The sequence below is a fragment of the Pongo pygmaeus genome, chromosome 1 (assembly GCF_028885625.2).
Source record: "Pongo pygmaeus isolate AG05252 chromosome 1, NHGRI_mPonPyg2-v2.0_pri, whole genome shotgun sequence".
In the NCBI taxonomy this organism is placed as follows: Eukaryota; Metazoa; Chordata; class Mammalia; order Primates; family Hominidae; genus Pongo; species Pongo pygmaeus.
This window is the reverse complement of record NC_072373.2, coordinates 49,256,332-49,544,689: the sequence shown is the minus strand read 5'-3', so window position 1 is coordinate 49,544,689 and position 288,358 is coordinate 49,256,332. Positions and strand designations below refer to the sequence as shown.

The following is a 288,358-nucleotide window of genomic DNA, read 5'->3' as shown; positions in this document are numbered from 1 at the left end:
TGAGATGTAGTATTCACCTTGAAACTCAACTTTAAATAGTTCCTGAAAGAGCTCCTTTCTTTATGACGTCCCAGAATCTTAGAAATAAGGCATTTGATCAAAAGAAGGCATTATAGACTCCAAGTTCCAATGGCTTAGGGGTACCATAGGAAAACAATGTGTCAAGCCTCTGCAGGACAATAGGGTCCTGCTGGCCACAGGTGATGTAATTTAGCTTCAATAGCCTTTGCAGATCCGAGGCCCACGGGAGAACACTGGCCGGCAGCCCATGTGTGAGCATGCGGGCTTTTCCTCTTGAACATATTGCATGATTATGGAACAGTCCCTGGAGGATTGAGACTTTATAAACAACAAAAATAATTTTGACAGCTGGTATCAGAAATAATCATTTCTGTTTGTATTTCATTAGTATCAATGTCCACTTTGTTTGTTAATGTTCTTTCAAAACAGAAAATCTGCATGACTCAACTCAGCAAGTATATGTTATACTTTTTTCTCTGGTTAGCAACTGACTATTCGGAGTTTGAAGGCAGACAAGATGGTCACAGTTGTCTCAAAAATACTCCACTTTCCCAGATGGAAGAAATTTGGAAAAATTAAACAGAATGTCAAAATGTTTATAAGAAGTCTGAGATGAGAGAACTTTGTGACACAGAACAGATAGACAAAATAAACAAATGCAGTCCTTTGCCACCTCTTAGGTCTCATTACAAACCCCTTGAGTCCCTGAACTGTGCGCCTGAATTTTCTCAACCAGGGAGAGAGTTGAGGTGAACCAAAAACTAACACCAAAAACGTAAGGAAAACCTCATCCTGACTGAGATCTAACCTGCTGCCTCCAGCTGTTGGGTTTCCAGGGACCTCTGCATCAGCTTGCCAAATGTTGAACTGTAAGTGCCCAGGTGGCAGGAAATAGAAGCACTGTAACTTGCTTTGCAGAGTAAAACACTGACATATGTGACTAGTTGACAAATAGAACTTGGTGAGTGAAGGACACATCATGGCTCAGATGGTATCTTTGAAAGATGACAACCCAGTTAACAAATAACAGAAATACAATTTTTAGGCTACCACTAGTCAAATTATTTCTTCTTTTCTTTTTTTTTTTTTTTTTTTTTTAGACAGGGTCTCACTCTGTCGCCCAGGCTGGAATGCAGTGATGCGATCTCGGCTCACTGCAAGCTCCGCCTCTCGGGTTCACGCCATTCTCCTGCCTCAGCCTCCTGAGTAGCTAGGACTACAGGCGCCTGCCCACACACCCGGCTAATTTTTGTTTTTTTTGTATTTTTAGTAGAGACGGGGTTTCACCGTGTTTCGATCTCCCGACCTCGTGATCCACCCATCTCTGCCTCCCAAACTGCTGGGATTACAGGCGTGAGCCACTGCACCCTGCCTAGTCAAATTATTTCTAATAGTACGGTTTTAAAGAAGCAGAGATGAGCTTTTAGGCCAGGCACAGAGGCTCACATCTATAATCCCAGCATTTTGGGAGGCCGAGGCGGGCGGATCACTTGAGCCCAGGAGTTCAAGACCAGGCTGGGCAACATCATGGTAAAACCCCATCTCTACCGAAAATACAAAAAAAAAAAAAAAAAAATTAGCCGGGCATGATGGCGCACACCTGCAGGAGAATGGCTTGCAACCGGGAGGTGGAGATTGCAGTGAGCTGAGATCGTGCCACTGCACTCCAGCCTGGGCAACAGAGCAAGACCATGTCTCAAAAAAAAAAAAGAAGCAGAGCTGAGATTTTAAATCACAGATTAAAAAATTAGGCCACACCTGTATAGTGGTTCACACCTGTAATTCCAGCACTTTGGGAGGCCATTGCGAGAAGATAGCTTGAGGCCAGGAGATGGAGACCAGCCTGGGCAACATGGTAAATCCCTGACTCTACACAAAAATTTTTAAACATATAAAAATTAGCCAGGCATGGTGGCACATGCCTATCGTCCCAGCTACTCAGGAGACTGAGGTTGCAGTGAGCCATGATCCCACCATTGCACTCCAGCATGAGCGACAGAGCAAGACCTTGTCTCAAAAAAAATTAAAATAAAATGAAAGTTCACCTTGGTTATCCCAATTTAATTTTTTTCTTTGTAAAGGTATCTGGTTTATTTAAGTTGTGATCTTCCTGAGAAACAAATTGAAATCAGTGCAGACCAGCATTGTCCAACAAACAGAACTTTCTGGCGTGATGGAATAGCCCATAGCTGCACTGTCCCCTCATGTGGCTATTTGAGCACTTGAAATGTGTCTAGTGTGACGGAGAAACTGAGCTTTTTAATCTTAATTTAAATTTGTTTAAATAGCCACATGTATTTAATGGCTACCATACTAGACAGTGCATGTCTAGACCAGTGGTTCTCAATTGAGGGCAATTTTTAGTCCTCAAAAGCAGTCCTCAAGGGGTCAGAGTCACGTTGCAGGAGTAGGGGGAATCACAGCCTGTCTTCAGCTGATGGACAACCCCTCCAGCCATCCAAGCTCCCTCCCGTTTTCCCACTACACATGGGCCTACCTGAAGAGGTTACTTCCTCAATTTAAATTTTTAAGAGAATTAAACCTATATAGATCTATTAGTCTCTCATGTTTTCTTTCTTTCTCTTTCTTTCTTTTTCTTTCTTTTTCTTTCTTTCTTTTCTTTCTTTCTCTCTCTTCCTGCCTCCTTTCCTTTCCTTTCCTCTTTTCTTTTCTTTCTGACAGGGCCTCCCTCTGTTACCCAGGCCAAGTGCAGTAGTGTGATCACCGCTCACTGCAGCCTCAACCTCCAGGGCTCAAGTGATCCTCCCACCTCAGCCTCTGAGTAGTGGGGACTACAGGCATAAGCCACTGCACCAGACTATTTTATTTTTATTTGTTTGTAGAGACAGAGTCTCGCTATGTTGCCCAAGCTGGTCTCGAACTCCTGGATGCAAGCAATCTGCCAGCCTCGACTTCCCAAGGTGCTGGAGTTACAGACTATTTTTACTGTCTGTTTTAGGGCAGTGAAATTACTTTGTTAGTATACGATGTTATACAGGTGGATACCTGTCACATTTGTCCAAACCCACAGAATGTACAACACCAAGAGTGAACCCTGGTATAACCTATGTTTGCTTAATAATGATGCATCAATGTTGGTTCATCAATTGATTAAAAGGCTTTTTTTTTTTAAGAGCAGCTTTAGGTTCACAGCAAAATTGAGTAAGTACAGAGATTTCTCATCTACCTTCTTCCCTCACACTGGCACAGCTTTCCCATTATTAATATCCCCCACCAGAGTGGTACATTTGTTACAATCAATGAACCAACATTGAGGCATCATTATTACGCAAACATAGTTTATACCAGTGTTCACTCTTGGTGTTGTACAGTCTATGGGTTTGGACAAATGTAACAGGTATCCACCTGTATAGCATCATACACAGTAGTTTCACTGCCCTAAAAGTCCTCTGTGTTTCACCTTTCTTGTGTTCTTAAAAATCCAAATGAACCTCTCACTGTTACCCTGCTCAAGAAAAAAACAGGGCAACATTCCAATGAATTTAAAATGATATCTAGCTTTCAATTTCAAAGAGCTGTTGAATAAGATTAATGAGTGAATAAACTTAGTTTTCCTTTTGTTATTCAGGGAAAAATTCTGGTATTTAAGGCTATTTGTAGTTAGACTCAAATTTCCTCCCTCTAATCTTCTTTGCACCAGCCTGTCTTAGCTAAATTGATGCTGCTTCAGCACATTTTGTTCTTCCATGTCCCTTTATTTTCTCTATTTTTATTTTTGTAGACAGGGTCTCACTCTGTTGCCCAGGTTGGGGTGCAGTGGTGTGATCTTAGCTCACTGCAGCCTTGAACTCTTGGGCTCAAGTGATCCTCCCACCTAGGCCTCTCGAGCAGCTAGGACTACAGGTGCACACCACCACACCCAGCTAATTTTTTATTTTATTTTATTTTTTTATAGAGATGGGTCCTGCTATGTTGCCCAGGCTGGTGTCAAACTCCTGGCCTCAAGTGATCACCCCACCTTGGCCTCTCAAAGCAGTGGGTTTCAGGCATGAGCCACCATGCCTGGCCTCCTTTGTGCTTCTTCCTTTTTTTTTGAGATGGAGTTTCACTCTTGTTGCCCCAGGCTAGAGTACAATGGCATGATCTCGGCTCACCACAACCTCCACTTCTCGGGTTCAAGCGATTCTCCTGCCTCAGCCTCCTGAGTAGCTGGGATTACAGGCATCTGCCACCACGCCTGGCTAATTTTGTATTTTTAGTAGAAACGGGGTTTCTTCATGTTGGTCAGGCTGGTCTCGAACTGCTCACCTCAGGTGATCCACCTGCCTCGGCCTCCCAGTGCGCTGGGATTATAGGCGTGAGCCACCGCACCGGGCCCTGGCTTCCTTTATGCTTCTTTAGACTACTTCTCACCTGAATGCTCTCCATTCTTCCCTCCTCCCCACTCATTTATCTTTTAAGAGCCCGTTGTGTCCAGCCTCACCTAGGAAGCTGCTACTGATTCCTCCAATCCACAGTGACGCCCCTCCCTGTGTTCTCTGAACTCTCACTGTTCCATCATTTGGTTTCAGTTTATAAACTAGTTTTTACAGCTAGTTAAATTTTCATATGTGTAAGTCTTGTCTCTCCAGCTGAATTGTAAACATCTGAAACACAGGGGCTCTGTTCTCCTCCCAAAGGAGGTCACAGTTTCATGCAAAGAGATGTAGCTCACTAAATTCTTGGCACTTTTGGCTAAATGGCATCTACCTGAGTCCATGGTATTTCCACTATAAGAAAAGTAGGAAAGTGGCTGGGCAGAGTGGCTCATGCCTGTAATCCCAGCACACTGGGAGGCCGAGGCAGGTGGATCACTTGAGCCTAGGAGTTCAAGACCAGCCTGGCCAACATGGCAAGACCCCATCTCTACTGAAAATATAAAAAAATTAGCCAGGCATGGTGGCAGGCACCTGTAATCCCAGCTAATCAGGAGGCTGAGGCAGGAGAATCACTTGAACACAGGAGGCAGAGGTTGCTGTGAGCCGAGATGGCACCACTGCACTCCAACCTGGGTGACAGAGCAAGACTGTCTCAAAAAAAAAGAAAAGAAAAGTAAGTAAGCTGGACAAGTGCAGTGGTGTACACCTGTCCTCCCAGCTCCTCAGGATGCTGAAGTAGAAGAATTGCCTGAGCCCAGGAATTCGAGTACAGCCTAGGGAACATAGCAAGATCCCCATCTCTTAAAAAAAAGAAAAAAAAAAGGTAGATAAGCTCAGGAGACCATGAAGACCATCCCTTTATGCTTCAGCTGAACTCGAACAGAGCCAAAAAGCTGGATCACATCAATTCACTATGGCTAATCAAGACTTATCTCCAAAGAAAGCTTCCCAACTGAGATCTAAACACACTAATTTTACCTTCACTAGGTGATTAAATGACCTACAGCTACCCAGGCTAGCCTTCCCTCAACAACACATCCAGCTGGTTTACCATGTTCTACAAACAGATTATTGGAACTGTATATGGAGGACAAATTATCAGCACTAGGGCAAATTTCCTCTGACACCAACCTGCCCTGACAAGCTTTAATGAAAGCCAGCTCTTGGTTGTTCTAGAAAATAAGTACTTTTACACTATTTTACACTATTTTTATACAAACAAACAAAAATATATATATATATATATTTTAGATGGAGTTTTGCTCTTGTTGCACAGGCTGGAGTGCAGTGGCACAATCTCGGCAACCTCCCCCTCCCAGGTTCAAGCAATTCTCCTGCCTCACCCTCCTGAGTAGCTGGGATTACAGGCACCTGCCACCACACCCAGCTAATTTTTTTGTGTTTTTAGTAGAGACGGGGTATCATCATGTTGGCCAGGCCGGTCTTGAAATCCTGGCCTCAGGTGATCCACCCACCTCGGCCTCCTGAAGTGCTGGGATTACAGGCGTGAGCCACCGCAACATGCCACAAATATATTTTCGGTATAATCTCTTATGGAGCTCTATAGATGTGGAAACAATTGTAACATAAAAGGATTCAATTGAGGAAGGTGTTTGTTTAATGAGGAGAACCTGTCTTGGTTGACATAAGGCCACTTTCTGCTTAAAAGCTGTTTTAGTGCAGTTGTGAGAAACCCCCTCTTCTTGTTCAAGCCCATCTCTTAGAAGAAAAGAAAATATGGTTGGTGATCATTAGCCAGTTTTATTTTATTTACTAAGATAAGATTTATAGCTTTCAAGTAAAACTAAACTCCTGTGCACTACCCACAATTACCTTGTGACAGAGAATAAGGATGCCAAGCTTCGCTGTAAAAGCTGGACTCTTTCAAGACAGAGAAAATTCCTGGACACCACTGGCTCTAATGACTGCAAAGAGATGTCTAAATCACAGTTCATTACTGAATATAACAGTTGCATAACAGAAGGTAGCGTTTGAAAAATAAATTATCATAAAACAACAGAAAAAGGAAGATTAGGGCACATGTTCTCAGGATCTCCTGAGGGCTGTGTCATGGGCCATTGTCACTCATATTTGGCTTGGAATAAATTTCTTCAAACATTTTACAGAGTTTGACTCTTTTCATAGACAACTTTAATAATTGTTAGTAAAGATAATTTTTAAGTTATTAATACAATTTTTTAAATCTTCAAAACGTAATGTAGACATTTAGTCACTTTATTAGTCAGATAGGTCAAGTACTGTATCTACTAAATACTTTAAGGCCATAAATATTACTTCTGTAATATTTCTAATAATTGTTTGTCTTGTTTACGAACTTATATTTTAGAGCCATTAGATTTTAGGCTCTAAACCAGGGGTGTCCAATCTTTTGGCTTCCCTGGGCCACATTGGAAGAAGAATTGTCTTGAGCCACACATAAAATACACTAACACTAACGATAGGTGATGAGCTAAAAAAAAAAAAAAAAAAAAAAAAAAATTTGCAAAAAAATCTCATAAAATTTTAAGACAGTTTATGAATTTGTGTTGGGCCACATTCAAAGCCATCTTGGGCCGAATGTGGCACACGCTCTAAACACATGGCCATGATAAGGCCTGGGGACATATAAGATCTTACCTGGCCCAGCTGTGCCTCCTGGCTGTACTAAAAAAAGTCTGATATTATCTCTACAGCTTTGTCCTTTGTCCTGGGCTCCACATCTGATAGATAATCACAATCACTTACTTCCTAGGGTTTTCACTAAAAATAAGGATTACTGGCCAGGCATGGTGGCTCATGCCTGTAATCCCAGCACTTTGGCAAGCCAAGGCAGGCAGATAACTTGAGGTCAAGAGTTCGAGAACAGCCTGGTCAATATGGCAAAACCCCCTCTACTAAAAATACAAAAATTAGCTGGGCGTGAATGGCACGTGCCTGTAATCCCAGCTACTTGGGAGGCTGAGGCACGAGAATTGCTTGAGCCTGGGAGGCAGAGATTGCAGTGAGCCAAGATCACACCACTGCACTCCAGCCTGGGCAACAGAGTGAAACCCTGTCTCAAATAAATAAATAAATAAATAAATAAAGGTGTTTGCTTTTTTAAAAAAGAAAAAGAACTATTATCTTTAAATAGCATTAAGATAACTAGATAATTTGGTGGATAGGAGAAAAGACAATGATTTATCTTACTACAAAAAATCAGACACCAAAATAGATACTTAAAATAGTTTTAAATCCTTAAAAATTAGCAGAAAACCAAGCTGGGCACAGTGGCTTACACCTGTAATCCCAGCACTTTGGGAGGACAAGACAGGCAGATCACCTGATGTCAGGAGTTTGAGACCAGTCTGAACAACATAGTGAAACCCCGTTTCTACTGAAAATACAAAATTAGCCAGACATAGTGGCGGGCACCTGTAATCCCAGTTACTGGGGAGGCTGAGGCAGGAGAATTGCTTTAACCCGGGAGGCAGAGGTTGCAGTGAACTGAGGTCATGCCACTGCACTGCAGCCTGGGCAGTAGTGCAAGACTCTGTTTAAAAAAAAAAAAAAAATTAGCAGAAAACCAAACACATATCATAATAAGTTCCTCGGATCTGATGAAATAGAAGAAAATATAAATGACAGAAAACGAGCCAGGCGCGGTGGCTCACGCCTGTAATCCCAGCACTTTGGGAGGCCGAGGCGGGCGGATCACAAGGTCAGGAGATCGAAACCATCCTGGCTAACGCGGTGAAACCCCGTCTCTATTAAAAATACAAAAAATTAGCCGGGCGTAGTGGCAGACGCCTGTAGTCCCAGCTACTCGGGAGGCTGAGGCAGGAGAATGGCGTGAACCCGGGAGGTGGAGCTTGCAGTGAGCAGAGATCGCGCCATTGCACTCTAGCCTGGGCGACAGAGTGAGACTCCGTCTCAAAAAAAAAGAAAGAAAAAAAAAAGAAAACGAGATCAAATAAAATATTTAAATTTCTAGATAATAAAATGTTCAAGATTAGAGGAAAATCAGATAAATCTCAAACAAGGAGTGTTATCAATATCTCATCTTAATGTTTAAGAATAACAAATGTCCACTTTGGGAGGCTGAGGCAGGTGGATCACTTGAGGTCAGGAGTTCAAGACCAGCCTGGCCAACATGGTGAAACCCTGTCTCTACTAAAACTACAAAAAATTAGCCGGGTGTGGTGGCAGGCACCAGGCTTTGAAACTCCATCTCAAAAAAAAAAAAAAAAGAAAATGAATAACAAACGGCCAGACGTGGTGGCTCATGCCTGTAATCTCAGCACTTTGGGAAGCCAACGTGGGTGGATCATTTGAGCTCAGGAGTTTGAGACCATCCTGGGCAACATGGCAAAACCTCGTCTCTACAGAAAATACAAAAATGAGCTGGGTGTGGTGGCATTCGCCTGTAGTCCCAGCTACTCAGGAGGCTGACATGAGAGGATGGCTTGAGCCTGAGAGGTGGAGGTTGCAGTGAGCTGAGATCTCACCACTGCACTCAAGCCTGGGCAACAAAGACAGACTCTGTCTCAAGATAAAATAAAATGAAATTTAAAAAGAGTAACAAATAAGAGTTAGCTATTGAGGAGGCTGAGGCGGGAGCCTCACTTGAGCTCAAGAGTTTAAGGCTGTAGCTGGGCGTGGTGGCTCATGCCTGTAATCCCAGCACTTTGCGGGGCTGAGGCGGGTGGAACACCTGAGGTCAGGAGTTCGAGACCAGCCTGACCAATATGGTGAAACTCCGTCTCTACTACAAATACAAAAATTAGCTGGGCGTTGTGGGGGGTGCCTGTAGTCCCAACTACTTGGGAGGCTGAGGCAGAAAAATTCCATGAACCCAGGAGGCTGAGGTTGCAGTGAGCCGAGATCCTGCCACTGCACTCCAGTCTGGGTGACAGAGCGAGACTCCGTCTCAAAACAAAACAACAACGACAACAACAACAAAAAAGAGTTTAAGGCTGTGGTGTGTTATGCTTGTGCTTATAAATATTCACTGCAAGCTAGTCTGGGCAACATAGCAAGGCCCTGTCTTTTTTTTTTTTTTTTTTTTTTTGGTGAGACAAAGTCTCACTCTGTCACCCAGGCTGAAGTGCAGTGGCTCCATCTCAGCTCACCGCAACCTCCGCCTCCCGGGCTCAAGAGATTCTCATGTCTCAGCCTCCCGAGTAGCCGGGATTACAGGCATGCACCACCATGCCCGGCTAGTTTTTGTATTTTTAGTAGAGATGAGGTTTCACCATGTTGGCCAGAAAGGTCTCGATCTCTTGACCTCGTGATCTGCCCACCTTGGCCTCCCAAAGTGCTGGGATTACAGGCATAAGCCAGTGCACCGAGCCTATTTATTTATTTTTGAGACAGGATCTTGCTCTGTCAACCAGGCTGGATGGAGTGCAGTGGTGCAATCACAGCTCACTGCAGCCTCAATTTCTGGGCTTCAGTGATCCTCCTGCCTCAGCCTTCCAAGTAGCTGGGACTATAGGCACGCATCATTATTCCTAGCTAATTTTTTATTCTTTGTTTTTGTAGAGATGGGGGTCTCCCTTTGTTGCCTGGGCTGGTCTCCACTTCCTGGCCTCAAGTGATCCTCTACCTGGCCTCCTAAAGTGCCGGGATTATAGGCCTGAGCCACCAGGCCCACCCTGCCCTACTTTAAATTTAAATAGCTAATGGCTATCATATTGGACAGTACACATTTAAAGAATTTTTATTCATTGCTAGATTGAGTACTTGTTATCTTTTTACACTTGAGCTTCTCATCTCCAGAACTAAAAAAATTATCTTTATTAAACATATACATATTAAAACAACCTCACTGGCCGGTCACAATGGCTCATGTCTGTAATTTTAGCACTTTGGGAGGCCAAGGCAGGTGGATACCTTGAGCCCAGGAGTTTAAGACCAGCCTGGGCAACATAGGGAGACCCTGTCTCTACAAAAAAGTATTTTTATTTTTTAATTTACATTTATTTATTTATTTTGAGATGGAGTTTCACTCTTGTTGCCCAGGCTGGAGTGCAGTGGTGCGATCTCGGCTCACCGCAACCTCTGCCTCCCAGGTTCAAGTGATTCTCCTGCCTCAGCCTCCCAAGTAGCTGGTATTACAGGCATGCACCACCACATCCGGCTAATTTTGTATTTTTAGTAGAGACAGGGTTTCTCTATGGTGGTCAGGCTTGTCTCAAACTCCCGACCTCAGGTGATCCGCCTGCCTCGGCCTCCCAAAGTGCTGGGATTACAGGCATGATCCACCATGCCCAGCCCCAAAAAATTACTTTCAAAAAAATTAGCTGAACACAATGGCATGCGCCTGTAGTCCCTGCTACTCAGGAAGCTGAGGTGGGAGGATGACTTGAGCCTCGGGGGGGTGAGGCTGCACTGAACCATGATTGTGCCACTGCACTCCAGCCTGGGTGACAGAGTGAGACCCTGTCTCAAAACAAAACAAACAAACAAACAAACAAAAAGAGTAGGACTTACCTGTCATACCCATTACTCACAGCACTTGGCACAGTGATAAACACACCAGAGGCTGGGCACGGTGGCTCACACCTGTAATCCCTGCACTTTGGGAGGCCGAGGCAGGCAGATCACCTGAGGTCAGGAGTTCAAGACCAGCCTGGCCAACATGGCAAAACCCAGTCTCTACTAAAAATACAAAAATTAGCTGGGACTGGTGGTACGTGCCTGTAATCCCAGCTACTCGGGAGGCTGAGCCAGGAGAATTGCTTGAACCCAGGAGGCAGAGGTTGCAGTGAGCCGAGATTGTGCCATTGTACTCCAGCTTGGGAGACAGAGCAAGACTCTGTCTCACAACAACAACAACAAAAACAAACAAACAAAACAAACAAACAAAACCACAGGAGACACTCTACAGAATGCTTATGGGGTCAATTGGTTCTTTAAAAAAAACAAATTATTGGCCAGGCAAGGTGGCTCACGCCTATAATCCCAGCACTTTGGGAGGCCGAGGCGGGTGGATCACCTGAGGTCGGGAGTTCAAGACCAGCCTGACCAACATGGAGAAACCCCATCTCTACTAAAAACACAAAATTAGCTGGGGTGGTGGCACACGCCTATAATCCCAGCTACTCAGGGGGCTGAGGCAGGAGAATCGCTTGAACCCGGGAGGCGGAGGTTGCGGTGAGCCGAGATCGCGCCATTGCACTCCAGCCTGGGCAACAACAGCGAAACTCCGTCTCAAAAAAAAAAATTATTTATAGCTGGGCATGCTGGCTTATGCCTATAATTCTAGCACTTTGGAAGGCCAAGGTGGGAGGAATACTTGAGGCCAGGAGTTCAAGACCAACCTGACCAAAATAGTGAGATCCCCTCTCTATTAAAAAAAAAAAAAATCTGTTTATAAAAAGAAAAAAATTTTTTTTTTCAGAGACAAAGTTTCACACTGTTGACCAGGCTGGAGTGCAGTAGCGCAATCATGGCTCACTGCAGCCTCAACCTCCTGGGCTCAAGCAATCCTCCCATCAGCCTCTGGAGTAGCTGGGACTACAGGCATGGACCACTATGCCTAATTAATTTTTTTTTGGAGACAGCATCTTGCTCTGTTGCCCAGGCTGCAGTGCAGTGGCATGACCTCAGTTCACTGTAATCTCTGCCTCCTGGGTTCAACCAATTCTCCTGGCTAGCCTCTCAAATAGCTGGGACTACAGGTGCCCGCCACCACACCTGGCTAATTTTTGTATTTTTACTAGCGATGGGGGTTTCACCATCTTGGCCAGGCTGGTCTCGAACTCCTGACCTTAAGTGATCTGCCCACCTCAGCCTCCAACAGTGTTGGATTACAGGCATAAGCCACCATGACTGGCCTTTTTAAAAATTTTGTGTAGAGACAGGATCTCACTGTCGCCCAGGCTGGTCTCAAACTCCTGGGCTCAAGCAGTCTTCCCACCTTGGCCTCCCAGAGTGCTAGGACTGCAAGCATGAGCCATAGTGCCATGTGAAAAAACATGTTTTGAAGTATTTCACTGCTAGTATTAATTGATGCATCACTGAAATACAGCTCCTTAGTTGCCTAGTTAGCATCAAAGTAATAAAAAGTGACTTTATTTATTTATTTATTTATTTATTAAGATGGAGTTTCACTCTTGTTGCCCATGCTGGAGTGCAATGGCGGCGCAATCTTGGCTCACTGCAACCTCTGCCTCCCGGGTTCAAGTGATTCTCCTGCCTCAGCCTCCTGAGTAGCTGGGATTACAGGCACCCTCCACCATGCCCAGCTAATTTTTGTATTTTTAGTAGAGTTGGAGTTTCACCATGTTGGCCAAGCTAGTCTCAAACTCCTGACATTGTGATCCACCCGCCTTGGCCTCCCAAAGTGCTGGGATTATAGGCGTGAGCCACTGTGCCCTGTCAGAAAAGTGACTTTATAGTCAGGAGATACAGGAAAACCTAGACATTTTCTCACGCATCTACTGCAATGACTATTTCAGGAGTTAAAGAATAATTCCCACTCTTTAAAAGTCAAGGGTACAACACATGAGTTGTCATTATGATTTTAGTCTGTAGGCAAAGCTATGAAGGCATATTTTTACTGGGTACAGACTGCCGGGGATGGCCGACCAAGTCAGAGTACTCTTTATAATATTGTTAATATTACTGATAACTATGAGAGTGAATGTTTTTTGATCATTGTTCTATGCCAGACATAGTTACACAAGTGTTAAATCAAGTAATTTTCACGGCTTCACAATATTCCTGTAAGGTAAGTACAGCTAGAGCACCCCTAATCCAAAAATCCAAAATGCACCCAAATTTGAAACTTTTTTTTTTGAGACAGAGTGTTGCTCTTGTCGCCCAGGCTGAAGTGCAATGGCTAGATTTCGGCTCACTGCAACCTCTGCCTCCTGGGTTCAAGCAATTCTCCTGCTTCAACCTCCCAAGGAGCTGGGATTACAGGTTCCTGCACCACGACCAGCTAATTTTTTTTATTTATTTTTTTTTTTTTTGAGATAGAGTTTCACTCTTGTTGCCCAGGCTGGAGTACAATGGTGAAATCTCGGCTCACCGCAACCTCTGCCTCCCAGGTTCAAGTGATTCTCCTGCCTCAGCCTCCTGAGTAGCTGGGACTACAGGCATGTGCCACCATGCCCGGCTATTTTGTATTTTTAGTAGAGATGGGGTTTCTCCATGTTGGCCAGGCTGGTCTCGAACTCCCGACCTCAGGTGATCTGCATGCCGTGGCCTCCCAAAGTGCTGGAATTACAGGCGTAAGCCACCGCGTCCAGCCTAATTTTTGTATTTTTAGTAGAGATGGGGTTTCACCATGTTGGCCAGGCTGGTCTCAAACTCCTGACTTCAAGTAATCCACCCGCCTTGACCTCCCAAAGTGCTGGGATTACAGGCGTGAGCCACCATGCCTGGCCAAATTTGAAACTTTTTGAGTGCCAGTGTCATGCTACAAGTGGAAAATTCTACAACTGACCTCATGTGATGAGGTTGTAGTCAAAACACAGACAAAACTTTAAAGAATAAAATTATTTAAAATATTGTATAAAATTACTTTCAGGCTATGTGTATAAGGTGTATATGAAACATAACTACACTTTGTGTTTAGACTTTAATCTTGTCCCCAAGATATTTCATTTTTTATATATATATATATACACACACACAAATATTCCAAAACTTTTTTTAAAATCTGAAATCTGAAACACTTCTGGTCCAAAGCATTTCAGATAAAGACTACTCAACCTGTATTGCTATTATGTCATTTTACACATGAGGAAACAGAAGCTCAGAGATGCTAAGCAATTTACCTGAGACCACACAGCTAATAATCAGGCAGTCTGTTTCTAGGTCCAGAGCTTCACATTCTAAAAAGCACAACATTTGAGAGAGAATGGGGACAGAGGAAGCTGAAAGCAGAGATAAAGCTTGACCTACCCTCAATTTCCTCAGAATTTTGTTTCGGACAGAATTCTTAGCTATGATATATTCCCTCAGGGTCAGCCCTAAGATAGATAAAGCCATGTGATGAGAGGAAGTCAGGTCTTTCCAGAATGTGGTATAGGTTTTTCGTTTGTTTGTTTTTGTTTTCTTAAGACAGGGTCTCACTCTGTCTCCCAGGCTGGAGTACAGTCGTGCCATCATGGCTCATTGCAGCCTCAGCCTCCCGAGCTCAAGCAATCCTGCCACCTCAGCCTTCTGAGTAGCTGGGACCACAGACATGCACCACCATGACCAACTAATTTCTGTATTTTCTGTAAAGATGGGGTTTCACCATGTTGCCCAGGCTGGTCTTGAACTCCTGGGCTCAAGTGATCTGCCTGCCTCAGCCTCCCAAAGTGTTGGGATTATAGGCATGAGCCACTCCATCCAGGCTTGTATTTTTTATTAGCAACAGTGTTTTTGCTGGTGGAAGTATGGGTTGAGTATCTCTTACCTGAAATGCTTGGGACCAGGAGTGTTTCAAATTTTGGATTTATTTCAGATTTTGGAATATTTGCATTATATACTTACTAGTTAAGCATTCCTAATCTGAAAATCTGAAATCTAAAATGCTCCAATGAGCATTTCCTTTGAGTGTCAAGTTGGCACTTACAAAGTTTCGGATTTTGGAGCATTTCGGATTTTTTATTTTTGGATTACAGATGCTCAACCTATAGCAGTAAATGACCCAAAGGAGGAGATTCTGATTCCATTTCTCAACCCATAGTCCCCCCAGCAGATACAGCAGGAAAAAGACAAAATGAACTAAATGTTTAAGTAGCAAACATATAGTCATTTCAGTTGGGGATGGAAATTCCATGTGTGGGAAGCTTAACTGAAGCAAAGTTGAAGATAGCAGTTCATAACACACTCTTTACTACTGTAACTGCTCGACTTCATATAATAATAACCAGAAAACTTGCCAAATGAATCAGATTTCTGGATATTTTTCCTTCTCTTTATTTCATTTTTCTTTTCTTCTTTTTTGAGATGGAGTCTCGCTCTGTCGCCTAGGCTGGAGTGCAGCGGCACGATCTCGGCTCACTGCAACCTCCGACTCCCTGGTTCAAGCGATTCTCCTGCCTCAGCCTCCTGAGTAGCTGGGACTACAGGCATGCACCACCACGCCCAGCTAATTTTTGTATTTTTAGTGGAGACGGGGTTTCACCGTGTTGACCAGAATGGTCTCTATCTCCTGACCTCGTGATCCACTCACCTAGGCCTCCCAAAGTGCTGGGATTACAGGTGTAAGCCACTGCACCCAGCCTTCATTTTTATTTTCTACTCCTAAACATGAAATCCACCCTGAAGTGTTTAAGACAATCAGGTGAATTAATTCATCTGCTCTAAATTTTTCACTTAAAATCATACCAATTTTGGCCAGGTGTGATGGCTCATGCCTGTAATCCCAGTACTTTCGGAGGCTGAGGCAGGAGGATCATTTGAGCCCAGGACTTCAAGACCAGCCTAGGCAACATAGTGACACCCCGTATCTACAAAAAAATTAAAAATTAGCTGAGCATGATGGTGTTGCCTATGGTTTCAGTTACTCAGAGGGCTGAGGTGGGAGGATCACTTGAGCCAAGGAAGTTGAGGCTGCAGTGAGCCATGATCTCGCCACTGCACTCCAGCCTGGGTGACAAACTGGGAACTTGCCTGAAAAAACAAAACAAACAAAAACCCACAACAAATGAGATCAAAAACCCAGGTTTTCCCAAACAACAAATGAGATCAGTTCAAATTTCAGCACAACTGTGTATGAGGTGCTATGCATTCAAGAGGCTGCAAAGAATTACAAGCCATGGACCCTTTGCTCCTGAAATTCACAAATAGCACAGGCTTTCTTAAGGAATTCAATTTTAAATATACAAGAATAAATAAGAATACAAAAGAATAACAAAATGGCACAATATATACTTAATTGCTAGATGAGCGGCACAGACAATAAAGTTGACAAAACAGTAATGAAGTATATTAAATAATTTAATCAAAAGCAGCTCATATATTTGTGAATCAGAGATTTGGCTCTGAAAACAATTACTGGGGAAAAGCCTCATGACTCAGAGAGTAAAGTCAGGATTGAAACCAATAGACTGTGGCTTTTGCTAACTTCTAGATGGTGCCGAACCTATCACTTAGTCTCGCTGTGTTTCTATTTCTTGATCTGAAGACTGAGCTCAGTAGGTTAAGCCAGCCTATATAGACACTGAAAAATAATTAATGTATTAGAAAGACAGAAAAAGGCTTTTCTAACATTAAAGAAAAAAATTGACACTATGCCATGAGTTCAAGTGATTCAAAACAGGATGTGGAAATTAAACTGCATGAAAAAATAAAAATTAGTACCTATGAAAGACCCCAAATTGGCTACTATGTTAGTTACCACGCCAAGCCGACTGATAGCATTTCATAAAGCTATCCAAATAAAAGTCAGTTCACTACTCCAATGAAATAATCCTTTTATTTTACATTAAATCTTTTTAAAATTAATTAAGCACCCAGGCATTATCTAGATTGTAGAGCTTACTAGAAAGCTACTTTTTTTCTTCTGATTGTCACTCAATTAAAAAAATGGAAGAGAAAATTCATTGAAGTAATTATGAATCTAAGTGGGCAGGGTTTCGGTTACTCTCTTTAGTCCTTTCTATCATTGAGAAAATAATGTATCCTTTGTAGCTTGTAACTTTCTCAAGGACCTCCAGTAAGGGTCCTGGAAATAGGTACCTAACATCAAATGATGCCTTAATAGACACTAAGTATTGAGACAGATTGAGGGATTTTCCTCAATGAGTACAAGGAATTGCCACAATTTAACTTTATTTTCAGCCAGACCGACTTAGGAATGCATTATGTTTTTCAGGGACACTGGAATGTCAACTAAACAGTGTTATCTGACATAGTCAGGTCAAGGCAAATTATCTGCTTGGTCTAGTGGCATCCTAACCATCAACTCCCAGTTCCTTAATAACTGAGTTCAACTGAGTCCTTTTCTTGTTTCCTCTAAGCAACCAGTGGAAGCCTATATAATTCTCATCTTATAAAAGAATTCATTTAAAGGCGGTTTGAAAGTTAATGGTTAAACCTATTGTTTGTGGTTCCATGAATATAGGTCACAATAGTAACAAGCCTTTAGACAGAAAGTACATAAAGAGGTAGTGAACAGTTCAGGACCTTATTACAACATGTCTATCAAGCCCAAAGGGGCAAACAATGTGTCTGATTGATTTTTTTTAAAAGGGGGGAATCTCACAGACAGCTCAGCTCTCATTATGCCACTAGCCTCTAAACCTTGTCCCAAATTAAGACTGGAAGTTGAAGCAAAAGCTTTCTTGATTCAACTCCCCAGGACCACCTTCCTTAAGGGCAAAAGTCACAGTTACATTCAAGGTTCTCATTCTTCCTCCCATAGGTTCAGCTGCTTGAGATCTAGAAATGTCAATGTGTAAATTATCCCAAGGATGGGTAGACTTAGGGAGAATAAAACAAGACCCACCTACTGTGCCCCCAGCAACACAATTCTATATTTATTTATTTATTTGATTGATTGATTGATTTTTTTTTGAGACCAAGTCTCGCTCTGTAGCCCAGGCTGGAGTGCAGTAGCATGATCTTGGCTGACCACAACCTCTGCCTCCCTGGTTCAAGTGATTCTCCTGCCTCAGCCTCCAGAGTAGCTGGGATCATAGGTGCATGCCATTGTACCCGGATAATTTTTTGTATTCTTAGTAGAGATAGGGTTTCACTATGTTGTCCAGGCTGGTCTTGAACTCCCAACCTCGGGTAATCCACCTGCCTCGGCCTCCCAGAGTGCTAGGATTATAGATGTGAACCACCGTGCCTGATGGAAAAATATTTTTTTTTTAGAGACAGGGTCTTGCTGTGTTGCTCAGGCTGGAGTACATGGTTATTCACAGGTGTAATCATAGCTCACTGTAGCTTCAAACTCCTGGGCTCAAGCAATCCTCCCACCTCAGCCTCCTAAGTAGCTGGGACTACAGGTGCCCACCACCACCCTCAGCTAATTTTAAGAATTGTTTTGTAGAGGTCAGGTGTGGTGGCTCACTCCTGTAATCCCAGCACTTTGGAAGGCCAAGGTGGATGGATCATGTGAGGTCAGGAGCTGGAGACCAGCCTGGCCAACATGGTGAAACCCCATCTCTACAAAAATACAAAAAGCAGAGTGTGGTGGTGGACACCTGTAATCCCAGCTATTCAGGAGGCTGAGGCAGGAGAATCGCTTAAACCCAAGGGACAGAGGTTGCAGTGAGTTGAGATTGTGCCACTGCACTCCAGCCTGGGCAACAGAGTGAGACTCTGTCTCAAAAAAAAAAATTATTTTGAGAGATTGGGTCCCACTATGTTGCCCAGGCTGGTCTCAAACTCCTGCCCTCAAGTGATCACCCTGCCTCAGCCTCCTGAGTAACTGCGACTATGCACTCACACAACTGTGCCTGGCTATATATTTTAAAAGAGATTAAATCCTCTCAAGTTTACTCATTTTAATCATATTTTAAATTTTAAATCATATTTTAAATTTTTATTTATTTTTTCAGTTAACCATTAATCAAAGGGAATCATTCACATTTAAAGAAACAGTATAGGCCAGGCGTGGTAGTGCATGCCTGTAATTCTAGCACTTTGGGAGGCCTAGGTGGGCAGATCACTTGAGGCCAGGAGCTTGAGACCAGCCTGGTCAGCATAGTAAAACCTCATCTCTACTAAAAATACAAAAATTAGCCAGGTGTAGTGGCACATGCTTGTAATCTCAGCTACTCCAGAGGCTGAGGAACAAGAATCACTTGAGCCTGGGAGGCAGAGGTTACAGTAAGCCAAGATCAAACCACTGCACTCCAGCCTGGGTGACAGAGCACGACTCTGTCTCAAAAACAAACAAACAAAAAAAGAATCAGTGTAACAAATATTTAGATAGGGATATGTTCATAGGACTAGATGCAAGTTATATTTTTAAATATAGTAGACTGATCACTCAGCTTATGCTCCGACTAGCTGTGTCTAAACCAGCCCAGCCTGCGAGATGTTCATCGAATGCACGGTTACTGAGCACCTCTTGTATGACACACACTGAATGTGGTCCTGAGGATAGGAAGAGCAAGAGTTAGTTATGTGGTTATGTGGGAGACAACAACATGATGATACAAGCCACTATTGTATTACCAATGGGCTTCAGAGAATCCAAATGGCTGGTATTGAGTGACTTGAGATGTAATATTAGTTTGGGAAATAAAATTACAGCATCAGGATCAGGCATGGTGGTTTGAGCCTGTAATCCCAGCACTTTGGGAAGCCAAGGTGGGAGAATCACTTGATCCCAGAGGTTCAAGACCAGCCTGAGCAACATAGTGAGACCCCATGTGTATAAAAAATACCAAAATTAGCTGAGTGTGGTGGTGCACGCCTGTAGTCCTAAGTACTCCAGAGGCTAAGGTAGGAGGATTGCTCGAGCTGGGAGGTTGAAGCTGCAGTGAGCCAAGATCGCACCACTGCACTCCAGCCTGGGTGACAGAGCAAGACCCTGTCTCAAAATCAAATAAATAAGGCTGGGCAAAAAAGCGAGACTCCATCTAAAAAAAAAAAAATGCTTCAAACACAGAGATTCTTACTGTGATGCTTTGTGGTGGTGATAAACTATAAGGATTGGTGGTCAGGTGAGGGTAATGCTCTCAAAGATGCTCCTGTGGCATGAGTGCATCTTGGTTTCCATTTTGCTTACAGCATCTTGCACAAATTAGAGTACTTGGGCCAGGCACAGTGGCTTATGCCTGTAATCCTAGCACTTTGGAAGGCCGACGCGGGCAGATCACCTGAGGTCGGGAGTTCAAGACCAGCCTGGCCAACTTAGTAGAGACAGTGTTTAGTTCTGTCTCTACTAAAATACAAAAAAAATAATCCGGGTGTGGTGGTGGGTGCCTGTAATCCCAGCTACTTGGGAAGCTGAGGCAGGAGAATCACTTGAACCCACGAGGTGGTGGTTGCAATGAGCCAAGATCACACCACTACACTCCAGCCTGGGTGACACAGTGAGAGTCCGTCTCAAAAAAAAGCAAAAACAAAAAACAAACAAATTACTCGATAAATATGAATAATACCAAAGAATAAATACTTAAATATCAGCAGCTTGGTTATCAAGTCTAATAAATTGAACAGCTATCTTTCTTGCATTTCACTTTCTCTCTCTTGCTTACTTTTGGCACTAAAATATCACAAGGCTACCAAATGCTATCACTAAAAAAAAAAAAAAAAAACTGGCCAGGTGCGGTGGCTCACACCTGTAATCCCACCACTTTGGGAGGCCAAGGAGAGCAGATCACCTGAGGTTGGGAGCTCGAGACCACCCTAACCAACATGGAGAAACCCCGTCTCTACTAAAAATACAAAATTAGCCGGGCGTGGTGGCGCATGCCTGTAAACCCAGCTATTCGGGAGGCTGAGGCAGGAGAATCACTTGAACTTAGATCACTCAGTGATCTAAGATCGCATGACTACACTCTAGCCTAGGCGACAAAGAGGGACTCTGTCTCAAAAAATAATAATAATCAAGCCAGGCATGGTGGCTCACGCCTGTAATCCCAGCACTTTGGGAGGCTGAGGCGGGTGGATCACCTGAGGAGGTCAGGAGTTCCAGACCGGCCTGGTCAACATAGTGAAACCCTGTCTCTTCTAAAAAGACAATAAATTATGGCTAGGCGCAGTGGCTCACACCTGTAATCCCAGCACTTTGGGAGACGAAGGCGGGCGAATCATTTGAGGTCGGGAGTTCGAGACAAGCCTGAACAACATGGAGAAACCCTGTCTCTACTAAAAATACAAAATTAGCCGGGCGTGATGGTGCATGCCTGTAATCCCAGCTATTCGGGAGGCTGAGGCAGGAGAATCACTTGAAGCTGGGAGGCAGAGGTTGCGGTGAGCCGAGATTGCTGCCATTGCACTCCAGCCTGGGCGACAAGAGCAAAATTCTGTCTCAAAAAAAAAAAAAAAAAAAATTAGCTAGGCGTGGTGGCAGGCACCTGTAATTCCAGCTACTAGGGAGGCTGAGGCAGGAGAATCGCTTGAACCCGGGAGGCAGAGGTTGCAGTGAGCCGAGATTGCGCCATTGCACTCCAGCCTGGGCAACAAGAGCGAAACTCCGTCTCAAAAATAATAAATAAATAAATAAATAAATAAACCCAGAAACATGTGGAGGAGGAAAGTGCAGGGAGCTATTGATATTTTGTCAAAAATATGAGAGAATAGTAGAGAGATTAAAAAAAATTGAGGATTTATTTTTGTCCTGGATTATACTTTCTAGCCTTTCATTTTAAAATAAATCAGAAATAATAATTTTATGAGCAATTTTAATTAATCCTAATACATTTTTGTTTCTAAAATTACAAGAATGCTTTGATCTTAAAAAATTTTATACTACTATACCTATTTTTCTTTTTTTTAATTTATGTTTTTTAAATTAATTTATTTATTTATTTTGAGACGGAGTCTCACTCTGTCACCAGGCTGGAGTGCAGTGGCGCGATCTTGGCTCACTGCAACATCTGCCTCCCGGGTTCAAGCGATTCTCCTGCCTTAGCCTCCTGAGTACCTGGGACTACAGGTGCCCACCACAACACCCAGCTAATTTTTGTATTTTTAGTAGAGACGGGGTTTCACCATGTTGGTCAGGATGGTCTCCATCTCTTGACCTCGTGATGTGCCCACCTTGGCCTCCCAAAGTGCTGGGATTACAGGCGTGAGCCACCACGCCCGGCCTTTTATTTATTTTTTTTGAGACAGAGTCTCACTCTATCACCCAGGCTGGAGTACAGTGGCACAATTTCGGCTCATTGCAGCTTCCCTTCCCGGGTTTAAGCAATTCTTGTGCCTCAGCCTCCTGAGTAGCTGGAATTACAGCGGTGCACTCCCTCACCCAGCTAATTTTTGTATTTTTAGTAGAGATGGGGTTTCCCCATGTTGGCAGGCTGCTCTCAAATTCCTGGCTCCAAGTGATCCAGCCACCTTGGCTTTGCAAATTGCTGGGATTATAGGCATGAGCCACTGCACCCAGCCCTATGCCCATTTTTCTAAAATGCTAGGGTTTTTCTTTTTATGCACAATGGTATTTTTAGTAGAGACGGTGGCTTAAAAATTCTGGATATTTTATATGTCAGTTTTTTGACTACTCAGGTCAAAATCAAGATATTGTAGAGATTGAAACCCAGGCAGGCTGGGAGCAGTGGCTCATGTTTGTAATCCTAGGACTTTGGGAGGCTGAGATGGGGGGATCACTTGAGCCCAGAAGTTCGAGACTAGCCTAGGCAACATGGTAAAACCTCGTCTCTATAAAAACAAAATGCAAAAACTAGTCAGTCGTGGTGGCACACACCTGTAGTCCCAGCTCCTCAGGAGACAGAGGTGGGAGGATTCATTGAGCCCAGGAGATCAAGGCTGTATGCAGTGAGCCATGTTCTTGCCACTGCACTCTGGCCTGGGCAAGAGAGTCTCTAGGAAAAGAAAGGAAGAAAGAAATAAATAAAAGAAAAAAGGAAGGAAGGAAGGGAGGGACGGAGAGAGGGAGGGAGGAAGGAAGGGAGGAAGGAAGGAAGGAAGGAAGGAAGGAAGGAAGGAAGGAAGGAAGGAAGGAAGGAAAGAGGGAAGGAAGGAAGGAAGGGAAAAGAAAAAAACCACAGGTAGCTGGATGTGCCACGTGATGGGCTTTCTTTCTCTTCTGGACAGGCAACAAAAATTGGGACCAACTTGGCCATATCTCAGGGAGAAAATGGGCCTTGTTGTTAGCCAGTCCCAAATGCCAAAAGATTCATTCAGGTCCTGAAGACATAGGGCAGGCACAATGGTCTTCTCTTTTCTGTGGTTTCTCTTAACAATAGAAAAAGAAAAAGAAGAAATGTTAAACCTGGTGCAACTAAATGGAAAACCTTGCAAATCTCCTGATAAAATGATTTGGGGACTCTGGGACGATGAAGATCTCTTTAACAAATCATAGAGGACTTTCCCAAAAGCCTGATACTCAGCAATATCTTGAACAAGATTTTAGAAGATTTGACGCAGAGATACAAACATGTTTCCACTAAGAGAAACGTTGAGCTGTTTAAATGTGTTGTTGGTGCAAGAGAATTTTGTTTTAATGTGACAGTTTTGGCATAAAAGATTTGACGGGAGTTGTTTGCTCTTTGAAAGCCATTAGGGGAGAATCTACACCTGCTGGTTTTCAGAGATGAAATGGCAAGAAATAACCAAGTTCTTAACATTAAGCCAGTGTAAAAACTCAGCCAAATCAATTTCAGGGTACGAGCTTTTCCTGCAGTGTGGTGAGGTAAGCCTTCTCCAGGAGGTGATGCCTTTGGAGAGGCCTACTCAGATGCTGGGGCAGAGACAGCTGAGCATGGCCATTCCCCTGTGAGGTCATCACCCACTCAATCTCAGCTCTGTTGTTGATTTGTTACTCTGACTTTTACAACATCACCACTCACGCCTGAGTTTTTCTACTCATTAAGTGGAGGTAATAGTATTTGTCTTTTCTGCATAGTACAATGAGGAGTATAAGCAAATGGAAGGGAGGTTTTGAAATCCTGGCAATCTAAAGGATATTCTTCAGGCTCCCTAGAACACATCTCAGTAGAAAATGTGTAAAATATACATAAACCAAATCAAGTCATCCAGAGCAACATTAGGTAAGATTTTCATTCCCAAATTAAAAATAGAAAAGAAAAGCAATGATAAAAATTAAACACTAGCTATTTTGCAAAGTTATAAAACTGTAAAATTCCAAGACAGTATATTAAATGTTTTTAACACACATGTGTGGGGGGGCACATGCTAGCCATAGAGACAGATCTTAAGGTAAGCCAAGAAGAGGAAAATATTTAATGTAGATTACAAGAGCTATAAACAAAAATTCTTTAAAGTTATAAAGCATAAAACACTTTATTTTGGATGTAGAAAAGTATTAAATATTCCATAAACGGCTTTAGAATCATTTTTCTCTATCATCCCTTTCAGAGATCTGATAAGGCAGATTTATAATTGCAATCAGTTACACATGAGGTAACTGAAGTTGAATAGAGGAAAAAATATCATGAAAAGAATTCAGACAAGCTTTTGAATTCTATTTCTTAGTCTCTGGGTATAACAAATGAAATTTACTTTCAAGCTTGCCAATTTATTGCAAATTCAAATAAGAGACTAGATATTTAGAACCCGGTTTAGAAATGATTTTAAACACTGTATTTTTTAAAGAAGCTTCACTTGAAGCACATTATATGTAATGAAGTATTTTGAAAGTGTTAACATAATAGCAATTACCATAAAACTTTAAAAGTTGTCAGCAGAATAGGTCTCTTGTGCCTCTTAGTGACTTTAGGACTAACACAGATCATTGTAGCAATTCAAAATTGTCCAACTTGGTGTGGCACGGTGGCTCACGCCTGTAATCCTAGCACTTTGGGAGGCCAAAGCAGGTGGATCACTTGAGGCCAGGAGTTCAAGACCAGCCTGGGACCATGGCAAAACACTGTCTCTACTAAAACTACGAAGATTAGCCAGGCATGGTGGCATGTGTCTGTAGTCCCAGCTGCTTGAGAGGCTGAGGTGGGAGATCGCTTGAAACCAGGAGCTGGAAGTTGCAGTGAGACGAGATGGTGCCATTGTACTCCAGCCTGGGTGACAGAGTGAGACCCTGTCTCAAAAAAAAAAAAAAATTGTCCAGCCATCTTGTAGAACAATGACAGCTATCAAACTGAGGATTAAGATGAGGTACAAAGTACTTTGAATCCCTAAATTGGGCCAACTTTTGATAATGCTTTTACTGATGTCAGATAAGATGCATACGAAACACCTCATTTGTTATCAAACTACTTTGAAACCCACTCTTTAGGAAAATAATTTTAGTCTCCTAAGTCATTTCACATGTGCAAGCATTTCCTGCAGACTGCTTGCCTTTTGCCTTCCACTTTTACACTTAGACAAATCTCACATGCCTTCACTGATCAAATAATTAATGGATGGGTACTTTCTATAGAAAATATAACTTCAGGCCGGGCGAGCCAGGTGCGGTGGCTCACCCCTGTAATCCTAGCACTTTGGGAGGCCAAGGCAGGTGGATCACGAGGTCAGGAGTTCGAGACCAGCCTGGCCAACATGGTGAAATCTCATCTCTACTAAAAATGCAAAAATTATCCGGGCATGGTGGCATGCGCCTGTAGTCCCAGCTACTAGGGAGGCTGAGGCAAGAGAATCACTTGAAACTGGGGGGCGGAGTTTGTGGTTAGCCGAGATCATGCCACTGCACTCCAGCCTGGGCAACAGAGCGAGATTCCATTTAAAAAAAAAAAAAAGAAAAGAAAAAAGAAAGAAAACATAACTTCAGGCCAGGCTCGGTGGCTCACATCTGTAATCCCAGCACTTTGGGAGGCTGAGGTGGGTGGATCACGAGATCGGGAGTTCGAGACCAGTGTGACCAACATGGTGAAACCCCGTCTTTACTAAAAATACAAAAATGAGCCAGATGTCGTGGCATAGACCTGTAATCTCAACTACTTAGGAGGCTGAGGCAGGAGAATCACTTGAACCCGGGAGGGGGAGTTTGCAGTGAGCTGAGATAGCACTACTGCACTCCAACCTGAGCGACAGAGCGAGACTCCATCTCAAAAAAAAAAGAAAAAGAAAAAGAAAATATAACTTCAGTGTTTGTAGATGAGAGATACATGTATAGCCCAGAGTACATGAGGATGCCTGCTATGCTTTGCCAACCACACCTGCTTCTCACAAGCTGAGGCCAAGTCTGTGAAGTCAGTGACACTCTCCAAGACTCTAAAAAAAAATCCCAGTATACACTGTCTTCCTTCACCAGCCCACTCTCTATATTTCATTTTATGCTATATCAACTTGATATCAAGAAAAGAACTGCAAAATGGTCTTTATCAAAATTGTCTTTTCCACGATTCTTCCCAAGCAAATATTAGGGATTTTTTTTCCTATTAAAACTTATGTAGGTTTAAAATAAATAAATGATTGCTTAAATCAATTTCAATCCATAGTTTTCTAGCTCTAGTAAAAAAACTTTCACCTTAGGATACATAAGTAGTGTGCAAACAATGGGGAGAAAGTAATGACTAACATTCACTGATACTATGTGCTAGGCTTTTGATAAAAATTAACTCACTTGATCCTCACAACTCTAGGACATAGGTACAATTACTATCCTTATTATGCAAAGAAATTGAGGCACGGAGCAGTTAAGTAACTTGCCCATGGTCATCCAACAAAGCTTAGCTTAAATCAATGCAGCAGCCCTCCAGAGCCAGCCTCCTGAACCCAGGCACTATTTGTACACACACACACACACACACACACACACACACACACACACACACACACACACACACACACACACACAGAGAGAGAGAGAGTTCTTCAACTCCAAACTAGCACTCTCTTTCCTGTTTGATACTAGGAATGTAACTTCTTTGTGGACATGCAGGGGACAATGTTATCTAAACACACAAAACACAAGTAGAGACAAAGTTAATTAATATATACTATAGGGCTGAGTGCAGCGGCTCATGCCTATAATCTCAGCACTTTGAGAGGCCGAGGCAGGAGGATCTCTTGAGCCCAGGAAGTAGCGGCTGCAGTGAGTTATGATTACACCACTGCACTCCAGGCTGGGTGACGGAGTGAGACCCCGTCTCTAAAAAGATATAGATATAGGGCTGAGCATCGTGGTTCATGCCTAAATCCTAGCACAAGATGGGAGGATTGCTTGAGGCCAGGAGTTCAAGACCAGCCTGGTCAACATAGCAAGAGCCCCATCTCTAAAAAAATTAAATTAAATTAAATTAAAATACAGATATAGATATAGAATAGCCCCAGCATTTCCTTGGTCATGAGGAACTGGCCATTTTCTCCTAGAGCAAATGTGTCTGGTTCCTGGACAGATGCCCTCATAATCTCTCCTTACTACACGGTCTTAGATTATTGAGAAGAAAACATCAGAGGGGGTGTTTACAGTCCAGTGCTCTGATTAAAGATGGGTTTATATGGCTATATGCTAATGACATACGGATGACACATCACAGCTGATGGGTCGTAATGGAGCACTCAGAACTTCGGCATCTCATTTAATCATCACCACCATCCGTCCAGTGAGCTCAGCGTTATTATACTTGGTGTACAGACAGGCCATATTGTCCAGTACACAGAAAAACTGGGATTCCTATCTTCTACCTCCAAAGTGGGTTCTTCCCCTCCCCACAGGACTTACTATGACAGAAAAACAAAAAACCAAAACCATGTAGCCAAACAACTTGGAGCATCTGTTCTGGCCATGTTTTTAATCTGTCCATATATTCCTCTTCTGAATTCCATGAAAAATGACTGGTTTTCAATTCATTTGGAAGTTAGCTGTATATGGCCTTGGTATACCACCTCTATTATTTTATTGCAACTTAATTTGCAAATGGGTATATTAGTCCCCTCTCAGTAATAAGTAACACACCATTCCTCACTTGGCTTTTTCCTATTTTCACCCATCCCACAAAGACCCAGGTCTTGCATTACTTACTCCCAGAAGGCTTCCTTGCCTCATCCCCACCTTGAATTTGTGTTTGGTGCACTTCCTGGGCCTCCACAGCCACCTGAGTTTATCCTCATAAGGCCAGGCACGGTGGTTCATGCCTGTAATCCCAGCACTTTGGGAGGCCGAGATGGGTCGATCATTTGAGCACAGGAGTTTGGGACCAGCCTGGCCAACATAGCCAAACTCCTGTTTGTTTGTTTCTATGTTTTCTTTTGTAAAGAATATTTTTACAGTCCTTTTTTGATATCAAGTTGACACAGCATAAAATGAAATATAGAGAGTGGTCTCGTGAAGGAGGACAGTGTATCTTGGGATTTTTTCTGTGGGGGTGCCTTGGGGAGTGTCACTGATTTCGCAGATTTGGCCTCAACTTGTGACAGAAACCCGTCTCTACTAAAAATACAAAAAGTAGCTGGATGTGGTGGCACACGCCTGTAGTCCCAGCTCCTTGGGAGGCTGAAGTAGGAGATCACTTGAGCCTGGGAGGTTGAGGTTGCAGTGAGCCGTGATCACACAACTGCACTCCAGCCTTGGTGACAGAACAAGACTCTGTCTCAAAAACAAAATAGGCTGTGTGTGGTGGCTAACACCTGTAATCCAAGCACTTTGGGAGGCCGAGGCGGGCAGATCACTTGAGGTCAGGAGTTTGAGACCAGCCTGGTGAACATGATGACACCCTGTATCTACTAAAAATACAAAAACTAGCCAGGCATGGTGGCACACGCCTATAATCCCAGCTACTCTGGAGGCTGAGGTGGGAGAATCGCTTGAACCTGGGACATGGAGGTTGCAGTGAGCCGAGATCGCACCACTGCACTCCTGCCTGGGCGACAGAGTGAGGCTCCATCTCAAAAAATAAAAATAAAAACCATAAAACAACAACAATAAAAAAACCCCACTGCACTGATTTCACTTGCCTCCTGTTTTCCTCAGGAGGGAAAGTCCTTACCTTTCTCCCGGAAGGCTTTTATTTCTGAACCTCCAGTGCCCTACACAGTGCATGCCATGAAGCAAACACCTAAGTATGTTCCTGTAATCAGGTAATAAATAACCATCTGAGAGTCCAGAGCTGCAGGCTCCACTCCTGGCTCTGTGACTGCATGTGGGCTTTTCAGTGAGGCCCTACACCCCTCTGGTTATCAGGTCCTTTAACTCTAAATCAAGGAGGCTGAACTGAAACTATGATGACCCTTTCAGCTCCAAAGTCCCACTGCTCTGTCATTCTGATTCTTTGTGTCTCCCACAAAACCTAGGACTACTCTGGAAGGACACACTAGGTTCTCAATAAATGTCTGTTCATTTGACTGTAGTAATACTGGATAGTGGATGATGAACGTAAAAAAAAAAAAATCAGCCTAACACTAAAATTTTCTGTAGCTGCTGGGAGTCCAGCTAGATATTCTGGATATCAGACACAGCGGGGACCAAACACCCTGGGAGCAAGGAAGTAAGATGTGACTGCAGAGTTGCTTTTGTTGCAGTTTAAGAATTTTTTTTTTTTTTGAGACGGAGTCTCGCTCTCGCCCAGGCTGCAGTGCAATGGTGCAATCTCGGCTCACTGCAACCTCTGCCTCCAAGGCTCAAGGAATTCTCCTGCCTCAGCCTCCCGAGTAGCTGGGATTACAGGGATGCCCCACCGTGCCCAGCTAATTTTGGTATTTTTAGTAGAGATGGGTTTTCACCATGCTCCCCAGGCTGGTCTTGAACTCCTGACCTCAGGTGATCCACCCACCACTGCCTCCCAAAGTGCTGGGATTACAGGTGTGAGCCACCGCACCCAGCCTAGTAATTTTAAAAATACGGCCCAAAGGCTTCAGATTTATGGCAGTCAATCTTAGGTAACTTATTTGGATATGCGCTTTGTTCAAGTAAGTGGGAGAACACACAAAAAAAAAGTTGGAGAGGGATAGAAAATGAAAGAAGAAAAGAGGAGAAAGGATTCAAAGTTGCAGACTTTAAGACAAATCAATCGGAAAGTAGATATCAACACTGCAGAAGGATTTTCCATTTTACACAAGGAATACAAGCTTGCATTGAACAGTAAATAGGATGTTTTTATTTTGCTAAATTTGGCTTACATCTAAATTTTTAAAAACAAATCTATCAAATAAACCAAAGTATGTATTTAACTACATTTGCAAAAGATTATCTGAATTATTTCCGGTTGTTGAAATAGCTACCATGAGTCCCACGTCATAGCTCCATTGTATTGCTAGGTCACTTAAAAATTGAGGTTGACCTTTTGTGTGTTTTGGGGGGTATTTTATTTTATTTTTTTCAATTTGACAGTCATTTTATTCATTTATCTTTTTTTTTTTTTTTTTTTTTTTGAGCTAGGGTCTCACTCTGTTACCCAGGTTGGAGTACAGTGGCACAATTATAGCTCACTGCAGCCTCAAATTCCTGGGCTCAAGCAATCCTCCTGCCTCAGCCTCCTAGGTAGTTGGTACTACAGGCATGTGCCACCACACCTGGCTAATTAAAAAAATTTGTTTTTTTAGAAATGGGGTCTCTTTATATTACCCAGGCTGGTCTCAAACTCCTGGCTTTAAGCAATCCTCCTGCCTCAACTCCCAAGGTGGTGGAATTACAGGTGTGAGCCACTGCTCTCTACCTATTATTTTATTTTTAAAAATGTATATTAAAAAATTTTTAATAAATATGAGACACTTCACAAATTTGTGTGTCATCCTTGCACAGGGGCAATGCTAATCTGCTCTGTATTGTTCCAGCTTTTAGTATATGAGAACTATTTTTTTTTTTTTTTTCTGAGACAGAGTCTCACTTCAACACCCAGGCTGGAGTGCAGTGGTGGAATCTTGGCTCATTGCAACCTCCACCTCCCTAGTTCAAGTGATTCTCATGCCTCAGCCTCCCGAGTAGCTGGAATTACAGGTGTGCACCACCACACCTGGCTAATTTTTGTATTTTTAGTAGAGATGGAGTTTTGTGATGTTGGCCAGGCTGGTCTTGAACTCCTGACCTCAAATGATCCACTCTCCTTGGCTTCCCAAAGTGCTGAGATTACAGGCATAAGCCACCACACCTGACCTGAGCACTATTTTTTAATTGATACATATTAGAGATTCATATTTTGGAGTACATGGGATAACTTGATACATTTACACAATCAAATCAGGATAATTGGAATATTCACCACCTTAACTAGGAGCTTTCAAGTTATTCTCTTCTAGGTATTTTAATTATTCTATCCTGGCCGGGTGTGATGGCTCACCCCTGTTATCCCAGCACTTTGAGAGGCTGAGGAGGGCAGATCACTTGAACCCAGGAGTTTGAGACCAGCCTGGGCAACATGGTGAAACTCCTTCTCTACAAAAAAATACAGAAATTAGCCAGGCTTGGTGGTGCACACCTGTAGTCCCAGCTATCTGGGAGGCTGAGGCTGGAAAATTGCTTGAGTGCAGGAAGTTGAGGCTGCAGTGAGGCCTGATTGTGCCACTGGACTGCAGCCTGCGTGACAGAGGGAGACCCTGTCTCAAACAGAAACAAAAACAAACATAAAATGTGCAGTCAATTAATGTTGACTGTAGTTACTCTACTGATCTATCGAACACCAGGTATTATTTCTTTTAAGTGTGTATTTGTACCCATTAATCAACCCCTCTTCATCCCACTCTCCCTGCTACCCTTCCCAGCCTCTGGTAACCAGCAATCTACTCTCTATAAGAGCTACTTTTTTAGCTCCCTCGTATGAGTGAGAACATGAGATATTTGTCTCTCTATGCCTGCCTTATTTCACTTAACATAATGACCTCCAGTTCCATCCATGTTGCTGCAAATAACACAACTTCACTCTTTTTTGTTTGTTTGTTTTTTTGAGATGGAGTCTCACTCTGTCGCCCAGGCTGGAGTGCAGCGGTGTGATCTCGGCTCACTGCAACCTCTGCCTCCTGGGTTCAAGAAATTCTCCCACCTCAGCCTCCTGAGTAGCTGGAATTACAGGCGCCCACCACTACGCCTGGCTAATTTTTGTATTTTTAGTAGAGACAGGGTTTCTCCATGTTGGCCAGGCTAGTCTCGAACTCCTGACCTCAGGTGATCTGCCCACCTCGGCCTCCCAAAGTGCTGGAATTACAGGCATGAGCCACCATGCGTGGCCAACTTCACTCTTTTTAATGGCTGGATAATATTCCATTGTGTATATAGGCCATATTTTGTTTATCCATTCATCCATTGATGAACAGACCTTTTCTAATTAAACATTTTTAGAATATAAGAATAAAAGACCTAATTATGTGTTTAAAGGTATTCTAGAAAAACAGTGACTTGCACATTCAAATATAATTATCATTGCCTCTAAGATTATTTATTGTCACAGTAGAAAGTCTCCCTGTAACATACACACACACAAATAAACAATGTATGATTTCTAGCTCTATATTTGTCAGCGGTGTTAACTGAAGTCTTGCTTGAATTTTCTATTTAAACTTAGAGAATGTTTTTTGTTTTTTTTTAATTTATTATTATTATACTTTAGGTTTTAGGGTACATGTGCGCAATGTGCAGGTTAGTTACATATGTATACATGTGCCATGCTGGTGCACTGCACCCACTAACTCGTCATCTAGCATTAGGTATATCTCCCAATGCTATCCCTCCCCGCTCCCCCCACCCCACAACAGTCCCCAGAGTGTGATGATCCCTTTCCTGTGTCCATGTGTTCTCATTGTTCAATTCCCACCTATGAGTGAGAATATGCGGTGTTTGGTTTTTTGTTCTTGCGATAGTTTACTGAGAATGATGATTTCCAATTTCATCCATGTCCCTACAAAGGACATGAACTCATCATTTTTTATGGCTGCATAGTATTTAATGGTGTATATGTGCCACGTTTTCTTAATCCAGTCTATCATTGTTGGACATTTGGGTTGGTTCCAAGTCTTTGCTATTGTGAATAATGCCACAATAAACATACGTGTGCATGTGTCTTTATAGCAGCATGATTTATAGTCCTTTGGGTATATACCCAAAAAACACATGAAAAAATGCTCACCATCACTGGCCATCAGAGAAATGCAAATCAAAACCACAATGAGATACCATCTCACACCAGTTAGAATGGCAATCATTAAAAAGTCAGGAAACAACAGGTGCTGGAGAGGATGTGGAGAAATAGGAACACTTTTACACTGTTGGTGCGACTGTAAACTAGTTCAATCCTTGTGGAAGTCAATGTGGCGATTCCTCAGGGATCTAGAACTAGAAATTCCATTTGAGAATGTTGTTAAACACAAAATAATCATTAAAAAAAACTAGTAAGAAAACCAATGGTCAAAGAATTATTTAACATGCTCATGTAGTATAACATTCTTTACTAGTTAAGTGAAATAACTTGTTAAAGCAAAAGCTTATCAAACTGGCATCTTTGACAGGCTCAAGCTTCCTAAAAGAAGCCATAGGGAATAGTGGCTAGGGGCAAAAAATAAATAATGGAGTCTCCGTTTCTTCCACTTACGATCTCTTCACAATCTCTCTGTGCCTCAATTCTTTTTTCTTTCTTTCTTTCTTTTTTTTTTTTTTGAGACAGGGTCTTGCTCTGTTGCCTAGGCTGGAGTGCAGTGGCATGATCTCAGCTCACTGTAGTCTCTGTCTCCTGGGTTCAAGCTATTCTCATGCCTCAGCCTCCCTAATAGCTGGGACCACAGGCACGCACCACCATGCTCGGCTAATTTTTGTATTTTTAGTAGAGATGGGGTTTCACAATGTTGACCAGGCTGGTCCTCAAGTGATCTGCCCACCTCAGCCTCCCAAGTGCTGGGATTACAGGTGTGAGCGACTACAACTGGCTGTTCCTCAGTTCTTCCTTCATTTTTAAAATGGGAGTGATGATAATAGTACAGTGTTGTTGAACAAATTAATTAATATAAAGTGTGTAAGACAGCGTCAGGTCCCCAGTAATTCCTATTTAAATTTTTTTTTTCTTTTGAAACAGAGTCTCACTCTGTCGCCCAGGCTGGTGCAAAATGGTGCGATCCCGACTCATTGCAACCTCCGCCTCCTGGGTTCAAGTGATTCTCCTGTCTCAGCCTCCTGAGTAGCTTGGACTACAGGTGCACACCACCACGGCCAGCTAATTTTTGTATTTTTAGTAGAGACAGGGTTTCACCATGTTGGCCAGGATGGTCTCAATCTCCTGACCTCGTGATCCACCCACCTCAGCCTCCCAAAGTGCTGGGATTATAGGCGTGAGCCACCGAGCCTGGCCAACATTTGCTATTATTATTAGTGAGATAGAAGATAGGACTGGAATATTCAAATGAGATAATATCTATATATAAGGACCACATACATTTTTATTCTACTTTCTGCCAGCTGTGAATGTTCTGACAAGCCCAATTTTCTTTTCTTTTTTTCGTTTTTATTTTTGTTTTTGAGACAAGGTCTCACCCTGTCACACAGGCAGAATACAGTGGCCCAATCACAGCTCACTGTGCCTCCATCTCCCAGGTTCAAGCCATCCTCCTCCCACTTCAGCCTCCCAAGTAACTGGAACCACAGGCGATTGCCACTACACCTGGCTAATTTCTCTTCTTTTCTTTGTAGAGACAGAATCTTGTTACGTTGCCCAGGCTGGTCTTAAACTCCTGCATTCAAGTGATCCTCCTGCCTTTACTTCCCAAAGTGCTGGGATTATAGGCATGAGCCACCATACCCAGCCACCAATTTTGTTTTCTTTCTGCAATCTCTCTGTGCATTATGATAATGACTGCCCAGGTCATTATGGTTCCCTGGTCAGTTGGTGAGTTTTTACAGCTTCTGTATTGCTGGCATAAAATCCTGAGGAAATACAGGCTTTCTAAGCTTTTTGTATGGCTTCAGGTTTATTTCTGGTTACCAGGGCTTTCACCTGTTGTACATCATATTTTAACACAGTTGGTTAAGAAATGGTGGTTCGTTGATAGGTGTGAATTCAAGCTAACCCACCTTGATGATCCACGTACATTTCTCTTGCCTCATTGCACGTAAGCCTCCTTTCTGCCTCAGGATGTTAAGTCCTCCACAAACAGACTGTCCCATTCTGCAAACTGTGTCCTGCCTACTTATGGGAAATTAATGATTGCTAAAATGTCACAGGCATTACTGAGGGCAAGAGAAAAACATTTAAGGGACATGGCACACAGTATTGATTGCTTACCCCAACCTATTCTCTTTCTTCCTTGCCAACACACACCCAATTTTTCCTCTCTAGAAAAGTAACCCTATAAGGCCAGGTGCGATGGCTCACGCCTGTAATCCCAGCACCTTGGGAGGCTGAAGCGGGTGGATCACCTGAGGTCAGGAGTTCGAGACCAGCCTGACCAATATGGTCTAACCCCTCTACTAAAAATACAAAAATTATCTAGGCATAGTCGCGTGTGCCCGTAGTCCCAGCTACTCACGAGGCTGAGACAGGAGAATAGCTTGAACCCAGGAGGCAGAGGCTGCAGTGAGCCAAGATTGCACTACTACTGCACTCCAGCCTGGGCAACAAAGCAAGACTCCATCTCAAAAAAAAAAAAAAGGAAAAAAAGAAGGAAAAAGAAAAGAAAAAGAAAAGTAACCCTATAGTGAGCTCAGCTCAGGGATAAGTCCTGAATATTCTAATGGCCATTCCATTCCCCTTCCCAGTGACTGGTTTATGGAGTGAACATGTGACTAGTATCTCATCAATGACATAGAGAGGAACCTGGCTGGGCGTGGTGACTCACCGCTGTAATCCTAACACTTTGGGAGGCCAAGGCAGGTGGATCACTTGAGGTCAGGAGTTTCAAACCAGCCTGGCCAACATGGTGAAACCCCAACTCTACTAAAAATACAAAAAAATCAGCCAGGCATGGTGGCAGACACCTGTAATCCCAGCTACTCAGGAGTCTGAGGCAGGAGAATTGCTTGAACCTGGGAGGCAGAGGTTGCAATGAGCTGAGATTGTGGCACTGCACTCTAGCCTGGGTGACAGAGCGAGACTCCATCTCAAAAAAAAAAAAAAAAGGAATCTTCCAGAGGGTTTATTTGGAGTATTTCTTTTCTGGACTGAAAAAAGAGGGCCGGGCACGGTGGCTCACACCTGTAATCCCAGCACTTTGGGAGGCCGAGGTGAGCGGATCACGAGGTCAGGAGATCAAGACCATCTTGGCCAAAATGGTGAAACCCCATCTCTACTAAAATACAAAAAATTAGTTGGGTGTGGTGGTGCATGCCTGTAGACCCAGCTACTCAGGAGGCTGAGACAGGGGAATCATTTGAACCTGGGAGGCGGAGGTTGCAGTGAGCCGAGGTTGTGCCACTACACTCCAGACTGGTGACAGAGCAAGACTCTGTCTCAAAAAAAAAAAAGAAAGAAAAGAAGAAAAAAGAGAAAACAGAATACGGAATACCCTAATTTCTTGCATTGGACATTGTTTTTGTTGCTGTTGCTGTTCCAATGTGATTCCTAGAATTGCTGCAGCCACCCCGCAACAACGAAAGCTATCAGAGGATAAGTCAACATGTTGACAACGGCAGCAATAGAAAGAAATAGGGCCCTGATGAGGTCACTGAGCCATGGATTAAGCAGCACTGGGGCTGCCCCACTTTTGAACCTCTTATTGAGTGAGGGAGAGTATATTTTTCTTATTGTTGAAGACAGTTGTCTGGGCTTTCTGTTACTTGAAACTTAAGAAAACCAAGGGCGACTGAGCAGAGTGGTTCATGAGGATAATTGCAGCACTTCGGGAGGCAGAGGCAGGCAGATCGTCTGAGTTCAAGAGATTGAGACCAGCCTGGGGAACATGGTGAAACTCGGTCTCTACAAAAAAATACAAAAATGAGTCAGACATGGTGGTGCGCGCCTGTAGCCCAGCTACTAGGCAGGCTGAGGTGGGAGGATTACCTGAACTCAGAGCTTGAGCCAAGATTGCACTACTGCACTCCAAACTGGGCAACAGGAGTGAGGCCCTATCTCAAACAGAAAACCAAAAGAAAAGTGATGTCTTCAAGAGGAAAATAACCTAATGATATGCCTGCAGAGTAAGACAGGGAGAGAACATGAGCTGCTTAATGATGGATTCAAGATATATATATTTTTAAAAAATTTAAATATACATTTTAAACTAAAAAGTTTTAACAAAAAAAGAGAAGGAGTTTCATCATGTTGCCCAGGCTGGTCTAGAATTTCTGAGCTCAAGCAATTGGCCTGCTCCAGCCCCCCAGAGTGATAGGATTACAGGTGTGTGCCACCACACCTGGCCAGATTCAGGATATATTGTAATCTATTGGGGGTTTTGTGTGTGTGTGTGTGTGTGTGTGTGTGTGTGTGTGTGTGTGTGTGTTTTGTTTGTTTTAATTTTTAAAATATGGAACCCTTCATGAAGTTGTATGTCATCCTTGTGCAGAAGCCATGCTCATCTTCTCTGTATTGTTCCAATTTTGGTATATGTGCTGCTGGAGTGAGCACTTAATCTATTGTTTTAATGGAAAAAATAACCTGTCCAGGCGAGGTGGCTCACACCTGTAATCTCAGCACTTTGGGAGGCCGACGTAGGTGGATCATTTGAGACTGGGAGTTCAACACCAGTCTGGCCAACATGGTGAAACCCCGTTTCTACTAAAAATGCAAAAAGTAGCTGGGTGTGGTGGCATGCACCTGTAATCCCAGCTACTTGGGAGGCTGAGGTGAGAGGATTGCTTGAGCACAGGAGTTCAAGGCTGTAGTGGGCTATGATTCTGCCACTGCACTCCAGCCTGGGCGACAGAGTGAGACTCCATCAAAAAGAAAGGAAAGAAAAGGAAGAAAGGAAGAAAGAAGGGAAGAAGAGAAGAAAGGAAGAAAGGAAGAAATGGAAAGGAAAGGAAGAAAGGAAGGAAGGAAGGAAGAAATGGAAAGGAAAGGAAGAAAGGAAGGAAGGAAGAAAGAGAGGAGGAGAGGGAGGGAAGGAGGGAGGGAAGAAAGAGAGAAGGAATAACCCGGCCGGGCACAGTGGCTCATGCCTGTAATCCCAGAACTTTGGGAGGCCGAGGTGGGCGGATTACCTAAGATCAGGAGTTTGAAACCAGCCTGGCCAACACGGTGAAACCCCCATCTCTACTAAAAATACAGAAACTAGCCAGGCGTGGTGGCAGGCACCTGTAATCCCAGCTACTCAGGAGGCTGAGGCAGGAGAATTGCTTGAACCCCGAAGGCGGAGATTGCACCATTGCACTCCAGCCTGAGTGACAAGAGCAAAACTCCATCTAAGAAAAGGAAAGAAAAGAAAGAAAGAAAGAAGGAAGGAAGGAAGGAAGGAAAGGAAAGAAAGAAAAAGAAAGAGGGAGAGAGAGAGAAAGAAAGAAAAAAGAAAGAAAGAAAGAGAGAGAAAGAAAGAAAGAAAAAAAGCATAACCTCTCCTTTTACTTACATAAAGGCTGATTTTTTAAAATAATCTCTCAATAAACTGTGTAAAGAATATTTAGTGCTGTACTGAATACAAAACTGAGGACTTTATTCAAAGATGGTGTAGACCAAAGTCACATTAATTTTTTTGTTAAATGCCTCTAGTTCATCAGATAGACAAAACAGAAGTCAAATCTGACATCCATCCTTTATCATAAAGGTATGGAGCTTACCTTAGGCGTTACTATGAAAAGAAATTCAGTGTCAATTGTTCAAATAATTAGCCCATTAACTGACACCCCAAATCTGATACAATGATTAGCTGCAGACAAACCTAACTAACTGCAGTACTGAGACTGGATTTGGGAAAGAACACAAAAGTGTGTTTACTTTTAATGAACTAACTAAAGGGAAAGCATTCTTTAATCCTCCCTCCAGTTGGGCAGCCACTTTATAAAAATTAAAATTTCATCATATCAGAACAAAGAAATGCAGAATCAGGGCCAGTAAGAATATGCAGTTATTTGTCATTCTGCTCTAATTCCTCTACCAAAATGGACTACTCATGGCCATTTTACTAGAACGGTGATTAGAAAGCTTGGGCATCTCAGTTAAAAAGTGCACATTGGCCAGGTGCAGTGGCTCTCACCTGCAATCCCAGCAATTTGAGAGGCCAAGGCAAGAGGATAACTTGAGGCCAGGGGTTCAAGACCAGCTTGGGCAACATAGTAAGACCCCCCCCATCTCTACAAAAATGAAAAAAAATTAGCCAGATGTGTTGTTTGCTTGCTTGTAGTAGGAGGCTGAGGCAAGAGGATTGCTTGAGGCCAGGAATTCGAGGCTGCAGCGAGCTGTGATCATGCTACCACGCTCCAGTCTGGGTAACAAAGTGAGACCTTGCCTCTAAAAAAGAAAAAAGAAAAAGCTCATGTCTTTAAAGTAGTTTGCTCCTGGCACTCTAGGTTGTGGTTCTCTTGAAGCCTATAAATTTGGGATTGTACAAAATATATTCTCAAACATTTTAACTTTTAGCTTGTCAACTGTTGGAGTTTCAGGATTCACATCTCTTATTTAAAAATAAAATAGGTTTCAGTGTTGTCATGTACCTGGTTAATGTCACCTGCCTGTTTAATGGACACTGTACTTCCTTTCCACCATTTATTATAGAAAATCCCACCCGTTGTCCCCTGTGTCTACTGATTGTCCTCAATTTTCTGTTCACTGATGATTCAGAAGCAAAGAGATGATGGATGTAACTCTCAGACAGCCTAAGCCTCACAACTGGGGAGGAAAAAGGGCATGACCACTTCATACTTTAGCTTGGTACACAGAAACCAGGCTCTTTCTACTGACTCTCAAAGGACATTCTGACCTTTTTGATTTGGTTTCCTACTACAGGATTTGTCTGAGATCACCGTATAGTACTACAAGAATGTCAATAACCATCTGCCAAACTATAAAAGGAGAAAAGACTAGGAGCCAAACTGGCTATGTAATTTACCATGGTGAGTGACAGGACACACTGACCTTATTTGACAAACCCTGAAGCCAGATCTGGTCCCAGCTCAATAAAGAAGAGAGTACAGCAGAGTGATGAGCACTCGAGCTCTAGGACTAGATAGACCCATGAATCTCAGCCCCAGTCCCTCCTAGCCAGTGGACCTTGGGAAAATAATTTAACTTTACAACTCTCTGCTTTTCTTGTCCCTTTTTTTTTTTTTCTGAGATGTTGTCTCACTCTGTCACCTAGGCTAGGGTGCAGTAGCACAATCATAGCTCACTACAGCCTTGAACTCCTGGGCTCAAGCAATTCTCCCAACCACAGCCTCCTGAGTAGCTGGGACTACAGGTGTACACCACCACATCTGGCTAATTTTTGTATTTTTAATAGAGACAGGGTTTCACCATGTTGGCTAGGCTGGTCTCAAACTCCTGACCTCAAATGATCTGCCTGCCTTGGCCTCCCAAAGTACTGGGATTACAGGTGTGAACCAGCGTGCTCAGCCTAAAATTTCTTTAATAGAAAGGAGCTCTCTCCATGTTGCCCAGGCTGGTCTCAAACTTCTGGGTTCAAGTGATCCTCCTGCCTCGGCTTCCCAAAGTGCTAGGATTAGAGACATGAGCCATCCAACCCAGCCACAGTAACTGTTTTAAACAGCAGGATATAAAACAATATACACAATATGTTATAGTTTTGTCTATATTTAATTTGGGGTTTTGCTTTTGTTTTTTGTTTTGAGACAACATCTCACTCTGTCACCTAGGCTAGAATGCAGTGGAGCGAACAGGGCTCACTGCAGCCTCAACCTCCCAGGCTCAAAAAATCTTCCTGCCTTAGGCCTCTGCCTAGCTGGGACCACAGGTTCATGCCATCACAACTGGTTAATTTTTTTAGTTTTTGTAGAGATGGGGTCTCATTTTGCTGTTCAGGCTGCTCTTGAATTCCTGGGTTCAAGTGATTGTCCTGCTTTGGCCTCCCAAAGTGCTGGAATTACAGGACCAGCCAATATTTAAATATTTAAATACATAGATATCTGCTAGAAGAAAATACTTTAAAACATGATCTCAGAATGTCAGGATTACAGGTTATTCATATATCTTTCCTTTTGCTTGTCCACTAAATTGTTTTAATCTCTCTTTTTTTGCATACAGACTTTTATATAAATGCATAAATGTGATCATATATTTATACTTTATTTTCTCCTTTTTTGCTTGATTCTTTCACTCATATAGTTGCTTGATTGCTCATGCAACAATAAATTCTTCCCATGAATACTTCACTTTTTTTCCTTCTAGAATATGAATCCTGATATTTCACTCTTTTTTTTGTTCCAACACAAGATCTCAATGTCCCCCAGGCTGGAGTACAGTGGCATAATCACTGTTCTCACTGTAGCTCACTGTAGCCTCGAACTCTTGGGCTCAAGTGATCCTCCCACCTCAGCCTCCCAAAGTGCTGAGATTACAGACATGAGGCACTGCGCTCGGCCTATTATTCTTTTTTTTTTTTTTTAAGTGGCATTCAAAATGAAAAATATCTGGCCAGGCATGGTGGTTCACACCTGTAATCCGAGCACTTTCAGAGGCTAAGGTGGGTGGATCACCTGAGGTCAAAAGTTCGAGACCAGCCTACCCAACGTGGTGAAACCCCGTCTCTACTAAAAATACAAAAAATTAGCTGGTTGTGGTGGCAGGAGCCTGTAATCCTAGTTACTCGGGAGGCTGAGGCAGGACAATCATTTGAACCTGGGAGGCAGAGGTTGCAGTGAGCTGAAATCATGCCATTGCACTCCAGCCTGGGCAACAAGAGGGAAACCCCATCTCAAAAAGGAAAAAAGAAAAGGAATGAGTTTCATTTGGGGCATTATGCATATGTTTACTGAAGGACATATATAAGGACACAGCGCATTACCAACTCTGTTTACAGTTCTTTGAGTTTCTCCAGTGTATACCAGCAATATTAATATTGATAGCAAATGTATTGGCTGCCATGTGCCAGGCATACATATCATTAAATTCACAAAATAATTTGTCAAGCATTATAATAGCATTCCAAGCAATATAATAGCATTGAAGTCAGACATGGATTTGAGTCCAGCTCTGTCAATCATATACCATCTGTGTAGCATCGGTCAAATTACTTAAAATTTTCAAGCACTAATTTTTCTCATGTATAAAATAGAGGTAAATAAATTTGTTTTAAACTAAGTGATAGAATGTATGTAAAGCACTTAAAAGAGTGTCTGGCATAATTATGTGCTCAATAAGTGTAGAAATGGCCAGGCACAGTGGCTCATGCCTGTAATTTTAGCACTTTGGGAGGCTGAGATGGGAGGATCACTTGAGGCCAGGAGTTCGAGACCAGCCTGGGCAACATAGTGAGACCCTCATCTCTATTTTTAAAAAAGGCAAAAAGAAAAAATGAAGATAAAAAAGTGTAGAAATAATATGTGAGTGTATAGATGTAAAGAAGGCTTGAAAATGTAGTCAAAAATCACATTTCTATTAACAGAGCTGTTCCAATTCTACTGTATCCTAATATTAGTATAAGTAAAATAAAGTTTTAAGATCATTTAGTATGATCTTAAAGCTTGAGATTATACTAAATGGTCTTAAAGCAAAAAGGCACAATTTTTTTTTTTTTGAGACAGAGTTTCACTCTTGTTTCCCAGGCTGGAGTGCAATGGCACGATGTTGGCTCACCGCAACCTCTGCCTCCCGGGTTCAAGCGATTCTCCTGCCTCAGCCTCCCGAGTAGTTGAGATTACAGGCATGTGCCACCACGTCCAGCTAATTTTGTATTTTTAGTAGAGATGGGGTTTCTCCATGTTGGTCAGGCTGGTCTCAAACTCCCGACTCAGGTGATCTGACTGCCTCGGCCTCCCAAAGTGCTGGGATTACAGACGTGAGCCACCACATAAGCCTCTTTTTTTTAAAATTATTAGGTAAATATAGAAAAAGTGGATAGGTCGTGACCTTCTGAGAAATGCAAACGGATCAGGAAAATCTAAAATGCTAATATTTAGTATCAAAATAATGCTTGAGGGTATAAGTTGTCAGATTCATGGAAATAAAAAAGGTAGAAAGTGAGCCTATGTTTTTGAAACTCTTTTTGGTTTTACAATTTCATATAGTATAAAGTGACCTTTTTAAGTATCCTCAGTGTCTTTTAATTAACTCTTTCTTTCTTTCTTTTTTTTTTTGAGACGATTTGTCACCCAGGCTGGAGTGCAGTAGCCACATCTGCCTCCTGTGTTCAAGCAATTCTCGTGCCTAAGCCTCCCAAATGGCTGGGATTACAGGCGCACGCCACCACACCTAGCTAATTTTTGTATTTTTAGTAGAGCCAGGGTTTCACCATGTTGGCCAGGCTGGTCTCAAACTCCTGATCTCAAGTAATCCGCCGGCCTCGGCCTCCCAAAGTGCTGGGATAACAGGTGTGAACCAACACGCCCAGCCAATTAACTCTTTTCCTTTTTGGTTTTATCCTTTCTTTCTCAAATATAATAGAACATATAACATATCTACATTTATGCTATTATCCTGTTACAGTTAGTAGATTGATATTTTGACTAATCACAGATCTACAGGTGTGTGCCACCATATAGCTAATTTTGTTTATTTTTTATAGAGATGAGGTCTCATTATGTTGTTCAGGCTGGTCTTGAACTCTTGGGCTCAAGTTGTTCTCCTGCCTAAGCCTCCCAAAGTGCTGGGATTACAGGTGTGAGCCACCATGCCCAGATACTTTATTTTTTTTTATTAAAAATAATATTATTTGTATTTTCCTATTTCGCAAAAGACTGAGGGCAAAAAAAAAAGTCGATTAAAATAACTGAAACATAAATCAAAATTGAGTTATATAGCCCCATGTAAGTTTCACCCACGTAAAATATTTCAGTCTAGAGGAAAATCTATTATTTGAATGATTGTTTTATTTATGTAGTCTGCCAGACTATTAGGTAATACATAACATTCAATTTCATGAATTAAGAGTGCCTGAGATGGCTGGGTGTGGTGGCTCATACCTGTAATCCCAGCACTTTGGGAGGCCAAGGCAGGTGGATAACCTGAGGTCAGGAGTTCAAGACCAGCTTGGCCAACATGGCTAAACCGTATCTCTACTAAAAATACAAAAATTAGCCGGGTATGATGACGTGTGCCTGTAGTCCCAGCTACTTGGGAAACTGAGGCAGGGGAATAGCTTGAACCCAGGAGGTGGAGGTTGCAGTCAGCCGAGATTGTGTGGCTGCACTGTAGCCTGGACAACAGAACGAGACTCTGTCTCAAAAAAAAAAAAAAAAAAAAAAGCCTGAAATCTATTTTGTAGCTTTGTGTTTTAATAATAATTATGCTGTGATTCCTAAGGAAATCACTTTGGATATGCTACAGTTTCCTCTTTTAAAAACAATTTAAATCATTTAGTTGTTTGCTTAAATGTCTTTAAAGGCCTTAAATTGAAACAAAATGATATTGAGTTTATTTCTTGTACTCTAAATAATGAACTATGAGCCATCAGACACAGATCATAGATTGTGATAAACATGGAGAACTCAGCACAAGCCTACAAGAAAGTAAAGTCTTAAACGTTTCAATTGCCAAAAGATTGACTAAGGCTCTGTTTAATTATTAGTGTTATAAAAAGTGAGTAATATTTACCTGGCCATAATAGTATTGTGTAAAAGTCACTTATCTTTCCTGCCAGGTGCCACATTTCTCACAGTTATTTAAAAGAATGAGAAGAAATCTTTACTTAGTTACTCCTTTCCAAAATGTACCGTTCCATCATCTTATATAATTTGGCAGAGGAGAGGATTATTAAGAAAGTTGATAAAAAATAAAAAGTGCCAACTCTAGCTCAGGTTCTGTACAAAATTAGTGACAAATGCCTATGTTAGCAAAGGGTACAAGCAAAAATGCACTATTAAGCAATGGTTTGGCAGTAACTAACTGGTTCAGTACTTATAAGACTTCTGTTAAAAACTCCTCCATATCTGATGCAATCAGTCTATTTGAATGATGAAAATTTTAAGGTGTTTGTTGTTAATAAGCCCATATTATAAACATACTGAAAGGGACTTTCTAGTTTGTTCATGCAAGGGGTTCATGATAAATCCAATTTTGCAGGAATATCAATTCCTAATAGATGTCATAATGTCTTGGAATAGTGTTGTCAGGAAGTTTACAGTGACTGTAATTCATTAACTAAACTTTAACATCATCATGCAATATGGGTTCAGGTGACATTGTTGAATACTTTTTGGATTTTGGCAAAGATGCCTTAGAGTCATTAGTTATCTGTCAATAATTTACGAATCCTTTCTGAAATCTGTTAGCAAATATTTTTTATCATTATAAACATATTCTTGTAAATGTGAGTCATTATTAAGTATTCTATGTTGTGGTATCGAATGAGTTCAGTGGGGTAGTGAAGGTGTTTATAAAACAGAATGTTGTAATGGAAAATGCCCACACTTGCCAAATGGAAAGGGTCAGATGATACCTTGATTGAGAAAAAATAAATACAAAAACTGAGGGTGTGATTTGTTTTGTGTCCTCCCCCCAGCATGGCCAGAACATAAATTGCTTGTTAACTGTCACTGAGGCTGAGTTCCAAGCATCTGTTATTTGTACCACATGTGAACATTACTCTAGCCTCACTTTCAGAAAAATATGTTCATTTCTCACAAAGTACTGAGTACCTATTTCTATTCAATCAGCCTGATGGATAAGCTTCAAAGGACCAAAGTAACTCATTAATAAAATGTTTCCTCAACAAGCCAGTGAGGAAAGCAAGAGAGTGACAAATCGCAAATAGTGTCTTTTATAGATTCTGTTAGGAGTTATTAGGCAAGCTGGTAATACTACCACCACCAATTTTTTGTACATGCTTAAAAATAATTATGTCTGATTAGAGGAAGACAGTATAGCATGAAATTCAATCTTTGTGCTGTTACATGCTTTGTTAACCATATACAATAAGGACGAGAAAAAAGCAAACCACTTTATTTTTGGATTATTATTAATAATTTATTCCTTATTACTTATTATTATTTCATTTATTATTTAAGAGATAGAGTGTCACTATACTGCGCAGGCTGGTCTCAAACTCGTGCCCTCAAGTGATCCTCTTGCTTCAGCCTTTCAAAGTGCTGGGATTTCAGGTGTTAAGCCACTGTGCCCAGCCACAAATCACTTTATGATGCTGTTTAATTATATGAATCCTATGAGGTCTTCTATAAGGTCTCTAATAGTGTATGTGACTAGGATAGAACTGGTGTCATAAACAAAACCCAAAAACAGAAACTTTTGTATGTCTTCTAAAATTCCACTAAGGAAGACGTGTCTTTCACTTAAGATCCCAAGTCACATAGCCCATAATCACTTTTTTTTTTTTTTTTTTGAGATGGAGTATCACTTTGTCACCCAGGCTGGAGTGCAGTGGCACGATCTTGGCTCATTGCAACCTCTGTCTCCTGGGTTCAAGCAATTCTCCTGCCTCAGCCTCCCAAGTAGCTGGGATTACAGGCATGTACCACCTTGCCAGGTTAATTTTTTGTATTTTTAGTAGAGACAGGGTTTCACCATGTTGGCCAGGCTGGTCTTGAACTCCTGATGTCAAGTGATCCACCTGCTTCAGCCTCCCAAAGTGCTGGGATTACAGGTGTGAGCCACTATAATCCCATATTCACTTTTGATGACATGTTGAGTACTTTCTTTCTCTGACATGACACTGAGTACTTTATTTCTCATTTACATCTTACCACAAAAACTACTGGATTTCATCATTTTTGTCATTTTTACTTATGAGGAATTCAAGGCTTAAAAAAGCCAAGCATTACTTTGCCACCAAGAAGGAGGCAAAGTACAAATGGAAGCCCTGAGCTTTCTGACCTCAAATCCTAGGCTCTTAACCACCCTGCTACCCTGCCTTCATTCTTACCATGATCTCATAATTTGTGCTTATATAGGCTGCATTCAGCAACCAAAACTGACTGGTTTCCTCAGGAAAACTGTTAGAGCTACAATCAGTGCATTGAGAGGATCTGATGGACAATGTAATTTTATGGACTGAATGATATGAAAGGCCTCAGGAAATGTGTATCCAACACTTTGGCAGGTGTAAAAGAAGACCTACATATTTCAAAGCAGTTACAGATGCAAAATACGTCCATAGAAATATATGTTCCATATACTTGGAAGGCCAAGGCAGGAGGATCGCTTGAGCCCAGGAGTTCGAGACCAGCCTGGGCAACAGGGTGATACACTGTCCCTACAAAAAAATACAAAAATTAGCTGGGCCTGGTTGCTCACACCTGTAATCCCAGCACTTTGGGAGGTCGAGGTGGGTAGATCACCTGAGGTCAGGAGTTTGAGACCATCCTGGCCAACATGGTGAAACCCCATCTTTACTAAAAATACAAAAATTAGCTGCGCATGGTGGTGGGTGCCTGTAATCCCAGCTACTTGGGAGGCTGACATAGAAGAATCACTTGAACCCGGGAGGTGGAGGTTGCAGTGAACCGAGATCGTGCCACTGCACTCCAGTCTGGGTGACAGAGTGAGACCCTGTCAAGAAAGAAAGAAGAAAAGAGAAAGAAGGAAAGAAGGAAAGGAAGGAAGGAAGGAAGGAAGGGGAGGGGGAAGGGGGGGAGGGGAGAGGAGGAGAGGAGAGGAGAGGAGAGGGAGAAAAAGAGAGAGAAAGAAAGAGAGAGAGAGAGAAGATGGAAGGTCCCTTCTGGGTTTCCATCTAAAATCAAAGAAGAAATCATTGGTTTCAATAATAATATTTTAAAATCCACCCTATGATTTTTTTTCTTTAAAAGAAAAATATCAATCTAAGAAAATAATACCTAACATGGTGTTAATGAAAACTAGGTTGGATTGGTTATGTGTACATAAGAACTTAAAGCTCAAAGGAAAAACAGCATGTATACCAGCATGTTGACCTGGCTCCGCTGACAGCCAGGATTACCAGTTATTTCACTTGGTATGTACCAGTGCCACTTGGAAACTACCCACCTTCCATGAGCAGGTCTACTCAATAAAATCTTACTTTCATGAGGCTGTGAGGATATCCAACTGCGGACATTTCTTATACTCAGAAGACCACAAGTCACGAATGTGGCCACTTCTGATTCTGACTTCAGGGGTCACCCAGACCCCAAGCCACCCCAACCTGATAAAGGCAAGTTCGCCTTGGGCAAAGTTCAGAGCCAGCAGAACAGCTGAAAGGCAGTGGACAGCACTTTCGGACACTGTATTCCAACATTTCAACTGACATGAAGTGAGGCAAGAGGGGAAATAACTAACAGTAATCTGAATAAAAAACAAAAGAAAAAAAAAGGGCCGGGTGTGATGGCTCATGCCTGTAATCCCAGCACTTTGGGAGGCTGAGGCAGGTGAATCACCTGAGGTCAGGAGTTCGAGAACAGCCTGGCCAACATGGCAAAACCCCGTCTCTACTAAAAATACAAAAATTAACCGGGCATGGTGGCATGTACCTGTAATCCCAGCTACTAGGGGGGCTGAGGCAGGAGGATCGCTTGAACCTGGGAGGCAGAGGTTACAGTGAGCCAAGATTGTGCCACTGCAGTCCAGCCTGGGCAATGGAGCAAGACTCTGTCTTAAAAAAAAAAAAAAAGGACTGGCCTGGGTTTACAGGTAGCTCACACCTGTAATCCCAGCACTTGGGGAGGCTGAGGCAGGAGGATTGCTTGAGCCCAGGAGACCAACCTGGGCAATACAGCAACACACTGTCTCTACAAAACATTTAAAAAATTAGCTGGGTGTGGTGGTACACACCTGTAGTCCTAGTTACTCAGGAGGCTGAGGCAGGAGGATTGCGTAAGTCCATGAGTCTGAGGTTACAGTGAGCTATGACTGTGCCACTCCATTCCACCCTGGGTGACAGAGTAAGATCCCATCTCTAAATAAATTAATAGACCATAAATTCTGTAATGTGAATCTTTAGACAAAGACTACTAAATCTATCATCTGATATATGAAGTTTTGTTACAACAAATGTTTATATATTGAGTTAAAAATTATCTGTACCCACACACACAACCTGCATTTACTTAGTTTAAAAGGAGTGGCAATATTAAAATTGGGGGTTTTGGCTGGGTGCGGTGGCTCATGCCTATAATTCCAGCACTTTGGGAGGCTGGGTAGATCACCTGAGGTCAGAAGTTTGAGACCAACCTGGCCAACATGGTGAAACCCCGTCTCGACTAAAAATGCAAAAATTAGCCGGGCATGGTGGTGTGCCCCTGTAATCCCAGCTACTCGGGAGGCTGAGGCGGGAGAATTGCTTGAACCCGGGAGACAGAGGCTGCAGTGAGCTGAGATCGTGCCACTACACTCCAGCCTGGGCGACAGAGCGAGACCCCATCTCAAAAAAAAAAAAATTGTTATTTTGTTGTTATTGTTGTTTTTGAAGATGGAGTCTCACTCTGCTGGATCTTGGATCTTGGATCTCTGCTGGATCTTGGATCGTGTTCTTCCAGGGTTGCAGAGAGAAGTGCAACAGCGTCTCAGCACAACCTCTGCCTCCCAGGTTCAAGCAATTCTCTTGCCTCAGCCTCCCAAGTAGCTGGGATTACAGGGGTGCACCACCACACCCAGCTAATTTTTGCATTTTTAGTAGAGATGGGGGTTTCACCATGTTGGCCAGGCTGGTCTCGAACTCCTGACCTCAGGTGATTTGCCTGCCTTGGCTTCCCAAAGTGCTGGGATTACAGGTGTGAGCCACCATGCCCAGCCTAAGAATAATAACTTTATAACTATGAAAAATGTATTACATATTCACCATTTTGCCAGCATTAATCTCAAAGCATAAGTTTTACTTTTTGGGGATAGAGAGATACATTGTGTTTTAGCCATATGACCAATGTAGAAACAAGCTAAGGTTAACTCGTCATCTAATGAATAGGCCCGATAAAAAAGTTGGTTGACCACAACATGAATAAATAAATAACCATAAGCTTGGAAATGCTACCTGTAGTATTTCAGAGTGTCGATCACATTTGTAGTCATCACTTAAAGAATTAATGTCTGCCAATGTTATCATCTAAAATGTATTTACAGAGGTCAGAAGAGCTATGTCTGTCCTCCTCTATGCAAAGAGGTGATGACATCAAGGGGTATGTCACAAGCCAAAGTTTAGTTAGCCTAAGTTAGTTAGCTGGTTTGCAGTTTTATCCACTAAGTCTGATCTTCTGACCCCTCAGTTTTACAACTTTCCACTCTCTGTGCTGCATAGCACCTCTCCACTTCTGAGTTAATCATTTCTTTGCCATTATCTGGCAAGAATTCTTATCTCTTTTGCTGTCACTTTATAACAGGGTCCTCTTATCAACCTGCATAGAGTCATGTGATGAGTCAAAGCCTATCAAAAGTTTCCATTCTTCTGATTAGAAACCATCATGAAGCTGGATACATGGTTTACAACAGGTCACTAATGTTGGAAAAAGGACAGAGTCCAGGGAAAGACTTGCTTGTAACTTTATGAATTCTGGATTTTTTTTTTCCTTTGCTTTTTCTTAACTTTCACTAAGGGTTACTGTAGTCTGATGTGTCCTTCCCAAGGCCACGAAATTTGACAAGCTGCACTTTTCTTTTGCTCAATGATTTCTGCTTTAAGCCAAAGAACCTATAATTTCACTAAGAATGTCTTCTAATTCAGATACTGGGGATTTACAAGAGTCTTTAAAGCACGGACTTACACCTATTGGTAAGTAGGAGTTTCTCCATTGATCATCTATTTATTCTGCTACTACATACATATAATTTAATCTTGTTGATGGATTTTGCATTTTAAGTCATGGCTTTTCCTTTTATGTTTATTAAAAGCACATAATAAGCCTATGTATATATATCGCACATTTATCTTTCTTGCAGTTCAAAAAAAGCAAATGGATATTTCAACATATGAATATTATTCATTATATCTAGTGTTTACTGGTATCATTCTAATACCCTAACCAGCCAGAAAATATAATTTATACTTTATCAATTTCAACTTTAATAATTTTTAATCAGAAATAATAAGCTAAAATTTGAACAATTTGAAACAGGTTAATCATATTGAGTGATCATTGATCAAACTTTAACAGATAGCTGTCAAGTATTTGTTACTTTTCAACCCACACAAAAGTATGGTGTCTCATTCTCTGCTTATACCGTAAAAAATTTTCATTTTATTTTCCTGGGGGATGAAAGTCATGCCCCCACGTCCAAAAAAAAAAAAAAAAAAACCAAAAAAACTAGACCATCATTAGTAAAGGATTTGAAGTTAAGAGCTACTGTTTTTCGCAACAATTAGTATATTTTGTTTTTACAAACAGAAATAAGTAAATAAAGCTACTTTTCATTTAAAAAAGAGTCACAAACTTGTGAATTTTATAGCAAGACTACATTCAATTAATCCTAAAAGTAAAGGACTAAAGGGAAGTGATTCCCAGTGGTCTGTAATTATTTGTCTGTTGGAAGTCAGGCCCTTCTGCCTTTCCCCAGTTTTTGAAGGACCTGTGCCTTTTCTGGCAGCATTTGCCTAGGCTTTCGGACTGGAATTTCCCTCCGAATTTGCAGGGGCCTGTCATGAGCTCTCTGAGTCTCAGCTCCATTGTAACAAGAAAGAAAATCAAGGCTTGAGTTTTTCCTCTTTTTTTCTTCCTAGTCAGCTGACTCCACAGAATGCAGTGATTGCTTTTTTTATGGGCCAACTACACCCTAAAGTATATCACTTGAGGAAATGTTTACCAAAAATGTTCTATACTTACGAAAAAGAAAACACGGGGAAGGCAAGCAGGGTGTAACACACAATCAATTGTTCTGCAGATAACACAGAAAATACAGGCACAAGAAAGATGAGAGAGAAGCACAAAACCATTCCGCATCTTTTTCGTCGGGCAGAACCGCCGCGGTGCGCAGGCGAGGAGTCCTTCCCGGCAGCTCCGCGCAGCTCCGGTTCCGCGTCCGGGGCCGCAGCTAGAGCGCGCTCGGGCCGGAGACGCGGACTGCGCGCGCACGGGGGACGCGCGCTCGGGGGCTCGCGCCCGCGCGGGCGGTCTTGAGCTCCTGCTGCGCGCAGCCCCGGCTGGCCGCTGCCAAAATAGAGTTGAGCTGGGTCGGGAGACCACACACGCCGATCCCCCGCAGTCTCCCCCAGACCCCATGGGTGAATTAAAGAGGGTAAGGTAGGGGAAAGAGACGCTGTTGCACTTCTCTCTGCAACCCTGGAAGAACTGTTTCCACCCACCGCACGCGCAACTCACATGGCAAGGGACTGAGGCGGGTACACTCTGAGCGTAAACAGAGAACACCTGCAGCTCTGGAATCGGTCCCACTGCAGAGGGCTGGGAACCGGAGGACTGTCGGTCCAGCTCATAAGGGGCTAAACCTCAAGAAAAGTACCGAAGAAGGCTCTCCCCTGGCCTCAGCGACACCACCCCAACATCCTAAACCTGTGCAGGCACTTCCGGGCGCCGGATTCCGGGATAACAAAATTCCAGTCAATTTTCCGGTAAAAGAGACCTCTTTCAGGATCTTGTTCGCAGCCACCCGCCCCTTCCCAACCCAAGCACATCCCCTCCGCCTCCTGGTATTGCAGCCCCGCAGGTGGTTGTGAGGTGTCCGCACCTGCAACATCTTAGTGACCCTGAGGCGGCTGTGGCACCGCGAGACAATCTGTTTACCTCGTAGCCTCCACGAGGGTGCTGACGGTCGTTCCCAGGGTGAATGGCTGGACGGAGCCATCCAAAGGGCTGAGGGAGAGGAAGAGAGGGCAGTGAGGAGCCTTCGGACTGAACTGTTGGATTGAAGGGCCTGACCCGATTCCTGAGGGAGAGATGCCCCTTGAATGGGTCTTTCTGATTGCCCAGGGTAGCCCCACTGGGAAGAACCCACGGGTGCAGCTGTAGAGAGTGTCTGAGGGTCTCGAGGGTAGCTTTCAGATGGCAAATTGCAAGTTGGGCTGTGTTGAGTGGTTCACAAAACCGAGCCCGGTGTATGTAGACATCAGTCAGGGTTTACAATTCTACATTTAATTCAGTTGCGTTGTACTAGGAAATGAGCCTTTTGTTTAAAAAGCTGTCTCCATGGTTTTTAACTAGGGACTACATCTTGTATGCACACCGATGGTTACATGAAAGTTTTGTATAGATGTCTGTGCTTGTATAGAAAAACAGAATTAAGATAAAGTTGTTCCTTCTGCCTACCTGCAAGGTAATCATTCTTTGTAGTGTAAAAGCAGCACACTCAGGTTATAACTAGATTGTTCCCTTAAAGTTAACTAACTCTGGGACACTGGCCAGACTCTTGGTTTCTGGTCTCGGTTTACTTCTTTCTCCCAGGTGGGATGATTCTATTGAATAATATGCAGTACTCACTTTAGAGGCTTTTTATACTTACCTATATCAAGAAAAGAGCCATATCTGTGTGGTAGGAAATATGTTATACATAAAACAAATATTTATTGACCACTCCCACAATGTGCCGAATATTATGCTTTGATTCATATTAAATTTCCATAATTCTTCAAATTAACTGCATTTGCAGAATATTTTATGCCCTCAGTATAATATTGCATATTATCCACAGAAGGTTATGTCTGCATACTTAGGGGTACATGATACACAGTGCAAACACTGTATTGAGTCTGTAATGTGAGTCTTGCTATCTGGTCCCCTGAACACTCTGAGTCTGATTTTATTTCAGTGATAACCTCCAGCAAGCTCTGTGCTCATAAGGATCTCTGAAAGTAGACGTCATCAGTGGAAAGTGTGATAGCCGTTATGTCACCCTAACCTCCAGCAAGCTTTATTTAGAATGCCAGCCACACAAGCCCATGTTCTGATTCTCATCGTTGGGGCTTAGGCTGCCAGTTTCTTCTATGAAGCTAAACCCTAGAGCCTCCCTTCTTTCCATGCCCCAGCCCATCTCCAAAACAGTCCTTCTCAGATTCCTCTTTTCTGGCCTGGATCCACAGGTAGTGACCAGCGTTAAAAGAGTTCTTGGGCCAGGCACAGTGTCTCAAACTGGTAATCCCAACACTTTGGGAGACTGAGGATGGAGGATCACTTGGGCCCAGGAGATCCAGACCAGCCTAGGCAACATAGTGAGACCCAGTCTCTACAAAAAAAAAAAAAAAAAAAAAATTAGCTGTGTGTGGGTGTGGTGGCATGTGCCTGTAGTTCCAGTGACTAGGCCTTGGGGGTTGAGGTAGGAAGATCACTTGAGCCAGGGAGGTTGAGGATGCTGTGATTGTGCCATTGAACTCCAGCCTGGGCAACAAAGTGAGACCCTATCTCAAAAAAAAAAAAAAAAAACAAACAAAAAAAAGGATTTCTTTTTCTTTAACACCTTTTTTTTTTTTTTTTTTTTGAGGCAGAGTTTCACTCTTGTTGCCCAAGCTGGAGTGCAATGGCATGATCTTGGCTCACTGCAGCCTCAGCCTTCTGGGTTCAAGCGATTCTCCTGCTTCAGCCTCCCAGGCAGCCGGGATCACAGGTGCATGCCACCACACCTGGCTACTTTTTTGTATTTTTAATAGAAATGGGTTTTCACCATGTTAGCCAGGCTGGTCCCGAACTCCTGACCTCAGGTGATCCACCCACCTCAGCCTCCCAAAGTACTGGGATTACAGGTGTGAGCCACCGCACCCGGCATCTTTAACACCTCTTCTAACAAACCAAGAGAGATTTATAGAGGAAGGGAGAACAGAGGCTTGTTAATGCTTCTCTCCTTTACTTGACCCCTCCACTAGACACAATGTCTAGGATTATCTTGGATTCAGCCTTGAACATAAGTTGAGCTAGAGAAGGGCACATTGTCAGGCTTCCACCTACAGGCCCAACCCAATCCCCACCCCCAGTGATGCACTAGGCAGGCAAGACAACTTCACTCCACAGCTCTAGTCTACCTTAGGATAGAACTAGTTGAGTTGCACTTCCTCACGCTTCACCTTATTGGAACAGACTTCTCGGAAAAATCCAGTTGGCTTCAAGGAACTTCAGGAGGGCATTGTGCTCTGGGGAGGCCCTGGGGAAGAGTTGAAATATGACCAATATGATCTTGAGAGATCAAGCTTGAGAAAACCACGTGAACTGGAACTGACCAGACAAGTTGATAAAGGTTGCCTCTTTAGTCTTTTGGGAAGCTGTTATGTATGTTTTTGTGTGATTGATAAGTAAGAAAAGATATTTGGAGTTTAACTTTTAAACACCAAATAACCTGAATGCAGATGACCATGAGCACTTATATGAGCAGTTTTATCTGGTGATAATGTAATTGTCCCCAAGGACTTCGTCAAGCCCTGCAAGACAATCAAGTTAGCAAGTACATCCCACTGGAAGGTGATCCTAGAATGGTTAGTGATTCCCTTTTTAGTTTTCTTACAGAATGATGAGTTTGAGTGAAGCTAAGGGGAAAGACAAAGGGGAACTGATATATATATATACATATCCAGCACAATATATTTATTTCCTGGCACTGTCTCATTTAACTATAAAGTTTACTTTGTTAACCCAATTTTACTGATTAAAAAATGGAATCAGAGGTCGAGCAATTTACTCAGCTTGTCAAGAGAATGAACTGTAAATAGAACCCAAGAAATATTCTGAAATACATACTCTTTCTCCAAAGTGGTAACCACTTGTTCTTGTTGATATAAAGGAATTATAATTTAATACAATGTTGGTCTATGCAGACTTTCCTCCAAGAGACATTTCGAGCTTAAGAAACATATTTGTAAGTGGCTTTTTAATCTTCATTTCCATTCCACAGTAGAAACCAGATTTGGATCCTTCTAGAATTCAGAAGGGTGGCATAGGGAGTTGGGTGTGGAGAGCAGAGTGGAAATCACATCTGGGAGGACTGAGGTCTGAGTGACGTGGGATGAAGGCATTTCTGGTCCCCTACTCTGGAGTTTCCTGGAAAGGATCTCTGGAGTTTGGATGAAGTTTACCTTGTGAATTTGTGGTGTATGGTAGAAACTCACAGAGCTACCAACAGATGGTGAGAAGGAACTGAGAGGAAATTCAGAGCATGTACTTGTTATAGAGTCAGTGAATATGAGAAGGGCAGGGAAATCACTCAAACTGAGTGACTGAATTAGATAGCATAAACAAACATACTGTTGTACCATGAGAGGAGGGGATAGGGAAAGACAATTTAGGTGTCAATTAAAAAAAAAAAAGCACTTTTGACAAACCCAGCTGTACCTCTTGCAGTGAAATATGCTAGTCCCACACCTATGCTAGCATTTTTCACGGTAAGTGCTGGATTCCTTGCTCAGGGTTTGGATGCCTGCAGCCTCTGCTTCCCGGCCCCCTGCAAGCTCCACCTGCTCCAGCGGCCTCTACAGGAATGGAAAGAAAATTGGTCGGAATCCACTGCTTGGTCCTGGAATCAACTTCCCAGTTTCCAGACAAGAAACTCTGGAGAAAACAAGTGAATCTCTCTCAAGCCTTGGCACACACTGTACACCATCTCTTAATCGCAAAAGTTATCTCCATGTTGGAAAAGCCCACGCTCTTCTAATTGTGCAACCTCTGTAACTGCCCAGACCATAATACTTTCCCTAGTTCCACGCCCCATGCTTGAGTGTGACGGTACCACTGTTCAGTCTTGCCTTTCCAAGCTCCCATTTTCTTTGCTGACCAAGTGAGACCCAAATTGCTGGACTCCGCACCTCTGCTGTCCCGGCACCCTTTGACCTTAAGAATCAGAAGCTCAGGCAGGGGCTTTTCTGAAGGAAGAAGTTTGGTTGGATCCATCCCTTCGCTGCAAAAGCCGAGGAATTCTGAAGCAATGCAGGACATTACCCTTCCATCAAGAAGTTTCCAGTATCACCGGATACATTTAAATGGCAGCCTAGAATAATCTCGTGCTAAGGATTTTGTTCCTGACCCAGGTTGAAGCGTAGGGGAGAGTGTAGAGGATGCAACTGCAAGTGTTCAGCTAGTTTCACAAGGTGCTTTGTGGCCTGCTAGCGCCGGGATCATCATTCTGTTGGCCCCGAGGCTGGACTCCAGTGACTCCAATTGAGACTCCAATGGATGGAGTCTCAATAGTTTTGAACTGGAGCTGGCTCAAATTTCCATTTCAATTACAGAGAGGAAGAGATAGATTAGACTGGACCACCTACCCGAGATTATTTCCCCTGCTCCGCTCCTTTCTCAAGACCGGATCTCCCTGTTACATTCTTCTAAGGGCACCGACTATACCCTGGCGGGGCGCTCCAGGACCCCTGGGTTGGGACAACGTGCTACAAAGAAAATAAGTGAAAATGTTCTTCAGTGAACTCTTTTTATACAAAGAGCCGTAGATTCCGATATCCAGGCCAAACTCTCCAAAAAACCCTTCTTTCCTCTGGGGCAAGGGTGGGAGGTTGCCCGGGGTGGGGGGTGGGGGGTAGGTTGGATTACCCAGATAATTGCTTCGGCTTTCGTTTTCCTCCGCGATAAAAACCGCGCCACGCCAGATCGAGATACTCTCATGGTGATTGTGAATCAATCGCCATCCTGCTCTAGGGGCTGATGTTGATGTCTTAAGTAGTTATACACACGTGCAGCAGAAAGGCTTTTTTTTTTTTTTTTTTTTTTTTTTTTAACAAGGCACAACTGCTCACCTATTCAGGTTTGCTTTTTTAAAGCTTGAGTCAACACGACGCTCCCAGGTAATTCCTATGGCTGTACTGAAATTTAACCCATCTGTTTCTAATACAAAGCGATCGGGATGAGGGCGGGTGGAGCCTACGGGCGTGGGCGGGTAGCCCAGCCCTCTGAGCCGGGGAATGAAACTGGAGTTCTGGCTAAACTTTTCAGATAAAGGCAAAAGCAGCTTCTGATGGGCTTTTCGGCTGGGAGGGGCTGAAAAATTAGGCAGACCCGAAGCTTCCGTAGGCTGAAAAACTTGCTCCTTTTCCCCCTCGGGCTATCCCGGCCTAGTAATGGAGATCTGAAAAAAAAGTAGACTTCTTCCGGGGTCTAGATATGTGGGACGAAAAAAGTAATTGTCCTGGTTTCTTAAAAAGCACCAAAAAGTGGGAATGGAAGAGAAGACGGGAGAAATTGTTTCGAAGGAGGAAGGTATTGCAAGTTTTATGCAAGTTTGGGTGGGTCATTACCCAGGCGCGCGGGGAAAGGTGTGTCTGCCACACCTTTTGCGAGCCCAGGAAACCTGAACCGCTCCTGAAAATCCTGATATTTTTTCCCGCTGCAGCCCGCACGGGTCAAGCGCGCTGGGGCTGACCAACACTTTCCAGGTCAGGTCAAGCTGATTGCTCCCAGCTCACGCTCCGAAATGCGGAGCTGAACCACGGGAAGGAGGAGGTGGGGAGGAAGGCAGGCAGTTGCATCCTCGCGAGTAGGGAGTGCGAGGCCTCCTCAGCTCCAGCTAGCTGGGTGAATGGGGCGCGCACGGCCCCGTAACGCCGAGCGTGGATAAAATATGCTAGGACTGCGCTTCTCGGGCTCATCAAGGCTGCGGGAGCCTCCCCGAGCCATCATCCTTCGTAATTGCAACCGTCAATCAACACTTTAAGACAAAGTCAGAACCGGGAAGGGCGAGCCCTGGAGACCTGTCTCGTCGGAAGGAAGGAGGTGGAGGGGAGGTGGGGGAAAAGGAGAGAAGTTTGCCAGAAGTTGGCAGAGGGAGTGCAAAGAAATTGAGAACGCGCAAGGTAGTTGAGCAGAGCTGTCCCCCGGTCCCACCACAGACTCCCAGGCCTCCCGGGTTCTAGTCTCTGGTCTCCGCCACCAGTTACAATTCCTGCATCGGTAAGTACGGGGTGGGTTCCTAAGTATGCTTCCACTAAGAGGTGCAGTGGCAGTTGCTAAGATGTCCCCGGCGGAGGATAACATGCATCTGTCCACCCGCGGTAGGTGTATTTATGGGTCAGTCCAGACCACCGCTGGCGCCGGCGTTTAGACCACACAGACCCCTTTCCACCTACTTACATTTCAACTGCTTTCCCTTCCCGCAGCCACTTGGCTGTCTTCATATTGCGGCCTCGGGAACCCAGAACCATTCCTAAATAACCCATCTTAGACACCACGAACGCGGGTTCCTCCTCCCACAACTTCCTTTCGGAGAGGGCTTTCTGGGGGACGCCCAGACCCATCCAAGGTCACTGAGCTAGCGGGTCCCCAGCTTCAACAGGGGTCCCTTGCCCAGCAGAATTGAAGGGTCAAAGGACCAGAGGGAGGAGGGAGTTCTGAGGGAGAAGAAAGGGTGCACTTGGAGGGCAGTAATGAGCTTGACGCTGGAAGCCTGGTGCTGCCGCCCCTGCCTCTGCATCTGCCTCTTGGATGGAGACCCAGCTGCTTCCTTAAATCCCTTGCGGAGCGACCTGAGGAAGGTTTGTGTGCCCTCGGGTCTCTGGCAAGAATCAATTCCAGTGGAAGATTCATTGCCTCGTCCACTGCTGGCGGGGATCTTGACATCCTTCCAGGGGATCTGAAATAGGGCTGCCCCCGGGGAGCGTTTCCCGTCGTCGAGGTAAAGGCCTGGAGCGCCGAGGGCTCAGGCTTCTGAGCTAGGAGTTCCCTTGGTTCTTAGGAAAGGCCGTTTTCTCTCGCTCGACACTTTCTGCTCTTTCAGTCCCCCTCCATTTCGCTGCTACGCTTACGTTTTGGCCTGGACTAGACTTTCGAAGCAAAGGAAAGGGCTTCCTTCCGTGATACAAGCTCCTCCGTTAATTTTTTTAAAGCATGGATTTTTAAAACCCAGTCCCCAGCCACTATTGCCTCCCGCACCCCTCCCATTTTGTGAGGATTTTTCTTTCCTGGAAAGTCTATCTGTGGAGAGATAAATGAGTGCCAGCTGGCCTTTTGCCACCACCAGCCTCCATCTTTCGGGGATGTGGTGGGAGGGTAGACTGGCATGGACCAAGAAGTCGCTAGTGTGGCCTAAGCAAGTCCCTTCTGGCCCTGGCAGCTGGAGTTATGAGCATGGTCACAAAGCTTGCCTCACTAGGTCAGACTCAGCCTCAGTTTCAGCCTCAAGTCAAGGCAGGGTTTCTTAATACACTGCAATTTCAAGGTCCTGTCAGACCCTCTTTCAACTTCTTTCAAGTCTCCTAACTTCCCCCTGCTTCACCAAGCAGAGGTGAAATCACCACCACACACGGGGGGTTGGAGGTTTCCTCTTAGGACCAAGGGTTTGGAGTCCTGCATCCTTGCCAGGCTAGGATCTGGGAAAGGTGCTGTATCATTAAGTGCCCCCATAAATTCTTCGAATTGCTGTGGGAGGAGGTTCTTCTTAATTAAGGCTTTGAAATAAACTGATTTTCAAAGTTCATGAGCAAAGCAGGGCAACCACTGCAGTGAGCCCTGAAACTGACTCCCTTTCTTTATTTTCTTAGTTCTCAGTGATACTTAAAACAACTAGGAATACTAAAATGTAGTGACAGTGATACTTGATACTATCACAAAAATTGGAGCTTTTGGCAACTTCAGCCCACTTCTCCATAAAAACTAATGGACAGGCCTTCATAAGTTTAAATGTTTCCATGAAACCTGAAGTTGCTACTAAAGCTGAAGTCTAAATAACTTTGATCCTGAATATATATTGAAGAGCAAAATGATAAATCAATTAAGAGTCAGTAGTACCTGAATTGCCAGGTGTGGGTGGGTGATGAACAACCCATTTTATATACATTATGCACTGCAAAGATTGGAATAATTTCCAATTCACCAAATACCGGATTGGGCAGTTTCAATGTGTAATCTCTATACCATTCAAATAGAATAAACTTAGATCTTTTGAGATTCAAATTCACCCCCTTGTGGGTGGACTCTGATAATTACTTCGTTGCACAGCAGACCCTAAATATGAGGCATTTCGCATGCAGTCAGGAGGCTGGAAAGAATGTTTTTCATCTTGTTGGGAGGAGATCTGAAAACTTTGAAGATGCGGCTGGGCTGGTGGTCGAAGAGCTTGCATAACAGATGGTTCTTTAAAACATTTTTTAAATGCTGGGCCTCGGCCTCAAGTGGATGGTCCCATCAGACAACAGAATGAAAAAGTACAGCCTGTACTGATCCTTGTATTCTGTGTGGAAACACAGGTCACTAAAACTGGAAAGTCTGTCGCTTAGATGATCTTGGGCTCCAGTCGAGGGTCTTTTAAAAGTGAAAGAAGGGACTAGGGAGCAGACTGGGGAAATAGGAGTCACTGCCCCTTCCTCTAATTCTATGAGTGAGCTCTTGGCTTGTGGCCCGCCTCTCACTGAGCGGACCTTCGGCCCCTTCAGGGCGCCGGGGCCCACGTGTCGCCTCTTCAGGATCTCAGTGCCCTGGGGAGTTGAAGCTGGAGGACCCTTGACCGCAGACCAACTCTGCATGTAAGAACGGTCAGCTAAATTTTCTCCTTTCAATGGTTTAAATGGGTGTTCAACTCCCCTTCATCTCCTCATCCGACACACTAGCCAGGGCACACGCCCACACGCGCCCCCATCCCTTCTTCTTGCTTCCCCTCAGATCGAGGAAATTGCCGCTCTGGCTGCTTCTCCTTCGCCGCCACGCTCAGACAGAGGTCGCTTCTGACTAGCTGTAAGACCCGGCTGCATTTACATCCCCCCGCCCCGGGCCAGGGTGGGGTGGGAGGGGGTGAGGCGGGGTGAAGAGGTTGGGGCAGGCCGGGGGACTGGAGCCTGAGCCTCATCCTTATTGGCTGGCGGCTAGTGTCCGACCTGAGTCCGGAACCCGCGTCCGCATTCACTGTCTTCACCCCTCAACCCAGCCTTCCCCCCACCCCTGGACCTACTTACCTCCTTCTCCCCCTCGTCTTCCCCCCTGTCCTTCCCAGCACCGTCACCCTCGGGGCTGGGAAGGGCCGTTCTCGGACCCGCGCGGGGAGTGGAACAGGCAGGAGAGGGAGGTTGGAACTTCACAACTCCACACTTGCGATAGTGAGCGAGAGGGAGGCAGAGATAGGGAGAAGGGGCGGAGAGGAGGGGAGAGAGAAGGGAGGCGAGAGAAAGAGGAGAGAGACCCCTGCCGATCCTGAGCCAGAGGGCGGTGGAGGGAGGGGAAGGAGTCGCCCGAGCCGTCCGGGAGCAGTGGCAGCGGCACAGCCGGGGCGGCAATAGCAGCCCCGCGGTCGCCTCCGCTGCGCGCCGGGAGCTCGGCGGTTCACGGCTCCGCGCCCCGGGCAGCTGCGTCCTCGCCACCGCCGCCGCCTGCGCCCTTGCGGAGCCGAACCAGAGGGCCGGGACGCTGTCTTCCTCGCCTCCTTTCTTAACCCTGACCTCCTCCTCGCAGCTCGGGGGCGGCTCCGGAGCTGCGAGACCGGACAGGGCTCAGAGGTCCTGCCCGGCAGCCCCGAGGAGGCGGAGGCACGCTCCGGCGAGGCGATAGGGTTGGGTGAGCGGGCACCCCGGTCGCCCCTTCCTTCTTTTCGCCGGAGTTGAATCTGTGCTGCCCGTGTCCAGGTGCTGGGCTTCCGGACCGACACGGATCCCCCATCCCCGCCCGCGGTCGCCTTGTCATGCTGCCCAAAGTGGAGACGGAAGCCCTGGGACTGGCTCGATCGCATGGGGAACAGGGCCAGATGCCGGAAAACATGCAAGGTAAGGAGGCGCCGCGCGGCGCTCCGGCTCCCGCTGCTTCCCCACCCCCGGGCTCGCCCTGCAGGCTTCAGCCTCCCGCCCCGCGCGGGCGCAGGAGTAGCCCCGCTGGACGCTCGCAGCCGCGGGAGTCAAGCCCCCTCCCCAGGTGCAGGCATAAAAGTTTATGGCTCTTGAACAATGCGGGGCAGAGGTTTTTCCAAGCAGCGTCTAATTGGCCGCTTCTAATTAAGGAAAGAGAGGCTTCCAGCTCTATGGCAACCCAAGCAGGGCAGCTTCAGGCTAAAGGTACTTTAGAATAATAAGATCATTCTAAGAAATGGAATGTCTCACTGGACACCCGAACAGGTTCTCCGTCATTGGAATTGGTGTGTACTGTACTTCAACCAGTACTCTTGTGTGGAGGGAGGCGACCCAGTCTAGGAAAGTCAACTACAGAAAGAGGTGACCTCCGAAAGGATTGTCTTAGCGCTATTAGAATGCATGTGACCACACCAAAAGCCCAGGCGGACACCCGCAGCCAGCTCGGATTTGGACAATTCAAAACTGCTGGCAGAACTGAAGGGAACAAGTTACCCCAATCCCATCCCCTGTACGCGTAGTGCTGAGTGAGTTGGGGGTGGGGGGGCGGCGGTTCGTTTATTGCCCCCTTTTAAAATCTGAGATCTGAAAATATGGAAGTCCCATTCGTTTTCCCAGCTCTTGATTGCCAACAAAAAAACAAATCCCGCTGGTTATATTTTCTCCTCATTCCGAAATAGCAACTCTAGATCTGGCTTGTATTAAGCCCTTCAGAAGTTTATCTCATTTGCTCTGGGCCGGGGAGGGAACAATGCTAGGAAAAGTCACCGGTGCTCTTCCATCCTCGCCCCTTCCAGGGTGCAGGATGTGCGGGCCGGCCGGCCTGTGATCCCGGAACGCTTCCTGCCATCCCCTTGCGCGAACTTGAAAGGGCTGGGAGGTGTTGAGAGCAGAGTTCAGGGCTGGTGCACTCTGCGGTGCTGAGTGGGCGGCGCGCCCGGGCGCTCAGGCCCGGGGACCTGTAGTCGCCCTACCGCGGAGGGTAAAATACGTAGCTGGAGGGCGTGCGCCGTGCGGGTTGTGATCCGTTACCCCATCGGTCATCCTGGGGTCTCTCCAAGCCTCCGGGTAGGGCTGTGAGAGTTCCCTAGAGCTGAAGCCCCAGAGGCTGACCTGTGGGTCTGTCTGCTATGGGAACCCGGCTGGTCCAAAGAAGCCTTTCTTCCGGGCACCTGGAATTCCAGTTTAGTGTGGGGCATCGGGGAAGTGGCGCTGGGGGGCTGGGTTGGGGGACCTCAGCCGGCAGCTCCGGAGAGGGCCTACCCCTGGGGTCGCCGGGTGAGGCCGGCACGATTCTTGGCTCCAAAAGGAAAGTTTCTGCTTCTCGTTCTGGCGCGAGAAGCCAAAGGCTTATTTTGAAAGCGGAGAGAGAAATGTCATTGGTAACGTTTTCTTTGGAAAGTTCGAGAGGGGTCTTCTGGACACACTAGTGCCCCCAAACCAGAGAAGTAGTTTTTCTTTGGTGCCTGGGCTCAGAAGTCGCCACTCGCTCAGCCCATGGTTCGAAATCAGCATGGGAAGCGCCGGGGCAAGGCTTTGTCGGAGACTAGAGGCCTGCCTGTCCGGAGGAGCCCCTGGGGATGGGGACCCCATTCTCCTGCTTGCTCTGGTTCCCACCTGGGACGCCTCTGTAGGAGTCCAGAAAGACGATCCACTACATGGTCCCGGGACAGAGCAGCGCGCCCAACTTTGAGGGAACTTTGTGCGCCTCTCTGAGGCCCTAGCTTTCCAAGGCACCGCCGTCCGTTCTTCTTTCTCTAGACCGAAACTGGGGAAGAGTGTGGGCGCTTCTTTGCCCCGATGGGTTCGCCTCCCCAAACGCCTACTTCGGCTGCGCCAGAGCATCTGGGAAACTCTGAAAGGTGCCCAGGCCTCACACAGCAGCGTCTCCCTACTCAGCCTCTGTCTTTGGGTTTTTTTAAGAGGGTCTCTACCTCATGCCTCGGTCTTTCTTCGATGTCGGGTCCCCGAGGTAGGCACGGAGTCCCTCTGAAAGCAGTTGCCTATCTGTGCCCCTTTGGTGTAAAGTTAGAGTTTACTTTGTTGGGGGAAGGGGAGGTAGAAAAGATCACAGTTGGGAAAGTGCGCTTTTCGCCTTGTTCCTAAAACATGCCTCAAGACTGTCATCGAGATTGTTAGGAGAGCTATCAACGTCTAGGGGCTATAAAGGAATTTCTGAACCCTCGGCCCTTCCCAAACCCCCAGGTTCCTAAAACCCTAGCGGGGGTCTCTTGGGGCTGGGATTCAGGCTGGCACCGCTGGGAGGACCCGCGCCTAGCATCCCTTTATTAATATTTGACGAAGGCAGGCTCCTGCCTCCTCTGGAGCCTCTTTTCTCGGAATGTTCCCAAACTCTGGCTAACTCACTCCCCTGTAAGCGCCAGCCTAGGGCTCTGTGGCCCGGGAAGAGACGCGTCAACTCCGCGGGTCTGCGCGCAGTCCTCAACTGCAAAGTGCTGCAAGTAACCCCCCTGACGGCCCTTTCCGACTGAAGAGCTCAGGAACCAAAGAGAAAAAAAATAACTTTATTTTCAAAAGAACAAGTCAGAACTGCGGCGATACTGTGGCCGAGGACTTTGGCGATGGGGTGGGGGCTATTTCTCTTTCCTTTTTGGTAAACAAATCAGAGGAAACTTCTGCCCGGCCGTGGGTTTCCCATCCCCCACCTGCCCCACCCCCTGCGAACGCCACTGATTAACTTAAAACAAACTCGACTCCGTGTTTGTGCGCCGTTGGGTAGCAGGAGGTAGAGCCTAGGCGAGAGCCTGGTGCGCCCACGGGTTTCGCCGAAGAGTGCCCGGGGAAGTGCGGGCAGGGTCCCGGCTGCGCAGACCTGAGGGTGCCCGCCCACCGGCGCCCCGCGCTCGCATACTTGACCTGTGTGGATGTGGAGTCTCCGGGAAATACCGGATCAGGCACTTCCTGGGGTCTCCTGGTCACTGCCCTTCCTGTGCATAGTTTGTCATCTTTTTAGCTGCGAAGACGCCTTCGTGGGTCTGCGTCCGGAGCAAGGCGGTTACCCGATCCCGGCAGTGAGCCGCGCCGCGCGTCGTGGCGGCCTGATTTCTGTTTAACTTTAACAGGGCGATCTCGAGGTGTTTATATTTTGCTATGATGATCGGAAACATGTGAGGTTCATTACAGGGCTTCAATACTTTGAAACCAAAACCCTCCTTTGTGTCTTTTACTCTTGTATTTTTCCCCGTACGGGCGTCCTCTATTTTCTTTTTCCTTCTTCTTATTTTCACAGATTTTCAAACGTGAGGAGATGAAAGTAGCCAGAATAGAAAAGTACTGTCAATATGGAACTGAATGTTTCGATTATCTAACAGATCTGAACGTTGGGAGCCTCAGGCTGTTTAGTTAAAGTGGGCTGCTGCTGAGAAGCGGGTTTCTGGGGCTTCAGTTTCTCTGTCGGACAGAGTTTGCAAATTGGTGCTGCTGTCCCTGTAAGCAAGGTGCACTTGCAGCAAACCACTTCAAGAGGGAGGGAATTAAAGCCTGCGCTTGTTTCTCTACCTTAGGCGAAGGTGACATTTTGGAACTTAACTTCATAGGGATTTAAAAGAAATTCTAAACTGTTACCTTATGCAATTCATGTCTCTATTTGTTGCTTTGTGGAGTTATGAGACTTGTGTTTAAAAGTGGTCAGTTTAAAATGTTAACAAAAGAAGTTGGAATTGTTTGTGGCACATGGAATTATATGAGGTCCATGCTTATTGATGGCAAAAGATGTTTTACTTGTAAAAATAGTTCAGTAAGACCTTGCTAAAAATTTTTTATTTTATATTTTACCATGTGATATTTGCCCAGCAATCACCAAAATGCTTTTTGTTGCAGGATTAACACCTACATGTAAATTAACTGAATATGTGTATACATTTCTCTTTTTGTTTCAGTGTCTCAATTTAAAATGGTGAATTACTCCTATGATGAAGATCTGGAAGAGCTTTGTCCCGTGTGTGGAGATAAAGTGTCTGGGTACCATTATGGGCTCCTCACCTGTGAAAGCTGCAAGGTTTGCTCACACATTGCTACCTGAAAAATATAATGTCCAAAACCAAAGTAAACCAGTGGATTACTTCTTTTAAGCTAAATTTAGGCTCCCTTTTTAAAGACTCAACTAAAAATGACAAAGAGGGAGAAAGAGAGAGTCTTAGGGAGATGATTCTTAGAAGTGTGTGTCTGATTTAGTTCAAAAGGCAAAGAAATTTATGCTGTTTAGAAAACTTTGCCAGTCTCATGGTTCTAAAATACTTTATTGTAGTAAAGTGATATAGCTGTAGAAAGACTTCCATTTCTAACAGTCCTAAATATTGATTTTGCTTGACTTATATATATTTAAAGCATCGTTGTTCTTGAAAGGGAATATGACAAAGTATTTCCCAAATACATTTTAACTTCAGAGTATTTCTGTGCTATAAGTCTAAACATTTTTTATCTGCAGACATAAAAGCCTAAATTCTCAACTGTGTGATTTCATCTTGATTTATTCCAAAATAATTTTAAGGATTTTTTGAAATTTATATCATAAAGACCAAGAAATCAGATTTTAGTTTTTAATATAATAATTTTTATAAATATATCATATGACCTATTTAAATGCATGGGTTTTAATATGTAAAATATGCTATATTGTTATCAAAAATATAAATTATACTTTAAGAATTTATCTCAGGACTTTTTAATATATTCCCAGTAAATTCAATATTCACTATTTTTCAAAGTTTTTTTTGTTTGTTTGTTTCTGTTTTTAAGTGGAAAACTCAGTACAATTACTTAAACCACCACCAGGAAAATCCCTCCATTCTCTATAACAAAGTAAGAATGTTTCTCTTTGTGGCAAGAGGGTTAAATATGAATACTATCCTGGTAAATCTCTTATTATATTATAAAGCTACACATTTTATTTTTGATTAATTCTTTTATATAAAATATAAGGAAAGCTCATACCCTGTGTGCTACAATTCAGCTATCTGTGATACATGCTTTTTCCTTCCATTAGTTTTGCCTTTTTAAAAGCAGTTCCCATACTTGAATGTATTCCAGTGGAATTATGAGCATTTTCCCATTTTACTCTTTAAATCATTTTGCTTTTAACTATCCAGTGTTGACATTTGTTAAAAAAAAAAATTCTGAGGTGTTTTGCTATTCAGTTTTTTCCACTGGCATTTTGCAATGGTTTATCACTGAAATTATATCAGACTACTTAAAAACAATGCCAGGACTTCATAAGTACCTCTATCTGGAACATGTGGGATAATAGGAAAATAGATTTAAAAAAATAATTGATCAATATAGAGTGTATCTTTTCTAACTATTGGGATGAAATGGTGTGTAGCCAAATCTCCTCAGGTTTTGACGTAATTCTTCAAGAATAAAACTGATGCCAGAAAAATCTCCACCATGGCCTGGCACAGTTTGGGAAGGTTGATGTTGCTGAAATGTAAAATAAACCACAGAACCACATAAGGGCTCAAATAGTGCAATGAAAGGATTTACTAGTGATTTTCTTAAAATGAAACAATGGAAAAGACGGGTGTTAGATTTATAATACGTCTCACTATTTTCTCTGTCTTATAGGGATTTTTTAAGCGAACAGTCCAAAATAATAAAAGGTACACATGTATAGAAAACCAGAACTGCCAAATTGACAAAACACAGAGAAAGCGTTGTCCTTACTGTCGTTTTCAAAAATGTCTAAGTGTTGGAATGAAGCTAGAAGGTAAGATTCTTCTAAAGACTACTGCCTATTAAAACTCTCCAAGGACATGGACTGTAAAACAACATTGTACTTATCGCATGGTAACATTATTTTCCCAGCATTTTAACACTACTGACAATACTGTAAGATCTTTCTATGTTTCATCTGCAGAATAGTCTGAGTCTCATTTAATCATGGTGAAATCTACTAGGAAAAAAATTTAAAATATTAGTTGTCTTTCCCCCACCCAACCCCTTTTTTTTTAGTCTGGGGAGCAGATGCATTTGACACAAAAAAGGGAAAAAGATCAGGTTATGAAAATAAGACTAAAGCAATCCAACTGAAAACAAGAATAATTTGTAAAACTATTAAAAGTAAAATATCCTTTGAGTTTTTAAATCAAGATACCCTAGGACAAGTTTGATTTCAATTCTTTTTAAAATAGGTGTGCTTGTCATAAGTGTTAACTACTAATTTCATGATTCTTAAGCAAGAGTTAAAGCCTTTAATGGTGAAAAGGAGTTTCTCATGTAGGATATTATTTTTGATAGTGTAGAAATGTATTTTTTTAAAACATAATGACTGAGGCTGCAAAATAAAAAATTGAGAATCAGGAAACTTGAAAAATAATGAACTATTAAATCATTAGCAAAGGTCTGACAAGAACAAGAAAGTAGCTCCTGAAAAGCCACACTTGAACTTTGTTGAAAGAGCAGACCCTATACTACAATGTACAGATTGGCAGGCGGTAAAGTTAATATGTGACTGCTGTAAATAATTTGTAGTTCATGGACTACTATGGTATGTTGCTGCTTTCTAGCCTCTGACCTACTGGCTTTCCATGGATTAAATATACTGCAAATAAAGCAATAACAGGGATACATATCACCGATGGTGCTAGATACAAGAGTGCATTTTATTTGATCAATGAGGCACAGGCTATTTTTATTTGGAACTTTTCTGTTATATGGAACTCATACTTGATAGAAATACTAAAAAAAAAAAAAAAATCATATAAATCTGCTGAATAGCTAACACGCTTCTTCCGAATAGAGGTAGCCACTTTGGTTATTATGAGGACTGTTAATGTCAGTATCATTTTTAAGAGATCATGAAAGGAAATAATTGATGCTTATTAATTTTCTTATTACCAATCACTATTATTTCCCAAATAGCAAAATATTGTGGTAGATGCTTACTACAGTAAGAGACTCAGAAGATAAGTAAATGTTGTGATTTTGCATGATGCCATTTAATTCCTTTTCAACAAAAATAATAAGGCTGCATTTCTTTACCTTAAATAATTAAACTTTCTTTCTTTTTTTTAAATTAAGCTTTCACAATTGTAAATCACTTGTGGTACATGCTCATGCTTCCTTAGGAGTGATATGAAACAACTGAATATTCAATAAATTATCATCCAGATGAAAAACTCTTTATAATCTTGTGCAATATTCTGTATACCTAGAATTTACAATAAATTTTTAATGTGATACTAATCCTAAGATAAAAAGCTCAAAAACTTAACCTCCAGCAAGTTGAATATGTCACAAGCTATCAGAGGTTCCTAGTTTCTAATTGCCATTGGCCACTATGGACTTAGAGGGAACTGCTAACTAACTTATTAGTCATGGACGCAGACTCCACACACCACTGTGGCAGAAGACTCTCTTGACAGCTTCTGAAATGAATTTGTTTTAATTATGCCCATTTCTACTTAAATTAAAAGCAGTAATTGGTGGTCATCTGATGTGGGCTCATCAAGTCCAGGTGAAAATGATTTTCCAAGAAGAACATGTCCCCACCCCTTTTGTAATTGCAACAAGGTAGCCAAAATGGCTTTCAGGGACGAAGGTATCTTGTGGGAAAGTATTCACAATTTAATCCAAAATTGGGTAACTCAGTTCCACACCCCCGCAAAAGAAAACCCCAAAGCAGTTTGGGTTTCTATAAGGAACTGGCATAATAAAAGCATATACTCTTAGTAGAACGACTGATACTCTTTCTTAGCAATGTGAAATATTTTCTTTTCTTTTTTCTTTTTTTTTTTTTTTTTTGAAACAGGAGTTTCGCTCTTGTTGCCCAGGCTGGAGTGCAGTGGTGCGATCTTGGCTCACTGCAACCTCCACTTCCCGGGTTCAAGCGATTCTCCAGTCTCAGCCTCCTGAATAGCTGGGATTACAGGCACCCACCACCACGCCTGGCTAATTTTTTGTATCTTTAGTAGAGACGGGGTTTCATCATGTTGGCCAGGCTGGTCTCGAACTCCTGACCTCAGGTGATCCACCCGCCTTGGCCTCCCAAAGTGCAGGGATTACAGGTGTGAGCCACTGCACCACGCCTATGTGAAATATTTCTATGTCTAACAAAAATTATGAACTCTCCTCCGTCCACAAAAGGGTTAATATGTCCCTATTTGGCCAAAATATTTTTTTGATGACAACACACACTTGGAGGAAGGAATTCATAAATAAAGAGGACATGGTTTTTTGGAAAATCTTTGTGGGCTATTGTAACGAAAACAACCACACACATACCACTTCTTGTCAATTTACATTTCTAAATATCTGAAGAATGCTGATAATTTGCACCTTATTTATACCTTTCCTTCCTTCCCCCCACCCCACCCCCAACAGCTGTAAGGGCCGACCGAATGCGTGGAGGAAGGAATAAGTTTGGGCCAATGTACAAGAGAGACAGGGCCCTGAAGCAACAGAAAAAAGCCCTCATCCGAGCCAATGGACTTAAGCTAGAAGCCATGTCTCAGGTGATCCAAGCTATGCCCTCTGACCTGACCATTTCCTCTGCAATTCAAAACATCCACTCTGCCTCCAAAGGCCTACCTCTGAACCATGCTGCCTTGCCTCCTACAGACTACGACAGAAGTCCCTTTGTAACATCCCCCATTAGCATGACAATGCCCCCTCACGGCAGCCTGCAAGGTTACCAAACATATGGCCACTTTCCTAGCCGGGCCATCAAGTCTGAGTACCCAGACCCCTATACCAGCTCACCCGAGTCCATAATGGGCTATTCGTATATGGATAGTTACCAGACGAGCTCTCCAGCAAGCATCCCACATCTGATACTGGAACTTTTGAAGTGTGAGCCAGATGAGCCTCAAGTCCAGGCTAAAATCATGGCCTATTTGCAGCAAGAGCAGGCTAACCGAAGCAAGCACGAAAAGCTGAGCACCTTTGGGCTTATGTGCAAAATGGCAGATCAAACTCTCTTCTCCATTGTCGAGTGGGCCAGGAGTAGTATCTTCTTCAGAGAACTTAAGGTATGCCACCAGCTATTACAACTTACAGTACCCCTTTTAAGAGAGACCTAACTGTGTTCCTAATTAATACATTCTTGGTGCTGAAAGTACATGTTCCTTAATTTTCTACTTTGTATGATTTACAGAGCAGATGTAATTTTATTACCTTGACTTCAGGACTATGGCAGCTTAACTGTATGGGGCTTTGATTTTGTGTAGCTCTTAATTTGGGGGGGATGGCATTTAACATAAAGTATGGGAAACTCGGGCTTTTTTTTTTCCTAAATAGTAGAATATCTGTATTCCTTTTAATTCAGATGGTTTGTGGCTTAAAACATTTCAAGTCAATGTGAAATAGCGCCTAGTAAACTATTTTTCTTGAAAATTACCAAGTAAAGAGCTATATTATAATGGTGTCATCTTGAAGGTTTCTTTTGAAGGAAAAAATGCCAACATTTAGTAGTGTTTAGACTCTAAGGAATGAAAATGATACCACTGGTTAGTAGTATCAAGTAGGTATTTACTACTGTTTGCCTTGACATTAGGTTGGTAAAGCCTTTGTTTTCGGAGCAGATTCCAATAGGATGTTTACTATCATTGGATGGGGAATGGGCAAATGGTGAGTGCTAGTTTACTTGGTTTGGGTTGTAGTTCTCATAATCTATGTCTTGTTGATTTTAGTGGACTGGTACATTGTAAACATAGTACTTGTTTGTATAGGAATCTATGTTTAAATTCATAATTATTTTATTTCCTGAAACTTAAGTCTGAATTAATGTGGGAAAGTTATTTAGAAGTTTGGAATCTAAGAGGGGCTACCAAAACACATTTGGTAGTCAGTGGTTTCATTCCTATTTTAAAAGTGAGTCTTGAATTTGATTTCCAAGTATATTTTGTCACAAAATCAATTTCTTCCTTTTGCTGTCACGGGGAGAGATGTGGCTGCTAAATATCTGTGACTTGTGATTACCTAGGACAGGAGACTGATTGTAAAATTTCTGAGAGAAGGAAAATGCAAAGCCGACTTTTAATTTTAAGAGTTACTGTTAAAAATCGTCTGTGTAAGTAGATGGTCTGGGGAATGTGGAAGCCACATGCAAATGAAAAATAATGCTTTCATAGCAGTCTACATTAAGCATTGTTCTTTGTACATGGAAGCATAAAAGTTACCTGAACAGACCTAAATAAGTTGATAAAATTCCATCAGCACGCTGTTAAGACTGTGGACACATCTAGCTCTTTATTTCCATGTCCTTTATTGCTACACTTAAAAATGGCTGAAGGATATCTCAAGCTGCAAAGGGCAAGCAGAATGCACTGCGTTAGCACAATTAGGCCAGATATTTTCCGAGTATGTGTTAGGGTCTGTAACCACTCTATGATAATCAGAACATTTTTCATGAAAAAACAAACCATGCAAACACTTTCCTGATAGTCTTACATTCAAAACTGTGTCCTTAATAGAACAGGTAAAGTATTTGAAAATGAAAATTAAAATGATAATTTTAGATACCGTCGAAAGGTTAAGTAACGTAAAAATGAGGAAAACACAGACTTTTTACAATCAAATGAACTTGATCTGAACTCTATCTTCACCGCTTAATAATTATGTCTTCATAGGCAGGTTGTTAGACTCTCTGAGCCTTGGTTTTTCTCATGTGTAACTTGCATATGTGGTGTTTGTGGAGGAGTATTGGGAGCACAGATGTAACTATTTATATTGAGGAGGTTTTCAAAGGAAAATGAGAATATGCAGATAAAGCACCCAGTACTGGGAGTCTGGCATATACTACGTACTCAATAAAGTATGGTGCTGTTTCAAATTGTTATTATTGGGGCCAGGTGCAGTGGCTCATGCCTGTAATCCCAGCACTTTGGGAGGCCAAGGCGGGCGGATCACCTGAGGTCAGGAGTACGAGACCAGCCTGACCAATATGGAGAAACCCTGTCTCTACTAAAAATACAAAAAAATTAGCTGGGTGTGGTGGCACATGCCTGTAATCCCAGCTACTAGGGAGGCTGAGACAGGAGAATTGCTTGAACCTGGGAGGCGGAGGTTGCGATGAGCCGAGATCTTGCCATTGCACTCCAGCCTGGGTGACAAGAGCGAAACTCCATCTCAAAAATAAATAAGTAAATTAAATAAATGATATTATCACTGTTGTTTTATGAAAAATGTGCAGAATCTACATAATTTTTATATTTAGGATCAAAAACATGCAATTATAGTCTCTTACTTTAACATTGGCAAAAACTATTACATGTGTTATAGAGTAGTATGATTGTATTATAATTAACAGTTATTAATCAGTACTAATTAAGGACCTAAAATTGGCCAAGTGGTAAGTTGTGTATAAGGTAAATACAATGTTGAATAAAACAACATGTTTCCTCTCAGAGTTTATAATAAGACAGTTTCATAAATAATTATTTTAAAAAATAAAGACAGCCGCAGAGAATAAAAATATATTTTACGAATCAACAAGGAAAGAAATAATGCATATTATTTTCGTGTAAAAAAGGAAACATTATGAAGTAAATACAGCTAGCGGCTGTAAGGAATTAAGAGGGCTGGGAAAATTTGCTTTTTCCACTATTCCTCTCTTTTCCCTCCTCTGCGGATAAATTTTACAGTGAGCTTCTTTATATAGCATGAGGTTAAATATTTGGCTAAAACATAAATATCTTTGAGAATGGGGCATATAAAAGCATTTTTTCAATCAATTATGGTGTTGTTTAATGCATTTACCAGTCTTTCATAGAATACGAAAAAAGGAAAAGGGAAAAAAGTACAAACACGAGGGTCATCTACAAGAGGTGGGAGATGTTCCCAGAAGAGAAAGATAATTTTGACCCACTTCACAGTTTGTCTTGGGCTTACATTGACCAGGAGTGATTCAAGTATTTTTCAGTGAACAAAGAGTAGAATTCAGAAAAACTGAAGGATAATTTCTGTAGAGAGTTGGGAGGTGACTATTGACATTTGGAAGAATTCCTTTTCCTTTCGTTTATAAATTTACTTTGTCAGAAAGCAAACCAACTCATTTGAAGCCAGGATTGAGACATCTCTAGGGCTGTGGCTTTCAATATTTTTAATCATGACCCGCAGTAGGAAATGTATTTTACGGCGAGACATAGTGTACCAAACACATCACATGGACGCACACACACAGATGCACAAACACACAAACAAATACACACAACTAAACCAAAGTTTCACCAGATAGTACATAACCTACAAGCCATGCACTGTGATATTTTCTATCTATTCTACTTTAGTCTAATTTATTTTGTTTTTAAAAAAATTCTGGTCATGACTCACTAAATTGATTTCACGGCCCATTAATGAGGCATGACCTGCAATTCAGGAAACCTTACTGCTCTAGAGGAGGTTTTATTGGCCATCCATTGGCATTGCCTACCTGCTACGATTAAGGATAATAACTCCGGAAAAATGTGTCTTCCTCCTGGCATGGCCTATAAGACATCCTTGAAACCTATAGCCTGAGTCCCCACCCTATCTTTCTGTAAAGGTTGGAATTTTAAAATATTATTTGGGAAGATAAATGCTCTTTTTTATTCAATTTGATTTTAATTATTTTTGTAGAGACAGGCTCACTCTGCTGCCCAGGCTAGTCTCAAACTCCTAGGCTCAAGCAATCTTCCTGCCTGGGCCTCCTAAAGTGCTGGGATTACAGACAGGAGCCATTGTGCCTGTTTTATTCATTAAATATCTGTCCTTTTCTTGGTAACTTCACAGCAAATTACCTATCAAGTGATATACTTATTGGACAGATTTTTTATACCTCTAAAACCCAAAGATGAAAAATCACATATTTGCTCCTAATTAGGCAATTTTGAAATGACCTCTTGCTCACTCTCTCTCTCTCTCTTTTTTTTTTTTTTTTTTGAGATGGAGTCTTGCTCTGTCGCCCAGGCTGGAGTGCAGTGGTGCGATCTCGGCTCATTGCAAGCTCCACCTCTCGGGTTCATGCCATTCTCTTGCTTCAGCCTCCTGAGTAGCTGGGACTACAGGCGCCCGCCACCACGCCCGGCTAATTTTTTGTATTTTTGGTAGAGACGGTGTTTCACCGTGTTAGCCAGGATGGTCTTGATCTCCTGACCTTGTGATCCGCCCGCCTCGGCCTCCCAAAGTGCTGGGATTATAGGTATAGAGCCACCGCGCCCGGCCTACCTCTTGCTCACTCTCTCAGGACAAATTACACCCTACCATGTAGGAAAAAGAATTTCATTTGTTTACTAGTTAAGGGAACAGAAGGGCCAGGAAATTTGGTAGGTTGTTTTGTTTTTCTATACATCTACAAGGTGCAAAAAAAGGTATTCTGGTTTTCATTCAAAAGATTGGAATGAAAAAGAAGAAATTACAACTCCCCAACTTTCATAGAAACCATGGAATTTCAGAGCTGGGAGATGAAAGGGAAAAGGGCTAGAGGACACATATAAGCGAGCTGCTTTGTTTTTTTAACACACTCTTAAAGGACAATTCTGGTCTTCATCCAAAATAATGGCTTGAGAAAGATGAAATTAATACTCTGAAACTTGTAGCTTTTGCAACAGCAGATGTGCATCAAAAGATACTAATTGCCTAGAAATCACAAGGTTTTTCAGAGCTAGAAGAGATCACTGAGATCATTTGACCCTACCTCTTTTTACATATGAAGAAACTGAGGCAGAAGGGAATGTAATCTGCCCAAGATTATCCAGCTACTGAATGGCAGAACTGGGACTGGTAGATTCAGGTTCAAAGAAGCAGTCCTCTTGTACGCATTCCCTCATCCCCCCAGCGTGCGCACACACACACACACATACACACACACACACATATAAAGAGGCAGTGTAACCTTTGACTCCAAAAAAAAAACAGTCCTTTGCCAGTGAAGCTAAAGCAAATCTCTAGGTTATCAGAAGCCCATCACTACCATCCAATTACCAAATCACTAATCATCAGTGAGACAGATTTTCCCTGAGTCCAGATGACCCCCTGGGAGTGAATGAGTCACTTTAAAAAGCTACAATAATTCTTTCAGGCCACTGGGGTATCATTCAGTACAGTGGATTCAGCACTTCTGGGCCTTGAAAGAGTTTCTGAAGCATTCTCTGGTGCCCTGCCCTCTGCGGTTAGTTTACTCTCCGGGAGAATCTGGTTCAGTGACAGCATATGGGCTGTGCTCTGCAGTTAAAGCGGCCAAACACAATTATATCCTGTGCTCTCCTAGAAGCTGGGCGTGTTCAGTATGGGTTTCTTGTTACGTATGCTTGTCGAGATAGCAGAAAGAGAATGCAGGGCGCTCACTTTGGCGGCATATACAATAAAATTGGAAAGATACAGAGATTAGCATGACCTCCTGCACAAAGATGACACACGCATTCATGAAACTGTCCATAAAAAAAAACATAGGATTGTAACCGGGTGATAGGTGAGCCACTAATTATAAAATTTTCTGATCTTTAAACCAAATCTGTTAAGTGACCTATGCTCTTGACTGTTTCCTTGTGTTTTTAGAAATTAAGAGCTAATTCGAGACTTTTGTATTCTGCTGAAAGTGCTGTCCTTGTGAGTCAAGAAGATTGGCTTTTTTTTTTTCAGTTTTTTTTTTTTTCACCTGTGTCTTGAATATCTCACAAACACAAGAGCAGTGAGAAAATAATTCCCACTTTGTTAAACAACTAATGAATCTGGAGGATCTATTTGATCTTCTAATGAGACCAGATGTCTTAAGAGAATTCTGGGAATGGATGTATAAGAACTTCCCCTCGATGAATGATTCTGATACATGTACGTATTAAAAAAAAATCTGAATTAATCCTGACTGAAACTCCCAACTAGCATTTCTGTGGAAAATAGGTCTACAGAGACTCAGGGAGTTTGTGCCAAAGGAATTTAGCCATGCTGAAGTTGGTTTTTAAGTATAGCTTTATCTAAAGCGAGGGCACAAGGGGAGGAGCAAACCTTTTTTTTTCTCTAGCCCATTATGGAAGCTATCTGAGCAGCGTTATTTATTTATTTTTAACATTCTAGATCCTTTTTCCTAAATCACAGTTACCTTTCCCAATACAGGCCTATAATCTTAGGCTTTATTGAATCTGCCCCAATTTTAAGCTATATTCTTTAGTAAATTTACTTAGTCCTACTTTTTTTTTTTTTTTTAAAGACAGGGTCTCTCTCTGTTGCCCAGGCTGGAGTGCAGTGGCATGATCATAGCTCACCACAGCCTTGACCTTGTGGCCTCAAGCCATCTTTCCACTTTAGCTTCCCAAATAGCTGGAACCACAGGCGCATGCAACCATGCTAGCTAATTTTTTATTTTTTGTGGAGATGGGATCTTGCGATGTTGCCCAGGCTGGTCTGGAACTCCTGGGTTCAAGCAATCCTCCCACCTTGGCCTCCCAAAATGCTGGAATTACAGGCGTAACCCACTGTGCCTGGCAGCCCTACTTCTTCTTCTTCTTTTTTTTTTTTTTTTTGTGACAGAGTTTCACTCCTGTTGCCCAGGCTGGAGTGCAATGGTGCGATCTCAGCTCACTGCAACCTCCGCCTCCCAGGTTCAAGTGATTCTCCTGCCTCAGCCTCCCGAGTAGCTGGGATTATAGCGCCTGCCACCACGCCTGGCTTATTTTTGTATTTTTTAGTAGAGATGGGGTTTCTCCATGTTGGTCAGGCTGGTCCCGAACTCCTGACCTCAGGTGATCCACTTGCCTCGGCATCCCAAAGTTTACAGGCGTGAACCACTGTGCCCGGCCTGCCCTACTTTTCTATGGGAGAGAAAGAGAAACTGAGAGAGAGGATCTTGCTCGGTGTCTACCACATTTACTTGCCATATGGCTGTCCTTTGCCTTCTGAGAGTTGGGGTCAGGAATCATGGGTCCAACACCAGCACTCCTCATTGCCATGTGATGTCACAGAGCAATAGCCATTTTACTTACCTTTGTTTTCACTTCTCTGGATGCAAAGTAGCTAATCTGGGAAGCACAAGGATGACAAAAAGAAAATAAACATTAAAGTTTGTTTTTCAGTCAAATTTTTCAATGAAAATTTTCCAATCAAAATTTGATCTCAAGGCACATTAAGCCATCTATTGCCAGTTCTCATACTCATCACAAAGTTGCCAGAATGAAATAAATTGAACCTGCATAGGTTTACAAGGAAATGATAAAACTGGTTTTTCTTCCCCTGAAGGTAGATATGAAAGTGTTCTGTCTTTGTGAATTTGGAGAGAATGTTGGAATCAGCAGGTTTGATTCATGGTCTCTAAGGTCTCTTCAGGTGTTAAGCATCTGCTTTTATATCTTTTTCCAAGCAGACCTGAAACAGAAGGCTTTGGTGTGGCTGATAGTGTTGGATGAGAATTTATGTTATTTCAGCCTTTCTTGCTTATATACGTATATTGCATGTGTCTGTTGTAGACTCAGAAAGTCATTATCTTCTTGCTTTCTTCTGAGCTTTCTTCTTGCTCACAATTCACTGAAAGAATCAGCTCTTCTCAGTCAATGCCTGTTTGTGCTATGGCCAACTCACTGTGGGGCAGTGGAACATGCCCACTTACTGTGGGGATGTGTATTGTTCTTTACTGGGATATCTTGAAATTACACCAGTCACCTCAAAACTCCCATGCATTAGTTACTTCTACTAAGATAAAATTTACTCTCCCTAAAATTTACTGTTTTTAATGTACAAATAATAAAACAGCTCTTTCACACTTTAAAATTCTCTTGTGTCCTGTTGTAATAAGCTCCTCTCCCCACACCAGTCCCTGCCAATCCTGATCTGTTTTTGTCCTTATAGTTTTTTTTTGTTACTTTTAGAAAGAAGTAAATTTGCTTTATTCGTTGAATATACATTTACAAACTGTAAACTCAGTCTAAGCATCCTGAAACTTATGGTTTCAGCATAGTTGAGCACTAACAGTTTCCATGGAAACATATCCTCCATGGGGCGCTGGGATATTTGGTAAGAGAGTAGTGATGATCATAACTTCACACTGGGTCTGCTTGTTCACATGTCTTATGAGCTTCCTGTTCGTATTAACCTGTATGTTACCTACTGGAACCGTGGGGAGAACATGAGAATAGCGAGGCACACCCAAGAAATCCATGTTTAACTAGCTTGGCCATCGTCAGGTGTCTGAATCTGAATAGTGAGAGTAGGACCACCCTGCTACTGCATAGCTGACTGCCTCATTCTGTACTCCTCCAGTTCGATATAGCCTAGTTTTGCAAACTGAGGTTTAAGCCTTGGCAGCCAAGAGCAAGCCCTTGTTCCTGTTCTGATGAGGATGTACTGAATTATTTTGTATTCAGTTTCCTACGATGACCTTCTCTAATTACACAAAAGAAAACATAATGAATTTACATATCTTTGGGTCAATTTCTGAAAAACCATTCTCTTCAGTAATACAAGTCCTTTAAGACCTGTTGGAAAATGGTACAGACGTGAACATTTTCCTTGCTCTGCTCAAGGTCATATGGTAAGGGAGAAGAGAAGTAACTTTTCTTGGGTACCCACTAAGTACCTACTCTAGTGCTAGGTGCTTTCAGGCCTTTTTCTAGTTTGATCTTTAGGACAGGCCAGTGATGTGAGCGCAGTGTATGGTCATTTGGTCAGAGTGGGAGCAAAAGACCATCGCTCTCGTATAACGTGTTCTCTGTAAAGGATGCATCCGTCAGTCATAATAACTCATAGAGATGTCAAGTTAATTGATTAGTAAAAGTTTGCTAAATCAATTTTTTTTTTTTTTGAGACAGGGTCTCACTCTGTCGCCCAGGCTGGAGTGCAGTGGCACGATCTTGGCTCACAGCAACCTCCGCCTCCTGCATTCAAGTGATTCGCCTGCCTCAGCCTCCCGAGTAGCTGAGATTACAGGCGTGCACCACAACACCCATCTAATATTTGTATTTTTAGTAGAGATGGGGTTGGCCAAGCTGGTCTCGAAACTCCTGACCTCGGGGTGATCTGCCTGCCTCGGCCTCCCAAAGTGCTGGGATTATGGGCATGAGCCACTGCGCCTGGCCGTAATTGTACTTTCTTTTTCCCCCTTTTTTCTTTTTTTGAGACGGAGTTTCACTCTTGTTGCCGGGGCTGGGGTGCAATGGTACAATCTTGGCTCACTGCAACCTCCGCCTCCTGGGTTCCAGCAATTCTCCTGCCTCAGCCTCCCGAGTAGCTGGGGTTACAGGCATGTGCCACCATGCCTAGCTAATTTTTGTATTAGTAGTAGAAACGAGGTTTCACCCTGTCAGCCAGGCTGGTCTCAAACTCCTGACCTCAGATGATCCACCCGCCTTGGCCTCCCAAAGTGCTGGGATTACAGATGTAAGCCACCATGCTCAGCCAAATTGTACTTTCAGTAAAGTACTTTACTGTTCACAAAGAACTTCCATATACATTTTTTTGGTCCTGGTCTCTGTCTTTCATTTTGGGAGCATGGATGTAACTGGCCTTTCGTCAATGGTTCAGTAGTGTTGTTTTTTAAAGCCTACAACAGAACCATCTCCTATGAATTGACTATCACCTGTCTAAAAGCCCTGTTTACAGCATGTTTTACCTGCAAGAGCAGGATATTTAAAGTACTTTATAATTGATAATTGCCATTATCAATATGCTTGCCTCTTTACCATATTCCAACAGGTCTTAAAGGACTTGTATTATTTTTACTGAAGAGAGTGGTTTTTCATAAGTTTACCCAAAGATACATACATTTGTTATGTTGGTTTTTTGTTTTTTTTTTTGTTTTTGCGTTTGTTTTTGAGACAGAATCTCACTCTGTTGCCGGGGCTGGAATGCAGTGTCGCGATCTTGGCTCACTGCAGCCTCTGCCTCCCGGGTTCAAGCGATTCTACTGCTTCAACCTCCCAAGTAGCTGAGATCAGGCACACGCCACCACGCCCTGCTAATTTTTGTATTTTTAGTAGAGACGGGGTTTCACCACATTGGCCAGGCTGGTCTCAAACTCTTGACCTCAGGTGATCCACCTGCCTCGGCCTCCCAAAGTGCTGGGATTACAAGCATGAACCACCGCACCAGGCTGGGTTTTTTTGTTTTTGTTTTTGTTTTTTAAATTAGAGGAGGCCCAGACAAGTGTGGTGGCTCATGCCTGTGATCCCAGCACTTTAGGAGGCCGAGGTGGGAGGATCACCTGAGGTCAGGAGTTCGAGACCAGCCTGGCCAACATGGTGAAGCCCCTTCTCTACAAAAATTATGAAAATTAGCCCGGCGTGGTAGCACTTGCCTATAATCCCAGCTACTTGGGAGGCTGAGGCAGGAGAATCACTTGACCTCAGGAGGCAGAGGTTGCAGTAAGCCGAGATCGCACTACTGCACTCCAGCTTGGGTGGCAGAGTGAGACTTTGTCTTAAAAATAATAATAATAATAATAATTAGTGGAGACCATCATAGGAAACTGAAGACAAAATAATTCAGTATGTCCCCATCAGAACAGGAACAGGGTCTTGTTGTTGGTTGCAGAGACTTAAGCCTCATTTTGCAAAACCAGGCTATATATAGTTGGAGAGGCACAGAATGAGGCAGTCAGGTATGCATTAGCAGTGTGGTCCTTCCCAGCTTGTGAATACCTGGGTAGGCTTACCTTATCTCCTCCAGCCTCCCACTGCTCAGCACTGGTTCCTACTGAACAATCGGTAGAAGCAATTTTGTCAGCTTGTCTGCCTAGAAGTAGCCACATGCTTGTTTGCTGAGAATAATTAGGGTCCCTGCTTATTCCAGTACTTATGCTTTCCCAGCAGGCACACAGATTGCTCACAGATCTTATGGAAAGGCTGCCAGTGTTACTTCCTCAGTGTTGGGGAGGTAGAGCCCACTAAGCCTGAGCCCTCGGTCCCCTGTCTGCACACTGTCATACAAAGTCACAGAATGAGTTAAAAAAACACACACACACAGAAAACATGACTCATATGTGACATCCCTCAAAACACTTTTGAAGGACTTTGCCCTCTGAACCTATAAGGTAAAATAGATCTTTTTTATTTTCCAGGATAAATAAAGAATGATTTTGCTCTGACCTATTCTTCTACAGCTTGGGAAGTAGATCATACAAATCTTTGAGCCATTTGCAGAATGGCTCCATGGAAATTGGCCATTTAAACTATTCTTCACGTTAAAGACATTAAGCTCTAACCCAAGAAAACTACCCACAGCCAAGAACAACAAAAATGACATAAACCACGTCACCTAACCCAGCAGTTAGGTGTTTCTTGAATATCTGATACTTAAAACTTAACTCCCCTCTACACCTGTCTCCTCTCCATACAGTAGGCTAAAATCAGGCAGCCAGTGGCATGGGTGCCCTGGCTGGCTCCATGGGGGACAATAACCTTGCACATCATTTTCTTTATCTTCTCCTCTCTCCTCCTTGTCCACTTTTCTTCTGTCCCAATTTGCTTTTTCTTTTCTTCATTAACTTTTTTTCCTTTCCTTCTTATACCTCAGGAAGCACCCTTAGGCATTACCTTGTCCTCAGCTGCATCTTCATTTACCCTTCAGGTGAAATGTGGTTGAGCAAGGAAGGCAACTCATTCCCTGCAAGTCTGAGAATGGGTGGAGCAGGCAAGAGAAACAGTTAAATAGACCCCAGAGATGGGCTGCAGTTAATGATAATAGGATTTCTATCTGTCCTTCCACTGTGCCAGGTGACTTCCACACAGTGGCATTTTCCAAGGGTGGGTGCAGAGGGAGCAGCTGCTCAGCTTGGATGGGTATGGGCAGGAGAGGTTACTGAGGCTGCAGGCTTAGCAAGGTGAGTATGCATGGATCCCACGAAGTCAATGCAAAAGCAATTTGAAAATCCCTGCTTTTCAAATAGGTGTAACGGTTTCTGTCCATGACAAGGCTGTTCTACTTCAGTCTTTTAACCATGTCTCCACACAGTCCCACAGATGGTCACTAGTGTCTTCCTCACCTTTAACTTCCTCCTTGGAAATAATTTTCACATGCTATGTTCTTGACCTACCAGGACAATTTCTATGAATTCTTCACGTATTGTGTCCTGGGAAGGAATAGCCAAAAGCTTTGACAAGAATAACTAAGTCTGGGCCGGGTGCAATGGCTCATGCCTGTAATTCCAACACTTTGGGAGGCTGAGGCAGGTGGATCACGAGGTCAGGAGTTCGAGACCATCCTGGCCAAGATGGTGAAACCCCGTCTCTACTAAAAAAAAAAAAAATACAAGAATTAGCCTGGCATGGCAGTGGGCACCTGTAATCCCAGCTACTCAGGAGGTTGAGGCAGGAGAATTGGTTGAACCCAGGAGGCGGAGGTTGCAGTGAGCCAAGATTGCGCCACTGCCCTCTAGCCTGGCCAACAGAGCAAAACTCCATCTCAAAAAAAAAAAAAAAAATTGAGTCTGAAGTACCCAGGACTTGTTGAAATGCTGCCTGATCATTTCTCTCAGAAAACTAACAGAAAACCACATTATTTTGAATATTTGGAAATGTCAGTGTCACTCAGAGTGCACAACATTCGGGATTAACTTTTTTTTTTTTTTTGGAGACAGAGTTTTGCTCTTGTTGCCCAGGCTGGAGTATAATGGCACGATCTTGGCTCACTGCAACCTCTGCCTCCCGGGTTCAAGTGATTCTCCTGCTTCAGCCTCCAAAGTAGCTGGAATTACAGGCGTGTACCACCATGCCTGGCTAATTTTGTATTTTTAGTAGAGACAAGGTTTCTCCATATTGGTCAGGGTGGTCTTGAACTCCCGACCTCAGGTGATCCACCCACCTCTGCCTCCCAAAGTGCTGGGATTACAGGTGTGAGCCACCGCGCCCGACCCAGTATTAACTTTACAACCAAACTTGATCCAACTTCTAATTCTGTAAGAATACCATTTCTTTACATGACAGATGGAATAATTGGCCAATAGGTCTAAAGTCTGTCCTTTATTGTGCAGTAAGAACCTCGCAAAGGTGAAATGCAACCTGAGATCTTAAGGTCCTGGTCTCTGTCTTTCATTTTTGGGAGCACGGATGTAACTGGCCTTTCATCAATGGTCTAGTAGTGTTTGTTATTAAATTCTATAACAGAACCACCTCCTATGAATTGACTGTCACATGTCTAAATGCCCTGTTTATAGCATGTTTTACCTGAGAAAGCAGGATAATTACTTCATTTAAATTAAAAACATATTTTTATGGGAATGACCCATGGTAGACACTGGATACATGTTGAATTAATGTGCTCAAGACATAAAGGACGGATACAGATTTCTCAATGGTAAAGGCAATATGTAGACATCTTTGCTTTACTTTTAAGCAACATTCCATAGATATTGTCAATAACCTGAAAATTCCTAGAATAATGTTTTAAATGACTCCTTAATTAGTGTTCCTTATTTTCATATAGGCACACTCATATTCGTTTGCTAAAAACAATTACCTGCATGCACAAATTCTGGGTCCCAAATAATTCTCCCTGGCAGATTTTGTGTGTGTGTGTGTGTATCTGTGTCTGTGTGCATCACAGTGTTTTGAGTGCATATCCTGTTTTCACACACATTCTCTGAAATGTTGGCTCATTCTAAGGGCTGTTGTTTCATTTTGATCACTGTATCCTGTGGACTCTGAAACTGCTACAAATGCTTCTTTACCACACATCTTACCATCACAGTTGTGTGCCTTTTTGATCTAAAGTTGTGATGAATAAGAGGCTTTACTTGTTGCCTAATTTTTTAAAAACTTACTAAATATTACATTTCCCCTTATAAAATAATGATATAGATTAGTGTTTGTGCAGAAGTGTTGGCAACAGAATTCTTCAAAAGTTTTCCTTTGGGTGATGAAAAGCTGTTATATTATTTTGACTAGCTAATCAAACGTAATTGGGGAGCTTGAAGTGCCTTAGATTTTCCTTGTACAGTTATCAAAGCAGGAAATGTAACTCGCGGAGCTGATGAAAGGCATCTCTCATGGTATTCTTTCAATTATAGATCTTACAGAGCAAATGAAAGAAAAGCTCTACTGCTAAAAACTCAGAGGCTTGAAATGCCCCTTAATGTTAACTGCTGTATTAGCTAGTTAACACATTATTATGTACTTTAATTGATTCTTGCTCCAGCTTTGGAGAAAAAAATTATGGATCTGTTTGGCACATAAATTAAGGTGGGGGGAAGACACCTGAGTACAATAACAGCAATATTTTTATTAACACTTGGTTCAAGTAACATCAGATATCTGCAGTGTAAACAATGGCCCTGGTTCACTTTTGCGTTTTTTTTTTTTTTTTTGAGATGGAGTCTCGTTCTGTCACCCAGGCTGGAGTGCAGTGTCGTGATCTCGGCTCACTGCAACCCCTGCCTCCTGGGTTCAAGCAATTCCCCTGCCTCAGCCTCCCCAGTAGCTGGGATTACAGGTGCATGCCACCATGCCCAGCTAAGTTTTGTTTTTTTAGTGGAGATAGTGTTTCACCATGTTGGTCAGGCTGGTCTTGAGCTCCTGACCTCATGATCCGCCTGCCTCAGCCTCCCAAAGTGCTGGGATTACAGATGTGAGCCACCACACCCGGCCTAATTTTTGTATTTTTAGTAGAGACGGGGTTTCACCATGTTGGTCAGGCTGGTCTCGAACTCCTGACCTCGTGATCCACCCACCTTGGCCTCCCAAAGTGCTGTAATTACAGGTGTGAGCCACCGCGCCTGGCCTAAAAGCATTACTATATTGCACTCATCTGTGGGTATTCCTGTTTATGAGTGTTACTGAAGGAGTTTTATTTGACCATTGAGAATTGCTTTTATGATTTTATCAATGAAGTGTTATAATCTAGTAAACATAACTTCATTTCAGTCATATTTAGAAGGGTCCAACTGAGATTTTTAGCTTTTGACAGGATCAAAACACATTACACCTGCATTTTACTGGGGTGTAGTATTTTTCTTTATTGTTGAATCACACTCTCAAAGCTGCCTCTAAAACATTTCAGCCATAAATGGGTAGTCCTGACCTAGGATCAGACCAGCTTCAAATTTTATTCACATATTCATTTATTCACTCACACATTCATCAAACATTTATCAAATTTGTACTGTGTGTCAATCCTTATGCTAAATTGCTGGAGATATGACAGAAGCAAGTGCTGTAATCCCAGCATTTTGGGAGGCTGAGGCAGGAGGATCACCTGAGGTCAGGAGTTCAAGACCAGCCTGGCCAACATGGCAAAACCCCGTCTCTACTAAAAATACACAAAGTAGCTGGGTATGGTGGCTCATGCCTGTAATCCCAGCAACTCAGGAGTCTGACGCAGGAGAATTGCTTGAACCTGGGAGGTGGAGGTTACAGTGAGCCAAGATCGCACCATCACACTCCAGCCTGGGTGACAGAGCGAGACTCCATCTCAAAAAAAAAAAAAAAAAAAAGACGAGAGCCGTCTTCACTTTACAAGTTAAGTCTCCACGGCAGTTTTCTCAATTAAAGTAGAACCCCTCCTGACATTGATGCAGCGCTAAACACAATGGCAAACTCTGACCCTGAAATCTTGTGCAAGTACTTGGTTATGACAGCACACTAATAACCCCAGCTATGTTTACACCAATGTTTAAGATTATGTTTGAACTGGAAAGGACAACTTAACTCCCGTAGACAACAAGGTGGGAGTGAGGGAGGGTTCAGGGAAGCATCACTAGGAGAGAACAGCTCGTGTAAAAATACAGAGGCATTGGCATTGCACTTCTTGGAAACTTCAAGTAATTCCTATGGCTGGAAGGTCAAGGATAGGGAAGGGGCAAGGGGTAAAGCTGGACAGGTGAGCAGGTCATTTATATATACGGTTCTAATATGGATTTTATTCAAGGCAAAGGGGAGCCACTGGAAAAACTTAAGCATCGGGGGACCAGAAGGATTGAAAATGTACCAGGGACATATGCCTGCCACGTAATATCATGATTTCGGTCCTGGTATAGGATTTCCCTTAATTGCCAGCATTTAGCTTAAAGTGCATTTAAATATTGTTTTGTTTTTAATTTACTATCTAAACTTGTACTAAAGGAGTTTGTATCTTTTATGTGCTTAGTTATTTTTGTTATTGTCTCCAACAGACCTTTTTCCTCTAGGTAAATTTTGGTTATTGATGACATGTATGTATTTGAGGTGTCCTGGTCCTTGTTTCATATTTAATTTAAACAAATGTAATGTTTTAAAAATTATTTATTTATGTATTGTAGATATGGGGCCTAGCTATGTTGCCCAGGCTGGTCTCAAACTCCTAGGCTCAAGCAATTCTTCTGCCTCAGCCTCCCAAAGTGTTGGGGTTACAGGCTTGAGCCACCATGCCCAGCCTTCAGATTTCTTCAGTATAACATTCTTTTTGACCAGAAAGTTTTCTTTTTCTTTCTCTTTTTTAATTTTAATTTTTTTTTTTTTTTTTTTTTTGAGACGGAGTCTCACTCTGTCACCCAGGCTGGAGTGCAGTGGTGTGATCTTGGCTCACTGCAACCTCTGCCTGGGTTCAAGCGATTCTCCAGCCTCAGCTTCCTGAGAAGCTGGGACTACAGGTGTGCACCACCACGCCCAGTTAACTTTTGTATTTTTAGTAGAGACAGGGTTTCACCATGTTAGCCAGGCTGGTCTCTAACTCCTGACCTCAGGTGATCCACCGCCTCGGCCTCCCAAAATGTTGGGATTACAGGCATGAGCCACCATACCCAGCCAAGTTTTTCTTTTTAACCTTGAACTGATTTATTGCTGATTATTTCATAGTTATTATTTTAATGACACCAAATCATCCTTCCAGTATATGCACACATCGAGGGGGCAATCTAGCCCAGTGTGCCTAAAGTGATTCCACACTAGCTTTTTAAAATTACATATTCCCAAATTCTACACCAGACATGAAGAATTGCTCATCCATTCATATATTTATTAATTCAACATACATTAATTAAGTATCCAGTATGTGTCAAGCCCTCTTCTAGAAGTGGGAAGAAACAAGTGAGGAGGGAGGGAGCAGTTAGAGGGGTTCAGAGAAGACCAGTGTGAAGAGCTGACATTTCAGCTGAAATCCAAATAACAAGAAAGAAAAAGCCTTGATAAATCTGGACACAGCACTACAGGCACAGGAATAGCATATGCAAAAATCCTGAGATAGAAGCTAGCTTAATATTTTCAAGAAAATAAAGGAAGGTCACTACCTAAAAATCAATGATTGTGGGGGAAATAGGGCTCTTGAAAATGTCAAACAGTTTGACAAGGTCCAGCTCCTGGAGGGCTTGGATTTTATTGTTTGGAATAGGAAGCCATAGGAGGATTTTAAGCAATGGAGTGATTTCATTGAATTCTCAGTAGAAAAACTATTGCACTGGCTGCAGATGGGAAAAAAGTTGAAGGGAAGCAAGAGAGTATACAGGAGGTCCATCACCCCAGGGGAGAGACGGAGAGATGGTGGCTTAGATCAGGGCATGAGAATGGAGACTGGGGAGAAGTTGATGGACCTAGGATATATGTTGAGGTAAAGCTGATAGAATTTGCTAAAAAAGACTTTGAGAGAAGATGAGGCAGGCAGGACTCAGGGTTTTGGCTTAAGCCTTTGGGAGCCATTTGTGGAGAAGGGGAACCAGACCATCTAGGGGAAAACCCTGCATAAGTTCTAAAACTTCCCTAAACAGATAGATCCAGGTGCCAGAGCCAGTTCTCAGATGTCACCTTTGGGAACTATTCATTTATTCTAATCCTTATTTTTATTCAAGAAGGCACAGCTAGACCACTCCACAGAGATGTCAATTCAAGCTCTTCCCAAAGATTTCTCAGGGGTGGGGATCCTCTATATGTTCCCTGCCATCTATTTAATTAATTATTATTATTTTTGAGAGGGAGTCTCACTCTGTCACCCAGGCTGGAGTGCAATGGCACGATCTCAGCTCACTGCAACCTCTGCCTCCCGGGGTCAAGTGATCCTCCTGCCCCAGCCTCCTGAGTAGCAGGAATTACAGGCACCCACCACCATGCCCAGCTAATTTTTGTACTTTTAGTAGAGACAGGGTTTCACCATGTTGGTCAGGCTGGTCTCGAACTTCTGACCTCCAGTGATCTGCCCACCTCAGCCTCGGGATTACAGGCGTGAGCCACCACGCCTGGCCCCTGCCATCTATTTTAAAGTTTGGCAGTAGTCAAGACATTCTTTTATGTACAACTTAAATCCTTCCTTCTGCACCACGTGTCATTCCGTGTGGACCTGTCAATAGAGATGGAATATGTGGCTACCCGTTGCTTCATCATAACCCTTTACATGATGACTTGCTGAATTGCAGCTATGTGAAAACCTAAAAAATTTAGACATTAGGGAATCTAAATTTATTTCAGTAATTAAGACAGAGGGGTATAACTAAGACTGATCACCTATCTATGTAGCCATAAAAAAGAACGAGATCATGTCTTTTGCAGGAACATGGGTGGGGCTGGAGGCCATTATCCTTAGCAAATGAATGCAGGAACAGAAAACCAAATACTGCATATTCTCACTTATAAGTGGGAGCTGGCTGAGCGCGGTGTCCCACGCCTGTAATCCCAGCACTTTGGGAGGCCGAGGTGGTGAGATCACTTGAGTTCAGGAGTTTGAGACCAGCCTAACCAACATGGAGAAACCCTGTCTCTACTAAAAATACAAAATTAGCCTGGCGGGGTGGCGGGTGCCTGTAATCCCAGCTACTCGGGAGGCTGAGGCAGGACAATTGCTTGAACCTGGGAGGTGGAGGTTGCTGTGAGCCGTGATCGTGCCATTGCACTCCAGCCTGGGCAACAACAGTGAAACTCTGTCTCAAAAAAAAAAAAAAATGGGAGCTAAATGATGAGAACTCAACGAACGCGAAGAAGGGAACAACAGACACGGGTCTGCTTAGGGCTGGAGGGTGGGAGGAGGGAGACAGCAGAAAAGATAACTACCGGGTGCTGGACTTAATACCTGGGTGATAATCTGTACAACAGACCCCCATGACAAGAGTTCACCTAGGTAACAAACCTTCACATGTACCCCCGAACCTAAAATAAATGTTTAAAAACACACAAAAAAGATTAAGCGCCTATGCAGACACCAGTGTGCAAATTCAGTTGGCTACGTGTCAGAGAAATAATAGCTGAGAACATTTAGTGCTTCCTCCCTTGAAGTTCCTGATTCTGAGGTTGGCTCTGAGCTCAGGAAACTTTGCACTCCTTGTATCTAAAGTGTGAAATATTACCTTTAAAGGTATTTTTCTCCTTCAGTATGAAACCTATAGATGAATTTCATCCAATGTTTGCATCAGTGCCTTGGCATAGACCCAGTTTGTTTTCCTCTGTTGTCCTTTTTATGAGGGTAAAGTTGCTAGTTATTTTAAATATTTTTTGTAAGCTTTATCTTCAATTCTTTAATGATCTTTGTTGCTTTTTAAAGAACTCTTTCAACTTTCTTTTCTATAGTAGCACAAGAATCCAAGCTATAGTCTTTCCAAGGCTTCTCTTCTCCTGGGGCAGAGCAATGTCAGGGTTTGGATTAGAAAACAAATCCAGGGATTTATCTACAAAATTACAGATGAGCATAAATATGTCATACATATCAGAATCAATAACCCTGCTAATAGCAGTGAGTGTTTCATCTATTATAATTCTTCAGTCTCCCAATATTCCAACAGGACTTAGTTTCCCACTACTTCGAACCTTACTTAATTTACTTCTAGTCATTTGAAAAAAAAATTGATAATATTTTGTCTGATATCTTTGAAGTTGAAAAGGCTTCTTGCCAGTTTACTTATTAGCCCAAGTCAGTGGTCCCTTGCAGCAGAGATTAATCCCAGCTTTGTGGACCCTAAATTTTATACAATTTAGGAAGCTCTCAGTGAAAAAGACCACAAAAATCTCTTTCTTTTGCACATTTTATAAAAACCTTAGACCTGGAGCATACACATTGCTTGAGTCCCTCAAAAAACTATGGAATTTTCTGTGCAAGTAAAGGCTGCTGAAGCTGAAGCTCATTAGTTTCAGATAAATCTGCTTCCGATTTGCAGTTCTGCTAAGGTATTTCTTGTGTAGAATATCACTTGGGCTAGGAGGAGGTAGAAATAAAGATAGAAATCTACACAGATGATGATATTTTAAAATTTGATAAAATAGGATTTAAGTGTATACTACCCAAACTGACTGAAAATAAATATTAACCCCAGACATCTGTAGTGAGTTTTTCTTTCTAAAAATAATTTCTCGTTGACCCAGGGACTATCAAGAAAGTCATGTCTGGAGACTAAAGAAGTAATTTTTCTCTGAGCTAAGCTCAGCATTTATAGCCTCATTAGACACTCTGTGGTTATTCAGTCTTAAGCATTCCACCTTCTCCTAAGCTCACCTAGACTAGCTGATACCAGGCATAGTCCCATTAGTTCAATTTCACTCTCCTTACCCTAAGAAATTTCTAATATGTATATCAAACAAATTTAAATGGAAAATGCTGTAAGTTCTCTTTTAGTTCTGATGAAGAATTTATAAACAATTCATATTCTTTTTTTTTTTTCTTTTGAGATGGAGTTTTGCTCTTGTCACCCAGGCTGGAGTGCAATGGCACGATCTCGGCTCACTGCAACCTCCGCCTCCTGAGTTCAAGCAATTCTCCTGCCTCAGCCTTCCGAGTAACACAGATTATAGGCATGCGCCACCACGCTTGGCTAATTTTTGTATTTTTAGTAGAGACGGGGTTTCACCATATTGGTCAGGCCGGTCTCAAACCTCAAATGATCCACCCACCTCAGCCTCCCAAAGTGCTGGGATTACAGGCGTGAGCCACCACACTCGGCCAAACAATTCATATTCTACAATAGCAATAGTATTGCATATAGATACAAGTTTTACTATTATCTAATTAGGAAACTGGGGTTTCCTACGGTAAGATTATAAAGTATGTCATAAAGGTTTTGGAGGTCCTCATACGGCAGAAATTTAATTTTTCTATTCGTAAAAGAATCACATTAAAAACTACTAAATTATCTTACATTTCCTATTTGATTTTATTTACCCAGTCTTGCCCTTCATGCCAAAGTAAAAAGATTAGAATTCTTAAGTAACTAATTAAGAGGAACATTGGAAAACATAATCTCTAATTATGTCTCAATATTACACATATGTCCATGAATAGTTATCTCTAAGATGAACACTAGTTGGCTTTAAAATAGGATGTTAGAGATATTTTTATGAAAAGTTTGCTCTCCAGAGCTGTAAGTTTAACATAAATTTAGAAGGCTAAGGGAAAGTTTTTTTTTTAAGTCGTCTTTATTCATTTCTAATTTTGCCCGAAAAATAAAGTGACATTCTTAAGTACTTTTCATTTGTGAGGTAGTTTGACTGATATAAATTGTACAGGGTGGTAGTTTTGTACACAGTTGGTTTTAGGTAATTTTTCCCAGGCATCTACTTTCCTGTTCATAATAAGCTGTCAGTATATGTTAGTTAAACGAATGGATGGCAGAGCCCCTTTGTGCATTTGCTGTGGGCTTCAGTTTTCTCAGCCTTTTGGATTGAGGAATAGTTAAGGCACACAGAGAAGGTAGCCTAGCAAATCTTATGAGCCAGTCATATTTTGGAGTATCTGATGATTTTTATTTTTAAATCATCTACAAGTCAAGAATACATATTTTAAATGAAATGATCAGCCAGGTGCTGTGGCTCACACCTGTAATCCCAGCACTTTGGGATGCCGAATCAGGAGGATCACTTGAGCCTAAGACAAGGAGTCTCAGCATAGTGGCCCTGTCTCTACAAAAAATTTAAAAATTAGCCAGGTGTAGATGCATGCATCTGAGGTTTTAGTTATTTGGGAGGCTGAGGCAGGATGATCGCTTGAGCTGAGGAGGTCCAGGCTACAGTAAGCCAAGATTGCACCACTGCACTCCAGCCTAGGTGACAGAGTGAGACTCTGTCTCAAAAAAAAAAAAAATCACTCACTGTTCCTGCATAATAACATTTAATCAAAAATCTGTTCCAATCCCCCAGCCCCATCCCCCCCACCAAATATATACACAAACCTGATTTAGAGCTGGTTTAAGTGACTGGCTTTTGCTCTGTGGCAATGTGCCACGCCTGTGTATGTACCTGAGCAGTTAGGATGCATAGTAGAGTTTCAGTTTATATGTGCAGGCTCTCAGGTAAAAGGGAGAATTCTGGAAGAATCTGTAGGGAATACTAGAAACATGTTGGCAATACTTTATAAGAGAGAGTAAAAATGAATTTATCTTTTGAAATGGGAGCAAAACTACCTATTTTTCCAGATATATACGTCCTTTTACAAGACGTCCTTTTTAGAGCAATTGACTTCTTTGGTTTGAAATTATTTACCCAGATGGCTGCCTAACGAGAATTTGAGATTAGGTCAAATCATTTGTAGGACTATTTTGATTAGTGTTCTTTGATTTCTAAATCAAATGTACCAGACCAAACACTTTCAAAGAGAGGAATTAATATCCACAAAATATTATTTCATATGCTTTTGCTCTAGGTTTTTCCACAGCTTTCAACCCTGTCTCATTTCACCTTAGGAGGTAGAAAAAAATAACTAACACATCAATAATTAGTTTAGACCTGAAAATACTCTGCTGCACAGCTGTAATGTTTCACAATGGTTTCTGAGCTAAGAGGTGTTTATGTAGCATCAACTTTATCGAAACAAAACCCTAGGTAAAAACACATTGAAATGGCACTTAAAACAACAACACTGCCCAAAATCTGTTGTTTCATTACACTTGAGTATAAGGCAAATCTAGAAGTTAAATTGTCCCATATTGAGAATAACTGAATAAATGTTTATATAATTGCTCCCACTTTTGCTGAATCTTTTGGTTTGATCAGGTTTAGAGCAGAGGAGTAAAAAATACATTTATTAAAAGAGAGCTTTTGAGATTGAATGCTCTAATTAACTGCTAATGATTTCTCTGACTAGGCTATTTTAGATTAAAAACCTAATTGTCTCAATTCTAGTGGATTTTGAGGTTGTGATGAAGAGCAGAGCCGATATTCGGTGGGACCACAGGATCCAGCACTGCCTGTGTTACTCAGTATTTCTCTGCTCAGAGACAGAACCAATTATAATATTTAGCAGATTTTTTTTTATCGGAAAGTCTTAAAAATTGATCAGTTTTAAAATAGATGCACACAAACTACCTTGAGCTTTACTTTCTGATGTAAACAATCTATACTATGTGATAAAGAACAGATAGATATGGAATGCTGGTTCAAGCTGACAAAATATGCACTTTTGTCTTAAATCTAGTGAGGAAATTGATTCATGTTTGGTATGACTATCTTCACAAGGAATTGCTTATAAAGGGGTAGGGCCTAACTCATTTATATAAATTGAGGTAAAGGAATATCAGGAGTAAATCTAGGAAAATTAATTTTTCTGTTTTTGGGTGCTTCTAATACTGGGAGATCCTATTGGTTTCAAAGGGAACTTCCAGGTGGGACCATTTTTAGAGAACTTGTATTCCAGCAAGCAATTTTTTATGGAGCAGAGGAAACATTTTTAACTATTATATATTCTAACCATATTATATAGCAATCAGATAAATTCAAAGTTATAGTCTGTTGATTAATAAATTCATGGTGGGTTGGCTATATAATAGCAATTTTGCTTCAGTATCTAAGACAAAATTTGAATGATTTGAGGATGCATGATCTATCTCATAATGTGACACCCTTTTAATCAAAACACCCGAAGGCCAAATAATTAGATCTTGTATAAAACTTGGAAAGAAAACACCGTTATATACCTCTACCCACCATTGAAATCTGTTTTTAGTTAATAAGGAAGTGGGAGTAAAATATTTGAGTAAGCCTATATATAGGCTCTCATGTATTAAAAGAAAAGCTATTTACAACTGATTTGTTGCTAAATAAAATCTTGGATGAACACTTTTAATTACTAAAAAGGTAAGGTTACAATAAACACAGGAAATATAAATGAATAAAGTGTGCACAGAGTCATGCTGCTTTCAGGACTATAAATAGCACCTCCATCTCTGTTACTATTATTAGCAAGTATGAACAAAAGAAGATGTCCAGAAATAGAAAGGGGAAGAGCATCTCCATGAGCCTTGTATTCCATGGCATAGGAAATGTTTCTAGCAAGCCCATGAATTTAGAGGGTTAATTGATTTTTAGAAAGGACATTTCCATGCTGTCAATTTGCCAAGGAAATTCTTTTACCAGCATGTTTGTAAAATTGGCAGGCTGATGTTTCCTCTAGGTGACACAAGATGTGATGAAGAATTTTATCTTTACTTCCTTACGAAAATCAGCATTGATTGCTTGCCTTTTTGTTAATTTATTTGGTTACTATTAGTTTGCATCTACAGAGGATCAGTTAACATAGTTGAAATTGGAAGAACTAGTGCATCGTGAACAACCCTGAACCAAAAGTCAGGTTTCAGTTTCACCTGAACCACTAATGTGCTCTATGACTTTGGTCAAAGCGTTTACATATATATATATGTGTGTGTGTGTGTGTGTGTGTGTGTGTATATATATATATATATATTCCCCTTCATATGTATATATACACGTATATATATATGTCAAAGCATTTACATATATATGTGTGTGTGTATATATATATATATTCCCCTTCATATATATATACACACATATATATGTGTGTGTATATATATATATTCCCCTTCATATATATATAGACGTATATATGTGTGTGTATATATATACACGTATATATATGTGTGTATATATATACATGTATATATGTGTGTGTATATATATATACGTATATATGTGTGTGTGTATATATGTGTGTGTATATATATACGTATATATGTGTGTGTGTATATATATGTGTATATATACATATATATGTATATATGTATATATGTATATACACATATATACGTATATATGTATATATACACATATATATGTATATATATACATATATATGTGTATATATATACACACACACACATATATATATATGTGTGTATATATATACACATACTGCTGTCCCTTGATATCTGTGGGGGTTTGGTTCCAGGACCTTCCACAGATATTAACGTCTGAGAATGTTCAAGTCTCTGGTATAAAAATGGCACAGTATTTACATATAACCTCCCATATACTTTAAATCCTCTTAAAATTATAATACCTAAGAGAGTATAAGTAGTTGTTACACTGTATTGTTTAGGGAATAATGACAAAAAAGTCTGTACGTGTTTAGTACAGACACAATTTTTTTTCCCCAAATACTTTTGATCCATGGTTGAATCCATGGATGTAGAAGATACAGAATCACAGATACGTAGGCCCAACTGAAACACACACACACACACACACACCACACACACACACCACACACACACACATATACACACACATCTTCTCTGAGCCACAGTTTCTTGATTAATTAATATAGCAAACATATATGGAGCGCCTCAATATGCCAGGCACATTGCTAAGCAGCAGGGATACGAAGTCAGTTAAGATACCCAGTCCTTGCTCACTAGCCTCGCACTGCTGGGAGACAGACTTTTGAACTTGTAATTAGCATTGGCAATGGGTGTATAACAGAGACGATAGCTGTTATAAGAACACAGGGCAGAGCTTTTCTGTCTATGGAGGGGGCACCAGGGAAAACTTTGCAGAGATGGTGCCATTTGAATCAATTCAATCTTAAAGAATTCCTCTTGAATTTTTCTTCAAGACTGATTTGGATGAAAATGGCTATACTTGGTCCTCATGAGGAATCAGTGACATAATAAAAGTATGCTAAAAAGCATAAAAAACAATATAAATAGTCTATTAGTAATGAAATGATTCATGGGCATGAATATTACAGATCTAGTTCTAATTTTTGATTGCCTGTTTATTAATTTTTTTTCCTTTTTGATAATGAGTTATGAGTGCAGTTATTTGAGAACTGATTGTAAGACTGTAGTTAAAAGTGGGAGTGGCCAGGCACAGTGGCTCACACCTGAAATCCTAGCACTTTGGGAGGCTGAGGTGGGAGGATTCAAGACCAACTTAGCAAGACCCTGTCTTTAATCTAAAAGAAAAGAAAAAAAAAAAGGAAAACAAGAAAGAGAGAAAGAAAGAAAGAAGAAAAAGGGCTGGGTGCGGTGGCTCACGCCTGTAACCCCAGCACTTTGGGAGGCCGAGGTGGGCAGATCACAAGGTCAGGAGATCGAGACCATCCTGGCTAACACGGTGAAAGTCCGTCTCTACTAAAAATACAAAAAGTTAGCCCGGTGTGGTGGCGGGTGCCTGTAGTCCCAGCTACTCGGGAGGCTGAAGCAGAAGAATGTCATGAACCTGGTGGAGCTTGCAGTGAGCCGAGATCACACCACTGCACTCCAGCCTGGGTGACAGGGCAAGACTCCGTCTCAAAAAAAAAAAAAAAAAAGAAAGAAAGAAAGAAAAAAAAACAGAGGAACACAAATCTCAAACACTTTGATTTTTTTTTTTTAATCACTATGGACTGGAATTAAAAAAAAAAAATTCTCCAAATATGGATATATTTTCCCATAAGTAGTAATGATAGACTGAATGATTATTTTTTAAATAGTTACATTTTTAGGGGCTTACACATGAAATTATGAAGATATGGAATTTAGTAATTCTTTTTAAAAACATATATTACTTATTTATAAACTATATGTGTATTCTGGTGAAAGATCGTCCTCTAGGAAAAATAAGTCTTAGAATTATTTGTCTCCAGTAGGAATTTATTATTGTCCTATCTTCAGCCAGACAGCTCTGTGGTAATTTCATTTGGTGATCTCTTTAACAAATATTTTTTTGAGTGCCTATTTTGTGTGATGCCAAATGAAGTAAACAGTGTTTTATATAATATGTTCCAATATATATTTTTTAGAATGAACCATTTACCAAGTATACATAAGTCAGACATTGACTGCATATCGCACTGAACATTTCCATTAATATAAGTGGAAAAAGGAAAGCCACTTTGCAAAAAAAGGAGGCTTTTTTGCTTCAGCAATATGCAAATTAATTTGAAGCATGCCAGTAGTTTTAATATAGGTTGATTTAGAATTACCATTGTGAATAACATTCACTTCTATTACTGCTTTTGTTAAAACTAAGCGCCAAAAAAGGAAGCCTCTTTGCTTCAGCAATATGCAAATTAATTTGGAGCATGCAAATAGTTGGAGCATGCAAGTAGTTTAGAATTAGACTTTCATTAAAACTTAGTGCCACACAGAGAAGAGGTGTAAAACAGAGTAGTAATCTGTTGCGTGCACTTGAAGGGTTCTTGAAAGACGTGCATAAACCATTACCCTTGTAGCACAAGTTGAGCAGCAAAGGCCAAAGTCGCACATCTGTGTCTTGTCGCCACCTCTCCACTTACCCACTCATACTAGCTTTTCTCCCAGCAGCTCTTTGCCCTCCTCCTTTTAACACTGTGGGCTGAAGTGAGGATGTTCTAGTCAAGAGTCTTTACGAGCCTTATATCGCCAGGCTTTCAGAAAATGTGAAGCATGGTAGTGTGAATTTAGAAAAAATAAAAGTGCATATAAAAGCTCTTCTGTTTTCTTTTCTTTTCTTTTTTTTTTTTTTTTTGTTAAGAAACAATAGTGTTTATTTATCATGTTTTGCTTAGAATTCCTTTGGTATTCTGTTCTCTCGATTTTAACAAGAAGCTAAACTCAATAACATCTTTTAAAAACAAAACAATTTTTGGTTGAGGGTGGGTGAGGAAGTTATATGAAGATTGAGTGGGAACCTCAACCCAAGGACATAATAGACAAGAAACAGTTTTTTTCCTCCCCTTTCTTCAGAAGTAGTCTTCCGCATGGTTTAATGTGCTAACATAACCCCGGTTTCAATATTTCAAAAGATACAGAACTTCCCAGCATGATGATAAAGTTTTCCTGTGTTCCAATAATAAAACCTCAACATACCAGTGATTTCCAGTTCCTTTGTGGCTCAGCAACTTGTGAAGACCAACTAAGTCCTAAGTACCCAGCCTGCAGTATCAGTGTGGGAGTCGGAAACAGATGTTCACGGGACAATGCCATTTGTTGTCACTGTCGATACTATGTGGCAACTTTCCCAAATGAAATTGTTTGTGGATGGAAAAGAATGTAAGCAGTGATTCATGCCCAGGAATTTTTTTTTGTTGTTGTCTGCAGGCTAACCGTATCTTATTTGTTTTAAATTGCAGAGCATTAGTGGATTAAAAATTTTAGGTTAACTTACTATTATAGTATCTTTTTCATTTTTTGTCCTGTACTTCTAAAAGGAGTGACTAACTTAGGTAGCTTACTGAGAATAGTAAATACCTTACTTGATTTGAGAATTCAAAAGCAGCTGACATCTTTTCAGATTTAGTGTTTTTACTATTGAGTAGGTACAGAGTTGCCATTTAAATGAGAATAGCATGACTTGCTTAGCATTTTTGTTAATAATTTGGAGGTTTGGAGAATTCAAAATAAACATTAAGTAGAAACATATTTTTTGGTAATAGGTGGCATTGCATGATCTTGGTTTGAGATTTTCATAAATATTACAAAGGAACATCCACTCACTCACTCACTGTTAGAGATAATGGATTAATTTGTATAAATTAAATATCAATTATAGAGAAGTTTAAAATGTACTTACAATGAATTTGATACAACAGAGCTACTTAAAAGTTAGGCAGACCATGTCATGTGACATGTATACAAACTATCCTTTTTCAAGAAAAAACCTAACAAGCGTTTAAGGCATAATATCTACTACTTTAGTGCCGTTTTTATAAAACACAAATTTTAATCTACAAGTGAAAGTCTTTTAAACATTTATTCATACCAACAGATGCCTAAGGTCAGAATTATAAAATGTTTTATGTTCTTTTAAAAACATATGTATTTCTCATAATTAGGTTTCGGCATCACAGAAAAATTATTTTAAGGGTCATACAACAAAATCTGACTTTTAAACAACAGCTAAAGGAAAGATTGGTATCACATGTAGAGGAAGAAGTCCTGAATTAAGCAAATTCTGGAGTTTCAGTAGCTCATTTTCAGTAGCTAATGTTTAATAAATTGTATTAGGTTAGTGCAAAATTAATTGCGGTTTTTGCCATTAAAACCGCAATTAGGTTGGGCTGGGTGGCTCAAGCCTGTAATCCCAGCACATTGGGAGGCCAAGGCGGGTAGATCACCTAAGGTCAGGAGTTCAAGACCAGCCTGGCCAACATAGTGAAACCTCGTCTCTACTAAAAATACAAAAATTAGCCAGGCATGGTGGTGGGTGCCTGTAATCCCAGCTACTCGGGAGGCTGAGGCAGGAGAATAGCTTGAACCTGGGAGGCGGAGGTTGCAATGGGCCAAGATCATGCTACTGCACTCCAGCCTGGGTGACAGAGCAAGACTTGGTTTCAAACAGAAACAAAAACACAAACAAACTGGCAATTAATTTTGCATCAACTTAATAGTTGTGTGGCTCCCTCTTCCTCGGACTTCTTTTTCTCATTTGCAAGATGGTACATCAGTCTGGATGACCTTTAGGGCTCTCGCAGTTTTTGATTCTAGTTTAGGGCTTTGAATTCTGTTCTCTAGCCGTCACTGTTAACATTCTTTGAGTATCTGATGATAGCTTGTACTAATTTTCCAAGACAAATGCATAAAACAGAAATTTTGCATGCAATCCCAGGGCTTCATGGACCCATTGAAGCCTAGTGATAGTCCCAGGTAAAGAAGCTAGTTAAAGAAAGTTAGTATCCTCACGTTTCTGTGAAGATTCAAGCAAGCATTTCAAATTGCTCCAAACGTGGGCATCAGAACTTTCTGATCATTAAACAAAGTTGACTGTTTTTATTTTCTAACATATCCACATGTTAGAAATTTGGCATTGGTATCAGCACGCTTGGAGAAGGCAAAAACACATGAGTTGGTCCACTAAAGACTGCAACAGCACTTGGAAAGAGATACTCGTGTGTGTTATGTATGGCATCTCAAGGGAAGTTACTTACATCCCAGCTACCTTGCTTTAGAACAGGAAAGGAATGAACTAAGGTGCACTTGCCTCTCTCAACCAGTGAATCAAGACTGATTGTTGTTAGTTATTTTAATTTATGAAAAATTCAAAATTTAATGCTACAGAAAAGACAATGGGCCTAGGGAGGACTATGTTAAAGTCTTGTTCATTTTCTAGACCCAACAGAGAATACTTGAATGCACAGAACAACTGAGGAAAGTCATACTTTAAGTAACAAATACAAACTAGAAATTAATTCTTTCATAATTAAGACTACTTCAACTATTAATTTTCTTCCAATATACCCCTCTACTTTTTTTTTTAGCCATTTATGGGTCATTCTACATTTTCCTAAGTTCTGATATGATCTGGAGAATGTCTTGGACTTTTTTAAAGTAACTTCATGCATGTGATCTCATTAGATCCTTTATTTACTACCTTACTTTAATGTTACACATAATACATAATAAATATGTGAAATTCATTTTAATGAATAGTGTAAGCCTCAAAAAATTTACTTAACCACTTCTTTGACCTAGCAAATTTATAAGTGATAGTAAAACTTTCCTTTTACCTTTACAATAATAGCTTTTAAGTACTCAGGCTGACAAATTCTTCATGGACTCACTTTTATGTTTTTCAAATTCTATTAATTTCTCTGTATTAAAGTTGAATTAGATGGATTTATGTTGCCTATTCCTGGCATCCATAGCAACTATAAGGCATGATCAAGAAAACAGAAATTCTAATCCTCATGTTACAGAAATGGCCCCAATTCTACTTGACAGAAATGATTTCAATTAGGGAGTCTCTGGGCTACCTTTTCTGTTTCACCAGAACAAATGTTATTGATATAAGGGGAAATCCTTGGATACCATATAACCTGCTCACTCTGTGGAGCAGAGTTACTTAGAGTGCTCCGAATCCCATCTTTGATCTCTGGTGATATTTTTCTCTGTTATGTCACTGAGGTCACCTGGCTCATGTGTGACAAACTGCCTGCATAAGTCACAGTGCCAGTGGCAGAGATTTGTAACCATGCCCCCGGTCCATTGCCTTTGAATTATTTCACAGGCCCGCTGCTTTACATTTACACTCTGTCGGAAGATGAACAGGGGAAGGGAGTAAAATCAAGGGCAGGGTCTCATTCTGAAGGACAAGGGGAAACAGGTGGAAGGTTAATGGCCCTGGAGTGATTCCACAAGCCTCTCAGGCTTGATCTATGGGCCTCGGGCCTAAAACGGGCATTGGCTTTCAAAGATATATTATTTCATTTGAGGAGAGACATTCTGGAGTTCCTGCATTTGTCTGCTGATAGATGATCCTCTGTCCACAATTGGTTATGGCGTGTGAGTTTTCCTTGGGCCTGCTCCCGTACATAAAAATTTTGCTGAGCTCTCCAACCTTTTGCGTGCCTTTAGGAATGGGACCGGTGCAAGCCCGCTGGCAGGCTGTTGGATTTTTGTTGCTGCTATTTTAGTAGTTCCTTTTGAACCGTGAGGCAAGTGGGGAATGAAAGACACTTCTGTTCATTCATACATGACTTGATAAGGGTGGCCTTGTTAAAAAAAAAAAATGGTGAAAGGGATGTTAGGAATCAAACATATGTGTCATTTTGGGAAGACGGGCTCAGTCCAAAATTTAGTCATTTGGGTTTCAAAAAGTTGCTTACGTAAAAGCTAGATACTATCAAATAGCTTTTGACTTTATTACTGTTTTGCACTCCCCAGGCTTTTAGCAAATGGCTTACTCTATTTTTCTTTATTATTTCCAAAAAGTTTGAGGTGATTTGGAGAAAGAAGGAGAACAGACAGTTGGAAAAAGGTGCTTTACACAGAGATCCATGATTAATTTGCCTAACAAGAACCATCAGGCAATGCTACCAAGAAATATGTCTAATGGCTCAAATGTTACTATCGAATAGAACTGGTCACTAGATTAATGGAACCAGTCACTCGAATTAACCTTGTGTGGCCTCTCAAAAGTTGTACTATAGAGTCTAAGATTGCAAAAATCATTTGTCTCAGCCTCTTAATGTTCATAGACTCAATATTGATGAAAATATTTGGATTCTAATATGCTTTGATTTATAGTATTTTGAAATTTAATTATTAACTCTGGTTTGAGATATATATATATAAAATCTTTGATTTTATAGTTCCTGGTAATTGTGATACTAGCTTTGTCAGAGAGATAATGCTTATTTTATGGCAAGCATTAAGGAAAAATGAGCTCTGTAAACTCACTATCTAAACAAAAGGCGATTTTTCTTTCCAGCTCTTTTGTGTTCCATTACCCTTGTGTTTGGTGAATTCTCACACCACTGTATGAAATATCAAAATCCTGTTTGTGGACATTTAATCTCGAATAGCTTTGTCAAAAATTCTTCACCTGGAGAAACTTTCCATTATCATCACAGATACACTGGCATTTAACTACAAGAAGTTAATATTGGACAAATGATCAGATAATATCTGAGTATCAATAGGAATTTCATTCTTGGATGAGAGGCAACAAATTGCAAATACTTTTCACATATATTTACAAGGGATCCTTATCACAATCCCTATTCATATTGCCCTCAGTAGAAACATGCAGCATCTGGCCATTGCCCCCTGTTAATAATGATTACACAGATGTCCTTTTCTTTTCCTCTGGAATATTGCAAAGTAGAGGTTAGACCAGAAGCAAGAAGACTGGAGAGGCATGTTTAGTACCTGCAAGAAGATATTTAATAACTTCTTAGAGGAAAGATTCAGAATCACCAATTACATTGAGTTGAATGAGGAGCATTAGCTGTCAAAAGAATCTGTTTTTCCACTTGTTGCTTGGATAAATGGATAAAAGCCTGCCAAGGACTTCAGTCCACCAGCTGAGGGTACCATAGCTAAAATACTCCCAACAGAAGGGCAGGTCCCAAACCACACAGGCATGCTTTTCAATCACAGAATAAAATGTAGTTGTTTTCGTCATTTCAGCTTGTGATCTAAATGCCTCATTTTCATGTTTGAAAAGTTACCAACTTTATTTCAGTCCTATTTCTCTTCCTCTGTAGTATTTCCCAGTCAGTAGACCACAGTCCTGTGGGTTATATCAATGCCTAAAGCAGAGATCAAATCAAAGCATACCACATAACTGGTTAAAATGAAAGCTCATTCCGAATTAGTAAATAATGCCCGCCTGTCTTCCACATCTGTCAAAGTCTCCCAGCTCAGATGGACACCTCCATAAGCTGATCCATAGGAAGCCAAATACTTGCAAACAGCCTCTTAATTGCTCATTTGCGGTTGGACAAAATGCTAAATGCAGAAAGACTTCAAAGGCAATGGAATCTGCATTGAAAACAGGATCTCAATACACATAGTCGCTTATTGTTGCAAAATTAGAATAACAAATGTTCCCAGCATGAAGCCAACATAAACTTGCCTGAGTATTATTCAACCTGAAACATAGTCTACCTTTTTTTTTTAACAGCAATAGAAGAGGCATACTTAGCACTCTGTTTGTTATTCTATACTGTTCATTTTAATGATATATTTAGGTCTCCATAACACTTTGTATTTTTACGTGTAATTACCCATATTAAAAAAAAACACTCATTAGTGTTCTGTTCCACTGACTTAATTATGCCCCTTAATTAAATCTCAGCTAACAGGGGGTCACCGCAGTGTCAGTGGGATTTGTCACTGTTTGTCAGCAGGTGTCTTGTTGCATCTATTTCTGGTTTTTCTATGGTTTGAATCTATTTAAGAACTTGCTACAACCTCGTCCTCCCCTCCACACCAACCCCAAATGCCAGAGACAGCATTCTCATTGGAGGGAAGAAGCAGTATCTATTTGACAGGCAACTGCTTCCCAAAAGCTTGTTTGTAAGAGGAAATTTTTGTTTTCATTACTCTAGAAAAAATCTGATTAGGGGAAAGATGCTTAAAACAGACTTGGATAAAACAGATGCACTATTTAAAAGATGAATAGGTTTACATTCTAAAAATTATGATCATATTTTTGTATACAATTCTAAAAGTTCCTTGAAGAACAAAAAATATATTTTGTTGCTGCTGTTATGAGAAGAACATCACATTAGGTGTTTTGCATCATCTGGCCATTGGTGTCTTTGTACAGAGTACTTTGTATCAATTATTTGGTTCACATTTTTCATTTTAAGAATATAAAACAAATTACAAACATATGAGTCAAACTGAAAAAAATGTCTTGTGTGACTAATGTAGGGTCAATAGGAATTTAATTCTTGAATGGGAGGCAACAAATTACAAATACTTATTATTTGGAATGAGTTTTAGTATTAAGACTTATATGTCTTCACATTTCACATTAGAATGTTTTAAACTCATGATTTTAGTATATTAATTAAGGGAGATATAATTCCCACATTTCTGTATATAATAGGCATCTAATGTTGATCTGAATAATTGATTAGTCCAGTCAGGCTTTTATAATTAGTTGTCAGCTTTTCAATGTAAAGCCCTCAAAACACCTGCTGTGAATCTACAAAGGTCTTACATATTTATTAATGTTTTTAATCTAAAAAGGCATGCAACCTACCTGAAAAGCATTTAATTTTTTTTCTGGAACTAAGATGATCCTTCCAACATATGCCCTAAGAAACTAAGACTATATGTCTCTGAGTTTTTCAGTCTAGAAGATTTTGGACTGAAATTCTGATTTTTAAAAATCATAACACTTACCTTTATTTAAAGATAAAAATGTCACAGTTTTTCTATGGAAGTTTTTCAGAACTCAAATTTCTAATAGTAAGCTTAAGGAAGACAATGGGTTACAGATATCAAACTATCAACAATGTAAAGTAGTTTTGAGACTTCACTGTCATTATTATATATGCAATTTTATTTTTCTGGGTTTACCTACAAATGTAGGCACAGAATAAGAAAAATAATTTAAAGAAAAATTTATAATACTCAGCTTATTTATTTCTGAAATTCAAATCAATTCATTTCATCCAAAAAAGTTAACTCCAACTGGCTTTTCTTAAGTAACAAATGTCATCATTTGCTGTCCAAGTAATTTTCAATACAATGCTCATTTGATGTTGCCTCTAAATTTCTTATCACACAAATAATAAGTAATCCATACATTACATATATGTGTACATTTTAAAAACCATTTGAAATGGTGAGATAAGAATTTTTATGCATTTTTTGGATTCCTGTACAGCCTCCTCATTGTCATTAGATAATGAAAGGCTTCGCCATGTGTGTATCGTAAAGACCTACTAAGCAATATGAACTCTCCAGATTGCCTTACATTTATACAGTTGAAATATATATATGTACAGTATTGTACAGTATTGTACAGCAATATTGTATAGCAATGTACAGTATTGCCAGGCACAGTGGCTCATGCCTGTAACCCCAACACTTTGGGAGGCTGAGGCGGGTGGATCACCTGAAACCAGGAGTTCAAGACCAGCATGACAAACATGGAGAAACCCCATCTCTAATGAAAATACAAAATTAGCCGGGTGCAGTGGCTCATGCCTGTAATCCCAGATACTTGGGAGGCTGAGGCAGGAGAATCGCTTGAACCTGGGAGGTGGAGGTTGCAGTGAGCTGAGATTGCGCCATTGCATTCCAGCCTGGGCAACAAGATCGAAACTCCATCTCAAAATAATAATAATAATGATAATAAAGTACAGTTTAAATACCATAGGGTAGGTCAGATATTCTTAAGATTCCTTCTTTCATTCAGTAAATACTTATCAAGTATTAGTTGTATGCCAGGTAACGTTATAGGACTTAGAGATTCAACATGAAGAGCATAGACAAAATCCCTGCTTTTGAGGATCATATTTATTGTATATCTATTTTAGTGACTAAGAGCATTTATTTAAGACAATTGCACTCATGTAATTAAAAAGTACTTATAATCTGGCAAGCTAGCCTAATCTTAGCAAGGGAATGTTTCTGCTCTCCTTCTGTTTAAGCCTTCAGGAGATCATACCAATTTTCCCAACTGGCATATGGTGAGTTCAAGTACATTTCCCACATATGCTCAGGGATTATCTTAATTGTATTCCTTTCTGAAGCTTGGAATCAAGGGAAAGAAAGAACAATAATGATTTAGGGAAAAATAATAATTTTTTAAAGGTAAATTTATAGTTAGTAACTTTATGTAGGTGAACTGATCACAGAGAAGGGTGTAAATCATCTGAATAAACAATGGATTTTCACACTTACTAGAATCTCTAAGAATAATTTTTTCCATGTTACAGCTAAATGAGACCCATTATGTATGCTTTCAGATAAACTCACAAAGCTCTTACCCATGTAAATCTCATAGATCTGCCATTATTCGTAATGAATAACAAGTTTTTTCATGCGTTTTCATTAAAAATGCATTAATCCCTTTGTAGTAACCGCTCCCTAATTCATTGATTCAATAATACAAGAACAGTAAACATTTCTGGCATAACAAAAATGTGGTATCAAAGCATACTGTATCCATAAATACAAAATGTGACAGGAAAACAAATACATTCATCAAAGGAGGATCAGGTTTTCCAGCCACTAAATAATGCTATGGTTGAATACTGCTACAGTCTAATACATTAAGAACTCGGTCATAGTGCTGTATTGTGAGCCATTTGTACCAGATCTGATTGTTCCAGATTAAATGACTTGTTGAAACTTGAAGATGAGAGACAGGCAGAGGTATCTGGGGCTCTGCCCCCAGGAGGCTCCAGGGTGGGCTACTGCCAGTGGGGGACTAATGCTTCTGTCTAATGGAGATAGGAGGAGGAGGAGGATCAGAAGTGACACATACATACCCTTTTTTACTTGTAGATTATTTACTTAGCTCGTTTTAGGCTCGGTGTCCTCATCTGTAAAACATGGCATTACCTCTTTCAGGTATTTTACTGGGGATTAAATGACTTAACACAAATTAAGTCCTTGGTAGATAGTATATATCAAGAAAAGTCAATTTCCTCCTTTGTTTATTGATGCTTAAAAGCCCCTGGTGCTGTATTTGATTCATTCAACAAATACTTGGGCTTGGCACAAGGCACTGGCTATACAGTTACTTCCCTTTTATCACCATAGAGGCCTCCTGATGTGGAAATTAGGCAGGCCTTGGAGTCACACTTGCCTTCAAATCCCCTTCCATTTTCTGCCCATAAGCTCAGCATGTAACTTCACTGTCCTTCTCTATAAAATAGGGGTAATGTATAACTTACGTGGTTATCTAAAAATTAAATATTTTTAGAGTGCAGTGTGCTAGAATATCTGGATACACAGAGATGGATTAGAGATGGTGTCTAGAGCACAACAGAATGAAGCCCTATCTCAAAAAAAAAAAAAAAGAAAGGGTCTCTACCCTTAAAGAGGGGGATACACATGTACAAAACTATGAATCCCAGTGTGATTTTTGTGGGGAATGTGTTAGAATGCTGTTCCTGAACATGTATCTCAGCATTTCCAAAGCGAGAATTACATTTCAGAAACTCAATAGATAAGAAACATCTGCAAAAGACCAACACAATTTATTGTTCAAACTAACAAATGTGTTGATCTATGTGCATTTGATATCTCTGTACTTACGTAGGATGCTAGGAGACAATTTTTTTAAGTCTGTATGGTGCTCATTTCCTTTGGGCCTAATGTAAGAGCTGCTTGGTCCATAGTCACCTTTGTCCATCCTAGAATAGAGGGTGGTGAGATGGGGGTGGTGTTTTTACTCGTGAGTCGTTTGGAGATTATCACGCTAACTACGTGATAAAAGATGCTGAAGCACTGGTTCGAGTTAGGGTGGAGAAAATGTGACGAACTCCAAGAGTCCAGTATGATTCACTTAACTGTTGTTAAGACTTTCTGCCTTCCTTTAGTTACTATGTCAAACAAGCCTTATTTATGCCAAACAATTAAGTCTATTATTAATGGAGAGGTAAGAGGGTGAGGAGAGAATGAGTTCCGGAAACTTTTTTTTTTATTTTGAGACGGAGTTTTGCTCTTGTTGCCCAGGCTGGAGTGCAGTGGCACGATCTCAGCTCACCGCAATCTCTGCCTCCTGGGTTCAAGCGATTCTCCTGCCTCAGCTTCCCGAGTAGCTGGGATTACAGGCATGCGCCACCACACCCAGCTAATTTTGTATTTTTGGTAGAGACGGGGTTTCTCCATGTTGGTCAGGCTGGTCTTGAACTCCCAACCTCAGGTGATCCTCCCACCTCAGCACTCCAAAGTGCTGGGATTGCAGGCATGAGCCACTGTGCTGGCCTGACTTCCAGAAACTTTTTTAGAAATAAAAGGCTCAGCTAATTAGACTACAATATGTCAAGTGCAGTGATAGAAGTTCCCTAAGGAGAGTCAAATCTCAACAAATGTGAGTCCTCTTTTTCTCTGCAATCCTGACCTGGGCTAAAATTGGGGACAAGGCCGGGCAAGGTGGCTCACGCCTCTAATTCCAGCACTTTGGGAGGCCAAGGCGGGTGGATCAACTGAGGTAGGGAGTTCGAGACCAGCCTGACCTACATGGTGAAACCCGTTCTCTACTAAAAATACAAAAATTAGCTGGGAATGGTGGCGCATGCCTGTAATCCCAGCTACTCAGGAGGCTGAGGCAGGAAAATCACTTGAACCTGGGAGGTGGAGGTTGCCATGAGCCGAGATGGTGCCACTGCACTCCAGCCTGGGATACAGAGTAAGACTCCTCAAAAATAAAAATAAAAAATTGGGGACAATATCAGGTAGACAAATTTTAGTTTCTAAAGTAGCTGAAGGGGCTTTATTCAGGTGGTTTCTGCCTTTCAGCTTTGACCTTTATCTGCCTTGTTGCAGCCCATGCATACTCTTCCTCTTCCAATATTCATACACCCACAAATGTCCCTCTCCCTTCAACACATACACCCTTCTTCACCAACACACACATACACACACCCTTCCTCTTAAAGCTTATTCTCAAGAAAGGTTTAAGTTTGTCCTTTCAGTTCAATAGCCATCTTTCCTAATGGAGTTTGTCAGGTCCCTTCTTTTGTAATTCTCCTACTTGTACTCTCCATCCACTTTATTTCCCCCCCCCCCTTTTTTTTTTTTTGTGACGGAGTCTCGCTCTGTCTCCCACGCTGGAGTACAGTGGTGTGATCTTGGCTCACTGCAACCTTCGCCTCCTGGGTTCAGGCCATTCTCCTGCCTCAGCCTCCCAAGTAGCTGGGACTACAGGCACGCACCACCACACCTGGCTAATTTTTTTGTATTTTCAGTAGAGACGGAGTTTCACCATGTTAGCCAGGATGGCCTCGATCTCTTGACCTCGTGATCTGCCTGCCTCGGCCTCTCAAAGTGCTGGGATTACAGGCGTGAGCCACCGCGCCCGGCTTTATTTCCCTTTTATCTATTGTTTCATCCCTTAGTAACATTTTATTTTTTTATTTTAATTTTTATATATTTTTTGAGATGGAGTCTCGCTCTGTCTCCCAGGCTGGAGTGCAACGGTGTGATCTCGGATCACTGCAACCTCCGCCTGCTGGGTTCAAGCAATTCCTCCACCTCAGCCTCCTGAGTAGCTAGGACTACAGACGCCCACCATCATGCTCAGCTAATTTTTATATTTTTGTAGAGACGGAGTTTCACCATGTTGGCCAGGCCAGTCTTGAACTCCTGATCTCAGGTGATCCGCCCACCTGGGCCTCCCAAAATGCTGGGATTACACGTATGAACCACCATGCCCGGCCCCTTGCTAACATTTTAATTTTGTTTGTTTATTGTAATTAGAGATGGAGTCTCACGTGTGGCCCAGGCTAGTATTGAACTCCTAGCCTCAAGCAGTCCTCCCGCCTCTTGGCCTCCCAAAGTGCTGGCATTAGAGGTGTGAGCCGTGGTGCCCAGCCCCTTGTTTTTTGTTTTTGTTTTTTTATTGAAACGGAGTTTTGCTCTTGTTGCCCAGGCTGGAGTGCAGTGGCGCGATCTCAGCTCACCGCAACCTCCACCTCCCGGGTTCAAGTGATTCTCCTGCCTCCACCTCCTGAGTAGCTGGGATTACAGGCATGCGCCACCACGCCTAGTTAATTTTGTATTTTTAGTAGTGATGGGGTTTCTCCATGTTGGTCAGGCTGGTCTTGAACTCCTGACCTCAGGTGATCTGCCCACGTCGGCCTCCCAAAGTGCTGGGATTACAGGTGTGAGCCACCACGCCCGACTGCCCAGCCCCTTGTTATTTAAATCTTTCCTCTTCCACTGGCTTTCATCAGTCCACATGTATGTGCAAAGCTCCCCTCCTGAAAATAACACAGAACACCACATTACATGGGTCTCCCTGTCTGTCACCATCCTACCTTTTCTCATCATGACACCTTTGCCCTTTTCTCCACCTCTTCTTTTTGATGTTACCACAGCCAACACTGTAGGACTGCAGTGCTAAAGGCGGGCAGCAAGCTCACTGTATTTGCACTTCTCCATGGGAAATGCCTCTTGTGAATCTTAAACATCATCAAGGACCTTAGCCACATCTTCTCGGCCCTCATCCTCTCTCCCCATTTTAATCCTTGGCCATCCTTGAAATTCCTTCTGGCCCAGACTTCTTGGTCACTACTCAGTACTCCTCTGTGAGTGCACCTTGCTAGGTTTCTTCACTAGCTCCTCTCCCTCATACCCAACCTTAAACAATATTTTTTTCTAGTTTTCTCTTATCGGTTTCCTTACTTTCTCATCCACACATTCTTAGCGATTTCTCCCACAAACACAATTATGCCATACTTTCTCTCACAAACTCCACAGCAGCATCGTGAATTGCTTGCTGAAACATAAACGATCATCACCTCCAATAAGCCTCATTTAGTTCTGCAACTTTGGGTTTTGTTTTGTTTTGTTTTGTTTTGTTTTTTGAGACAGAGTCTTGCACTGTCACCCAGGCTGGAGTGCAGTGGCACCATCTCGGCTCACTGCAACCTCCACCTCCTGGGTTCAAGAGATTCTCATGTTACAGCCTCCTGAGTAGAGACTGGGTTTTGCCACGTCAGGCAGACTGGTCTCGAACTCCTGGCCTCAAGTGATCCGCCTCAGCCTCCCAAAATGCTGGGATTACAAGCATGAGCCACCACACCTGGCCTGCAACTTTGTACAACTTTCTTTCTTTCTTTTGAGAAGGAATCTCATTCTGTCGCCCAGGATGGAGTACACTGGCACCATCTCGGCTCACTGCAGCCTCCACCCCCAGGTTCAAGCTACTCTTGTGCCTCAGCCTCCTGAGTAGCTGGGACTATAGGCATGTGCCACCACGCCCAGCTACTTCTTGTATTTTTAGTAGAGATGGGGTTTTGCCATGTTGCCCAGGCTGGTCTTGAACTCCTGGGCTCAAGGGATCCATCCTCCTCAGCCTCCCAAAGTGCTGGGATTACAGGCGTGAGCCACTGCACCTGGCCCTGTTTCTTTCTTGCACTGTCAAACAACACATTCTTTGCAGTTATTATCCTGGGTTGTCTGGTTTGATCATATCACTCACAACTTTCTATTGCATATGCAGAAAAAATTAGAATTCCTCAACCAGGTATCTCATCATCACTGTCTTCCTCTCCATCTCATCCCACCTGCCAAACTCAAAGCCATTGATTTGACTAGTCTAAATGTAGGCCTGGACGTATTTGAAAGGGGGACTATTTGAAATGGGGACTATCTGGCAAAATCTGGGTCGGGATGTATGATGATCGCAATTGCACACTCACTCCTAGCCTGGTTTGTGTTAGTTATATGTCTACCCCCTCAACTCTTTCCAACCTCTTTCTTGTCACTGTTTCCTTTCACAAACTCTAGCACAGAGTTTTGAATTTGGTAGTCACACCACAAAATTTTTAACTTGTCAGAAATTCATTTATGATTACATGCAAATGACTTGTGTTGATTTAAAGCAGTGGTTCCCACACCTTTTGGTCTCAGGACCCTTTGCACTTCTGAAAATAAGGACTATGGAGACCTTTAGTTTATATAATGTATTGGGAGTTAAAAACAGAGAAATGGTTACAAATCAAGCATCCACAAATACACATTCCATTTGTCACCAGAGTGATGATGTCATTACATCCTGTAGTCTCTGCACACTCCTGAGAAGTGGAGGGTGAAAAGGGCAAATAACATCTTGGTGTAATTGGAAAAATAGTTGTAACCTCTTGACTCCCTGGACCATACTCGTAAAGCCACTGATTTAAATACTATCACTCCTGTGGGTGTCTACTCTTTCATTGGGATTAAAGATTGATGCCAAATGAATACATTTTCCAACCTTGAATTTTCAAATCAGTAAGTAAGATCAAGGACATCCAGGGGAACAAAAACCCTTCTCAGTGTCCTGGGATTTCTCTCCCAGTGGCTGTGAGGCTGTACTCCTGGAGGTAGGGGGCATCAGCGATACCAGGGCCAGTTTGAGAACAGCACAGATGTCTCTAAGTAACTGACAAACAGACACAGGTTTCCCTGAGTGTCAGCCTCTGCCCCCTCCCTAACACACACTCACACTCATGTACACAATAAATCACCCTGGAGTGTGATGGAAATTCCAAGAACCTCAGCATTGTCTTAACCTGTGTTCTGGTGCCATCCTGAGCCTTGACAACGTTGACTTGCTTTTAAAGTAGGTGCCATTGCATTCATTCTTCTGAGATCAATATCCCTCTGGGTCTCCCCAGCAGCTATGGTCTCTTTCTGCTTGGCCCCAAGACAATTAAGAGAATTAACAGGGAGACCATGTCCAAATAAAAGACTGGAGTTGTTGCTTTAACTTGCAGCAACTCCAGTATTTGCATTAAATTATTATTTGCTTTGTAATATTTGATCAAGCTAGGGTTAGGGACCAGATCTGACTTTTATAGAAGAGTGATGCACTCTAACAGTGACTACTATTTATTGAGCTCAAGCCTGAAGTTCTATTCATGTATTAGCTCAATTAACCCTTACAACAAGGGGAGTAGGGAGGGTCAATATTAATTAGAATTTGACTGCAGCCAGAATAAACTAAAGCTCAGGGGGTTTAGTTATTTGCCTAAGTTCACACTGATCTGCTGGCCACTGGTGGAGCCTGTTTCTGTACCAGACCTGTCTGATTTTGCACTTCCTTACCCTTTGCCATCTTTTCTTTTTTTTTTTTTTTTGAGATGGAGTCTTGCTCTGTCACCCAGGCGGGAGTGCAGTGGTGCGATCTCGGCTCACTGCAACCTCCACCTCCCGGGTTCAAGTGATTCTCCTGCCTCAGCCTCCTGAGTAGCTGGGACTACAGGTGCACACCACCATGCCCAGCTAATTTTGTATTTTTAATAGAGACGGGGTTTCACCATGTTGGTGAGGATGATCTCAATCTCCTGACCTCGTGATCCACTCACCTCAGCCTCCCGAAGTGCTGTGATTACAGGCGTGAGCCACTGCACCTGGTCCCCTTTGCCATCTTAGTTATTGTTCTCATCCCATATTCCTGTGTCTAACATTTTGGTGTGTGAGTGTGTGTGGAGGACTGATGTGTACATGTGGAGTGGGAAGCATTGGTTTGCTAGAATTTTCTAGAGCTTTTTATTCAAAGTGTGGTACATGAACCACCAGCATTGGTTTCATTAGTCAGCTTGTTAGACATGTAGAATCACAGTCCCCCGACCTGCTGGATCACTGTGTATTTTAACAGGACCCCCAAGTGAACTCTAAGTGTGTTCAAGTTTGAGAAACATGGATCTTGAGCACAGTTGTATCTCCCTGAACTTTTTTGAGAGAATTAACTGAAGCCATTAGTAGGGTTTCCTGCATAGACACATATTCAACACCTTTAGTAAAAAACAGACAAAAAGCCCGCTTCTTAAAGGAACATGCTTTACTTTGAAAGTTTGCATTTATGCTATCTTGTCTATTTAATGCTATATAATTTCAGACATAATATAGTAACTCTGCAAGACCTCCTTCCCTGTATAAAAAGATGCACTATAAGTTTTTGTAGTCATCTTTGAGGTCTGTCTGCAGTGTTCTTTATTAAAAGCGAGCAAATACTGAAGGATCCCATTTAAGTATGTGGTCTGCGGTGAAGTCTAATTTGTACCACTGGGCAAAGGTCACACAGAGGAGCTCATTAATGCACTTACGCTGGGATGAAATCAATCTCCATACTTCACCATATTGATCTGATAGCTCATTGGTGCTTCCCTCCATGAACTGGTTAGCTCACGTGTGAATGGAGATAGACAGATAGCTTTCTGGGCCTGAGAATTCTAGCTGGGGTGCCATCCAGGGCAAAAGGTGGATGCTTTTACATCCTTATTTGGGTGGCCCTTTTGGCTTCTGGTGTTAGGCTCTTGTGCTGGTATATCAGTTAGTCAGAAAAAAAGGTTTTAAAATAAATAAGTTGCTTTTCTACCATGGGTTTATTCTTTTTCTTCTGTAGTTTTTATGAATCATGTGTGCTCAAAAGTATGGATTACATTTATCTGAATACAGGCAGATGACTTGCTTTAAAGTGTAACGTTGATATTACTAAAAGACAGGTCATTTTTTTTTTTTTTTTTTTTTTGAGACAGAGTCTCACTCTCTCGCCCAGGCTGGAGTGCAGTGGCACAATCTTGGCCCACTGCAACCTCCGCCTCCCAGGTTCAAGCAATTCTCCTGCCTCAGCCTCCTGAGTAGCTGGGATTACAGGCACATACCACCACGCCCAGCTAATTTTTGTATTTTGTATTTTTAGTACAATTAGACTCCCTTGTAGTTTTAGGGATTTCACCATGTTGGTCAGGCTGGTCTTAAACACCTGACCTTGTGATCCACCCACCTCAGTCTCCCAAAGTGCTGGGATTACAGGCTTGAGCCACCGCACCCAGCCAACATAGGTCATTTCTTAATGAAAAGATACCTGCTCAGTGCAATCTTCAGGACTCAAGAGTCTCCCCTATGTTCCTTTTTGTCAAAACTCAATGCTATTGATGTATATATGTGGTTATTTAATTGCAGAAACACCGAGGAAGTAGGCTTGGTGAATCCAGCTCATAAAACACATACGTGGGTACTAATTCCTTGAAGAAATGGGCCAAAATAATTCTAGAAATGAGGTGGAAACAAGCCAACAAGCCAAATATTTCCAATTTTTAAAAGATGTATAGATTCCAGATGCAAACTGGATAAAAGCAGACTCAGATCCCTTCTAACTTTCAGACACGGTTTTCCAGAGAAACTATGAATATTGAGAAAACAGCAGCCTCCAAAGCCCCTAAGACTCGATATTTTCATTACGCTTGGTTACAAGCTCGTTGAAAAGTGTTTCCTGTTCATCCTTGAATCTCTTCCAATCAAAGCACAACGCTGTGCACATGAGCAGGTGGCTTTGTAGTCTATAGACTCCTCCGAAACTTCCTTTTCCTAGATTTTACGTCAAATTTTGCCTCGAGGAAGAGTTTGAAGCTTGAGTCTGAGGCAAGTACCTAACCCAAACTTTCACAAAATTGAATTAACCTCATTCTTTGGATGGGTATTTCTGAATTTTTAAAAACTTCTTGGCCGGGCACAGTGGCTCACGCCTGTAATCCCAGCACTCTGGGAGGCCGAGGTGGGCGGATCAGGAGGTTAGGAGTTCAAGACCAGCCTGGCCAATATGGTGAAACTCCATCTCTACTAAAAATACAAAAATATAAATACAAAAATTAGCCGGGCGTGGTAGCATACGCCTGTAGTCCCAAGCTGCTCCGGAGGCTGAGGCAGGAGAATCACTTGAACCCGGGAGGTGGAGGTTGCAGTGAGCCGAGATTGCGCCACTGCACTCCAGCCTGGGCAACAGAGTGAGATGCTGTCTCAAAAAAAAAATTGTTTATTTTTCTTTTTTTGGAGACGGATTGTTGATCTGTTGTGCAGGCTGGAGTGCAGTGACGTGATGTCTGTTCACTGCAACCTTTAAGCAGGGGTTTAAGTGAGTCTCGTGCCTCAGCCTCCAGAGTAGCTGGGGTTACAGGCGCGGGCCACCACACCTGCCTGATTTTTGTGTTTTTAGTAGAGATGGAGTTTCGCCATGTTGCCCAGGCTGGTCTTGAACTGCTGGAGTCAAGCAATCCATTTTTTTCAGCCTCCGAAAGTACTGGGATTACAGGTGTAAGCCACCGCGCCCAGCCTGGATGGGTATTTCTAAAATATACATCTATTAAATGCCACTTTTTTTTTTTTTTTTTTTGAGAAGGAGTCTCGCTCTGTCGCCAGGCTGGAGTGCAGTGGTGCGATCTCGGCTCACTGCAAGCTCTTGCCTCCTGGGTTCACACCATTCTCCTGCCTTAGCCTCCCGAGTAGCTGGGACTATGGGCACCTCCCACCACGCCTGGCTAATTTTTTTTTATTTTTAGTAGAGATGGGGTTTCACTGTGCTAGCCAGGATGGTGTCTATCTCCTGACCTCGTGATCCGCCCGCCTCGGCCTCCCAAAGTGCTGGGATTACAGGTGTGAGCCACTGCGCCCGGACAAATGCCACTTTGATTGTCAAAATGTGACTGTTCTTCAGATGAAAAAATAGCCTTTTTAGACACCAGGCACTAAAATAACTTTCAGAAAAAGTAGTGTTCTTCTAGAGTTCTCATAGATAGAAAAGAACATAAAGGAATATGTTAAACATAACAAGAAGACTGGACATATTTGTAAGATTCCAAATCCTAGGATATAATTCTGTCCCCAGCCTTTGTGAAGGCAGATGGTCACAATGAGGAAGAAGGTGTAGTTTACCCTTCAATCAGGCTCCATCTGACCTCCTTTTTAATAAAAAGAAAAAAAAAAAAAAAAAAGGATCTCACTATGTTGCCCAGGCTGGAGTGCAGTGGTATACTCATAGCTCACTGCATACTCAAACTCCTATCCTCAAGCAACCCTCCCACATCAGCCTCCTGAGTAGCTGGGACTATAGGCATGTGCCATCATGCCTATAGCTCTTTTTGAGTAATTGAAATAGCAATGAGATGCCCATAGTCCTCAATTTGAACTGTTGTGTTCAGCCTAGTGAGAAATGCATAGGCACTTCAGATAAAGTGGCATGAGACTTCAGGGAACAAATATAGAACAATGCTGCACAAATTCACCTGACCTTGAGCACCTGGCTGGATGTCCATTGGTGAATGTTGTTAGATACTCTCTCCTACGAGTGGGTTATGATTACTACTCGGTATCTTCTAAGTAAAGGTCCTTAACCATCACCAAGTAATTTTTTTTTTTTTTTTTTTTTTGAGACAGAGTCTCGCACTCTCGCCCAGGCTGGAGTGCAGTGGTGCCATCTCAGCTCACTGCAAGCTCCGTCTCCTGGGTTCACGCCATCCTCCTGCCTCAGCCTCCCAAGTAGCTGGGACTACAGGCACCTGCCACCATGCCCGGCTAATTTTTTGTATTTTTGGTAGAGACAGGGTTTCACCACATTAGCCAGGATGGTGTCGATCTCCTGACCTTGTGATCTGCCTGCCTCGGCCTCCCAAAGTGCTGGGATTACAGGTGTGAGCCACCACACCCAGCCAGCAGGTAATATTTTTAAAAAAATTTTTTGGCAGTAAAAAGTCTAATGGGACATAAATAATAGGAGAAGTACTACTAGACGAGCCTGGAAATGCTTTGGTTCTCTAACTTGTGTGTAATGGCCAGTATCATTAAGACAAGGACATGTGACAGACTAATTTGGAAATTTATTCTCATGTTGCTGCATTTTTGTTATTCTAGTTATCAATCTGCACCCATACCACAATGCTGCTTTATTTTGTTTGTTCTTTTTTGAGGTGGAGTCTCACTCTGTCACCCAGGCTGGAGTGCATGATCTCAGCTTGTGGCAGCCTCTGCCTCTGGGGTTCAAGTGATTCTCCTGCCTCAGACTCCTGCATAGCTAGGACTACAGGTGTGCGCCACCATGCCCGACTAATTTTTGTATTTTTAATAGAGATGGGGTCTCACCATGTTGGCCAGGCTGGTCTTGAACTCCTGACCTCAGGTGATCTACCTATGTCAGCCTCCCAAAGTGCTGAGATTACAGGCGTGAGCCAACGTGCCCGGCCTGTGCTGCCTTCCTGACACTCAAACACAACAGGGTAAGAGTTGTATTATAAGCTATGGAAAACAGACTGTGGTATGTATGTATGTACGACTGATATGTGGTAACAACCCTTCTCTAGGCCTGTATCTATCTACACAAGCAGAAACTGTTGGTCAGTTCAATTAAAAAAATTAACTGATTTAATGAGTTGGCTGAATTACCTTCTTGTTTGACATGAGTCAACCAGCCCACTCCAGCAAAACAGCCAACCAGCTCAGTCACTCTGTAGAAGCAGCGTGTCATTGAACAACCAAACATACAGTGCATTGTGCACAGCATAACGATGTTTCATAAATGATGGACTGCATATATGATGGTGGTCCCAACATATTATAATAATGTATTTTTACTGCCCATTTTCTAATTACACAAATACTTACAAGTATTGTACTGTAGAATAGTAACATGCTGTACAGGTTTGTAGCCCAGGAGTGATAGACTATTCCATATAGCCTAGGTTCATAGTAGGCACTACCATCTAGGTTTGTGGAGGTTCACTCTCTGCTGTTCACACAAGGGTGAAATCACCTAATGATGCATTTCTCAGAACATGTCCCCATCATTAAGCGAAGCATGACCTGCATGCATGAATAAGCATGTGTGTGAGAAGCCATGAGAATACCTCTAGAAACACAGTTCTTCTTTCTCTGAAAAATGCTTTCCCTCAAAGAACACTGCATGCTTATGGAAAATGTAAACAATTTCTTTCTATAAATATCAAACCCATTTTCTGTGTGATTCATATTTCAAATAAAACACACACAAGATCAACCACTTAAATTGGGTAGTATTTCTTTTTTTTAAAATAAACCTTTGTCAGAATATTATTTCTTCTTTTTTTCTTTTTATTGCCACTCCTCCTCTTCAGAATATTATTCCTATTGTATGAAATCCAAAAGCAATGGGAAGGGATACAGTTCTCTCTTTCCCCCTTCTTACGAGGGAGAAAAAAAGAACTCCCTTCATCACTCACCTCTGTTAGAAATGCATTCCGTTAATACAAAGAGTATTTCTCCCATTTTATGATGAGAATAATTGGGAAAAAGAAATTCAATACTTTGTCTTTCACTTCTCAGCCACCTTTGGGGAACTTATATTTTGTATATCAGGATGGCTGTGCTATGCATAACTTCTTACAGATCTTGATGTGTTATCTTTCATCATTATATTCAGATATAAACCCAATAGTTGTAGAGATTACTAACAGTGAGTAAAGGAAAGGCTATCTAGAAATATGGAAGACATAAAGGGATTGTCTTGGGACTGACCTACAGAGTCCTTGCCTCATGGGGACAGATTCAACAGGGAAATGCTGATGTCTTAGGAAGGGAGTGTGTAGGGGGTGTGTATGTTGGGTGGGAATGGGAGAGGCAGTATAGTATCATAGCCTGCATATTCTTCTCCTTTAATCTAGAATAGGAAGAATATGAAAGTAGAGGTAATAGGAAATATGCCATAAGACACACCCTCTTCAGACAGTGCAAAAGAGCTAGGTGTGTTTTTGCTAAAAATCTAGCTAATGTGATTCTGATTTCAAAATCATTACCTTGCAGCTTGTGTAGAATGTTTTCCCCTGTTTAACTGGCCAGGTCAAGGAAACTAAAATATTGGTCAAAACTTGTGCCTTACAATGTTGTGAATGATGTTTCCATGTCCCTCCTTTTGAGATTTAAGCTATCTAATGGGAGTGGGTGCCTATACTCCACCCTACCGAGCTGTAAGCAGTTGTAAGAGGAGCCACTGACAACTTCACCTCCGAGTCTTCTGGGACTGAGACCCAGAATAAATGCTAGGCCTCAGTTCATCTCCCATCCAGAATCACTTTCTCTGTCTTTCCCCCAAATTGGAAGGAGCATCTATCTAGATTTTATGTCCAGATAATTCCAAGGTTCTATCATTTGGTATCTATGGTTTTGTATTTTGTAAACTTCCAAAGGACTTCATTTCCCAAATCACAAATTTCTTTACATTTGAAATAGAGAAATCAAATTACCATTAATGTATTTACTTGCAGGAAAGAAACTGGGCAATATTATATTTAAAAACATAACTTACAGAAAAAAATAGGAAGATTGTTCTTTATTCTTATATGAAACAGGCATAGTGAAAGAGCACCGGGCTTGGATTCAGAACACCTGGATTCCCATCCTGTTTCTGGCACCTGAGTAGCCTTATATAAACCACAGCCCACCTAGCCTGAGTTTCCTCTTCTATAAAATGATGTAGTTGAATGAAATGTAGCTATCAGATACTTTCAGCATTGATTCAGCAAATATTAATTAAGCACCTGCTGTGAACCTAGTACCAGGGTGTGATTCAGCATGTAACAGAATGGGGGTGTCCCCAGTGCAGGTAATGAAATAGGAGACCATTCACAGTGTCAAAGACAGAAAATTAGATACGACCTATTACTGTTAACATGCTATGTTTAGGGCACTGGCATAAATATTTCCCACTAAATATTCTACACTATTAAGAAATATTTAACAAAGCAAAAATTGTTTTGTTTACCTAGACTTAAACTTTCTGTAGTTTAGGGCCAAACTTCAACTGTTGGAGCTCCATCTTCAATTGCTACTACTTTCTATGAATCCATTTCTGGGAATCTCTGAAGGCATAGACTGACTGTACACTTAGCACTGTGACATTAAGGGGAAATTTAAATTGTGTGAAGGGACAAATCCTCTACTTGTCCCTGGGGAACTGAGCAGAGGAATTCTCCCAGGAGCCTTTGTACCCAGAGAATTCCCATCACTGAATGGTCCTTAGGGACCTCTGCTTTACCTCTGCCCTAATTTTGGTTGTACTTTTGGTGAGTAATATTTAGGCCACTCGAATTCTTTTCTCCTTTCTTTGGCCAACTGCCTGATGGAAGCAGCCAGCCAAAAAGGACCCAAGGACATTTTAGCCTCTATAAGCCTTTTTTTTTTTTTTTTTTTCCTGGCTTTGTAAAGCAATCTATAAAGGAAGAAGTTGCATTAAACGACCTCAAGGGAGCCACAGAGCATGCCCTCTGGAATATCCCTCACCTTCTCCCTTTCTTCTTAACCCTACTATGCCAAGGACCTTCATTGTGCATCTATTTTACAAGCTGGAGGGCAACCAAAATCTTCCTTAATTTATGCCATAATCACTGATATCCAGATGATAGGTCTGCTGCACACCTGAAATTCTTTTATTTTATTATATTTTTTGAGATGGAATCTTGCTCTGTCGCCCGGGCTGGAGTGCAGTGGCGCTATCTCAGCTCACTGCAACCTCTGCCTCCCAGGTTCAAGCGATTCTCCTGCCTCAGCCTACCAAATAGCTGGGACTACAGGCACGTGCCACCACGCCCGGCTAATTTTTGTATTTTTAGTAGAGACGGAGTTTCACCATGTTAGCCAGGATGATCTTGATCTCCTGACCTCGTGATCCACCCACCTCGGCCTCCCAAAGTGCTGAGATTACAGGCGTGAGCCACCGCGCCTGGCCACACCTGGAATTCTTTTTTGGCTGATGGCATTGTTGCCTTTAAGGCAGTGTCTGGAAAATGAGAATTACAAACATAACCTCATTATGCTATTAGAAAAATGACCATCATATTCACAACTGCCTTCTTGACATTCCAAGCAACCCAGAGGAAAATATATCAAGCTGAGAAGGATTCTGTTTTCATTACTTGAATATTATCTGCCAGGTTAGACATGTGAGAACATTGCTTTAATTATACATAAGAGATTTCTAAACTGGAGAACAGGAAACATGTAGTGGTCATAAACGAAACAATACCCAGAAAGAGAAGGCACTGGAAAATATTTCTCATTAATCTACTTTAAAATATTTCTTTTCTAGCTCATGAACATTTTGCATCACCTGAAATATTTTCCTTCGTACTTCATTTAGTACCTTTCATATTTTGCTTTTATTTATTTATTTATTTGGATTTCAGTTTAAGTATTTTTAACAGGATGTCTGCTATGTGGTGTTTTTAATAGGGTGTCTGTTAAGTTTTAGTTCTTTGCCCAAAGTTACCTGGTTAGTGAGAATACCAAGATGGGTGCCCAGGTCTCTGAGCTCCAAAGCTATGCATTTCCTTATAGTGTTTAACAGCCCTGGCATCTACTATAATGCAGCCTGGCATCTACTATAATGCAGCCTAAAATATATGCATTCTCTCTGTTTCTGTATTGTCTTGATTTATCTTTGTAATAAAACAGACCATTAGAAAGTTGTGCTCTAGGACCAAATCATCTTGGCCCTTCTTAACATTGCCATCAGCGTACACTGAGGGCATTCAAAGGAACACTCTCTGTGAGGCTAAAATATCGTATCTACTGTGGGGATATTGTTAGAGCCCTGTTTACATAATCTGGAATTCTCTGTCTTGGAAAAACCCACAAATTTTGCTCAGGAGTCCAGTAGTAGGAGAAGCTGTTTTGCAAATAACTGCTTTGATTGTTATATCATGTACAAATAGAAATCATGTCAGTAATGGTGCTCTGGCTGCAAGGAACCAAATTGTGGCTCATTTGCAACGACTGAAACAACCCTTTTGAAGCTTATTTTGGGGCTGATCCTGATCCTTGGCTTTGACTTATTTTCCTGCCTTTATTTCCCTTTATCCTCATGTCTTCATTTATCCCATTCATCTTATATGTGAGTTTATTCATCTCACATATAAACTGCTTCCAAATCTTTTCTTAAGGATGTGACATTATCCATATCTATATATGCATACATACAGATATTTACTGTTGAATTATTGGTTCCACAGAGTGTAATACTTTGTATGCTTCCTGATGCACTAAGTATTTTGCAGGGCTATGTCTTGTTGGTCCAATTCATTTATAAGTTCCTTGAGGATAACAAGTAGGTGTTATATTCATTCAAGTCTTGAGAGTCCCCAGCACTAATCTATGTTGTTTGATTTATTGTTGATTAGGGTATATCCACAATCTGAGAAGATAAATGATTCCTAGGTTAAACATGCCCTTGTACAAATCATCCTTGTTCATACCAGTGTCAAAAAATCAGAGGCTAGGTAGGCTATGAAGTTTGTCAGTACACGAATTCCTATGTTCTTTACTTTGCAACTTCATGAAAGAGTCATCCTACCGCACTAGCTGAATCATCATGTTGAGCACAACTCTTAAGGGAAGTATGGGAAAGCTAACCCAGGAGTGGCAGAGACCTCCTTTTCCTCCTCTATCTTAACATGTGTACATGCTTTGACTTTGAAGCAATGGAATGTGATTGATTCCATAAGCCACTTGCAAAAATAGTCCCATTACCTGTTAGTGCTCACCTTAATCAGATCATATAAATTATATGTGGCTATATATGGAAACATAAGAAACAGAAAAGTCTACCAGGACTGCGGTGACCAAATTCCTGAGTCCCCAGATATGATGAACTTATCATTAGTTTGTAATTAATTGATATTTCAACAAGAAGCTTTTTGAAACGTGGTTAAGAGGAAGAATAAAAGCTGGCCAAACTTTGTCCTTTGGTTTGACAAATTCTGAGAAGGTAGCTATAATTCTATGCAAAAGAAGCAGACTAAATTACATTATATACCCTGGTGATTATATGTTCTTCACAGTGCTGTTTAACATTTACATACAATACTGTAAACCTCAAAGCTGTCTCTCACTTATGTAATTACCTCACAGTTATATAAATGAAAAACCTGACATTTAATAAGTGATACTAGCATATCTTTATATATAAAGTAGTGTTACATTTAACATCCCTGGGGGCTAGGTATACCGTGTATACCATGCAGATGGATGTTCTGGAAAAATGAAACTTAACTTTGGAAACATTACACTTTGAAAGAATTTTAAAAACTTTTGATAAAGACTCTCTAATACAAATCGCACCATTCCATGACTTTTTAAACAGAGGATTTGATAAGCCTGTTCCCAATGACTTGTCATGGTTGCGAATGCTCACTGTTGGACCCTGGGTTACAGAGTGGTTCCTTTAGCGGTTCCTGAAGTCTAGGCCTCTGACTGAGTGACTCTGGATTGAGCTGTTCAAGAAGCAGAGGACCAGCCTGTTTTGTTTTCTGTCTCCCCCTTCTGCTGACAGCTATCGTGTTCATTTCCCAACTGCTGCTCTACTCGTTCACTTTACACCTAAACATGTGAACGTCGGCCAGGACCGAGGAGGCCCTGCTTCCCTGGAGATTAAGGATGTCAGCTGAATGACAGCCACTAACCTCCACCCCTACCTCTGCTTCACTTCCAATTTTACTTCCCTTTACTCCCATTCCCAATTTATGAAGTTCCAAAAATCTGGCCCCCAAGACAATGAAAGCTTATTTTGTACAATTTAATTTTCAGTCTATATGCACTCAAGTTTTGAACCCCTTACTCTAAGAATTTTGCACAACCTAAATCCATTAATGCAGGTTAACATATTACAAAAGGTTACATGAATATAGGAATAATAGTATGGGATGGAGTTGATCAGGGAAGACTTCCTGAAGGAGACGCCTTTTAGAATCGTTTCTCAATGCATTGATGGATATTTTAGGTAAGGTATAATGCTATATGTCTTGTTGCTAGGACCATGAACTCTTCAAATATTGGCTCTGCTGCTTATTTGCTGTGTGACATATGGAAAGTTACTTAACTTTTCTACCTCAGTTTCCTCATTGGTAAAATGAGGATTATAATAAATTCTGCTTCATCGAGTTGTTGTGAAGATTAAATGAGTTCATGCATGTAAAACTCTTTTTTTTTTTTTTTGAATTGGAGTCTCACTCTGTCACCCAGGCTGGAGTGCAATGGAGTGGTCTTGGCTCACTGCAACCTCTGCTTCCCAGATTCAAGCAATTCTCCTACCTCAGCCTCCCAAGTAGCTGGGATTACAGGCACATGCCACCACGCCGGGCTAATTTTTTGTATTTTTGGTAGAGAGGGGATTTCACCATGTTGGCCAGGCTGGTCTCAAACTCCTGACCTCAGGTGATCCACCCGCCTTGGCCTCCCAAAATGCTGTAATTACAGGTGTAAGCCACCGTGCCTGGCCTGCATGTAAAGCTTTTAGGATAGTGCCTGAGAGTACAATGTAAGGGTTTCCCAATAGCGGTAGTAGAAGTAACAAGTCATAAGCAAGATAACTACAGCAAAGAGGCAATGCTTACCAAAGAACTAGGATGTAATAAGAGCTGAAGTTGACATGGGAAAGGACATTTAAAGAAAAACTTCTCCATCTTTTTCATTATATAGCTCATATTTTCAAAATAATATTTACATGTCACAGCAGTATCAACAAAGCGGGTTGCTCACAGTCTGAGGCAACTGCCCCCAGTTTCTGGCTGCCGCAGGCCAACCTAGGCTGGAGGAGAAGTAGGCACACGGATAATCTACTCCCAGCATACACTGATTAGGGAGATCTGGTTTGGTGAAGATTTTTGAAGAGAAGTCTAGGGAATTTGGAAAAGGTGATTGTCCAAAGGAACAGTGTGACCAAAAGAGATAGTTGTAGTAACTGTATATGATAAAACAGAACAAGAGGGAGAAGTATGGAGATGGTGTAGGTCCAGATTCTGGGGGACTACTGGGTGTGATGTAGATGGGAGATGAAATGAATGAAAACTGGGGTTTGGTGGGAATAGAAAAGAGAGAGTCCAGATATGGCAAAAGGAGGTTAGGGGGAGGTCCTTTGTGCTCCATTGGAGAAACATGGAAAGGGGCCAGCATAGCTCAGTTATCCAAGGAAGTGTTGATAGATAGGACTTTGTATTATGGAACAGCAGCAGCACAATTAGAAAGCACATTGGAATCACCCCCAGTTATCTCTGGGCAGGGAAGAACTTCTGGTTATAAATCTATTGAGTATTGCAACAATTGTCTAGGGCGTTTTACTGGCTCTTAGTTCTCTTGTACAGTAGTGTTTTTAGTGCTTGTTTAATCATTGTTAATGTGAAATCATTTTTTCTTGGACTTTGTAGCAGTTTATTATAGAGGTTGCAGATAATCATCAGTGTTTTTTATGAAAACAGTAAAGGATTAATGCAGTTGTGTGTCTGTCCTGCCCAGAGCAGGTTCTCATTAAGATATGTTAAGTTGATTTTGATTTGTTTGGGTTTTAATTTTTCTCTCCCGTCTTCAGAACAAACTTGTATAAATGTCATCATTGTTACAAAAAGAGATAGAAATTCATCTTTAGGGATTTTTTTTTTCTTTTTGCCAGAAAGAAAAAAAGAAGGAATAATAGCTGGACTTAATTTGTAATGATTCTGAAGTATCTTCAAAATCATTTTCTTTCCTTTTCTATTTTTTTTGAGACAGAGTCTCACTCTGTCACCCAGGCTGGAGTGCAGTGGTGCGATCTCGGCTCACTGCAACCTCCGCCTTCTAGGTTCAAGCGATTCTCCTGTCTCAGCCTCCGGAGTAGCTGGAATTACAGGCACGTGCCACTATGTCCAGCTAATTTTTGTATTTTTAGTAGAGATGGAATTTCATCATGTTGGCCAGGCTGATCTCGAATTCCTGACCTCAGTCGTCTGCCTGCCTTGGCCTCCCAAAATGCTGGGATTACAGGCGTGAGCCACCATGCCTGGCCTTTTTTTTTCTTTTTTGAGACAGAGTTTTGCTCTGTTGCCCAGACTGAGTGCAGTGGCGTGGTCATGGCTTACTGCAATCTTTACCTCCTGGGCTCAAGGTATCCTCCAGCCTCAGCCTCCTGAGTAGCGTGAACCATATGCATGTGCCACCATGCCTGGCTAACTTTTTATTTTTTTTTTGTAGAGACAGGATCTTACTATGTTGCCCAGGTTGGTCTTGAATTCCTGGATGCAAGTGATCCTCCTACCTCAGCCTCCCAAATTGTTGGGATTACAGGCATGTGGGCCACCTTGCCCAGTCTCATTTTTTTTTTCCTACATTATACTTTGTTCCAAGAGCATTCTAACAGGAAACACTGAGAAAGAGAGAGAAAAACAAAGTGATTCTACAAGTTAAAACCTGCTTCAGCACATCCTTCTCTGACCCCCGGGAAGCCTCCCCAAGAAATGGAATGGTATAAACTACTCCTGTTTTCCTTGTGCATATGGCATTATAATAATGGATTCACACTTCTGTCTCCTCTCATTGGAGTGTGAGTTTCATGAAGGCAGGGATTGTATTTTAATACTCTGTTTTCCCTCAAGTTTCTAACACAAGACTTGACACACCAAAATTAACGATCAGAAATAAGAAATTAGTTCATGTCTACTTAAAACTACCAGTCCATATTGTAGAATGTTTTCTTTAAAAATCTCTTTAAGTTTAATCACTGGCCAGACCCCGGGGCTCATACCCATAGTCCCAGCACTTTGGGACACCAAGGCAGGAGGATACCTTGAGTCCAGGAGTTCGAAACCAGGCTGGGCAACATAGTGAGACCTCGTCTCTACAAAAAAGAAAAAAAATTAGCCAGCATGGTGGTGAGTTCTGGTGGTCCTAGCTACTCAAGAGGCTGAGATGGGAGAATTGCTTGAGCCCAGGAGGTCAAGGATCTATGATGTCAACTTTAAAAAGCCTCTGCAATAAGGAAAGTAAAATAACAGCTTGCTGGACTATTAAAAGGCAAATGGGAGGGGGCCACAAAAAGGTTTTGATAGGCTAAATGTGAGCTTGACAAAGGTCTACACATTTTTCTTCTAATTATTGGCCAGATTCACTCTTTTTTTTTTTTTTTTTTTTTTTGAGACAGAGTCTTGCTCTGTGGCCCAGGCTGGAGTGCAGTGGTGCCATCTTGGCTCATTGCAACCTCTGCCTCCTGGGTTCCAGTGATTCTCCTGCCTCAGTCTCCTAAATAGCTGGGATTACAGGCACCCGCCACCATGCCCAGCTAATTTTTTGTATTTTTAGTAGAGATGGGGTTTCACTATGTTGGCCAGGCCGGTCTCGAACTCCTGACCTTGTGATCCGCCCACCTCGGCCTCCCAAGGTGCTGGGATTACAGGCGTGAGCCACCATGCCCGGCCTAGATTCACTCTTCTTATGAAAAAGTACAAGTTTCTAATGATTAACTTTCTGGGTTGTGGGAAGTTGTGCTTCATAACAATATGGGACTTGTATTCCTTTACACTCTCATCTATAATATCAATATAAATAGTTTCTCTGATAAGTAACTAGGTTTCTGAGATAAGCCCTTCCTTTTATTATAGCTGATAACACAAGATTATATGAGGTGGTATTGCTAACCACTAGTGAGAGGTTTTGCTATATAATGTGGAACTTACACTTCCTTGGTCTTCTTCCCAGAACTGCCTAGATGCCACTCTAAATTGTTTATTGACAGCATTAATACCTGGAGAATTTGCTTAAAAGAAGGAGATTATTTTTCTCCCCTTCCTTCTTCTATCCCCACACCCATAACTCTGTTTTTCTTAAAAAATTAAAAATCTTCAAAATTGTCAACATTGCTCAATTGTTGAAAACCAGGGAACAGGCCAGCCATCACATTTACCCTATTTTTTTATTCATAGAGCTGCGTAAAAACTGTTATCCAAAGCACCGTGAAGCTGCACACTCACCAATTTCAAGATAATATAAAATATCACATAATCAATTATGGAAAATAATGAAATGGAATGTTGGCATAGAAAACCTCCTCGGACAGTATTAAAACAAGGAATCAATTGGTCAAGTAGGGGGGGTTGGGTGTTAAAATTACAATCAGTCAAGTCTTTACCAAGGGCCAGCTGTGAGTGCAGACCTGCAGGGCACGTGTGAGAGGGGTCAGATGCAAGTTGCTGAGGTAGTCACTGCCCTGTAAAGATTGTCATTAATTCTACAAACAATGAAAGAGTTGTTTGCTTATGTTGTGGGCTAGGTGCACAAGATACACAGAAAACTGCAGAAGTAAAAGTAATTCAGTCATTTGTTCCTTCATTTAGCAAGCATTTATTAAGTGGCTTTTTTTTCTGCCAGGAACCATGGAAGACACTTGGGAGCTGTAGCTTCAGAATCTGTCCCTGCCCTCAGGGAAGGCAGAAGAATAGGCAAACAATCATAATACTTTGCAAAAGCAGGGAGATTATAGGAGATGCCCTGTTAGACACAAAGGAAGACAGGATAACGTGAACAGCACAGAATATAAAAAAATGAAGTACTAATTACAGGAAACAGGCTCAATTTCACCTATTCCTACAATTTTTAGAGAAGCAGAAGAACAGAGGATATGCAGATTTTGAAGTGTGTCCTCAGCATCCTAAAAGAAAAGAAATCTAGGAAAAATCAGACTGTTTTTTGTTTTGAGACAGAGTCTTGTTCTGTCACCCAGGCTGAAGTGCAGTGGCACGATCTTGGCTCACTGCAACCTCCACCCTCTGGGTTCAAGCAATTCTCCTGTCTCAGCCTCCCGAGTAGCTGGGATTATAGGCGCTTGCCACCAGACCTGGCTAATTCTTTAAGAGACGGGGTTTCACCATGTTGGCCAGACTGGTCTCGAACTCCTGGCCTCAAGGGATCTGCCCGCCTCAGCCTCCCAAAGTGCTGGGATTACAGGCATGAGCCATGGCACCCGGCATCAGATTCTTGTCTTACAATTTTAGTATGCCTTAATTGTGGCAAGGTCTTGTTACCATAACTATTTCTGTCAAGTTATATATGAAGGACAAGAACCATCAAATGCAAATGAAGAGGAAGACCCCTTGATGAGATGGCTCTAGAAGACATACTTCTGTGTGTGAGTGTGTGTGTGTGTGTATGTGTCAGGGTCTTGCTCTATCACCCAGCCTGGAAGGCAGTGGCACAGTCATGCCTTACTTTAGCCTCAACCTCCTGAGCTCAAGCAGTCCTCCCACCTCAGCCTCTGGAGTAGCAGGTGTGTGCCACCACACTTGGCTAATTTTTACATTTTTTTGTAATCTCCCTATATTGCCCAGTCTGGTCTTTAACTCCTGCACTCAAGTGATCTTCCCACCTTGGCCTCCCAAAGTGTTGGGATTATGGCTGTGAGCCACCACACCTGGCTGACATACTTCTCTTAATTTTCACCCACCTTTTCTCCTTTTGTTCATGGCCAGCAGATAGTCTCAGTTCTTCCATTTTTCCACCTGCAAAATGGGAATAATAAATTTTCTTGTTGTATAAATAGGTTCTTTTTTTTTTTTTTTTTTTTTTTTTTTGAGACGGAGTCTGGCTCTTAAGCTGGAATCCTTTTTAGGTGTCCATAAATAGACTTTGGGGATTCTACAGTCCCCCACCCACTTGGAAATTTGATGCAACATTAACATGTATGGTAATTGTTAATAGGGAGCCAATTTCAAAGTAAAGTATTTTGGGCTTCCCTGAAATAAGTGCTAAATACTAATACTTCACATCACAGAAGAACAACATAACAAAACCAAATTACCATCATCATAGACTAATATATCTGAAATAAGATGCTGATAGTGTATGAGAATATAATAAAACCCAGAGAGAGCAAAGTGCACCTGGCTTTGAAATCACTTCTTAGCACCTGAGAGGATCAGTTCCTGGAATCTGCTGTGCGTGCAATGACATGCATATTGTTAGGACGTTAGGCCGCAGCTCCTTGGGTCAGCTGTTGGCAGGGAACATTTGGGCAGATCTGCATAAGCTGCTGCCCACCACCTGGATTGTAAAACCACATGCCATTCTGGAGACTTTCCTTCAAAGAAAAATGTGAACTCTCACTGTCAGCTAAACCACTAAATACTGTTTGGGTGAACATTCTCCCGCACCAGAATCATTTTCAAAAAGGCAGTGACTGCATTTATCTTGTCCACCCTTATATGCTAGGGCCTGGCACTTATAACCACCAAAGAATTGGCTCTCAACAATAGCTATTTACTTAATGAATGTAATTGTTTTGGTCAGAACATACTTACTGGTTTGAAACATTTCTGATGGACATGTGCTCGGGGATGCCTTTTCCTGATCACAGAGCTTGATTATGGCTTCGATTTCTGTAAGTAATTTCTTTTTCTCTTCTAAACAGCACTTACATGATCCTCCAGTTGGGAGCCTTCTGTTAGTTGTTATTTCTGCATTTGTGTGTTGCTTTACACTTCACAAAGGGCTTTCCCATCCATTATCTCATTGCATCTTCACAAGACTTGCCCCATATATTTTTAGCTGAGAAAATATAAGGCTGGAGAATTAAGCAGCTTGGCCAAGCTCTCATAGCTAGAAAGTGTGGAACTGTGCCTCAAATCCTTGTTTTTGCTCTACGTTTGGTACTTTCTTGAGCTCACTGTGTCCTGAACTTGTGGAAATAAAGTTAGCCAGAAACTCTTATCACTACTAATATATCAGTGACAGCTATTCAGAGTCTTATGGAATGGCCACATAAAAATGAATTTAATAAAGTGAGTTAAATGTATTTGTTTTATAAAATTCTAGAGCCTCTTGATATAATTTGGAGACAGCCTAGATTGTGAGAAGGAGAACGAGAATTCTTATTTTGAGATGGAATCTTGCTCTGTCACCCAGGCTGGAGTGCAGTGGCGTGATCTCTGCTCACTGCAATCTCTGCCTCCCAGATTCAAGTGATTCTCCTGCCTCAGCCTCCTGAGTAGCTGGGATTACAGGTGTGCACAACGACGCCTAGCTAATTTTTGTATTTTTAGTAGAGTCAGGGTTTCACCATGTTGGCCAGGATGGTCTCAAACTCCTGACCTCAAGTCATCTGCCCGCCTCAGCCTCCCAAAGTCCTAGGATTACAGGCATGAGCCATTGTGCCTAGCCAATAAGTCTTTAGACACACTCCTGAACCTCTCTGACACCCCTGTTTTCTCATCTGAAAAAATGGGTACCAGTTCTGCTAACTTCAAAGGCATGTTTTGCACGTCAAATCTAAAATACACAAAAACTCTTAAAAATATTACATAACATATAAATGTCAGTTGCTTTTTCAATGATGTATAGTGTGTGTCTAAACATGGCCATCACATTTGGGTACACCAAGGTTTTTGTCCGGTAAACATCACAAAACAAAAAGTAAACTGATACAAATAGCTATAGAAATGGAGAAATATGCTGTCCATATTTAAATATGAGGACTGGACATGAGACAGATGTGCATTTGTCATTGAAGAATGCAGTTCCCTGGAGGGGAAGGTGGAACGTGCATAAGATCCCTGTTATAATGTAGCACTTTTCATTGTAATCCTCATAGCAACCTTGTCAGGAAGATACTTACTGTTCTTGGGCCCGTTTTTCAGATCAGAAAACTGAAGTTTAGAGAGTTTGTGGCAAAATTGTCCAAATTATAAAAGAAATTCCAGTTAGCACCGACATCATGCTTGGTGAGTGTTCTCTTCAGTCCAGCACAATTGGACTTTCAGTTAACACTGGTTACAAAATGGGCTGTATGTCTTTGTCTCCAAAAGTCATATGGGCTGTAATGCTAATTTTCTTTTATATTAATTCTTTTGGCTTGGCAGTTTGCTAATATCTATGTACTATTTCAGCTTCACTTTAATGTACTGTATTCACTTTTAGATATATAAGCATAGGCAATCTGGGGTCATTCTAATGGGGCCTACTCAAGACAACCTGAGGCACCTGGACCTAACTCTAATAGCTCTATTAATGTTAGGTAGACCAACTTAATGGAGTGCATTCTCCTAGCAGTTCATTGATTATAAATACTTAGCTTAAGTACCTACATGTGTCCTAAAAAAACTATTTGTCCGAATGAAAATCCTGATTTTCAGGAGCAGTGATATGAATTCTGGGCACCTGCGCTTCAGTGACCATGGGTGGAGACTTTCTTGTTTATATGTAGTCCTCTTATGTTGAAAATTACACAAAAACAAAAAAGTAGTGAATAACAGTGTCATTTTTTGTTTTTTTGTTTGTTTCTATTTCTTTTGCAGGTTGATGACCAAATGAAGCTGCTTCAGAACTGCTGGAGTGAGCTCTTAATCCTCGACCACATTTACCGACAAGTGGTACATGGAAAGGAAGGATCCATCTTCCTGGTTACTGGGCAACAAGTGAGTGTGGAGACCAAAAAAAAAAAAAAAAAAAAAAAATAGCGTCTTTTTATTAAGCATGTTCAGAATGGCCGAATTTAACTAGGTCAGAAGCACTCTTGTGCTTTGAAAGGGAGAGATTGGCTGCCAATAATTTAGAAAAGATGACTTGGTGCACTCTGTTCCTGCTCTGATGATTATAGTTAAACTTGTAAAAGCAAACATAATCATGAACATTCTGCTGCTTCCAGTCTGCTGGGACTGAAAGTCCTGCTTACAAGTGTCCAAAGAACTGGTAAATCAAATGTAATGATTAGTACCCAGGTTTTCATTTTCCTCGAGCTTCTGCTTTAACCCAAGACACTTGTTTGTCAGTTATAAGGTTTGTTTAAAACCTTATAACTTGTGGAGTCCTTACTATTTTGGAACAATATTGGTGAACGAGATGGATTTGGATGTCATGAATAATTGAAATAGTTGGTATAAAGGCAAATGAGAAGGGAGGGGAATTTCAGTTTTCAAGATCCAGTCATTCAAATGAAAGATAGAAAGAAAAAAATTACTGTTAGGTCCTACATCTTTCTGAACAGATATTTGTTTGATCAACAAATATTTATTGAGCATCCTATTCTGTGCTAGTTACTTTTTTGGGGCTTTGGTGTTTATTAGTGAACAAAATAAAAAGGTTCCTGCCCCCGCGGAACTTAATGTTGTAGCAGGGAGAAGCTGACATTAAACAATAATCCTAAGAAACAAGCCTGTAATATGTTAAAGGTCAAAGTGCTATGGGAAAAAAAAAGAAAGAACCAATGAAAAGAAAATCAACACTCATCCACAGACATGTGTTGCAGTGTGACCCATAAGTTGCACTGTGAAATAGGAGTGGTTGGTTGGCTTTATTGGAAATGTAACATTTGAGCCAAGTCTTAAAGGAGGAGAGACAGCTTTGTGAATGTCTTCGGAGAGAGTCTACTTAATGGACCTAACCACAACTTTACAGGAATTTAGGCAAGTCTCTCCAGTTTCTTACCCTCCATTCTACAAGTGATGTGCTATTTAAATAAATGTGTGGGACACAGTGATTCCTTCAATCCTTTGGATCATACCTATTCAGGGCACCACTGCATTGTTCAGCAATGGTGACTTCAGTACTCAGGCACCATGATCTTTTACGTCCAGCCATAAATGTTTATGTGCTGTGAAACCACAGCAGTGCTATTTGGAAATGAAGGGCTGTCTCCACATCATTTGCTGTATTATTAATCAAAATTTCCCAATCAAATTAAAAGCAAGCACTATTTCAGAGTTTTTGCAAATTGGGTCAATTCAAGCATCTCCATCACTATCTGGTCCTTGCTATCTGCACCTCTCAGGAGAAAAGCATTGCAGAGGAGAAAATAAAGTCTCAATGGGTTTGACTTCCTGTGCTTTCAAATTTTTGTTTGGCATTTTCATTCTGGGACCCAAGTCTTTGGAGAAAATGTACCCATTTTCAGAGTCTAATCATTGGGTGTGCCTCCCATCTTCACCGAACTAGGAGCTGCATTGGAAGTACAAGACTGTGCCCACAAATTAATTTGATTTCATTTCCTTCTGAGTTTCAGAAATGAAATGGGTTTGTGCCATTCTTTTTCTCAAAGCACTTCCATTCCTGCTCTTTAGAAATATTTCTTATTTCACATTTCATTTTGCCTTAAGTGCTGCCCGTGGGTGAGGGTAATTACTATTTAAAAAGTAGAGAAAAGTGCATTTCTTGCTGTCTGATTTTCAAAACCAAGAACAATCAAGGAATGGATGGTATTATAGTTTTTCGGATCAATTACTGGTGCTTTGTGTTTTGTCATCAGAACTGAATGAAGAACTCCGTGGCGGAGAAATAGTCATTTCCTTATATGTTTCCTGCAGCCTGGATTCTTCTAGCTCCCCTCCCCACCCTTTAAAGTGTGCCACAGGTCTGTCAGAACCCCTCCCTTCACTTTTTTCATCCAGTCCAGTGACTACCCTAGTAATGTCCAGTGACTACCCTAGTAATGATTAGTTGTAATCAGACGTTCTCATTTATGGCAATTATGGTAGACGTCTTTATTTTCTTTTGCAGAATATCTAGACAAAACGTTTTGAATTTATCTCTGTGCTTCTTGCGTTTCATAGGATGGAAGCAAAAGTGCTACAAAGGAAGACTTCAAAAGCCTATAACCTCTCTATCAGAATGAGACAGATATCTTAAAGCAGGGTCATATACATGTACTTCTTTTATATCCTCACAGTACCTGGCACAAAGCTGAATATGTTGGGCACATGATAAATATTACCTGATTGAACTAAATGAGAACTATTGTATCTCTCCTGGTTGCTTGATTAAAACAAATTAAGTATAATTTTTTTTGAGAATTATAAATACTTCCCTGAGTGTAAAAATGGGAAAATTAGATTTTTGCTAGAACAACAATACATTACTTAGTGTACACAAATTTTAAGAAGGTAGTTAAAACAATGATGAGTGGAAGGAAAGGAATATATTAAGTATAAGAGTAAAGCAATATGCTAGAGGAAAAGAGGATTTATAAAAAAGAGGCCAGGCACAGTGGGTCACGCCTGTAATCCCAGTGCTTTGGGAGGCTGAGGCGGGCGGGTCACTTGAGGTCAGGAGTTTGAGACCAGCCTGGCCAACATGGTGAAGCCCCATCTCCACTAAAAATACAAAAAAATTAGCCAGGCATGGTGGCATGCGCCTGTGGTCCCAGCTACTTGAGAGGCTGAGGCAGGAGAATCGCTTGAACCCAGGAGGCAGAGGCTACAGTGAGCCAAGATTGTGCCACTGCACTCCAGCCTTGGCAACAGAGCGAGACTCCATCTCAAAAAAAATAAAAAATAGAAAAGAGGTGGAAGCTAGGAGATATATATATATATACACACACACACAAACATATACATATATACATATATATACACATATATATACACACACATATATATGATATGAAAGTAGTTGAAGGAAGCAAAAAAAAAAAACTGCTTCCTGTTATGTTTATAATCCAATAACAGTTGAGCTGTGGTTAGAGTATATTTTCTTTACTAGTGCAGACCATGTGCTCTCTGGTGTGTGTGTGTAAAATTCACACATACAAGTGTAATTTGGAATTGGAACAACCTGTTTTCATGTCTCCATTCCAAAACTTCCTGGCTACGTCATCTTTAGCAAGTCGCTTTACCTTTTGAGGTTCAGTGTCCTCGCCTGTCCAGTGGCAACTATGATGTTATCTACCAGAGAGAACTGCAGTAGGAATTACAGGACGTATGCTGTGAAATGCTGACACAAAAATTAGAAGTCATCAAAACTAGGCTAGAGCAAGGGTGACATTTATGGAGTCAACAACCCCACGAAGAATGGACTATTATCCCTCTTTGGCAGATGAGGAACCAAGGCAAAGAGAGATGAAGTGGTTGATTCAAGGTCAAGACCCATCTAGTAAGTGGTAGAACAGATGGTCAGATCGAGGCCAACTAGTGCCAGAGTTTGTGTTCTTTACCAACATGCCCCCAACTCACAGATGCTGCAGAGCTTGCCTTCACACTGGCATTTAATTTGGTCTTCATGTGTAATTCCAGTGCATGACAGACTCTACGGAAATTCCAAGCAAAACAAATTCATTTCCTTTTTTATTGAGACTAAATGGATATGCTTTTTTTGTGGTTTAGTTAGTAGTTTGTTTTTGGGAGAATTTTCTATATGGCATTGTAAGCACATTGTTACAGTACATTTAAGTTATTCAGAAGCAATTTTAATGTGATTGTTGCTTAGTGTTATAAAATTATTTTAATATTAAGAAAAAACTAAAACTAAGAAAAAATCACTCATAATGCCACCACTTGAATCAACTTTTTGTTGAATTATCTTCCAATCTTTGGGGGAAAACATGTATCTTAACAGGATTTTTCTCATTTTTCTAAATAAAATAACTTGCCTGCCCCAGAGACATATTGACCTGCTATCATGGATTTGTGTGGAATGTGAACTTTCAAACACTGCTAGAAGTATATTTCCACGAAGCACTGTATTAAGGCCATGTTGTTGATATCATGTGAAAAAAGTAAATGGTATTACCCCAATACAGCATGCAAAATTCCCCTAAAGGCTTGGTACTCACCTGTAGGAGATAAATACATTTTTTAATTTAGTTAAAACAAATGCTTCTGATGGCCTGATAAATGAAGGGAAATCAAAGATGTAAGGGGAAAAACATTAGACACAGCTCTGCAGCCAATAGTGATAAGAGGCGTAATTCATCCACCTAATTAATGACTGTAATGACTGCCCTTTGTATAGTGCTTTTCACTGTGTACTTTCACAGGTAAGCCCCATTACACAGGGTCAGAGAAAGTGCGGGGAAATTTCAGAGGAGGAAGTGCAAAGAGAATAAGATGGGTGTTCAAAGCTGTCCAGATGATTCAGCTTCTATAAGGAAGTGCCTTACCCCTAAAGTGAGGATATTTGATTGTACTCTCCTTTGTAAGTTGAGGAAGACACCGTTGCTTAAAATCCTTCTAGGTCAGAGGAACAGTGACAAGCAATTACTAGATGAAACTTTAACTAAACTCGCCACCTTTTTCAGCCTCAGCCACAAGAAATGCAATTCACTCATTATAGATTTCCAGGTTTACTTCCGGTATTTTCTCAACTGCCCTGTTGAGAAAATGATTACTTCTGAACAAATGAAAATGTTTATACTGAGTATTTTGAGATTGGCAAATAGGAATATTAAATGTGCCTTAGTCCACAGTATCAGGAATGAAGTCCCAACACAAAGGGAACACCAGACAGTGATTTTGTTTCACCTTGAAAGCATGTATGTCATGTCTACACATTGCTTTATAGTGACCCTTTGGACAGATGATAGAGGAATGCAAGACCCCAGGTGCTCCATAGCCCAGTCTTCTGGCTTTTTCTTACTAAATACAGTTCACTGTAAATAATGTGGTGAATTTGTCATAGCAGAGGAAAAAGAAAAAGAATAGCCTGGATTTTAAAAAATGAGTGACTATCCAGGAAATTGCTCCTTGGAGCTTGAAAAGACAAGAAAAATAAAATAGCACAGCCTTTCTCTTAAGCCCAGTGGCTCACAAGTTTGCTTAATAAATGTTTGCAGAATTGAATCTGTTCATAGTTCATTCAGAACTAGAGAAACTAAAATAGCCCCACTGCAAAGAGCAGCCCAGGACACCAGTACAGTGTATATTGAAATGAGGACTCAGTGTTTCACTTAACCCTATAAGTTAGCTATTATGTTTTAATTGTGTCTTTGAATCAGGCATCTACATAAATGTATATTAAATAGCCTTATTAAGCAAAAAGGAAATTAGGATTATCAATAATATTAAGCACTTCAAATGTTCTATATAGTCACAACTTACAGTTATGAAAAGAATTATTTCCTATCCAATATTTTAAAAACTATACACGCACATATGCACACATATATCTATGTATGTATAAAATAATAATGTACTTTGAAGTGGGGTCAGCTTTTAATATTTGCATATTGTTGCTAATTAACAGCCACTGTAACATCATCCTAAGGGAAAGGTCTACTGGCAACTTATTGTCTTCTATTATTATGTATCATATTAAAATGACAGGCATCTTATACAAGTCATCAAAATTTCAGTGATTAGAATTAAAAGCAATTTAGCTAAAACTGTTTCTACTTTTTCATGATGAGTGAAATTTATCCAAAGGGGACATCAGTTTAGAGTATTTCTTCAATATCTCCCTTGAATTTAATGACACAAAGATTACATGTAAGAGAGCAATAAATTAATTTTACTAAGTACATAAAAGACAAGGCCAGCTGCTCCTGAAATGAGCACAAACTCTGCATTCAACAATGAAAATATAATTATGTTTGTAATAAAATGTAAGGAAGTTGGAGATCTGAATGTTGTTTCAAGAATAAATCACCCATCCTTCTTTAGAGCTGTGCAATTTGATAAATTATCCTTGAAAGAAATGTTTTCTAAGCCCCCATTTAATAAGCATGTTTGAGCTTTCAAATTAGCATGTAAATAAATGTATAGCTATAAAGTTGTTGGTAAACCAATTGATTTTTTGAGGTCCATCTCACTAAAGGTCTCTCACTAAATATATAATCCTATGAAACAAATTAGATTCCTTCCCGTTATAGTGTACTACATTTTCACGTATGAAATTCTAGTATTTGAACTTACTATTATACACCTGTTAGAACTATACACAACAATATTTAATTAATTCCACCTTAATAATGGAAAATTAATACCAACGTATTTGTGTTTCATTTTAGTATGGTCTTCCTGGTTCAGGCCTTAACTAGTGATATTTTTTTCTTTTTTCTTTTTTTTTTTTGAGAGAAGTCTTGCTCTTGTCCCCCAGGCTGGAGTGCAATGGCGCAATCTCGGCTCACTGCAACCTTCGCCTCCCAGGTTCAAATGATTCTCCAGCCTCAGCCTCCCAAGTAGCTGAGATTACAGGCATGCGCCACCATGCCTGGCTAATTTCTCTATTTTTAATAGAGATGAGGTTTCACCATGTTGGCCAGGCTGTTCTTGCACTCCCGACCTCAGGTGATCCACCCGTCTTGGCCTCACAAAGTATTGGGATTACAGGCGTGAGCCCCTGCGCCTCGCCTTTTTTTCTCTTTTTTTTTTTTTTTTTTTGAGACAGTCTCACTCTGTTGCCCAGGTTGGAGTGCAGTGGTGCAATCTCAGCTCACTGCAACATCTGCCTCCTGGGTTCAAGCAATTCTCCTGCCTTAGCCTCCTGAGTAGCTGGGATTACAGGCGTGTACCACCACGCCCAGCTAATTTCTGTATTTTTAGCACAGATGTGGTTTCACCATGTTGGCCAGGCTGGTCTTGAAGTCCCGACCTCGGGTGATCGACCCACCTCGGCCTCCCACCCACCTTGGCCTCCCAAAGCACTGGGATTACAGGAGTGAGCCACCGCAGCTGGATCTTAACTAGTGATATTTACTACAATATACTTTGTATATATTAAGCTACAGCTGCAGTGCATTCCGTTGATTCTAAGCTTAAATTGATAATCTTGTCCCATCTATGATTCTTGATAATCATATAAGTGAGAGGTACCTTATTATCATCACCTAACTTAACTGCCTTATTTAAAGATAAGGACACCAAGGGATGGAGATCTATACGTACTTGTCCAAGGCTCTTTGTTTGTAAGAGGCAGCATTGGCTCAGGTCTCTTACCTAGTCTGAGGCTTTTGCCACCACTGCTGTACCATCAGGGCTTCCTGGTCTCATTCACTCATCTATCCTATTAGTCTCAGTAAAATTTGTATTATTATTATCTGAAGTAGTTGACTATGTGCAGTTTTTAAAGAATTTATAGCATAGGCACCTTTTTAAAGTTTTCCTTAAAGTAGAAAGTTCCCCTGTAAGAGAACTGGCAAAATGATAGTTGAGACGTCACTTTGTGTGCTCTGCAAATAATCCCAATGTGCTCCACAAAGTTCAACAGCGTGTCCTGCCTCCTTCCAGCTCAGGGTTCAGGTTGTCCAGGTACTGACCCTTCTTTCACACATTCTGAAACAGAAACCACAGGAGTTCTTACAACACTTGATGTTTAAATTTAGTGCGTAGATGCCAGCACCTGGCTAAAGCAGGTAGACAGTGCTGTACATGATGCAAGAGCTTTCCTCTAACACACATTAACTGTGGCTTTTTCATGCATAGTTGATTCTATATAAACTGATTGACACCTTTGGGGGTCATCTTTCCACTGACTCATAATTTTTCTCACTCTTGAAAAAGGTTTCTGTACACCCAGTATTCTCTAGTTAAAGCTGAAAATTCAACTCATCATATTTACACAATAAAAAAAAATCCATTCTGCCTTGTTTTTAATTGCAAATTCTACTCAAGGGACTAGTTCTCCTGCTTAGGAGGCAGCCCTGTGCCTTCTCCTAGAGAAGCAAGTGCAGTCAATTATGGTAATGAAATGTCAATAAATATAAAAATTTAATACAGTCTGCTCTGGGTGAGTGGCAGATGAGGACTTGCCTCCCAGACAAATTTGCTGCTGCTGCAAATGTTAAATGCACCTAAAAAAGTATCTGGTTGCCTGAGAGCTCTCCAGTAAAAGGATGGGAGCGTCAGGTACCAACTGGGCTTTCCCATTATGCTGTAATCGCAGCAGCAAAGCCAGTGCTATCACTGACAGCCATCCCAACATCTTAACTTACTATAAATTGAACTTCTTATGTCCCCATGAATAATCTAAGATTGGAGCCTAGCAACACTTTTTTTTTTTTTGAGACAGAGTCTGGCTTCTTCCCCCAGGCTGGAGTGCAATGGCACGATCTTGGCTCACTGCAACCTCCACCTCCAGGTTCAAGCAATTCTCCTGCCTCAGCCTCCCCAGTAGCTGGGATTACAGGCACATGCCACCACGCCCAGCCAATTTTTGTATTTTTAATAGAGATGGGGTTTCACCATGTTGGGCCAGGCTGGCCTCGAACTCCTGGCCTCAAGTGATCCGCCCACCTCAGCCTCCCAAAGTGCTGGGATTACAGGCATGAGCCACCGTGCCCAGCCAGCACTTTTTATTTTTTTAATGAAAAGGGAAATAAGCCTTTTTTTTTTTGGTTCCAGACAACAGAATTATTCTCCTAAAGTTATTGCTGTCTTTAGAGAGAAACACATTAATCTGATGTAATCTAATGTAATCATCTGAGAATAGCAGTTTTATGTCATGGTTTTTAGGAAACAGAAAACTAAAGAATAATTTATTTGTATTTATTTTAAAATTTTAAATTAACACTTCTGCTGTTCTATAAAGAATAAATGTGATTCTTTCATCATCCACAAACATGCAATCTTGAACTATGATTACTTTAAAATGTCTCATAATACAAGTAGAAATGTATCTGCCTTTATTTTCCTCATGCAGTAGTTAATATTGTATATACATAGAACACTCTCCTGGATTCACTTTTCATGGACAGTATGTTTTTCTTTCACCTTATTCATGAGAGTTAAAATTTTTTATCTTATGTGATGATGTAGTTTCATAATATAAAAAAGGCATATATACTTGAAAAATTTAGGTAGCCAAAACCTGTTTCCTACAAAGCTTATCAAAAGTGATTATATTTATCAGACATAGTAATTCTGATGCATTTTAGAATCATGGAATGTGCCTCAAACTACTTTCATGGGGAAAATCTCTTCTGTTATCAATCTGTATTGTGGCCAGGCACGGTGGCTTGGGCCTGCAATCCCAGCACTTTGGGAGGCCAAGGCCAGAGGATCACTTCAGCTTAGGAGTTCAAGACCAGTCTGGTCAAATAGTGAGACCCCACATCTCTATTCTATTTAAAAAACCCGTATTGCCATCTGATTTTACCCATGGTTCTTAACAATCTCAGGTGAAATATATATTGCTGATTCTGATAGTCCTTAAAACTGTGATTCTGTATTGCAGGTGGACTATTCCATAATAGCATCACAAGCTGGAGCCACCCTCAACAACCTCATGAGTCACGCACAGGAGTTAGTGGCAAAACTTCGTTCTCTCCAGTTTGATCAACGAGAGTTCGTATGTCTGAAATTCTTGGTGCTCTTTAGTTTAGGTAAGAAATCCTTTTCTCATGCTGTGCTCAACCAACAATTGCTAAATGATGTTGAAGTTCAAATATCTTGTGGTCCATGTGTGTTTTTGTTGTCAATATAATGCCCTTCCTGTCAAATTATGAAATCTTCAAACATGAATCTGTTTTCATATATATTTCTGCATGATGCATAGCCCTTCAGTGGATACGTTGGGGAATGGAAAATGAGTTATTCAATTGACTCATTAAAATGAGTCCTGGTTTTTCTTCCATAATATACAAATAAGCAATAACCAAATAAAGCTATGACAAAGGTTTAAAACAGACAGCTTAGGAAAGATGTATGGTATCAAATTTTAGCTATCTTTCTCCCATTGATAATTTCTATGTGCCTTTTGTTTCAACTTGCTACTTACTTCTGTTTTTATTCTTCTAAAATATGAATCATAATTAAAAACCTGTATTTAAATCTCTATTGGGATTAACTAGAGAATGTTTATAACCAGATGCACCACTATGCAAGTACAAAAGATGACAGTTGTCAAGGGGAAAGGATGCTTCTTTAGGAAAGCTTTGGAAAAGAAAGATAACTAAGCAAGACAGATTAGCTAAATCAAGGTTCTCAGTGAGTCAGTTGAGAAAAATCACCACTGCTTGGAATAAAAAAAGGATTAAGGAGATGGATTTTTATTGACTTCAAAGGAACAGATTTTCCTGCCTGTCCCTTACTTGATTTCTGTATTTTGTTGGCTTAATAAAGCCAACTTAAATAAACTTTTTGCCAAGTCCATTTATTACTTATTGGCAGACAGCTGAGGGAGGCAACTTCCCTTGAATGAAAAAAATGCAGAAATCAGATTCACCAACATATGTTTTTTCTTTAGTCTTCAGTTATAAGATAGTTGTGAATTCATATTCTAAGGAATAAAACAATAAAACAAACTGCAAAGTAAAACAGATGTGTCTACTCTCCAAATTTGGTACTTTATTTTTAAAATTCTTCTTGACAGGACTGCACAACTGTTGCTAATAAAGGGGTAGTTTGAAGTAATAGAACCAGAGTTAATTTTTCATGTATAGTCAACATTTAAAATAAAAAGAGCATTTTCTTATTTTGGAAAATGTGATAAATACAACAAAAAGAAATGTTACTGAAAATTTAAACGGACAACAGAATTTCATGGATGTAATGTTCAAAGGTTTACAATGCCAAGACTGGATCCTGTGTGGTTTCTGTATTAACCACAATAAAAAGGAAAGTTCTGTTCAAGTAAGTCTGCATCTTTTACCCGAGAACAGTGTTTAGAATGTTAAAAAGGAAGATAGCAAGCATAGGCCTGCTTGCTGTAATCGCACAAATTATTCTGGTTTATGGTAAGATCTTAGTCTTTTAAACTAGTGCATTTGATCACTAATTAAATGGAAAATGTGGTAATATATGTATAAGAAATCGTATAGCATCTTAGTGATAAAATATTTAGAGAGGGTCATCTCATTTCAATGGTATTTTAAATTAGTTGAAGAAACGTATTACATTTGAAGATGTACATATTAACCACGAGCCATCTTTAGTTTTCAGCACTTTTATCTTTCCTTCATCATTTTCCAAAATTATTATATTCTCTGCTAATACTATGAGGAGTGGGTTGGGCTAGATCTGAGATGCTTTCAACCTTTGAACCTCAAAAATTATCTTCCTGAACAACTGGGCCATGTATTTACCAGAACTTTAGTCATACACTCTGTTGTTTAATGAGCACTTTGATTGTTTCAGGAGCCCAGTACACCAGTGAATAGCTGGCCTAAATGTCCATTAAATCCATGTCTATTTGTTGCTTAAGGAAGAAAGGAAAGCATGGCTTTCAGATCAGAGGTAAATAGAATTCTGGCTGACAGTCTATTTTTTTAGAGAAGCAGGACAAAAGTAACCAGCAGTAAAATTCAAGTAGTTTCTAATTTATGAGTGGGAAAACTTTTTACTCTATAGAAACAGTGGCTAATCAATTTTTTGAATTTCACCTTTATTGAGGTATATAGATAATTAACTTTAGGTGCCTCAGCTAGCCCCAAATGCTGGTTTTACCTGTGATTAAGGGTGAGATCATACCAGAGTCACCCTTGAAAGTTAAGGCCAAGTCCCAAGCTGGTACCTGCTGTCCCAGATGCTCCTTCTGAGCCTCGAGTCCCCTGAGTCTGAAGCCTCCTATGTTTTTGTCTCAGCCCAGCCTTGAGACTCTTTGGTCCTGGAGAAAAATGAAGATTTTGTGGCCTAGTCAGAGGCCAGGGTCTGTTCTGAGAGATGACTGCAGCACTGTTCTCCTGTGAGAGATGAAACAGTGTTTTCCAGATAGATTCGGTGAGAGAAGGTGGGGTGTGGTCCCAAGCAGGTGCAGCGTTCCAAGCTAGAAGCACTGCCAGTGTGAAAGCTTAAAGGCAAGAGAGAGCAAAATGGTTTGGGGAACTGTTAGTTGATGGATATGGCTTGAGGGAAGCAGCAGATGTAGCTAGAGACATAGACAGGAGCCTGGACATGGACGTGAAAGCTGCAGATGCATTCAACACATACTCATTGAGTGCTTACGATGTGTCCGGCACTGAAGAAGGCACTGGGGCTATAGTGGCAAGAAGAAGTAGGTGCCATGGCTTTCATTCTCTAGACAATTAGGAAGTATAGCAGTGTTCTTAAGGGGATGGGGATGCGGTGAATAACTTAAGTCGCTTTGCCTTTCTGGTAGCAGCATGGAAAGTGGACTGGACCAAGAACAGTGCTAGAAACCCTGTTTTCAGAGGTTTTATTTTTATTTTACTTATTTATTTTTTTGCTTTTATTCCTGGCATGCTGGGATTTATTTTTAGAGGTGGTTTTTTTTTTTTAAAGGAGTTTCACTCTTGGTGCCCAGGCTGGAGTGCAATGGCGTGATCTCAGCTCACCACAACCTCTGCCTCCTGGGTTCAAGTGATTCTCCTGCCTCAGCCTCCTGAGTAGCTGGGATTACAGGTGCCTGCCACCACACCCAGCTAATTTTTTTGTATTTTTAGTAGAGACGGGGTTTCTCCATGTTGGCCAGGTTGGTCTCGAACTCCTGACCTCAGGTGATCCACCTGCCTTGGCCTCTCAAAGTGCTGGGATTACAGGCGTGAGCCACCACGCCTGGCCTAGAGGAGGTTTTAATACTCCGTGTGGCTGGACTGAGATGAAGGATATAAACCAGTTATAGGTTTCAAGCCACAAGATGTGGCAGAGTTGAGAAGAAAAAGTCTAGGGTGTGTTTGGAGTTTCTAGATGTCTAGCTGGAATAGAAACATCTACAGGAACAGTAACTGATCAGTTGATTCAAAGTGGGTCCCAATAGCAGTCATCCACTTTCTAATCTAAAAGTCATTCTTCACTAAAGTTTGTTACTGCTGACACAAAAAGCTCATGACAGGACTCAAAAGAAAAGTACAGTGGACTCAAGTCCTTCTAGTTTGCTCTCTGACGTTTCCCCCCTCAGATTGTATCCATGAGCAGACATCAGTTGGGTAAGCTGGTCAAGAAAGGAAATAAGTCAAAAATGCCCTCTCAGCACATTTCTCTGTGTATAACATAATAGATTCTGTAGGCCCAGTCTCTGTCAGTTGTTAGTTTTAATGTTTTCTTTACATTTCTAGCACAACGCTTAGTACATAGTAGGGACTTACAAAATGTTTACTGATAAAAATAAATAAATGGGCCAGGTATGGTGGCTCACACCTGTAATCTCAGCACTTTGGAGGCCAAGGTGAGAGAACTGATTGAGCCCCAGGGGTTTGAGACCAGCCTGGGCAAGATAGTAAGACCCCATCTCTACAGAATACTTAGCCAGGTGGGGTGGCAGACACCTGTGGTTTCAGCTACTTGGCAGGATCAGCCAAGATCGTACTACTTCACTCCAGCCTGGGTGACGGATTAAGATCCTGTCTTAGAAAATTAAAAAATTAAAAATAAACAAATAGTTTGAAACTTAAAGCAAAGCCTTTACCGAAGCAACTCGTGATAGGTAATAGGAGGTGGTTTAGCTAAAAGCCGTATTCAAATACAGGTTATTTTTCAGAGACCAGTTTTTCCAAAGAACTCTCTAATATCTCCTCAAAATTAAATTATTTCTGTTATCAGTTTGCATTCTCCCAGTCTATGAGAGGAGATGTTTATTTATAAGCTCTTTGGGAAAGCTAGCGTGAAGAAAGATTAGAAAGAATATTACTGACTAAAACCAGGTGGCAAATGCATTTCTGTTCCAAGCAAATGCAAGATGATAGGCTTTCAGCCCATGTTAAGTAATAGTAGTTAAGACAATGTTGTACAATTCTTTCTTGACATTGATGGAATCCTGTTTCCAGCAAAATGAATGAGAAAATATTGTATTTGTTCATCATGATAGCTCTTTGCTTCATACAAAATTTCCAAATTTTGAATGTGACATTTGATTATACACATCCCAGGTAAGTTTTATCCTCATGGAGACAAACACCCCAGTGAAGATGGGTTGTGGTTGCCTCAGGGAATGACTCAACTGGCCCAGACAGAAAAGCTACCACCTGCTAAACGTCCTTACCAGCCTGTCACCTGATCCTCATCTGCAGAGAAGCAACGGGCATAATTCAAGAACAAAACTGATTGAAGAGTTGCTTGTTTCATCCACAGGTTCAGTTCAGGCATTCTGTAGTGTCTAGTCACGATTTCTTTATCTTAAAAAAATTAAGAACATTATCTTAAATATAAAAGGTCATCTGAGCAATTATTATAATGTCTCAGAATAAACAGTATTGTTTATTAATAAACAATGTGACTTGAACACAAGTTGAAAGGGATTTTCAAAATGGATAGGTAAGACCTTCAGGCCTTGAAAGAACTTTATTATTTATTCTTCTTAATTTTAGAGACAGGGTCCTGCTCTGTTGCCCAGGCTGGAGTGTAGTGGCATGATCATAACTTTCTGCAGCTTCTAACTCCTAGGCTCAAATGATCCTCTCGCCTCAGCCTCCTGAGTAGCTGGGGCTACAGGTCACACTCACTGCCTGGCTAATTTTTTAATTTTTTTATAGAGACAGGGTCTCACTATGTTGCCCAGGCTGGTCTCAAACTCCTGGCCTCAAGCAATCCTCCCTCCTTGGCCTCTCAAAGTGCTGGGATTGCAGCCAAGAGTCACAACATCTGGCCCTCCCTTGAAAGACCTTAACATCATAATTTGGAAGTAAAAAAACAGTATTTCTAAGGCAGAGCAGAACATTTTTCTCTTTGTTGTGGCTACTTTAAACTATACAAGTCTGACCCCAAACAAAGTGGGGGGCAGGGCTCTATGGTGGTTCTGGTTTTCTTTTTTTATTCTTTCTTTTATTTTATATGTGCTAAGTGAAATGTTCTTGTTTTCTTAGTGAAGCAAAGTTCTTTTATCTGTCAAATTAATAAACTGTAAGGTCCATGAACACATTGTATGTTTTACTCCTAATGTACTGCCTGGCATATAGGCTTTTAATAAATATTTATTGCATTCATGAATGAAAGAATGCCTTTCCTCCCAACTTCTAGATTAAAAAGAAAAAAATAATGGGAATTGAATTAGCTAAAAAAATGCAAGCACAAAATTTGAAGAGAGACTAGAAAACAGATTCTATGGATAATTATTAGAGGATTTGGCATCTTCTTTTCCCCCTTTAGAAAGTAGGGAGATAAGTCTTCACATTATGAAGGGGATTTTTTTTTTTTTAATTTTTAGTACAGACGGGGTCTCGCTGTGTTGCCTAGGCTGAACTCCTCAAGTGATCTGCCTGCCTCAGCCTCCCAAAGTGCTGGGATTATAGGCATGAGCCACTGTGCCTGGCCTATGAAGGGGATTAGTATAAGTAATATAGAGACTAAACTGAGTCCCTCCTCTTTGCAAATAAAATAATAAATTAATTACTGATGATCAGCACTTAGCATTTAGGTTCTATTTGAAGTTGTAACACTAACAGTGTCAAACACCAACATGAGCCATAGAAGGAAGTGGTGGTAATGCTTTTCTTTGGTAATGTTAATAATAAAATGTCCTCAGGTGAATAAATCACTGAGTTTCTCTCTTACCTAAGAGAACATTCTCCTCCAGTTTTGTAATTGAAAAAACAAAACTAGATGATTTATCCAACATTTTAGGTTCAGATCCAGGTCTAGAACTAATAACCCCAAATGCCAGTCAGTACTTTTTCTGATTCAGCCTACTTTCCTCTTCGGAGACATTTGATCTCATCAATGAGCATATTAAAAATACTATGTAAAGAAGACCTTTGAAGACACAGGTTTGAACTGTGTGGGTCCACTTCTGCTCAAAATTTTTTTTTCAATAAATACAGTCAGCCCTCTGTATCTGCAGGTTCTGTGTACAAATGCAAGTCCAAAATACAGTATCCAAAAGGCCGGGTACAGTGGCTTATGCCTGTAATCCTAGCACTTTGGGAGGCCAAGGCGGGTGGATCACCTGAGGTCAAGAGTTTGAAACCAGCCTGGTCAACATGGTGAAACCTCGTCTCTACTAAAAATACAAAAATTACCCAGGTGTGGTGGTGGGCACCTGTAATCCCAACTATTTTGGAGGCTGAGGCAGGAGAATCACTTCAACCCAGGGGGCAGAGGTTGCAGTGAGCCGAGATTGTGCCATTGCACTCCAGCCTGGGCTTCAGAGACAGACTCTGTCTCAAAATAATAATAATAATACGGTATCCATCGGATGCAAAATCCGCATATACAGAGGGCTGACTTTTCAGATCTGAAGGTTTCACGGGGGAGATGGCAGGACTTGAGTATTTGCAGATTTGAGTATAGGCAGGGGTCCTGGAACTGATCCCCCTTGTATACCAAGGGAGGACTGTACTTACTAAGACACTATTTATTTATTAAGGCAAAATGATATAAGAAATTAGGGCAGTCATCTGAAGAATGTGGACAAAAAGAAAAGCAATGTCTATTGGTAAAAGCAGAGAAATACTTCACCTGAATTTCCAATTTTTATTGAATATGCTAAGTAATTCACTCAGTTATAAGCTCTTACTTCACTCAGTTTCTAAATACCGTCATCCCTCAGTATATGCAGGGAATCAGTTCCAGGACCCCTGTTTATACCAAAATCTGCACACACTCAAGTCCGCGGTCGGCCCTGCAGAACCCGAGCGTACAAAATATTGGCCCTCTATACAGGCAGGTTTCGTATCTGAATACTGTGTTCTTATCTGTGTTTGGCTGAGAAAAGTCTGCATAAGATGTGGACCCACACAGTTCAAACCTGTGTTGTGCAAGGGTCAACTGGATATTGTAAGTTTTTTTTTTTCTCTGTGTGAACTCTGGGTTTCAGAGCTCCAGCAAGCTCCCAGAACGCATTTGCCTCACAGCTTTGGTACCTCTTTCTTAAAGACTTCCTCCTCGTAGCTGATTATCACCTCTTAGGTGTGATGTTTTCTTTGGACCATTCACTAGACATTAGGAAAGCTAAATGATCATAGCTTTCGTTACATATATGTCTATTTTAGGATGTATTTTAACTGCTTGTGATGGTAAAAGGAAAAATAATAAAAAAACAAATAGTCATTCTTTTCCCCTCTGGCAGTCACTGGCATTAAAAATCCTAAAGTAGCCAATTGCACCTCTAAGGTTTAGGTGGACGAGCTCCCTGGGGCAGGGCAGGGTGGAGTGGCGGTGGTGGGCAGGCAGAGAGGAGTGTAGTAAGTTTGTACATTCTGTTTTCAAGTACAGCCGTCCGCTTTCCTGAAGGGTTCAACCATAACTCTGCTCTTGCGATATGACACTGACATTGTTAATAGTAAATAAAATGTTTACTAGCTGAAAGATTTGGATAAAATTCTTTTAGACAGGGAAATTTATTTGCAGTGGTTAGTTTTCCAATAGTCTTTAGTTTCTGATATAGGAATTTTTTTCTTATTTGAATTTTGTCCATTATTTCTTCTGCTTTGACATTTAAAGAAAGATCTAATGCTTCTTTTCCCTTTACTTAAGTGTGTGCCATTTGTCCTCTGGCATTCAATATCAGAACCTGGCAGAGGTTTGCTGTCAAAGCTCCCTATAGAGTGGTTGGTAAGGCAAAATGCAAATAGGGAGACTGGCCCCATACCCCAGGCCCAGTCAGGACCTCTGCACAGAGCTTATAACTCCAGCACAAGCCATCATATATGGGAACTCTATCTCATCACTTTTGAGACTCTCTCTCTCTCTGAATATATACACACACATACATACACACACACACTTCATTTGAAAATGAAGGCTTTATAAATAAGCAAAGAATTGCAGAGCAACTACTGATCTCACATCTCACTTAAGAGACAACAGAGATTTGTAGGAATAGCAAACATTCAGCCATTAAGTGAGGCATACGAAAGGCTCCTGTGTTAACATAGCCCAGAAAACCACGGCACTTCGATCAGAACCTCTTTCTCCTTGTCTGTTTTTATTTAAAAGAGGATGCTTCCTTTTTGTTCGATAGGAAATGCTGTTCTGAATCTACCAGCAAGGTTGGCATGTGCTCTCCTATAAAAGGAAAAGACTTCACCGTGCATAGCCTCTTCACCCTAACTGCTCAGTTGTTTGCTACCCCTGGCAAGGATGTTCTAATTGTGCAGTGGAGGGTGTGAACTGGTTGCTTTAACTGCAGTTCCATTAGCTAATCAGAGTCCTGATGTCAGTGTGACATTGTGGTGTAAATCATGAAGGGGTTTTTCTGCCACTTCCTGTGGAGAGAAAACAGTTTTGCAGGATCACCTGATGATTGGCCATTGTGGGGTTGTCTTTTTTAAAAAGAAAAGTTGTTCTGACCTGGGCTGTGCTCAGGATGCCTGCATTTTGCCTTTGCTAAGCGATGAACCCCCTAGAAAGGAAGTGTATGGGGGAGCACTGTTGGAGTCCGAGTGCTCCCTTCCCTCAGCACTTCTGGAGAAGCCTGGAAATATTGTAGACACAGTTTTGGAGAAGAGAATTCAGAGGGCTTACAAAAGGAGAGTACTTTTTTGTCCACTTCTCTAGAAGAGGCACAGCAACTTGTTGAGTTTGTGTTGCGTTGTGTTGTGCTGTTTTTCTGCCACCAAACTAGGTGTTCCTATTGTGTGGGAGGTGAAAAAGAGAGCACAAATCTATTACTAAGTAAAGCAACTGAAACAAAGGGAAAAATGAATCCCCATTTTGCTTTTTTGCAACATTATATCCAGTTAATAAAAGAGGCTTACAAATCCAACAGAGATCTGCTTGCAGGAACTAACTAGGAAGAAGAAGAAGAAGAAGAAGAAAAAAATCCAACAGAGAAATTTGATCACTGATTTAAATTGTGTTTGCAGTGCCTAAAGCAAGATGAACAGTTCATTCACTGTAAATCAGAAGGTGACAGTACCAAGTGTACCATTTGCTATATGGCACATCTACAGCTACTCTAGAAAATGAAATAGCAGTGCCTGTTCTTATTCCTTAGTTGACTACCTCATCACTGGAAGTGCTGTAAGAACTTCAGAAGGGTGGAAAACTAGTAAAAAATGTCCAATTGTGCATCAAAATTTATGCTTATTCTGAAATAAGCATGATAGTCTAAATGTCATAAAATTCTTTTTACTTGGTAGCTGCATAAAAGTTGGTTTTGAAACAGCAAAACCTGATTTTCCTATTATGTGGCAATTGTCCTTCCTGAAGCTGGTCACAGTATTTGCTTTATTGCTGGCTTCCTCTAAATATGATTACACACTCACCCACACACACACTGCTACTGGCTGGACTGCAAAGCCTAGTGAAGCAGAACGTTTACTTCACATCTTCACCCAAGAGCATTGGTTAAATTGTCCTTCATGAAGTCAGATAAGCAAAAGAAATATCCCAGGGTTCTTCGTACAATTAGCATTCATTCTCAGTTTTTACCTTTTCATATGTGATATTCTAATTTAGAAAAACACTCACTAGACACTTGTCAAATAACTGCACATATCTTCATACTAATGCCTTGCTGATATATATGCAGCTGAGGGTAATGCTGGCAAATAAGCATTTCCTAAAATTTATGTAATCATTTGAAATTCAGAAGGGATTGATTAGCATTCAAGAGATGCCACTGTTCGATATTTACACCATAGAGATTTGGCAGAAGCAAATAATGGCACATAAAGTTGATGCTTGTCTTAATTAAATGCAGTATAATAGGTGTTGTGGATTTTTTTTTTCTTCCAGTGAGCAAAGCAGTTTAGCAATGACCAGATGTAATTCATTTTGGAGTTCTAAGTTTGAGCTTAATCAATACAAACTTACAGCCATGGAAGAAGTGATTATCATTTGTTATTTGCTGGCACAAGAATATAATTGCCTAAATAGCATTTATTTAAGCATATTTCTGAATACCTTATGCCTAAAAATATTTGTCATATTTTAGCTGTTAATGCTAATCTTGTCATTTTGCTAACTACTGCTATTTAGTGAGATGATTTTTCAGAGACATATTGGCCAAGCAAGCTAGGAATAACCAGCAAGAAAAATCAAGTAAGAATACCACGTGCTCTTGGTTGATGTTTCTCGCTGCTTTAGCTGTGTCAACCACTCTGTTCAAATCTCAGAATAGAGTGGCTGTCTTAGTACCAGCTCAGAAGAGGGTAGTTAGTTAATGTGGTTAGCCCAGATGCTGCACTCTAGTGGACTCTGGACACCCCAGGGCCTCAGGTCTATTCTACAATGGACCAAATCAGTGACTCACATCTGAGTCTTGCATTAGATCTTCTTTCTAGTTTACTAATAAAAATCTGGTAAGTCTTATCTTGAGTTGTGGCTGTGTTTGGTTAAGAAGGTTAAATTTCGAACAGACCAATCCAAAGCCAGGAGATAAGAACAAATAGAAGTACAAGGCCTCTCACCAGTATTGAAACATTAAATCACACAAAATATATTGAGTGGCCACTATGCAAAACCATTGTACTAGGCAAGCTATGAAATGACAACACAGAGTCTTTTTTTTTTTTTTGAGACGGAGTCTCACTCTGTTGCCCAGGCTGGAGTGCAGCGGTGCAATTTTGGCTCACTGCACCATCCGCCTCTTGGGTTTGAGTGATTCTCCTGCCTCAGCCGCCTGAGTAGCTAGGATTACAGGTGCCTGCTACCACCCCCGGCTAATTTTTATATTTTTAGTAGAGACGGGATTTCACCAGGTTGGCCAGGCTGGTCTCCAACTCCTGACCTCAAGTAATCTGCCCGCCTCGGCCTCCCAAAGTGCTGGGATTACAGGCATGAGCCAATGTGCCCGGCAAGAACTGGCAATATATAGTCTTTCCAAAGAGAAGGAAACTCCTATGATACAGAGCTGCACTTTTGATCCTTAGGACACTGTTCTGAATAAGGCATGGTACACCAAGCAAAGAGTCCAAAACATGCCATGCCATCAGCAATGCTGCATGCATCTCTTGTCTTTCTTTCTATTCCTTGTTTTCACTGAACTAATGCATGTTCCACACACATGCTATTCTCCTTGATTATATTTTATAAACCAGAAAGGCTTTGTCAACCCCCATGTTACATAAATCTCACAGCAATCAGAGGCTTCATGCCTCTTCAGTTTCCCGACTCCTTTGAAAGGAGATGATTTTTCAGAGACATATTGGCCAGGCAAGCTAGGAATAACCAGCAAGAAAAATCAAGTAAGAATGCTATGTGCTCTTGGTTGATGTTTCTTGCTGCTTTAGCTGTGTCAACTACTCTGTTCAGCTCCTCTGAAAGGAGTTGGGAAACTGCATGGGATCACTTCCAGGAGCCTTAGCAAGGGGCACTGTCCCTAATACCCACAACCCAAGTTACCCAGATTTTGGACAGCACCAATGTGGCCTCAGCCCTGGAGGAACTGAGTCCCAGAACATCAGCATGGAAAAGAACCTAATGTTGTTGCTGAGTACAAACACGTCTTATTTCTGAGTAAGAAAATTTAGGCTAATGGAGGTTAAGTGACTTGTACACAGTCATGTAGAGTCAGGATTTGAACTGAAATTTTTGAACCCCACACACAGGAAAAGAGCACAGATATGGATTTCCATATTACAGAAATAGTGCTTTTGCATTTGTTTCAAAATTAGACCTACTATTTCTTGGCCATCCTTTTCAACTAAATCTAAAATTTTCACTGTGAAGTGTAAAAGTGATTTCCCAGAAACGTGCGGAATGTACATTGCCTTTTGCTACCTTAGGACTCAGCTGTGCATGCTACATGCTGGGTACCCTGAACTTTGGAGGGCAGAATCTCTCCTACAGTCACTCACACTTTGACTCTCTCCACTTCACTCTGGGTACATGGAGCTCTGTGCCATCCATAAAGGTCAGTGTGTCCTGACTGGCCATGCTGGACTCAAATTGGACAATTCTGCCTAATCCCTCAGCGGGAGTGATCATATTCATTTTGTCCTATCTTGGTTATACAGTCAAGCGTTATATAACGATGTTTTGGTCACTGATGGGCTATATATATTATATAATATGATATATATATTATATATATAATACATATTATATATAATATATATTTTTATGTATATATTATATATTATATAATTTATATATATAATATATAAAAATATAATATATAATATATACACACACACATACACGTGTATATATATATATATATATGGTCATATATATGATAGAAGACTATAATGGAGGTGAAAAATTCCTCTTGCCTAGTATTTACTATACACTTTGAAGTTATTTTAGAGCATATTCTTTGTACCTATGTATATAAAAGAAAACTTACTATAAAGTGGCCTCAGGCAGGTCCCTCTGGGGGTATCCAGAAGAAGGCATTGTTATAGGAGATGACAGCTCTATGTGTGTTATTGCTCCTGAAGATCTTCCAATGGGACAAGATATGGAGGTGGAAGACAGTGATATTGATGATCCTGACCTTGTATAGGCTTAGAGGCTAATGTGTGTGTTTGTGTCTTCATCTTTAACAAAAAAAGTTTAAAAAGTAAATAAATAAATTTAAAAATAGAAAAAAGCTTATCGAATAAGCATATAAAGAAAATTTTCGTACAGCTGTACAATGTATTTGTGTTTTAAGCTGTGTTATTACAAAAGAGTCAAAGAGCTTAAAGAAATTGAAAAGTTTATAAAGTAACAAAGGTATAGTAAGCTATGGTTGGTTAATTTATTACTGAAGAAAGAAAAATATTTTTTATAAATTTAATGTAGCCTATGTGTACACTGTTTATAAAGTCTGCAGTACTCTATAGGAATGTCCTGTACCTTCCCATTCACTCACCACTCACTCACTGACTCACCCATAGCAACTTCCAGTCCTGCAGTCTCCACCTACGATAAGTGCTCCATACAGGTGTGCTATTTTTTATCTCGTAGAACTATATTTTTACTATACCTTGTTTTCTATGTTTAGATACACAAATACTCACTGTGTTACAACTGCCTTCGATATTCAGTACAGTGACACGCTGTATAGGTTTGTAGCCTAGGAGCAAAAGGCTTTACCACATATCCTGGGTGTGTAGTAAGTTTGTGTAAGTATACTCTATGATGATCGTGCAATGAAATCACCTATCGGTGCACTTCTCAGAATGTATCCTTGTCATTAAGCAACACATGACTGTATATATAAGAATTGATAGCACACCTGAAATAATCCTTTCTCTGCACCATTTATCCTAAGAGAAAGTAATTATTATAGTAGTATTAATACTGCTAACATCTATGTAGGAATTTTTAAGTGCAGATTTAATTTATAATTTTTAAAATTGTGATGAAATCTACATAACATGAAATTTACCATTTTAACAATTTTTAAGTATGCAGTTTAGTGGCATTAAGTCCACACACACACACATTGCAACTGTTACCACCATTTGTCTCTAGAGCTTCCTGTCTTCCAAAATTAAAACTGTGCTTATGAAATAGTAAATCCCCAATTCACCCACTGCTCAGCCCCTGCAGCCGTCATTCTGTTTTCTGTGGAGAACATTTTATTTACAAAGTACCCTATTCTTATAACATTATCCTTTACACATAACACAACATTGAAAGTGTAGTGATTTTATAATACAAAATGTGACTGGACTCAGAGAATGTGGCTAACATGCTCATGACCATGCAGCTAGGCATCTGAGAGAGCTCACGCTCCAAGCCAGGGCCACTGAGTCCAGATCTGCTGTCGTCACTCACAGGCAGGGAAGTCTTTTAGGCAGGGAAGTCTTTTGACTTGGGGCCTGAGATAATAAAACATGAGGCCGGGTGCGGTGGCTCACGTCTGTAATCCCAGCACTTTGGGAGGCCAAGGCAGGTGGATCACCTGAGGTCGGGAGCTCGAGACCAGCCTAGCCAACATGGTGAAACCCCATCTCTACTAAAAATACAAAAATCAGCTGGGTGTGGTGGCATGTGCCTGTAATCCCAACTACTCGGGAGGCTGAGACGGGAGAATCGCCTGAACCTAGGAGGTGGAGGTTGTAGCGAGCCAAGATTGCGCCCCTGCTCTCCATCCAGCCTGGGCAACAGAGCAAAACTTCATCTCCAAAAAAAAAAAAAAAAAAGAAGAGTGCATGAATGAGGAAAAAGAGGCGTTCATGACAAGTTTCTTACTGTTGAGGTGATATGGCCTAATGGTAATGACTGCAAACTTGAATTCAGATTCTTGTTCTATTGTATCTTTAGGAATGTGTATCACCTCACTTTTTTCCATCTGTAAACTTGAAATAATAATGATCTACCTGAAGCATCATTGTGAAGGTTATATGCGATAATTAGTAGGAAGAACTTACCATAATGCCATTATTAGCACATAGTACTAATAAGTGATTATTACTCAAAACATCTGTGGAAGTCATAGAAATGAGGGCTGCTTATTGGGGAATGCCTCTTCTCAGATACAATCTTTGGTATACAGATTCTATGAAAAAGATCTTTCTCACGTCAGCAATAACTGATACATTAATTCAGTATCAAGCCATAGTTTGAAATCTTTGATCTACTAACCAAAGGCATCATTATTATCCTTGATGTTTTGAAATATGTCAGAGTAAGCAGACTCAAGCCACTTCACTTTAATTCATCTATCATAAATCCCAAAATCAAGCCAAGATCTAATAATAAACAATTAGGCCTCTTCCTAGGTTGGTGCAGGCCCTAGATGATGAGAAAGTGGAATGGCTGGGCTCACACCTGCCCTCTGGGGAATGCCTATGCTAGGAAACTCTTCACTTTTCTCTTTCTTTTTTTTTTTTGGAGATGGAATTTCACTCTGTCACCCAGGATGGAGTGCAGTGGTGCAATCTCTGCTCACCGCAACCTCCGCTTCCTGGGTTCAAGCGATTAGAACACACACAAGAAAGAGCACAGATAAGGATTTCACTTAACATCATGCCTGGAATACAGCTCATATTAAAAAACAATACTCAGTTAGTATGTTCAATTATAATAGCTACATCTTATTGTCTTGTATGAGCAGAGTACATTATACCTGTTGTTTCTAATCTTCATAAGCAAGCCTTCGATGAAAGTATCATTTGCCGTTCCTGTTTTACTGTCTTTCCCTAAGATCAGGGAAGTCAAACAACTATACAAAATTGCTCAGCTAGTAAGTAATAGAACTGAGATTTGCACACTTTAGACATCAAAGTCTAGGTTTTCTCCACTATTCACTGCTACTTTTCTGGTTCATTGATTAAGTATGTAGACCAGAAGGCACTATACCAGTGCTTGTCATTTATGATTAGGATAACCCATTCTAAATCTGATCCTTCTAGATCTTACTTGAAAGTACAAGGGCTGAGTAACAATCCTACCTTCTTAAATGCCTAATAATTCCCCCTCATCAACATGCCATGGTTTCAGTCAGAGCTGCTTTCTATTGATCGGCTTCAAGAAGTATCACAGCTTTTATCACCACGGTCAGAAGCACTGCTGAAATTATAGGGTATTTAATCCTTTATGCTGGCCTACTGTTTCTAAGCAGATTTTCTTTCTCTTTTTTTGAGACAGAGCCTAACTCTGTTACCCAGGCTGGAATGCAGTGGTGTGATCATGGCTCACTGCAGCCTCAACCTCCCTGGTTCAAGCAATCTGCCAGCCTCAGCCACCCAAAGTGCTGGGATTACAGGCATGAGCCACTGTGCCTGGCCAGATTTTATTTTATTTGTTTATTTATTTATTTTTGAGACAGAGTCTTTGTCCGTTACTTAGGCTGGAGTGCAGTAGCACAATCTTGGCTCTCTGCAACCTCCGTCTCCCAGGTTCAAGCAGTTATCCTGCCTCAGCCTCCCGAATAGCTGATATTACAGGTGCGCACCACCACACCTGGCTAATTTTTTTTTTTTTTTTTTTTTTTATGTTTTTGGTAGAGACGAGGTTTCACCATGTTGGCCAAGCTGGTCTCGAACTCATGACCTGAAGTAATCTGCTCACCTTGGCCTCCCAAAGTGCTGGGATTACAGGCATGAGCCACCACACCTGGCCCAGATTTTACTTTTAATATGAAGAAACATCTGCTGTCTAAATTCCTATCCTCTTACAAATATTTACTGTGAACAGAATTTGATAATTGATTGAAAATTATTACCAGATTATTAGCCTAGATCATTAGCAGATTCTCCCTTTCCTAATATTGCCAGCATCAAACTCAATGGAGTGAAAGAAGAAGGAATGAAGATTAAAACATGAATTTGTGTACGTTTTTAAGTATTTTAAGAATACCAAAATAAAAGTGTCATATGAATTTCTTAGTATGTTTCTGATATAGACAGGATAGAGTTTAGTAATTAGCAATTTCTTCTAAATTTTTTTTTAAAAAGGTTATTGTTGTTACTTGCTACAAGAAATTACGGGACAAATTGGATAACCACATGTGCTGGCATTTGTCCAGGACAGCCCATATCAAAAGGGATTCGGGTCCATGATACTGTAACAGTATCATTTCTAATTATAACTTCAAGGAAATTCCTCTCTCAAAGAGGTAGCTAAGAAGCTTATTCTTATCTTACAAAAGAATAAGGGTTTTAGGATTTAAAAACAGCTTAATGTGCCATTTTTCCTCCAACTTATGTATTTTAGATTCTATTTTGATTTTCACTGATCCATGGTTTTTCATTATATAATGTACCCCACAGTTTATTGATTCATTCTCCAATTGGTGGATATTTATTACAAACTATGTTAAAAGAACATTTTTCTCCATGTCTTCCTGTAATATATTGTTGGACAATCACTCTATTGTTGGACAATTACTTGCAACTCTAGAAATTGTCAAAGTGTTCTCCAAAGTAGCTGTACCAAATTACATTTCTAGGCGTAGTAAATGAGAGCTTCTATTTTTCCGTATCATCACCAGCACTATAATACAGTTGCTGTCATTATTCTGTTTTAATTTGTATTTCTGATTACCAGTGATATTGAACATCTTTCTGTTTCTTTGAAGTACCTGTTTATCAATATTTTTCCATATAATTTTTGCTTTTTAAATTTTCTTAAGAAATCCTTCCCAACTTTGGATGTCTTAAAGTATATTCTCCTTTAATTTTTTTCCAAGTGTATTAGGGCCTTGCTTTTCTTATATGAATCTTTAATGTCCAGAATTTAATTTTGTGTATGGTTTGAGGGGGAGATCTAGTTTTTATTTTATTTTATTTTTCTTAAGGGTAGTCAGTTTTCCCCACACTACTTACTGAATCGCTTGTCTTTCCCACTGTTTTTAATGCCACCTCTCTTATGTATTCAAGACCTGTATATGTGTGGGTCTCTTTCTGGACTTTCTACTTTGTTCCTTTGGCCTATTTGATTATCTCAGTGCTAATCTCACGTGTTTTAAGCATTTTTATAATAAATCTTGATATTTTCTTGGGTAGTCCCTCCACGTTTTATTTCAAAATAGTCTTAATTAGTCTTAAGCTTTTGCTTTTCCATATGAATTTTAGGTTTGGCTTGCTGTTGTTCCACAAAGAACCCAGTGGGGTCTTGAGTAAAACTGCATTGTATTTAGAGATTAATTTGGAGAAAAATTATTTTCTTGGGAGAATTTTGAGACTTTCCCATTCATGAACATGGTTTATCTTTCCTTTAGTCAGGTGTATTCTGATGCCCTTCAATAAAGTCATACAATTTTCTCCACAGAGGTATTGTACATCATTTGTTACTAATTTATTCTAGCTGTTATATTGAGTTGGTTTTTATAATGCAAACCTTTTCTGTAGTTAATATCTATGTGGCTGGATATTTTTATATTGCATTTTTATTTAACAAACATACTAAACGCCTTTATTATTTGAAATGGCTTTTCTGTAATTTATCTTCAACCTTCTGTGTAGACATTCATAGTCTGAAAATAAATACAGATTTATCTTTTGCTTTTCTGGATTCCATTTCTGGTCTTATTTTGTTGGTTAGACAATATTGACTTGAAGATGTGATAACAGGTACTCTTGCCTTATTTCAGTCTTTTATAGGAGTCATTCTAAAGTCGAATGACTTGATATGAAAAGTGTTGTCTATTTTAGTAGACTTCTTATAGAAAAAAGAGAAGAAGCTATTTGTCTTGGAGAGAGATCCAACAGCTATTTTTTCTTTGCCTTTTATTTCAACAAATTATCCTCTTATCTTTTGTTATTTTATTGTTTTGGTTCTAGCTTCTTCAGTTGAAGATTTTGTTCATCTAATTTTCAGCCATACATTTTCATTTTTCTTTTGTTTTGTTTTGTTTCTCATTTGATGAAAGCATTTAGTATTAGAAAGTTGCCTCTTGGCACAGCCATAGTTGTATCTGCGGAAGTTTTGATGTGGGAGATGGACATTCAAGGCTGCTGTGGGTTTATGCAAGTCACTGTACAAAACTCTAGGGGGCACCACTCACACTATAGTATATCTCAATGCATCCCTAAGTGTTGTGTGGTACACAACACCAGTAGCCCTATCTGGTAGCCCTATGTCCACTGCTAAATATTTTGTGATCTCGATTGTGATTGAGATTTATTTCACAATGGATTTTAAAATTTCCAAACAAATGGAGGTTTTGATTATCTTTTTATTTTTGGATTATAAGATGATTTCACTATGAGGTTATGCATATTACTGAAACTTTCTTTTGATGTGATATTTAGTTAATTTTAATAAATATGGCATATATGACACAGTCTATTTTAGATGTCAATATTTATTTCTTTATATCATTATTGATAAATCTGTTATATCTTCTATGTAGATTATTTCTTTTATTATTATCGTGTGCTTTTTATTTTCTTTCTTTCTTTTCTTTTTATAGAGACAAGGTCTCACTATGTTGCCCAGGCTGGTCTCAAACTCCTGAGCTCAAGTGATCCTCTCGCCTCAGCCTCCCAAAGTGCTGGGATCACAGGCGAGCACCACCACACCTCACCACTTATTTTCTTTTAATGGTTTGATCTTTTAAATCTGCTTTGTCTGATATTCAGAATGTTTTATCAGCTTTTTAAAATTAAGATTGACATCTTTTTTCCCATTCTCCTTGTTTTCTCCTGTTCAGTTGATTTAGTGGGGTTTCTTGTGTTTCTGTGATTTAGGTGGTTTTCCTGTAAGCAGCAGACGGCTATATTTTATTTTGCTTTCCTTTAATCTAGGCTACAATCCCTTTAAACTTTTAAATTTGAGATCATTTTAAATCTACAGGACGTTGGATGTTAAAATACATATGGGGAGCCCCAAGTACCTTTCATCCAATTTCTCCAATGGCAACATCTCACATAACTATCCTCAATATAAAAACCAGGAAAGGCGGGGCACAGTGGCTAACGCCTATAATCCCAGCACTTTGGGAGGCTGAGGTGCATGGATCACCTGAGGTCGGGAGTTCAAGACCAGCCTGACATGGTCTCAACATGGAGAAACCCTGTCTTTACTAAAAATACAAAAATTAGCCAGGCATGATGGTACATGCCTATAATCCCAGCTACTTGGGAGGCTGAGGCAGGAGAATTGCTTGAATCCGGGAGGTGGAGGTTGCAGTGAGCTGAGATCATGCCATTGTACTCCAGCCTGGGCAACAAAAGATAACTCCATCTCTAAACAAACAAACAAAACCAGGAAAATGGCATTGGTATAGTCTGTAGAGTTTACCTAGTTATTCAGTTTGCATATTTCACCAGTTTAAATGCACTCCTTTGTGTGTTTGTGTGTGTTGGGGGGTGGGTTCTGGCAATGTTATCACATGTAGTTTTGTCTTACTACCAACATAATCATGATACAGAACTTTTTCATCACCACAAGTTTCCTTTGTGCTAGCCCTTTTCTAGCACCCACCCCTCCCTCCATTCTTAACACCTGACAATCACTCATCTCTTCTCCATCTCTGTAATTTTGATATTTCAAAAATGTTATACACAGTAGGTAACCTTTTGGAATTGGCATCTTTCACTCAGCAATATTCCCCTAAGATTCATCCATAAGTGTATCAATAGTTTGTTCATTTTTATGATTGTGTAGTGTTCTTTGGTATGGATATACCACAGTTTGCTTAACCCTTCACTTATTGAAAGACATTTGAGTTGTAGCCAGCCACTCATTTTTGGGGTACTATAAATAAAGCTGCTATGAATATCATGTATGGGTTTTTATGTAAATGTAAGTTTTCATTTCTCTTGGATAAATGCCCAAGAATGCATTTGTTGGGTCATATGGCAAACATATGTCTATAATCTACTTTTTAAGAGGCGAGTTTGATCCATTTACTAATAAAACATCCTAGTTTTTGTATGTATGAAATGTTTTAAATTTGGCCACTTGGAAGATAGTTTAGGTGAATTTAAAACTTGAAGTTGACAATATAGTCTCTTAAAACTTGGGAAGTCTTTTGGAAGTCTACTGTCTTTTCTTTTTGATAGTTTTTAAGGTTTTTCTTTATTGCCAATGTCTTATATACTTTTACTACAAGGTGTCTGAGTATACCGGAAGTGCACATCCAATTAGAGGGCACTGAAGAATTCTGCTATTCTCTTTTCATATGTCGCTTCTATGTAAATCCCTCTGCTCACTCCTATCAGGCATATGTTGGAGCCTCACGGTCTACTGTGTATTCTAGTTTTTAAGCCTTTTTCCCGCTTTTATCTCACTGTGCTGCTTTTTGCACAATTCCCTCTCTTCAACTGTATCCAGTATAGCACATATCCCATCAACTTAGTTTTGTATTCGAATAATTGTTTTTTGTTTTAAAGACTTTTTTTTTTTTAAGATGGAGACTTGCTCTGTCACCCAGGCTAGAGTGCAGTGACATGATCTCAGCTCACTGCAACCTCAACCTCCCGAGTAGCTGATATTACAGGTGCCTGCCACCACGCCTGGCTAATTTTTGTATTTTTATAGAGATGGGGGGTTTCACCATCTTGGCCAGGTTGGTCTCGAACTCCTGACCTCATGATCCACCCGCCTCAGCCTCCCAAAGTGCTGGGATTATAGGCGTGAGCCACCTCACCCAGCCTAAAGACTTCTTTTTTAAAAAAAAAAATTATTATCATTATTATTTTTAGAGATAGGGTCTCAATCTTGTCACCCAGCCTAGAATGCTATGGCACGATCATGGCTCACTGCAACCTCAAACTTCTGGGCTCAAGCCATCCTCCCACCTCCACCTCCTACCTAGCTGGGACTGCAAGTGCATGCCACCATGTCTGGCTTGCTTTAAAGATTTCTAATAGACCCGTTTTCCCATTAATGTTTAAATTTGGCCTCTATTGTTTCATTACGTATCTTTTAAAATTCTTTTTTCCTTTTTAATTAATCTATTTATTAAAATTTTTTTCTTCTTGCCTTGTCTTATGGTGCTAATATCTTTCTTTTTAGATGAATAATATCTCTATTTCTCTCTTAAACACCTCAAGCAAACTGATTTTGAGGTTTTTGTCAGATTCTTCCATAGAAATAATTTCTTCTGGAGTGAGTTGATGTTTTATTTTTGCTGACTTTTTCCTTAGCAATATATATCTTGCTGTATATGCTGTATGTAAAAAGTGTGTGTGTGTGTATGTCTGTGTGTGTGGTTTTTCACATTATTAGTTGCAGACTTACTTTGAGTAAGACTTTTGGTGGCTGCTCTTATTTCTGTCTCTTTCTCCTGTCTTGTGTTTGCTTTGCTACGCACACTGTGCTCACTCCTCTGTATTTAGCATTTCTGTATTAGCTTCTGTCTGACTCTATGAGATCCTGAGTCCAGAGGCAAGTCCTATATGATACTTAGGCTTCTGCACTGTGGTCATATTGAAGATACTTTAGATCCAGTCACAGAGGCAGTGGGGGCCCTGCTTTAACTCCCAGTCTGGGGATATATTTTTGCCCTGCTACCTTGCCTAGTTCCACGGCTTACCAAATCTATAGCTTGGGCAGTAAATTAGGATTAGTTTTTTTTTCCCCCCCTCCTTTCATTCCTTCTGATAGCCTCCTCTTACAAAAGGAGTGGAAGTGTGGAACTCCTGCCCCAGTCCTGCACCATGCTTTACTTTAAGCAAGACCCAGCTCTGATTGCCACATGCATGGTTGCCACACTTTAGGCCCTAACACCCTTCGGAAGCTGGACTCCAGCTACTGTTCACTGGACTCCAGCTATTGTTCACCATTTTTTTTTTTTTTTTTTTTTTTTGAGATGGAGTCTCACTCTGTTGCCCAGGCTGGAGTGCAGTGGTGCAATCTCGGCTCCTGCAACCTCCGCCTCCCGAGTTCAAGCGATTCTCCTGTCTCAGCCTCCCGAGTAGCTGGGATTACGGGCGCGCGCCACCAGGCCCGGCTAATTTTTGTATTTTTAGTAGAGACAGTTTTTACCATGTTGGTCAGGCTGGTCTCAAACTCCTGACCTCGTGATCCACCCACCTTGGCCTCCCAAAGTGCTGGGATTACAGGCGTGAGTCACCATGCCCGGCTACTGTTCACTGTTTAAATCCTGGCCACTGCTCTGCATTTCTGCTCTGTTTCTGACAGAGATGTTGACATTGTTTGAGCCTAGCTATGTCCTTTTCTTTCCCTTTGTATTTTTCTGTCATCGATATGTTTGTAACAGAAAGGGTGCACCAAAATGAGAATTCACCGCTATATTTTGACTAGAAGCACAGCATAACTCTTCTGTTTCCAAAGATCCTGAAATGTTTCAATCCTCCCATCACCACCAACTACCACCGCCACCACCATCCCACCGTTTCTCTCTCTCACACACACATACACACACACACACACACACTCACACACGTATACAGAACAATACTCAAGGCCAGGATCTCCTAAAGCCCTGTGCCATGGGTCTCTGGTCTGCCTTTCCAAGTTTATGTCTCACCATTCTCCTTGCCCATGTCAGCACACTGTTGCCCAACAAACTGAGCAATTTGATCTTCCTGGAGCCTATTCTATATCTTACTACTTTGGGGCTAGTTTGTGTTCTGCCTCTCTTCTTGAAATGCCATTCAAAACAACCCCCAGTCTTTCAAGCTCAGACAAACTCTTCCTCCATGGAAACACTCTACCAAATCTGCCATTTAGGAAAGAATTTCCCTCTTCTATTAACCTATTACATTGTTTCCAATTTTTATTACATTTGCCATGATCAAAATACCATTTTAAAACATCTTACCCAGTCTCAAACACTTAACATAGTCTTATATTGAAGATGTTAACTGTTTATTAAGAAACTTTTGGGTACTAGATGCTGTCCAAGGCCTTTTTAGATACATTGTTATCTCATTTAATTCCTTCACCAATTATGGTATGAGGTGAAATTTGCTCATTTTACAGATAAGGAAATTGAGCGTGAGTGAGTCTTACCCAGGTCCTTATGAAACTAGCAGATTCCTAAGACCTCTCTGAGACCTACTAAATAGGAATTTCTAAGGACAGGGCCCAGGAATCTGCATTTTAACCACCTCTTTATATGATTCTCTAGCACTCCTAGTGTTTAAACCTCGTTGTTCATCAGAATCATCTGGGGGTTGAGGGAGGTGGCTTAAAAATATTCACAACTGGCCGGGCGCAGTGGCTCACACCTGTAATCCCAGCACTTTGGGAGGCTGAGGCAGGCGGATCACAAGGTCAGGAGTTCAAGACCAGCCTGACCAATATGGTGAAACCCCATCTCTACTAAAAATACAAAAATTAGCCGGGCATGGTGGCACGTGTCTATAGTCCCAGCTACTCAGGAGGCTGAGGCAGGAGAATCGCCTGAACCCGGGAGGCGGAGGTTGCAGTGAGCTGAGATTGAGACACTGCACTCCAGCCTAGGTGACAGAGCAGGACTGTCTCAAAAAAAAAAAAAAAAAAAAAAAAAATTTAGAATTACCAAATTGGGATTTCCAGAGTAATGGCAATTTTTTTTAACAGTTTCTCAGATGAGTATGAAGCAGGTGGTTCACCAATTCCTGTGTGAAATATACCTAGGCAAATGTCATAAACTGGTAGGCCATTGATAAAATTTCGGTGGGTGTGTGTGTGTGTTATAAAGGTGACTCAACATTTAAAATCAAGAGAATCCACATAAAATATGAATTCCAGTTTCTTTCTAAAAAATTAGAAGGTCTGGTTACACTAGGTTCTTATGTTGCAGGTTTGTTTGATTATTTTTTAAAGGCAGGGTCTTGCTCTGTTGTCCAGGCTGGAGTGCAGTGGCAATGGCCATAGCTCACTGCAGCCTTGAACCCCTGAGCTCAGTCAATCAGCCTTAGCCTCCTGAGTAGCTGGGACTACAGGTGCATGCCACCACACCTATAGGCTATCATGTTGCAGGTTTCTAGGTGCCTTGATAGTTTGATGTCCCTAATAATGAAAGTAACTGCAAGATAGGCAGTCAGTTTATGTGTGAAATATAAGGAAATATAAGTATAAGGAAATATACTTATAATATATATATACTTATATAAATATAAGTATAAGGAAAAATTCATATATTAGAAGAATGCTGTACACAGATATAAGTATACCAGATAAATGAATATACGCTTTACTAAAGATTCATTACCAAATACAATTTTACTCTTCAAAAATTTTACTTATCAAAAATTTATTGAAGATACCTCATATATAATCTCTTCCCTTTAATAAAAATTAAAATATAAATGAAATAAAATTATAGGATTCCTAAATATTAAAGACTACTAAGTACAAGAAACAAGATTAGTAAATATTAACAAGATTACTAAATATCAACCATGAGATTCTTGAGTTTCTAATTTGCCATTCACTTGCAGAAGTTCACCTGTGAGTTTTGCATTGGTAGATAAAGAAATTCATCTACCTGCTACAATTGGCCTCAGATTCTATGTGAATCTGATCTGTCTACAGCACTCCAAATATAAAGAAGAAATAATGATAGTTTCACTTCCTGTAACCCTACTCAGTGGATTGTGTTGCTCTACTTGGTTAGCTGTGACCACTGTCAGAAATTTTCTGTGGAGGCCAACACAGGATAGTCGGTTTTTTAACATGATACCGTTGTGATTGTAACAGGCTGTATAAATAGCCATCAGTAGGTACCATGGAAACCACCTGGAATTCTTTATCTCTGTCCTAGAAAGTACTGGAGCTTTTGTACAGCAACTGAAGACATATTTAAGATCTTTCCAAGTAATAAAAAAGGTCTTTGTGCATTTTAAACATTAAATAAAATTAAATCAGAAATAATTATTAAATAGCAAATTACTAGGTTAGGCCCTTTCTCTAGCTCTCTGGGAATCATGGTTTTCAGACCTATGGTTCTCAAACTGGGGCTGGAAGTCAAAATTAATGAAGAAATTACCCCAAATATTCTTAGTACTTTCAAAAATTTATTTGGAAATTACACATTGGTCTGCTATAAAGTTGCAAAGGCTAAATAAGATTTTACTTATCAAAAATTTACATAATAATTTACTTATCAAAAAATTACATAATATGACTCATATTCCCTTATAAGGATACATAAGGATAGAGAACGGAAAATGTATCCTTGTGTATGTATCCTTATCCTTGTATCCTTTTTTTTTTTTTCTGGTTCCACTTTTATTGGTTTCAGTGAATAAAAACAAAGAGTTGAACACAACAAAACTTGGAACAACAAGGAATTAACTGGGTGGCAGCAAAGGGCACCAAAAGAAAACATAAATTGCCCAAAATAAATAAGGGCTGGGGGGAAAATAAAAAATGTTTCCGATAAAAGTGGGCTGTGATGCAAGGTACTGTGAGATAAAGAAGCAATTGTTTCATGCAAAAAATAGAGGGGGCACCTCGCTGAAGCCAGCGAGGCCACTGGACCATGTGGTGTCAGGAGACCTTAGCAATGGCCCAGGTTCACTGGCTGCACCAGCTGTGCCAGGCGCCTACTGTGCGCTCCTCTCCTAATCCAGCAAAGCTTGGCCTACATGGAGTTTTGCCGACTCCCCCAGGCCACCTCAGTTCCTCTCGGAGTCTGTATGGGTCTGGGCGAGATGCAGGCAGCTTATCCTTTTATGGGGCTGCCTCCTCCAGTACACGGAGAGCTCTTTGAGGCAAGGGACAATTTGATCTGTTTCTTCATCCTTAAGATGTCTGCTGCTTTTAGGGCCCGGCGCAGTGGCTCAAGCCTGTAATCCCAGCACTTTGGGAGGCCGAGGCGGGCGGATCACGAAGTCAGGAGACCACGGTGAAACACTCTCTCTACTAAAAATACAAAAAATTAGCCGGGCTTGTGGGCAGGCGCCTGTAGTCCCAGCTACTCAGGAGGCTGAGGCAGGAGAATGGCGTGAACCCGGGAGGCAAAGGTTGCAGTGAGCCCAGATTGCGCCACTGCCCTCCAGCCTGGGTGACAGAGCGAGACTCTGTCTCAAAAAAAAAAAAAAAAAAAAAAAAAAAGTCTGCTGCTTTTGCTGTTCCTGTGATTTCCTTGATTCCTCCATTGGTGTGCTTAAAGCGATCTCCTCTTCACCAATGGGCAGAGCACATTTTCGCACAGGCAGCTCCGCAGCTTGCCCTGGATCTTGTCGATGGAGTTGAAGTCGGACACGTGGAAGACATGGGTGGACTTGGGCTCCGAGGCGATCTCCTCCAGCTCCTCCTTGAGCGCCTCTCCCACGTCCACTGTGAAGATGCAGATGCCGGCGAGGATGCCGGCCGGTGCGCAGCCGCCGCGGCGTCCAGCACCAGGTCCTGGCTGCAGCCATAGGTGAGCAGTATGGCCACCTGCTTGTAGGCGCAGTCCCCGGAGCGGCGGCCGGCGCGCAGGGAGAAGCTGCGGGGTGTGATGTGGTGCAGCGCGTCGCCGGTGTTGGTGTTGCCGGGTGGCAGGCGATGCACCTGGCGGCAGCCTTGACCTCCTCCCGCGAGCCGAAAACGCCCAGTTGGAAGGCCACCTTGGACAGGTCGCTGGAGCGCATGACTCCCATGCAGTCGGGGTCCACCTCGAAGGTATCCACCAGGTTGGCCACCCACTGCTGCACCTTCTCAAAGTCCTGGTTGCCCATGCTGGAGGAGGCGTCCAAGAGGAAGACCAGATTGTAGTGGACGCTTTTGCAACCTGTCCGCTGGGCCTGGCAGTCACCGCCCCCACTCCACAGTAGCAGCATCCAAAGGAAGCCGGCCACAGCATTCCCTTGGAGGGCGGCCACGACTCTCCTGTTCTTAGGGACAGGCTTTTCTTGGCCAGGAAGAGACGCAGTTAGGGTCTACTGTAGCATGGCCTGGCAGGGAGGTACTCAGGGACTGCCAGCAGGAGTCCAGTCCTGGGACCAGGCCCACTGGAAGCAGCAGCTGGGAGAAGACACCAGCCCCAGGCAGCCTCCTCCTGGAGGTCGCCTGCCAGCAAATCGCCCACTCTTCCCCCCAATAATCTCACAAACTCAGACTCTAGAAAAGACTTGCAGTAAGTCTGGAGGCTTTCCTCAGGCCAGGGGGCCAGAGAGGAAACATACATAAGGATATGTAGGGGAAAATTAGTAAAAAATAAAGAAGTTAAATGAAGCACAAATTTGAGGGAAAAAAACTTTTAAATAAAAATCTCCCTGGCAAATTTCAAATTCACTAAAATCATTTCTATGTGGATGATTTTCTCTTTTCTTTAATATATTTTAGTAGCTAAATAATCTACACAAATGAGATTTAAAAATTGACCTCCAGACAAATGGAAACGTGAAGGATCCTATGAGCATTTTCTGTCCTCATAAGGGTGAAGGTTTTTTCTTCTTTCTGTCTCCAGCTCCTAGCCCAGTCTTTGGCATGCAGTACACTTTTTTTTTTTTTGAAACCAAGTCTCGCCCTGTCACGACGCTGGAGTGCAGTGGTGCAATCTCAACTCAAAACAACCAAGAACTCTTGGGTTCAAGCGATTCTCCTGCCTCAGCCTCCCGAATAGCTGGGATTACAGGCGCCTGCCACCACACCCAGCTCATTTTTGTATTTTTAGTAGAGACAGAGTTTCACCATGTTGGCCAGACTGGTCTCAAACTCCTGACTTCAGGCGATCCATCTGCCTTGGCCTCCCAAAGTGCTGGGATTACAGGCATGAGCCACCTTGCCCGGCCGCACGCACTACACTTTTAGACAGAGTCTACTTTGCACTTCTTGGTGCTGTTTACTGGCACGCATATTCAAAAGAGTGACCATGGCTGATGAGTGTGGGTTGCAATAACTGATGTGTGGCCAAAGGTGTTTCCCACAACAGTTGGCTTTGATTCACTGTGTATCTTCAGCACTGGCTACCGTGTAGTTATGCCTTGCCCTTCCTAGGTCCTGGGATTACTTGACTGCTGCTGAGGCTAACAGCCTCTTTTTTATTCTGATTGGGACCCATTACGTTAGTCTGTTGGCCACTGACTCACTAGTACTTGGAAGCAACCCACAGCTATGTTGTCACATCCACGTGTTCCCCTCAACACACAGCAAATTGGGGTAAGACCAAGGAAAGGCCCGTGCACAAAGGAACCTGACAGCTGTCAGCAGTAGCACCTGAGGCCAATTGTAGGAGGTAATAGCACACACTCAGAAAACCATACACCAGCAGTGTGTACCAGGAGGGCACATATTGTGGGCTCCTCATCAACAGGGAACTCATCCTGCCTTGCTTTTATATCCCAACTGTACTTGGCAAAGACTAACCATACAGTAGGTATCCCTGCCTATAATGATTTAATCAATATTTCTACATATGGATCACTATTCGTCATTTAGGGTCTCACTAAATGTTGCTTCTTTGAAGACATTTGCTTGACTCCCCTATGGCATTTTGTAGTCACCTCCATGCAGTAATGATAATATCCAAGTCATTCGTACCAGAGTTTATATCACTTATGTAAAGTGTATAACTCCAAAGCTTTGCAATAGGTGTTCAAGCAGCATACAATGGATTGATGGATGGATGGATGGATGGATGGATGGATGGATAAACATTAAGTACTTAGAAGCCAGGTGGAGCAATTTGAAGAAGCACTCTCTCCTATACTTCTTGTTTTGTTATGTCAATTCATGAAATCCCCAGAATGACACATAAAAGGAAACCAAAATCAAATTAAAACTTACGAACCTAAACCATCTTGTGTCATCCTTGGTAGACATTTAGTGGAGGAAATATGAAATTGTACCATTCATTCAAGGAGTTAATAGGTAAACCAGTTTATCCATCACTAACTTGTTTTCATAGCATCAACCTGGTGTAAAGACAAAAATAATCTTGAACTCTAGTAACTATCATCTCTATTTAATGCCTTTATGCTACAACAGTAAGACTCTGGATGATTATCAGTACCACTTAGAATTAGAGCTTCTTGTTAAATAATTCATGCATTTGATGGGGAGGAGCTTCAAACAATGCTCAAAGCTCCAGTAATTAATGGGCTAATTATGAGATGCTTGTAAAATGGCTTAAACACTAAAAGTTCAGTGTAGGTGTAATTGTTTTAGAGTTAACCCTGTGTATTTAAATGTCAAAAAAATATTCAGTGAAGATGAGTAGCGGGTTGGGAGAGAGAGGAGAGATCCTAAGGTATCACACCAGTTCAGAAGTCTTCACTATTGATTTAAGATTTCTAAAAAGTCTCTGGAAAGGCAGAATGCAGGCCTTCCTAATGCCCCAGGCGTTTTCCAACCATGTCTCTAATCACATAAGAGGAACATCACCCATGAGTCGTAGGACTCTGGGTACTCTTAGAAGTCAGAAACCGCTGCAGTGCAAGTCCTTTCAGCCCAGTCGCCTCTTCACTAGCAACGCCCAGGATCCACAAGAGTCCTCTGTTTCATTCCAGGACCCATGGGAGTTAAGAATTAAAGGTAGTTGACTTTTTTGGTTGGTTCATTTGTTTGTTTTTCCTCCCTGTTGTTTGCTGGTCTCAGAAATGGCCTGCTCTCTGAGCTTTCTTGGAGTGTAAGGCATTTCAATTCTAGAAAGGTGGGGCGGGGAGGAAAATGGTCTCTAAACCATCTAGCTGAAATGTCTTCCACTCATCTCACTGGAAGGGGAAAAAAAGCCTTCTTTAGAAGATGAAACATTGTCTTGTGTCCTTTAGCATCGTTCTGGGCAGTCAGTCTGTTAGGACATATTGGGCGATTATGGGACTGTCTTTTTAGAGAAAGCCATGGGTTTCAAGTTAGCAGGAACCATCTATCAATTCTTAAGATTATGCCATGATTTACTGTCAGAGCATCGTGTATTCTCTGATTTTCTGCCTCCCATGAAACATTGTGCTTTCCTTTTCTATTGACGTATCAACTATAATAGTTACAAGCAGCTACAGAAAAATCAATAGTGAGCTTTCATTACTGTGTACATCAAGTAAAGAGCCCCCTGCTGCAAGAGCACACCTTGTTAGAAGCTCACCATGGAAGGTGCACAACACTCAACTGTTTTTTTCCCAGACTGCATTAGAAAAATCAACTATAGAAAAATTATAAAATAGTAGCATATTCTATATGGAAGCACAGAGACCCTATAAAATCTCTCAAAGGACATGGACAGGAGGCATTATCATGTTTCAAAATGAGCACAGCATTTCCAAAGTGAATATAAAGGTATTTAATGCGATTCGCACGTGGTTTTTGTTTGGTTTTCTTTTGCATTTGTCTTCTTAAGGTCATCAGGATAGTGAGAGGAGATACTGAATTAGTATTTACTAGATTGACTCCGTACGCAGAAAGTCACCACTGGCTGAAGCGCATGCTACAATAGTCATGCGCTCAACACCCAGCCAAGCAATGAGGACCCTAAGAACTGTGTGAATACAGAGGAATATTACCAGGGTCTTAATCAGATCCAGGAGTCCCAGACATACATATGCAAAATTTTATTCTCTTTCCAAGCACATGTTGGAAAAAGAAAAAGACTTAGGATTTTAAAGCAACAAATACCCTTATTTGCCTTTGGGAGCACATTAGCTACCAATTAGTGCATGTAAATTGAGACTGCTGAAAAAGAGAATGTATGCACTGATAGTCTGGGGGGGACTCTCAAGGCCTCAGAAGTTCTCTAGCATTTCAGCATCAATTTGGGCAATATAAAGAGGAGATTTCCAAAGCAAATCCTAACAAGTCCTGAATCTGAACCATGTACAAATCATAAATCCCATGGAATTCCCAATCTTAACATGTGCAATGAATGTATTCAGATCTATATATTTAAGTAATTAGTTCATTACTTTCTGATCGTTATGATCTACATAAAGGTTTTCCATATGTTACTGTTATGATCCAAGTCCAAACTCCAGTTATTTTTTATCTTTAGAGATAATATATTTAGCAAGAAGGCAAAAACTTGTGCCTGATAATTTTTATGTTCATATAAGAATGTTAAGAAACTACAAAAATGTGTTTTGAAATATTACAGTAACAAACAGGAAACAAACTAAAACCTTGAGTACCAGGTTAACTTCCCCAAAATACCATTTTAAAATACAGATGAATTTGAACAAGTGGTTTGATTTTTGGGCATCTGTTTTGTTTTAGGGGGAAGGGAGGGATATTTAAACGACAAAATTTTCAAATATCCCATTTTTTTCATAGTTTTCCCAACTTTTGTGGATTTTTTTTTCTATTTCGTGTTTCTATGCACCCAAAAATTACGTGAGAATTTTGCATTTGCCTTTGACATTCTAACAACAGAATGAACTGCCATTCAGCTATGGTCACTACATTGAGAGTTTAATGCTCCAAAAGATATGCTCTGCAAGGACTGTGAAAAGATTAATTAGTCTTTGCTGGTTTCATCAGAGGATGCTGAGAAACTGGCAACAGGCTCTCTCCTGCACCACAGCCCAAGAGGAAGATCCTCTTTTCCCCAGCAAACTAGGTAGCAATGACATCCGCAAGGTTAGCCTTTATTTGCCAGTGTCCCTGACAATTAAAACAGTGAAAATAATTCATGCATTGCCAATCTTAATTACATTCTTGCTTTCATTTATTCCTTTTGCTACTTTCCTGGCTGGTGTTTTGCATGTTACTTATATGCAGTAGTACTTATCTAAAGCCTACTTTAGAGTAATTGTCCTTAGAAGAAATGGAAGTCTAAGTAGAGTGGAATAGTATTTGGATGATTACAGATTCTCTGTGAATTCAGCTAACACTTTCCTCAAGGTAGCACTCATGCTCCTGTTAAAAGTACATTCTTTCCACATGCTTTTTTTCACATAGTTAAAAAGAAATCCTTCCATGACATACTGAACCCTAATACCACATAAGCCACATAGGAGAATGTTCGCTCTGAGAATGTCGCAGCATCCCTGCACTGCTGTGATGAGCAGGCAACAGAGGGTACGAGCTCTGGCAGAAAACCCAGAACAGGATATTATGCACAGTAGGGGCTTTCCAACCCAGCTGTTCCAAGCCCTATAGGGTCAAAATAATGGGGAAATCCAGAATGACAGTAATTATGCCATCAACCTTACGGCTCCCTGCCAGAGAGGTTGCTGGTTAGACATCTATACATCTAGTAGCTGTTTAATACATTTTTTGAAACAGGTATAGTGAAAGAATGCATTTTAAGCAGGAATTGAAGATGTGCTAAGAATGAGACAATAATGTATGAGCAAGTACTTACTTTGTTTCTTACTTTAAATAAGAAAAAATGAAAGGAAGGAGGAAAGGTATGGAGGGGGAGATAGAGGGATGGAGGGAAAAGAAAAGAGAAGTAGATAGAAAATCAAACACAGATGAAAGCAAAGACAATTATGATTATAATTATTTCATTCCCTAATCATGTAAGATTTGAATTTTCTAATTAAGAAAAAAGAACAAAATCAGTTCATATGTCAAAAAGAGGATTCTAAAATTGCACTGACATAAATGTTATTCTGTGATCCAGTTGCATTCTTAAATTGGTGTGTTATTTATGCAAATTATGGTAAGAAAAATAATTTTGGATATTTTTGTTTTACAAATATATTTTTCACTTTCACCACATTATTTCCAGAAGTATCTTTCCTTCCACAGGGGTTCCCTGTCTACTCTTGCTTCCTCCAGCTCCTCAATATATGTACCTTTCAGGGTTGCTTCAGCAGTCCTGAAGTTGTGTCTGTGTGTAAGCATGATTAAGAGTACTTGTGTGGGAGTGTGCTATTGCCAGCCTCACAGATGGTGTTATTTCCTGTGCTAGACTTCCTACTCACTGATAGCTGGGCTCACACTTGACATCCTCTCTTAACTGCCTCTAGTCCAGAACAGGCAAAGTCTTGCAGCGTGGGAGGGAACCTGTGGCTGTGCATTGGGTTCAATTGATAACAATAATCACCAGCCCTGATGAGTCACCAGAGAGAAATGGGGTGATACTCAAGTACCAGAGAGATGGTGGTGGTCTCTGGTGGCCCCACCACTGTCCACCACTTGCAAGTAGATAAACTGGTCATTAAAGGAGCTGTGGAGAGCCAGACGCAGTGGCACATGCCTGTAGTCCCAGCTACTGCAGAGGCTGAGGCGGGAGGAACACCCAAGGCCAGGAGTTTGAATCTGACCTGGGCAACATAGTGAGACCCCTATCTTTAAAAATAAATAAATAAGTAAATTTTTAAAAAGAAAGGCATTATGAGAGTTTCAGCAAAACATTTAGGAAGGGTCTTCTGAGAGATGATGATGGACAAGTCAGTAAGCTGCTTGTTCACACACTAATGTCCAGTTCATGTTGACTGCTATCTACCCACATGTCTCCTCTTCTGGCACCTGCCTTAGTGGCTGGAAGCTCTCTCAGAAGCTTAAAAAGATGCTTTTATTTTACCTACCCATCAAGGTTTCTACACATTCCAGCCTCCAAGGAGGGGTGGTTCCCCTTTGTGAACTGAGATTTAGGAATATCTATGTTTACAACTCTGGGACTAAGATTCAATAAAGCTTCAGGAGGGTTGAAGTGCAGCTTGTGAGGGCAAAACTTTAGAATCCAGTGGACTTCTTAAGGTCATCTGGACAGTGAGAGTAAGTACTAGGCTCTTATCCCACTTCCACCACCAACCAATGCAGAAGTGGGATTAAGATTGATAATACTGAGATAGCATTAAATGTTTTGATACAGGCATACGATCCACAATAATCACATCAGATAAACAGTTGTTCTGTGCACACAATCTAACATTTATGCATTTTTTCTTCAAAAAACTTTTCTGCATCCAAATGGCACATTCATTATGTTTAAAATGAAGCATAAAAGATAGAGTTGTCACTTAATAATTATACAGTAGACTTGGAGAAAGACAGGCATTTCAAGAATTGGTTTTTAGAGATGTGTCTAATGCCTTAAAGAAGTGTTTGCTTTAAAATCTTGAAAAAGCCTCATGTAGAAATAAGATGTTGTAAAGTCATCATTGGCTTTGGCCACTGCCAGATTGACTACCAGTTTGCTATTTGTGATGTATTTCACTATTTTGGAACTTACAAAGCTATTCCTGATTTCCTTCTGTTAATGGAGGATTAAGGACAATGCTGAATCCACAGAAAATATAAAAATTTAGACAGTCTCACTCTGTCACCCAGGCTGGAGTGCAGTGGTGCGATCTTGACTCACTGCAACCTCCGCCTTTTGGGTTCAAGCGATTCTCCTGCCTCAGCCTCCTAAGTGGCTGGGATTGCAGGTGCCAGCCATCATGCCCGGCTAATTTTTGTATTTTTAGTAGAGATGGGGTTCCGCCATGTTGGCCAGGCTGGTCTCGAACTCCTGACCTCAAGTGATCCACCCGCTTAGTCTCCCCAAGTGCTGGGATTACAGAGGCGAGCCACCGCACCCAGCCCAAAAATTAAATTTTCAACAGTTATTTAAATCCACTACTTCCCAAGATGAAAGCTTTATTACCAACTGAAACTTAGAGAACTATGAGTGGTCCTGGGCTGCCTCTGAACTTACTGTGGGTATATTTACTGAGCCACCATGGGGCTCATGGGAAGAGTCTGGGGTTTTGTTTTACATCCTTAACACTTCAGTTTTGAAAATCCCCATTAGACAGTAATAGTTCTATAGGGTAAACTCTATGGAGGGCTTCTGTAGGGGGCATAGGAGTGACACCCAGAGTTGTGGGAACGTCAGCAAACCTGCATCCTCACTCAGGGGAGAGGTCAGAGCAACTCAGAATATTATGACTACTGAAACAACTTTTTGACTTCACGATGGTGCAAAGCAATCCACATCCAGTAGAAACCATACTTCAAGTACCCATACAACCATTCTGGTTTTTTTGAGACGGAATCTCGCTCTGTCACCCAGGCTGGAGTGCAGTGGCGCGATCTCTGCTCGCTGCAACCTCTGCCTCCCAGGTTCAAGCAATTCTCCTGCCTCAGCCTCCCAAGTAGCTGGGATTACAGGCACCCCCCACCATGCCCGGCTAATTTTTGTATTTTTAGTAGAGAGGGGGTTTCACCATCTTGGCCAGGCTGGTCTTGAACTCCTGACCTCATGATCCACCCGCTTCGGCCTCCCAAAGTGCTGGGATTACAGGCATGAGCCACCACACCTGGCCCATTCTGTTTTTTAGTTTCAGTACAGTATTCAATAAATTACGTGAGATACTCAACACTTTATTATAAAAAAGTTTTGGTTAGATGATTTTGTCCAACTGTGGGCTAATGTAAGTGTTCTGAGCACATTTAAGGCAGGCTAGGCTAAGCTATGATGTTTAGAAGGTTAGGTGTAGTAAATGAATTTGTGATAATATTTTCAACTTACGATGGGCTTATTGGGACATAACCCCATCGTAAGTCGGAGCATCTATATTGTCGACATCTTAACAGAGCCGCTCTCTGTATATGCTGACTGATACATTAGGCTTGGGATAAATCATATCTGACCTTTCCTTATAATAGCACTGGGTGGACTTCAAAGGTGGAAGAGATATTTCTTGTTCAATTAAGTGATCATTGCAGAAAGATGAAACAGATGATACTTTATAAGCCAGGCACTATCCTACCTTGTGATAATTCCTATTAAAACACATTTAAAAGATGAGGAAACTGAGACTTAGAGCAATTTACTAATTTCAATGTCTTATGGCCAGTGCAGTGTTCACGGATTTAAAATCACTTCCTTTTTTATTCTTTGGAGCTATGGAAATGCAAGTATCAATAATTCTGCTAAATAATCAGGAGTTGACTATAATTAAGCTGCAAAAACCAAACAATTTTCCACACTTGAATTAATGATTTCTGGGTGTGAAAGGGAATGGTGACCACACATTCTTAGTTTCCTTCCATGCAAGCCTTAGAATTGAGCATAGCACTTACAAAACCAATATGATCAGATAATAAGATATCTTACTATCACTACTATCACTCTTAGCAAAATCTATCATTACACTGAAAAAAAAATAGGATAGCTTCTTTTGCTAAATGTTTCAAGCTCCAAAAGTTCTTAGAATAATCTTTCTTGTTATTTTCTCTGCCACATGGTTACACAAATACAAAACAAATTGGAAATATGGATTTTCTGTCTTTCATATACAAACACATATCCCTGAGCAATTGAATGAATTATTAATTTGTTTTGTCCAAAAATGGATAAGTATTTGGCTTTAATGATCTTGTTAGGCAACTAGTTTCCCTTCCCTTATAGTTCTCAACTCCAAAGACCCTCTCTTTTCATTTTTCAAGCAAATAATTCAGAATCAGTGTCGATCCACTGCATGATTTTTCCCCCTTCATTTCAACCTCTGATCTTACTGAGCAGAATTTTAATAGCTAAGGGAAATGATGTAATAATAAGTAACAAGTATACCTAGCTCTTAAAGAGTAGCTTTAATTTAACTCTACAAACTAATAAAATATTGGGTATTTAGAATGAATGTAGATAGTAACAGTTCTCATATGGGCATAAAATTGCAAGAATTTTACTGATTGTGATGTATTACTTTTAGCACAAATAGAAATAGAATGTACCAAGTATAATAAACTTCACTAATTCAGGACATTTCAACTTGGCAACAAAAAGCTGAATTTATGTGTACTTAAAGAAATGCAATTTGAGTAACCTCAGTCTAATGCTTTATCTAAAGTTACATGGTTAACGCAGTGGGACACAATTAAAAAGGAGTTGGGAGCATCAGATATAATATTAAAACACCTAGTTTTTTTCCAATCCAATTAATCTATTTTGTGTGTCTGTCTCAGAAAGGATAGTACCATACCTGCCAAAGGTGTTGGCGGAAGTGAGATAAAGTAGATGCAAGGGGTTTAATAAAAACTCAAAGAATGACATAAATATAAAGTATTATTCTCAGAAATTACAATTCACAATTAGCCTACATTTTATAAAACACCTCTAAAATGTCTTCAACATTTAAAAATTGATGTTAAAGTTGGTGATACATTAATAATACTCTTCATTCCTTGAATTTCTGATTCTGTTGCTGACTTTAGATAGAATTTATTTTTCATCAGTTGTATACTCAAAGGCTAAAACAGAAAGGCATTCTTTTTTGAGACAGAGTCTCACTATGTCACCCAGGCTGGAGTGCAGTGGTGTGATCTTAGCTCGCTGCAACCTCCACAGAAAGGCATTCTTTAAACTTCTTATCCAAAATAAACCTAAATACAATTTCTGAAGTAGCATAGAGTTCAAGTTGCTGAGTCTTACTTAGTGAACCATCAACCAACACTGTAGAACATCATGGTGCTGCCATATGGTATATTTCTTGCTGTTAGGAAAGCAAAATTCCCTATCCTATTCTGCATTCTGGTATTGACCTGACCTTAATATGTTTGATTCTTTTTCCTTAATAGGGACAGGGTCTCTGTCACCCAGGCTAGAATGGCCCAATCACAGTTCATTGCAGCCTCAAATTCCTGGGCTTAAGCAATCCCCCCGCCTCAGACTCCTGAGAAGCTGCATGCCACCACAGCCAGCTAATTTTTTTTTACTTTTTAAATTTTTTGTCAAAATGGGATCTCACTATATCAGACTGGTCTCCAACTCCTGGCCTCAAGCGATCCTCCTGCCTCAGCTTCCCAAAGTGCTAGGATTATGGGTGTGAGCCACTCACTGTGTCTGGCCATGTATTTGATTCTTTTAAAATCATGAATACTTATTCTTTCAAACAACAAATATATTATAGTCATATCTTGGTTTCCAATTTCTGTCTAAATTAACAAGATGAGAATTGAGGCCCAGGGAAGCAGAGGTTCTCCAGATGTTTCCCTTCATTCACATCTAATCCTACCCCTCCACAGGAGGTATGAAGCCAACTCATTGCAAAGATGTCACCCAGGGCCACATCACCCAGGGATACTGGGGTTGGGTGAGAGCACAACGGGACAGTAGAGACCTCACCTGTGTCTTTCTGGCACCAGACAGTCCTATCATAACTTTGCCTTGGTGCTTGAGTACTAAGTTCAAGCAAACGTTTTATGAAGTTTCCTGCCCAGTCAACTGCTGGCATAGAGATCTGAGTAATACACGTTATACCAAATAAACTGGTTATTTTGTAGAGATTGTTGAATGCTTTCATTCAACATTTTCATTTTGAAAAGATTTTTTAAATTATTTGTTATTATTAGTATTATTTTTGAGACAGAGTCTCGCTCTGTCCTCTAGGCTGGAGTGCAGTGGTGCGATCTCGGCTCACTGCAACCTCCACCTCCCAGGTTTAAGTGATTCTCATGCCCTAGCCTTCCAAGTAGCTGGAATTACAGGTGCGAGTCACCAGCACCTGGCTAATTTTTGTATTTTTAGTAGAGACAGGGTTTCACCATGTTGCCCAAGCTGGTCTCGAACTCCTGACCTCAGGTAATCCTCCCGCCTCAGCCTCCCAAAGTGCTGGGATTAGAGGCGTGAGCCACCATGCCCGGTCTGAGAAGATTTTTTTGAGAGTGTTCTGCTGCTCTTCAGTTTCATGTAAGCTTATTTTCTGCATGAGCTGGTATCCCTTGCTACCCTCTAAGACCTAGGGGATAGAAAACAACGGGCTCTAGCCTGCCTTCTACAGGGAACAAAGCCTAGAAACAGGAAGCTACTGCTGGCAATCCCAACTGCACTGTGTCCATGGAGTATCATGAATAGTTTACACGAAGAGGATTTCTTTAAAATGCTGAATTATGAAGGAGTATTGATTGTGTGAGTAGAAATATCTAGAAGACCACATCTTTTGTCTTCTAGACTAATGCTCTGACATGGAGAAGTGTTTCCAGTCAACGGTTTATTCTGAAGATAGCAGCTTGTCCACTAAATGCACACTTACATTCTCAGATTTACCTTTTTAAAGATTCTCTTTGAAATAATCTCTCCAAAAGTCAGTAAGAAACATGTCGAGCACTACCAAAGCTGAGAAAGTGGAGCTGAATCGGGCTCTTAGCCTCACTCACACAAAATAATATTTTAATTGGCTAAGCTAATATTTGATCCAAGTTCATAAAAGTTTGAAATCAAATAATTAAATGCAAATACAGTCTTCATCCCAAAGACGATAAGAATGCCTTTAAGCTAATATTTTTAACAAGAACTGTTCCACAGCGCTCTCTTGTAAATTTTATCATACCTGAGGCAGTTTTCCTCATTCGATTAGCTGGAAAGCTGAATTTATCCCGAGGCAAACCAGACATCTAGTATGGGCTAAATTCAACAACTGGAGCTTAAATTTGGCTTAATATATCCCCACTTGGATCTGCCTGTTTAATTCTCTTTCATATGATAACGTTGGTTTATTCATAGTCTTGACTTGCCACCTGAACAAACTGAACCTCATATCTTATTCTAAGAGAATAAAACTTTGCAAAAACCACCAAAGTTTCTGAATGGAAATCAAATACAAAGTGATGCTCAAAAACTGTTTCAGGACGTGAGTACAAAAAAAAAAAAAAACCAGTGAAGAGGTTTTCTCTGAGGGAGGGCTGCTCTTTACGAATGTGGATGTTTCCTATGCTTTGGGAGCAGATGGTCTTTAGCAGGATAAGGACTAAGACCTTCAAGACCAGCCAAGGCAGCTGCAATTGTGTCTCAAGCTTGAAATTCTGCATGCTACCTATTTTATCAAACACTGTATGTATTTGGCCTTATTGTTAAATCTATTTTAAATACAACTTTATTTGAGGTTTAGGGGCAAACTAGGAAATTGCCTCATCCTGTATCCCTTTAAACTCTGTTTCCTGGCTCAGAATATCCCATCGATTTCCAGCCAGAGGCCTTATTTTTCTTTGATTTTCCTTATATTTTAATGTAGTTTTCACTATCATCTGATAAGCAGAAGTTGATACAATGTACGATCTGTTTCACAAACTCCTTTAGTATAGCATTCTGTCCTCATTTTTATCCCTAAGAATTCTAGAAAGCAAATGGCAAATGTGTATACAGAGGGAAAATGGAAGTGCTCTATGCCCGTGATGTGGTCCCTAACACAGCACACAGCCCCAAAATACAGGTTTCCTGAAAATACTCAGATTACCACTTCACAACATCAAATATATCAAATGTTTTTCCTTCTACTCATTGAGTAGTGAATCAAATTACACTTTTTCTAGAGATACATTATAGGAAAAGAGCTTTGTTATATTTGAAATTGGTTAGGAATTTAACAAGGTGAGGAACTTTAAAATTGCTTAAGAGTCTAATAGCTGGGGGTAGTGACGCATAAAAAGTTCTCAATATATTTTTATTGAATTAATTTACATATGCTTTGTATTCATGGGCACTGAATACAAATTAACCAATTCAATAATAAATGCATTGGTTGTCTTTTATGTGTGTGGTGCTATACCTGTGTGGTGTGGGAAATAAGAAACGTAAGTCAGAATCTCTGTCTTCTGAGAGAATGCAATCTAGCAGGAGAGGCAAGGCATAAACCAGTAACCGGAGAATCCAGAAAAGCTTGCCTTGGAAGATGCGATTGCAAATATGTGGAAGATGTTCCACAGAGAAGCAAGTGAGAAGACTGGCATGTGAAACAAGTGAGAAAAAGGATTCTCTTATTCAACAAATGTGAACTGAGCTCCTCCTTTGTCCAGACATTATGCTAGGCCGGGGAAAGGTTATAATTAACAAGATAGACATACCCCTGTCCTCATAATTGACAGTGAAATTACCATGTAATACCCAATGCCCTGCATCATGGGCAAGTAGAGTGTGCTTTAGACTCACAGCAGAGAGGACTTCAGGGAGGCTTCCTGTACGTAATGATATCTGCACTGAGGCCCAGGAGATTGGTCAAAATTATCCAAATAAAGGTTAGGGGAAGAAAGTTCCAGGTACTGGCCCAGGCACCTTCAAGAAACTGAAAGAAGTTGGTGGGTGGGGTGAAATAAAATGGGATAGAGAAGCAGGCCAGATAAATGTCTTTAATCTTTAACCCAGGGTAGTGGGGGGCCATTGAATGATTTTAAGCAGAAGGTACTAGAGTACATAATTGGATTCACAATTAAAGTTATCACTCATGCTGTTGTGAGGAAAATGCATTTGGAGGCGGGGACAATATTGGAGGAATCAGTTATAAGGAACAGAGGCGAGTTACGGTTGCAGCAATGGAGAATAAAGGACAGATGCAAAATGCAGTTAGAAAGCAGAGGCAGCAATTTGGTGATGGCTGGATTGGAAAAGAAGAGGAGAGGGAGGAGTCATGAATGAATCTGGGCCTCAGGCTTGAAATCCCAGGTAGATATTGCGTAACGGGATGGATTCTTAGTCCAATCATTGGTATAAGAAAAGCAGGAGAAGGAGCAGGTTTAGAAAACCAGACAGATTGAGCTACATTTTAGACACTGTGAGTTTGAGATGCCCCCTAGCTATCAGATAGAGATATCTAGTAAATAGTGAACAGTCATATGTATAGAACCAAATAAAGTTATATTCTGCAGTCTTCCACATGGGTCACTGAGTGAGCTGGTGAAAGCATTGAACACACTGAAATAAAATGTTCAACACATGGAAAAGTCCAAAGGATTTGAGAAAAACAAGCAGGCTTGGCACTACAAGCCAAAGCACCCAGCCAAAAAGTCCTCTTTGAATCCATTTCCGGAGAAAGTACAATCTATAATGGAGTTTGTGCTTTTCACTTGCTGTTATAAAACAATTCTACACAAAATAAAAATAAAGTCGGCCATGAATTTGATATGGAAGAATAGCAGCATGTCAAAGGCAAAAAAAAAAAAAAAAAAAAAAGAAGAAAAAAGAAAAGAAAAAAAGAAAAATGTTGGTTTAGGGCAAGAATTTAAACAAAAAAGTTTATTCTCATATTTCCTGAGGATCTCCTCTGTGCTGAGCACTGGCCAGGCACTAGGAATACAGCTGCACATAAGACCAAGCCTCTGCCTACACGGCTTTCATTCTAGCATTCTAGTGGGGGTGACAGGCAATTTTTGTTTGGTTTTTTTTTTTTTTGAGACGAGATCTCACTCTGTTTCCCAGGCTGGAGTGCAGTGGCACTATCTTGCTTCACTGCAGCCCCAGCTTCCTGGGGTCAAGTGATTCTCCACCTCAGCCTCCCAAGTAGCTGAGACTATAGGCGCAGACCACCACACTCACTAATTTTTGTATTTTTGTAGAGACAAGGTTTCGCCATGTTGGCCAGCCTGGTCTTGAACTCCTGGGCTCAAGAGGTCCTCCAGCCTTGGCCTGCCAAAGTGCTGGGATTATAAGCATGAGCCACTGCACCCAGCTTGGCAGTTTTTAAAATTAGAGAAATGTATGCATAATGTAAGGTCAGTCATGAAAAAGCAATAATAAGAATACATCATTTAGGGGTATAAGAAAACAGGTGATACTGTTTGGATCTTTGTCCCTGCCCAAATCTCGTGTCGAACTGGAATCCCCGATGCTGGAGGTGGGGCCTGATAGGATGTCTTTGGATCATGGGGTCATGACCCAAAACACCAGGTCCCTCAGGGCCTGGTGTTGTCTTGATGATAGTGAGTTCTTGCCAGATCTGGTAATTTAGAAACGTGTATCACCTCCCTACACACACTCTCTCTCTCTGGCTCCTGCTTTCACCATGTGATGTGCCTGCCCTGCCCTCACCCGCCACCATGATTTTAATCTTCTTGAGACCTCCCCAGAAGCTGAGCAGATGCCAACACCATGCTTCCTGTAAAGCTGCAGGTTCATGAGCCAATTAAACCTCTTTTCTTTATAAATTACCCAGTCTTAGGTATTTCTTTATAGCAGTGCAAGAACAGCCTAGCGGAAATACAGAATTCTGGATTATGATCACCTCTGGGGCATCAGGAATTCGTTCTTGGGAGGAACACACAGATAGCCTGAAGGTCTCTGACCATGTTCTGGTCTTCCTGATGAGTAGTGGATTCATAGGTATTCACTATACTATGTTTAAAAACTGACATATACATTACATTTAAAACATTAATTATAGTAAAATATGCACAATGTAAAATTTACCATCTTAATCACTTTTCCATAGATTTTAATAGACTTTTTTTTTTTTTCTTTTGAGACAGAGTCTTGCTCTGTTGCCCAGGCTTGAGTGCAGTGGCACGATCTCAGCTCACTGCAACCTCCGCCTCGTGGGTTCAAGTGATTCTTCTGTCTCAGCCTCCTGAGTAGCTGGGATTACAGGTGCCAGCCACCACACCCAGCTAATTTTTGTATTTTAGAAGAGATGGAGTTTCCACATGTTGGCCAGGCTGGTCTTAAACTCCTGACCTCAAATGATCCACCCGCCTTGGCCTCTCAAAGTGTTAGGATTACAGGCATGAGCCACCGCACTTGGCCAACTTTATTTTTTAGAGCAGTTTTTTTTTTTTTTTTTTTTTAGACGGAATCTCACTCTTGTCACCCAGGCTGGAGCGCAATGGCACAATCTCGGCTCACTGCAACCTCCGCCTCCCAGATTCAAGTGATTCTCCTGCCACAGCCTCCCGAGTAGCTGGGATTACAGGCGTGCACCACCACAGCCAGCTAATTTTTATATTTTTAGTAGAGACAGGGTTTCACCATGTTGGCCAGGCTGGTCTCAAACTCCTGACCTCAGGTGATCCTCCCGCCTTGGCCTCCCAAAGTGCTGGGAATACAGGTGTGAGCCACCATGCCCAGCCCTGGAGTAGTTTTAAGTTCACCACAAAATTGAGCAGAAGGTACAGAGACTCCCCACATAACCCCTGCCCCCCTACTGTCAGCATTCCCCTACCAGCACAAGCCTCCCCTACTGTCAGCATTCCACACTGGAATGAAACCTTTACAATGAATGCTGCTACATTGACACATCCTTATCACTCAAAGTCCACTGTTCACATTAGGTAGGTAGGGCTCGCTGTTGGTGTTGTACATTCTATGGATTTGGACACACGTAATGACATGTATCCACCATTACAGTATCATACAGAGTAGTGTCACTGCCCTGGAAGTCCTCTGTGCTCAGCCCAGTCGTCCCTCCTTCCACCAACTACTGGCAACCACCCATCTTTTTATTGTCTCCATAGTTTTGTCTTTTCCAGAATGTCACACAGTTGGAATCATACAATATAGAGCCTTTTCAAAGTGGCTTCTTTCATTTAGTAATACACATTTACGTTTCCTCCATGTCTTTTCATGGGCCAACAGCTCATTTCTTTTTAGTGTTGTATAATATCTCATGGTCTGGATACACCACAGTCAACCATTCACATACTAAAGGACATTTTGGTTACTTTCAAGTTTGGGCAATTATGAATAAAGCTGCTATAAACATCCCTATGCATGTTTTTGTGCGGACATACATTTTCTTCGTAACCATTTAAACGTATACAGTTCAGTAGTGTTAAGTTCATTTGCATTGTTATACAACCAATATCCAGAATTCTTATCTGACAAACTGAAACTCTATACCCATCAAACAACAGCCTCTGTTCCTCATTCCTGCCAACCACCATTCTATTTTCTGCGCCTATGAATTTGACACAAGACAAATTCATTTGACACAGGTGCCTCTAGGTACCTCTTATAAGTGGACTCATAAGTGTTTTCTTTTTGTGACTGGCTTATTTCACTTAGCATAATGTCTTCCGTGTGACAGAGACCAGAGTAGACCACCATTCCCTTTTAACATTGGTATTGTGCCACAAAACCAAGTGGTTTTCAAACATTTTTGATCCGTGGGAACTTTTTTTTGTAAACCATGTATACAAAAAAAGGCAAAAGTGGAGAAATCCTTATTTCTTAGCCTTGGCACCTGTACAATACAATTGGAAGGGGTTGGGGTGGGGCTTGTCCAGAGAAGTCCCCACAAAGGTGCCCCATGACACTAGACTGTGCTCAGTCTCCATCGTGAGACTATTATTTATAATAGTGATTTGTGGCATTTAAGATGTTAAATTTCCTTCAAAATCTCAAACATTAAGTTGTGTTACATGCCAATTTAAATGTCAAATGTATATTACTTCATTCAAATTATTTGAAAACCATTCATTCGCATATCATGAGACCCTTTAGAAACGGAACTACTTGACTAACCAGCACTTCCCATTCTCCAACTCCAGCAAGTGACAGAAACTTGCAGGCATTGACACAATAGGGGAAAAAAAACTCCAGGACTTTAAAATAATGAGCCCTGCAGGGTTCAGATTCCTGCTCCGCCAGAGGGAAGTCTTGTGGTAGAGCATACAAGGACTTCAGAGTGAGACAGGCCTGGTCATAAATTCAAGATCTTCTTACTAGCATTAAAATCCTAGATGAGTTTCGCAACCCCTTTAAGCCTCTGTTTTTTCATTGGGAAAATGATATTAATAATAACTTCCCCATAAGATTCTTAAGAGGATTCAATGAGAAAACCTATGTTAAAGACACTTGTCACATTAATTGGTGTTTGGTAAATATTATTTCCTCCCTCATTCTTACTAACTTTGAGATCTTGGGAAAGCCATTTAATCTCTCGGATTCTTAATTTCATAATACCTATAACACCTTCTAGGATAGAATCCTTTACAATTTAGCTTATCCTGAATCCCACTCCTAGGCCAGTTGTTTTCTACACACTCTCACTAACTCCTGGGATTTCACCCATCACCCATCAGCTATACATTGATAAGTCCCAAATCTATACCTCCAGCCCAAGCCTTTCTCTTGAGGTCTAGACCTTTATGTCTGGCCATTTCCTGGACATCTTCACCCAATATTCCATGTGCCCCTTAAATTCAACATGGCCATACCTAGACTTCTTAAATATTGCTTCTCAAATCTGCTGCTCCTCTTGCCTTGGTGATGGCCACCACCTTCTTCCCTTAACAGACTCCTGGAAGCCATCCAGGACCCTCACTCTTTCTCTCTGTCTCTCCTACTTTTTATTAACCCAAGGCCAACAAACCCTGTCGCATCAACCATCTTGATGCCTTTCAAGTCCCTCGCCACCTCCTTGGCCGCCATATTTCTCATCTGTGTCCCTGCAGCAGGCTCCTGACTGGTCTCCCTCCATGAGCCTGCTCTCCCCTCACCCTCCTGCACACACTAGTCCCTTCTACACACTTCTGGCAGAAAGTTTTTTTTAAATCAGAAAGCTGACCATTTCCCTCTTTCCTAAAACCATTCAGTGTTTCTGCCTTGCTTTCAGAACAAAATCCAGACCATCTGACATGCAGCACTCTTCACAGTCTTAAACCTTATGGCCCGTCTTCATCTTGCCCACCTACTCCTTCTCCACAAAGGCTGAGCTGTTTAACAGTTTACCAAAGACCTCTTTGTTCTTTCCTTCTCTAGGGTTTGTATATAGGCCACTGTCTGCTAGGATGTGTGTTCTCTTCCATGCATTGCTCAGCTCATTCTAACTCATCTTTCAAAACTCCTCAGGTGTCACCTCCCCCAGGGACCCCTCTTTTCTCTTGAACCCTGTGTTAGCTGCCCATCCTGTAAGGGCACTGCTTATCTGTATCACATTAATTGAGCAACTGTACAGAGACTGTGCCTTTTATTTCCTTATCTCCAACACCCAGACCAGAGCTGTTAAAACTGAATGAATGAATGAATGAATGTGTATACATTGTGTATACACGAAGGTATGAAATAATAAATGAAGCATGTTAAGAATGTTTTGTAAACTACAAAGCACCAATCAGTTGTAAGGGCCTGTTATTTCTGTATACATACATAGTATATACACTTTATATCTACTTTTTTTTTTTTTTTAAGAGACAGGGTCTCACTCTGTTGCCCAGGCTGGAGTGCAGTGGCACAATTACAGCCTACAGCAACCTTGAACTCCTGGGCTCAAATGATGCTCCTACTTCAGCCTCTCAAGTAGCTGAGACTACAGGCACACACCACCACGTCCAACCAACTTTTTATTTTTATTTTTGGGGTGAAGACAAGGGTCTTGCTGTGGTGCCTAGGCTGGTCTCAAACTCCTGGGCTGAAGCAATCCTCCATTTTTGTAGACAGCTCCTGCCAAGGGCTGCATTTTCTTATTATTAATTTGCCTATGAAAGCACAAAATTATACATTCTAGTTGGTAAAAATAACTCTTGGGTTAGTGTGTGTGTACACACCTATATTATCCTAAGGGACTTATGGAAATGAATTTAAAATCTTGAGTTTCGGATTTTGCTGGAAACTGGAGATAGAATCTAAGTTTAGGTGTCAGCACCAAAATTATCCTGCCCTCCCCTCCCCGGTCCCTAAACAGCCCTGATTTCTTTTTAAAAGTGAACTTTGTTCGTATGAAAAGAACGAACATGTTCTGCAACTTCCAGAAGTTCTTACAAAATTAGTTATGCAGATTATCCATATTTAGCCCTTTAAAAAATAATTTTGAACATTAGCTCCTTACAGAAAATCTATTTTCTTTCTCCTTTTCTAGAGGAAAGGGCCTTCTGAGGGCAAATCGTGTGACAGTTTATAGATTGTCATCTCTCTAAAGACCTCCAAGAAAAGAAGTATTTTCTATGTGCAAAACGGTACCTCTTTTTTCCACCTTTATGTCCTTTAAAAGATTAGATAAGCCAGCTCGCACCTGTAATTAATCCCAGCTGCTCCCAGTTACTGGGACTGGGAGTAGCTGAGGCTGGAGGACCACTCAAGCCCAGGAGTTCAAGGCTACAGTGAGCTATGATGTCACCACTGCATTCCTGCCTGGGTGACAGAACAAGACTCTGTCCCTATTTATTTAAAAAAAAAAATCAGACAATAATATTAGTAATTTAAAAAAAAATTTAACTCTTTAAAAAGACAAAAAAGACTAAGGAATTTTTTCCCACTTTTGAAAAATTAACAAGTCAACACACTCCATTTGAGCCTCACAGCCCCCAGCCCCCTGGCTCAGCAGAGGACCCATTTCTGAAAAAGTGTGTTGAATGACAAGATTTATAGGCTGCACCATTATGGCAGCTACCAGGGAGGCAGAGATGAGTATCTTACTCTTCAGAGAGAGCCTGAATGTTGTGTGTGACTGAAAAGTCAGCACTATAATATATTCAAGAAGACCTAAGGGTTTACTTTCCAATAAGGATGGAAAAAATCTGAGCACCCCACTGTGAGCTTATCGTAATGCTGCTTCATATAAAACGTTGGTAATTAGTCCCTGAGTGAATAAAGTAGAATAGATGATAAGAGATTGATACTAAGAGGAGAAGCACAAAATGCTCTTGCCAGTCATCAAAATTTAAAGGCTATAGAGAAAGGATTGGGGATGCCTCTGTCTGTTTACATACTACTTCCAACTCAGAATTTCTAATGATAGGGTTTATTAACTGGTGTTTTTAAATTGTATGAAAATGAAGCTTATATAAATTTCAAAGGAACACACAGAGTGCCTTTGCAATCCGGCCTAAAATGCCACAGAAGAACTGGTGGAAATTTTTATCTCATATCCATCTCTTTTCCTCCAGCTGGGGGTCTTTTGCTAAAATCCAGATGTGGGACAGTGCTATTTAATATGAGAACCAAACAGCAAATTTCAAAAACATATATTTCTGGGAACTCCAGAACATATAATCATTTGTCTAGATTTTGTTTTTTTCATATAATTTTATATCAATTCACTTGTATATTTCTGTTGTTAGAGACTCCTGCTATAGATGAGTTCAGACTCCCAAGTTGCCAACTACCATTCATTACTTAATATGGAATAGGGCTTGATTTTTATTGGAGGGACATTCCAGAGAAAATGGAAATCAGGACGATTTCAGTGTTTACATTTGGGCCATAGCTTTGCATTAAACATGCGTCCCCTTTCCATCCCCACGTCCTGAGAATTTAAATTTCTATTTAAATGGGATTCATGTTTTAATTTTCATGAAAAGGCATGCATTTTCATCAAAACTAATTCCATGAGTACTGAGGAAACACACTTAAGTTTCTAAACTCTTCCCAAAAAGTAAATACAAGTGAACCACATAAACGAGTGAAAATTCCAGGTCTTCTGGGAGGTGGTATCATTTGTATTTTGGCACTTAATCTTTTCCATTGTTTTTAGGTCTTGTGAACTGTCTGTGAACTACCTCCATCATAGCAGAAAATCCAGGGTCTACCTGTCTGTCAGGTCCAGTCCGCAGCATCCCAGGGACTGATTCCAATCCGAATGAGAACATAGGCACATTTCCCTTAACGCAAAATTGACCAGTGAAAATCCTCATTTGCAAAACATGTAAATTAGAACTTGATTATTCAGATCACAAAAGGATTCATCAGAGGACTTTTTGAATAGAAAACACGATTACATGTAAAGTACAGTATTTTATTTCAGGGAGAGTTCCATTACATATATGCCAAATTTTTGAAAATCAGTTTCTAGTTAGAAAAAGAAAGGAAATTGGCTTGTGAAATAATTTAACAGGTAAAATTTACAATTGTATCAATCTTGGACAAATGCACCAAGAATGTGAAGCAAGGAGTTACTGGTGTATTCCCTGGGGATGGCTGAACTAAAGCATATCCCTTATCCCCAGGAGCTCATAGTCTGCATAGGGAAATGGACAGTTAAATAGACAGAAGCCAGCACCAAGGCAGACAGCAGAGCAATGATCCTGGAATGGCATGGTCAGTAAATGAGAGGAATTCACTCAGAACTTCTTCAGGATCATTGCCATGTGTATAGATGTAGAAACAAAATAGACATTCAGCAAGTAAGAATCTTTGGGACAATTAGCAGCATGTGTTTTATTACTTCATGATAACATTTATCAAAATAGCTTAATGGGATAATTAATTCAGGTGTGTGAATTCAATTCTGATCAGCTTTAGCAAAAAATAGTATATTTAGCCAAAATATGAGACACCTATTTATTTTCCTGCCAGAAGGAAAATTGCAAATATTTCCAAACTTTTGGGGGAAAAGGGTGTCAGTTTGGACCAGTATTCATAGAAATTAACCATTGAGGCTGGATGCAGTAGCTCACGCCTGTAATCCCAGCACTTTGGGAGGCCAAGGTGGGTGGATCACTGGAAGTCAGGAATTCGAGACCACCCCAGTCAACATGGTGAAACCCCGCCTCTACTAAAAATATAAAAATTAGCTGGGCGTGGTGACACAAGTCTGTAATCCCAGCTACTCAAGAGGCTGAGGCAGGAGGATTGCTTGAACTCAGGAGGTGGAGGCTGCAGTGAGCCGAGATCACACCACTGCACTACAGTCTGGCAACAGAGCAAGACTCTGTCTCAAAAAAAAAAAAAAAAAAAGAAAGGAATTAACCATCAAATGCTGAGCTGAAGACTCTAAATTATCATTCTATAATAGTAAGTGGATAAACCTAAACTTATGATCTAGCCTTTGTTTTATGTTTGTTGGTAGTTTTCTTTTTGTTTTTCCTTAACAGAGCAGCATAGTTTATCACAGAATGTTAAAACTGGTTCTCAAAAAAATACAATTATCAAAAAAGGAAAGTTTCAAACAACTTTCTAAAAAGGGTATTCTTCATTTTTCTTACATTTTACATTAATTCTATGCAAATTTCTACATCCTCTCTATTAATCTCTATGACTGTTACTAGCTTTGCTTGCTGGTGAGAGTATTTTTCACTGTAGCATAAAATAATACTGCATTTCAAATTTTTAATAGTCACGTTTTAATCACTATAATGCAAAACAAATGTAGATTTTTCTGTCATGTACCAAGGTAGGACATATTGAAGGTATTTCTGATTGTTTACATTTTGTAATTTTGAACCAAGTATGACTCTGGATACATAGTCATACTTACAAATATTTTTAAGTAACTTAAAATCATTTTAAAAATATATTAAATAAGACAGGTGGAAAATGCTTTACTAACTGTAAAGTGCCGCATGTGTAAAATGTCCAGAGCACACCAATGTGGTTGCCAATTTAAATGCCACCAGAAGACTCAGAGCTCCTTATTGTATAGTATTTATCTGTTTGTACAACTCATTAATGAATAATCAAATATGTTTGAGTCTCCCATCTGGCTTTGAAAGAGATGTGGTACCAACTCACTACATAACTATTTCAGTACTAATTCCTCACTGTTTTTAATTTGGGTCAGAGACTTAGGGATGGAAAGGGGAAGCATGTTTAATGCAAAGCTATGGCCCAAATGTAAACACTGAAATCGTCCTGAACACACTTCAACAGAGAATGTATGACAGCCCAGTGTAAAGCCATTTAGAAATAACAAGATGGACATGTTCACATATGTAGGTTAAGTTCAACAGTATATGATGCCAAAAACAGTATATAGTGGGTATGAATTACTTTAACCGAGTTTAGTATCTTTATCCTTTTAGTCATGGTACTGTGTGGTTTTCTTCGGAATCTCTTTCTTATTTATTTTTGTCCAATTAGAAAATAAAGCAGGGCAGGGTGGCTGCATCTGTTTACTTTCTGAGCATGGGTGTATGTAAACACACACACGTATCTGTCTGTTTTTTCCAGAGGCTTCTATGTACACATCATTTAAAAGTCATACTGTTAACATAAATCAACCCCAGAAGAGAAATTCCAGCATACCATTTTCCCTTGCCTATTGTCTGTGTGTGTGTTTGTATGTCAGTCTGTCTTTTTTTATTCTGGCTTTCTCTCTTATTCAGTATTTATAAGGACCTTTAGGGCAGATGTCTAAAAACAACTGCATAGTCATCAGGAGTTAGGCGGAATGAAATGCCTTTGCTCATCTTCTCTACATGAGTGACCAGAAGAAAAAAAGAAACACAAAGTATCAGACATAGAAACCACATGCAGGTGAAAGGGCACCAACCATCCTGGCTTGTGTTCTGCCCAAAGGACAAGGCTCTCATTTGATAAAGATCATTAGTCACCAAGATATATATTTTAGAGAGTTCCCAGTAGCGAATATTCTGTTGGCAGTCACTGGAGTGTACCAGATGGTTCATTAGCATAGGCTAGACAAGTCAAAGACTTTCAGAATCATTTAGAAAATGTCAAACAGAAACAAGAATCCTGTCACTTTTTATTAGAATTAACTACATCATACCCTGGACACAGATTTCACCTTGGGTCAGAAAAATTAATACAGAATTATATGAATTGTGTAATATACTGGGTTAAGATAGGTCTTTCTCCAGGGACTCATTTGCTGGCAATATATTAAGATCCCTCTACTTTAGGAATCCTCAAACCTTTCCTTTTGTAAGATATGAAAAGAGTTGACCTTGCTCAAAATCCACTGGTGTCTAATTGATTTGAGGTATATGCAGAATTTCAACAAGACATTCTTCTAAAGCTCTTTTGTGATTCTTTTCCCAGGAAGCTTGGTGAGTGAGGTTTACTGAATATTCAGCAGCATGTAAAGTATGTTTATGTCAAAAGGCAAATACATCCATTAATTGAACACATTGCTTTAGTAAACAGGAATTAAAATGCTATTGAAATGTTGCTTTTTTTTTTTTAATGCAGATGTCAAAAACCTTGAAAACTTCCAGCTGGTAGAAGGTGTCCAGGAACAAGTCAATGCCGCCCTGCTGGATTACACAATGTGTAACTACCCGCAGCAGACAGAGAAATTTGGACAGCTACTTCTTCGACTACCTGAAATCCGGGCCATCAGTATGCAGGCTGAAGAATACCTCTACTACAAGCACCTGAACGGGGATGTGCCCTATAATAACCTTCTCATTGAAATGTTGCATGCCAAAAGAGCATAAGTTACAACCCCTAGGAGCTCTGCTTTCAAAACAAAAAGAGATTGGGGGAGTGGGGAGGGGGAAGAAGAACAGGAAGAAAAAAAGGACTCTAAACTGCTCCAAGCAACACTAATTAAAAACTTGCTTTAAAGATATTGAATTTAAAAAGGCATAATAATCAAATACTTAATAGCAAATAAATGATGTATCAGGGTATTTGTATTGCAAACTGTGAATCAAAGGCTTCACATCCCCAGAGGATTCCATATAAAAGACATTGTAATGGAGTGGATTGAACTCACAGATGGATACCAACCCCGTCAGAAGAAAAACGGACAGAACAGTTCTTGTATATTTAAACTGATCTCCGCTATGAAGAAATTTAGGAACTAATTTTATTAATTAGGCTTATACAGCGGGGGATTTGAGCTTACAGGATTCCTCCATGGTAAAGCTGAACTGAAACAATTCTCAAGAATGCATCAGCTATACCTACAATAGCCCCTCCCTCTTCCTTTGAAGGCTCCAGCACCTCTGCCCTGTGGTCACCGAATCTGTAGTAAGGACCTGTGTTCAGCCACACCCAGTAGTAGCTCCACCAAATCATGAACAGCCTAATTTTGAGTGTCTGTGTCTTAGACCTGCAAACAGCTAATAGGAAATTCTATTAATATGTTAGCTTGCCATTTTAAATATGTTCTGAGGTTTGTTTTGTCACGTGTTCATGATGTTAAGAAAATGCAGGCAGTATCCCTCTTCTATCTTATATAAGTGTTAATTAATATTAAGGGAAATGACTACAAACTTTCAAAGCAAATGCTCCATAGCTAAAGCAACTTAGACCTTATTTCTGCTACTGTTGCTGAAATGTGGCTTTGGCATTGCTGGATTTCATAAAAAATTTCTGGCAGGAAGTCTTGTTAGTATACATCAGTCTTTTTCATCATCCAAGTTTGTAGTTCATTTAAAAATAAAACATTAAACATATTTTGCTAGGATGTCAAATAGTCACAGTTCTAAGTAGTTGGAAACAAAATTGACGCATGTTAATCTATGCAAAGAGAGAGGAAAGGATGAGGTGATGTATTGACTCAAGGTTCGTTCTTGCTGCAATTGAACATCCTCAAAACTTGGGATGGAAATGGTGATTTTTACATGTGGCCTGGAAAGATATTAAAGTAATTCAAATCTTCCCCAAAGGGGAAACAAAGAGAGTGATACTGACCTTTCTAAGTCATAGACCAAAGTCTGCTGTAGAACAAATATGGAAGGACAAAGAATCGCAAATTCTTCAAATGACTATTATCAGTATTATTAACATGCGATGCCACAGGTATGAAAGTCTTGCCTTATTTCACAATTTTAAAAGGTAGCTGTGCAGATGTGGATCAACATTTGTTTAAAATAAAGTATTAATACTTTAAAGTCAAATAAGATATAGTGTTTACATTCTTTAGGTCCTGAGGGGCAGGGGGATCTGTGATATAACAAAATAGCAAAAGCAGTAATTTCCTTAATGTTATTTTTCTGATTGGTAATTGTTTTTAACAGTACTTAATTATTCTATGTCGTGAGACACTAAAATCACAAACGGGAATCTCATTTAGACTTTAATTTTTTTTGAGATTATTGGCGGCACAATCACTTGTAGAAATTGTAAAAAATAAAAGTATCTCCTAGTCCCTTAATTTTTTCATAAATGTTTCTGGCTTTTGAGTAGTGTATTTATATTGTATATCATACTTTCAACTGTAGACAATTATGATGCTAATTTATTGTTCCTTGGTTTCACCTTTGTATAAGATATAGCCAAGACTGAAGAAACCAAATATATGTGTTTACTGTAGCATGTCTTCAAGTTAGTGGAACTTAGTTCAGGGACATAGAAGAGTCTTAATGAATTAAAATCATTCACTTGATTAAATGTCTGTAAATCTTCATCATTCCTACTGTAGTTTATTTAATATCTATTGTAAATTATGTGACTTGTAGCTTCCTCCGGTTTTCAAGTAAACTTAACAAGGTGGAGTCTTACCTGGTTTTCCTTTCCAAACATTGTAAATTGTATACCAAAGATATTAGTTATTACTTCTGTGTGTACAAAGAGGATTATTTTATTACGTTTATTAATCACCTCTAATACTCATCCACATGAAGGGTACACATTAGGTAAGCTGGGCGTTGACTCATGCGCAGTCTCAGTCACCCGTGTTATCTTCATGACTCAAAGGACAATGCAAAATCACCGATCAGAGCTCATACCCAAAGCATTACAGAGAACAGCAGCACCATTGCCCTCCCCAGCTGAAAAACAAGTTGGCTAGAAGATACATGGAGAGGAATGGTGTTGTCAACAGTTAATGAAACGGTTCTATCATGCATGTGTCATGTGGATGGAGACAATTATAAGATTTGACTATAACTATTTGGAGGGTCTTTAACATTGCCAAAAAAACAAATATGTTGATTTTTATTTTATTTTATTTTTTATTTTAAGAGGCGGGATCGTGATCTCACATGTTGCCCAGGCTGGCCTCGAACTCCTGGGCTCAAGCATTCCTCCTGCCTCAGCCTCCCCGGTAGCTGGGACTAGGGGTGCTTGCCAGCACACCTGGCTACATTGACTCTTAATATCTATGTTCTCTTATTTTAAAGATACAGTACTCCCCACTGAAAATTAAACCTAAAAAAGTCACATATTATTGGTATGTTGTTAACCTGATAGATTAAATCATGAGAATGATTAGAAAGATGGGCAACACAGCGGGTTACATCCACACTGCTGATCACACCAACGACAGGAGCTGATAAGCAAGACAGCGTCACAGCCAGCATCTGTTCACCCAAGGTTGACAAGTGAAGTTTCTCTAATGTTGATTGTTAACCGATTTGTAACCTGGCATTTACTTAGCAACTGCCTTATCAATTACAGGATTTACCGGTAAAAGCAGACTCAAATATAAAGGTTTTTGGCTTAACTTGGTTTATTATAGTTACTCTATGTTTGTAAACAGACAATCTCTAATGTCTGATTATTTGTATCACAGATCTGCAGCTGCCTTGGACTTGAATCCATGCAGTGTTTAGAGTGTGAAGTCAGTTACTTGTTGATGTTTTCTTACTGTATCAATGAAATACATATTGTCATGTCAGTTCTTGCCAGGAACTTCTCAACAAAATGGAATTTTTTTTTCAGTATTTCAATAAATATTGATATGCCCAGCCTGATAATTTTTAAAAGTTTTTATGTTGTCCTCATTCTATTGGATACTAAAGCTTCTAAGTAAGAGACTTGACTAGGAGTGAAATCAAAAGAATCCCACAGGAATAGATACTTTTCCCTCTAGATAACTTCTAGAGTGGTTGACTGTCTTTCCATGGATACCTGAAGCATTAAATTCAATCTGTGCATCATCTCTACACGTGAAACGAAGTATTTTATATCATTTACTGTTATAATCAATAAGCAGAAAAATCTTAATAGCATCTCACTTTTTTGTAGAGCTTATGTTGTCCTGATAACTTTCCCAAGTGCTTTCTTAATTCACTTGGTCTTCAGAACAGATCCAGGAGGTATTATTATTCTTGTATTAAAGCCCCTTGCACAAAAGGATTCGATACACTAGTCAGAGGAGTAGCGTGAATTTGAACCTAGGCAGTTTGACTCCAGAATCAACACTCCTCTTAAACACTACACCATTCTGTCTCTAGACCAGCAGGACACTTCAGATTTGCTTCAAAAGGCAAAGATAGGCCGGGCACAGTGGCTCACACCTGTAATCCCAGCACTCTGGGAGGCCGAGGCGGGCAGATCACCTGAGGTCAGGAGTTCAAGACCAGCCTGACCAACATGGAGAAACCCCGTCTCTACTGAAAGTACAAAATTAACCGGGCGTGGTGGCACATGCCTGTAGTTTCAGCTATTCGGGAGGCTGAGGAAGGAGAATCCCTTGAACCCGGCGGGCGGAGGTTGTGGTGAGCTGAGATTGCATCATTGTACTCCAGCCTGGGCAACAAGAGCAAAACTCCGTCAAAAAAAAAAAAAAAGGCAAAGATATTGGAGAAAATCAGACATCAGGTCACCTCAAAGTATATAGATATTTATCAATAACCCAAACATAAAGCCTTTATAGTTTATGGATGTTAAGCCTAAAAAGTAAGATGCCCACGTTCTAGAAATTAGCCTCCTTCAGTACCATTGTGGCTTTGCAGATGTTTAAGGCAATAAAATAACTATGAAATCCATTTTCAAAATTAATAAAACCTCTATTACAAAGTAGTATAAGAGCCACAAAACACTTAACAATGTTTAGGAAACATTACGGTCCAGCCTCCCACTTCACACTCCACCCTTCCCATCCCTACTCCGGGCCAAGATAAGCAGGAAGTGCTCATTCTTTCCCAAGCAAATGCCAATTTTTCTTAGGATCCTACAAAAAGATACCATGGAGTCCAACCCAAAATACTGCACTTAGAGTCTAGTGAGTATGAAACTTAAACTTATTTTATTTATTTTTGTTTTTATTTTTGCCCAGGCTGGAGTGCAGTGGCATGATCTCAGTTCATCAACCTCTGCCTCCAAAGCTCAAGCAATTCTCTCACCTCCATCTCCCGAGTAGCTGGAAACACAGACATGCACCACCACACTCAGCTAATTTTTTATTTTTTGTAGAGATGAGGTCTTCTTATATTGCCCAGGTTGGTCTCGAACTCCTGGGCTCAAGTGATCCTTCCGCCTTGGCCTCCCAAAGTGCTGGGATGACAGGCATGAGCCACTGTTCCCGGCCAAAACTAAGATTTTTAAGCAACTAAATAGCGGGCTACAAAACGCATCCCCCTTTTCAACCTCTAACTAGAAAGAACTTTTTAAATTATTCTTGCTGACATTCCATGAAATATGAAAATACATATTCATATTTAAATGAACTATAATTATCATACAGAACAGTGTAGAATTTGATAAGTATTTACATATGTATACATCCAGGTAATCATCACACAGGTCAAGCAAGATAAAGCACGTGGATTTTAAAAAATGTTTTTATAAGCGGTTATATACTTTAAAAAAAAAAAAATTGGTGGAGAGAGCGTTTCTCCAAAGCCCAGCCTGGCAATTGGCATGGCTCATTCTGATGAGTGCAGAGGCCTCCCTTCCACGCACTGAGATGCTAAATCCATCAGCATGAGGCAGCCTCTAAGAAAAACCGGCCCATGCTGATATGCATTTGATTGTTATATCTGATATTCAAAATAACTTTGAAGAGGTTTGTACTTTTAACTAAGTTTGACGTTCAGTTTGAAGCCATCTCCGATGTATATTTTTATGAGAAACATGTGGAAAGTTTGTTCAACATAACGCAGGTCAAAATGCTACAATACTTAGTGATTTTGACATTTCCCTGGAATAATAAAGACCAATTTTCCTTAACACTGAACAGGAAGTGTATAGTTTAGTCACTCAAAATAAATATTCTTGCAATGCTTTATTGCTGTTTCATGTAGGCATTTGTTTTATGTTAAGTTAGGAATTAATAATTCGGTGACTAACAGACTGTGATTGTGGTTTTGTTTGCAGAAAAGCTAAGAACCAATCTAAGAAACATGGTATGTTTGTTGCTGGAAAAGAGAGAAAGGGGCAAAGGGGGATGAAATTAGACTAATTGCTGAGTATTCCCTTGAGTGAGTTTGAAACTAAACTATCAAGAAGGGAGGAGGCTTGAAAGCACTGGAGTCTCTATGCCCTTCCTGAGTTGATGGGAGCACAGATCAGACCTGAGTCGGCCCCAGGAGGCACTGGGGATCCTGGTCCAGGCTCCATAGACACTAGATCAGATCCCAGACTGTTCTTAGGATCATGTCAGTCACAGCCAAGGAGAGACAGGAGTCGTCCTTCCAAGGAGACAACGTGTGGACGCCTGATTTGTGTCTAACTCTTACTTTGCAGAGCACGCCCACTCTCTCGTCTCACCTGACCCAGCAGCAGCCCCCTGTCCTCAGTGGGCTTGGGCACCCTACCCCTCAGAGGGTGAAGCCCAGCCCAGGGAGCTGTGCCTGGGCTGGGGCCTCTCAGTACTTTAGTAACAGGAATTGAAGTCCCTCCGGCTCCCCTGCCACCATGGACATCTCCTGCATGGAAGCCGTCACAGGCTGTTCCTCCTCACCTCTCCTTCCCACGTGGCCTCAGCATCCAAGCCCCACCAGTTGCTTTTCCTATTTTTCTCCCCAATCAGTCTCCCCCTTCCTTCCTTGCAGATTTGGAGCAGGCCTTTGGCATTTCTTGCCTTGAATTATGCACTAGCCTCCGGGCTGATCTGCTATCAATCTGAACATACTCCAAACCTCACTCCATAGAGCACCCAGAGCCATCTCCCTAACTCAGAGCTGATCGTGTCATTCTCTCACTTACAGTCCTCCAATGCCTGGTATTTTCAGGAAAAAGTCAACTCTCACTATGGCATCCAGGTCTTTCCTGGCACAGCCTCTGCCTACCTTCCCAGCCTCTGCCTGCCTTCCCAGCCTCCCCTTCCAGCCTCCTTTCCAGGCCCACTGGTGTATCAACCACACCATGAGCACAGCCTGCTCCTTCCTGTTCATTGTTCTCCGATGGTCTAGCCAACAAAAACCAGGCTTAGAGAAGCCAAAGCAAGGAGGCTGCCCCTCCCCATCCAGTACATCCCCATCTCTGGGGCCCCCAGACGTCTGATGTTCATTATGCTCTGGTCTCATTGTGTTTGTTTCCCAGGGTGGCCCTTCTAAACTGTGAGCAAAAGGGCAAGAGCAGTGACTCAGTCATTTATAAACCACTTGCCCAGTGCCTGGCATAGAGCAGGCACGGCACATGATTTCCACAAAAGAATCAAAGTTTCCCGAGTTGTGGACCACATTGCTCCCCAATGGTCTCCTTGACTTGACCATGTACATCTTCATGGGGCCCAGACTGGGATAATCCAGTGTCCATCCAATATGCTCTTCTATCCCACCCTGTATCACAAACATATTTTATGTTTGCTTCAGGGGTGATTCATATGTGTGACTGCATGTCAGCTCCCACTCTAAGTATGTTGTTCATCCAAAAACTAGACAGTGAAAGTGGCATCGCGCCATTCATATGAGGTGTTTAGCGTCATTACACAACATCAGAAGAAAGAGCTGCAAAGGGGATTAGAACTGTGCTTTGTGGCTCAGAGAGTAGAAACCCGTAGTAGTAAGGTAGGTAAATATTTCAAAGGGGAAGATTTTGACACAATGTGGAAAAAGAAAGCTTAATGGTCAAAACTGTCCAAAAATGGAACTAACTATATTAGAGGCTGGTGACCTCCTGGGAACTGCTCCACCTAAGGCTGGACCTGACAACAGTGTTGGGGATGTGACTCCTACATGGAGTGGCTGGGTAATGTTTAATGACCCTCCAGAACTGACAGTCCAAGATTCCAGCAGGGCCAACCAAACAGACAGGTCTAAACTTTCAGGAAGGACCTCCTTCCTCACTTCTCCCCACAGGGAAGATTTGCTTGTGCTATTAGAGTCTGCTAGAATGGCGAGATACTGAGAGGCGCAATCCAGCCAACTCCAGAGACATAAGTATATAAGAGAGAAATTTACGAAGCTTGTTTTGGTATTTATTTATGACGCAGGAGAAAAATCACAGCCTGCCAAACATGTTAGACCAATTCATGTTTACAAACAGTCAAGAGTTAGCATTCTGAAAATGTGTCTACCTTTTGGAAAAATTGTATTCCTATCTTTGCCTCTGCTTCTCCAGTATCTGATATGTAGCGGGAAGAAGCTCATGGTCAAGGTGCTGGTTCCCACATGCATATACCTCCTCTGTGTGAGGGTCAAAAACATTCTCTGGTTAGATGATGTCACCTAGGAACATTGCTGGTACTTGTCCTCCCAGCCCTTCCTCACAGCTCACCCCACCATCTGATGAAAGAGAGCCAATTGAAAAAGTTGCAGTGGGCTGGGCGCGGTGGCTCATGCCTGTAATCCTAGCACTTTGGGAGGCTGAGGAGGATGGATTACCTAGGGTCAAGATAGTACCTCATCTATACTAAAAATACAAAATTTAGCCAGGCGTGGTGGCATGCACCTGTAGTCCCAGCTACTGGAGAGGCCGAGACAGGAGAATTGCTTGAACCCAGCAGGCAGAGGTTGCAGTGAGCTGAGATCACGCCACTGCACTCCAGCCTGGGCAACAGTGCAAGACTCCATCTCAAAAAAAAAAAAAAAAAAAAGAAAAGAAAAAGTTGCACTGGAGAAACCCAGAACATCCATAAAAATGTCTTAATATTTTTATTAATTTTATTTGTATTAATTAATTGAATAAAAACAATGTATTCCATATCCAATATTTCTCACTTGAGAAATATTAATTGTTCCAGGCAATGATCTAGTTGAGGAAATGACCCAAAGAACACATACTAGAGAGAATTCATGAAAATAATAGCGTCTATGTTTAAGCACTACGTACTGAGTTTTGAGTGCCGTATGCTATGGCAGAGAGTTAACTCCCCAAAATGTATCCTCTCTTTTTTTCCTGGACACACAGCCGCCCAGCTGAAGACTACATTTTCCAGCTTCCTTTGTAGTGAGGCACGACCAAGTGAGTAAGATGGGGCTGTGGCAATGGGATGTGAGCTGAAGTGACAAGCATACCTTCTCAGTCTTCTCCATCGGTAAAAACAAGTCACTTTCCTTAGTCGTTGGTGCCTAGCCCTTTCCCTGGCTGGACCCGAGGTGCAGACAGCAATCCAAGATGACCAGTGACTGAAGAGCAACAAGAGAGCTGTAACCTTGGGTCCCTGAATGGCCTGGTAGTGTCCACACACCAGCCTCAGGTGACAGAGAAATAAACTGCTCTCTTATTTAAGCCACTATATCTTGGGGTCTCTTTATTTCCAAAGCTTAGCATTTACCTTAATATGCAAACATGATTTCATTTAATCCTCATAACAACCCCTTCTTGTGACTATGAAAACTGAAACTTACAGACGTACATAACTTGTTCAAAGTCCTGCAGCTAGAAAGTGACAAAGTGCGAGGATTACAGTTCTGATTCTAAACCTCAGGAGTTTGGAACCTGAACCACTTAGCTACAGTGTCTTCCTGAAAGCACACACCAGGGTATTCTGTAGAGATGACATTCACTCCAACAACTGAACATTTTCTTTAGGACTGAAAAGAAGCGGGCTGGGCATGGTGGTTCATGCCTGTAATCCCAGAACTTTGGGAGGCTGAGGTGGGCAGATTACCTAAGGTCAGAAGTTCGAGACCAGCCTGGCCAACGTGGCAAAACCCCATCTCTACTAAAAACACAAAAATTAGCCAGGTGTGGTGGCACATGCCTGTAATCCCAGATACTTGGGAGACTAAGGCAGGAGAATCACTTGAACCCAGGAGGCGGAGGTTGCAGTGAGCCGAGATTGCACCACTGCACTCCACCCTGGGCGACAGAGTGAGACTCTGTCTCAAAAAAATAATAATAACAAATTAAAAAGAAAAGCAGCAATAGTGACAGATACATTTCTAATAATTGCAACACCAAATAACTAGAAATTTTCTTGACCTTAACAAGAGCCTAGACAAGCACAGTTATAACCACAGACATCTAAAACAAGGGTCAGCTGCTCAGTGCCGTGGGAGCATTGACAACACAGACATTCTTTGAGTCTTACATAAATGAGAATTTTGAGGTGGTGACCTTTATTTTCTATACTACCTCAACGGGAAACATTGGCATAACCACCACTTATTAGCCCTGACTATGTTGTAACTATAAGAGCTATACTAATTTTTATACCTTGGTTTGATTAGTAGCTTCCCTGTTTATTTTATCACAAAATCACTTGAGCCATGTTCTCTATATATTAATTATTACAGACTACACAAATAGAAAGCAATTATGTTAGAAGAGAAAACATGTTGTGTCGATCATTTCTGCTCACATTACTTTGCCATCAGTGCAGTTAGCAAGGTACTGGCTGTTTAAAAAAAATTTGTCCCAAAGATTTTCCCCAGAAGTAAATTAAGACTGCCAAAAGGTCTCTGCCATAGAGGTGGAACAAGCTTCTATAAATAAGTGTGGAAACACGTGTTACATTCCCCCTGAGTGTTGCTGTAACAGCTTTTATTTCGCCTCTGCTCTTGCCTTGTGGCCTTGTGTTATTTGAGTGTCAAATGTTCCTGCAACTATTGTGTGGCCTGGATTCCAGCCAAGCTCCTTGGGCAATGCCCGATCAGTGCTCACTCATCCTCTCTACTTCCCTTAAAGAAGTCTTAAAGTGGCACAACCACCTGGGGAGAGAGAGAAAGCCTGTCATCTCTCTCTCTCTCTTTTTTTTTTTTGAGACAAGGTCTTTCTCTGTTGCTCAGACTGGAGTGCAATAACATGGTCATGACTCACTGCAGACTTGACCTCCCAGGCTCAAGTAATTCTCCCACCTTTGCCTCCTGAATAGATGGGACCACAGGTGTGCACCAACATGCACAGCTAACATTTTGTTTTGTTTTGTTTTCTGTAGAGACAGGGTCTCCCTGTGTTGCCCAGGCTGGTCTCAACCTCCTGTGCTCAAGAGATCCTCCCGCCTCAGCCTCCCAAAGTGCGAGGATTACAGGCATGTAATGGATTAATGCAGAATCTAGGAAACAAAACATGGAAGCGATGGATTGTTAAACTCCACCTCTCCCTTTTCGTTTCATCATCTGATTTTGGGGAAGAACCTTCCTTTCCTCAACCTACTAGTAAAAGAAAAGGCAATAAAACACACTATTATCATGGGTTTATTTCACATCTTTAAAAATAATCATCTTGGCTAAACTAAGCAAAAAGTAAAAGTGGCATGACAGTGGTTTCTGCTTTTCGTGCTTCTTTTCTGTTTGTTTTTGCTTTGTTTCATTTTAATGTAAGGGAAACTCAAATGAGGAGCTTGTTTGTCTTCAACACTAACATGCAGGCTCTTTATCCAGCCATATTTGCACCTGAAGTGTTATTAGCCAAAGAGAATTTTACAGAAGGTACAAGATTTAAATGTGGATGCTGCTTACAAAGGCATAAAAGGCTGAATAACAGATGATTGCTGGGACATGAGAAGTGAGAATCAGAAAGCCAATGGCGACCCACAGATAGAGAAAAGAAGAGACCGGGGAGGTGGGTGGAGCCAAGATGGCCGAATAGGAACAGCTCCAGTCTATAGCTCCCAGCATGAGCAATGCAGAAGACAGGTGATTTCTGCATTTCCAACTGAGGTACCGGGTTCATCTCACTGGGGAGTGCCTAACAGTGGGTGCAGGACAGTGGGTGCAGTGCACCGTGCGCAAGCTGAAGCAGGGTGAGACATTGCCTCACCCGGGAAGCACAAGGGGTCAGGGAATTCCCTTTCCTAAAGAAAGGGGTGACAGACGGCACGTGGAAAATCAGGTCACTCCCACCCTAATACTGCGCTCTTCCAACGGGCTTAACAAACGGCACACTAGGAGATTATATCCTGCACCTGGCTCGGAGGGTCCTACGCCCACGGACCCTTGCTCATTGCTAGCACAGCAGTCTGAGATCAAACTGCAAGGCGGCAGCGAGGCTGGGGGAGGGGCGCCCACCATTGCTCAGGCTTGAGTAGGTAAACAAAGCAGCTGGGAAGCTCGAACTGGATGGAGCCCACCACAGCTCAAGGAGGCCTGCCTGCCTCTGTAGGCTCCACCTCTGGGGGCAGGGCACAGACAAACAAAAGACAGCAATAACCTCTGCAGACTTAAATGTCCCTGTCTGACAGCTTTGAAGAGAGTAGTGCTTCTCCCAGCATGCAGCTTGAGATCTGAGAACGGGCAGACTGCCTCCTCAAGTGGGTCCCTGACTCCCGAGTAGCCTAACTGGCAGGCACCCCCCCAGTAGGGGCGGACTGACACCTCACACGGCCGGGTATTCCTCTGAGACAAAACTTCCAGAGGAACGATCAGGCAGCAGCATTTGCGGTTCACCAATATACGCTGTTCTGCAGCCACCGCTGCTGATGCCCAGGCAAACAGGGTCTGGAGTGCACCTCCAGTAAACTCCAACAGACCTGCAGCTGAGGGTCCTGACTGTTAGAAGGAAAACTAACAAACAGAAAGGACATCCACACCAAAAACCCATGTGTACGTCACCATCATCAAAGACCAAAAGTAGATAAAACCACAAAGATGGGGGAAAAACAGAGCAGAAAAACCAGAAACTCTAAAAATTAGAGTGCCTCTCCTCCTCCAAAGGAACGCAGCTCCTCACCAGCAATGGAACAAAGCTGGATGGAGAATGACTTTGACCAGCTGAGAGAAGAAGGCTTCAGAAGATCAAACTACTCGGAGCTAAAGGAGGAAGTTCAAACCAATGGCAAAGAAGTTAAAAACTTTGAAAAAAAATTAGACGAAAGGATAACTAGAATGACCAATGCAGAGAAGTCCTTAAAGGACCTGATGGAGCTGAAAACCACGGCACAAGAACTACGTGACAAATGCACAAGCCTTAGTAACCGATGCGATCAAATGGAAGAAAGGGTATCAGCAATGGAAGACGAAATGAATGAAATGAAGCATGAAGGGAAGTTTAGAGAAAAAAGAATAAAAAGAAACGAACAAAGCCTCCAAGAAATATGGGACTATGTGAAAAGACCAAATCTACGTCTGATTGGTGTACCTGAAAGTGACGGGGAGAATGGAACCAAGTTGGAAAACACTCTGCAGGATATTATCCAGGAGAACTTCCCCAATCTAGCAAGGCAGGCCAACATTCTAATTCAGGAAATACACAGATTGCCACAAAGATACTCCTTGAGAAGAGCAACTCTAAGACACATAATTGTCAGATTCACCAAAGTTGAAATGAAGGAAAAAATGTTAAGAGCAGCTAGAGAGAAAGGTCGGGTTACCCACAAAGGGAAGCCCATCAGACTAACAGCTGATCTCTCGGCAGAAACTCTACAAGCCAGAAGAGGGTGGGGGCCAACATTCAACATTCTTAAAGAAAAGAATTTTCAACCCAGAATTTCATATCAAGCCAAACTAAGCTTCATAAGTGAAGGAGAAATAAAATACTTTACAGACAAGCAAATGCTGACAGATTTTGTCACCATCAGGCCTGCCCTAAAAGAGTTCCTGAAGGAAGCACTAAACATGGAAAGGAACAACCAGTACCAGCCACTGCAAAACCATGCCAAATTGTAAAGACCATCAAGGGTAGGAAGAAACTGCATCAACTAATGAGCAAAATAACCAGCTAACATCATAATGACAGGATCAAATTCACACATAACAATACTAACCTTAAATGTAAATGGGCTAAATGCTCCAATTAAAAGGCACAGACTGGCAAACTGGATAAAGAGTCAAGACCCATCAGTGTGCTGTATTCAGGAAACCCATCTCACGTGCAGAGACGCACATAGGCTCAAAATAAAGGGATGGAGGAAGATCTACCAAGCAAATGGAAAACAAAAAAAGGCAGAGGTTGCAATCCTAGTCTCGGATAAAACAGACTTTAAACCAACAAAGATCAAAAGAGACAAAGAAGGCCATTACATAATGGTAAAGGGATCAATTCAACAAGAAGAACTAACTATCCTAAATATATATGCACCCAATACAGGAGCACCCAGATTCAGAAAGAAAGTCCTTAGTGACCTACAAAGAGACTTAGACTCCCACGCAATAATAATGGGGGACTTTAACACCCCACTGTCAACATTAGACAGATCAACGAGACAGAAAGTTAACAAGGATATCCAGGAATTGAACTCAGCTCTGCACCAAGCACACCTAATAGACATCTACAGAACTCTCCACCTCCAATCAACAGAAGATACATTCTTTTCAGCACCACACTACACCTGGTCCAAAATTGACCATATAGTTGGAAGTAAAGCTCTCCTCAGCAAATGTAAAAGAACAGAAATTATAACAAACTGTCTCTCAGACCACAGTGCAATCAAACTAGAACTCAGGATTAAGAAACTCACTCAGAACTGCTCAACTACATGGAAACTGAACAACCCGCTCCTGAATGACTACTGGGTACATAACAAAATGAAGGCAGAAATAAAGATGTTCTCTGAAACCAATGAGAACAAACACACAACATCCCAGAATCTCTGGGACACATTCAAAGCAGTGTGTAGAGGGAAATTTTTAGCACTAAATGCCCACAAGAAAAAGCAGGAAAGATCTAAAATTGACACCCTAACATCACAATTAAAAGAACTAGAAAAGCAAGAGCAAACACATTCAAAAGCTAGCAGAAGGCAAGAAATAACTAAGATCAGAGTAGAACTGAAGGACATAGAGACACAAAAAACCCTTCAAAAAATCAATGAATCCAGGAGCTGGTTTTTTGAAAAGATCAACAAAATTGATAGACCGCTAGCAAGACTAATAAAGAAGAAAAGAGAGAAGAATCAAAGAGACGCAATAAAAAATGATGAAGGGGATATCACCACCGATCCCACAGAAATACAAACTACCATCAGAGAATACTATAAACACCTCTACGCAAATAAACTAGAAAATCTAGAAGAAATGGATAAATTCCTCGACACATACACCCTCCCAAGACTAAACCAGGAACAAGTTGAATCTCTGAATAGACCAATAACAGGCTCTGAAATTGAGGCAATAATTAATAGCTTACCAACCAACCAGAGTCCAGGACCAGATGGATTCACAGCCGAATTCTACCAGAGGTATAAGGAGGAGCTGGTACCATTCCTTCTGAAACTATTCCAGTCAATAGAAAAAGAGGGAACCCTCCCTAACTCATTTTATGAGGCCAGCATCATCCTGATACCAAAGCCTGGCAGAGACACAACAAAAAAAAAGAGAATTTTTGACCAATATCCTTGATGAACATTGATGCAAAAATCCTCAATAAAATACTGGCAAACAGAATCCAGCAACACATCAAAAAGCTTATCCACCATGATCAAGTGGGCTTCATCCTTGGGATGCAAGGCTGGTTCAACATATGAAAATCAATAAACGTAATCCAGCATATAAACAGAACCAAAGACAAAAACCACATGATTATCTCAATAGATGCAGAAAAGGCCTTTGACAAAATTCAACAACCCTTCATGCTAAAAACTCTCAATAAATTAGGTATTGATGGGACGTATCTCAAAATAATAAGAGCTATCTATGACAAACCCACAGCCAATATCATACTGAATGGGCAAAAACTGGAAGCATTCCCTTTGAAAACTGGCACAAGACAGGGATGCCCTCTCTCACCACTCCTATTCAACATAGTGTTGGAAGTTCTGGCCAGGGCAATCAGGCAGGAGAAGGAAATAAAGGGCATTCAGTTAGGAAAAGAGGAAGTCAAATTGTCCCTGTTTGCAGATGACATGATTGTATATCTAGAAAACCCCATCGTTTCAGCCCAAAATCTCCTCAAGCTGATAACCAACTTGAGCAAAGTCTCAGGATACAAAGTCAATGTGCAAAAATCACAAGCATTCTTATACAACAAAAACAGACAAACAGAGAGCCAAATCATGAGTGAACTCCCATTCACAGTTGCTTCAAGGAGAATAAAATACCTAGGAATCCAACTTACAAGGGATGTGAAGGACCTCTTCAAGGAGAACTACAAACCACTGGTCAATGAAATAAAAGAGGATACAAACAAATGGAAGAACATTCCATGCTCATGGGTAGGAAGAAGCAATATTTTGAAAGTGGCCGTACTGCCCAAGGTAATTTATAGATTCAATGCCATCCCCATCAAGCTACCAATGACTTTCTTCACCAAATTGGAAAAAACTACTTTAAAGTTCATATGGAACCAAAAAAGAGCCCACATTGCCAAGTCAATCATAAGCCAAAAGAACAAAGCTGGAGGCATCATGCTACCTGACTTCAAACTACACTACAAGGCTACAGTAACCAAAACAGCATGGTACTGGTACCAAAACAGAGATATAGATCAATGGAACAGAACAGAGCCCTCAGAAATAATGCCGCATATCTACAACTATCTGATCTTTGAGAAACCTGACAAAAACAAGCAATGGGGAAAGGATTCCCTATTTAATAAATGGTGCTGGGAAAACTGGCTAGCCATACATAGAAAGCTGAAACTGGATACCTTCCTTACACCTTATACAAGAATTAATTCAAGATGGATTAAAGACTTACATGTTAGACATAAAACCATAAAAACCCTAGAAGAAAACCTAGGCAATACCATTCAGGACATAGGCATGGGCAAGGACTTCATGTCTAAAACACCAAAAGCAATGGCAACAAAAGCCAAAATTGACAAATGGGATCTAATTAAACTAAAGAGCTTCTGCACAGCAAAAGAAAGTGAACAGGCAACCTACAGAATGGGAGAAAATTTTCGCAACCTACTCATCTGACAAAGGGCTAATATCCAGAATCTACAATGAACTCAAACAAATTTACAAGAAAACAAACAACCCCATCAAAAAGTGGGCGAAGGATATGAACAGACACTTTTCAAAAGAAGACATTTATGCAGCCAAAAAACACATGAAAAAATGCTCATCATCACTGGCCATCAGAGAAATGCAAATCAAAACCACAATGAGATACCATCTCATACCAGTTAGAATGGCAATCATTAAAAAGTCAGGAAACAACAGGTGCTGGAGAGGATGTGGAGAAATAGGAACACTTTTACACTGTTGGTGGGACTGTAAACTAGTTCAAGCATTGTGGAAGTTGGCCTGGTGATTCCTCAGGGATCTAGAACTAGAAATACCATTTGATCCAGCCATCCCATTACTGGGTATATATCCAAAGGATTATAAATCATGCTGCTATAAAGACACATGCACACGTATGTTTATTGTGGCACTATTCACAATAGCAGATTTGGAACCAACCCAAATGTCCAACAATGATAGACTGGATCAAGAAAATGTGGCACATATACACCATGGAATACTATGCAGCCATTAAAAATGATGAGTTCATGTCCTTTGTAGGGACATGGATGAAGCTGGAAACCATCATTCTCAGCAAACTATCGCAAGGACAAAAAACCAAACACCGCATGTTCTCACTCACAGGTGGGAATTGAACAATGAGAACACATGGACACAGGAAGGGGAACATCACACACCGGGGACAGTTGTGGGGTGTGGGGATGGGGGAAGGATAGCATTAGGAGATATACCTCATGCTAAATGACGAGTTAATGGGTGCAGCACACCAACATGGCACACGCATACATATGTAACAAATCTGCATGTTGTGCACATGTACCCTAAAACTTAAAGTATAATAAAAATAAAAAAGAAGATAAATAAATAAATAAATAAAAAGAAGAGACCAGAAGACAAGGACATAGAAGGGGCAAGAGAATGAGCTGAAGGCATGCAGGGCTTAAAAAAAAGAAGAATGAAAGAAAGAAATGTAATGATGAGGCTGCAACATTGAAACACCCTAGCCAGGCGCGGTGGCTCATGCTTGTAATCCCAGCACTTTGGGAGGCCAAGGCAAGTGGATCACCTGAGGTCAGGAGTTTGAGACCAGCCTGGCCAACATGATGAAACCCCGTTTCTACTAAAAACACAAAAATCAGCTAGGCATCGAGGTGGGTGCCTGTAATCCCAGCTACTCAGGAGGCTGAGGTAGGAGAATCACTTGAACCTGGGAGGTGGAGGTTGCAGTGAGCTGGGATCCGGGCCACTGCACTCCAGCCTGGATGACAGAGTGAAACTCTAACTCAAAAAAAAAAAAACACCTGTGAGCTAGGATCGACCAGGGGACAATAAGAAATATAATTTTTTTCCTAAGATTAAAACTGTCCTTGTATTAATTACCTCGTCCTGTGGAAAACTCTGTGGCTAGATAAGGTATTAGTGTGTTGGGAGCTGATATTAAATGATTACATATCTTTATATTTAACTCGACTGAAGCATCCTCAGAATGTTTGCGTTTATTTTCAAAAAGTGCAATTGGAGCTTTGCACTTCAGATCCAGATACTATTAACTGCCAGAGTCAAAGGAAGGGGTTTTCCATCTACACTTTGATTTACAATCCACAGAGATGTCAATGTCCTATGTTTCAAGCACAGCAGAAAACTTTCCCAAATATAATGTGACATGCAACAAAGTCTCAGAGCAGAAGCAAAGATATGAGAGAGGACCTAAAACACAATCGTAGGGGCGCACTGTTGTAGTCTCAAGAAAGGGACTTCAGGCTGGATGCAGTGACTCACGCCTGTAATCCCAGCACTTTGGGAGGCCGAAGAGGGCAGATCACCTGAAGTCAGGAGTTCAAGACCAGCCTGACCAACATGGAGAAATCCCGTCTCTACTAAAAATACAAAATTAGCCGGGGGTGGTGGTGCATGTCTGTAATCCCAGCTACTCCAGCGGCTGAGGCAGGAGAATCACTTGAACCCGGGAGGCAGATACTGTGGTGAGCTGAGACCATGCCATTGCACTCCAGCCTGGGCAACAAGAGCAAAACTCCATCTCAAAAAAAAAAGAAAAAGAAAGGGACCTCAAGGGAACGTGGGACTACAAACATTTTAATATGTTTGAACACAATTCATTGTGATTACATAGGAACAGGGAAAACCAAAAACTACTAATTTTGTTATCGGTTAGTAAAATACCTGTTATTAATAACCTGCTTGCTTCTGAGCTCTCCAAACAGAATAAAATCATGTGCCCTTCCTTCTGTCCATCCATCAGGTGTTTGGGAATGGAAAACAGCTCCAATCATCCATCCCATTAGTGCGTACACGCGGGTGGGATGGGGGGTTGTGGCATCAGCAGCTCAGGTGGTCAAGGCCTCCTTCAGCCCTTGGTTGGGAGTGTGGAAGATGGGAGTGACAGTGGCTTTATAAACATGGAGGAGGGGCATCTGCCGCTTGTATATCTGGGAACACCCCAGAGAAACCATCAGGCTCCCAGGGATGGAGGGTGAGAGGAAGGAAAGGGCAACAGGGAAGGCTCTTCTCTTGCCCTGCCCTCCACTGTGTTGCCAGCCATCCTGAAATCAGGTTATTATAACCCCAAATCAAGTACCCTGCCCATTCCCAGGTTGCCAAATCCTACTCTGTGTCTTCGATTAGACAATTTCAGATATCTACTCTTCTTGGTCAGAGGAAAGTAAACAGTTATTTACCCATCTATGGCCAGGAAATTAAGACCTGGCCCAGATGCCCAAAATCAGTAATCCTTCTTTCCCTCTCTCACCCCTGCATTCTCCCTCCTTATTTTCTAATGAATTACTTTGCTTTCAGAGAGAGAGAGAGAGAACCAAGCTTACAAAATATGTCACAAATCTCCTAGCATAAATATGCACATCTCAGTAGTGTAATGCGTCAGCACACGGGAAGAAGTAAAAGGGAATTAGAAGTCTACTGAACGTCCTCTGTTTCTTCCATCATGAAGTTTTAGGGAGCCAGGCATCCCACCAGGGATCCTAAACCTGCTCCCAGCTTTAACTTCTTTTAACTCAATACCTACTCACAATGGATGCTCAAAAAACATTTCTCAGATTGAATCAAATATTTAATTGCTTTTATCGTGTTTTAATGTGTATTTGAAAGCAAATAATTTGAAAAGCGGCATTAATGATCCCTGTCACCGTGAAAAAGGAAGATTCCTTTTTCGTGTCATGATGAAAAGATCTGATTCATATTAAAATCTTCCTCTTTATCTTTCTTATAACTACTTTAAAAGAGAACATAATCATTTAAAATTATATTTTCACTGATAATTTCTGGGCCAGTAAATTCTTGATTATCTAGGATAAAGAAGACACGACTTGAAAAATAATTCTTAAAGCCACTAAGGTCCAACACATGGAAACCTCCTTTTCATTATCTATCCGTTCACCATGAAAGTCTATATTGCTTGAAAGACAGAGTGAGCAAGAGCCTTCGCACCTAGATCCAGACACTATTACCTTCATCAGCCCTGGCGATTATTACATCACAGACAGCATAGTTCTTTCTTAGTTGGACATTTTGTTTGGTCACTTGTTAATCTGAAAATCCAAGTGAGAAATACCTGATTTCTTCAAATCTAAGATGCCAACAATTGTGAGACACACCATTATCTTATGCACCACTGAAAAGGAAACGTGTTTCTGATATCATTGAAAGGTATACGATATATTCTGACTTGAAGGAAGTTAAACGGTGTGAAATGTGTCTTAAAAGTGGTGAGATGAAGCATGACTTCCCTGGCTACAGGTTCTTCACAGCCACGTTCCGGAAGCCCAAATGCTCAGGCCATGGCAGGATCACGGCACCAACCATTCCAACCATGACTAACAGTATCTAAAATTACCAGTGGATTTCTTAGGGTGTGTCTATTTATTTCCTTATTCGACAGATATTTCTTTGTACCTAGCATACATGTTAGACACTGTTGTACCCGCAAGGGTTCACAGTCTAGAGATGTATGACTTTGGTTTAGGCCAGGGATCAGCTAACCATGGCCCATGTGTCAATTCCAGCAGACCTGTTTTTGTAAGCTATTGTAACAAAGCCACACCCGTATGTTTAAGTAGTGCCTATGTCTGCTTTTACAGTACAATGGTAGCGTTGTCACCACAAAAACTACACGTTACCCGCAAAGCCTGAATTATTTTCGATCTGACCTTTTACAGAAAAAGTTTGCTGATCTTTGGTTTAAGCTAATATTTGGGACTATAGTTGGGTCACTTTAAAAATCTTCAACTTAAAACAAATATCCTATCCATTCAAAGTGGCACAGACTGTTTAAAAAGATAAACTGGGCTGGGTGCAGTGGGTCACGCCTGTAATCCCAGCACTTTGGGAGGCCAAGGCTCCTGAGGTACCTCCTCACCTGAGGTCAGGAGTTCGAGACCAGCCTGGCCAACATGGTGAAACCCCATCTCTACTAAAAGTACAAAACTTAGCCAGGCATGGTGGCGGGTGCCTGTAATCCCAGCTACTGGGAGGGCTGAGGCAGGAGAATTGCTTGAACACAGGAGGCGGAGGTTGTATTGAGCCGAGATCGTACCACTGCACTTCAGCCTAGGCGACAAGAGCAAGACTCCATCTCGAAAATGAAATAAAATAAAAAGATAAACTAGGCAGGAAAGAGAATAAACGAGGAGGATAGGACACACAGAGACTAAGCACTAGGGATTATTTGAGACCTTTTCTTTCTTTCCCTTTGCCTCTAACATATAGTCTTCTGAGTATTTATATGACATTGATAAGGAGAGAAAGATCTGTTAACCTGACAATATTGCAATTTATTAGCAACTCCGGTATTCAGGTTTACAAAGAAAGAATTGAACACTTGTAGGTAACATCTGATGTAGTGACAATGGACTTGAGCCATTCTCCACTAATCTTCATCAGTGACATCCTCTCAACACCGACCCTCTGTGCTGTCATTCATGGCTTTGAACAGTGAATAAGACAAATCCCCTACTTTACAGAGTTTGAATTTTAGCGGAAAGATACAAAAATAGATAAAATAACTAAGTACTATATCAGATGATGGTGATAACTGCCATGATAAAATATAAAGCAGGATCAAGAGATAAAAAGTGACAGTGGAGGGGTAGGTGAAAGGGGTGGCAGGAGACCAGGGAAGGGCTCTCTGCCATTTGAGGGAACCCTGAAGAAGGAGGAAATAGGCCATTAAGATATCTGGAACACTTTCTGGCAGTGGAAGGAATCCATGCAAAGGCCTTGAGGCAGAAGCATTGCTGGCCAGGCTTGAGAAACGTCCAGGAAGCCTGTGTGCAAGCACAAAAGTGAAAGACAGTAAGGCGGGGCCAGGCGCAGTGGCTCGTGCCTGTAATCTCGGCACTTTGGGAGGCCAAGGGGGGCAGATCACCTGAGGTCAGGAGTTCAAGACCAGCCTGCCCAACATGGTGAAACCCGTTTCTATTAAAAATACAAAAATTAGCTGGGTGTGGTGGAGGGCACCTGTAATCCCAGCTACTTGGGGGTCTGAGGCAGGAGAATCACTTGAACCCAGGAGGCAGAAGTTGCAGTGACCCGAGATCGCACTACTGCACTCTGGCCTAGACAACAAAGTGGACTCCATCTCAAAAAAACGAAGGAAGGAAGGAAGGAAGGAAAACAAGGGGAAAGAAGAGGATAAAGTTGGAGGCGGTTGGAGGCCAGGCCATGGAAGACTTTGTAGTCCTCAGCAAGGGCCTCAGTGTCCTTTAGTGTAAGAGGGGAAGCCATTGGATGGTTTTGGGCAGAGGAGGGCATGATCTGGCAACTGAGTGGGGAAGTTGGGTGGAAGGAGAAAAACAAGAGGAAGCTAGTGTAATAATTCAGGCAAGAAATAAAGGTGGCTTGGTGTAGAGTGATCATGAGAAAAATAGAAAAAAGCTGTCACATTCTGGGTACATTCCAAAGGTAATGCCTAGAGGATCTGCTAATGAATCGGATGTAGAGTTTCACAGTAAAAGAGGTGAGGAAGTTAACTCATTCTTTGTTATGGGCAATTGACATTTGCTCATTTCTATATGAGATGTGGATAAATTCATGTTTAGAAAAATTGTATATGAACTTGGTAACATAATCTAAGCAAAAATGCATGCTTGTCATACAGATACAACTTCAAGGCCAATTGTTCAGCCTGCTCTTCCAACCACGTGGCCTTCCCTAAGCCCCTTCTATGAGGAAATTCTGGAGATCCTGGAAATTCTGGGAATTTTGTTATTAGGCATACTTCACTCATCCTCGTGATCTTTATGTCCCTTTTATGAGCAAAAATTTCCTGTATCTGCAGTAGTATCAAATGTAAATGACAATTTGTATTTTTCATTACAAATTACTTCTAAAATTAGCATACTAGAGTTTTAATAAACTTTTAAAATTGCCTTAGACTACTTTAATATTCAGAAAAGGCATTAAAAATTGAATGACTAGGTCGGTCACTGTGGCGCATGCCTGTAATCCCAGCACTTTGGGAGGCTGAAGCAGGCAGATCACTTGAGGCCAGGACTTCGAGACCAGTCTCGCCAACATGGCTGAAACCCCGTCTCTACTAAAAATACAAAAATTAGCTGGTCGTGGTGGTGAGTGCCTGTAATGCTAGCCACTTGGGAGGCTGAGACAGGAGAATTGCTTGAACCCAGGAGGCAGAGGTTGCAGTGAGCCGAGATCATGCCACTGTACTCTAGCCTGGGGAATGGAATGAGAATCTGTATTTAAAAAAAAAAAAAAAGAATGACTAAATTATTTTATTTTATTTATTTATTTATTTATTTATTTTGAGATGGAGTCTTGCTGCGACACCCAGGCTGGAGAGCAATGGTGCGATCTCGGCTCACTGCAACATCTGCCTCCCAGGTTCAAGCCATTCTCCTGCCTCAGCTTCCCAAGTAGCTGGAACTATAAGTGCTCGCCACCACGCCTGGCTAATTTTTGTATTTTTAGTAGAGATGGAATTGCACCATGTTGGCCAGGCTGGTCTCAAACTCCTGACCTCAAGTGATCCACCTGCCTCGGCCTCCCAAAGCACTGGGATTACAGGTGTGAGCCACTGTGCCTGGCTAAATTATTTTAAGTGAAATAAAATTGCATTCCTTTTAGTTACCTCTAGTGGTGCTTTTCAAACCTGAAGGTGGGGACAGATCACCTGGAGACCTTATTAAGATGCAGATTCTGATGAGCAGGTCTGGGGTGGGGCCAACATTCTGCATTTTTCACAAGTTCCCAGGTGATGCTGATGTTGCTGGTTCTCAACTAAGCTTTAACAAGCAGAGACATATAAGTGAAGGCTAAGAAGAGACACTTTTTTTTTTACGAAAAAGTTTAGTAAATAGTTAAGAACCATTTATTCAAGGAATATTTATTGAATACCTGTTAAGAGTCACAACGTGTGATAGATGCTGGGCTTTCTCCTTCTGAGAGAGAAACTTCATTAAAAAACAATTATAGCAGCCATGGGTGCCAGGATAGATAGGCTCTTTGGGGACCAAAGAAAGGGTGGGGCAGGATGAAGCATGTAACTAGAAAGACCATCCTGAAAAAAATGGCATGTGAGTTGTGCCTTGAAACACAGGAGCAAGAGGCCACAGAAGGGAAAGATGTTTCTTATGTAGTGAGCTGCAGGAGCACAGGCACAGCTCTGAGAGCTCATAAATCCCTCTGTGATTGCAGGTTGTTCAGCCAGACTGGAAGGCAAGTGCCTTGGGGGGAGGGTGGAAAATGAGGCAGACGGTGGGCAGCAAGGAGGACTGAGTGGCTGGAGCCACCTGAAGGTGGTGAAGCAATCCTGAATGATTTTTTTTCCAGAAGAGAATCAGGTTTGTATCTTGGAGAGTTCACTCTGGCCACAATCTAGGATAAGGGAGTGAAGGAGAGGGGCAGATGCTCTAAGAACCACTGCAACACCGGAGCCTTATATCTAACTCGCGAGATGAAACATACACATTTTAAAACAAGTAAGCAGCTTATATGACCTTACTTGCGTAAACAGTATACCCAGTACCTGGTACGGAATTAACATATCAATGATTTCCAAATAGTCATCTACTAGTGCTTGAGTAAAAAAGGTTTATTCTATAAAGACAAAAATGTTTAACCCAATACAATTAATTTGCTTTGTAAAGCTTTAAGAGTAAAATTCAATACAATCTCTGCCCTAAAAATCACAAATTCCAAATGGATACATCATATCAAGCATGATGCAAATAATAACTTCCTGCCTGCTCTTCATACTGCTGTGTCGAGACATTGTGTGTAAGCTGGTGATAGGGTGGATGGATGCATAGTTTGCTCTTAGCACTAAGAGCCTGCAGCATCAGCTAAAGATTGCAAGCAGCTCAGGTAACTATGGGGCCAGTGAAACCATATTAACACTTATGTTATCGTTTGAATTCCTGTGAACTTTCAGGGCAATGAATTTAGAAGAGGGTAAATAATTCCAAGACTGAAATTTGCCTCCCAAATTGGAAGCGATAGACAAATTCTGCCTCCTGAACCAAGAGAGAATAAAAGGAATCGGCAGACAAATGGTCAATATCCTGAGGCAGTGCAATTTGTCCGCAGCAGACAGGAGCAGCCTTGAGACAGGGAGGCCCAGAGGCTCAATCAGAAACCACTGTGTGGCCCTCACATCAAAAAGTCTGGCCACCCTGGGCTTTTAATCCAACAGGGTGAGAATCAAACTGTGGAGAGAAAATCCAAATAAACATTAGACTGATTAAAAAAATCAGACATCTAAATCAATGATAAGCAATTTTTAATGTGGAAAGACTCAAGCACTACTCCACGCATTCTGTTTTCCCTTGTGTTGAGGTCACATTAAAATTCCAAATTGCATTTTGATTCTACGAAAATAAGGAGAATAATAATAAAAGTAGCAACAACTGTTGTAATAGCAACCATTGCTCCCATTTGCCTAGTATTTTAAACTCTTCTAATGGATTAATTTTATCAGTTAATTTGATCTATTCCTGAGAATAGTCTAGAATAATCCAGGCAGGAGTGATTCTCCACCCATTTTACAGAGAAGAAAACTGGCACTCAGGAGGCTGAGGTAGGAGGATTACTTGAGCTCAGGAGTTCGAGACCAGCTTGGACCCTGTCTCTAAAAACAAACAAACAAACAAATAAATAACAAAAAATTTAAAGTTGGGGTTTAAAGACAAGAAATTTGCACCAAATCTATCATGCTAATAGACTTTTTTTATTCCCCACTCTGTGTGACATTTAGTTCTTGAGAAATTGTAGAGCAAACCTTCATTCCTGCTAAGCAAGTTTGTGCTTTTCAAGTATAAACATTTATACCACCAAAAGTATTGGCAATTTTTGCTTCTGTATTCCCACAGGTGGCAACTCCTGCTTAGATTGATTGGCTTCCACACTCCTGAAAGCCATTTCCTTTCTGAATCACACCATAGTTGGCAATAGTTAATAAACATTTTAGAATGCCATATAAAAACACAGCCGTCTGTGCTAGAAAATCAGCATTGCAGAATTATGAGTCCAGCCTAATAGACATGATGAGGGCAGTGGCAGATGGGGGGTGGCATGGCACGGGGCACTATTGATACAGACAGGAGACATGGAAATACTGGGTAGAAGAGGGCGGTTCCTCGGCAAAAGCCCCAACCTCAAGCCTGGAAACCCATTGGCCCTAAGTGGGAACACGCATTCCTGTTTTGCACCCAGAAGTTGCCTTTTCTCCTGCCACATCCCCCTATCCTGTACTCATATAAACCCCAAACCCCAGGCTCCATGGGCAGACAAGCAGACAGGCAGATGAACAGAAGAGCAGAAGAGTGGCAAGATGGTGCAGCTGAGAGGAGAGAAGAGAAGGAGCATCTGAACGTTGAGAGGAGTTCTGCTAGGGACAGTCAGAGAGGAAATCAGCCACTGGATGGCCAAACTTCAGGGGAAGATCATCTTCCCACTCCATCTCCTTTCCAGCTCCCCATCCATCCCACTGAGAGCCACCTCCACCACTGAGTAAAACCCCTGCATTCACCATCCCTTCAAGTCCATGTGTGACCTGATTCTTCCTGGATGCTGGACAAGAACCCAGGTGCCAAGAGGGCACTGAGATGGTTAACACTTAAGCCATCTGTGGACAGCAGAGCTAAAAGATCACTGTAGCATGCCCACTGGGGAGTCACAGAGATCCACCTCTAGACACTATTATGGGGCCAGAGTCCAAAAAGCGCTGTCCCCGTTTCCTGCACCTGCCCATCTGCATGCTCCCTCTCCTCTAAGGGGTTTGAGCATGCACAGAAACTGAACAGTGAGCCACACCCCTGTTGCACATCCTTCAAGTGGGGTCAGGGAACTCTCCATTTCACTATGTCCAGAGAAGAATCCCCTGAAGACAGGCCAGACCTCAGAGAAGGCAGGCTGGACTTCAGCCCACCTGCAGGTATGAAGATGAAGTGGGGAGCCTGGACACACTTTTTTCCCCATAGCCATCGTGATGTCTTGGAATGGAGGTTCCATTGTGACCCCTTTTCCTTCTTTAGCCTTTAGTTTTCACTGAGTTCACAGATCCTTCCACTAGGCTTTCTGGAACTGTTAATCCTTACCTGGCACACTCCCTGAATCCTCAAACTTAGCAGAATGTTCTCTCCTCCCACTGGTCTTCACTGGAACCTTGAGGTCAAGAGTTCCACCTCCCCACAGCCACCACTGTTCCTGTGTTGGTTAGTTTCGTGTGTCAACTTGGCTAGGCTGTAGTGTCCAGGTACTTAGTAACATTGATCTAAGTGTTTCTGTGAAGGTATTTTGCAGATGTGGTAAACATCTACAATCAATTGACTTCATGTAAAGAAATTACCCTCAATCATGTGGGTGGGACTCATCAAATCAGTTGGAAGGCCTTAACAGCAAAAATGGAGGCTTCCCAGAAAAATAAGAAATTCTGCCTCAAGACTGTCATATCTACTCCCGCCTGAGCTTGTTGGCTTACCCTACACATTTTGGATTTGCCAGCTCCAAGTGCATGAGCAATTCCTTAAAATAAATCTTTTGGGGTGTGTGTGCATGCATATGTGTGTGTGTGTGTGTGTGTGTGTGTGTGAGTGTCTGTTCCTCATGGTCACTTTCAGACCTTTACTTATTCATCCTTTTGCCAAGCCACAAAAAGACATCAAAGACAAACACCTATTCCTCCAGGGCTAGTCCTTCACCCCTGCCATGCACCTGCTTGCAGAGGAGCTGCTATCCTCTACCAGTTTCTCAGTCACTCCCCAGCTCTCAGGAAAGAAGACTCTGGCTCCTGGATCACAAGCTTCTGCAGCAGCACCAATGATCTACAGGTGTATTAGGTTGGTGCAAACATAACTGTGGCTTTTGCCATTACTTTCAATGGGAAAAACTGCAATTACGTTTGCAAGCACATGTTTTGTTCACCAGTCCTGGTCCAACACCAAATGCCTACTTGACTCCTTTCTTGAACGTTACCTCTTGAACACCTCAAATGCAGTTTGTTCAGATTCAATGGGCATAGTCTTCCCTCTACTCCCAGTTCTCTTCAAGGGTTCCCAAGTTCAACATATGGCACATCCACCTATTAAGTTATGAAAGCCCAAACATGGAAGCCTTTAAGCTTCTTCTCCCTCATCCCCTTATTTCTGACTCATCACCAAGTCTCATGGATTTTATTTCATAAATATCTCTCAAATATATCTAAATGGCTTCATCTCCCCACCAACAACCTAGTCTAGGCTACCATTCACTGATTTAGACTCTCAAACTGGCACCTTTGCTACATGGGTGCCCAAGTAATCTTTTCAAAATGCAAGTCTGATCGTCTTCCCTAATGAACATCCTTAATGAATTTTGCTAATAGGATAAAGTGAAGAATCCTTGCCTGTGGGGTGTGGCCCTGCTTCCTCTTCCAGCTTTATTCACATCCTGCCCTCCCTCCACTCACTCCACTTCAACACACTGGCATCTCTCAGTCCCTTGAGGTCATCATGTGCTCCTCTCTATGTGGACTTCTCAGACCCCCCTCTTTACCTGTGTAAATCCTATTCATCATATAGGCCTGCTAGTTCACATCCTCTAGGAAGTGGAGGCCAAGACGGATTTAGAAGTGCAGGAGAATTAGCAGGGACAACTTCTCTGAAGGATGAAGGGGAGGGAGCTGGCATAAACCAAGAGAGCCTTTGAGCATGATGAAGGTCTGATGCTTGGGAAAGGAAAGAAGGGAGGAAGGAGGGCTGGATACAAAGAGCAGCAAACTGCTCTGAGAAAGTCTCAGCCAGGTTGATGGCTACCAGCATCTGTTTGGCCTCAGCCTGAATGTTGTGCTGGATCCCAAAGGTGCAGCAGCTGGAGGCTGCCGGCCAACTCACTTCCCTCACTAGGTCCTCTCGTGTGACACCTCCATGCCTGCCACAAGACCTCAGCTCAAATTTTGTGTGTATTTGAACAAAAATGTTTTCCTGTGTTTAAAGTTGATTCCTTAGATTACCATAGATTATCACACCAAGACGTAGAAGCACTTTAAAGATTCTTAATACATATTATCAAAATTCTCAATCATTGACAAAAGACTAAATTACTTTGCTCTGTTGCTCAGTCTGTGCAGTGATGTGATCTCGGCTCACTGCAACCTCCATTTCCCAGGTTCAAGAGGTTCTCTTGCCTCAGCATCCCAAGTAGCTGGGACTACAGACACCTGCCACCACACCCAGCTAATTTTTGTATTTTTAGTAGAGATGGGGTTTCACCATATTGGCCAGGCTAGTCTTGAACTCTTAACCTCAGGTGATCTGCCCGCCTCGGCCTCCCAAAGTGCTGGGATTACAGGCGTGAACTACTGCACCCAGCCACTGTGCCATGTTTAAAATGACAGTTAAAAGGAAGGGTGGGCTCACATTTGTTGGGATGGCTATTATCAAAAAGACAACAGGTAACAAGTGTTGGCAAGGGCGTGGAGAAAAGGGACCCTTGCATGCTGTTGGTGGGTAGACTAGTGTCATTGGTGGAAATAGTGGAAAACGGTATGTATTCCTAAAGAAAGTACAAATAGAGCTACCATATGACCCAGCAATCCTACTTCAGGGCATATTCCCAAAGGAAATGAAATCACTATCATTTCAAGGTACCTGCACTTCCGTGTTCATTGCAGCTTTATTCACAGAAGCCAAAATATGGAAACAAGCGAAATGTCCATCAATGGATGAATGAATAAGAAATTGTGGGGTATGTGTGTAATATGTGTGTATATATATGTAATATATATGTATTACATATCTATAATGGAATATTATTCAGCCTTTAAAAAGGAGATCCTGCCATTTGCCAAGTGTATGAACTTAGAAAACATTATGCTTTAGAAAACATTATGCTTAGAAAACATTATGCTTAGAAAACACTATGAAATAAACCAGACACAGAAGGAAAAATACTGCATAATCTCACTTATATGGGGAATATTTTTTTAAATTTTAAGTACGCAAAAACAGATAATAAAACAGTGGTTAACTGGGGTGATAGGGAGGGAGAGGGAGGAAATGCGGGAAATGTAGGTCAAAGGATACAAAACAATACATGTGTAGGATATGCAGGTCTAGAAATCTAATGTACAACATGAGGACTATGGATGATAACACTGTATTGTATTAAATGTTTACTAAATGAATATATTTTATCTGCTCTTGTCACAAAAAAATAGGTAACCATGAGATGATGGATATGCTAATTTGCTTCACTACAGTAGCCATTTTACTATCTTCCTGTATCTTATAACATTATATTGTATAACTTAAATGTATACAATAAAATTTTATTTTTATTTTTAAAATATAATAACATTTTTAAACGAACGGTTGGAGAGGGGATTTTCGAGTTGAGAAAAAAAATCAGATTATATCCCATTTTCTAAATATTCTTGAAAAAATCTCAGTTTTATAGAAAGATGGGAATTGTAAACATGTGTGCTTGCTGTTAAGCAGAACTCTTAACCCTTTCATTCAGTTTGCCTTGTAACTAACAAACTTCAAACTAGAGATTGAGGTTTACTTAAGATATGATTCTCCCGCCTTTTCTAACAACTCTTATTTTAAGTCTCCGAAAAGAAAATGAAATCAAAGGTGAAATCAAAGGTGAAGGGGTAAATATAATATAGTTCCTGCCCCTGAGAAGCTCGGAGCTTAGCCAGAGAAAAAGACATGTAAAGAGCTAACCATACACCACAACACGAGGTGTATTATTATAAGGTGAATAAAGAGCTAATGGAACATAGATGAAAGAGGAATTCATTCAGCCAACACAGAGAGGGAGAGGAAGAGGAAACAGAAAGAGTCACGGAAACGACATGCAAGCTGGACTTTGAAGAATGAAAAATTCACCAGGTGGAAGGCATCACCGACCCAGAAATCAGTGTGCACAAAGGCATGGAGGAATGACAAGTGTGAAAAACCACAAGGGAGTGGCTGGAGGCAAGGTTGGAAAGGTAACTAAAGACACATAAAGTTTTGCTCTGGTACGCTAACAAATGTGCATTCTCCTCTACAAGCAATATGAGTCTTTAAAGGTTTTGAGTAGGGAAGGGACATGTTGAGAGCTGTGTTTTAGAAAGATCATGCTGGCAGCAGTATGGAGGATGGAATGAAGTGGGCTGAGACTAGAGGCAGAGAGGCCAGTTAAGCTATTGCTATTGCAATAGTCAAGGTCAAGAAGAGTTAAGAGGATTGAATTAAACCAGAGAGCAGTGATCATTGGAAAACACAAAAACAGATTCAAGAAACCTTTTGTATATGAGGTTGGGTCTTAAGAATCAACAGAAAGCATAACTCCGATCTTTAGATTCCGTGGCCAAATCCGTAAATGGACTGGCTGCACACAGCCAGTGTTTCTGGAAACAAGACCTTGAGAATCTTTTTCCAGAGATATGGTGAAAGCATTTTACAGCTTGTCATTTGCTAGTTCAGACTCGAAGGCCTTAAAGAGTTAATGACATCTTCCTGGTTGACACCAGTATAATCTCAAATCTCACAATGGTTCATTAAACATTGGGTTTATAGTACGAAAACTTTTTAATGACTTGGGATAAGATTCATGCCATTTTTATAAGCAGAAAGTTGGCTGAGGGGTGTTATAATAGGGAGAGTAAGAGATAGACATGATCATTCCAGAATGTGGACTGTCTGGTGCTTAAAGCAGGGCCAGCAAGTTAACAACCACACTCTCTTTTTGCTCAAATAATATTTCTTTCTCATTTAGGTAAGTAATTGAGGTTTAGTTGCTTCACTACTTTCAAGAAGAATGAAATGATGTATTTATTCCAAAAAAGAGATCTGAAAATGAAATTATAGTCCAGAACCAAGTATGAATGTAGATTTCAGTTAAACTTGAACAGTTATTGGGTTCACTGGGGTCAAGTGAATTGGATGGGTGGCATGGACACTCTGTAAGAGGCAGTCTCTTAGAAAGCACAACAAAAATCAAAGATCTGGACTAAAGGTTTTGGTATATTGTCCACCACTGGCTTTGAGAGGCTTTTTATGGATAACTGAGAGACATGTGCCATTTTACCACACACTCATATTTGTGATGGCCTGACAGACACCTCTTCTCTGGATGTGTCACTGACCTCTCAAAGACAACACCTTATCTTGTTACACCAGGGGCCAACTCTTCCTCCAACCTCCCCACGGTGATTGCTGGCCTGTCATTTGTTGCCCTCGCCCATCTTGGATTTTTCCCTTCCCCATCAAACATATGAGTCAGTTACCCAGTTACTCTATGCTTTTTCCCTTCCCCATCAAACATACGAGTCAGTTACCCAGTTACTCTATGCTTTTTCCCTTCCCCATCACACATACGAGTCAGTTACCCAGTTACTCTATGCTTTTTCCCTTCCCCATCACACATACGAGTCAGTTACCCAGTTACTCTATGAATTCTTCCTCGTCTGTGACTCATTTGTCTTCCTACTCTCTCTACCTAGTTTTTATTCCTCATTCCTCTCCCCTGGACAATAGTTCTTTAGCAAGCTCTTAACCCTTCAATCTCCTCACATTCCTATCCACTAGGCATTCTACCACAAATTAACCTTAAATTATTTTCTAATTCTCTAATTTTTATACAAAGAGCAGAGCTTTAGAGAGTTCAAAAATAGTTTTATGTTTCATCTCTTCTACCAAATAAATTCTAGACCCCTAACTCAGATAGGTTTAAAGCCCTACAAATCTGGCTCCATGTTTTGTAGGGCATTAAACTAACCAAGTCAGTGGTCTAGAATTTATGGCCCTTCACCCTAAATGCCAGCCCAAATTGCACCACTCCTCCTGAGTCAGACCTTACAGTCCTTCTTGGCCACGGTCCTGTGCAAACTAATCCTCTGCCAAAAATATCTCTGCCCTCCCCACCCCTCAAAATCCGTGCTCTATTTCCATCAGGTTACATTGAGTAAAAAAAAACCCAGAAAACAAAAATGAATATGTGAGTACAATGGCAGAATCCTGCTTCTTCCTTCTTGCTTTCTCCATCTATCTACCCATCAATCTACCTGAAATAAAGAAAACTGGATTTTAAAAGATATACGCCAAGTTGTTAAAGGGAGATTCTCTTGATGGCACAATTCTGAGTGTCTTTATTCATTTTATTATCTAATTCTCTAATTTTTATAAAAGAACACATTTACTTTTTTTTTTTTTCTTTTATTATTATTATTATTATTATTATTATTATACTTTAGGTTTTATGGTACATGTGCGCAATGTGCAGGTAAGTTACATATGTATACATGTGCCATGCTGGTGCGCTGCACCCACCAACCTGTCATCTAGCATTAGGTATATCTCCCAATGCTATCCCTCCCCCCTCCCCCCACCCCACAACAGTCCCCAGAGTGTGATGTTCCCCTTCCTGTGTCCATGTGTTCTCATTGTTCAATTCCCACCTATGAGTGAGAATATGCGGTGTTTGGTTTTTTGTTCTTGTGATAGTTTACTGAGAATGATGATTTCCAATTTCATCCATGTCCCTACAAAGGACGTGAACTCATCATTTTTTATGGCTGCATAGTATTCCATGGTGTATATGTGCCACATTTTCTTAATCCAGTCTATCATTGTTGGACATTTGGGTTGGTTCCAAGTCTTTGCTATTGTGAATAATGCGGCAATAAACATACGTGTGCATGTGTCTTTATAGCAGCATGATTTATAGTCCTTTGGGTATATACCCAGTAATGGAATGGCTGGGTCGAATGGAATTTCTACTTCTAGATCCCTGAGGAATCGCCACACTGACTTCCACAAGGGTTGAACTAGTTTACAGTCCCACAAACAGTGTAAAAGTGTTCCTATTTCTCCACATCCTCTCCAGCACTTGTTGTTTCCTGACTTTTTAATGATTGCCATTCTAACTGGTGTGAGATGGTATCTCATTGTGGTTTTGATTTGCATTTCTCTGATGGCCAGTGATGGTGAGCATTTTTTCATGTGTTTTTTGGCTGCATAAATGTCTTCTTTTGAGAAGTGTCTGTTCATGTCCTTCGCCCACTTTTTGATGGGGTTGTTTGTTTTTTTCTTGTAAATTTGTTGGAGTTCATTGTAGATTCTGGATATTAGCCCTTTGTCAGATGAGTAGGTTGCGAAAATTTTCTCCCATTTTGTAGGTTGCCTGTTCACTCTGATGGTAGTTTCTTTTGCTGTGCAGAAGCTCTTGAGTTTAATTAGATCCCATTTGTCAATTTTGGCTTTTGTTGCCATTGCTTTTGGTGTTTTAGACATGAAGTCCTTGCCCATGCCTATGTCCTGAATGGTAATGCCTAGGTTTTCTTCTAGGGTTTTTATGGTTTTAGGTCTAACATTTAAGTCTTTAATCCATCTTGAATTGATCTTTGTATAAGGTGTAAGGAAGGGATCCAGTTTCAGCTTTCTACATATGGCTAGCCAGTTTTCCCAGCACCATTTATTAAATAGGGAATCCTTTCCCCATTTCTTGTTTTTGTCAGGTTTGTCAAAGATCAGATACTTGTAGATATGTGGCATTATTTCTGACGGCTCTGTTCTGTTCCATTGATCTATATCTCTGTTTTGGTACCAGTACCATGCTGTTTTGGTTACTGTAGCCTTGTAGTATAGTTTGAAGTCAGGTAGTGTGATGCCTCCAGTTTTGTTCTTTTGGCTTAGGATTGACTTGGCGATGCGGGCTCTTTTTTGGTTCCATATGAACTTTAAAGTAGTTTTTTCCAATTCTGTGAAGAAAGTCATTGGTAGCTTGATGGGGATGGCATTGAATCTGTAAATTACCTTGGGAAGGATGGCCATTTTCATGATATTGATTCTTCCTACCCATGAGCATGGAATGTTCTTCCATTTGTTTGTATCCTCTTTTATTTCCTTGAGCAGTGGTTTGTAGTTCTCCTTGAAGAGGTCTTTCACATCCCTTGTAAGTTGGATTCCTAGGTATTTTATTCTCTTTGAAGCAATTGTGAATGGGAGTTCACTCATGATTTGGCTCTCTGTTTGTCTGTTATTGATGTATAAGAATGCTTGTGATTTTTGCACATTGATTTTGTATCCTGAGACTTTGCTGAAGTTGCTTATCAGCTTAAGGAGATTTTGGGCTGAGACAATGGGGTTTTCTAGATATACTATCATGTCATCTGCAAACAGGGACAATTTGACTTCCTCTTTTCCTAATTGAATACCCTTGATTTCCTTCTCCTGCCTAATTGCCCTGGCCAGAACTTCCAACACTATGTTGAATAGAAGTGGTGAGAGAGGGCATCCCTGTCTTGTGCCAGTTTTCAAAGGGAATGCTTCCAGTTTTTGCCCATTCAGTATGATATTGGCTGTGGGTTTGTCATAAATAGCTCTTATTATTTTGAGATACGTCCCATCAATTCCTAATTTATTGAGAGTTTTTAGCATGAAGGGTTGTTGAATTTTGTCAAAGGCCTTTTCTGCATCTATTGAGATAATCATGTGGTTTTTGTCTTTCGTTCTGTTTATATGCTGGATTACATTTATTGATTTGCGTATATTGAACCAGCCTTGCATCCCAGGGATGAAGCCCACTTGATCATGGTGGATAAGCTTTTTGATGTGCTGCTGGATTCTGTTTGCCAGTATTTTATTGAGGATTTTTGCATCAATGTTCATCAAGGATATTGGTCCACATTTACTTTTATAGTAAGAAAAATTCTTCCTTGTTTTGGACAAAGTGTGATAAAAAGAAAAAATTGTTAAAAAGTAAAAAAAAAGAAAAATGTGTATTAAGTTTTTAAACAATTACAATTTAAATTGAAAAAAAAGCGTGTCCATCCTTCAAAGCTCTACTCACATGGAGAGCTGCTTTGCTAAACCTTTCTGTTTTTTTGAGATGGAGTTTCACTCTTGTTGCCCAGGCTGTGGTACAATGGCATGGTCTTGGCTCACTGCAACCTCCACCTCCCAGGTTCAAGCGATTCTCCTGCCTCAGCCTCCCAAGTAGCTGGGATTACAAGCATGCGCCACCACACCCGGCTAATTTTTGCATTTTTAGTAGAGACAGGGTTTTGCCATGTTGGCCAGGCTGGTCTCAAACTCCCGACCTCAGGTGATCTGTCCGCCTCAGCCTCTCAAAGTGCTGGGATTACAGGCATGAGTCATGATGCCCGGCCTAAACCTTTCTTGATGATTAAAGATGTGCTTAAATTCCCTTTCCTTCAACCTCCTTAGTAGCTTTACACATGCACAAGTAGTAACTGTAATGTTGTTAAGACTACAGGCTTTGAAATCAGACACACACCATGTAAAATCACTTTTACTGTTGTTATGGACTGAATTATATTGCCCCAAAACTCATATGTTGAAACCCTAACCTCCAAAACCTCAGAATATGACTATATTTGGAGCTAGGGGCTTTACAGAGGTAGTCAAGGTTAAATAAGTTCATTTGGCAGGCCCTAGTTCACTCTGACTGGTGTTCTTATAAGAAGAAATTTGAACACACGAGAGACATGAGGGACGTGCACACACAGAGGGATGACCATGTGAAGAAGCAGCAAGAAGGCGGCCATCTCCAATCCAAAGAGAGAGGCCTCAGAAGGAAACCAACCCTGTCAGCACCTTGACTGAGCATTCTCTTAGGCCAAAACATTCTGCATTCCCACAACTCCCAGGTCGGCTCTTTGCTGCTCTACCCCAGTCAAAAGCAGCACCCTAGGACAGTGGTGTGTACCCCCTTGCTCCATCCTCCCTGAGCCTCTGTGTTAGAAATCAGTTCTCCCCAAATACATAGTTAACATAACCCATTTTTTGCTAGTATTTTCACAGAAAGTTAACTTCCGAAAGCCGGAACATTTTTATGAGTATCTAATAAGCCAGTTCCAAACTGCATTTAGCTGAAATTGAAAGTACAATCCAATTTATTTAAACACAATTTCTTATGAATGTACTTGAAGAGAAGGCCAGTAAAATAGGGCTGGAAGAATTTCCCTTGGATCCATTATGCTTCCCTTTGCCTACCCAGAAGTCAGGAACTTTTGAGTATTAAGGACAGAATGTTCAGCATTCTAATAATTAACTGAACATAACCTGGAAATGAAAAAGCGGGGGAAATTTTTTTTAAACTCTATCGGAAAACAGAAATAGTGCACTTAGGTCCTTCAGCACAGATTCACAGCTGAACTGCAGTTAGCTGCATATACTCAGCTGAAAAAGAAAAAAATTAAAGACCATGTACTAAAGCATTTTCTATTAATTACAGCATTTAGAATATACATATCTCCTATTTTAAAATTTAAACCTATTTTTCATTTTTATTAATCTATTTGGGGTTTTTTGGTTTCCTAACATGGATGATGTGGCAACATGTAGTTTAACTCTTAAATTGCCAGTTATTTTTGTTTCTCTCGATTCTTTTCTTCAAAATCTTATGTCTTTTCCATCAGTTGGGAAGTTCTATCAATAACTATAGTTGAGCCTGGTGCGGTGGCTTACACCTATAATCCCAACACATTGGGAGGCCAAGGTGGGAGGATTGCTTTGAGCCCTGGAGTTTGAGACCAGTCTGAGTAACACAGTGAGACCCTGTCTCTAAAAAATATACAAAAATTAGCCAGGCATGGTGGCACATGCCTGTAGTCTCAGCTATTCAGGGGGCTGAGGTGGGAGGATCACTTGAGCCCAAGAAGGTCGAGGTTGCAGTGAGCTGTGATGACACCACTGCACTCCACCCTGGGAGAGAAAGACCCTGTCTCAAAACAACAACAACAATAACAACAAACAAACAACAGCAAGAAAAAACAGTTAGATATTCTTTAAATATTTTCTTAAAAACTAAATTTTGAGAAGACATAGATGTACCTAAATTATAAGCATAATAAAGAGTCTTAGTGTTTTCATAGGGAAGAAAAGCCAACGTGATAGTGTAGAGACAGTGAAGGCTGGGACCCCTGCACTTAGGGCTACCTGGATTAAAGCCTGTGACAGAGCAATTCTCATCTTTAAAGTTCCCTAATGACTAATGTGGATTTTAGTAACTATTTAAGGGCCCCGTAAGGAGTGGAAGAAAGATAAAACCCTAATTCCAAGACTGAAATTAAATGGGTATAATTTCATGAGGAATTTGAAAAAGCTCTTTGAAAGTATGAGAATGTAATATGGAGGTATTGAATTTCTTCCCTGTGACTATTTCATATTAAACAATCCATAAAAACTGTAAGTAATGGCAGAGATGACACTACTGATTTTTCTCGCTTGATTTGTCCTGAGTTCGCGTTGACTGAGCATAAGAAACTCCCGTTCCCTGAATTGGGCACTGTCGTGCAGAAAGTTTTACTGCAGCAGTTGAAGAGGAGTTTAACACGTTGCACAAACATCCAGTCTCTGGGACTGCTGAACTGTAATAAACTACACCATTAAGTGAAACATTGGATGGAGAAGTTGGCTCATTGGGTCGGCAGTTACAGTTATAAGTAGCTCCTTGGGATGCTAATAGATTAAGACGAGTGGTTTAAACTTCCAAGACAGACCTCTTGCTTTAGTAAACAGCAGAGTAAAAGACTTACATAATACCTCAGGCAGTGTGTGTTCTGGTATTGGCCCAGCCTCTAATTGTGTGACCTTGGACAGCTAATTTTGCTGCCCTAGACACCCCAGTTCCTTCATCTGAAAATGAGAATGTATCATGGGATCATCTCAAGTGTATCTAGAGCTCTACCGTTCTAGGATTCAACCACTGGTAAATCTACAAATATAATATTACATGATCAGGATTAAATGAACTCTAATGGGCAAAATGCATGATGTAGTCATCGAAATGCTAATATTGTAATGTGGATAGAAAGAACAGATTTTAAGTTCACCAAAAATGAAACCAAAATGGACCAGACATATTAAATAGGAGCTCAACTTCATTTGTAATTTTAAAGTGCAAATAAATACAATGAAACACCATTTTCACCTATCAGATTAGCAACAATGTAAAGTTTAAAGATATTCAGTGGTGATTGAGTGTGGGGAAACTGGTACTTTTAATGCTGTTTATATGAATGGAAATTGGTGGTCTTCTCAAAGGTCAACTTGTTAATATGTATCCAAAGTTAAAATACAGTCAGGCTCACATAACAACGAGGATATGTCTGAGAGATACATCCTTGTGCGATTTCATCATTGTATGAACATCATAGTGTACTTACACAAGCCTAAATGATACAGCTTACTATATATTATATACATATAGGCTGTATTGTATAACCTATTCCTCTTAGGCTACAGACCTGTGCAACATTTTACTGTATTAATATTGCAGGCAATTATAAGTATTTGTATATCTAAAAATAGAAAATATACAGTAAAAAATACAGTGTAAAAGATTAAAAATGGAGGCCGGGAGCAGTGGCTCATGCCTGTAATCCCAGCACTTTGGGAGGCCGAGGCAGGTGGATCACCTGAGGTCAGGAGTTCAAGACCAGCCTGGCCAACATGATGAAACCCCATCTCTACTAAAAATACAAAAATTAGCCAGGCATGGTGGCACTTGCCTGTAATCTCAGCCACTCGGAAGGCAGAAGCAGGAGAATCCCTTGAATCCAGGAGGCGGAGGTTACAGTGAGCCAAGATCACACCATTGCACTCCAGCCTGGGTGACACAGTGAGACTCCATCTAAATTAAAAAAAAAAAAAATTAAAAATGGTACGTCTGTATAGCATAGGGCACTTATCAGGAGTGGAGCTTGCAGGACTGGAAGTTACTCTGGCTGAGTTAACGAGTGAGTGGTGAGTGAATATGAAGGCCTAGGACATTACTGTACATTGCTGTACGTTTTATAAACACTGTATACTTAGGTTATACTAAATTGATTTTTTAAATGTTCTTTCTTCAATAATAAATTAACCTTAGCTTACTATCACTTTTTTACTTTATAAATTTTACTTTTCCCAAACATTTGACTCTTTGTAATAACACCTAGCTTAAAACACAAACAAATTATACAGCTATACAAAAATATTTTCTCTGTATCTTTATTCTATATACTTTTTTCTGTTTCTAGAAATTTTAATTATTTTTTACTTTTTAAACTTTTTGTTGTTTTGTTTTGTTTTAGCTACAGGGTCTGCTCTGTCATCCAGGCTGGAATGCAAGTGGCACAATCAGGGCTCACCTCAAACTCCAAGGCTCAAGCAATCCTCTCACCTCAGCCTCCCAAGTAGCTAGGACCACAGTCATGAGCCACCATGCCTGCTTGATTTTTTAAAAAAAATTTTGTAAAGACAGAGTCTCACTTTGTTGCCCAGGCTGGTTTGAGCTGCTGTCCTCAAGCGATCCTCCTGCCTCGGCCTCCAAAAGTGCTGGGATTACAGGCGTGAGCCACCATGCCTGGCCAAATTTTTTGTTTAAAAATGAATACACCAACACACACATTAGCCTATGCCGACACAGGGTGAGGATCATCAATATCACCGTCTTCCACCTTTATATCTTATCCTACCAGATGAATTTCAGCGGGCAGTAACACACACGGAGCTGTTGTCTCCTACAATAACAATGTCTTCTTCTGGATGCCTCCTGAAGGACCGATCTGAGGCTGTTCTTAAGGAGGTATCACTCTTTTCAGAAAGATGCTCATGGTGGTTTGTTTCTTTTTTCATGTTAGATTTGTGTGAGTCTGTCATGGGCTACGGCATTATGAAGGCTGTGACTTCACCCAGCAATAGGAATATTTTTAGCTCCATTACAGTCTTGTGGGATCACCACTGTATATGAGGATTTTCATTGACCAAAACATTGTTATGCAGCACATGACGGCGACATATCCTTGAACACACAATTTCACTTCTGGGAATTTAGCTTATGGATATACTTGCAAAAGCACACTAAGCTATGTGTACATTCCTGTACATTTTCAAAGAGAAACTTTATATCATTTTGGTCATGTTAAAGACTTGGGACTGGTGGTTATATTCCTGTATACATAGCTTAGTGTGCTTTTGCAAGTATATCCATAAACTAAATTGACAGAATTGTTTGAAAAACAACCATGAATATAACATAAATGCTCATTAACAGAAAAATGGTTAAATATATCATTTTATGAATTTTTTTTTTTTTTTTTTGAGACTGTCTTGCTCTGTCACCCAGGCTGGAGTGCAGTGGCGCGATCTCGGCTCATTGCAACCTCTGCCTCCCAAATTCAAGGGATTTTTGTGTCTCAGCCCCCTGAGTAGCTGGGATTACAGGCATGCACCACCATGTCTGGCTAATTTTTCTTTTTTTTTTTTTGACGGAGTCTCGCTCTGTCGCCCAGGCTGGAGTGCAGTGGCGCAATCGCAGCTCACTGCAAGCTCCGCCTCCCGGGTTCACGCCATTCTCCTGCCTCAGCAACCCGACTAGCTGGGACTACAGGCGCCCGCCACCACCCCCGGCTAATTTTTCGTATTTTTAGTAGAGACGGGTTTTCACCGTGTTAGCCAGGATGGTCTAGATCTTCTGACCTCGTGATCTGCCCGCCTCGGCCTCCCAAAGTGCTGGGATTACAGGCGTCAGCCACCGCAACCGGCCTAATTTTTGTATTTTTAATAGAGACAGGGTTTCACCATGTTGGCCAGGCTGGTCTCAAATTCCTGGCCTCAAGTGATCCACCCGCCTTGGCCTCCCAGAGTGCTGGGATTACAGGTGTGAGCCACCGTGCCTGGCCCATTTTATGGGATATTATGCAGCTGTGTGTTGTTTTTTTTTTTAACTTTGTGTGCTGATAGGGAAAGATGCCAAGAATATTAAGTGAAAAAACTCATGTTGGAGAGCAATATGTGTAATATGATACAACTTGTTAAAAAAAAAAAAAAAAGAAAAGAAAAGAAACAAAGGAAGAAAAAGGCCACTCTGCGCGCCGGGCCGACTCTCCTTGCGTCGGGCCGACTCTCCTTGCGTCGGGCCGACTCTCCTTGCGTCGGGCCGACTCTCCTTGCGTCGGGCCGACTCTCCTTGCGTCGGGCCGACTCTCCTTCCGCCGGGCCGACTCTCCTTCCGCTGGAGCCGCGGGGCCTCATGAAAGTTCCGAAGGACGCCGGAGAGGTCCCCGCAGCGCGGGGCGCCGAGGAGCGGCCGGCGCCGGAAGCCAGGGTGCACTTCCGCGTGGTGAGGTTCATCATGGAGGCAGGTGTGAAGCTAGGGATGCGGTCTATTCCCATTGCCACTGCTTGCACCATTTACCATAAGTTCTTCTGCGAGACCATCCTGGACGCCTATGACCCTTACCTGATTGCCATGTCTTCCATTTACTTGGCTGGCAAAGTGGAAGAGCAGCACCTGCCGGCTCGTGACATCATCAATGTGTCCAACAGGTACTTCAACCCAAGCGGTGAGCCCCTGGAATTGGATTCCCGCTTCTGGGAGCTCTGGGACAGCATTGTGCAGTGTGAGCTTCTCATGCTGAGAGTTCTGCGCTTCCAGGTCTCCTTCCAGCATCCACACAAGTACCTGCTCCACTACCTGGTTTCCCTCAAGAACTGGCTGAACCGCCACAGCTGGCAGCGGACCCCCGTTGCCGTCACTGCCTGGGCCCTGCTGCAGGACAGCTACCACGGGGGGCTGTGCCTCCGCTTCCGGGCCCAGCACATGGCTGTGGTGGTGCTCTACCTGGCCCTGCAGGTCTACGGAGTCGAGGTGCCCTCCGAGGTCGAGGCTGAGAAGCCGTGGTGACAGGTGTTTAGTGACGACCTTACCAAGCCAATCATTGGTGTCTGATCTCATTCAGATTTATACCATAGACACATAGACCCCTAAGGCCCTGGCTCAGGCCTGCCCAAAGAGAAGCCCAGGATGGTCAGCTGCCTGGGGACATTGCCACCACGTCGCTATGATGGCTGGTCCCCAGAGGACCAGCTGGGAGGACTGGTTGTGCTGCTGGAGAAGGGCTGGTGAAGGCAATGACATGCTGCCGCTTTGACAGTCCCTAGCAGTCGCGCTCCAGATGATGATGGGAGCTGCGCCTCCAGCGGGCAGGCCGGGAGCACACTGGGTGCAGCTGACCCAAAGGAGCCACATCTGCTTTTGTCCTTTGAGAGGACTCTGACTACAATAGAGGCATGATGCCAATAAAAGGCAAATCATGACATCAATGACACTGAATCCCTAGGGATTTTTTTTAAAGCCAGATTTATAGCGAGAATGAATGTGCAATGTGGCTGAAATCTATTTTTTGTAATAAAAGGTGATGCAAGTCAAAAAAAAGAAAAAAAGAAAAAGGCCAGGCACGGTGGCTCTTGCCTGTAATTCCAGCACTTTGGGAGCCGGAGGCGGGTGGATTACCTGAGGTCAGGAGTTCGAGACCAGCCTAGCCAACATGGTGAAATCCTGTCTCTACTAAAAATACAAAAATTAGCAGGGAATGGTGGTGCGTGTCTGTAATCCCAGCTACTAAGGGGGCTGAGGATGGATGGATGGAGGGATGGAGGGATGGAGGGATGGAGGGATGGATGGATGGATGGATGATTGTTTTCAAAGAGAAATTTTCTAGAACTTTTTACCATTTTGGTCATGTTAAAGACTTGGGACTGGTGGTTAGAGGATGGGGGAGACATCTTTTCTTTCTCATTTTATTATACTTTCTATTTGAATTTTTTTACCATGATCATTTACATTTATAATTTTTTAAAAGACCTACTGAAAACATGAAACAGCCTTGAGAAATGGTAGCAGGGAAATGTTGCAGAATGACCACATGCACTCTGATGCCTTGGGGCAGGGGATGTTGGCCCTGAGGCCAGTCTGGACCCTGGCTGCCTGTGTGGCATACAGGAGATGATGGGACTCTGTGAACACAAGCACTGCTGTGGTTTGAGTATGTCCCTCAGAGTGCATGTGCTGGAAATGTGGTCCCCAGTGTGGCAGTTGGAAAGGTAGGGACTTTAAGAGGTGATTCGGTCATTAAGAGGAATTAATGCTACTCTCCAGGGAATGTGTTATTTCTCATGAGAGTAAGCTCTCACTCTCTTTCAGGACTGGATTAGTTATCTCAAGAGCACGTTATAAAGTGAGATAGTCCCTATGTTCTGCCTCTGACTTCTTCCTTTCTGCCATGTGGTATGCTAATGCTGTGCTCTTGGACTTTACAGCCTCCAGAACTAGGAGCCCAGTAAACTCTCCTTTATAAACTACCTAGTCTCAGGCATTCTCTTATAGCAACAGAAAACACACTAAGACCTCCCTTCTGGTGCACACCTTTTATTTTTTCCCTTCCCAGTATTCCTTTCCCCATCTTTTAGTAACAGGACCCATTTTCCTTTCTGCAACTGCTTTTCTTCCACCCCTCAGTCCATGTTTCAGGTTGGGAATTGGACCTTGACCCCCAGTTCCAAAAGTGGGCCTTGACCTTGGGCTGGCCAGGGCACCACAGAACTATCACAATGGCTTCAAGGAGGGGCATTGGCTCAAGCATGACCAATAAGAACATCCTCCAGTACTTCAGCTAGTGCTCTTGGACCAAGGCTCTCCCCTACCCTCTAAGTGCAGGAGTACTAGAACAAATGTCTGGAACTGCTTTGACCATTGTTGCCACCACTGGGTGGAGATTTTCCTGAAAATAAAGCAAAGCAGAGGAAAGCAGAGCTTATGTGATGAGAGACAGATTCCTGTGGACACAGAGCACCTGGATCCAGCCATGCAGAAGCCTTCTTAATTGCTTTTCTGTTATCTTAAACTTTATATGAGCTAATAAATTCTCATTTTTCCTTGAGCTGGTTTGAATTATTCTATTAATTTCATCCAAGAGTCTCTATAAATGTAAGCACCTTAGTAATTTCTTCAACAGCCAGCAGAGCCTATAGTGCCTTTTTAAGCCTTTGCCCAACAGTGTGGACTCCCAAGCAGCAGCACTTACCATAAATATTTTTCATCATTTTGCTTGTGGTTTCCTTATGCTCCCACCCAGTCCTAGTACAGGGTCGAGCAGAGAGCAGAAACTCCTTGAAATGTTTGCTGCATGGGGCAATCATTCTAATTTTCAATATCCTAACATTGCCTCTGTGTAAGACACAAATATGTCTTAAATATATGTAAGACATGAATACTTTTTGTGCCTATTTTTTTTTCTTACATTTTGGGTCTTTGCAGATATTAAAACTTTGGAGTAGATGATGCAGAGCATAGATTCCTAAGCCTCAACTCTTCTTGCAAAACTTGAAGGACCAAGCTCAGCCCTCTGCAGCAGACCACACAAAGCCTTACTCAAACCTGCTACTCTAATGCTTGATGTCTGTATATTTATAAATTACTATAATAAGGCGAGAATTATAAGGACAGAAAAAACCTTTAAGTCAGCAGCCCCATTTATTTTTTCTTTTATTTCTCTCATTCTTGATTTCTTTCTAGTTTGTTACCAAATTCTTAAACATTAGCAATTTAAAATATGTTAGAAATGGAAAAAATTGAAAGTGGCCTGTTCTCTGAAAGTTCCTAGTTTGTAGTTGTAATAGCTGTTCAACATCTTCTTGTAGCCATAAGACAACTGCAGTGCCAGGCGTACAAATCCTGATCCTGTTTCAGTGGTTAACACTCACTAAATAGTCTCTTACTACCCAAGAAACTGCTGTATGTCACAGGGAAATTCAATAAACAAGGTACACATCAGTCCATTGCATCTGAAACAGCATATTCACTACTTATCACTCAAATGTGAATATTTTTTTCTTTTTTGGAGATGGAGTCTCACTCTGTCACTCAGGTTGGAGTGCAGTGGTGCAATCTCAGCTCACTGCAGCCTCCTCCTCCCGGGTTTAAGTGATCCTCCCACCTCACCGTCTCGAATAGCTAGGATTACAGGCAGCCACCACCACACCTGGCTAATTTTTGTATTTTTAGTAGAGATAGGGTTTCACCATATTGGCCAGACTAGTCTTGAACTCCTGGCCTCAAGTGATCCACCCACCTTGGCCTCCCAGAGTGCTGGAATTACAGGCATGAGCCACTACACCCAGCCTCAAATGTGAATTTCTAACCCATATGCAAACACAACCATCCCAGAAACTTGACTGGCAGGAGGAACCCTCATCCCTCATTGGAAGATGTTCCCATTTATCTCCTCACAGATGTCACCACCATATGCCCTACTTAGTGGCCAGGAGCTCAGTGAGACACTGCTCACCACATTAATTCATCAAGCCCAGGGTCAGCGCTGGCTCTGGGCACCCTGCACCCACTCACTCTCTCACTGTGAAAGTTCACTGCCAGCCGCCTCCTCGAACCGTCCATAAATCTTGGGAGATTTGGGGGTTCTGCCTGGGGCCCACCCTAAGGAGACACCACACTTCCTTGCCACACCTACCACAGACTCAGAGTCATCCAACAAGACCTGAAACAGAAAGTGACAGTTACAACGAGACACCTTATGAGCAGGTGTGGTGTGCGCAGTGCACGGTGAAGAGGCATCTGTTAGTTCTGGACACACCTCTCATCCCTTTGCTGCAGGACAGGTTGGCTGTGACCCACAGCAAATATAGTATGTAACAGCAGCCCTGACTGTGTCTGGCTGTCAAGACTTGCAGGAGTCCTGGGGACCAAAAAGGCTGTAGGCTTCACGTTTCAGTGTTCGATCTTTTAGTATCAATAAAATCAAAGGCAGACACAAAAGGGAATCGGAAAACCTAAGAGGAAAATACCACTGATATATTTCACTCAGCTGTTCCTACGGCTCCATGCCTTGGTCCATTCAGGCTGCTGTAACAAGGTACCACAGACTGAGTGGCTTACAAATAACAACAATTTATTTCTCACAGTTCTAGAGGCTCAAAATCTGAGATCAGGGTGCCCTCATGGTAGGGTTCTGGGAGGGGCATCTTCCAGGTTGCAGAAAGCCGTCTTCTCATTGTATCCTCATATGGTAGTAAGAGGCTAGAGAGCTCTCTGGGATTTCTTTTATAAGGGCACTAATCCCATTCATGAAAGCTGCACCCTCATGACTTAAACTACCTCCCAAAGGCCCCACATCCTAATACTATCACTTTAGGGGTAATATTTCAAAAAAGAAATGGGAGTGGGGGACACAAACATTCAGTCCATAACACTCCATGATACTTATACAAGGCTAAGCCTGGCCTTGGTGGCAGCCCAGTGGATTCCAGTTGTGTGTTCCCAGTGATGGCTGGAGAAGACACTGAACCCAAGAATAATGATGAAATGTTGGCCATGGTGGCCTACAAGGAAAAGCCACTGGCAATTGAGCCTTGATGCTGTTTTCAGGATCAAGATTTGAGAATTTTTTGTTAATGCTATTTAGCTCAAAGGTATGCTTTTCTCAGTTCTGCTCTGCATATAGTTTCTTGAATCCATTCCTCTTTCCCTCACTTGTGTTGTTGCACCTGCCCTCTGTGCTGTCAGTTCTTCCTTACTTAGGTCCACCCTGCACACCACCACCTCTACCTGAACAGCTCCTCATCTGAATACATGGAATCAGGCAGACCTGTATTTATTCATGTTACTCTCCTCAACACATAATATATGTTAGCATCATGGTCAGCAGGTCACCACCTGGTGAGATCACTTAAAAGAGTGTGTGTGTGTGCATCTGTGTGTGTGTGTATGCATATATATATAAAGAGTCTGTGTATATATATATTATAAAAACAGTACAGTATATATTGATCATATTATGTAACTGATTCTTCAGCATCTGCAGAAAAAAATCTCGAAGTCCCTTGTCAATTCACCACCTGATTCTCCCTCATCACTCATGAAACCCCCATTCCACTGTACTGCAGCTCATACTACTCCATTTGCCCAGAAAGCCTCCTCTTTTTTATTTACCTCAGTACTGAACTGAAAGCACCTTGAAGGGAGGAATCATTCTATACCCATCTAACTTGATGTTTGAGAATAATATGTGATTAATTAAATTCTTGGATTGACTGATTGATGACGTCTCTTCAGCCTTGTGATGCACAGCTCAGAGTCTATTGCTTCCATAGGAGCTCATCGCCCACCTGCCTGCAGGGATCCCTTCCTCTTTTGAACTGGCACCTATTGGCTGTGCAATCCATTCAGCAACACACCATGAGATATCATTCTTTTGCTATTGTATTGTGCCTTTTAAATTTAAAAAAAAAATTGGAAAATTTTGGTGGGTATGTTATTTCTATTTTTTATGAGTTTATGCTTAATCTCTTCAGGGACCATACAACTTTTTTTCCTACCACAATCTCTAAAGTCTTAAATAGGTCTCACAAAAAGTACAAACAATATTCATCCATTATAATTTGCCAGAATTAATTCTAATTATGTATATTGTTTAATTATAGGTAATTGATATTCATTATTAATTAAAGCCAAATAGGTTTATTTTTGCACGCTAGAATTTTGTAATTTCACATTGTTTTACACGGAAAGTCAACCTTTCTCTTTACATCTTTTAGCAATTGTGAATGACACATGAAACATGACCTTTTGGTACTGAACTTAGTACTTTATAGTACTAAATTTATAATACTAATTATAGTACTATAAATAGTGCTAATTATAGTACTAATTTATTTCTAAATTGAGTACTTTATACACAATTTAGAAATTGAAGTGTAATTCCTAAGATTAGGAAAGATACGTGGTCTAATTGGTCTCTGATATCTGTCCATGTGCATATGAGGATATATTATTTTGTGTCTCCCCTTTTATGGTGGCCGGCCTTCAAGATGGCCCCCAGGGATTCTTGCCTCCTGGTACTCATGCTCCAAGTAGTCCATAGTCTCTTCCCACATTGAGTAGGGCTGGCCTGCATCATCAAAAAGGTATCATACAAATGATGGAGTGTGACTTCCAAGGCCAGATCATAAAAGAAAAGACATTGCAGCTTCTCCCTTGCTCTCTCTTGGGCCACTCACTCTGGGGAGCTAGGTGCCATGTCATGAGGACACGCAAATAGAGGGGTCCACAGGACAGGAAGCTGAGGCCTCTTGCCAACAGCCAGCACTGAATTGCCAACCATGTGAGCAAGCTACTTGGAAGCAGACCCTCCACATCTATGGATGTCAGCGGCCTCAACTGTACTTGACATCACTTTTTTTTTTTTTTTGAGATGGAGTCTCACTCTGTCACCCAGGCTGGAATGCAGTGGCATGATCTCAGCTCACTATAACCTCCGCCTCCAGGGTTCAAATGATTCTCCTGCCTCAGCCTCCCAAGTGGCTGGGATTACAGGCGTCTGCCACCACGCCCAGCTCATTTTTGTATTTTTAGTAGAGACGGGGTTTTGCCATGTTGGCCAGGCTGGTCTCAAACTCTTAACCTCAGGTGATCTGCCCACCTCAGCCTCCCAAAGTGCTGGGATTACAGGTATGAGCCACCACGCCTGGTCAATATCACTTTGAAAGAACTGGAGCCAGAACCATTTGTGTTCCTAACCCACAGAACTGTATATTATGCATGTTCACTGTTATTTTAAACTACTAAGTTTTGGAGTAATTCGCTATATTTTACTATATGACTAATACATCTGAAGATAGAAATTTTTACTTAATGTAAATAATAAAAAGAGAGTTTCTATGACAAACTAGAATGCTGTAAGTACAGATCAAAAGAGTCTTGTGAAAAGACAATCAGGGGAAAACGAGTTTCTTGTAGTGAGATGGATTGAGTGAACTTATATCTGAAATATGAAGAAAATACTTTAAAACTCAAGCAATAAAGAAAATAATATTGAAGACTTCATTATTTGAGGTCTTATTGATTTGTTTGGTTTGCAAAAAGAGTCCAGGATACACATAATGGCAGTGACAGGTAACCACAAAAAGCTGAACGGTGGCCTGTGTCACTGCCCTAGTCCAAGCCAGTGTTCTCACACAAACCACGATACAGTAAGAGCCTCCCACTAGTCTCCCCACAACCTCTACCCCCACATGTCCACACTGAAGCCAGAAATGTCTTTTCTAAATTTTTTTTTATTTTTTAGAGATGGGTTCTTGCTACATTAACCAGGCTGGTATCGAACTCCTGGCCTCAAGCAATCCTTCCATCTCGGCCTCCCAAAGTGCTGAGATTACAGACATGAGCCACCGCACCCAGCCCAGATATATCTTTTCGATGTCTGCTGAATGTCACCATTCCTTCAAAAAATATTCCCTTGCCCCTCAGATGAAGCCCTTGAGTAGGGCCTCAGGACTGCACGCTGTGGCCCTGCCTTCTCCCCCAGCTGCTGTGATCTCTCTGTACCCTCTAGCTCTACAGGCTTTCTGGAAGTCCTCCAAGTTTGTCATGCTCCCTCCTACCTCTGGGCCTTTGCACATGCTATTCCCTCTGTCTGGTACACCCCCCAGGTCTCACCTCCAAACCACATCCTCCCCTTGAACTCTCCTCAGACTCTCATCTTTATCTCTCAAATCTCTGTGCCATGGGTAGCCTCTCAGGGAGCCCTTTGCTGATGCCCTTGTCCAGGCAAGGATCTCAGTCATAAGCTAGTAGGGACCCTATCTATACCTTTCCCTCCAAGCTTTGGCTGAGTGAGCAATTATTTGATTTTTGCGTCTCCCACAGCTGACTGTGGGCAGAGCCAACCCTACTGGGTTTGTGCCCTGCACAAAGGTGCCCAACCCAGGTCACTGTCCAGTAAAGTCCTACCTGGGTTCTGCCTGCCAAGCTCTGCCTAGGTCTGTGTCACACAGTTTTTGGTTTTTCTCTTGGGGAGATGAGGGGTGGGGATGATAGTTTATACTGGATACTCCATGAGAACAGGGGCGGCTTGTGATTTAGGTCACCATTGAATCCCCAACAGTTAGCATAGGGAAGACACTCAGCAAATATTGCCTTCATTAGTTCATTTAGTAATTAAGGGCCAGTTCAGTCAGGACGTATCTTAATTTGAGGACTGTCTAAATGTTTCTTGCCTCTAAGTACCATCCATGTTGCCCTAAATTACTCGTACTCCATTGTCATCCCTCGAGTATTCCCTAACCACAAATTCCTCTGGGAAGGGAAACACTAAATCAATAACATCTTAATGTGAGTTAATTTATCCAAGATTAAAAAGTCAATTGCTTTACAAGACCCCCAGAAAAGGTAAAGAACATGTAAGTTGTAAAGGGGAAGAAAGTTCTAGAAACCTCCCAATATTTTCCAGGCTTTGAACTTTTTCTCTGACAAGAAATAGTTATAATAAGTCATAAGCTATAATTCCTTTTCACTGTAAAGTGAAACGGTTACTTAAAATTAATTAAGTTTCTACCATATATCTTGATCAAGATGTTAGCAACCATATTCCTTTTTCCCATTCTAACCTTTCCATAACGTACTTTCAACCAGGAATGGATCTAAATTGGGGGGGTGCCTGAAACTAGTATAATTCAGGGATCTTGTTTAAGAAAAATGTATAAAAGTACAAATACAAAATGCCCGTGATGGTTGTGGGTACAAAATACCCACAGCTATCCCAAATCACCCAACATGAGAAGAAGTATGAGAGTGGAGTGGTATGGTTAAAATTTCTCACCAAATGTCACACAAATATATGACCATGTGAACATAAATGTAATCACATACAACCATGTGACACACACACACCCTTCCCCCGGAGGCTCAGAATGGGCCATGCATGGAAGGAGCCCTGCAAAGTCTGCCTCGGCATTCACTAAATCCTAATTCAGCTCTCAGTCTCTTCTAATTCCTGTGGAGAGGGCCCATTTCTTATTTTATACACGTGTCAAATGTCTTTTTCAGACTCCTCTTGTATTATTTTCGATCTCATTTTTGTTTAGCTCTGTAACACCTCATGTTTGAATCTTCACTATGGTCAATCGCACAATAAACGTAGAGTCTTTGGTTTTAGTCATCTTCGTTGAGCCCCTCCTATGTACCAGGCTGTGGTAGGCCCTGGGGATACAGCCAGGAACATGAGGGGCAGGGTCCAAGCTTTCCACTGGTAGTTGCAGGAGAAAGACAATAAACAGATAGATAAACTATCAAATATTAGGGAGTGAGAAGATGAGAACAGCAGGGAATGTGGTCAAGAGTGAACAGGTGATCTGGGACAGCCTCTCTGAAAAAGTGGCATTTCAGTGGCACCTGAGTGACAAGAAAGAAACAAACACACAAAGCTGGTCGATTTCATAGATTAGTGCAAAAGTCCGTTGATTTGTGCAAAAGCAACGAGCCTGTTCAAGGAGCAGAAAGAAGACCAGTGAAGCCCCACAAGAAAGTCCAGGCTTCGGAGGCCAGGGTAATGAGTTTGGATTTTATTCTAAGTGCAGTGGGAAGTTTCTGAAAAGAACTAGGGAAGAATGATGACATGACATTTTACATTTTTAAGTAATCACTCTGGCTACTGTGTAGAGGATGGATTTGTAGTGGGAGCACGAGTGGAAGCAAGGAAGCTGGGGAGGAGGCCTTTCCATTGAACAATAGGGGAGTCTGGGGCAAAGGTATGCTTTTGGTCACCAGCAGAGTCCCCCCTACCAGGGGCCACTCCTCCCTCAACCACAGTTCAGGCATTTGGTAGGACCCTGAGAAAAAACAAAAAACAACTGCCAAATACCTGTCTAGCATTGCCTATGTTTTTCCAGATCTACTTTTCCAAGTACCTTCTCTGCGTATTGTATACCTAAAAGGATGGAGGATGAGGGAGGGTATGGGAGAAGACAGGAAGCCAGCTCACTCCCAAGTTTTTCTTTAAAGATAGAAAAAATAATTTCCTAAATTGGGGGCACAAAATTAGAATGACCCCACCCAACCCAGCTCTAGAGTTAGGCAGACATAGACTCAAGTCCTGGCTCCACCAGTTATCAGCTATGAGACCTCACTTTACTTCTCTGCACCTCAGCTTCCTGATCTCTAAAATTGAGTTTGTTTATAGTATTTCAGTGGGGATTTAATGAAATCATGCAAGTAAACCACATTGTTTGTTGCTAGGTAAAACATAGGCACGTTCTTCCTCCCCTGTGTGAAAACTTGGCCCCAGGCACAGGTTTCTAATATAGTCAGAGCAGACGTCTTTGTTGCCCTTCACTGTGATTCAACCCCACCATTCTTGAGCAAGACTTTGAAGCCCATCCAATCTTAACAGAACTGCTTTTGTGGGTGAGACATCTCTAAGAAGTTCAATTGTGTTTTGGACCAAAATCATTTGCCATTCTTCTGTTCCTAACACACGGGTCTCTGTGTGTTGATCTAACCAATTGGTAGTGTTTTGAGTAATACATCATGAGGCCAATGGCGCCTTAACGATGTATTACATTAATATATCATCAAAGCCATGGCATTGTTATGATATATTACTTTAATACATCATTGGAGTGCCACAGCTTTAATGATGTATTACTCAAAACCATAGCAACAGCTAGAAAGATCAAGATAAATTTTGTATTTTTAAAACTTATTCTCAGTAAATATAATTTTTTTTTAAGTTTCCACAATAAAATATGTGTTCAAACAAAATACGAGGATGCAAGGCCTCCCGGTAAGTAAGCATCGAAATGCTTCCTTGGTCATTCTCCTCCCACTGTCTACTACATACCTGGCTCCTAAGTTCATTTTAAACTACTTTATCCAAATCTTCTAAAAGCAATATTGCTACTGAATTTATGATTCTATAAGTGTCCCAGGGATCTCCAATTTAATGTTACAGCTGCACATTTATAGAGCAGTTGTTTTTCCAATGGTAGCTTGAGCATTTTCTACCCATCTTTCCAAAAGATTCTATACTGTCCAGGCCAAAATGTCCTTCAAGAAACTCTTGGGCAAGTTTGATTTTTTGTATAATAAGATGTCTGAATCCCCTGTATCTCTAATTTCTCCTCCTTGATGGCATATCAATGTGTGTGTGTGAGAGACAGAGAGAGAGAGAGTGTGTGTGTGTGTGTGTGTGTGTGTGTTGTATATAACATTGTATGTCCTCTCTGAGAGATTTCCAATATATAAGATGGATTTGCTCTTCCCTCTTTGGGGCTCGACGGAGGGAGGAAGCTCTGCTTGAAGCACATGGGGCTGGCCCACCCTGTAGTCAGAGGTTAACATCCCTAAAACCCGCCAGACTTTCTGTAAGAAGTGTGGCAAGCACCAACCCCATAAAGTGACACAGTACAAGAAGGGCAAGGATTCTCTGTATGCCCAGGGAAAGCGGCGTTATGACAGGAAGCAGAGTGGCTATGGTGGGCAAACTAAGCCGATTTTCCGGAAAAAGGCTAAAACTACAAAGAAGATTGTGCTAAGGCTTGAGTGTGTTGAGCCCAACTGCAGATCTAAGAGAATGCTGGCTATTAAAAGATGCAAGCATTTTGAACTGGGAGGAGATAAGAAGAGAAAGGGCCAAGTGATCCAGTTCTAAGGGTCATCTTTTATTATGACGACAATAAAATCTTGAGTTTATGTTCAAAAAAACAAAAAAACAAAACAAAAAAAAGATGGATTTAAAGATAGACCTAAGTCTCAAATCTTCCATATGACAGCCATGAGCATTCACTATTTTTAGCACAATGAAAGTTGACCAAGAAATTAGATTAGTGGAGTTGCACCAATTGCAACAGTATCAGTATCAATAAAAACAGGAAAATGTTTTAGTCCATAACCTGATGACAAATCTTGACTGTCTAACAAGAGTTCCACTCACTTGAAAATGGTTTCAAGAGCAATCACATGCTTCCTGTGTGCGTGCACATGCACACACACACACACACACACACAAAATGGGAGAACAAGACATTGCGGCCAGAGATCTGACCCCAAAGCAAGCCTTCTTAAGAAGGCCCTAATATTCTAATACTCACACTCCCTTGAATTCAACTTTTAAAATTTAATTCTTCAGCCTGGGCACCATGGCAAAACCTCATCTCTACGAAAAATACAAAAATTAGCCAGGCATGGTGGCGCATGCCTATAGTCCCAGCTACTTGGGAGGCTGAGGCAGGAGGATCACCTGAGCCTGGGGAGGTCAAGGCTGCAGTGAGCCAAGATTGTGCCACTGCACTCCAGCCTGGGTTACAGAGTGAGACCTTGTCTCAAAAAAAAAAAAAAAAAGTTTAATTCTTCAGAAAATTCAGAATTCGTGTTATTTAGGGAGGTAATGCAGTTCTAGGCAGAGGTGACAGCCTGCTTCTGAAATTTCTAAGACATAGCTTTATACTGTCAGTGTTTTCACGTTGTGAAATTTAGAAGCACCCAATCAACCACTCTGCAACACCCCGATTTCTCTATCCTGGTGTCTTTCACTCTTTTCACAGCTTTGGCTCAAATCTGTCATACCAGATTCCTCTGAACACCTCTCAGGCAGGAAAGCCTTGTCTCATTTCGAGTGCCTGACTTGGAAATTGAATTCTCTCACCCTCTTTTCTCTCTTCATCTAGGCTGAAGGACTGCAAGGGAGCCAGCTGCATGAGAATAGATTAGGCGAGAAATGATGATTCAGCACCCATGGCTTCCTGCCATGTGCTAAATGATCAGTTTAGTCTCAATCAGCAGATAAAGAAAAGGCCTGGGGAAGGGACAAGAAGATTCGCCCTGGAAAAGGGAAGAATGACAAAGATCTTCGCATCAGAAATGTGAGGTTTGCAATAAGATGGGACTGAAGAAAAAAATGTGTCAAATGGTTTTTGTTGTTTGTTTTTGAAGGTAACCAGAGGCAGGAAGCCTTCTTGCTTATAAATCACAATTAACCACAGAGCTACAAGGGGCTTCTGAGATTAGACTCAATCCCTGATTTTACAAATGAGGCACAGAAAGTGCTGGGTAGCACCTGCAATTCCTGGAGCACCTTTAGAGAAGTTCACAAATTACATTCAGTGGCGATCAAACAGGAGCATATGTTTTTCTCTGCCCAGAAGGGCCACCCCGTCCTCATCATCTGCACTTGACCCAGAATGCTCAGTCTAAGTCCCACCTTCTCCAGGAAGCCTTCCTGACTCCCCCAAGCCTGTGATAACTTCCCCCTGCCTCTGATCCCCTATAGTTGACTGTCCCTTCATTTTCATTATCTGCTACTTTGTATTATCATTTTCCCTTTCTAAGATGTATTTGCCCAATAATTTCAACTTCAGAAACTTTGGAAAGGGTACATGCACCTGCCCCGGGCAGGGAGAAGAGTGGTGGGAGCAGGTGAAGACACAGCCTTTGGGTTGGAGGAGCAGGCCTGCTGCAACATGCTATGTGCTTCTCTTGCAAAGCACCTTCACAAAGCAGCTGTTTAATACAGGGTGTCCATAAAGGCAGGAAACAAATCATATAATACAATTCTTAGTAAAGATCGAAGATGTTCCTAATGCCATCCTGTATATTTGCCTGGGTCCAGACTTTGTGGACCACCTGACTATGTTGGTTATTTGTACAAATGAAGGAAGTTCTGACATAAGTTCCTGAAATCAGAGTGCAAAAGAAAACGTTTGTGTCCTACAACTTCTGGCTCCTCTTTTCACCATTCTACTATAATCATTTCTTTTTAAAGTTCTAAGTTGAAATGGTACCGTATCACTTTTATGTATAGTCAGGTATATGCAGATATAGTTAGATATATAGAGATATATACAAAACCGCAGTTTTATCTTCCATAAATAATAGTTTAAAATACACACTAAAATAAAGACTACAAAATACTTGGTAATTTTCATCTGGACTCTTCATAGAAAATTAGAAATCAATGGATTTTTCTGGAACTCTTTTTAGGAAACAGATTATTTCTATATGCAGTCTCCTAAGGAGACTTGTCTTTTTGTACACACATAAATGAATAATTACTTCTAGTAAACAAAAGTTCACACTCATCAACAGAAAACTCTGCCTCAATTCCAACTTTTCCTGCAAACCATTCAGATAATCATTCAGAGTCAACAGAATTTTCATGATATAAGAAAAGGCATATTCATTGCAAAGCATTCATCTTTAAATTTGTAAAACATGTCCTTGTGAGACGACATTTTCAAAAAGGATCTGCCAGCTACTCTCTTAATGTATTGCATATATTAACAGAAGACTAAATACCATGGTTTTCCAATCTAGCAAGACTGCACAATGAATCAGTTTCACTAAACCTAATTCCATTCACCACACCGAATGTGTGCCTTCAGCCCTTGGAGTATTCCAACGCACTCAAATGCTTGACAAGAACAACACAAAAATTGAGTTTCCCGTCAGGGTCAGGATGTTGCATTTTTGCTTCACGTACAATGAACAGATTCCTTTCCTTTTTCACTTTCCAATGATTGTGTGTCAGGCCGATACAAACAATAGAACTCTGTACTTCCGAAATCTCAGCATCAGTGCATACATTAAATGGAACAAAGTGATGTCCACGTGACACTTTTCTGAGGCCAAACACTTCTCCCCAGGAAAAAAAAAAAAAAAAACGTGGTCAGGCATTATATGTTTCCCCAGTTACCCTCGTCTCTTCTTGACCTTCCTTCCTGCTGGTGCTATATCCTTTGTTACCAAGATAACTTGTTTATAAAAGTGCTTGTATCAGTTACTGAAAACAAGTGACACATGATTTACCTGCGGTGTATTACAAAAGTAAATGCCAGGATCGAGCAAGAAACTAAAGAAGACTCTCCTTTCTGAACATTGACTTCCATCATGAAGAAAATTGGAGCCTATAAAACTGTCACTAGGATACAAGAATTACCCCAGAGTAAAAGTTTGCTATGAAAACTACGAATATTTTAAATTTCTTTCCTCCTTTTATGCTCTGTAATCTCTCGTGGTGATACATTGTTTCTGGAATTTAAAAATGGATTCATGGGCTGGGCACGGTGGCTCATGCCTATAATCCTGGGACTTTGGGAGGCCAAGATCACTTAAGGTCAGGAGTTCGAGAGCAGCCTGGCCAACATGGTGAAACCTTGTCTCTACTAAAAATACAAAAATTAACAAGGCTTGGTGGCACACACCTGTAGTCCCAGCTACTCAAGACGCTGAGGCACGAGAATCGCTTGAGCCCAGGAGGTGGAGGTTGCAGTGAGCCGAGATGGCACCACTGCACTCCAGCCTGGGTGACTGAGGCTCTCTCTCAAAAACAACAACAAAAAACAAAAACAAAAAAAGGATCCATGTATTACATTATTAAGTGCAATTAACACATCTTGTAAAACCCACCCCCTTTGCTCCATTCACACTGCACTATGCAATCCCCAAAATAAGTTCTGTTCTCATTCAAATCCTGACCCTGGCTTAGGTGATTCCTCACCAAAATGCTCTCTTTCCATCCTTTGCCTGGCCAATTATTACTTGTACCTCAAGTCTCAAATTAGGCTTTGCTTACCCCAGGAAGCCTCTCTCGATAGTCCAGCGCTTGACGAGGGTAGGTGCTTTTCCTACAGCCCACTGCACTTTTCCTTATCATACCATCTATAATCCTTCATTGTAAATGTCTGCTTCCTTCTCAAGCCCGCTCCCCAGGCTGAGGTTTCTTGGGGACAGGGACTCCATCTTTCTTACCGCTATACACTCAGCACTTAACAGTGCTGGGCATATAGCAGACATACTCACTACATTTTTGTGGAATAAGTGAACATGATTTACTCAATTTTTAGTACGTACAATGAGAGGAGTGGGGAATTATTCCTACACAAATAGCTGAACCTCGATTAAATTCTGCTCCCCGTCATCCAGCATGTTCCAGTTCCCTGTCATCTCTCCATTCCTTAAAGAGACATGGCTGGCCTGGCACGGAGGCTCACGCCTGTCATCCCAGCACTCTGGGAGGCTGAGGTGGGTGGATCACCTAAGGTCAGGAGTTCGAGACCAGCCTGGACAATACGATGAAACCCTGCCTTTACTAAAAGTAAAACAATTAGCCACGCATGGTGGCACGCACCTATAGTCCCAGCTACTCGGGAGGCTGAGGCTTGAACACAGGAGGCAGAGAGCCAAGATTGCGCCACCGCACTCCAGCCTGGGAGACAGAGAAAGACTCCATCTCAAAAAAAAAAAAAAAAAAAAAGAAGAAGAAAGAAAAAGAAAAAGAAAAAGAGAGACATGGCTCTTTCTTGCCTAAAATTTCATCCTCCAGGTCTTCATATGGCTGGATGTTTCTTGCCATTCATATCTCAGCTTAAAGGTCAGTGAGGCCTCCCCTGGCATTTCAGTCTAAATGCACTACCGAAGCATTGGGTATTGTTTCACCTGTCACACTTCTGTGCATGTCTCATATTACTACCTAATCTTTTATTTCTACATTTATTGTGTCACTCCACCATCATTAGAATGTTAGCTCAATGAGTGTGGAGGTTTCTCTGTCTTATTCACAACCATGTCCCCAGAGCCTAAAACTTCATTGGCACATAGTAGATGCTGAATGAATGAATGAATGAAGGAAGGAGGGAAGGATTAAAATATCTAAAAATTTAAACAATTAAAAATCATGACCCAGCACTGTGGGAGGCCAAGGTAGGTGGATCGCTTGAGCTCAGGAGTTTAAGACCATCGTGGGCAACATGGAGGAACCTCATCTCTATTAAAAATACAAAAAAAAAAAAAATCCCCCAGGCATGGTGGCATGCACCTGTACTCCCAGCTACTTGGAGGCTGAGGTGGGAGATTTGCTTGAGCCCAAGTTCAAGACTGTAGTGAGCTATGACTATGCCACTGCACTCCAGTCTGGGTGACAGAGTAACACCCTGTCTCAAAAAAAAAAAAAAAATCATGAGGCCAGGTGTGGTGGCTCATGCCTGTAATCCCAGCAGTCTGGGAGGCCAAGGTGGGAGGATCACTTGAGGCCAGGAGTTTGAGACCAAGCAGGGCAATGAAGCAAGACCCCATTTCTACAAAAATTAAAATAATAAATAAATAAATAAAGTCAGGAAAAATTCCAGACATGCTTAAAAATCAGCTAGAAAAACCACTAGGTTTACATGACACCTATTGATAATAACATTATTCACTTTGCATTCTTTTACACCCAAATCACCCTGGAGTATACTAAGGCTGTTACACTCTGAAAGGAAGGAATAAACTCTAGGTGACATTCAGCAGCTGTCCAGGTGATGGCTGAGGAGCTGACCTGGTAGAAGGGGAGCACTCCTTGAAGAAAGGATCTTCTACCTCTACCTGAGCACATAAAGAAGTGAGGGTCTACCCAAAGCAGTAAAAAGGAATCTCAATTCCTGAAAAGGATCGACGTCTAGAATGGACAAGTTTCTTAGCAAGAAGAACTACGGAGAAGTTGAGTTCTTACAGGAGCCAAAAGGACTTGAGTTTTACCAGAGTATCTCAAATCAACCAACAGGTTCAGAAATTTGTATTCCTAGGTATTTCCTGGATTTTGTGAGACATAAATGCAATATCTAGATACATATGCCTTCCACTAGGGAGACATTAGAAACCTTTCTCCTCTTAGAACCTGTCCACAGGTTCCAAGACCTGGAGCAGCACCCAGGAGACACAATGGCATGAAACTCCTGCTCTGAGGACAATCTTTGATCAAGATTACAAAGCACATCATTTTTGGAGCTTAAGAGGAAACCTTCCTCTATCCCTCCAAAAGCATCCAAAACCCTTGAAAGTTACAAGGCACAGGAAAAGTCACTGTCACACCCCTGAACTAGTAATGGTACAATTACAATTACCCATCCCAAGCTGAAATGAGTGATACTGCATGGACTGACCTGGGTTTGAATCCAGACTCTTCCACTTACTGTGTGAACTTGGGCAAGTTCCTTAACCTCTCAGAGCTACTATTTTTTCCATCGGTTATAAAATAATGGAATAATACTCTTTCAGGGTTATTGGCAGGGCTAAGTGAGCCAAGGTGTATCAGGCCCTTAGCAAAGAGAAAAGGCTTAATCATTGGTGACTATTGGAATTATTGCTGTCATTTGTAAATAAAAGTGGTTGTTATAGATACAAATATTGGAGACTAGAGAATTGTGGCTCAGAACTTTTAGTTATGTGAATCCATTTACAAAAGAGCTACCAAAGAATAGTTCAAAGTACAAAGCTCAGATTGCTACATGCTAATTCTTTGCCATATCCCTTTTTGAGAAATCTCTTTGAAATTTTGGGTATATAAGCTAATATGGCATGTTATGAACAATATGTTATTGCTTCTCTAAAAGGAATTATATTGTATATCCGCAGGATGAGACTCACCACTCTTAAGCTATAATTAGTTCATGTCCATTAAATAGCAGTTGCACAACTTCCTAGTAATTTACTGGTAGCCTAAATTATAAGGCTGCTATTTGAAAATGTTTTTGCCTGAGTCATTTTTCCCTCTCAGTCTCACTTAAGTCTGGGTCTCTTAAACTAGAATAGGAATTAGCTGCTTTTTACAGATCAGAGAACAGATTCTGAAATCACCCATATTACGATATCCTAAATTTCACCAACAAGGGAAAGAGAAAGTTTATGTGACAATCGAGAAAGAGTACTGCAAACAAATTCACATGGAATTGGCTTTAACAAACCTTTTTCATACCTCCTCAGAAACAACAGTTGTAAGAAATATCATTAGTTTGTGTGTGTAAGAAATATTATTAGTTGGTGCATGACATTTCATGTTAAATTGATTATAAAGACATCGATTAGGTACAGTGAACACTGTTGAGCAATAAAATTTAAATCAATGACAGACACTATACAACAATCTTTAAAGAGAGCAGCATCACTTAATAAGAAGAAAAAAAGGAATGCTAGGATTGATATCACTCTCAATGCCATTGCAAGAAAATACACTTTTGAAAATCTTAAAAAGATACATTATGAAAGTGAAAAGCATAGCAATCGTTTAAAAAAGAAATAGTATCATATAAAAGTGAAATATATTTGCATTTATTCAGAGAATCTAAAGTAAATCAATACTACATCAATTACAGGTACTAGAAATTGAGCAGTAGCTGGTTAACAAAACAGCATTTACACTATTCTTTAACGTGGCATTGGACAACATCACCACAAGCACAACCTGAAAACTGAGTGAGAAGCAAACACACTGATTGTCCTATCTGATCTGCACCCATAAACTGTATCTGATGAATTTTAATGACATTCAAAAAACCGATGGGTAACAATATATTAACCCATCAGTGATAAGGGGCTGACTGGAGTCAAAGCCCCTACACTTAAGGGTCAGACACCTGTATAGAAAAATACCACTGAGATGGTCAAGAGGGGCCTTGTTCTCATTATTCTCCATCAACTCTGCCACACTTGTACAAGTTTCATTTACATTTTCTTATCCAATTACATCTTGCTCAATTCCTCACTACAATTTATAGCAAACTTTACAAAGCTTTTGACCTGTATCATCTTATTAAACTTTTATGAAAAAATCAATGGAGTTCCATCATCTCATGAGGCTCTTCCTCACACAGTTGTCAGTGTGAGTGGAGAAGTCTATTTATCCCCAAATCTGGAGGAGAGGTACTTATTTACAAACTAGGCTCCAGTACATAGGAAATTATTTTATTTTTCTAAAATACAGCATTTTAAAGAATTGCAACCTGGTAAAAATGAGCCTGAAAGGAAAACAAAAACAGCCAGTTTTTAATCTTCTGTCTTTCTTTAATGTGCTCACGGGCTCTCCCTAGAATAACGCATCATTCTCTGGACCACAGAGAACTCAGGAAGCCGACATGCCAAGACAGCTGAGTCACTTGAGAAAAAGAGAGAGACCTGCCAATCGGCTCCAAGAAGAGAAAGAAACTGTCCTAGAGCCCAAGGGACATGCCATGCTGACGAGCTCAGACACACACGCACCTCCCCGCCTCACCCACCACTTCCTATGGAGGGCTTTTTGAAAGGTTCACATTTTTAAAGAAGCAATGGCAGGCTGTCTCTTATCACTGCCAATCAACAATGTAAACCCTTCTCTTCCTCTGCTTCCTCTCCGAAAGGTACCAGATTGGGTTCCAGAAATTTTTAAACAGAAAATTCAAGCCAATTCAATAACTGCGTCAAGAACTAGTTTTAGAGGCCCAGCTTCTCATCCTGCCCAGATTCACTGAATGGCAAATACTCCGCACAGCACTGTTTTCCACCTGCTCCCCTGAGCCCAGGATCTGTGCATGAGGCCACCTCCGCCCGGACCCCTACACGTGGCTGCCCTATGGGTTCCTCACACTCAGTTTGTCCTAACCTGACCTCGCCGTCATCTCCCCAGCCTCTCTCTACAGATAGTTCAGTGTTGTTACTGCCATTCCCCTGGTAACCTGGGCCAGAAATCTGAAAGCCAGCCTAGAATCCTCTTACCTTCCAAATGTTGCATGAATCTGTACCCTCTCTCCCCACCCTACTCCTGATCACCAATTCCATCTTTACAATCAACACAATAGCCCCCAAAATCTCTCCTACACTATTACAAATTGCTTCCCAACTGCTCTTTCTGCCTCCTTTCTTGGCCATATAAATGCATAATAAACTCTGATGAACTGGCTAAAAAATGGAATTCTGACCATACACTCGTCTCCACTGCAATCTTTCTGAAACTCCATCAGTATCAGTCACATTCAGCGCAAGGCCCAGCTTTTGTGGGAAGGCAAACTTCTCAGTCATGGGCCTACAGCTGCCATTTCCTGAAAGCTCTGTATATACCAGGCCATGGGTTTTTGGTTTTCCACACAAAATGCTTGGCAAACATAGGGAATCACAGACTCCTTGCCAAAATGCCTCCCTCTTGAATCCTGGGATTTGGAGACTTCAGTTTGGTTTCTGTTCAGATTGAAAATATAACAAATGGCAAGGAACTCTGAAACCCACACACTATCTTTCCTTTGCCAATAGTCTGTGCCTCCCCTTCAACTTTAAAAACTGTAGTGACCTATCAGAGGGAGAAGCAGAATGCCTAGAAACTCCACCAACATGTAAGCATCAACCTAAAGACTCTACTGGTGGCCAAGGCAAAGGCTCCAAGGAGATCAGAGAGTTAGGAAGACACAGCAGATCCTAAATAACAAGCTAATTTCCTCCTACAAAAATGCAGAAGAGCAGTGCTTAGGAACACATATTGGTGGCAGTCAGACCTGGGTACAAGTCCTCCTCTGCCATCTACTAAGTATGAGACCTTGAGCTACATACTTAATCTGTGAGCCTTAGTCTTGTCACTTGTAAATGATGATGTTCCTAAGAGTGTAAAATTCTCAAAGGTTACTGGAAAGACTAAATAAGGACTTGACGTCAAACCTAGCATAGAGAGCTCAATAAATGCAGGTATTACTAATATTGTAAACACATAAGCTCAATAAATGCAGTTATTACTCATATATTAGCACATGACCTAACAAGATTTCCTACAAGTTATCATGATTCGCTGTACTCAATAATACCCTTTTTTCTCAATGACCTATTTCTTATGTTACTTTTCTTTTCTTTCTTTTCCTTTTTTTTTTTTTTTCTGAGACAGGATCTTGCTTTGTCACCCATGCTAGAGTGCAGTGGCTCACTGAAGCTTCAAACTCCTGGGCTCAAGGAATCCTCCCACCTCAGCTTCCCAAGTAGATGGGACCACAGGCATGCACCACCACACCCAGCTAATTTTTTTAATTTTCTGTAGAAAAGCAGTCTTCCTATGTTGCCCATGCTGGTCTCCAACTCCTGGGCTCAAGCAATCCTCCCGCTTCAATCTCCCAAAGTGCTAGGATTTTGGACGTGAGCCACCTCACCCAGCCCCTATGTTAATTTTCTCAACCCACTCTGTAGCATGCAAAATAACCCTGCTTGATATAACCAGAGAGTCAAAAAAAAGTTAAGGTGCATTTTCCAAATGACCCGAGAATCTTTCTTCAAACACCCCTGAAGTTTGACTCTTTTCTGGACTCAGTCCTAGCCCTTCTTTTCTTCTCATGCTTCACGGTGTCTTTGGGAAGCTCATCCCACAGTACGGTGTGCCTTGTGAGTTAGCTATCTTGTTCCTTTTCCTGACAGAATGCCAGTTCTCATTCAACCGTTCATCTCTCCCTCTCATGTGCCTAGAACAGTGGGCCCAGCCAGAGCTTGGGAGATGGGCCTGGTCTTAGGCTAATTTGTCTTCTTTGCCAGTGACAGGTTCAGGAACCGCAGTGATCTGTTGACCCAGGAAATTGATTCAGAAATGGGCATGGGACCCATGGTCAGTGTCCTGGAAAAGGCTTCTGTGCATTGTTCTTTTAAGAGAGACATTTCAAAATATGGTCTCTTTTCTGTGGGGCATTGTTGAATGCACCCATTGATGAGGCTTGGAGCTAATGGAACCATCAGCCCACAGCCAGAGGAGAAGGCAACACAGAGAAGGCATGCAGAGGCCAGAGGACATCAGAAAAGCAAGGCTGGAGCCCCAAGTGAAATAAGACTGACCACCACCTTACCTCTGGTGCCCTTTAATTTTTCTGAGCTGATAAATCTCTTCTGTTTTTTGAGTTGTATTTCTGCAATTACTTGCAGTCCAAAGTACTGTAACTGATGCATATGGCTTCAATTGCCACCTATAGCTGATGAGTTCAAATTTATATCTCCAGCAAGAACCTTTTTCCTAAGCTTCAATCCCATATGTCAGAAACTAAGTGACAAAGCACCAACACTTCAAAGAGAAACTGAGCTCAGTATCTTTCTTCAAAAACCTGCTCCCCCTCCTACATTCTCTATCTCAGTTGATTACCACCACCACCCACCCAGAAACCCTAGCCAGAGTCCTAGGAGCCAGCTGTGACCCTTCTTCTCTTGCAGTAGATCTTCTCCCTGCCACCCCCCACCATGTCCAGTGGATCACCAGATCCTGCTGCTTGTACCTTCTACATCATTAATCCATCGTTACCATCTCTTCCCATCCTCATTGCCATTACCTTAGTAATATCCTCATCATTTCTGCCCTGGATTAATACAAAAGGGTAGTCCATTTCCCCACCCTAGCTTCTCACCATCCAATCCAGAGTTATAACAGTAACAACAGAATTCTTGAACATGTGTGCCAGGCACTATTAAAGTATTTTACATGTATTAACTCATTTAATCCCCACACCAGCCCTTCAAGTCAGTGTTACACCCAGTATACAAGTAGGAAAACAAAAGCATTTAACGTGACAGGCAGGGATAGGATTCAAACCCACATGGTTTAATTCTTAACTACGAAACTTCCCCTCTCTGATCACATCATCTGATCACCTAAAATCCTTCAGGGATCCTTATTTTGCTGAAAGAGCCTTCACAATTCAAGCCCTGCCTTGCCGACTGAAGCCCTTTCTTCCTCTTCCCCCGCATGCACTATAGTTAGTTCTTTACATTGCACTCTTACCTTCATGCTTTTGTACAGGCTGCTCCTTCCGCCAGAAATTTTTATTGCATATTGTGCACACTCACATGACTAATTTTTACTGACTCAGCCAGGTTTCATTTCCTCCCCAACTCTTCCAGGTACAGGCTGAGTATCCCTTACCTGAAATGCCTGGGATCAGAAGTGCTTCAGAATTCTGATTTCAGGATCCTATTTATTTATTTTGGGACCAGAGTCTTGCTCTGTCATCCAGGCTGGAGTGCAGTGGTACCATCTCAGCTCACTATAAACTCCGCCTCCTGGGTTCATGCAATTCTCCTGCCTTATCCTCCCGAGTAGCTGGGATTACAGGCACCCGCCACCATACCTGGCTAATTTTTGTACTTTTAGAAGAGACAGGGTTTCGCCATGTTAGCCAGGCTGGTCTTGAACTCCTGACCTCAGGTGACCCGCCTGCCTTGGCCTCCCAAAGTGCTGGGATTACAGGAGTGAACCACCGCACCCAGCCCAGAATGTTTTCATTACTCCAATGAGCATTTCCTTTGAGGATCATGTTGGAGATCAAAACGTTCTGGAGTGTCTCAGCCTTGGGATTTTCCGATTAGGGCTACTCAACCTGCACTAAAAGCCAGCACCTAGCACCTACTTGCTCCTCTTGCCTTCACAACGTAATGTGAAGGTTGTTGCCTCCCCTAATTAAACATTAGGCTCTCAAACTGTGACTTACTCCACTGTGCACTGTGTCCCTAATGAATGGCACATAATAGGTCTAAATAACTGTTCGTGGACTGAACAAATGTTCATGGCTTTCCAAAAGACAAGAAGTGTGAAGTATCAAAAGCAAAGTTAGGAAAACTGGCCATTTCTAAGAATTGACCTGTGAACACTACAACTTATTTTACAGCTTCTAACATTTAAAGAATGAATTGATTAAAATGATTTTAAAATACTAAAAATCTGTTGAAACTGTGAGCAATGAACCAAATAAATCTTATAATAATCTTTTTAACAAGCAATTGAAAAAAGATAAATTGTAATAATAAGAGAAATATTTATTATACTCCTGCCTCCATGCTAAAGTTACTAGAAATCAAGGCTTGCTCGAGAAAAGAGTCAACAAACATCTTGGCAGTGAGTTGGGAAAGTCAAATTTAGTTAAAATGATATTATCATAAAAAAGAATTGGTCCAGCAGGCCAGTCTTCTGAAACTATTCAGCTCATCTTGATGTACCCTCTGAAGGGAATACAATTTTTCTCTGACTTTAACCTTGATTACCATGGGGAAAAGCCTTAAATGGGATGCCCTTTTGATGATAGATAAAATATGTGTGCTGATGCGTCACGCCACATGAGTGTGATTCTTGAAGGATTTCAGTGTTTAGTCATTCTATGACCAACAGAGCATCATACGCTATTTTTATGAAACTATGTTTATAAATATGGCTGATTGTGGAGTACTCATTGAGATACTGAATTTTTACTGCCTTCTAATCAATTAGCCATATAACACAGAATCATGACAATTCGTGAATAATTTTTTAGAAAAAAACAGATAGTAAGTAAGCAATACTGCCCAGTATTCTAAATGTAAATAGTTCTGAGCTGTAGATAATGGGGCAACCTTGGTACAATAAGGACTGCCAGAAAAAAGATCTACAGATGAGCGGGGAAGTAACTTGGGGGAAGTAGCCAAATCATACAGTATTAGAACTAGAAGACCCCTTACAGACCACAAGCCTTTGATTACTAAATACATTCTCAAGGCCCAGTAACAAGAAGGTACCATAATATTCTAGCTACAAGCTTTTTAATTCCATCAAATCTTATATTTGGACTTGGATGTGTTTCAGCCCTAATAAAATAAATGAGTGTTAGAATGTGTGGGAAAAGCCAAAGTAAAACAAAAAAAAAATTTTAAGAAAGAGAAAAAGGATAAATAAGTGTTGCATTTTTAATTATTTGCAAAGCCACTAAATCTTTGGTGGGTTTTTTTTTTTTTTTTTGCAATTATATTGGGATATACTCTCTTGACTTTTTATTACATGTTTACTGTGATCACACCATATATCAGGTATGTTACAGGGAGACCTAGTGTCAGATTAATACAATCTTCCCAACTTTAATCTTGTGCTCTTTTATAAATCAGAGTGCAATGTGTTGAAAGATTTCTCCATCAATTACTACAAAGCAAAAATGTTTCTTAGTGTAATAATTAAGGCAGAAGCTGTAAATAAATATTGTGAATGTCACAGAATCAAAATCATTAATAAGCAACAATCTTCAATCAGAATGTTCATTTTAGTCTGCTTTTTAATAATAGCCTATCAGCAAACGTTTTACACACTTCATACTTTTTCATTCCCCAAATTTTTGAATGGCACATGTTACCCAAAACACCCTTGGTTGGCTCATAGGGGTCAGTGAAAAGGGAAAAATTGGAAACTGGGGTGATAATTCAACTTATTGTGGTACTTTTTAAAGAGTCAATAAAATTTAAAAGAAAATGTAACATTCATAAAAATGATTTTATGTAATTCAAAAAATGTTTGAAAAGTAGTAGTGTTTTAGAAAGAATAAGCTAAAAAAAATGGCAAACAAGGTACTCCTTCTTTTGAGATAGAATTAAGAAATGAGCCAGGTGAGGTAGTGCCCTCTGGTAGTCCCAGTTGCGCAGGAGGACTGCTTGAGGCCAGGAGTTCAAGTTAGCCTGGGCAGCATATGGAGACCTCATCTCTAAAAAAATAAAATAAATAAATAAATAAGAAATGAGGTCATCAGAAGATTTTCAGGGCAGAAAAAACAGAAACCTCAAGTGTGTAGCTTCTCACTACATAAACATGTACTAAATTCTAAATCTGAAATTTTTTTGTAAGTGTGCCATACCATCTAATGAACGGAAGGCAATACAATGTAGACCTGGCTTTAAGGATCAATTTCAGGGGCTGATCTACGGGGGGACTGATATACAGGGGTGCTAAGAAGTTTCTGCTTACCCTCAGAAATACCTCTCCTACCAAGCAAACTAAAGCCTAAAATTTGAGAATTTTATTTTCTTAGCTTAGACTTTTGTCTTCTTTTAAAATACAAATATCCCTAGGAAAAGGCTATTAAGCCAAGCGTCATTTACACTGGGGTGTGAACTAGTTTATCTTAATCTCTCCACGTGTTGATGGGACAGAAATAATGAAGAACCTGGATACCTATGAGCTAGAAAGAGACAAGATGAACGAGGAGGATGCCAGGTAAATTTCAGCTAATTCAGTATTTGGCCAAAGCCAAAGAGATTTCTACATTTTAAGCAATTGAGTAAAGATAAAGTGCTAGCATTTCTTCAAATAACTAGCCAGGTTTTAATTGCTGTTAACCTAGGTTATATACCCAAGGGCCTGGAAGGCAATAATCTTGGCATCCGTCTTCTCTACTTCATAGACTCCCTGACCAGATTTGTTTTGCAAAGGTCACTTAATTAGTACTCTGGGTAACAATTTTAAGTTAACATTATCTTCTCCTAGATAATGATAGCATTTTGCATGTGCTAAGTAAAACAGGAATTAACAAAATTCCAATGGCTTACTTAGATGATAAATAATGAGCCATTTTAAGGAAGAGCTCTCCTGGGGTGTGCGGAAAAACCTGCCGCTGAAGGCAAGCTCGCCCGGATGTGGAACTCTGCACAGGCATAAACAGGAAATGGAGCAGCTTGCGCTGGGACTGACAGACAGGCTTGGAATGGCTCGTCTGAAGTGGGCATAGTGCTTGACCCCTGGCAAAAGCTGAAGCTCTTGTTTTGTTACTTTTTATTTTCACATCTGTACGGTCCATATTTCCAAAATCCTATCCAATTGCTCTGAGACATTTGTGAAAAATACCACACATACCAACAACCAATAAAAGTATCTCCCTAATCCAAATTATAGAGGTGCACATGATGTTTTCATAGCTTTCATGTTGCCTCTTGACACAGTATTTAACAAAATTGTTGTCAGTGAAAAGTTCCCAACTCTTAAAAGCTCTCTAGAGAGGGCTGTGCTGTTCCTTGTGTATTAGTATCATTGTGTACATGCCGTCTACTATACTAGGTTGGCTTTTTATAGACAATATATTTTTCTCTAAACTTAAGCAAGGGATCTGAAACTTTGAATCTCACGTGATTATGCAAGGAAGGAGGCCTATAACCCTATAAAAAATACAGATCCAAACCTGTTCCTTACCAAATGTATTGAAATGATCCCATTTACCAGAACAACTGTGAAGACAGAAGTTTCCCCATGCAATAGAGATCAACCCACTTTTACTGAGCTCATAAGGAGCCCACATCAATCTTTCTTTGAGGACATACATATCATTAGTAAAATTCAGCTGTGTATCATGGCATATGACATTATTCAATATCCATCTTGATCTTAATTTAAAACAAAAGTTCATTTCTGGAGAAAATAAGGCCAACAAATCATATTTTCTTAAACGTTTGAGTTTAATCATTATGAGATCACGTCTCTTTAAAAAGTCTTCACAGTAACAAAAAAGTATGGTAACAACAAAAATGACACAACAAATGATATACAGTTATTTTGGGGGTGTGTAAAATTTAACACAAATGTAATATAAAGTTGAGTTAAAATGATGTTTATATAGAAAATAATTATTTTAATTAATGAGCCTGCATGTATGAGAGTGTTTTCTATTTTGTTATACTATGATTTGTAGAGCAAATTAATAAATAGTATTCTTTTAGTATTTACTTATTCGTTTAGCTATGTTATGCCAAGAGGAATTGGTAGTGATTAATAAAGAGGGACAGTTTTTGTAGATTTTTCTTTAACCATAAATAAGCTGGACACCTTTTATATGAGTATTGTTATTAATGGCAACAACAAATCTTTAACAATGTAGGCAGTGTGTCTGGAATTTGTAAAAGAGATGCCATAAAGAGGTCAAAGGAAGAAGACAGAAAAAGTGTGGGTTTATCACTCATGTATATTAATCCCCAATAAGACAGGATCTGATATCGCCGCATCTTGGAGGAAGAAAACAAAACCATTACTGTGTAAACATCCCCAGTGAGGAGCCAATGAGACTCGGAGGCCCTGTCTGCAGAAGCAGATAGCGGTCACCCATCCATCCATCCATGACACACCCCCTTCAGAGAAGAGGGTCTGCTTTGTGTTTATTGGGTCTGGAGCTGAGGCTGCAAAGATGACCAATATAACAGAATGGGGGCAAACCACTTAAAATGTCTGAAATTGCATGACTAGTTGACATTATGCAATTTCCTAACTTACTATTCAACTTCACTTTCCACTAGGTGCTGAGAGCATGAGTATACAAGCAACAGGAGTTTTTAAAAGGCCGGTCTTCAACGCAGACAGAGCTAAGCACCTCAGTAGTGACACAATATAAACTTCACTACATGAAATCCTGGAAGTTGATGTAAACAGCTTTTAATAGCAGTGAACATTTGTTCGCTTTGTTTAGACCATCTGGATGTTCCATTGTGTTCAGTTCAACACTGACTGCCGCCGGGTGACAGTTGATATATGTTAAGTACAAGCAAAGTGCCTCAGCCCACTCTGGGGACCTTAACGAGAACTTTTCAGTGTTCTGTGGATTATTCTGTCAGATTGCAGCCGAGTCGCCTGCATCCTTTATGGCTACATGCCAAAGTCCTCCGGCTTTTTTATCAAAGGAGAGTTTTGCTTTTACTGTTTGAAAGGTTAGGAAAACTATGCCAAAGTTCTTCCAGGCAGCTTGGAGAGCACGAGCTGACAGGAATGATTTCCAATATGGAGGAGAGAATAAAGAGGACCTTGGATCCTAAGAGAATCCAGGCTTTGCTTGTTTAATATGCAACATGTCTGACAAACAAGCCATTAAAACACCACCAAAGAAAATCTGCCCAATAAACATATAAAGCGGTTAGTTTTCTGAAGAGGAGAGATTATTCCTTAAAAGCACATTCTCCTCCACCCGCACGAACCACTGTGTGGTGTGCAATTGTGCATACGTATGTTTACTTTCTAATGCAAAGAAGCCTCCGCGTGCTCATCCTGATGTTGCACGAAGCAGAATCATTCAAGTGAAAAATGCCACTGCAAAAAGAGAGAGAACGAAACAGATCAACATTACTTTGTATAAAGATTACACAAGCACAGTTGGTGCCCTGCAGAGCAAAGAAAGGGCTTAAAAATCTGCCCTGACTCACTTACCAGCCAGTTTGGCTTTATTGGAACATCTGCGAAATGCTAAATTTGCACTTCTGGAGCTCTTCGAACCCATTGCTGTTGCTGCTGCTTGGTGAAACACAGATGAGGCATGATGGAGCTGGGATCGCTTGAGATACAATTATATTTCTGGCTTCTTTTTTTTTTTTACTACATCATTAAAAAATGATTTAATAAATGCAATTTTACCTCACTACAGAAAACATAGAAACTAGATAATGTCCAAGAAGTTGAATATCCCTTATGTGAAATACTTGGGACCAGAGGTGTTTAGGATTTCAGATTCTTTTGGATTTTGGAATATTTCATATACATAATGAGATATCTTGGGGATGGGACCCAAGTCTAAACACAAAATTCATTTATGTTTCACATACACTTTATACAGATAGCCTGAAGGTAATTTTATACAATATTTTTAATACTTTTGTGCATAAAACAAAGTTTTGATTGCAACCTGTCACATGAGGTCAGGTGTGAAATTTCCTAGTTGCAGCATCACGTTGGTGCTCAAAAAGTTTCGGATTTTGGAAGATTTTGAATTTCACGTTTTCCGATTCAGAAGGCTCAACCTGTATTGTAACAACTTGATCTCAGATTCTTGTTCATGCTGGAAACATAACGATACCTCTTGTGTTTGGTGTCCTGCCAGATCTCAATGAAAAGTCGAAATGAAGGGTAGAAATTATATCTATAGGTGAAATCTATGATTGATATAACTCTGGGCACCATGATTTAGATAATATTTGGTTCTAACAAGTACCACCATCATCATCCCTTCCTTCTTTATCTTAGGTGGCACGAAACAGGTAAGGAAAAGCCTGTAGGAAAAGGGGAAATGTTGAGAACCAGATAGACTAATCTATGAAATGGGGATGCTAATATCCCATCATAGATTTCATCTAAGGATTAAACGCAACAGAGCATGCAAAGATGCCTGCTACAGTGAAATGTTTCAACAAATGGTTGTTGATCAAAATTGGTCACTAGACAAAAATCCACTGAAAATTTAATTATGTAAAGTCATTATATAGGCAAATAAGGATCTATGACAATATATTTTTAAGATACATTAATAGACAGATAAATAAGTTATTTTTGAGGGAGATCTCTATGTTGTATTGTACAAATTATACCAAAGATTCTTAGTTCCACTTATGGATTAATTACGTATCAAGAGCAAGACAACTTTTCCAATAGTTTCTAAAGATTGCATTTATCTCCTAATTTTTTCATGATTACAAATTAAGCAAAAAACCCTATTCGATAGTTCAAAAGAAAAAGAGCACAGAGAAGATTACTGGAAGTGTATTCTCTATTACATCTGGTAAATAAAATATACATGTGTATATGTGTATTATTGCATGTATTGTGCACTACTCTCAGGATAACTTTTGAAGTGCCTAGAACAGTATATCATAGAAGCACAATAAATGTTCATTGAATGAATGAAAAAAACCCTTAAGGGTTCCGCATCTGTAATTCTACAATGCAGCAATCTTGAGTCTTAACAAACATCAAGCACAATTTTCACAACAAAAAAAAACACTATAAGTTTCTAATATAACAATAAACAACAACAACAACAACAAATGACCAAATAGTTAAAACTTTCTGAAACAGAAATTTTCATCAGAACTTAACTGATTTTCCAAAGGATGGTGAAGTAGATGTGGATTAAACAATTATTATGATTTTTTAAAAATTCATAGTCTTTATTGCCCTTGTATCTAACATAATAGATTTCAAAGTGTTTTTATACTCAAAACTTATTTAAAATGACCTATCTTTATGCCCTTTTCTCTGAAATAAAACATAACTTAAAGCATATAGTTTTAAAGAATAACTACAGTTGAATTATTAGAATCACGTTTGTTTTTTTCCATTTACTTTTACCTCTCTCAAATTAAGCCATATCCAAGATAATATATGTAATATGAAGGGAGTGAACAAATAGTTTCTGTGGCAAATTGTGTCTTCAAAAGACGGCCATAACATCTCCCATTCCAGAAGCTCTTCTGACCTTGGTGCTCCTCTCTGCAAGTGCTGGGGTCTGTGCCCCCTTTCTTTGAACCTGAGAAGACATTTACGATGACCTCAACGAACAATATAGTGAGAATGATGCTATGCACCTTCTAAGGCTAGATGTCTTTAAATGCCATGTACTTTTGCTTTGTTCTGTTGGAATCCAGCCATCAGGCTGGGAGGAGACGCAAGCTGCCTCACAGATAGGCCCACATGGAAAGTCCCTGGCCCCAGCTCTGGCTTGGTTCCTAGATGACATTCAGCACCAACTCGCCAACCATCAGAGTAAGCCATCCTGAAAACGGATTCTGTAGCCCCAAGTCAGCTGACTCACCCATGCCATGTGGGGCAGAGATGAGCTCCAAGCTGAAGATTCATGAGCAAACTAAATAATTTCTTTCTCATAGACTACTATGTTTTGTGGTGGCTTGTTATGCAGAAATACAAAGCACATATAGTTTCTAAGATTAGAATTCTGAGATTCTACAAAGTTATATGTATATTATTTGTAATATTTTGCTTAAGTGGTTGGTAGAGCACAATTAGTATTTGTGGGACTTGTTAGAAATAGTAAATGAGATTTTAGTACTAGAAAATTGGATTGAAGCTCTATCTGAACTTTATATTTCACCTACAAAACATAAATAACCTTCACCTATAAGACAGAAATAACAATTTAGGGTTTGTTTATGCTTTCTAGAAGCTATCCATAATAGCAGCTATGAAACAACAATGTAACATCAAATAATTTGATTATATAAATATTTCTAAGTCAGTTGGGTAAACTGAGCCAGAGTTTCATTTAACAAATTATAAGACGTTTCCTGAGATGTAAAACTTGGTTATTAATCAAATGAAAGAATATAAATGGAAAAACACTTTGTAAACCATAAATCATTCTACTAGAAGAAGTCAATATTTTAAAACACACACATACAACTTATTATTTCAAAATCTAACAGCTCCAATTAGACATACATGATCAGAACATTGTAAATAATACATTTATAAATTCATTAATCCTTTTTTAAAATTCCAGACTAATGAAAAATAGTGCATTTTTAAACAGCTACTTTGGCAGCAGGGGATTGGATTAGATGACCTCTTAAAGTTCTCTTCAGGTCCTATGAATCTGAGAAATACAAGCTGTCTTTCTATCTATAGACACCAGTTCACAGAGGATTTTAAATCTAATTCCAATTATCTAAATTCTTTGCATTATACAAAAACGAAAAAAAGTCCATTTCAATGCCCATATTAATGAAGTAATAATTAAATCATCTTCCATAATAAATGGCAGCAATGTAAAGATTTTTCGTTTCTCAAAAACTGAATATCATTTGCTTCTGATTTTATAAATTATCATTTAAGTATTTTTGATTTTTCAAATGTAACAATCTTTTAATAGCCACAAAAAAAGTTCTATTATAAATCAACAGACTGCAGTCTTCAAGAGAGCGTATTTCTAAATAATCATATTTTATACAGGTCCCAAAAATAAGTAGTAAAAGATTTTTAAAAATCACATCGAGGCTATCTTACTGAGGGGATTTTTTTAAGTGTTAAATGAACCACATTAATATTCATGACTTCATCTGCATAAGCAGTGAAAGAGCTTTATTTGATTCCTCAATTTTCTGTGTAAATAAGTGTTTAAATATTTTCTACCTCAGAACCAACAACAGCAGCTCATTAGATACTCAAAAAATTAAAGCAAAACATAAAAAGCAAATTTTGATCAAATGTAGTGGTAGGAATGAGCCAATGATTCAACAGCATCTGTACTATAAAATGTAATGTCACCTAGTTTTTTAAAAAGTGAAGATGCTAATTCTGCTGATGAAGATATTGTTTTTCCCCTCTTGTGCCCTATTCATTATGCAAGGCTGCAGAATATGAAGTGGAGATGTGTGATCCGGGCGATCTAATGATCTCCCACACCTGCTCATCTGGTACGATTTTAATTAACACTCCAAGGAGGTTTGTCAAGAGTAATCAAAAACATTGTCGCTTATAAAGCTGTGGCAAGAAATCAATAGTTTTCATCAGAAAAGGTAAGGTCTGGCATAACTGAACCATTTAATTGCTTCATTCCAATAAACAAAAACTGCACATTTTAATGACTTGATTTGGGAGATCAATATCTAACCACATATTGCATTAAACAGCAACATGTGGTGGGATATTCGTAGTCATTTCCATTCCGAAAGCAGCATTCCTCTTTTTTATTTCATCCCGAGTGGCAATAGGTTGCCGCGCCTATGCGGTGCTATGATTTATATCAAATGAGTGACCTCTAGGGCTGTAAGACTAGAACGGGTGACTAGCTCTCAATGGTAAGCTACTGGCACTTGACAAAGTGCCTGAAGCAGAATGAATTTACTTCTCTTTTCCTCAATCATCAACAGGCTCTGCCCTGATCCCCGTTCTGACTCCTATAACAGGATCTCCTGTCGCTGCCTGAAAAATTTACAGTCGCGTCGACTTCTCATTGAATTCGAGTGAGTACTTCTGTCACCTTCAGTGAACTGAGTCCGCAGGAGATTTAACTAAACACCAGTCCTAGTTTAAAAACTAAATAAGTGTGTTTCCTGTAAAGCAGGCGGCATCGAAAGGCATCTGTTTCCAAACAGTACGATATTCTAAAAAGTCAAATTTTTCTTTGCACCACATTTAATTCAAAGCAACATTTGGGTCCCGAAACTCACTTATTCGTGTGGTGCCATGAATGTGAAACTCTCCTTAGCACTACAGACCTTAAGAACTATCTGTTTGCTATTGGTTGCCACCAGAAGACTGATGTCCACAGGGCACTTAAGTCATTGTGATGGTTACTTGAAAATAGAAATTCTTATTAACCTTCAGGAAATACTGTATGTAATATGCGTACACCGAATACCCTCATGTTCAGCTGTAATACACAGGTATGCAAGAGGAAATAAAGACATCAGATTAAATAACTAAGCAGCCTAATGCATTTGATGCACCTTACTTTAGAAAGATATTTTAAAATATATTGTCAATAAGGACTTTTAAACAATGACTTGAAGAAATTTAGATATTAAATATCAGGATATTATAACATTCACTAGTAAAACATACACAATAAAGCATAAACCCACATTTATGTAATATACATGACTTTTAACAATCGACTTAAAATAGGCAATCAAAAACGAACATTTGCAAACCCCTGTGTCAACAACAAGGCAATTAAAAGATTGACGTTTGATGGTTTATTCCATCTCACTAAAGCCTTACGCAAAATTTCCACTCCCTCTTTAATTTTCAGTTCGTCTACCCTCCCTGCTTCACAGCTCCTGGCTATTGGCTTTTACAATCTGTCCCTAGGGAGTGAGGAGTTATTACCCCTGTCGATGGAAGAGAAAGGGATGTTATTCCCTTGTCACCCTCTTCGGCTCCAGCAGATTCCAAGTGCTGATGTATAGCCTTCATTGGAGAAAGGCGGCTGAGATGCTGTTAGTCCTCAGGCCTGTCAGATCCATCTACCTGTGCCATTGGCATTACTTACTGGAGTCAGAGTGACACTCAGTGTCCCCAGAGTCAACCAAAAAACTCCAGGAGCAAATACTACACCAGGCATTCTGCTACTATGGAATAAATACCATGACAAATGTCCAAGCCCCTTAGCAGAAAGGATTTTGCATCCTGGCCACAAAGGCAAATGCAAAAGTTTGTAGGCAAAATCCTTCAGAATTGCACCAAGTTTCTTTTGTTAGGCACTGAATATAAAATAAACATTGTGATGACTTATGAAAAAGCTGAGGAAGTCTCCTTAAAAACACTTTTGAGACCGGGCACTGTGGCTCACGCCTGTAATCCCAGCACTTTGGGAGGCCAAGGAAAGTGGATCACAGGGTCAGGAGATCGAGACCATCCTGGCTAACACAGTGAAACCCCATCTCTACTAAAAAAAATAAAAAATAAAAAATATTAGCTGGGAGTGGTGGTGGGCGCCTGTAGTCCCAGCTACTCAGGAGGCTGAGGCAGAAGAATGTCATGAACCCTGAACCAAGATCACGCCACTGCACTCCAGCCTGGGCAACAGAGTGAGACTCCATCTCAAAAAAAAAAAAAAAAGAAAGAAAAGAAAACAACAAAAACATTTTTGAGATACTGTACCAATTGTTCACATTGCTTTAAATCATTCAATTCCTCTTGTTACTATGATTTCATCATTACATCATGAGAGTTAAGAAACTGGAAATTTCTACTCAATTCATAATTTACAAATCTATATTCTTGTTCTCTCTCTCTCTTTCTCCCTCTCATTCAAAATACAAACAATTGCTTCCATTAATTGTCCAAAAATATCACAATATTTTGCATGGGTAGAAAATAGATCTTAATTTCTAGAATTCAGCCATGAGTTCCCCATCCTAAGAAATGTCTTGTCAGGCTCTAGGCCATGAGACTCTTCCAATGAAGATACATAGAACCTTTTATTCTTTTTGTCTTTGCTTTGCACAGCACATCTGTCCTTCTCCCACCTGTCTTTAACCAAGGTGGGTAAGCAAAGGGCACTCAGTAAGAGTCACTGCCTGGCCTGGCCTGCTGGATGAGTTAGGAGGCCTGGGTCCTGATGAGGTTAATGTCAAAGTCACCGTGGTCTGGTGCAGTGGGCTCCAAGATTCACACGCCGCGTTAGTAAAAAAAAAAAACAAAACAAAACAAACAAACAAACAAAAAACTCTTGAGCTTGCACCCATAACATATGCCTATTTTTTCATCTATAAGTTATATTCAACTACATGTCCACAATGATTACCCAAAATGCTTAGAACGAAATATGCTTCAGATTTTTCCAATTTTAGCAAGATAATAGGGTGCAAATAGCATACATTATGTAACACCCCAGTGGGGATCCAGGGCAGCGTCACATAATGAAAACATTAAGAGTTCTACAAAGAAATGCATGACTATTCTAATTATTCCTACCAATTGCATTAAATAAAGACTATTGCCACACTGCAGTTCAGGTCAGTTCAGGCTGAATGGCCAAATGAATTACGAAATAACTTCAGATTTTCAGAGCTTTTTAAACATCAGGATCGTGGATAAGGGATTGTGAACCTGTACTCTACTAGATTAGGTACAGCATAAAACATTTGCTTAAAAAAATTGATAAAGGGGAATGAGATAAAAATAGAAAAGGAAATTCTAACATTTTCCTTTTGTATGCCCACAGTGCACACACTGTATTTTGGAAACCACTCCACGCTAGTTCCTAAGCAAGGCTACAAGAGGTGTAAGCACAGTTTAAATCCGCTCCCAGCAGAATGAGCTAATATTCAGGGGGCAGTGCCACAGAACCAGACTTCATAGTTCCCCTTCCTCCTCTCATAGAAAACACAAAACTGCAAATTGTCTACCGTTAAGAGCCAATGCCCAAGCCTGCCCTGCCAGCCCCCCAACTCCTTAGGGGTGCGCCATGCCTTTATAGATAGACTCACACCCATAATTGGGAAGAAAGAGGAAAGGACGTCACGACTCGCAGGTAAGTACGATGAATTGAAGAAAACAATTCCTTTGCCAAACTGATTGTTGATTAATCACCTAGGGAACTACACTCACATAGTTTAAATTTCGTGTTTGTTAAAACTCTTCCAAGTGACCAGCATTCACTAGAATTGACCCAGCCTTACCATTTCTGTTAGTAACATTTTAGTACGAGTCAATAATCTATTTCCCAGAGTGACCTCTGTTACCCGCAAGGAGCCAGGTGAATAAAGAAGCAAAAGAGGCTGAAGCACATCGATAAAGGGTGTATTTTTTCTTGAAATCCTCAGTGAAATAAGTTTAAAATTGTAACATAAAGCACTTTCCACAAGGAGCCACCATTCATCATAAGTGGCTCTTCCTTCAACCCCGATGGCCAATTCCTTGTTCACACTTACACACTTTTTTTTAAATGAGAAGAACCATAAGGAAGCCAAATGAATGATTAATGATATCAGAGAACACCTAGACTACTCCTAAGTGTTATAATTTCCTTTTCTCTAAATTTTTCCTTTGGCTTATATTTATTTTTCCTCACTTAGAAGACAAGGGTGATGCTTTTCTGATCATTGATTGCTCTCCCAGTGACAATGCTAGAAACCCAAGTGGAGTAGACCGCCCCCACCACCCACCCCTCCTCACTCATTCCTATCCTGTAACTATGGGCCATCCAGTTTGGGTCAGACACAGACTTCGTAGTACCCCTCCCTCCTCTTACAGAGAACACAAAACTGCAAATTATCTACAGTTAAGAGCCACTACCCAAGCCAGCCCTGCCAGCCCCCTAACTCCTTAGGGACACACAATGCCTTTATAGGTAGACTCGCACACATAATTGGGAAGAAAGATGAGAAGTCAAGTGCAGTGGCTCACGCCTGTAATCCCAGCACTTTGGGAGGCTGAGGCAGGCAGATCATGAGGTCATGTGTTCGAGACCAGACTATCCAACATGGTGAAACCCCATCTCTACTAAAAATATAAAATATAAAAATTAGCCGGGCGTGGTGGTGGGCACCTGTAATCCCAGCTACTTGGGAGGCTGAGGCAGGAGAATCGCGTGAACCCGGGAGGTGGAGATTGCAGAGAGCCAAGATCAGGCCACTGCACTCCACCCTGGGCCACAGAGCAAGACTCTATCTCAAAAAAAAAAAAGAAGAGCTCGCAGGTAAGTATGGTAAAAAAATCAGAGCGATCAATGATCAGGGTGGTTCCCCTAAGCCCCTCCTCCAACCACCCTGCCTGGCCCTGGGCCTAATGGACCAAAAAAGTCTGTTGATGAATGCAGAAAGTTTTAGAAGTCACATCAGCTGTGTTCTTATTCAAAGATCCCTCAGTTTGCCCCTCACAAGCACCAATTAATGTAGCCACATTACCAAAGCTATTTCAACTCTAGACTCAATATTACATACCCGAAGGAATTCTATTTGCATATAATTTGTGCTTACTTAACGTCAGCATTTATAAAAATGTCCTCTGTCTCCTTTTCTTTTCAACAAAGAAGGGCTTTTTATACCAGAATTTTGAGATGTCCCCATAGAGGCCTGATCACTCTCAAGCAGCAATGAATATGGAGATTTAAATTCCCCAACAAAAATTTTCCTAGCAAAAAAAAAGTGAGATAGATATATTTTTTTCTTCTTTGCCTCCATTGTGAATGTGTCTCTTAGCTTGTATTTTTGTCTCTCACTCATGTCTTAGGTTCAGCGAAAATATTACCCATGGTGTGCAGATAAGGTCTGACCCAAACTGGATAGCCCATAGTTACAGTGCCTCTTTACAGTGTCAGACTAATTCCAGCCGTATTTCCAGAAGGTGAGTCAGTCCCTATGGATGACAGAAAGATGTACAAATAACAAGTCATCTCACCCAGGGTGCCTTGAGTTCCAGAGTAGCTCTGTCTGGTAGAAATACAATGCCAGCCACATACATAATGTAAGTTTTCTTGTAAAAAGGTAAAAAGAAACTGTTGAATTTTTACCAATATATTTTATTTAATTAAAATATTTATATACAAAATTATGAATTAGGTATTTTATGATATTTTTTCATACAAAGTCTTCAAAATATGAATTTATTTTACACTCACAGGCCATCTCAACTTTTTCAACAGAAATAATTGATATGGATTTAGATTTCTTTCTTTTTTTTTTTTTTGAGACGGAGTCTCACTCTGTCGCCTAGGCTGGAGTGCAATGGCATGAGCTTGGCTCACTGCAACCTCTGCCTCCCGGGTTCAAGCAATTCTCCTGCCTCAGCCTCCTGAGTAGCTGAGATTACAGGCATGCACCACCATGCCCAGCTAATTTTTTTATTTTTTGGTGGAGATGGGGTTTCACCACGTTGCCCAGGCTGGTCTCGAACTCCCGACCTCAAGTGATTCGCCTGCCTCAGCCTCCCAGAGTGCTGGGATTACAGGCGTGAGCCACCATGCCCGGCCAATTTAGGTTTCATAAAATTTCAAGTTGAAAATATACCCAAGTTATTCTGAGCCATACCTAAAGGTTTTTCAATAACAGACTCAAGTTATCAGTTTTTACATTTAAAGTTAATTAAAATTTAAAATTCAGTTCCCCAGTCATGACAGCTACTTTATAAGTACCTGGTGGCTGCCTGCGGCTGAGTTTGGAACTGGCATGGTAGGTAGTCTTAAAGGAATATGTGATAGGCTGGCAGGCCAGAGAGCAGCTTCCATCCTGTTCTGTTCACCTTGGGGTCTCTTCAGTCCGGCAGACAATCCAGTTTTGATCGTATCCTGGGCTCTCTAAGAGAAATTCACAGCTATTCTATATGTTTACCGTGGGGATACTGTGGGGTGACTTTCACCACACCATGCAATGTCGCCTCATAAGACCACGTCTCAGTCAGGGTTTGAATTGGGAAGCAGAACCACGATAAGCATCATAGATTGAAGGATCTATTATAGGACTTGGACATTACACGGTTGAGGGAGGCAAGAGGTTGAAAGATAAGGGATGTGTCACTAACCGACCCTCCTGTGACACTGGCAGAGGGGGAGAGTGGGAGCTTACAGGGCACTGTAGAAAGCTGGGAACATCTAAATGTTAGAGGCTGGTATGGAGACATTATAGAAGGCTGTTGCTGCTGTACCTGGTGGTAAAGTGGAGTTGCTCTTGTCTTCAGGCAGAAAGAGCTAGATGCAGAGAGAGCAGGGCAAAAATAAGTTGGAACCTACTGGCATCTCTGTGTCTCTTCCTCAACTACATCTATCTCTGCTAACCTACAGAAAATAGCTGTTGATTCACTTCTGCCTTCTCAATCTTCCACCATTTTCTCTTTCAGCCAATTCTGCCCAGAGCCACAGCGGGAAGGGGGTCCTGGGAACTGTGTTTCCACTTAGCCAAGTTGAGACAATACAAAACCACCACAGATTCCATAAAGAAGCTGCTCTCAACTCTCAGGACGGGGTGAAATGTTTCTTCTAAGAAAATAGTTTATTTTTATCTCATGAACACTATGAATCACATATCTGGTGGTATTTTTCTTTTGTTTTGACCACTGGGAAACTCAGAACTGAATTTTCAGACTACTTTTCGTAACTACAGGTGTCATGACATGTGTTTACATGTTAATGTTCTCCCAACTTTATTTTTCCAGTTGGCCTCCCCTTCTCTCGTGTCTGTTTTATCTTGTGTACTTTTATAAGTTGTCCCAAATGATTTTTGATGGGGGGAGTAGATAAATAAATGGACAAGTGGCTAAATATAGGCAGATGGATGGATGAATAGATGGATCTGACTGCAGCCAACCTCTCCAACTTGTCTTAGTCATCTCCTTCCTCACTGCTCCAGACATGCTGGCCTTGTTCTTCCAACACACCAAGCTCCTCCCGTTTCACGGCCATTGCGGTTGTTGTTTCTCCTCATGCTTGGCTGGTTCCTTTGGATGATGTGGGACTGCTTTTTTTTTTTTTTTTTTGGTGACAGAGTCTGGCTGTCTCCCAGGCTGGAATGCAGTGGTGCAATCTCAGCTCACTGCAAGCTCCACCACCCGGGTTCACGCCATTCTCCTGCTTCAGCCTCCGGAGTAGCTGGGACCACAGGCGCCCATCACCACGCCTGGCTAACTTTTTGTATTTTTAGTAGAGATGGGGGTTTCACCATGTTAGCCAGAATGGTCTCAATCTCCTGACCTCGTGATCCGCCCGCCTCGGCCTCCCAAAGTGCTGGGATTACAGGCGTGAGCTACTGTGCCCAGCCGGGACTGTTCTTTTTATAACAGAACCCCTCATCTCTCAACCCACACGGTTCCTGGTATACCACCCTATTTCCTTCACTGCTTTTATCTCAGTCTGGCATAATATGTTCAATTATTGCCTACTTATGTATCTATTTTTCTCTACCTTAAAAGGATATAAGCTCCATGAGGGCCATGACCTTGCCTGTCTCTCTACTGCTGAATCCTCAGAGCTAGAACAGAAAGCCTGACAGAGTGGACTCTCAATACATATGTGATAAAAGAATCAATGAATGGATGAGCAGCCAATCAATCTATTGATACCCACTTTTTATTTTTAAATAACCTACAATGTGACATTCTAGCTCAACAAATTCACCACTAATAACTTTTTATTGGTGGGGGTAGATGGAACATGTTCTGTCTACTTGTGTAAATTGCGTAGTCAAAAGGTGAGGAAATTTTACCTATCTCTCCTTTTACCAGATAAACAGTTGTCAGGAGTTTTCATGACCACCTATGCTTACATCATTATTCCACACTTCTACTGAGCGTGAGGAATACTGGGATAGTTTGTGTTTGTTTTGGAGCTACTTGTTTTGCACCTGTGCTGTAGGCCAATCCCATCCTCATCCAATTCTTCTAACAGAGAAAGCAAAAGTAGATTATGGGAAACCTGGGAATGTTTTCACAAATAGTATTTGCCATTGTCATCAATCCTGTCTTTAAAAGGAAATTTGGGCCTGGAGTGTTGGCTCATGCCTCTAATCTTAACACTTTGGGAGGCCAAGGTGGGCGGATCATTTGAGGTCAGGAGTTCGAGACCAGCCTGGCCAACATGGTGAAACCCTATCCCTAACTAAAAATAGGAAAATTAGCTAGACATGGTTGTGAGTGCCTGTAATCCCAGCTATTAGGAGGCTGAGGCAGGAGAATCACTGGAACCGAGGAGGTGGAGGTAGCAGTGAGCCGAGATCACGCCACTGCACTCCAGCCTGGGTGATAGAGTAAGACTCTCAAAAAATAAAATAAAAGGAAATTTTGACATTCCTTCTCTTTACTGGGATAATAAAATTCAGGGCCTCCTGCAGATTCTAGAAATTATCCTTGGAAATTCTTTTTTTTTTTTTTTTTTTTTTTCTGAGACGGAGTCTCGCTCTGTCACCCAGGCTGGAATACAGTGGCAAGATCTCTGCTCACTGCAACCTCCACCTCCTGGATTCAAGCGATTTTCCTGCCTCAGCCTCCCACGTAGCTGGGACTACAGACACGTGCCACCATGCCCGGCTAATTTTTGTATTTTTAGTAGAAACAGGGTTTCACCATGTTGGCCAGGCTGGTCTCGAACCCTGCCTCAGCCTCCCAAAGTGCTGGGATTACAGACAGGAGCCACCACGCCCTGACTATCCTTGGAAATTCTAATAGGCAGGAATGTTGGTGACTCTTTTCAGTTGCATCTAACTTTTACATTGCCCTGACCTGCAGGCATGTAACAAATTAAATGATTTAAGAATATTTGTTGTAGAAATCTACATATAGATTTTAGGTTTAACACTTATACTTAGGTAAGAACAATTCTAAGACTAAGGAACATTAAGGGAACAAGTTCAAAAAAATCTTTTAAAAATGTGTCTACAAGAGGCTAAATACTGTATGATTCCTCTTGTACGTGGTACCTAGAATAGGCAAATTCATGGAAACAGAAAGCAGAATGGTGGTTGCCAGTGGTTGGGGGAGGGGAGAATGGAGAATGGCTGTTTAATGGGTACAAAGTGTCAGTCTGAGGAGACGAGAAAGTTCTGGAGGTGGATGGTGGTGATGGTTACACAACAATGTGAAAGCACTTAATGCCACTGAATTTACACCTAGAAACAGTAAAAATAGGAAATCGTATGCGCATGTTACCACATTTTTATAAAAAGGTATCTAGTTGTCGAGTCTGCCTCGGTGCACAGAATCATAACTAGCCAATGGAATCGGACAGCACTGCCTTCAGACCTTGCGGCAGGCTGAGTAATGGCCTGCAAAACATCCCGTCCCAATCCCTGGAACCTGTGAATGTCACCATTCATCGCGGAATAGAGTTAGCAGATGTGATTAGGGATCTTAAAGTGGGAAGATAATCCAGGATAATCTAGCTGGGACCTAAATGCAATCCAAGTGTCCTTATAAGAGAGAGGTGGCAGGAGATTTGACACAGAAGAGAAGAAAGCTGTGAGATGCCAGCTGGCGGAAGCAGAGTCAGAGAGAGTGGGTGCCACGCTGCTGGCTTTGAAGATGGAGAATGCAGACAGCGCCAGGGATGCAAGGAATGTGGGTCCAGAAACCGGAAAAGCCAAGAAACGGATGCTTCCCCTGAGCCTCCGGAGCCAGTGCAGCCCTGCTGACACCTTGATCTTGGCCCAGGGAAACTGACTTCAGACCTACGACCTCCAGAACTGTAAAAGAATAAATGTATATAAGTTTTAAGCCACCAAATGTGCAGGAATGTGTTGTCGTAGAAATAGGAAACTAATACATATATGATGTACCTATATTTATATAACAAATATCATTATTTCAATATTAAAACTATGTTTTTGATACAAAATGCCTTGTATATTAGGTACATTCCCATTTTTTTCTTAGAAAGCTTTGTACTAAAGGTGTTATATGAAATGGTATTGGTATCTCGGAATTATAATCAAATAACTCTACTTGGAAATTCAATTTTTAAATGCTCAGGAAAAACCTACCAGAAGCAAACTATTCATAACCTATTTATCACCTAAAATATTGTAATATATTCCAAAATGCCTTTTAATCTAAAATCAGATTTCCTTTTAGATGGAGAAGGCAAACAGAATGGAGTTAAATTCACTTAAATTTGCATTTATTTTAGGTTTAGCGCTTACACTCAGGTAAGAACACTTTTAAGACTAAGGAACATTAAGTGGACAAACACTTAGCTCCCAGAGAAAAGCTGAATACCCTCCCAAACCTTGGAAAAGCAACATGAAATCCATCCTAAATCACTGTGGGAAGCCTCAGCACTGAAGCAGGAGAATCGCGTGAACTCGGGAGGCGGAGCTTTCAGTGAGCCGAGATTGAGCCATTGCACTCCAGCCTGGGCGATAGAGCAAGACTCTATCTCAAAAAAAAAAAAAAAAAAAAAACAGACGGGGCTTTCAATACTGAATTGTGGAAATGTTATGCACTTTTATACGTCAGATTTATATCATTTCCAAGTGGTGACCACTAGGGGCAAACACAGAACGTGTTCTCTCCAGTCAGAGATTCATTCACTACCTTCAATGCCACCAGCACCGACCTTCACTGCAGGCAGAAGGTCTCCTCTCCGTCCTCTGAAGAGGAACCAGAAAACCACTTCTTTCTCCAAGCTCTATGCCTCTCATGGGAAGCCTAACATGGAGATTACACAGATATGTGTAAAATGTTGACATTCAACAGAGAATCTAACAAATAATACTGAAAGTTTCTACTAAATAATTAAACTCTGGCTGGGCACGATGGTTCACACTTGTAATCCCAGTACGTTGCGAGGCCAAGGCAGTAGGATCACTTGAAGCCAGGAGTTCGAGACCAGCCTGGGCAACAGAGTGAGACCCTGTCTCTACAAAAAATAAATAAATAGAATAAATTAAAAATTAGCTGGGTATGGTGGCATGCACTTGTAGTCTGAACTACTCAGGAGGTGGAAGGATCACTTGAACTCAGGAGTTTGAGACTACAGTGAGCTATGATCACATCACTGCACTCCAGCCTGGGCAACAGAGTGAGAATAATGATGATGATGATGATGATGATGATGATGATGATAATTAAATTTGCAAATGTCATCTCCTAATACCACTCAAATATGTCTTGTCTTCATTTCCATGTCTATCACCCTAATGTAAGTATCATTATTTCACACCTGGTTTATTGCAAGATCCCCTTTACTGATCTCCCTTCATCCCTCCTTGAGTTTCTCTGATTCATTCTCCAATGAGCATCCCAAACTATCTGTACTAAATGTTAACCTTATCAAACCACTTATTCTGAGTCCTACTTAAAACCCTTCAGTGGTTTACTCGTTGTTCTCAGGAAGATCAAAATCCTTGCTAAGGCAAACAAAGGCCCTCCAAGGCTAACCCTGCCATCCTCAACATTTCATCCTCTCCGTCAGGCTCTTTGCCCTCAGCAACAACGAGTATCTTTCAGTGCCCCAAATGTGCAGAGTTCTCACATATTCCAAGGCCTTTCCTTTCGTGGTTCCTTCAGCCCAGGATGTGACCTTGGACACCACCCTTGCTCTCTGCTGGACTAATTGCCAGTGACAATGGAGTTCTGAGGACTAAGCAAGTCAATATTTTTAAAGCCCTTAAAGCAACATCTAGCAACAAGTAAGTAAGGTTTTTTATTTTTTTATTTTATTTATTTATTTATTTATTTTTTTGAGACGAAATCTTGCTCTGTGGCACAGGCTGAAGTCCAGTGGTGCGATCCCGGCTTACCGCAAGCTCCGCCTCCCGAGTTCATGCCATTCTCCTGCCTCAGCCTCCTGAGTAGCTGGGACTACCGGCACCTGCCACCACGCCCGGCTAATTTTTTGTATTTTTAGTAGAGACAGGGTTTCACCGTGTCAGCCAGGATGGTCTCGATCTCCTGACCTCTTGATCTGCCCACCTCAGCCTCCCAAAGTATTTTTTAATTAATTATTGTTGCTAATATTAGTATTATTCTTCATCTATATGGATAAATATGGAACTTAGTCCCATAGATTTCCATAGCAAACCTTCAGACTCCCTAGTCTAGGTCAGGTTTCCTTGTTAATGCACTTACAGAACTGTGTTCAGGGGGTTGATCTCACATTGTAATTATGCATTTATGTATGTGGTCACTTAAGCCCATCTCCCTTACTGGACTTTAAAGTCCAAGAGATCAGGGGCTGTACTCTTCATCTCTCTTGTTTCCATGGTGCCTGTCTCTAGTAAAGGTTTAATATGATGATTGTTGAATAAATTCATAGTACCACATAATGTAAAAATGGTTAGACTCATTTAAAATATAGTGTTAATATGCAGACCCTATGGCATATACAAAATTCACTTAGAGGTGCCCTGGAGAGGGGCATCAAAGAGATACTGAATTTAGTCAGCTCTTGCCACCACAGTGCTGCAGAACAAACTGTCCAAACTCAGTGTTCTACAGCAAAACAATGACTGAGTTTGAGCTCCCCTAAGTGATTCCACTCTAGGTAAGATCAGCTGGACTTGCGTATGGGTTGAGTATAGACCTGTTCCACATGTCTCTCATCCTCCCCAGACCAATGGCTACCTGGGACAATCACTCCCCAGGTTGGATCCCCAGAGCACAAGATCCAAGAGCAATGCACAAGCACATTTAGGGCCTCAGCTCATGGTAAATCTGCTATTAGTCTTTTGGCCAAGGCAAGTCACATGGCCAAGTCCAAAGTCAACAAGACAGAGAAGTGTACTCTCCCTGTGGTGGGAGGGGAGAGGAGGGATTATTTGACAAACAATAATTTAAATGATCACAGACGGTCATGTTCCAAAGCAATTGAATCTGAGGCAAAATGAGATGCCAGGGTCACTGCCAGCTTGGGGAGACATGCAGCAATTATGAAGTCACTGTGAACAGAGGCAACAAACAACGGTATCAAATGTAAGCCCCAAATTCAAAGTCACAAATAAGAGCCACCACTGAAAATTGATGTACAATGGAGATGCTTCTCACTTTGGCAACTCTGTAACATGCTCCAGGGTGAGTAACAGCTGGGATTTATTTAGCCATGGTAATGAAGCCACCGTAATGAATGCCGAGGAAGCCTTACACCATGACTGGAAGAGTGTAAAAAGTGAGCATGCAAAGAGGAAAAAAAAATGCAAAAAAGAAGAGATAGAGAAGAAATTAAGTGCGGTTAGAGCAACAGAATTATGAGTCATTTTTATTATCATGTTTTGAAGGCTTCCAGAACCTTCTGCTATGTCCTCTGCTTCTCCTGGCTTAATAGTCATCATACTTTTTTTTTTTTTTTTTATCTGTCTTCCTCTAGTTCCCATACACTCATGAAGGCAAAGACCACAAATCAGATGCAGTCCCCATTCTATCCTCAGTCCCCTGGTACACAGTAGGTAGCCAAAAATATCCATGGAATGAATACATGAAATTCATAGTTGGATGACATCTAAAATTACCAGCTAAATAAGGGATTGCTTTCTCCTGTTTGTCCTGTAAAAATAAGATTTTGACTCATTTTTAACAAATCAATTTTAAAATTAGGATTTTCTTTCTTTCTTTTTTTTTTTTTTTTTTTGAGATGGAGTCTTGCTCTGTTGCCCAGGCTGGAGTTCAGTGGCACGATCTCGGCTCACTGCAACCTCCACCTCCCAAGTTCAAGTGATTCTTCTGCCTCAGCCTCCCGAGAAGCTGGGATTTCAGGTGCCCACCACCACGCCTGGATAATTTTTGTATTTTTAGTAGAGACAGGGTTTCACCATATTGGCCAGGCTGGTCTCGAACTCCTGACCTCATGATCCACCCGCCTCAGCCTCCCAAAGTGCTGGGATTACAGGTGTGAGCCACTGCACCTGGCCAAAATTAGGACTATTTTAAAAGTCATGGTGTCTGCTATTTTTGCTGGAATCTGCTGTCTACTTCTAAACAGCTGCTAATTCTAATATAAGATAATTTTCACTGCAAAGAAATACTATTGAATTTTTTACTGTTGAATTTTTTTCTGAAAACAATATCAATTCAGCATATTATTGGTAATGGATACTTTAATCCCAATCATTCTTCAAACTTCAGCTCAGACACCACCACTTCCAGAAAGTCCTTCCAGATGCCACCAGCACCTTCAACCTAGGCCCAAGAGCTCCTCTTTTGTGCTCACAGTAGTAACTGTGCACACCTTTTTTTTTGCACTGGCCATGATCTTTCATGTTAGTTATAAATAAACACTTGTTGAACTCTGGGGAATTGGGCACACATGGTAGGCAAGGCATGTGTGACCTTGGCCAGAATCCTCCTCATCAGGGCTTCTACTTATTTAGACTGGCTCTTTTTTGAAAGCAATATGGTACCCTTGAATCAACACAAGCATTCAGTGATGTTCCCCTACTATT

General features: G+C 41.2%; 3 protein-coding genes and 3 non-coding genes across 12 annotated transcripts; 4 read left to right on the top strand and 2 right to left on the bottom strand.

Annotated features, from left to right (window-relative positions):
- Positions 1-30,582: 30,582 nt before the first annotated feature.
- LOC129023114 (U6 spliceosomal RNA) lies at positions 30,583-30,686 on the bottom strand. The gene has a single exon (XR_008496674.1). It is a non-coding gene; the product is annotated as a U6 spliceosomal RNA (small nuclear RNA).
- A 6,567-nt stretch (positions 30,687-37,253) lies between these two features.
- Positions 37,254-37,360, bottom strand: LOC129023031 (U6 spliceosomal RNA). Its single transcript, XR_008496641.1, has one exon. It is a non-coding gene; the product is annotated as a U6 spliceosomal RNA (small nuclear RNA).
- Positions 37,361-50,257: 12,897 nt separating this feature from the next.
- NR5A2 (nuclear receptor subfamily 5 group A member 2) lies at positions 50,258-200,489 on the top strand. 7 transcript variants are annotated; one of them, XM_054453913.2, is made up of 8 exons: positions 50,258-50,510; positions 62,214-62,351; positions 66,329-66,447; positions 68,013-68,154; positions 70,770-71,416; positions 134,202-134,321; positions 143,785-143,932; positions 197,023-200,489. In XM_054453913.2, the coding sequence occupies exons 1-8, from the start codon at positions 50,447-50,449 to the stop codon at positions 197,268-197,270; spliced, it is 1,626 nt and encodes a 541-aa protein (XP_054309888.1). In that variant the 5' UTR covers positions 50,258-50,446; the 3' UTR covers positions 197,271-200,489. The 7 variants fall into 7 exon arrangements, with proteins under 7 accessions (XP_054309888.1, XP_054309899.1, XP_054309928.1 ...); XM_054453953.2 differs by lacking the exon at positions 50,258-50,510 and adding an exon at positions 61,267-61,332; XM_054453962.2 differs by lacking the exon at positions 50,258-50,510 and adding an exon at positions 61,502-61,660.
- On the top strand, positions 76,702-76,806 carry LOC129023404 (U6 spliceosomal RNA). The gene has a single exon (XR_008496794.1). It is a non-coding gene; the product is annotated as a U6 spliceosomal RNA (small nuclear RNA).
- A 38,690-nt stretch (positions 200,490-239,179) lies between the features above and the next one.
- LOC129012270 (cyclin-Q-like) lies at positions 239,180-240,350 on the top strand. The gene has a single exon (XM_054447863.1). It carries the CDS (start codon positions 239,180-239,182, stop codon positions 239,831-239,833), a length of 654 nt encoding a protein of 217 aa, XP_054303838.1. The 3' UTR covers positions 239,834-240,350.
- An 8,158-nt stretch (positions 240,351-248,508) lies between these two features.
- LOC129036064 (large ribosomal subunit protein eL42-like) lies at positions 248,509-251,483 on the top strand. The gene is made up of 2 exons (XM_054486990.2): positions 248,509-248,580; positions 251,106-251,483. Exons 1-2 carry the CDS (start codon positions 248,509-248,511, stop codon positions 251,427-251,429), a joined length of 396 nt encoding a protein of 131 aa, XP_054342965.1. The 3' UTR covers positions 251,430-251,483.
- The last annotated feature ends 36,875 nt before the right edge of the window (positions 251,484-288,358 follow it).

Excerpts from the sequence above, each read along its gene's own strand:
- LOC129036064 (XM_054486990.2), top strand. The coding sequence starts at position 248,509 with ATGGTTGTGGGTACAAAATACCCACAGCTATCCCAAATCACCCAACAT. Across the intron at positions 248,581-251,105 it reads AGAAGTATGAGAGTGGAGTG|TCAGAGGTTAACATCCCTAA; the intron begins GTATGGTTAAAA and ends CCCACCCTGTAG.
- LOC129012270 (XM_054447863.1), top strand. The coding sequence starts at position 239,180 with ATGAAAGTTCCGAAGGACGCCGGAGAGGTCCCCGCAGCGCGGGGCGCC.
- NR5A2 (XM_054453913.2), top strand. The coding sequence starts at position 50,447 with ATGTCTTCTAATTCAGATACTGGGGATTTACAAGAGTCTTTAAAGCAC. Across the intron at positions 71,417-134,201 it reads TCTTCTTCAGAGAACTTAAG|GTTGATGACCAAATGAAGCT; the intron begins GTATGCCACCAG and ends TTTCTTTTGCAG. Across the intron at positions 134,322-143,784 it reads TCCTGGTTACTGGGCAACAA|GTGGACTATTCCATAATAGC; the intron begins GTGAGTGTGGAG and ends TCTGTATTGCAG.